This window comes from Orussus abietinus, unplaced genomic scaffold, assembly GCF_000612105.2.
Source record: "Orussus abietinus isolate OABI.00-Male unplaced genomic scaffold, Oabi_2.0 scaffold10, whole genome shotgun sequence".
Classification (NCBI taxonomy): Eukaryota; Metazoa; Arthropoda; class Insecta; order Hymenoptera; family Orussidae; genus Orussus; species Orussus abietinus.
Genome location: NW_019396009.1, coordinates 1034964 through 1311099, shown reverse-complemented (window position 1 = coordinate 1311099; position 276136 = coordinate 1034964). Strand labels below are relative to the sequence as shown.

The 276136-nt window shown below is 48.3% G+C and overlaps 21 protein-coding genes, 3 long non-coding RNA genes and 1 other non-coding gene across 43 annotated transcripts; 13 read left to right on the top strand and 12 right to left on the bottom strand.

Moving 5' to 3' along the window:
• Positions 1-15176: 15176 nt before the first annotated feature.
• Positions 15177-17017, bottom strand: LOC105699663. 2 transcript variants are annotated; one of them, XR_001104044.1, is made up of 4 exons: positions 16865-17017; positions 16577-16743; positions 15482-15578; positions 15177-15354 (listed from the first exon to the last, which is right to left on the bottom strand). It is a non-coding gene; the product is annotated as an uncharacterized LOC105699663 (long non-coding RNA). The 2 variants fall into 2 exon arrangements; XR_001104045.1 differs by having other exon boundaries at positions 16889-17017.
• Positions 17018-32383: 15366 nt separating this feature from the next.
• On the top strand, positions 32384-32463 carry Trnal-uag. The gene has a single exon. It is a non-coding gene; the product is annotated as a tRNA-Leu (tRNA).
• A 23061-nt stretch (positions 32464-55524) lies between these two features.
• On the top strand, positions 55525-89062 carry LOC105699614. The gene is given in 14 exon segments (XM_023434407.1): positions 55525-55585; positions 71224-71461; positions 72087-72288; positions 72417-72638; positions 73071-73220; positions 74924-75275; positions 83274-83404; positions 83484-83729; positions 83889-84144; positions 84314-84541; positions 84654-84852; positions 85234-85407; positions 86117-86264; positions 86543-89062. Coding segments are annotated over 14 exon segments (4116 nt in total). The 3' UTR covers positions 88052-89062.
• Positions 89063-89986: 924 nt separating this feature from the next.
• LOC105699648 (probable small nuclear ribonucleoprotein Sm D2) lies at positions 89987-91002 on the bottom strand. Its single transcript, XM_012424791.1, has 3 exons — positions 90884-91002; positions 90247-90502; positions 89987-90169 (listed from the first exon to the last, which is right to left on the bottom strand). Coding segments are annotated over exons 1-3 (363 nt in total). The 5' UTR covers positions 90886-91002; the 3' UTR covers positions 89987-90064.
• Positions 91003-91422: 420 nt separating this feature from the next.
• On the top strand, positions 91423-98650 carry LOC105699878 (lysine-specific demethylase 7A). Of its 3 annotated transcripts, none has more exons than XM_012425272.1 (12): positions 91423-91553; positions 91965-92050; positions 92140-92418; positions 92490-92631; positions 92712-93161; positions 93243-93444; positions 93525-94294; positions 94572-94622; positions 94951-95126; positions 95223-95425; positions 95782-95965; positions 96125-98650. In XM_012425272.1, exons 1-12 carry the CDS (start codon positions 91456-91458, stop codon positions 96202-96204), a joined length of 2721 nt encoding a protein of 906 aa, XP_012280695.1. In that variant the 5' UTR covers positions 91423-91455; the 3' UTR covers positions 96205-98650. The 3 variants fall into 3 exon arrangements, with proteins under 3 accessions (XP_012280695.1, XP_012280694.1, XP_012280692.1); XM_012425271.1 differs by having other exon boundaries at positions 94921-95126; XM_012425269.1 differs by having other exon boundaries at positions 94918-95126.
• A 1993-nt stretch (positions 98651-100643) lies between these two features.
• On the top strand, positions 100644-142877 carry LOC105699676 (trehalase). Of its 8 annotated transcripts, none has more exons than XM_012424836.2 (8): positions 100644-101019; positions 102707-102853; positions 124870-125524; positions 129511-130293; positions 130514-130647; positions 131305-131858; positions 132134-132384; positions 137642-142877. In XM_012424836.2, the coding sequence occupies exons 3-8, from the start codon at positions 125412-125414 to the stop codon at positions 137778-137780; spliced, it is 1974 nt and encodes a 657-aa protein (XP_012280259.1). In that variant the 5' UTR covers positions 100644-101019; positions 102707-102853; positions 124870-125411; the 3' UTR covers positions 137781-142877. The 8 variants fall into 8 exon arrangements, with proteins under 8 accessions (XP_012280259.1, XP_012280260.1, XP_012280257.1 ...); XM_012424837.2 differs by lacking the exon at positions 100644-101019 and adding an exon at positions 102304-102424; XM_012424834.1 differs by lacking the exons at positions 100644-101019; positions 102707-102853 and adding an exon at positions 104371-104976.
• On the bottom strand, positions 142805-151463 carry LOC105699675 (leucine-rich repeats and immunoglobulin-like domains protein 3). The gene is made up of 13 exons (XM_012424832.1): positions 150995-151463; positions 148593-148730; positions 148090-148227; positions 147871-148011; positions 147490-147777; positions 147267-147410; positions 146950-147188; positions 146727-146873; positions 146343-146657; positions 145992-146273; positions 145648-145923; positions 145265-145552; positions 142805-145122 (listed from the first exon to the last, which is right to left on the bottom strand). Exons 1-13 carry the CDS (start codon positions 151237-151239, stop codon positions 144998-145000), a joined length of 2766 nt encoding a protein of 921 aa, XP_012280255.1. The 5' UTR covers positions 151240-151463; the 3' UTR covers positions 142805-144997.
• A 545-nt stretch (positions 151464-152008) lies between these two features.
• LOC105699779 (thioredoxin domain-containing protein 9) lies at positions 152009-153186 on the top strand. Its single transcript, XM_012425069.1, has 4 exons — positions 152009-152132; positions 152275-152459; positions 152538-152739; positions 152819-153186. The coding sequence occupies exons 2-4, from the start codon at positions 152283-152285 to the stop codon at positions 153082-153084; spliced, it is 645 nt and encodes a 214-aa protein (XP_012280492.1). The 5' UTR covers positions 152009-152132; positions 152275-152282; the 3' UTR covers positions 153085-153186.
• A 135-nt stretch (positions 153187-153321) lies between these two features.
• On the bottom strand, positions 153322-155168 carry LOC105699778 (copper chaperone for superoxide dismutase). Its single transcript, XM_012425068.2, has 7 exons — positions 154983-155168; positions 154720-154918; positions 154450-154642; positions 154299-154365; positions 154040-154221; positions 153788-153930; positions 153322-153565 (listed from the first exon to the last, which is right to left on the bottom strand). The coding sequence occupies exons 1-7, from the start codon at positions 154995-154997 to the stop codon at positions 153552-153554; spliced, it is 813 nt and encodes a 270-aa protein (XP_012280491.1). The 5' UTR covers positions 154998-155168; the 3' UTR covers positions 153322-153551.
• A 164-nt stretch (positions 155169-155332) lies between these two features.
• LOC105699780 (RNA-binding motif protein, X-linked 2-like) lies at positions 155333-156452 on the top strand. Its single transcript, XM_012425071.2, has 4 exons — positions 155333-155504; positions 155680-155832; positions 155924-156053; positions 156175-156452. Exons 1-4 carry the CDS (start codon positions 155491-155493, stop codon positions 156295-156297), a joined length of 420 nt encoding a protein of 139 aa, XP_012280494.1. The 5' UTR covers positions 155333-155490; the 3' UTR covers positions 156298-156452.
• Positions 156453-156532: 80 nt separating this feature from the next.
• On the bottom strand, positions 156533-168652 carry LOC105699777 (serum response factor homolog). Of its 2 annotated transcripts, XM_012425067.2 has the most exons (4): positions 167936-168652; positions 165807-166058; positions 157088-157193; positions 156533-156940 (listed from the first exon to the last, which is right to left on the bottom strand). In XM_012425067.2, the coding sequence occupies exons 1-4, from the start codon at positions 168443-168445 to the stop codon at positions 156909-156911; spliced, it is 900 nt and encodes a 299-aa protein (XP_012280490.1). In that variant the 5' UTR covers positions 168446-168652; the 3' UTR covers positions 156533-156908. The 2 variants fall into 2 exon arrangements, with proteins under 2 accessions (XP_012280490.1, XP_012280489.1); XM_012425066.1 differs by lacking the exons at positions 156533-156940; positions 157088-157193 and having other exon boundaries at positions 159835-166058.
• A 3347-nt stretch (positions 168653-171999) lies between these two features.
• LOC105699613 lies at positions 172000-173219 on the top strand. Its single transcript, XM_012424750.1, has 2 exons — positions 172000-172091; positions 172335-173219. The coding sequence occupies exon 2, from the start codon at positions 172335-172337 to the stop codon at positions 172980-172982; it is 648 nt and encodes a 215-aa protein (XP_012280173.1). The 5' UTR covers positions 172000-172091; the 3' UTR covers positions 172983-173219.
• Positions 173220-173960: 741 nt separating this feature from the next.
• LOC105699871 lies at positions 173961-176259 on the top strand. Of its 2 annotated transcripts, none has more exons than XR_001104071.2 (2): positions 173961-174310; positions 175461-176259. It is a non-coding gene; the product is annotated as an uncharacterized LOC105699871 (long non-coding RNA). The 2 variants fall into 2 exon arrangements; XR_002762390.1 differs by lacking the exon at positions 173961-174310 and adding an exon at positions 174868-175386.
• A 223-nt stretch (positions 176260-176482) lies between these two features.
• On the bottom strand, positions 176483-189648 carry LOC105699870 (chondroitin sulfate proteoglycan 4). Its single transcript, XM_012425262.1, has 12 exons — positions 188899-189648; positions 188454-188825; positions 187891-188054; positions 186886-187117; positions 186567-186783; positions 185873-186467; positions 185179-185433; positions 184309-184506; positions 184015-184216; positions 181087-183801; positions 180579-180985; positions 176483-180481 (listed from the first exon to the last, which is right to left on the bottom strand). The coding sequence occupies exons 2-12, from the start codon at positions 188533-188535 to the stop codon at positions 178517-178519; spliced, it is 7032 nt and encodes a 2343-aa protein (XP_012280685.1). The 5' UTR covers positions 188536-188825; positions 188899-189648; the 3' UTR covers positions 176483-178516.
• A 774-nt stretch (positions 189649-190422) lies between these two features.
• LOC105699839 (electron transfer flavoprotein subunit alpha, mitochondrial) lies at positions 190423-192065 on the bottom strand. The gene is made up of 4 exons (XM_012425194.1): positions 191902-192065; positions 191363-191695; positions 190817-191269; positions 190423-190732 (listed from the first exon to the last, which is right to left on the bottom strand). Exons 1-4 carry the CDS (start codon positions 191941-191943, stop codon positions 190556-190558), a joined length of 1005 nt encoding a protein of 334 aa, XP_012280617.1. The 5' UTR covers positions 191944-192065; the 3' UTR covers positions 190423-190555.
• Positions 192066-192254: 189 nt separating this feature from the next.
• LOC105699840 (MIP18 family protein CG7949) lies at positions 192255-193269 on the top strand. The gene is made up of 3 exons (XM_012425195.1): positions 192255-192663; positions 192772-192851; positions 192934-193269. The coding sequence occupies exons 1-3, from the start codon at positions 192534-192536 to the stop codon at positions 193201-193203; spliced, it is 480 nt and encodes a 159-aa protein (XP_012280618.1). The 5' UTR covers positions 192255-192533; the 3' UTR covers positions 193204-193269.
• Positions 193270-193321: 52 nt separating this feature from the next.
• Positions 193322-206478, bottom strand: LOC105699841 (fibrillin-2). The gene is made up of 37 exons (XM_012425196.2): positions 206219-206478; positions 205611-205693; positions 205382-205516; positions 204862-205149; positions 204495-204743; positions 204245-204400; positions 203785-204075; positions 203327-203452; positions 203013-203261; positions 202802-202921; positions 202505-202720; positions 202107-202306; positions 201793-201973; positions 201360-201683; positions 200808-201155; positions 200598-200723; positions 200187-200520; positions 199883-200049; positions 199474-199805; positions 198988-199414; positions 198590-198928; positions 198277-198390; positions 198041-198199; positions 197409-197981; positions 197202-197347; positions 197019-197127; positions 196195-196899; positions 195882-196130; positions 195565-195780; positions 195372-195497; positions 195052-195291; positions 194750-194922; positions 194444-194638; positions 194257-194358; positions 194015-194155; positions 193689-193922; positions 193322-193569 (listed from the first exon to the last, which is right to left on the bottom strand). Exons 1-37 carry the CDS (start codon positions 206365-206367, stop codon positions 193351-193353), a joined length of 8541 nt encoding a protein of 2846 aa, XP_012280619.1. The 5' UTR covers positions 206368-206478; the 3' UTR covers positions 193322-193350.
• Positions 206479-210762: 4284 nt separating this feature from the next.
• On the top strand, positions 210763-221471 carry LOC105699645 (small conductance calcium-activated potassium channel protein). Of its 2 annotated transcripts, XM_012424786.2 has the most exons (12): positions 210763-211355; positions 211667-211958; positions 213498-213737; positions 215560-215994; positions 216486-216581; positions 217045-217466; positions 217659-217794; positions 220094-220204; positions 220299-220426; positions 220545-220614; positions 220674-221122; positions 221201-221327. In XM_012424786.2, exons 1-12 carry the CDS (start codon positions 210808-210810, stop codon positions 221325-221327), a joined length of 3054 nt encoding a protein of 1017 aa, XP_012280209.1. In that variant the 5' UTR covers positions 210763-210807. The 2 variants fall into 2 exon arrangements, with proteins under 2 accessions (XP_012280209.1, XP_023290160.1); XM_023434392.1 differs by having other exon boundaries at positions 220674-221471.
• Positions 221472-226427: 4956 nt separating this feature from the next.
• Positions 226428-227970, bottom strand: LOC105699612 (aldose 1-epimerase). Its single transcript, XM_023434386.1, has 4 exons — positions 227702-227970; positions 227287-227495; positions 226892-227216; positions 226428-226436 (listed from the first exon to the last, which is right to left on the bottom strand). The coding sequence occupies exons 1-4, from the start codon at positions 227891-227893 to the stop codon at positions 226428-226430; spliced, it is 735 nt and encodes a 244-aa protein (XP_023290154.1). The 5' UTR covers positions 227894-227970.
• Positions 227971-230847: 2877 nt separating this feature from the next.
• LOC105699611 (distal membrane-arm assembly complex protein 2) lies at positions 230848-232497 on the top strand. Its single transcript, XM_012424747.2, has 4 exons — positions 230848-230917; positions 231017-231130; positions 231213-232046; positions 232261-232497. The coding sequence occupies exons 1-3, from the start codon at positions 230848-230850 to the stop codon at positions 232034-232036; spliced, it is 1008 nt and encodes a 335-aa protein (XP_012280170.1). The 3' UTR covers positions 232037-232046; positions 232261-232497.
• On the bottom strand, positions 232065-233371 carry LOC105699723 (U11/U12 small nuclear ribonucleoprotein 25 kDa protein). Of its 2 annotated transcripts, XM_012424935.1 has the most exons (3): positions 233282-233371; positions 232493-232760; positions 232065-232420 (listed from the first exon to the last, which is right to left on the bottom strand). In XM_012424935.1, exons 2-3 carry the CDS (start codon positions 232745-232747, stop codon positions 232175-232177), a joined length of 501 nt encoding a protein of 166 aa, XP_012280358.1. In that variant the 5' UTR covers positions 232748-232760; positions 233282-233371; the 3' UTR covers positions 232065-232174. The 2 variants fall into 2 exon arrangements, with proteins under 2 accessions (XP_012280358.1, XP_012280357.1); XM_012424934.1 differs by lacking the exon at positions 233282-233371 and having other exon boundaries at positions 232493-232898.
• Positions 233372-233480: 109 nt separating this feature from the next.
• LOC105699721 (zinc finger protein 836) lies at positions 233481-243942 on the top strand. Of its 4 annotated transcripts, none has more exons than XM_023434411.1 (5): positions 233481-233617; positions 233782-234038; positions 234156-234214; positions 234289-234528; positions 234627-243942. In XM_023434411.1, exons 4-5 carry the CDS (start codon positions 234289-234291, stop codon positions 235548-235550), a joined length of 1164 nt encoding a protein of 387 aa, XP_023290179.1. In that variant the 5' UTR covers positions 233481-233617; positions 233782-234038; positions 234156-234214; the 3' UTR covers positions 235551-243942. The 4 variants fall into 4 exon arrangements, with proteins under 4 accessions (XP_023290179.1, XP_023290180.1, XP_012280356.1 ...); XM_023434412.1 differs by having other exon boundaries at positions 234153-234214; positions 234630-243942; XM_012424933.2 differs by having other exon boundaries at positions 234153-234214.
• A 376-nt stretch (positions 243943-244318) lies between these two features.
• On the top strand, positions 244319-254468 carry LOC105699719 (monocarboxylate transporter 13). Of its 2 annotated transcripts, none has more exons than XM_012424931.2 (6): positions 244319-244431; positions 249748-250028; positions 250111-250237; positions 250665-250844; positions 250948-251032; positions 251146-254468. In XM_012424931.2, exons 2-6 carry the CDS (start codon positions 249797-249799, stop codon positions 252385-252387), a joined length of 1866 nt encoding a protein of 621 aa, XP_012280354.1. In that variant the 5' UTR covers positions 244319-244431; positions 249748-249796; the 3' UTR covers positions 252388-254468. The 2 variants fall into 2 exon arrangements, with proteins under 2 accessions (XP_012280354.1, XP_012280353.1); XM_012424930.2 differs by lacking the exon at positions 244319-244431 and adding an exon at positions 244646-246508.
• LOC105699724 lies at positions 244554-248707 on the bottom strand. Its single transcript, XR_001104056.1, has 4 exons — positions 248475-248707; positions 247610-247729; positions 246583-247263; positions 244554-244660 (listed from the first exon to the last, which is right to left on the bottom strand). It is a non-coding gene; the product is annotated as an uncharacterized LOC105699724 (long non-coding RNA).
• Positions 254469-254599: 131 nt separating the features above from the next.
• On the bottom strand, positions 254600-275798 carry LOC105699720 (regulator of G-protein signaling 7). Its single transcript, XM_012424932.1, has 14 exons — positions 275719-275798; positions 271808-271961; positions 264923-265161; positions 261077-261173; positions 260940-260990; positions 260414-260569; positions 259429-259652; positions 258606-258835; positions 258411-258524; positions 258207-258332; positions 257940-258126; positions 257670-257762; positions 257394-257580; positions 254600-257281 (listed from the first exon to the last, which is right to left on the bottom strand). Exons 3-13 carry the CDS (start codon positions 265127-265129, stop codon positions 257515-257517), a joined length of 1551 nt encoding a protein of 516 aa, XP_012280355.1. The 5' UTR covers positions 265130-265161; positions 271808-271961; positions 275719-275798; the 3' UTR covers positions 254600-257281; positions 257394-257514.
• Between the last annotated feature and the right edge of the window lie 338 nt (positions 275799-276136).

Below are 276136 nucleotides of genomic sequence, written 5' to 3'. Positions count from 1 at the left end.
CGTCCGAGTGCACTTCCAATACGTTCCCAGCACGCGAGCAGAAGAAAAGGAGAACGCGGAAAACAGAACGACAGGACCGAACGTCATCTCGCTGCAGGCAATACTTTAAACTCCCCGTGGATTTCCCTTATACTCGAAGGGTGTCGGATCTAAAAAAGGATATCTCAAAAGAAAGAGCCAAAACGGGGAAAAGGCGCGAAGAGAACCGACGGAGTGTATCAGTCACGAAGAGCGATGAGAGGCCAGAGAGAAAGGGGGGAAAATAAAAACCCATATAGAGGAATGTCAGAACTCTCCCTCTGCCATAAAAATAGCTCAGAAACGCATCTCACTGCAACTGCAGTGCAACGGGGAGACTGCACTTATCGCGCGCAGAAAAGCGAGGAAATTCAACCCTCCCTTAAAAAATCAAAAGGAAAATTGCCCGGAATTGTTTTAAGCGAGAACTTCCTTGGAAGGGAAATCGTCCGAGGTAATGCCTATTAAGACGAACCGTTTTAATCCCGAGGACTAATTTTATTTTCAGTGAAAAGAACTTCATCCTCGGGAAGGACTCCACTGACGGGGAGGAAAGCGGTGGAAAAATTGCTGGACATTTTTTTAAGGGTGAAGAGGACCTTGCCTAAGTGCAGCCCTTCTTCGGGAGAAAGTGTTAATCTTATAAACTCCGGAGAAAGTCTCGAGATCGAATTAAGGAAGGTGCGCGGTTTAATCAGCTGGAATTCCATTGGTAAAGAGATATCTAATTTGGCGGCACTCGATATCCCGATCTTCGGGGCTGAAAGTCGATTTAACGTTGCTAATCTTAAAAGAAGAATTCTCTTTATCGCTCGGAAAAGCGGATACGCTAAATCATGGCGAGCTTGTAGGGTGGATTCGACCGAGGAGGAAAGTCCTTTGTAAGTATCTACGTAGAGACGTGTAATCCTGGCCGATGGGGGTTTTACAGCAAAGGAAACAGGGATGGGATAATTTGTAAGCAAGGGTGGGTTGCAATCAGCGTTCTGCCCTTTGCAGATTGGGGGTGTACCTCCTAGGAATTACGTGCACGAGATGGTTTACTCGCCTCTGAAAGGAGCTTCGATTCCAGATGCTCCAGATAATGCCGCCCTGTAAACATCGTCTTCTTCCTCCTCGAAAATATCGGATAAGCGAAGGATTTACCCGAGAGGAAAACAATTTTACACGAGTACTCGATCCTAGAATATACGAACGGAGCAAGGAGAGAAAAATTTTTAATTGAATTTAATTTTCCGTCATTCTCGAAAATTTTCAAAGTTCACGTTGAACATTTACTAACAAGGATTCTGGAACCGGCCCATGTCCTCCAAGGACGAGAGCGATCAATTTTTGTCCCACGGCGAGAGCTGAACGGGATAAAGGTCCTTCGAGATGGAGGATGATTACTCGAACCCGAACTAAAAAGCTTGAAAAATTTAAACAGCCGATGATGGCACTATCAAACGGTGCAAATACTCTGTAACTAGTAAACCAACATTCAAGATTGATAATTTTCTACTCCGGCTCCTTGAAAAAAATCATTACCCAATATGTTCCTGGCAAGGAGTCCTTAAAACGACTTTCCAGGAAGCAAGGACAAGTTTCTCTTGAAGTGGCATTTCGCCAGTTGAAAAACAATTCCGGGAAAAGGGAGCGACCATTCCCACGAGACTAATCCTGAGAGTAGTTGGTCCTGGAGTCCCTCGGGATCGCCGGAACTGGATTAATGGATTGCGAAGATCCGCTCGGCACGACGTTATGCATAGTAATCCTATATAATTCACGATGGAGGACTTAATGATCCCTCGCGATCGTGAAATTCGATTCCACCCACCCTGCCCTCCGTATGTCCCGACATTCGGAATTTGCATAACCCCCTTCGAATAGTTAGGCGCGTCTCACAAAATCCGATCCTCGTCGATTTCGCTCAAGATTGACGCATCCCACGCACCCAGACATCCCGGAGAGACATCCTGTCCCTTTGACGTCAAACCCCAAGAAATCTCCCCCAAATTGGGGAGGATCCCTGGAGTCGACCCGACCTCGGGCAAGGTGTAAAAATCCCACCATTAGTCATCCCTTAAGAGAAGCTCGTTAATTACCAGCGGACATTAATGGCGGCCGGTTAAATCACGCAGCAAAAGGGCCGCGATTATTCATCTCGTAATAATTGCCCCTGGCTATTTTAATGGATTAAACCCAACTGTCAGTGGTCTTGCACCTTGGCCAGAGTACCGGTAAATTGACTCGACGTTTGACTTCAATTACACAGCCAATTTAATCGAAAGCTGATTGCAGGTTGCCTTCTACCTGTGTAAAACGAGATTTGATTACAGGTATGTAATCGATAGGGTGCCGGTACTTACGTCCGTTTTCCACCTCGATTCAAGGATACAACGATTATCCATATCGGAATTTTCTAGCCACCTTCAAAGACCAGCAAATGGCTCGATCCGGTCAAAGCTTTGACCAGTTCTCCTCCCGACATTACCTATTCTGCCTCGCACCCCTGATATTACGCTGTAATCGTAATCACGGTATATTATCCCATATCGCACACAGGTGAGTCAGGTGTATCCAATCAGATAACCAAAATCTGTAGGGGCGGATCTGCCCTGACCTATACCACTCGGGGGTAATACAGTTTACGCCTTAGGGGGAGTATCCGTAGTGCTTGGCTTCAAGGGTTGCAGGATACTCCTAGGACCCTCCACCCTCCTCTATCCATCGATGGTCCTCGATACATTTCGTCTAAATGTCTCCCGCAAGAAATATTATCGATAAAACATTTACCCTCCACTTATTCCCGAGTACTTATCGCGTAATTAAAAAACGAGTACATGAGTACCCTGCTAGGGGATGTCTTTCATCAAGCTCTGATAAATGCCACCGAACGCCAGGATATCTTATCACGACCTAACTCGATTCCCTCCTCATGGTGAATTAATGGAAAACAAATGCTCCTTTCCGGAGCTTTAAAGCACCGTGAGGTATTCACGAGTCGGGGAAAAAGTTAAGTGTTTCCATTATCCATGGATCTGGCGCCTCCTCCTCGGCGTTTCCCTCGAAAAAGGCAGCACGCCCCTTTCATAGTTATGCATTATAAGCTCGAGGGCTTAAGGAGCTTTACCAAGGCGGAAGATGAAACGGAGTTGGTATCTGGATTTAGCGTGAGGTCAGATCCGTATTGTAGACGTAATTTATGTGGCGATAAATGCCAGATATTCCGCGGAACGAAGTGGCCCTAACCCGGAACCGCGGTTTTCTATCCTTATCACCGCGTATCTCTACATTGTCTTCTTGCCGATACATCTCCGAAATAGAAAAAAATTCCCGCACCGAAGATTCATCTCCGAACGACCTAGATCGACGCATCGGAAGCAAAAATGTACACGCCTATAAAATAAAATAAATATCGCGGACGATACGCGAATCCGATTACAGGAAATTATGGATTAATTAGTGGATAATCTTTATCGATATTAATATTACGGCTGCGGCTCGGAACCGCAAATACGGGCAAGAGTTCCCACTAAACCGGGATAATAGTCGCACGGTACGATTCCTTCAATCAAAATAGGCGAATCGTGTAAACGGAGTCAGCCACTGCACGCGTTAATCCATCAGACCGCGACTAGCAACTTTGCAATTCGCCATGCATCGACTGATTCGAACGTCCCGCGTGAACTCGTTAGCATTGCAATTAATTGCTAATGGGCAGCAATATCAGGCAGGCTGATTAATCACACATGAGACTGTATCGTTGGAGTCGCATGGGCCACTTGTTTCACGGCCCCTAGACCGGTGAATGGCAATAACATCGACCAACCCTCGAAGAAGACCTGCATATTTTTAATAAAAAACAATATACCATAACTAATTCCCTCAGACGTATTTATTGTATTTTCCACGACGTATCATAAAACTCGCACAGGGAATAAACATAACTAGGGAGTTATTTTTCAACCGAGGGCCTCTTAATAATTATTAATAAGCGGTGCGCCGTCGAAGCGTTCAAGAGAACTCCCTCGATTAAGAGGTCCCCGAGGGTTGGAACGACGTCGTCCACAGCGTGGGAGGATTAAAGCCATAATCCACCCCTACGACGATACCTGATGAAGGTGACATTCGTTAGGGTGAACAAGTGTGTGTCAATCAGCCCCGGCACCTGAGGGCCTCTCTCTATCATACTAATTGACCTTAATAAGGCCCGGCAAGAAAGAGAGGAGTCTTGAAAAATTGCCAGCTTCTCTCGATCGCGACACCGACTTTCCACCCCTAAGAACCCAATCCGGATCACGCGAGTCACTAATTTCTCATATCCCCGGAGCCGCGTTAACCCACCCTCGAAGACCAACCGAGGGAAAGTGGAAATTAGCAATTTTCTCTCGAACAGCTGCTCGTCATTTGAGAAAAATCTCTCGAAATGCAAAGGGAGAGCTCCTCGAGAAGCCTGGTTAAGTGTCGAAGAGGTCGTGCGTACAAGTGGGGCTTTTCACTTAATGCTCTCGAGGGGTTGAAGCACCCCGGGCTGGCGCATTGGCGATTACAAGCGCGTAGAAGGGCTGCTCGCGGCATCGCCCCCGTAATCCTCCCCCGCGATAATTCTTAATGAAGGTGACATTAATTTCGCCAGTGAGTGACTAAACGAGCGAGTGCGGCGGGGAGTTAGGGGATCGGGGGCACAGGTAACTAGCAGTAACTCTCTTTCCCCGGTTCCCTGGGGGAAAACGGGGGAGAGGCTCGATGCACCTCACCCCCTTGCCGACTAATATCGAGCAAACCCTACGGAGGCGTACACACCGGAACATGAGGGAAGGTCGGTCCCAGAAATTGGTGGCTCCTGTCCAGGAGAGAGATCGATATCCCGAAGTGCCCAAAGGGTGTCGAAAGGATGCCTCCCTTCTGGAATCCCCGTGCGTAGGGGTTGTTCTTCCGGAGAAGTCGCGACTTAATTTTTCCTTTAATCCGGGACGGAGGAAAGAAGCCCACGAATGTTTTATTTTCCCAATTACGAGTTCTAAGTTGACCCTCGATTAGGACATGTCCGAAGGGCGTTAAAGGCGGTTACAAGGGAATGATTACGCCAGCACCCCCCGAATACCTCGGGTAATCTTATAAGTAAACCTCCCCGGATCCCTTCACTTGTTGCGGCCTTTCCGGAATCTTTGCAGCGACGAGGCCGCGCAATTTATGCTTTATCGATACATCGTAAACATTTCCACAAAGCCGGCTGGCTAACAAAGTTACCTGACGATGGGAACGCCTCTAAGGAAAGAAGGGAACTCATCCCGTACGTCCCTGATACGTTTCAGTAAAATGTATCTCAGAGCCCCCTTTACCCCAGGACATGACTTAACGCTTGAATGTAAGATTTACAATTTATAATTCGTTTGTCTATTATTTCCTACCCTTAACTTTCATCGTGTCTGCCGATGTGCACTTGGATGTACCTATGCAACCTACATCGGCATCGATCATGCACCAGCAGAAAACTATCCTCAGCCCTTCCACTTCCGCCCCCGATTTCCAGTTAGTCCCAGGCCTTTTTCGCTTATTTCTACCTCGCGACAACTCGCTGGCGGTGGTCCAAAGTGTTTCTAACGAATCGCATAATTCCCTGGACTCGCTCGATTTGTCACTGTCGATGAACCGATGCGTCTCCTTGAGGGACGCGGATGCCGGGGAGAAAGGAGCCCCAAACAATGGCTGGACAAGGCCACAAATCAGCCCGCTGTCTTTAAAGGGACGAATAAATCCCGCCCCCGAAGTTTGCACCGAAGTTACTTCGATTGCACCTCTCAAAATGCACTCAAAATGCAGAGAAAATCAGGCCTAAGCAGAACGTTTCGTTCCGGCTGCTAAACACATACTCTTATATACATAATATACTATCACACATTCACCAACATAAATACTAATAATACAGTATATATAAATTTTCTATCCATTATGTTTATTTTATAATAATCGTATATTTAAGTAATTTGTATAAGTTTGAATTTCAGTTCAAAAAATTAATATAAAATTTATCCGAGTACAGTGATTCCCAGAGACGGGTAAAACGATGCCACCTACGTAAGGGGGTGAAAAAAAACGGGATAGAAACGTCATGAACCGAATCGCAAGGGGGGCAAGGGACCTCCGGATACCTTCGGATCGACGGAGCAATCGGACGCCCTGGAAAAGGTGTATTATCGGGTCGTCGATTTAATCCCCTCACATTATCCCCGAGGGTATCGGGAGCATCCCCGGAATACATGAATATCCACCCGCGTATGGGCCGCACGCGGAAAGAGTCGGCCGCAGCCGATTTAACCAGCTGACGCGATTCTCGCGACCCGGTGTAAAACGATCTCGGTCTGTCCGGGTGGCGTAGGGGTCTTCGCGGGGGGTCGCGAGGAACCTCCCGGGCGTTCTACCACTTAGCCGGTAAACCTTTGATCCCGGGCACACAACCCAGCAGCCGGGGTCGCATATTCCCGCCGATTTATGCGAGATTTGCCCGGCTCAGATTGCATTTTACTTTTAAATCCCCGAGCGGCCGGCAAATGTATATCCGCGCTTTGGGAATTATGACCTCGGATCGGCCCCCGATATTCAATTTCGACCCGGCCTCCCCCTTAACCTTCCCCTGTCTTCGGGGTAGTCGCCACCTCCCATTTCCAGGATTTCTTTGGAAAATCGCTGAAACGTGAGATCCTTAGCTAGGGGTCCAACGTATAGAGCTCGTTTACTCGAAATCGACACATTGACGCCTGGATAAGAAATCCCCGTCTGAATGATTAATCGTTCGGATTTTATGTGAAATTTCGTTAATCTATTTAAATTAACCATTGTACATTTATGCCAGTCAATTGGGTCGGTGTTGACATGGTCGGTATCAAGGCACTTTAATCGCGCGATTTAGGCAATTCCATGGGCCACATGTCCTGCAGGGACATTTTTTTTTTTTAATTCCCATCCTCCGGGACTTTAAGACGCAGGGAGCATAAGTTGGCCCCGGAATAGCGCTAACTAATGAGCCAGGAACGGGTGCACAAGGCGGATCATTAAAGTTCCATTCTGCGTTCTAAAGCTCTTCTTCCCTCGTTTTGCCCCTTGTCGGGCTCCTGCGGAAAGAACCCCGACGACGCTCGCCGGTAAAAAATGCCCCGTCCGAAGCCCGCGGTGCCCGCGTGACAAATCGCCATTGCTCCAGCTCGAGGTACACTTTTTCATTCGCATCGGCTCGCTCGATTTGATCAAGTTTGCGCGGCGATATTTAATACAGGCCGACGTGGCCGTAAATTGATTTCACGGTGTGTTTAACCGGACGAATCTCGCGCGAGCTTTAGCCCCTGCGGCTCGCGTTGTCCACCGCACTGGAAGCTCCAAAACGCAGCCTAGTTAAAGGGCAGGAATTAGCCGGAATTAGCCAGACTTAGGTAAACCGTGTTGCTCGTTTTTCACAATTCCGGGGCACTTACAGCGAATCCCTTAATAATCCCCTGGACAGCGTCCGCCAAACTATTCCGCGTATTTTAAACATTTTCCGCATAGTCCACGGTGGCGGGTCGAGTCGCGTGTCTGCAGAATTCCAATTCTACCTCGAAGAGGAAAGAGTTAATCGAAAGATGGATGCACGAGGTGACGTCCGAGAAGCTTTTCCATCGTAGGGGAATGCCGGAGTCGTCGATTTGTTTCCGGCAACAAAACTCGCTCCGCCCGTCGATTAATCACGATAGGACTGCTCGGGGCCGAATCTGCGAAAGTATTAATAACCGGAAATCATTAATAACTACGAGCGAGAAGCGCTTCGGTAGAATTCGCGGTCATCGCCAACCCCGAGGAGCCTTGGCCCTCGTTTGCCTTTACCGAGCTTACGTTACGACTTAATATTTACAAGGAGCGATATTTCTCCGAAGCGTGCCCGAGTTAATATCGAGCACTGCAGATGTCGGAGCGTTATTGCACAATATCTGCAAGGTGTTAATCACGGGGTGGCTCGGTAACTCCGGACGAGGGTGCTACCCGGACGTGCCGGTGGGAGGTTTGTGTTTCGCTTTACAGCCAATGTATATCGATGCTGTAAATTTACCATGACAAATGCGAACTACCGCGTTTTCTCTTGGCAAAAGGGCGGCCGAGGGGCGCGCGATGTAAATTAATAAGCAGACGACGAAGGCTTTGCATCGTAAGAAGTACAGCAAGGAAACCAAAAATAATTACAAGTCTTATCTCGCACCGACGGAGTCTTATAAAATCTTAACGCACGCAGAAATTAATTCCACTTATTTGTATTAATTACTTAGTATCTAACTCGACGCACCGCATATGAATACAAGTGAATATGATGTATGACGAACGTGAGCCGTACAGAGTCGGCAACGTATTAGCGCAAAATGGATCCAAAGTGCCGAGCTTACAAACTTTCTCGGCTCTCGCTGATGGAATCTAAGGAGATGCGTCTCTAAAGAGGCATCTAAGGGGATTTAAAGTACTTGGTGGAAGACATCGCAAGCGGCACGTAGGGCTCGAGGAGTAAGACTTGCCCGTGGCGCATTGGAGATTACTCGTCAAGACGGGGCTGGTTACGCGGTTTTATACGCGTGTACTTGCTCTGCTATAAAGAGGCAAACGACTCGCCTCAAGATGTTCACTTAGCGAGTCTTCGGGGTTTATTAGCACTACCGCCTCCGGTACCGTACACCGCAGGTACGGTTACCGTCGCAGCTATTACTTGAACCCCTTATTAGCGGAACTTCTCTCGTACCAGCTGGATGCTCATTCGCATTCGTGTAATTCCCCGCAGCGGTGCGTTTACGTCCTGAGAAATCCCGAACCTGAGTCCCCTCGGTGTACCTGCCGAAAGAAAAATTATTCATTAATTTCATGAATTCTGAACCGAATTGCGATCCCAGGGACCCAGTGCTCGAGAGTCCAGATTCATTTATCAAGGGTCGTAGTTTATAAAATAAAATATTTCCAGTGATAGTCGTTCCCTTTTTTTTTTCTTTTTACCGTGACATTCGCGTCAGTTTACGCGAAAGATGCGAATCTTCGTCGCAACTCACGAGAGACGAGTCGGCAAACCTTTATCCCGGCGCGGTACTTAAACTGCTAACGAGCCAATTGTGACTTCCTGTGTCGCCGAGTTTCGGTGAATCTGGGATATTATTTCATTTGGCAAGGAACTCCTGGAAGAGAGGATCCCACCTCGATAGTCGTCCTCGAAATTTTCGAACCCGCGAAACGCATACGACGCGCCGGGCAGTGCTCGCAATTCGGGGATATTTATTACTCGCGATTGTAGAAACGTGGAAAATGTATAATTGACGAACAACCAACCCCGTAACGAGAATCGATATGTAAAGGAAGGCTTAAAAATAATGTTAGAGGAACAGAGCGAAGAGGTACACGATACGGAAATTTAAACCGATGTAATAAAGACGGAACGCGCACGTAATAAAGTGCGCGGTGAACTCGCAAGGCATTGGAGAAAATGAGAAAACTCATTGCGGGGTAAAATTGGCCAGCGGTGAAGCCGCGAGCGCGAGATATGATTAAGGGACGAGCACAAAATACTACCAGCGGTAATCCGCCGTGAGTCCGGCATAAAATGCGAGGAAACGCCTCCAAATGCAGCCGAGTGCAGCCCGATGCAACCCGATGCAAGAACGCGCGACCAAACGCGAGAACATCCGAATCCGTGTTCTACTTTTAAATTCTGCCGAATGTCTCAAAGAACCGCAATCGTAATTTTCTCTCGTCGCCCAGATCTCGCTGCATTTCTCTTGCACTCTTGCACCCAGGAGGAGATTAACCATCGCGGGAAATAAATTAAAAAGCTCCCGTTTTCCCATTCCTGTTCCCGTAAGCGCGTGCGACGCAAAGAATGTGCCGCGTCTCGAGGCGACCCTCTTTTTCCGCATTTTCCGGCGGAAAGAAAAGCGCGTAATGCATTCAAGATGCGGAGCCTGAGGGAAAACCTCTTGGAAATATAGGAATAAGCGAGCCCCCGTTGCACTCAGGTCGCAAGAAGCAATATGGGATTGTCCGACATCGTCGATACGGTAGGCCAAGACTGTACATTTTGCAGAAACAATCCCTCTTTCTTTCTTATTCCAGCAATAAACCGAATCATTACTTCTGCATAAGTTGGTCGCGTCCTAAAGGGATTTCACCATTATATTTTGTTTTCATTTATAAGGAAAACATGGTTAAATCCAGACAGAGCTTAAAACCATAGCCGAGTATTCGCGGTTCACCTGAACATAGTTCGCAGAAAGTTGCGAATAAAAATTGCGAATTTCCTGGATTTTGCAGAAGCCGCGAATAAGCGAGTGGATTAATTGTAGGAGGTTTTTTTCCTCCCCCCTAAGTTGGGGGAATATTTAAATGTATAAACGCCCGGGCGAGACTGTTATCCGGCCATTGTACACGGCCTTTATGGCGGAATGAGCAATTACTTCAGGTTTAGATCCCATTGTCGCCTGGAGAGCTTTTCTTTTTTCGAGGGAAAAGAAAGCCTTTAATTCATTCGGAATGGCGCACGGGTTGAAACTTTTCGCGGATTTTCGAGGCGCTTCTGCCTCGTGTTCTTTCTATTGCTTTAAAAATTACCGTGTAGCCGCGTTCATTCGCATAAAAGGGGGACGTAAGTCTGGAATTAATCGAATAACCGATATAAAAAAGGAATCAAAGCGCACATGGTCGCAGATGAATTTTTTATCCGCGACCACCGATCCGCAAAAATGCGCGTATGCCCTCGGCGATCTCGTTACTCAACCGGTACCAGGGGCCATTATCACTCGCTCGAAATGGACAATTAATTCGGATTTAGATGGGCCGCCCTTCGACTATCGCGATTATTCAAATTTACCCAGAAATCTGATACCGCGTTACCGCGAAATACGCCATTGGTCATTACTCAAAAAGCATTGCGAAAGCCCCCCCATTTCGTTTTCCCTCGCCAATCTCTCTACGGATTCGTCACCCATTCGAATCAAAAGCAAAATTCCGGGATTTAAAATACTGTAAAGAAAGTTCCATTTAATGATTCTCGAAACGAACTTCCCTTTCGTTACACTTTCCAATTTTAATTTGATCGACATAGTTCGGGCTTCAAACGCGACCTTGTTAAAAGCGACAAGAATCTCGGGTCTCTAATGGATCTATGTCGACACTTTCCGCCCTTTATTAACGCCACGATGCGTGCTTAACTACCAAGCAAAGTGCGCGAAATTACAAATTGGCGGCACCGTTGAAATAACGAGTCGTTAACGCGACTCAGAGAGCAAAGTTCCGAGTGTTATATCGCCTTTCTCGCGCTCCGAGCCGAGAGTGTTCATCAGCGGTACGGACTCTTTGAATTTTCGAATAATCGACGGAGAACGTGCATGCCACTTCGAGGGTTCAACGAAATTATTTCGGATGTATGGATACCTCAACAGAGCTCGACGTTGCGAGCTTAACAATGAAGGGATCGAGAGTCCTCTCACCGTATATGCGCGCTCATGGAACTTTGCTATTCAGAGTTACTGTGAAAGTTACAAACGCCTACTAATGTTATCAGAAACGTCGACTTCGCACGCACGCTCGTATATACCCATACGTTCTGCACCCCCGAATTGTTTATGTCGGTACTTGGAGCGATAACGCAAGTGAGTTGCGCTTACGTACCGAATGGAGATATGTGAAGTGCATACAAAATTCAGTCACGAGATAGCCTGACTGACACGCACGTATCTACGTAATAAGTATCATCTAGGTATAAATAACATCGTATGAAGTTTAATTTAACGTTAATATTTAAAGGGATAGACGATGGTCATTTTGCGATAATTGGCCTCAGATCATTGAATATATCCTGACGAGAAGCGTGTACTTAAATTCGGGAGTGGATAAGAGAGAATAAATCACAGATTAAAGCCTCGATTTGCGGTAACAATTTCCATCCCCGTTTAAAGAAACATTGTCCGCCGAGAAAGAACGTCTCTCGAGGCACCCTATCAGCTGGCGCAACGTTTCCCGGGTTTCTCCGTCGAAATTAGAAAGACAAAATTGCAGGAAGCTGCACCCCGACCACCGTCTCGGGGAAACGCAATTAAGCGTCCGCCCGCGGACAGCAGATACGGTCAACCCGTAAATGACGTACACCCGGTTAAATTAAATTTTTCCGCGTCTCCGAGGTCTCGTGTACCGAAGTAAATCGAATAATTACAAGGTCTAGCGTCTCCGATGTCGCTGCCGGAGGAAGGATACCGGTTCCCCAGGTTCCGGGATAATCGAGAGGTGCAATCTTCCCCCGAGGGGAAAAAAGGACCGACCAGAACCGCGCGATAAGGCCGAAATCCCAATTGCAATCAAACCCGAGTGCATCGAGTACACGTCCAGGGTTCGACGGCTTTTAATTGTGCCTCGCGATGGGGTAAACATCGATCCCTCGAAACCACTTGCCGGGAAACTTAGCGCCGAGTTAAGGGAGAAGGAAATTGAAAAGTAAAGCTTTAACTGGATCCAACTACCCCTCGCCTATCCCAATATCCTGCCCGGTAAAAAGGCTAACAACTGGACCCAGAGAGAAAAGAACGAGGGCGACCAGGAAGTTCGGTCTGGTGGCCTACTTGCTCTTAGTTATATTTTTTTCCTCCCACTCCGAGGTGGCCCCTGCCCTGCTTAAACAAAGTTTCGGGGGTACTTCCGGATCCTTGTTAAAGGTCGGCTCCCTCTTCCAATCGCTGTTTGGCTTATCGGCTCAACTGCGGGCACCGCGATGCAGCGAAATCCTGCCGCGAATGTCGATGCCCATTCCCGATCCCAGGGACACATTCCCATTTCGAGCACCCCCGGAATGCCACCCGCAAATTTCTCATTACCATCGAGACCGACCGCCGGCCCTGGAAATGTGGAAGTTGCGTTTCGCCAGTCGCCTTTTGCCTTTTTCCTCCAATTGTCCGCTGCGGGAGGAATTGCTTCATCAGTCCTTCGGCATCCCGAGGACGTCCCCGCAGGGCCTCGGCAAATAAGCGCGCAACTTCGTTTGTCTTTTCCCCGAATTACTACTTCCAGAAATTAACAGTTTCGCGGGAATGATAAAGTTCCAGGGCGAAGTTTCGCCCGAGGAAGAATTCACTGGGCGCGACTCTGAGTGTACTTTCCGCGAATTTTACGGCAGCCTGCAATGAGCATTGCAGGTCCTGCAGCATCCTGCAATAAACGTTTCGGGTCCTGCAGCAACGTGCAATGGACGTTTCGGTCCTTCCTTGCAGGGGGCAGGTGGATCCTGAAATTCGATATAAATTCTATATCGCGTGAAAAGAGTTAATCAACAATTGCAAAAGGCTTTTACCCAAAACTTTCATGTGGTCCCTCGAAGGAGGCGATCGATGATCGACAATCCGATTCCCTTTAAAAGCCATCCCACGAGAAGAGAAGAGCTCGCCGGCAGGCAAACGACTCCGCAATGAAGACTCCTCGGGTCGCCGTTCGTCTCCGAAAGATCCTTCATCCGATTAGCCTGGAAAGAGCGGTGGCATTAAGTCTCGTGGTCGTTGCTCTGGGAAGAAGCCAGAGGCTGCCGTCATTTTTAGGCGGCCAGGCAAAAAGAACCGGCTGAAATTTCGCCAGTCCTGCCCTCGGCCACACGGCCGTAATTGTTTTCCCCGGAAAGCTCGTCTTGCCAACTGCGTGACTTACGGCGAACAGCGCGAGCAGGCTTTCCGACATTGCGAGCATTAACTTATCGATCCCATTATTCAGTGTCATCCGAGGAGAAAACCCTTCCCTCCCGATGTAAGCTGACGCGAAAACGAGATACATTTCCCATCTTTCTCTTTCAAGATAAAACCGTTCCATCGCGTTGCAAAAATTTCTATACATATATAATTATTACCTAGAAATTCAAGAAAAATCGGATCGATCCCTGGCCCTTCGGCGACGACATTGCACGTGAATCTAATTATTTAAATTAGGAAGTATTTCCAGTAATTCCTAAAATACGAAAATGCACGTGCAACACTTGATCAAATTACGGGTTCGTTATTCAACCTGATAATTTTGCGATCTTAATCGCCGAAACCAATGGCACGTTAATCCCTTCCTGATCGCATCTTAATTTATCCCCTGGAGCTTAAAATTCCTCTCCGCGGCGGTAATTCATGTAATGGCAGTAATCGTGAATTTATCGCCGACGACTCGGAATGTTACGCAATTTATCTGATTTAGTTGCGGTCGCGTAGGACCTTTTTCTTCGGGGTCGCTGTCACCCCGAGGCCTGAATCCCCGACCTGATGATTAAGCACGATGTCGCATCTGCAGGCTGCACATTTACATTACACGTTATTACTCGAGGTAATACACGAAACCTACCAAGATTCGCCTAACTTTAACCCCCATCATTTTTGCTATTTACTTCCACCGCCATAAATGGCACAAAATATTTAACTAACGAACACCAAGATTTGAAGATTATTTATTAGTGCATTTCCGGATCACCGAGTGTCCACGTATCTAATCCGAAATCTTCGTCATTCCTTCGAGCCACCAAATGCACGAAACCCATGGAGGGTCGGCCAACCGCAAGTAGAGCGGAATAATTTCCATTACCAAGCGGGTAAAATCTGCGGTGCGATATTCCAGAAGGCACTTGCAGCCGTCGTCAGAGTGCAATTATCTATAACGGCCTAGGGACGTTACTGGTCTGCGGTGGTTAGTTAATGTCTCCGAATACGACGTCCTAGAGCTGGGCACTGTTACTCCACTGATAACCCACCAACGAGTTAACCTTGCGATAAGGCAAATAGTTAACACCCGTCAGGAGCACTGACAATAACGACTTAACGACACATGAACTTACGACATCTTGAACTTGAACTGACCCGAGGTGATAAAACCTTGGTTTGAGATCCTCTTAATAGGTACAGCAACGAATACGGTAAGGGAAATATTTGGTCGTTCTCTTTACGGTGGATTGCCAGGGTTAACGACAAAGGTTGTTCTCTCGAATGGGCGTTGGCGGATGGAAAGGGGACGCCGAATGCGAAAAATGATCTGGCATGGGATGCGAAAGAGGTGGAGTAATTTGTGGACCGATTAAACGCTGGCTAGCAAGTGCGGGGGCTGAAACACCCCCTCGGGACCAGCTTCGCCTTTGGTGGTTAGCTCGCCGCAAATGAAACTCACCCTCGCGACCTTCCCTTATTTTAACCACCCCCGTGTGGGGTAATACGGGAGCATCGCTGAGAGATTCCACCTGAACGGAGAAATTCCGTGGAACGATCGAATTACGTTTCATGGCTGGAGGAAGCTGCGTGTAACGATGAACCGTCGCTCGCCAAGGTAACCGTTCGGCCCTGGGCCACTTCCAGTTCCCTGCAACATACAAACAACTATTCCACTAACAAAGCCCATCAAGAACACAGAATCCCCCCTGAGAGTCCCGAACAGCCAATTATTAGCATGGACTAAGTATCCCCCTTGAAATCCGAATCGAACTTACAGAGACGGATCGTGAAACTCCTTTGGACTTGAGTCTCGGGCGCAGGATAAAGGACCGCTTGGAAAGGGCAAAGAAATACTTTTTCAGGCTTCTGCAACTGAAAAAGTAATTAAATGATAATTAATAAATTGCTTGTCATTTAAACAAAGAGAGCTCAACCTTCTAGTTCTATGAAACGTTCCCAATTTTCGCAATATATTCGCCCGAATGTATCGTAATCGACGTTGGACGAGCGTTGCGTACTAAATACTCTATCCTCTTTTTCCGTGTACTACCGCCATTTATAAACGCCTTCATCCGAGCTCGTTGCGTTCCTGCAAGTATCGGAGGAGCAATCCGTAGTTTATCGCAGGTAGAATGATGTACGATGAGCCGTGAAGCTAGAATTCACAGATATATGTACGTGTATATATCTACCTGGAATAATCGAAAATTGACTTTCGTACCAGCGGTAAAACACCGAGCAAGGATGAAGCGAGTCTCGGACGAATGCGGTATCGCAATAATTCAGGATTGCTCTGCGAGCAGGATCAATAGGAATCCCGGTGAACGGTTCAGCTTCCAGGATTCGTCCCCCAACTAGAGGAATATTCTCATCGCAACATCACGGAGTCTCTGCCTTGCATTTCGGAGCAGCATGCGTTATGGTAATTCCTGTGCCTACCGTGGCTGCAAAAGTATATCTACGTACCTACCACGCGCACCGTCAAGCGGAGCGTATATAAATTACATGAGACAACCAATACAGGTACGTGATTTATGTGCACTATGTGCCGAGTCTAGCTGCAGGCACGGTATGAATTGCATCAAGATTCTAACCATCGTACCGTTCACATACATATATTGCATTGGCGTCATAAACGCATAATTTGTCAAACAAACTTATTGAGATTAGTTCAGTACGTCGATTCTCTATTTCAGTGCAATAGATCAAACCGATCCAGCGAAACAACTGTCATGAAGAGTTCTGATCTGACTATTATCCAATGTAGCGTCGTAACATGGCGTGCCAAATTCACCTACATTTAAATTCTAGTATATCGCCTATTTGATACGAATTGAGTTACAAAATTAATATCGATATTTCATAAGTACCGAACAGCTTACGATGATGATTCTAAGCTATTCTTGTCGCTACTCGTTCCTTTCGTATTTTAAACATCAAAAATATGCTGCCCGAAATAATCTTGCCTGCTCCGATCCAGGTGAAATGATGCCGCACTTCATTTTCTTCATTGGAACACTCTTCTTTGTTATCTAATCTAATAAACAAAACAGTTATTAAATTTAGTTCGATACATTTATTCGTTTGTAATTACTTTAGAATTCTGACTAGTGTAGAACATACGAAAGTTGAAAAATCGCCAGCATCAAAATACTAACCTCTGGCGTCATCAGTTTACTTACGCTCCAAAGTAGTTTGTGACATGAAATCGATGCAAAATAATGAATATTTGGGAAAATGAAACGCATTGAGTCTCTCACTGTGGATGCAGAGCTCATACTGTTCATTATATTTTCCTATGATGCAACTAAATACAATAAAAAGAACCGGCTCGACATCACATGCTTCTGAAGTATAAACAGCACGCTTAAAATACGCGCCATCTTTGAAAGAACAGCAAAAGCACTGAATCAAAAAGCAGTAGCTAACAGTCCGACTGCAATCCTTCTAGAAGCCTAAGTACTGTAATCACCTTGTATTACCTACTGTGAATTTTATACAGCGTAAGTACAAATTCAGAGGGTGATAAGTACGGTACGGCAAATAAGTTCAAATTCAATACGGTACATACAAGCATCGTGAGCAAGTTCCACTAAATTTCTAAAATTTTACACCACGTGTCAATAAGACAGAAAAGTACTTCGGCACAATTTACCGTTCGTAAATAAACGGAGCTTTAAATATCCGTTATCATTTCGTGATACAAATACGCTTCTGTTTTATATCTTCATTAGGTAAAATATTGCAGCTGGCCAGTCATGGTGTCGCCATCTCGCGGTGAAAACGCTAACCTGAACTACTCTATCAACTCTCGACTCAAGGCCCGTGTCCCACTCAACGCGTCAGATGTCACACAGAGCATGACGATTCAACGCAACGGCCAATCGAGGATGAGAAACTAATTAAAACTGTGACGCAAGTAACGCGTATGGTTAAGCGGGGCTCTGATAATTTTCGATCGTGTACATATTGACGCACCACGATCAGTCCGACACCCGACGCACTCAGTCTGACTCCAGCCTAACTCTCTCAACAAAATGCAACCACCAGTAAGCCCACCAAACTCCTACATCCGATAAGATAGTTTCTATTCTAACCTCAAATCCTTATAATGAATCCCAAGCGATACGCGATCGATATTACACGATATTCCCAACACGAGGTAACGGTACCATATGAAGTTCTAAATAAATCCTGAAAATTTGAAAACCCAGCCAGCTTCTACCTCGATCACGATATTAGAAGCATTAATTATTCCACCTTCGACCCCACGTCCAGTATATTCTTTTTAATAACAAAAACCGTCATTCTATCCGATTTCACCCCAATAATCGTGCTAACTACACATTCGTGTCCCTAGAAATCATCCTTGGCGGACGAGAATCAAGATATTTGCTGAGAAGCGTTCCTTCCAAACAATGAAACCGCCGATTTTCCGGATACGCGCGGACAAGCGTCGGCGAGTGAAACAGAAGGGCTCAAAAGGGCGCTTTGTCCTTCCAGATCGGTATGAACCATTCATTCATCGAAGCCTGCTCCGTTACGTAGTAGTGCCCCACCGGCGGCCACGGGGGTGGGTTCACCCCGGCAGAGGGGCCGCAGTCGAGCGGGCGTCCAGAGGGGTTGCAGCAGAGAACCCCAGTACCGTCGCGACGTGCGCGTGTCTCGGACGCGTTTGCCCTGTCCTCGCTTTTCGGACACCACAATCGAGCCGCAAGATCCAACGAGACAGTCCTCGCCACTAAGCGGATCGATAGAAAAAGATAATATCAATCGACCGAGACGGAAAAATCGAACGCGATTATCCCTAGACCCGGGGACCCTTCGGGAGATTTCCAGTGCCAAGGAATAATCCGTAAGAGACAACGGACGGTCTTTCTGTTTTTTGTTTTTTTTTTTTCTGACAGTGATTTGGAATTTTTCAGATATTTTTGTCGCAGTCTCCTGCGACGCGCGGCGCATGTGCCGTGATTGATAACACCGCTCGCATGTTAAGGGTATAAAGTGAGTTTTATCCGCGAGTTCGGGGAGTTTTTAATTTGACGGGAAGTTACCGAGGACCGGCGGCTGCCTATCTGGGAACTTTCGTCTCGCCCCCCACAAGAAGATGCTGCGAACTTTCCGATGGAAACACTGCCAGTTTTGTAAGTAAGAAATCGCCGAGCCTCCCCTTGGGGATGAAATTTGTTACGGGTCGCAGAGATGGACGATAAGTGGCCCCGAGCACTTGCCAAGTCGCAGTAACCGTGGAACTCCGATTATCAAGACGGACGAAGAAAGGAGCCTTACATTATTTTACGATTAATTGAAATTAACGTATCCTGTAGATTACACCTTGATGAAAAGAGCTCACTCATCATTTTCTTAGATCGATTTACTTCCATTGACTGGCTGTTTATTTCAATAAAGAGGATTTAATTTATACAGAATTCTTTACGCGTAATTGAATGATCAACTTTTTTTTTCTTTTTTTTGTCGGGAAACAAACACTATAGAACTTGATCTTTTTCGGCGATCTAGGCTTCTGGATTTGTTTTTTCTGTAATCGATCGATCGTTTTCGTAACGAATCGAGATCCTTGCATCCGAGGAGGAACCTGTTACGGTTTCTTTTCGGAATCGAATTCCCCGAATCGAAGCCCCACTCATTAATAATGCAACGATATCATCCTGCGTTTAATTGAATGGAATCGTTATCACTAATTGACGGGATTTATCCGGCTCGATAAAATCTACTAATTTGATGTGGACATCGAAACGCAAGACAGATGCCGATGCCGAGAACAAAGCTTGGAAATAATTGATCGGTCGTCAATAAACGTATATTCCAGAGATTGGTTATTTTTTAACAAACAATGTTAATTATAAATATGTATATTTATCTTTTGCTGTTGGATGTTATCACGGTCAAGCACAGTCCTTGATTGATGGGATGGTTAATTCTTTCCTCCCTAACAATACCGATGTAATTAGTGTAACATCTGTCGCCCTGGATATTGCGCATACGGTGTAATTATTTAACGAATGTAATGGTGTACAGAATGGTACACTCGGAGCTTAAATCAACTTACAGTTAACTAATTCTGCTTTGTCGAAATTACTGTCCTGGAATTCGCGATGGACCGATCAGGGCACTGATTGCATAATTGAAATACTACGAGTAGGAGTGTAAAGTGTTAGCGTATGCGGTGGGCCGAATTAACAAATCGAATTGTACAAGTACCTACTTTAAATGATATACAGTAAATGAGAAAATGCGATCCGCAAGTATTTTCAATATTTCTCATTCGTTTAAATGATTGTATTTAATTTTCATATCCTGATTAATTCGAATATCGAATTTGAAAGTGCTTCTATTTATGTGACGTCATAAGTATGCATTAAAGAGACACCATTTTCCGACATTAGAATTATAAAAAAATAGGAAGAAAATTTATTTTCTATCGAATTCTTTCGGACAGTTCGCTCCGTTTTTCGGATCGGAACGTCGTCCGAAATTAATTAATTAAGTACAGCTCGTAATTGAATTCCGCGACGACTTCCCTGATGATGAAGAGTTTTAAGTGACACTTCGGCACACGGCAATTTCTGTTCGTCAAAGAACAGTGGAATGTAACAATCCCTCACAGGTATACATGTATATCGAATCGTTGGCGAGCTCTTGTAAACTTCATTTTTCAATTGAAATTTAATTATCGAAAATACAAGAGTCCTGCGGATGAAAGTACCTTTTAGCTTTCCGACTTATTTTATCCAATGCAAATAGGTACTTCGTGCAACAGGTCTAGTAAGAGAATTAACATGTCAAAGAGAGCTGCACGCTGCACCCTCGCGACAATTCTTTCTAGTAAGACCATTTTACCTCAACGAATCTTGCCCTTTGGTTTAGGCAAAAGTTAAATATATTTCCGCTCTTGGCAGAGTGAGGGAAATTTACAGCGCCATGTGGGAAGGAGGTGTCGCACCGGAAACGGACTTTGATTGTATTTTCCGTCAGCGTGCGTGCACTCCGAAGCGAGAAATTAGCAATTCCCTGGAAGATTAGTGGCGGTGCATTCGTAAGTTGGAAAGTTTGCCCTAACTTCGCCCTCCCCCCAGAAGTACAAGCTGGAAATGGAATATCGCACCCTCGGAGGTGGTTGATAAATTAAAGCAAACGAACGCAAGGAACAAACAGGAGGTACGAAGAGCCCCGGAAAGGCGATTTTAAAATTGATCGAAGGAAAGGAAAAGAGGAAGCCGGTCGGAGGAAACGCGAAACGCGGATGGAGACAAGATTTCTATGTAAGTTGGGGTTGGAATCGCGTTGCTGCCGGATTCAAGGTGTAATTATCAACTCGCGGGGTGCAAAAGTAAGAAGATCAAGGCGAAACGGAAACGGTAGAAGTGCTTCCAACGGGCGCAAAACCGTTCTTTTACCGCGGCCCCGGGCGCGACTCTAACGTTTGCTTTACGCTACGCTTATCGCCGGTAAAGAAATTTTTATCGCGCTCTTTCTCCCTTACGGGCCGCTACGTTTTTCCCGTTTCCACGGTATGCTAAAACGCGCCTTAGACTTCGCTCGTTACCTCGCGTGCATCGAAGTCTCGGGACATTTCGCAGCGGGCGGTTTAACGGCGCAAGAGTGCATTTAGGATAATGCTTCCCTTGGGATGATCGTGCGCTTAATCGGAGATGCCCTCGTTTCGACAATGAGAGGCCAAAGATAAACGAAGCTGGCCCGGGTCGTTTAGAAAATCCCCGAAAATTGGGAAAAAGGAGAAAAGTGCCTACGGCATTCGGCCCCGGGAATTCCCTCGTTCCTTCTGCGAAATCCACCGCCTACGCACATACAGAACGCATAGTTTATTTTTTCATTCTCTAATCTTCAAGAGCACTAGTCTTTCCTAGAGGATAATTCTTCTCGGGAAATCCATCGCAATAACGTGGACGCAAAGTACTATTAATAATTCCCCTCGGTTTTTCAGCTTGCTTTATCTAAATTACGGCAGTCTAGCCCGAAGAGGCGGTTTTGATACGCCCGGTGGAAATAATTCCCGAGCACCCTGCGGGGATTTTCTCGCTGGTAGGCTGAAGGGAAAAATTCTCAGCTCAACCGAAGCGCGAAATACCGGCGAGGAGCTCCTCGAGGTACGAATTTGAGAAATTACAACCGCAAATCGCGGCTCCGAGGAGAGGCGCGTCGCGCTGCCCTCGACGCTGGATTGCGGTTGCATGACTCGGTGTAAGGGCATATCTGTGCACGTGCTTTCCTCGCACTTGCAATTCTGCTCATACCGCGTCTTAACGGTGTGCCTTTCGAGGTTGACGGTTCACGGCTGGTGGAAATCGGAAAAAGACCGAGGAGAGCTTTCGCGTCCCCATTAACCTCTTCGTGTCGCGAGGGATAATTCTCTGACGGTTTAACGGAGGTAGGAATATTTTCCAAGACGAGGCGATTATTAATTTCCCTCTGGCCGTCCAAAAAGAACAATTCCTGACGAAGACGTATTTTTAGGTTGAACCGAGAAAAATGGCAGATTTCCCGAGTTACGGTGAAACTCCCTCGCCATATTTGCAAGGCGCACTCCCGAAATCTCGGCAGGCGAAGGTGGGGAAATATATTTTCCAAACCACGTCTTTGCGGGGTGCATTTCATACACCTCGGTTAGTGGGAGCGAGAGGGGGATGGAGAAACAAGGAAGCAGACTTTCGAAATACTTTGCGCATACCCTATGGAGGGAGGGTAACCCGTGGTTCATTTTCGGGGAGAATAAAGGAAAAGGTAAAGGTGGCGTTGCCAAGGCGAGCTGCACCCTGTAATTACGAAGAAGAGTGTTTCACCCTCGACCTGGTGACAGGGAAACGCACACTCCCTGAGCGCAGCGCTCGCCGGAAAATGAAATTCAAAGCGTTCGGACGAAAGCCCGGCCTCTCGTTACCAAAGTAACGAGCTTGCATTAATTAAGCGCACTGCGGTGTCGTAACGGGGGGCCTCTAGTGATCTTCGCTGTTCCCGGAGAAATCAGTACTGCAGTTAATTTCCTAAAGCCGGAGACTTATTTCTCTTAGCGCTTCACCTTCCGCGGATGAACAGGTGGACGCGCAGGTGAAACGTGCAGATGAAGGCGTTACCTCCCGGAAGGTAAAAGTGCATTCGGGGCCAACTGGTGCAGCTACCTTTGAAGAGCCGACAGCGACGAGGGGACCTCCGATGAGGAGGTGTCAGAATTTAATTTATACCACTCTACCGCGGTTCAGCATCCAGGAAAATAGTCAACCCTTCCGGAAAATCTGTAGCCCTGTATTAACCCTCGACGGTTCTAAAATCGGCATTTAGAACCGGAACGACCACAAAGTGGTCGTTAAAAGTTGAACAGCGGAGACATTAACGTCGAGGCTTTATTTACCGCCGTGGAAGTTTCAACACGTCCCGTGGATTAATTAAAAATATATTAAACCCCCTCATTTTCGCCCCCCGGAAATAAGGGGGAGGCACAAACGAGCCGACTGAAATCCGCCGTTTGGGCACCTCGTTAAACCCGCCCCGCGGTTTCTGGGAACGTGCTTTTCCGATTAATGCCGGGAAATTATATGTTGTTAATAATGACGCTTCGTTTTCCGCCGATGTTAAAAGGAAGCGCGGCTGATTTTCGAATTTATTCCCGAGTCCGCCTCTCGGTCGCTCCGATACGTTTTACGAGTCGAGCCCTGCCTCGATTCTCTCGAACGGGATGCAAATGAGTTCGACGCGGAGTGGCACTTTATAACGAGGAGAAGTATGAGGAATGGACGAATCGCGTGAGCGAGCTTACGGCACGCGTGCTTTCGCGCACTTTCACGAGGCGCACTTTGCGTGTGCGCGTTCATGCTCCAGTTTGTCGCTTAAACCTTTTGTGTCGGCCATTTTCGCAGGGCTTTCGGGCGTCGACGGTGGCACGGAGAGAAAAAGGAAATAACGGCGTGGGAGTCGATCTTGAGGGAGAAGAAAAAAATTTAAGGAAAATTTCACGTACTTTCCGACCTCGCGAATCACGTGAAACTCCACCTTAGAGGGAATAATGGCGATTGGTCATTAATTCCCTTCACTGCACCGACCTCGTCTCATGCCGAGCCCTTTAACTCCTTACTTTTCTTTGTTTCGCCGCCCCGCTAAGTGTCCCCACGTTTCTCTCCCCCGTTCCTTTAACCGGCGATTATCGGCTCTTTTCGACTGGCCAACTTCGCCGGATAATCCGTTTTACCTTCACCCACCCGCCCAAAATGTCTACAATTTCATACGAGAGAATGGGGTAGATGTGGCGAGGGTTAAAAAACAGGCATCCCTTGTGGTCCCTTCTGTGCCAAATTGAGATTCCCGCTTCTTGCATCCTGGGAGTACAATGACATCCTTGGTCAGTCGGAAGTCACCTTCTGGTTCGCGGTAGACTCTAATGACGATTTCGGAAAGTGTCATCCTACTTGGATACGTTGATGGAGTTTCCATTACTCCGGTGAATTCTCCCAAGGAGATTCCGTTTCCGGGAGGCAGTCGACGGAGTTTGCCGAATTTGCGGGCAACAATACGTTCCAACATCAACTGCGAGACACATCTTGGAATACGGGTGAGGGATTTGGATCCCTTAACACGACATAGCTATTCCATGAGGAGACATCGCGGTGCTAAGAGTGACGGCTGAATGCCCAAACCTACCAAATTACATGGATATAATCCCTAAGTTCATTGATTACCTTCGTTAAAAAAATAAAGGAAAAAAAATTCGAGGCTTTTTTGTCTCGCTCGCTACTTGCGTGTCCAATTTTCGTGACATACGAACTCTTGGTACCTCCATGCATAAAGAATACAAATACCCGATTCCACGTCCAAGAGAAACGGACCGAGTGACTGCGACGTTCGGCGGAGTCCAGGATCACTCGTTCGTGCGCCCTAGAAGATGTACCGAGTCTCTCGGTACAAGGTAATTAAACTTCCCCATAACCTTGAAATGTACCCGGAGTACTCCCAAGTCCTTAGTAAGGGATCAAGAAAGAGGTCGAACCGCCGAGTAACTCCTTGGAGCAAGACATTTGGGGTGACCCATGTACCGAGGTCCGCGGTCGCGGCCAGCCTGTAATCTGGAACGAAACTCTCGTGAGTTTGCTCCTAATTCCGGAACTCCTTCGGAAATCCGGCACCATTAAAGGACCAGCAGCGGGGTATTCAGGAAGCATAAAGCATTTCCTATGCCCCGGTGGTTCCGCGGGCCGAGGGAAAAGATGCACCCCCGGATGCATCGGGCCCGGCCGCGCATCGAGAGGTGCACATAGGTGGGACATGGCACATGCAGTCGAGAGCACCTAGGGTGTGCGAAACGTCCATCCCCCGCGTATGTCGTGCACGTCGGGGGCGAACTCTGTTCGCATTTTCCGAAGGCAGTAAAACGGACCCTTCGTAACAACCTACGGATCCCTCGGCGCCGAAGCCACCCTTGCGTGTGCACCCCTCGCAGTTTCGCCGCCACCCCCTGCTCCGCCCCCCGGCCGACTGGTATTGATATTATTAAATATGCAGCAAAAGTGGCGGTAGTACGCACACTACGGCTACGACTATCGATTGCGATTCCGACCTGGACGTCGCCACGTGGCTTGCCGACACTTGACTCGGTGGACGTACTCGGAAGGAAACCCTTGAAGAAGGCCGCCACCTTTTTGCGAGCCGGCTCAGATGACCCCCTGTCAGCCCGTCAAATGAAGGGTTATTAATTCTTAACCCTGATGACTTTCCTTATTAGCGGGCTTGGCCCTTTGAAGTCATTATTTCGGAATTTAATTACGGAACCGGGCTGAGAAATGTTTCTACGAGATTTGCGAGGGGTGGGTTTCTGCGTTACGTGAATCGATCTCCTGACCGTCGCCGAATTCGGCTGCGAACGAGCATAAATCGCTTGCGGAAGGATGATAAATTGCGGCTTATTATTCTGGCCGCATTTCGGATTCTCGTGGCCCACAAAGAATTTTCTCCCGAATTTTCGGGTAATCGTCTATGTACCTAATTCTGCCTGACTCATCTGCCGACTGGACTCAAGTCGACGAAGCGTGGATTCTTTTTTTCTAAAACCGGAACCTGGAAGTCTGCAAAGATGATTGGTGTAAGTGTTGTGACGCGTAATCATGGTTCGTAATTTTTTTTATTTTTTTTTGGACCGTCGAAAAATCCTTTCATTACCTAGAATTTATAAACGGAGCTCCGCGATGGTTAGGTATTGTTAGCTGCGATATAGAGTATCTTGTTATATAAGAGTTCAGAACGATAAATGTAATTTCACGGCATTCCACTGTTTGAAGTTCATATTAAGGTCGGCACGAGTAATTTTCGGAAACGAAGGAGCAAATAATCTGAGAAATCACCAGTTCATACATTTCTCTTCGGAATTGAATAAGGAGCCTAACGACCCGTTCAATCCCTTCGGCGTTCTAAATTTGACGGAGCATCCAGTGCTTCTCTTTTCCCTCCACGGCTGCGGAAGGCAAGGAATAACTACGAGAACGAGAGAAATGGAATTCCGAGGAAATTGAGATTTTATATCTTTTGGAATAATATTTCAGCGCTGTGCACGGTAACTCGGAAAAAAGACCCGGCGGATCGATCATCGTACGCTGACGTGAACGTTGAATGATAATTAAATAATGTAGACGTACCATTCTATTTTCAATGCCCGGGAGATGGTTATCGTTTCATTGATTAATGAACGGCATATATCTGCAGTAATGTTCGCCGGTATAAAGCTCGCAATAAAGAAGCGAATTATCATATAAAAGCAACCGTATACGGCATTGTATTCAATTCCAGGGTCTCCGCTCAAACATTTGCATTCATTGATAAAGGGAAGATATAACCGAGCTCGGCAATTCCGTGATCCTCATCAATATGAATTCATGCAAAGCGTGATCTGTAAGTAAGAAAAGAGCGGATCCAGAAAAATCGAAAAATCGTCTCCATCATTCGTCGAACTCCTCCGTATACGAAGAAACTTGTTAAATAAATAAAAGCAAATTAACATTTCCGGCACCGTTCGCTTCCTCATACTCTGATCGACATTTCCAATACCTGTACATATTAAAAAAAAAAAATACTAAATGGCTTTTTAATGTTTTTTCCTATTCTTTTTCCCTCGAAACATCAGTCGTCCCTAATTTACGGCCAGTGAGTCGTCTCGAACCGACTATTCGCGCGATTAATCGAATCGGTCCTTCAGCCACTTTTTGCGAGCGAGATCCCCCCGATGCTCGTCACTTTTTGCGAGGCTCCTTGAATAAGCAAGAGGACGCGTTTACGTGTACCTACCCCCGGGTACCTCGTTAAATCATCCGAGGTGCAAGCGACGTCCATGTCGAAGAGTGCCCTCTCTTCTCTCCCGAGCGAGGAATCTCTCTTCGAGGGAAAAATTTCTCAAAGGGAATTTCCACCTTTTTATTCGTCACTTTCCACGTTAAACGCGTCCGCGAAGTCCCATTGTTACCTCCGCTATTTCCGGCTAGTTGATTCCAAGGAAAGACGCCGAAGTAACGATTCACTCCACCCTGCCATTCGTCCCTACAAGTACGAATCTCTCTCCACATTACTCCAATTCTAAGACCTAAGATTTGTCTTCGCGAACCCTCCTCCACGTCAAACATAGAATCTAAAGCATAGGTACCGAACGTCGTATGCATGTTCCTTGAGACTTGCTTAAACATGGAGGAACGTCCAAGTATTCCTAATCAATGGAACCATCCTCCTGATAAGTCAGCAAGTTTTTTCAACGTTCAAAGTAATTCGGTTGAGTTAAGCACCGCGATATTTAGAGAAAAAAAAATTAATCGATCCCTGAAAAGGATAAATGGAGGCGAATTGTGGTACAGGAAATTCCAGCAGGGCAGCATCCGTTCCCATCTGCGCCAAAGAGGCGAGGACCACTCGGGCCAATTTTATTCACCCCCTGATATACTCAAAGGGATGCCTTCCTCGACGGAATCGGAACTTTAAGCTCTTCTCCGAAGGACTTGGCCCGAGTGCGGGGACGCGTTAGCAAGGATCGTTACAGGTCCTCGTTAAACCTCGCGCGGTATTGCGCCTTCCGGGAAAGTGCGCCTTTCCGCAGGAAAGACTCCAAGACCTAACGATTCGCCCTTCCGTCCTCTCGTCCTCGATTTTCCGAGGGGCGGCTGAAACATCCGAGGGATTCGATCACGGATGGTCGGTCCGTGGTCGTGCTCGGAGGCGCCACTGCAATATCCTTGGCTCGACGTAGTCAATTGATCCGTTGTATAGGTTGTTGGATGGTTCCAAGCTCCCTGGAGCTTATGAGAGCGCCGGGGATGGACGGGGATAGCTTTCGCGAAGAAGGTTCGTCTCCTCGATGGTTTTACTGCGCATTCGTCCTGAGGGATGCTGGGAGATACTGCGCCTCCACTCGGCGCCTTGGGTGGCGGAACAAAAACGAGGGATCAAACGAGACGATCCATCCATCCCTCTCCGATTCCACCTGAGTTTTCGAGGTGGTCTCATAATTTTCTTGGAATAATATATATCGATAAATAGGGCATTCTTTAAAACAGCAGAAAAATTCAAGGGCCAATCAGCGACTTTTCCCATCGATCCGGTGAGTGGGTAATTAATTGGTATTAACGACTTATCCGCGGAATACGTGAGACGGAAAGTGCACCGTAGCTCGAAATTCTGACGAGGTGAATTTTATGCCCCGTGGAGAGAGGTGGATTCGGTTCTGATACTACCTTTTCATTGATTCAATGTGCCGGGATTTTGACGAGGTATAAATAGGAAGCAGTATTACTCCGATACCTCGGATTCGGGCAATCAAATGATCCCGGGCACGGTACGGGGAATATTCTGAGAAGCCCCGAGCTTATCAGCGTATGCAGGGCTTACGAGGATAGGTATTTCAGGGCAGGATTGACTCTTCAGCCTTGGGTTCCCTCTAAGGGATGTCAGGCGAGATTGCACCGGGCTCGTTGCCCGAGTCCTCGAATGACAGGAGAAACGCAAGGAATCGAACCGTAAAGCTCGCGTATTCCGCCGCGATTCGATCTCGAAATCAAATTGTACCGGGCGGCAATCGGAGCGCATTTGCGAAACAGAACCTCCTACAAACGCGCGACATCGACATCTAGTCGGTTCAAAGGCAAAAAGACGAGGTACCGTCGATATTGCCCGTACCGATCTTGTCGAAAAGGTTATTCGAATTTTGCAAAACTTCAAGTCTCGCCGCTTTACTCCCACGACTTCGAGCGATCCTTTTTTCTCGATCTAATCGTCCGTCTTGCTTCTTTGATTTTTTTTTCCCTGCCGTTTACAGTCATTACGGAGTCCGGGGGGCGTTCGGACGGTATTTTGCTACCGCTTCTGCAGGATCCGATTTCCTGGGAGAAAAAGGAAGGTCGCCTCGAACCCGGGGTGGATGCGCCTTACGGCGACTCATCCGTAATAAGATCCCGCGACCTACCTCCGGCAGCAGCTTCTTCATCCTCGCGATTCTTTGATTGGATTGCGAGAGTAATGTTAGGAGGCGAGATGGTGCCGGGGAGTCGGATCCGGCGCATTATTTGTAGGGAGGAGCCCCGGCGCTTAAATAAAAATCCTCCCTTCGGGGCGGCTTCTCGCGCACCATCCTGGAGGAGGTCTCCGGGACGGCCATTTTACCGGAGGTGGTTTTTCGCGTGGCCTTTCAGGCTCGCGGAATTAATTCCGGGAGATTAAATCGAGGCTTTAACGGGTTTCTCGAGGCCCGCCGGGGGATGCTCCGGGATTTCTTTGACGGTGTTGCGTCAATTACGGCTCTTAATCGCGCCCTTTTCTCAGACCTTGGTACTTGCTCATGAAAGAGGAATCCGGGAATTATCGGAATATCAGTTGCCAGGCAAAATGTAATACGATGGCAGACAAGGAGGAACTAATCGTAAGCCTTTGAATGATTAACAATCTCTAATCATTCTCTTCGGCTTGGGAGTTTTTCTTCCAGCCCACGTGGCGCACCCTCGCCGATTTTTTATGCACAATTTGTAGGTAATAACTGTTACGATTATGGGGGGGAAGAGAAAAAAACCACCCCTTTGGGAGGGTTTTTGCTCCCGGTGGGTGCAGAAACCTGGCAGGTTCAGGTTCGTGTACTCACCCTGCAGGTTCACCCTGCTCAGTCGATACTGCAGGAGTTCATTCGCCCTGTTTCCACCCCTGCGATTTGCTTACGTATAAGTGCACACCGAGCACACCTACACTCCTCGTTAGATACCCGTAGCTGCAGTCCCGCTATCGGGGGTTGGGGATGAGCCAGGGGTGGGTGAAGAAATGTGTTCATAGGACAGGGTTGTTCAATCTTCGTAATGGCGCAAACAACGGGGGCAGACCTGCCGGAGGCTTTGATACATTCCCGTGAAATTTCTAATTCATCAAGACATCGATAAACAGTTATCGGCGACAAGAAAATTCCGGCAGGGCATCGAACAAAGTCGGGAATAAATTCAGAAGCTTGATATTTTTTATTAACCGTGCTTTCACAAGCGGATATCTCCCGCGACGATATTGAACAAACAGATGGGAAAGCGAGACCTGAATTAAAAGTATAGATTAATGATCGACATTAAAGGGGGAAAAAAACAAAGGTTCGAGCAGGAGTTTCCGGAAGTTCGGAACTTTGAAATTTCGAGTTGGTAAGCACGGACCGCAATTGCAGTTCCGTTTCCGTACCCGCAGCCATGTCATTGTAGCGCCACTCGAATTCGAGATGTTTGTACATGTGTACATGCTAATCAGAATGGGATTACAATGGAATTGCTACGGACACGAGGATGGGAACCGCCACAGAAGGCCCTGTTCGCGATACCTCGAATGTAACTTTTCGGAAAAGTGGTAGCCGGTATAACTGGCTACGATTTTCCATTGAAGCACTCTCGGAGGCGGAATCGATTGCTAGACTGCACTGATTGCACATTTTGTGCGGTCCACGGAAGTGCAGTCTAGGTCTGAGGGAAATACAAGACACGAGTGCATGTACGTTTGGGCCATTAAATCCACTCGACCCACTTTACAGGGGAATACTGGAACGGATTAAAGGTTCCTCTATGTTTGTAATTAGGTAGATCGCGTGAAATGAAAATAAGACGGATTTAGCACACTCGAGAGGTGCAATTCGGTGCCATTGGAATTCAATTTGCGAGAATTACTCAAGGATGCGAAAGGACTCGTGGATGACACGGAAGGGGTGGAGGTCCTCTCGGGGAAGGAAGATGGCGTCTGCATGATTTGTCTCGGTGGTTTTCTAGGCCACCGAGATTTTGGCATGCGTTCAATGCAGCTTTTGCAACATTGACCCAGAGACCTTACCCAAGCCCGTAATCTAATTATGCGTCGCTTTGGGACCCTGCTAATTGTTATGCACCTCGCAAACCCTGTGACTTCCTCTCCTGGATCTTCGCTGCAAACAGCCAAACTCTACTCCACAGAGGTACTGAGGTATTCCCTCCGCATCATCGATTTATGAAATTGAAGGAAACATCGCATGACATCTGCCCTAATAATTCTTATCTCTCATCAGAAGGGCAACGGTAACGTCATTATCATTTCCACCCCCTCTAATCACCACTGTACAATTTTTCCCCCGACGTTTATCGGCCGACGAGTCGGTCTAGGTTTTTCCTCATTTTTCCCGGGAGCTGTTATCGATGCGTAATGAAAATTTCCAAATCGTCACTTATGCAGACGTCTATTAGCCATTTCGTACGCTAAGTGACATGCACGAAATATGAGGGGCAGAGGGTCGCAATATCGACATACGCTGGTCCTGGCTCGTGGTGCAGAATATTACGCCATGCTTTACCCAAATGAGGCCTAATGTCCCATATTGAGTCGAGGATACATCTACATATATATGTGCACAGGGCAATAACTCACAAGAAGGTATACACTCCTCGTTATATTGGATTCGCATTAACCTTGAATTTGGGGTTGGAACTCGCACGTGTGCAGGTTTCCCCGGGTCCCCATATTCCCGAAAATCAAAACAAGCGGAGGGGCGCAATTCCGACCCCGCGGGACAATCCGAGGTCCCGGTCCATAAACGGGAGCAAAGCTTTTCCAAAGGGCGCCGAAGAATGGAGCGCTCATCTATGGTTTATTGTCCTCGGGGTGGAGTCGCACGGCCGTGCGTACTGTGCGTAGAAAGCGCGACGCGTTCGTCATCGCGCCGGCATTCACCGCGACTTTTACGCCCTATCGAAACCGGCACGGTCCTCGAATAATGTACACGAGTGGACTCGATTTCATAATCCAAATGCGGGAATAATCCCCGCTCGGCTGCACCTCGCGTTCCGTAATGCGAGCTTTGTTGCCGGAAAAGTAGCGTCGATTGGAGGAAAAGTCCGGCCGAATCGGAAAAATCGGAGACACTCCGCATCACGGCTCCTAATTGCAACACGCGTGTAATATCAACCCGGTTATGAGCAGGATAAAACCTCCACATTTTTATTTGATTATTGATAAGAGAAGTTAGATTTAGAATTTTCGGAATTTTTCAGGTACGCTTGGGGGTGGACTTTAGGATGTCGGTTGTTTTCCTGGGTACTTTGTGTGTTGGGTATCGCTTGTTAAATGTTGTAGGATGCGGTTGGCAGAATTTCACTTATCAGGGATAAGCTTGAATATTTCTCGGAGAATCGAGCAACCGAGGCAGCGTGGCCGAGCGGTCTAAGGCGCTGGTTTTAGGCACCAGTCCGAAAGGACGTGGGTTCGAATCCCACCGCTGTCAGCTTTTTTCCACCCGGTCAGCAGAAATCCCGACATCCCCAACATCAGCGAGAACACAGATCTCGCGCCGAAAATACGTCAGTCCGGCGGAGGATTAATCAACGAATGGGTAACAAAGAGTTTCTCGCCTCTGTACTCCTGCTAGAATCACAAAACGGAAGACGAGCTAGAAATTCATTTCCATCGAATTCGCTACACCGAGTACCTTTTTCCCCTCCTCTTATCACAAGCCCTAAGGAACTCGGATAACCCCTCCGTTATCGCAACTGCGACGTTATTTCTTGAATATTTAAATATCCACTCTACCGACCCGCTGCAGAAATTCCCTCCTGCTCACCTGCCGCATTAGCATTTCTTCTTTAACGTGGAGATGAATTTAAATGCAGCATTGAGAGTCGGGATAATTAGTCAGGGTGATGTATTAGTTATCTGCAATTTGGTTTGAGAGAAAATGTGTTCTGGACCGAATGATAGATTTCGGGATAATCGTTAATAGATATTGGAGTCTCTTGCGAGGCATTCGATGCACTTTCGTAATGCATTTTCCGGGGATTAAACGAAGTCTTGAGTGCGTGCAATTCCGGGGCACTATGCAGGGGACCAACCGAAAGGCGTATTTACATGCGTCACAATTGCAAGTGCACGTACCTCTCGGGAGCAAATTCGTCGCCATCTTTGCGTATTCATGGCCGCAATTCCGCTCCGTTAGAGGAGGGCTATATTTCGGGGTAAAAGCTGGCGGCTTCAAGTGGGTTTACAATTCAAAATAAATCCGCGACGGTGCCAAGGGACTGCAGGTTAAGTGCTCGAGTAGGCTCTCGTACTCGCACGATGTCCCATCTCTCTTCCGTTTCGCCCAATGACGTTCTCCAGGACTCGAAACTCCATATTTCGGAGCCTTCCTCAATGTCTGATGCATTTCTGAGTGCACTGTCAAACGAGTACTCCTGCGCCGATGAAATTCCAGGTCCACTAAAAATGTAGCGGCATTCCTGTCGATATCTCACCTAGATATTTTCTTTCCTATGGATTGCTGATTTACCGAAAATAATGAACCTTCGAATTTTTCGATGAGTATTTGCATCGTGGGTTAGGACATGTGAAATATTTGCGGAAACGTTACATTTTACAGGTATAAAAGCCGTCAAGCCGAAATATGGATGCGTTCGAAATGTTTTAATTTTTCAATGGATAAATTAGTTGGTGACCTTTTAAATTGTATTCGACGTGTTTGGGTGGAGGGAGGTGTTCGATAAACCCTCTCCACCCCCGAAATATCAGTCGGCAATGCCGCGTCGGGGAGATCAATGGAACACGTCGACCATCGGTATAAAGTGGTGCATTGCGTCGAATTTTCGCCCGATTCGAATTCACTTTCCGATAACTCCTCACGAGCACAGAATTTTTCGTACGGCCCCGTCTCATCGCCGATTTGCACCTGTCACATAATTTTGCACACACCCTTCGCCATTGTGCCGCCACGTTATTTCCATGCAAAGGGCACTGGGCGTACAGGTGCACACGTGGTTTTCGACTTTTAGGATATTTCAAAGGAAAGCCGCGGAAGGTCGCCGTCATTACTGAGAAACTCGCAAGCCCTTTACTCGCAACCACTCCGGAGCTTTTAACCTGTTTAATTAACAAACAGGCGGTGTTTACATGCGCCACGGAAACCGCACGTAATATCGTTCGCGTGTAACCTTAATACCCACCGAGAACGGCTTACCGATTTGTGTATTGCACTTAGGGAGTTCAATTACTCCGGCATAACACCTTTACACGCAGGAAAGGCGGCACTCCCCAAAATGAAAGTTCCTCCACCGTCGGTCCTTCCGACAAGTGCGATTAAAAATTTCTACTCGGTTTCCTGTGGATTCCGGAGAACCGGGAAATTTATACTCAACTTAATCGTGCGTGGCTTTCGTTAAATGAATTTTTCCTGGAGATAAAGAGAGGAATGCATTAAGTGGACGCGTCCTTTTAAACTCGCGGGAAATTTCCGTCCCGATGGGCCCTCGGCCTTCGACGTTTGCATGATAAATTCAGTAAGGTCAGCGGAATCGCAAATTTCCCAGGTGGCGACAAATCGAGGGAGGATCGATAGCGATTTTCCGAGAGGAGTTTCCTTTCCGTGCCGACGGTCACGCCATTTCGCGTGACCGGGAATGGCCGGGGTCGGCGCGCCGGTCGTTGACACGCCGGCTCTTTTCATTTATTAATTATGAATTTCTCATCTCCCATATGGAACCGACCCCCCGCGACCCTCGATTCGGTCCCAGTAATCGCGAGAAAAGCACCCTCGAACTTTCCCCCGCGAATGCCGCGCATTCCAGGATTTCCACTTTCCTCTCTCGCGGGTCCCATTCGACGGGTCGCGCATTGAATCCCGGATCGTGGAATAACGGCTTCCTCCCATCGCGACCTCGTCCCCTAAAATTCCCGGGAAATGAGGAAAAAGAGCGTAAATTTTCACGGTGATGTTCGGGACGAAGCGCGGCTTCGGACTCCTCGAAACGAGGACTCGAGGAATTAATCGGCCCCCCCGGAAAATGGCCGACCTTGGCAGGACTTAATTCATTAATTTTGAATTTCTCATCCAGAGAAATGATCCCTTCGATTACTTTCCCCTTAAGTGAGAAAAATGAGGGAAACGCCCCCAGGCTTCCCGAAAGGCGCGTTTCAGGGCGCGTCCTTCTTCCTGACGAAGGGAACTTCGTTACGTACGGAGCTGAAATTCAAGGACCATTAAAATCTCTCGGACTATACTTTAACTGACTTTCTATCGCTAAGTCAAGAGGATCGCATAAATATATTTTTCAATTTGAAACTCTCCTAACCCCGCGTTCGGTTCACTCCCGCGAAGTACTCTGGCATTTTTCCAGGACGCCGCGCGCTCTTTGATTCTCTCCTTTTCCGTATCCTCGCATTTACTCCCGTGTAATATGCATAAGAGGGCACGTATAAGATGAGAGTGGAGCCGCAGAAAGAAGGGGGCTCCACGACACCTTTTAAGTAATCACAAGACGCGCTGCCCCAGAAACGGCGCAGCCTCCTCATCTCCCTAAATGCCAAGGAGAGCCAGAACTGCGCCATCCAATTTGCCGGAAAATAATTTCTCGCATTGTCCTACGGTGGCATTCGTTGGTTATACCGCTTTCCGCATTTCGGTCTGACCAGAAACTGAAAGCGAAGTGGCTGGACCGGGAGGCGCGCCAGGTGAGGTGCCAAAAAAGGAAGCTCGACCTCGAGAACGCCCGACGCGGGTCTTCCGGGATTTTTCAGCGTCCACGGAGGAGCCCCGAAGAACGAAGAGAGAGAGACAGAGAGTGAGACGGATCAATATTTAGTCCATTAAAAGCGGAACGGAAGGTCGAAGGCCTTCGTTATACCCCCCTTGTATCGCGTTACTGCACGCCAGCGACGCGCCTTCTTCGGGGTGGTACCTCGCTTTCCCGAGGAACACCCTGAAGAAGGGACTCCCTTAGGGGCGAGGGCTTGCTTAGGCCGTAGACCGGGTTACCCTCCTCCCGACTCCGGTTTACGGGTTTACGGGTTTACGGGTGCACCGTTCCCCATAACCGAGAGGACAACCCTTCGCGTCGTCATGGCGACCGCGCGAAGATGTGTCACGGTATGTAAATCGCCTCGGCCTGGACCGGAATCTGATTACCGGCAAAATCGACCGAATTAGCGCAAATTACGTGCCACCGCTGTTGTTCTTCCCCCCTCCCACTTGTCGAAGTAAATTCCAGGAATTTCTGGGATACCTCATTAGTCCAGGACCTCGCCATTTTTTACGTCTACGTCATTGATTGGGTAATCAGTTAATGGGGAATTTGCCATGGCTTGATCGGTTGCCAATGGGATTAGTAGATCTCATAATGGATCGTTGACTGTTGCACACCTGAGTGCGGCTTACTGTTAATTAATCCCGGTTATTGGGACTTGCAAGACGCAGGTTTGCACCCTGATTGGAAATTGATCAGCGGAATTGATTCGCTGTTGGTTTATTCCGGACAAGGTTGCTCGATTTTCAGGATGTGTATACTGGGATTTGTCGGGGTTGCGATGATCAATTTCTGTGGTCGCGACTGCTGTTGCATTTGTTTCATGGATGTACTTAATTTATTCCCCGGCCTGCGCAAACTGGGTAATGGAACCCCTTCTTCTGAACAGTAATCGAATCATGATAATATAAATAATAGCCCGAACTTCATCACGGCGAGCATCGTATCGGGTTCATCGAGGCGGACATTTTATTTTCAATAACTTTGTAACCGAAAGTCTGTCAACGTAAAAGGGGGCGAAGGGAGGAGCACGGGGTGGCCATTTTATCGGCCCTGAATATAATGGAAGATAATTCGATCTCTGAAATTCTGGCGCAAGATTTTCGTCCTTCTACTGCCAAGCGTGACATAATTCCCCCTGGAAATTGCCGGAAATTCGGTACTGGAAACTTGGAATTTGGGGAACCGTGTAATCGGTACTCTACAAGAATCACGATACCTAATTTAAAAGCCGTTTTAATCGCGCCTACTAATTAATTACCGAATTCTCCCTGGTATTCCTGAAAGAAATTCTCGGCGCATGAAACATGGATATTCATTTCATATTACCTATAATTAATTTCATATCTCTGTTATCTAAACCATATCCAAGCTGCATGTAAATCGCTATTTTTCTCTGGCATGCATATTTAGATAATTCAGGCTAAATATAAATTATTTCCTCGTTTGCGGGAATGAATAATTGAGGAAACAAGCCCGAGTCATGAACCTCAACGGGGCAGAAGCACCGTCATGGAAGGTGCCGATTGGGGGGCACGTGTCACAGGGCGATTATGCGAACCAACTAGCGCGAACGATGCAGCAAATTGCAGCCGCAGTTTCCACGGGGTAGAGGGAACGAGCCGATGGTAAAATGGGGTACCGAGCGTGTACTCGCGAGCCACGGGGGCCATGTCGGCCCGGGGGTGCGACGCACCCCTGTCGCCCTAACACCCTGGAAGCGCACGAGACGGGGGTGTTAGCAGGAGACTCCATTGTTCGGCGAACCCATGGATAACGCTTTGGCGGATTTATCGTCGAGGTTTTGACTCAGTTGTGTATAAACGGCGCCGGGCGTTTCCCCTGATTTACGCCTGCACCCTTATTCCAATTTTTATCCACCGCAAGTAGACCGACTCCCCCCGAAAATCAAAAGTGAGATACAGAAAATTCAATCTCTAGACCGCAAAGAGGACATGAAATGAAAAATTTCATATTTCCGTGGGAATTAAAAATTATATTCAAGATACTAGTGGTAAGTTTCCAGCAACAATGAACAGGTTCGCCTTCGTACATCGACCGTGTTCGCCGTAGAGGGTGGACATTCGGGGGTTGGTTCTTGGGGTAAGCTGCTTAAGAGTTCCCTGGTGACTTAGCCCCCCGAATATACCCTAATCGGCTCGATGCACTTAAAGGCGCATTATTCAGTCATTAACTAATCAATCGGCTTGACTCTTTCCCAGTCGAGATGCACCCCGCTTCGGGATCTTGCATACGTGCTTATAAATTTTCAGATCTTATATTATGAAGTTGTCCCTTTGTCTATCTTTATACAGGGACATACAGGCCCCGAAAGGAGAGAAAATGGGACAAAATCAACCCTTCGTTCAATCCCTTCATCATTTCCACCAGCCCCTCTGAAAATAGAGGATTTCTGGGCTCCGCTTTCGCGGCTTCGGACCCTCTGATGGAAAACGCGGTAAATAATGGTTTTTTCTACGGTCTCCTGAGCATTGTTCTTGATCGCCGGCATCCGGCAATCGTCGAGCTCGTTTCCGAAGTGCGAAATCGCCGACGAAGCGCCCCCACGTCGTCCCGACGACCCTTTTGTTTCGCCGTGGAGGCGTCGCGTGTCTGTCGAGAGGAAACCCGTCGTTCGCGGATACCCCTCCGACGAGTTCTACGACAAACCACTAGCAAAAGTGCTTTTATCTGGACGCAGTCCGGTGCAGAATTTATCGGGGCCTGTCACCTCAAAGCGCATGCCTGCACTTCGATCCCCCTTGTCCCTTGCGAGCGCGAAACATTTGTCTTTCCTTATCCGTCGACGGATAACACGAGGGCCGAAACGACTGCTTTTGTTTTGAGACCTACCGAAAATATCGCTGCTCCGAGGCGGATGTAAATTCGGTGGAAAATGCACGCAGGACATCCAGGATATATCAGGGAAAGAATCTCACAGGGTGGTATATCGAATTTTTCGGGAGATTTGTTCGGTGATAAGATTTCATGACATAGAGTTACTTGGTGGACTCGTTATCGCTCTAGGAATTTCTGCAGGACTTTCATCGAACTGGCTTGATACAGGGGATTACTTATAGACCAGTCTTTACTTTCCTGAAATATCTGGAGTCCTTCGGATTGGACGGATCGGGCTGGTGGAAGGGTTAAGTAGCTTAATCAAAAAGCTCAGGGAATCCTGGCTTTCATATCGGGGGACAGGACGATCCGTCAATTTTCTACGATTTAATTGGAGATTTCTCGGGGATCATGATCCTTTCAATTTCCCTCTAATTGGTTCCCAAGGGTTAAGAGGCCTTGGGCAACGTCGCGTTTTCACACATCCCCGGCTGGAAACGGTATGCTGAATTAAGGTATGGGATAAATGGAATAAATAAATCCAGGGAATATTAATCCAGCAATATTCATGTGCGTTAGTCTGCTGATCCCCGTGGGTTGGGTCGCCCCTTCAATCGGCACACCACCAAGAAAAGTACTTTAAACTTCGAATTGCTCCGGGCTTCCCATTCTCTGCCACCATAAAACTCCGGACGGCTGCATGAACTATGTTAATTCATAAATAATACATCCTCCTTGCGCTCGGAGTCTCGAAAGCCGAAGCATCCCCGGTTTAATAACCGGGCGTCACGTGAAGCACATTCGCCGGAAAAACTTGGCAATTTAATGCCCCCCCGCTCTTCCCTCTCAAGAAATTGATAAAATTTTCCGGGAATTCTACTCACTTCTTCCGGGACTTCTGCGAACGCTATGTCGGCCATCCGCGCTTCTCTTTCTCATTCTTTTCTCCGGTTCGGATGCGGAAGAACGGCGAAGTTTCTCGTTTCCGAGCCAAAAATTAGGACAGCGGGGGAGTCGCGTTTTCAAATAAGCTTCTTCCAGGGGACTTTTCCCGCCCACTTTGGGGCCGATGAAAGAGGAAATGACGCAGGCAGTTGTCGCCCGGCCGCGAAGAAAGGATCGCAAATGTCGCGGGCGAGGCGTGAAACGATATCCCGGGGACAAATGCCTCGGTACTCCGTATATACCTGTACATACATGTATACATATCTGACGTGTAACCGGGAAATTGGAAAACTTTGTGAATCGTCCTCCGCACCTTGCTCGCACCTCGCGGATCTACGAATAGGTGGGAGTTTCCGAGATTTCCCGGATTTTTCGCGCCCCCGGATCGAGGCTCCTTTATTCACCCGATTTCTCCCAGCTTGTCGGATTCTATTATCCTAAATAACCACGCGCCGGAGGGCTCGAGAAATGGCGGAGGAAAAAAAAAAATTTAAATGCCCCGATATATCCCCAATAACCGGGAGAAAAATACCGAAGCGGTCTCGGGGGCCTCGCGAGGGATGACATTTTTTCGGAACCTTTTTTCACCCATCCCACGTTTTCGAGTACTCGAATCGTGTCGACGGAGGTTACCGCATTTTTGCAGCGCCCTCCGCGTGATATCGATGCGGAACGTCACGCGCAGGGGACTATGTAAATTCTTGTGTCCTTTTTTTCTCTATTCTTTTTTTTTTTTTAATTTCGACAGCCGACTCCGCAAACACCTCCAAATACGGGAAAACGCGAAGGTGCGAGTGCCGCCCCCGGGGAAAAACGGCGGAAAATGAAAACACTCGGGACGTTTCACGCGATGCCGCTCCATTTCGCCAGTTTCTCATTCGCCAAGCGGCGTTTCTGCTACGAATGAAACGGCGAATGTCCCTATTTCGCGGCGTTTCATCGGCCGGCGATAAAAGTCGGGGGGAGGGAAATGATTATTCTTTCGATGGGTACGAAAAAGAGATAACAGGGTTTTCGGGGCGCACAATGACGGATGCCATCTCTGCCTCCGTCTCGTCGTTTCACTTTTAACGAATACGTCCCGCGCCGTTGGGGACGTGAATTATATAAAGCGTGTGCGAGGACGAATTACGAGGACAGAAATTACCTGAGAGCAACACGAGTGTCTGCTCACCGGGGGAGGGCAAAACCCTTCAATGTTTCCCGCCCTCCTTTCAATTATCCACGGGCCTGAGAGTGACGGAGGGATGCTGGTTACTAGAGACAGAGCGAGAGAGAACGAGGAACTCGAGGGCCTCCTCGCTTGCACCCTTCGACGCAAAGCGAATCCCTCGGGCGCCGTTATTTCACAAGAAAGCGCCTCGAGGCACGGTAAAAACTGACGAGAGGTTTTGAGAAGGAATTAATCTGAACTCGCCGAATTTTACTTCAATTTTATCTCTATTTATTTCAACGGGAAATATCTTTCCGGGAATAAATCCTGGATTTATCGGCCGCGTCAGGCTATGATGGAAAATAAATTAATATTTCCTGGCTCGGGCAACAAACTGGAAATTTTTCGCATCGACGTGTAACGTAAAGGCTTTTCTCGGGCATCAAATGAACCCCAGGTTACTGCCCCAGAAACCCGCAAATCTTGGCGCCGAGATGGCGAACGACGTCCTGTTGTTCGGCCATTACACCCACCTCGGGTTATCCCAGTCTCCCCCTTGTCTTATATCTCGAAGATGTCATCTAACGACGGGTAAACAAAATACAGGATCGCTTCCTTCTTGCGTGGAAAATCCCCATCGCTCAAAATAATTCCTCTCGCCGCACCTCTTGCAGCCCTCTTTTTGGTCGATTTTCCTGCTGGGAAACGTAGGTGCACCGCGTTCATCCCCTGCGAGGATTCGTCGACAGGATGTGCCGTGACACGTTGGCGCAAAAATCGTCCGCAGGACTCGATCGGGGAGGGAAGACGATGCTTCTCTGTCGGCATTTTTTTCCCTTTTTTTTAGGCGGGGGTGGATCGGGCGTCGCCACGAGACAAGCTTATCCGAGTCGCGATTTACATTTATCATCTTGACGTTTCGATTGGTCCGTCTCTTTCGGAGGTCTCGATCATTTATCGATCGTTTACTGCCACGGCCTGGAAATAAGACCTGACCGCCTCGCGAGGATCGATCTATCCGCGAATCTAGGTTGCCAACTCCGCGATTCCTCCACGCAGATGTGTCCGGAAACTTTTGATTAAACGCGGATTGCCCTCCTCCCTTTTTACATTTTTCCCTCTTTTTCACCGCAAGCTGAAATATTTTCCAGTCAACCGGAAACGCTAGTTCGGTCACGCACGACTTCGGCAATCGATCTTCGACGGGTCAGGGGGGACACCTCCACCAAGGGGTGATTTCATTTTACGAGTACCTCCAGATTGATATAGTACCGAGGTTTCTATTTTCACGTTTCCCGAGACCGATTCCGGGTGGTTAATAAATAAACCACCGTGAGTAGAGGGGAAGGAGGAAAGCGAAGAGCCGGAGTGCACGCGGTTTGTCCGGATGCAAAACGGGTCAATTGCTATTTTCCTGAGGAATTGGATTAATGGTACATGCGGATCGAATTGGATCAGTCTTGTGCGTAATTTACGGAATTATCGATTCCCTTTAATTTTTTCCATGGCTAGGCGAATCGAAATTACAGGTGAACAGGGCTTTCCTGCGGAATTCAACCGTCCCTGATATTCCGCGGAATTTTGCACTGATTTAAACTTGAATCACCGGCAAGTCGGCCATATCTCCAGACTCGGGAAGATATTTAAGCGAACGGCTTAAGGGTTAAATGCCCCGTAACGATATCCTGATCCATCTCGACTTTGCGTATAGACGGGTCACCCGTAACTCCGTCTCTCCGTGAATTATTTTATTACACCGCAAGCGATTTTATAAGACCGTAATTCTCAGCACCGCGAGTCCTCGTAATCTCGTTAGCCTTTATTTTCTGCGTTAAAGCGCGAGTGTAATATGCCGCGGACGTTATTCCTGCCTCTCCAGAGGGAACGCAACGGAAAGGAATTCCTTCTCTTTCCGTCGAGGAGCGGTTACCCCTGCTTTCCTTTATGCATTTATACAGAGCCATAAGGCCGAGGCAACGCGAATCCGGCTTTCTCCCAAAAACAATGGGATTTCATTCCGAGTTAATCTCCAAACATCACCCCGGCGTGATTTTTCCCTCTGGGAAACGCAACCTCTATGAATTATTTAGACGCTTCTGCAGGAAATAATTGAGTAAAAAAATTAATATCCACTTTTCCTTCTCTTTCAGATCGCTCGAGGTCCTCCGCCAGGGCGACCCGCGAATAGCTACACCTGACGAGTGAGGAAAACGTGAGTAAATCATTTTTTTCAAAATAATCATCCATCCACATTTGCACTTAGGGCCTATTAACGTAGAAATTTCGAAATCCGTGCATCCGAGAACAATGGCACCTTCTGCACGTACATCTCCCCCCAGTCGTTATAGGGCAATCCTTTTATACAGCCCTGACCCACAAACGAGGCTTTCAGCGTGCTGGCTAAGTAGATCGAAATTACATTATCTTACCTGCCTTTTGTCCGTAATGAGTGAGAATCGTTGCAGCAAGTGCAAGGAATTCGATGCCCGCTGAAATTTGCAAAAGAAAGCGCTTTAGGGTGATCGCATCGCGGAAGGGTCTTAGGACCCTCACCTATATTCCGCTTTTCAGGGTGAAATTTAAATTGCATACGAGCAGGCTTTCAGGGCGAATTTTCCCACACTTTCGCGAATGTCAAGTGACATCCGCGAGAGTTCCTCCGCGGAGTCTGTGGGCTTTCGAGGGCGAGGAGTGCATCGAGTCATGCCTCCTCGAAAATTATGAATCCACCCCCTGTGGACCCCGATAGTAGGCCGTGTCATTGAAAGGAGTTATGGTTATGACTCAATCTTTTCTAATGAAACACTTGATTTACCCGATGAAAAGGCACCGGGAGTCGAGGGCCGACGTGGCGGGGTTTCTGAATGCAAGGTCGGTCGCAAGAGCTTACACCCTTGGGGTGTGCCGTTCTAATTGCTGGAACGAGAAGCACGGAGCGCTCCTTTTTAAGTGCTTGTAAGGGTGAAAATGCGTAAAGTCAAGTCGACAACGACCTACGCAAGTCGCATTCAAGTCCACCCCCTGCGAAATCGCTCGGTAAGCTCCTCGACGAAACCCCGTATTCTTTTTTTCCCCCTTTTTTCTCCCTTACGTTGATTACAAGGAAATGCACCGTGTCGACCGAATCCCGACTCTTGGCCAAGACTTTCCACGTTTCTCCCAGGGAGTAATCCTCCATCGATCCCCTAGGGGGTAAAAACCGTTTAATACTCCCGGGAAAATTCAGAATGAAAATTATTTCAACTTTTCGAAAACCCTGCCGATGGAAATTTTGCCAATTTCCCTGAGAGCTCGCCGAGCGAAACCGCAAAAAAGCGCAGCCTGACCCGGTATTGCACTTTCTATGAGAGGAAAAAATGTATAAATTCGGGTGAATAACGGAATTGCACAATTTTCCTGAACGCACGTTCGCCGCGGCAGTTCGCCTACCCTAAAGAAGGTAAAACCGGGCTTTGGAGCGATTAACATTTAAATGCCCTAAGAAGGCTCGACAATTTGCACAAACGGTGGGTCTCCTTTTCTTTTTACCTTCCGCACTTCTTAGGGCAACGGTCTAAGCACGGGTCCTTCTTTTTGCTTTTTCCAAGTGCACGTTTCGGAGATCAATTCCAGGGACTCGTTGGCACCAATCCAACTCAAGATATACGGCGTCTGTGCTGACGTTAAGTACCGCAGTCTGCGAAAACTACGCTTGATCCTTCCCCTGGAAACCATTCGGATCAGAATTGTGCCGAGTAAGAAAAAAACGACCCCTTGGTGCGCCTAGAAATTTAATATTCGCCCCTCGGCGCGAGAAGGGCGCAGAAACTTGGTGCACATCCCAAAAATAATAAGAAGGCTCCGTTTAAATTATCTACATCACTTTATATTAATATCCTGCGCCCTAAAACATAATCACCTGTTCAGGTCGGAACAATTCTGTGACCCGAAGTCCTGGATAATGATCCACCTTAAGATTTCCAGGAGTTCGACATAGACGCGCCCTTAATCCTGAACCACTTATGGTACCTACCCCTAGATGATCCTGTACTGAATTCGTTTCCACGTGCACCTCACAGTCTAGGATCGTTAATATTCACGAGTTATTATCCCTGTTGCGAGGTGCCAAGAATGCGTTGTTATGGTAATTAAAGATTTAATTAATCCCAGGATAAGGGACGCCGGAACGCGTGTAAACGCGCTCTCGGTACATGCTCGCGTTACTCCAGGTACAGCGAATCGGTCCTACCTCCACCGAAAACCACTTTGTTCATAGTTTAGCTGAAAGTTCGTTCATTATATTCCTGTTTCTGGAACATCGTCCGGAGCGGCAATTGACGGCCAGTAATGGCAAAGCTATATCCCAAGATATGGGGATCTCGATAAGCGAGAAGCGTGCCAAAATGAGACATTTTAATGACGCCCAGGAAATTCGACAAGGGCCTCGAGGAGCCTTTGCACTTCCAACACGCGAGGGTGCTTGAAATGGAAAATATAATCGATGCAGCACCCGGAAAAAAAAATAAAAACCACCCGGCCATCTTTGACCGTCCATCTTCGATCGGTGGAACGAAAACATAAATTAATTATTTACGTAATTACTCCCACTATAGGCACGTCGGATCCTTAGATTTATAAATTACAAAACTCTCAATGTTTGGAGGGAGCATTTTTTTTTTCTCTTCCCAATTAATTTACGATTATCTCGTAATAAAGGACGTTAACGAGGCGCGAAATTGGAATACTCTGGAGAAAATAATTCCGAAGTTCGTGAGGCCGATTTATACCGCTTCCTGCTTTTCCTAGAGGACGAGATGGATTTGGGGCGTCCCGAGGAAAAAAATGCCGAGCTACGGTTGAATACGAAAATGCCATTAGAAAGTCAGATCGATGGGTCGAATCGATGGGGCCCTCCCTTCGGAGGATTTAATCGCAGGCCGAACTTCGTTTGGTCTGGCGCGCGGCGGTTTCTCTGTTTCTGGCAGCGTCAGCCATTTCTCTCTCATGTGAATAAATTAAACGAACACGTACTCCACCCCGTTTTGCTGGGAGTTCAACGTGCACGACCGCCCATCCTCCGGCGTCGCTCTCCGTCGTCCTCTCCTGCATTCTCCCTAATGCAAACGTGCACGGAAGGACAGTCGTCCGTTCCCCACAGGGCGTCGATATGGAAATTTAATGAGTCGGATTAGAGGCGCTGTATACAAGAGACCAGAGAAGGAAGACTAGGAAGGTGACGGCGCACTTGCGAAATCATTTTACCCCATTGCATCGACATACGAAATGAATTCCATCTCGGAGAGCTAAGTTAATCTCAGGAAGCCAAATTAAAGGAATAATTAAATGCGCAAATGAAATCCCAGCTTTGACATTTTTTCGTCGAAGAGGACACCGCAGGGGGCTGAGAAAAATTACCCTAAGGGTAATTCAGGGATTCGGAGGTAAACCGAAGAGGAACGTGGAGCGAGGTAAAGCCGACCTGTTGGGAGAAGAAACATGGCGGAAAGGTGACCACGTGATGGGGAGGGAAATAAAACGGAATTAAAGCTGGTGTGCGGGATTTCGATGCATCCCCGGATTCCGGAGAATATCCTTTATGAGCAGGACTGCACAAAATGAAATCATTGCGACCATTAGAGCCTAAATGTGTTATCCTGTATCGGAAAGGCCCCGTCAAGCTGCTCGTGTACCCACATTGTACGTTGGCGAATTACGCCGAGGCAGTCGGGGAACAAATTGATACTCCACCTCGAAAGCCTCTCTCGCATCCTCGAGATTCCCTTTCGGCGAAATCGTATCTCAGATATTTCGGAACGATTTAATATTGATCCGTACCTTTTTAATTTGTTCCTCGGGCCTTCCTTCTGCCAGGAAAAAATTCATTATCTAGAATTTTTGACCCTTTCTAATTTTTTTAGCATTTCTTTTTCTTACCACTGGAAGAGTACTTGTTTTACAGAACTCGGATACATGCCAAGCTCGCGATACGATTATTTGGAGAAGCACGTTAAATCAGTACACTCTGTAATCATGGTTCCTGAATACGTACCGCGAGTAAGCGTACCAAGTATTCATGCGAACTACGTATTCGAATCTCGAAGCACCGAGCACTGCTTAGTAATGACAACCATTGTCGACCAATGACAAGTTGCTCCAGAATGGGCCGAGCTTTATCTTCTCCTAGATTCGCGAAATACACTTCGTCCTCTGATGCGCGGATTTCTGTGTAATTTTGAAATCGACGGAGGCAATTGGGATAAACGGTACGTTTTATCGGGGTTTAAGTAAAACACTCCCCGAGGACTTCAGGATTCTCATTTAGCGCTGTGAGGAGTTAGAAACGTTTCCTTTTATTTTTCTTCCCTCGGAATTCAATTATTCCGGTGACTCCGTCTGATCTCTCGGATTCCCTTTTTTCTCCCTCTGTCCTGATACAAATAAATTTCCGCTACATTGAACATTGAACCCATATCCTCGGATAAGGGTGCCTCTTTCATTCTACCATGGCTCTTCCAACACCCCTCCGTTCTTTTCCTCGGGAACTTGGAAAAAAAAAAAGAACTAACCGGGTCACGTAAATACTTATTGTGGATGTCGATCGAAGACAATACAACCCCCTACCACGTGAGATCCACCCCTGGCGTAAAAATCCTCACACACCTCCCCGCAAATAATCTACCAACGGCCCCGATAAAACATGCATTTTATGAATTTCCCAAAACAAACAAACAGAATAAATAAAAATTTAATATAGTCGCACTTGAGATTACGACTTTTTTTTCCTATCAAAATCCAAAATTAGTTTATCCTGGAGATTTGGAAGTGGGCCCTTCGACATTGTACAAGGGGTCAGAACAGAAACACAAGTATACGCCCAATTTCCACGCGTCTCTATTATCTCGACATACCCTGAAAGCACTTCCCACTCGTATTATTGCAAGGTCGAGGATAAGAATACCTCCGCAATATAGTAATTTCTTTGTTAGGGGATGTTCCGGGGGCACGGATGTTCCGCAGCGGGAGAAACGTTCGTAATCGAGGGGGCGAGTCACCGTATGACGCTTTGTCGGCAGATATTAATGATTGTGCCATGTACACAGGGAATTGATTGGAGAGGAAGTCTCTCTTTTTTTTTTTTTACGCGCCCGAAAATTTCCGCGAATATCCGGCTCCCTGTCTGTCAAATCATCGCATAATTGGATTAAGCGTAATTTTATTACGCAGCTAGGATTTCGCGACTTTTTCCTGTATCCCAGGTGGGACATCCAACCCCCCATTAACGTGGTGCAGTTTTGCGGTTAACCGTCATCAATTATCTGGACTAATTTAGTGCATTGAAACATTTAACGGATTGAAATTCCCCGTCGTCTAACTCTATGATAGATGATTGTAATCTCGCTCAAATGCACATGTGCAATGTGCACGGACAAGGGAGGCTGTCGTTTCCGGGTTTTGCTGGCGTAAATGCAGCTCGCTATTGAAACTGCAAGATAATAGTTGGAAAAGCAAAAGGTCCGGATAATTAAATACAACATAATTATAACTTTCAGCCGCGGCGCAATTGACTTTTAATTCGAAAACGCTCCGGTGCACGAGACTCGGCGTAAAACTGATTTAATAAGCAAATAAAGTGAGACTGCCTCCTTTTGTTTGCCACTTGTCAAATATTGTCCGCGCAACTTTCCTCCTAGTGGAACCCGGAAGCCATTGACATTTTTAGGGTGTAACGAGACGAGAGGGACGAGGGGGATAAAAAAATCCAGACCCGAGGAAAAGGTTGCAGAACTTCACTCGAGTGCGTTCATCGACTTCTCGATACTCCACCAGAAATCCTACTCTTAGGCTATTCTTCCGTTCGAGTGGGTACACTTACGAAGTGCACTCTCGGTGTGAACTTGTCGAGGAATCTTGAATCCGCCGAGCTGAAAAGGCGGTCCATTGTGCGTAAAACTCGATAATACCCGCCATACATGAAGCGTCATACTCTTCCTGCGCCATACACATAATAAAATGATAAATTTCTAGACATAAAATCAAAGGGGCAAAACCAAAATTCGGGGAGTAATTAATTTCTTAAAGAGCGAAAGGAAAATCCACAGCATAATCCGAAACAGTTACATAAACCGTATCAATTTATTATCTACAGCTGAATTTTATTCTTTTCAGAGTTATTTTTATATAAAAATAATTCCTGCCTCGCCGTTAAAATCTGACGGGGAATCGAGTGGACGACAATTTTGGGGGAATTTTTAACGGCAAAACAGATCGTGCGAATCCTTTTTGAAGCCCGGGGAGAGCCGGATAATTTCCGCAGGAATTTTTGCTCATCTGGCCAGCGCGATTGAGTGCGGGTTTTATGCGAGGTACACACCGCATGTACGTACACATATATGTATACGCATCCGTAATTCCGAGCCATTTCACTGGGGATATTAGAACTGCTCGTCAAAAGTTGTCGCGGAATATCATTCGACCGAAAGTTATTTCGCTGCACATTGACTGCCACATTGAGCGGAATACTAAAAAGGTGGCCGCGCGAGGTTTCCAGTTTTGCCCGACAACTGGGGTTAACGCTAGGTTCGTGGCAAGTTTTCGGCCCGTAGGACATGATGGGCAAAGTGCCGTGACGAAACAACACTCGCCACGGGATCGAAAAATATACGGCCATGTTTCTGGGAACGCGAAAACGACGTCCATGTCGCGCGTCAATTTATTTACCATATTCTGCCTTCGAGCAGAAAAATATGACGGGCCTAGAAACGCGTCAGTTCCTCCGAAAAGTGAGCACTCGAAAATCTGGAACACCGGAAAGTGGGCTCCAAGGCCCAAGAAACGAGGCCTCTTCGAGGGGGAATTTTTGGCAAGTGGCGCAGGGGGTGAAAAATTGGGAAAAATCAGGAAAAGTCAGGGAATTTAAGGGAGACGTCTCCGAGCAAAACTCAAGTCGCTAATTCCGCGAGCTGGGAATCTCTTAATCCGCATGCAAATCGCGCCTAGTCGGGCTAATTTCCATTTTGCTCGACATCCCCTCCTCTCTCGGGTTCGTCTTCGGGTCTTGCGGCGAAGAGGCGCAACCGGGGGCGGCGCATCTTTGTTTGCACGTCCCCTTGTAATTCCTCGACAATGCCGCGACTACTTCGGCTGGGTTCGGGGAAAGTCCCCGAACATCCCCGCGAAATAATTCAGTGACCCCGACACGTTTCCCGGCACCCCCTGCGTCTCGCCTTCTCGGATGGACGGCGTCGCTTTCTCGCGTGAATTTTTACGGGGGGCCCCTAGATACGACGGAACTTGGGGAGAAAAGAAACAGCCGGAGGAAGGAGCGGAATAAACGGAAAAGGAAAACGAGCGGAGGAGACCGAGGACCTGGAAAGCGAAACCAGGATGGCCGAGGGCGCCCAATTTTACGACGGAACTCTTTTACCCCGTCTCACCTGCGTCAGCGGATGTCAAATCCAGTTTGAATTAACCCCACGACCTCACGTTCCGCCACAAGTGCATACCATACGTGCATGCACTTCCTAATCAAAGTGCTTCAACAGAAGCGCCCTGTGAATTTACCCCTATTTATCTGGAGAACTTTCTCCAAAATTATCAATTTTCAAGTTCATCGCTATAATGTTGGTAAAAATGGATACACATGTCCTAGGTAAAGGTATTTTAGTGGTTTTATCGAGATGTGTAAAGGGAATCAATTAGAAGGAAGCATTTCAACGGTTTGAATTTAGCGTCGACATTGTTTTCGCCATTTCTAGGGGTAGTAATAAATTAAAAAAATTAACAGGAAGTGGTGGCGTTGGAGGTGGAAGAAGTTGGGAATTTATTCTGTTGTGATTTAATATTGAAATCCTGATACGGATGCATTTCAAGGAAGAGCCCAATCGACTGAGAATCACTGAGCAACCTCGCAGTAGTAACAGCCCTTACGAAACGGCCAATGGCAAAGCGCCGCCCTTATGGATCCGGCCTGTGAGGGGTACACCACTAATTTGCACCGGGATCAAAATGTTACGTGCTCGCCACTCCCCGTTTTACGACACCTCCGCGAAATTACTTTCGCATTGACAAATTCCGACCTGATATAATAATCCGATTTCCGATGCGCCGAGGTCTCACGGGAACCAATTTGGAATTAGGGGTGGGCTCCTTGGGGTGGGGAACAGGAGATAGGTATACTTCGTCAGATACCCCTTTATCCAACATCCTCGATGAACCACTCCCGACATAACAATTATCAGAATTAAAAAAAAAAAGAAAAGAAAATCAGTGTGACCACTGAACATAACGAGTCCTCGGTTCAAGCTCCATCTTGAAGATCTTCCGACTAAGTAACCCCGATATCGCTATTTAATCAGATATCAAAGCTCCTGGTGGAGTAAAAGAATGAGTAGCGCATACTCGGCCGAAGTGGAGCCATTTTGAAGTCGGATCGAATTGAAGAGGACGTCCGCCACCAGTGGATATCGCCGTCCGGATCAGCTCGAGGGATCCCTTTGGTGATACCACGGCACTCCCCCAAGGAGGCGGTCCAGGAGCTCCTTTGGCTTCCGTCCCGTCCTCGCTTACGCAGTTCCGGGTACCAAGCACCTGTTCAGACTTCAATTGGATTAAGTGCCCCCGGAACTCCCACGACGGAGCGTTTAGTTTGTGTACACGTGGGATTCTCGCGTGGAACGAGTGCCCCTTCCTCATTGTCCGCGACTCTCTCGATCGTCAAACCACTCGAGGACGAATGGATGGAGGAATCGCTGATTAGGCGTGGAGTACTGCCAGTGACCGCCACGTCCGTTGGAAGGCTCTTAAGTTGACTTTAGGGCCCTTCTTTCATCCTTTGATCGAAAAAAAATCAATCGCAAATGGCTGACCCGAGCGACATTTATCCTGGCTGGGAGGAAAAATCAGGTTCCGTGGATTTTATTTCCAGGGTATTTTTTTTTTTTTTTTTCTTGACAGGCATTTTTATGACATCGGGTGGATGGACCAAGGGATGATCTAGGTATTTTTGGTAGATGTGAAGACCAAAATGTGCGTCTAGGAAATTGGTGGGACTTTTGCCTTGGGTTGTCTCACCGGAACGGTCGGCACCAATGTTTCACCCAACTCCATCGCATTGCTTGCCAACAATTGAGCCTCCCCTGTAGGTACCGTCTAGTGGTCTAGTCTGATTTATGCAAGCCCATACCGTTCTGAATTTACTATTACCCCGATATCGCGTGGAGATCGAGCGAGGATGCCCGAAATACATCGGTAAATGACAGCGGACCTACCGAATTCTGGCAGAATCGGAGATATAAATATCCTTCCCCCTTATCCACCTCCTGTAGATTCCTCGTCCTGTGTGCCGTTATCACCGAAAAAGAAAAGGCATCACCGTGTGCAATTTTTCCTCAGTTTTGGAGTTATCAGCCCTACTTCTCCCCTGTGGATTCGGAACGCTGATAGCATCATCAGCACCCTCTCCCCTGCTCTCCTCCACTCCGCGATCAAAGAATCTTTTTCAGCTCCTTTCAGACAACCCTCCTTTATTTCCTCAATTTATTACAACACGTGCTGCAAACAAAATTTCTTTCGGATGATTTTCCTTGATTTCCGTCCTTGCAGAGCATGCAAAGCTATCGTTGGCATTCTGGAACGAGTTGTTCGAGTTGGATCGGTAAATGGAAGAGAATAACCAAAAGGTACTCAGCCGGATGAACAATTATCGCGCTCCCCCTGAGTGTTCTTTTTCCGGAAACAATGTTTACCAGCCTCGGCCAGAGGCGCGATTCGATTAAGCTGGGCTCAATCCGGAATTGTCTCTCGACGATAAAAAGGCGGTAATTATCCGCGCTGAAAAGCACCTCTGATAGGTCTTATCATGAGGCACTTCGAACCTCGCGAGTGGCCTGGAAACCGCCTCGATCGTCCTCGAATGGCTGCAGGACTCGGTTCGACATCGGTGCCTCGTGGAATTTATCTCGAAATATATTCCCGGCTTTTCATTTCCACTTGCACCTGCGCCGAAGGAAACATCGAAACAGTCCACATCCTTCCGGGATGACGGATCAGAGGTACGTCAGGTAAACGAGCACCTGGAATGGGGAATGAGTTCGGAGATACGCACGAAGCAGCTGCAGAGAATCGCGATGGCAAAGTCAACAGGGATCCGAGTGCAGGATGATATGCGCCAAGAGGCGAACGCGAAGATGCAGGATGCATTGAGCTTTCGCCAGATCGAGAGCAGCGAGGCTGATGTTTGCCGAGACGTCGGACAAGTCCCGGAACGTGCACTGCTCTGATCCTGACGCGATGGCAAGAATTAATTTTTTTTTTCCTCCAATAAAGCGGGATGATTAAATGGAAAAATACGATTCCAATAGATTTTAAAATCCTGCATGACCGAAGAGAATGCCACCTGTCTGACACGATCGACTAAAACATGCCAATTCATATTTATTAGGAATTCCCTCCTCCCTACTCTCAGCTTCATTTTCCTTTTACAATTTACCCCGCGACGTAACGTGTCGATATTTTATATGCTCATAATTTTAGGAAAATGTCAAGCAACATTTTTCTTGCCGTGACTTACTCGTTAGGAAATCTAAGCCACGGATTAATTTCGTTGGCAAAGTACCTAATGAGATTAATATTCCCAGGGTTGCATCTGGTTCTAAGCCCTGTCTCTTGCACGGTCCTGGGGCTTCGCGTGGAAACTGCGGATTTTGCAACAGCCGCATTAGCGCACTTTTTGCTCGTTACTTAGGTTGGCAAGGTTTTGATTCGTTGCAGCAACTCGAACCAGTCTGACCCGGTGCAGGGGATCCTCGAGTGTTCCAAGTTTTCCTCGTCATTAATCGAATCGACACGGCAGTCCTGTAAGAAGTGCAGTGCCGTGCTCCTGAAGTTTCGGGGCCGCCCCTTAAACGAGTTTTCCCCGGGCGTGTTCATCTCTATTTTTCTTTCCACTTTTAGTCCGATTTTTATCTTAGAGCTTTCACGTATTACGGGACAACGTGCAATTTATTAAATGGCATAGCAAGAGGACATGGTCTGGGCTTGACGTTTGGAATTAATTATTGGCATGCGGCGATGTCATCGGTTCCATGAACATGAGATCGCACCGATTTATTATCATTTCGGTTAATTATCTAATGGTGGACCTTTCGCATATTGCCGATGCACGATCTACCGCAAATGTTTCCAACTCGTACCGAGGCTCCCATCGAGCATACCGAGGGTTTTGTTACGCCACATTGCATACAGAATCTATGGAGTTGCCAAACTTCGAAAGGCTTGCGGTTAGACCATGGCTGCACGGATAATCCCTACACGACATGCACCCGCCGATGTTACAACGTGCCTATATTCTGTAATTAATAAATATTTATTCCGACCTCTTGACGACCCCAATTGTTCAATTCTCTTTCCTCTCATTTCCCACCCCTCCGTGCGCAGAAAATTGCGCCGATCATTCACCCCCTCGAAAGAGCGATACTTTTCCTCCTCCCTTCTTTTTCCTTTTTTTTTCTTTCTTTCTCTTAACTCCTTTGCAACTTTCTTTCATTACTCAGAGGCTCCGCTATCGCGCTTTCGGCTTTCTCCTCCGATTCGGCCGTAGATACGCCGGTGGCGTTAATTCTTCAATGAAATAATCGCCCGTCCGGATATCCAAGTTCGATTTTCGAAATTCTTCGGAAACTTCTTGATTTACTTCCCCACTCGATAGAGCGGTGACGATTTTACGGCCAGCGGGATTTACGGGGAGGAGTTTTGGATTTTTCTCACCCCTTGACAAGTAAAAGGCTTTCTCCGTAAGGCAAATACTGGATTCAATTCCATGAAAATCTACTTTTTGGGTGTTACCCACATTTGTGGAGTTTCACAGGGAATTTTTCCCTTCTTCGAGGCTCCCTCTAGCATGTTAAGTCCGCGGTCGGCGCGAAAAGTTAGCCGGAGTCTGAGAAATCTCTTGAACGGCAAAGAGCCCATTCTTTGGCAGCATTCTTTGCCCACGGAATTGCATCTGTCGAGAGGTCGGGATTTTCTCGGATACCTTTACGCGTTGCACTCTCGGTAGCATGCTTTTGAGGTCCCACAGGGTATCTGCTTTGATGTCTTTGCAGTGTCCGGATATTGCACTTCATCGTTGACGGCCGATACCGCCATTGAAACGCGATCAGCGTTAACTCGTCCATAAAGCGAGGATCCGAATTTACAAAAGGACTGTAAAATCAGATGGACAAAGGGGAGAGAAACGGTAATTACCAAGGTCCCTCTGAAGATTTGATCAAATAAACGAATATATTTTCATTTATTAAATATATACATATTTCCACTTATAACATAGATATCCAGAATTTAACGTCGTTCTAGCGATCGGTATCAGGCCAACTCGCCATTAATAAATTTTTCCAGAAATTCCTCCACAATGTAGACGTTATATATACATCACATTACGTCTCGGCCACACGTAACTGCATGCAGAAATTATATATTCCGCTCCACAGTCAGCGAGCCGCTGGCAATGGAAATTCATCAATCGGAATTTCGTGAAAGGACTCTCGGCGTCGTAACGAGTTTTCGTTGTAGTAGTTGTCGACCATTTGCCGGTTCATTTATGCTAACGAGTGCGCCTTCGGGAGGTTCCTACAACCGGGGCGATAAAATCAAAGCGAAGTTACATCGAGACCTTCTTCGTGATTGTAGCCCCGAAGGGCCGAGTCGTGTGAAGAATTTTTCGTCCACCTTAATTGGAGGACAAAAGGATAAGAGGAAGGACTATTAAATATCCTCGTGTATTACACCGACGATGCGTTAAAATTTGTTAATTAATTATTTCCAGAGGTTGCTGGTAGGACGAGCCACCGATGCCGCAGTGGACATGAGTTGGTCGTCCAAATGGTCGTCATTGTGGGTTCTGATTCTCGTCCTCCTCAAATGTGGTAAGCGTTCGTTTTTTCACCCTCTTCGTAATATATACGAGAGGTTCATACATACATTTAGAGAAGCCAGTGGCGTCCGGAAGGTGAGAAACGGCTCTTCCTCCGAGCGCTGCGTGGCCGCGACAATCGTGCCGGTCCTAATTTGCAATTTATATCTCTTTCCGACGCATGACGTTAAATACGCGAGGGGAGTTAAAGCGAGCTCGTATTTAATTTTCCACGAGCTAACCTCCTCCTCGTATTTAACTTTGCACCCCAGGAAGGGCTCTTATCCGCGAGCGGTGCTTTTGCGCCGAACTATAAACTCATCGAGGGGGCAGGAATTGCTCCTGACAAAATAAGATGCCGATGCAGAGGTGCGGGTGGAAAAATTGAAAAAAAAATTAAAAAATGCCTGCGAGCAATTTATTACTTCTGGCTAAAATTTCTGGAATTCTTATCCGACTGGCTGGGCTGTTACGCCGGGGAGTTATCATTTATTAATCGATATATGACCGATATGACAGGTTCACGTATCCATCTTTTGGGTAATGTCAGTCCGCACTATTAATCACCGCAGTAATTATCCGCCACTCTGCATATCGCGGCAGTTTGATCCTTTGTGATTTATTAAACCGCTGGTGAATTGTACCGTGCATAGCTTGCGATGATAACTGAAAGATGTATCGCAAACAGATTGCATTTGGGGAATCGGAGGAACGTATAATTATGGTTACCAGAGATAAGTCAATTTTTGCAAAAATTGTGCTCTTATTTTCTGATATTGTCTCGTAGTGGAAGGGCGGGTACATAGGTGGTGTTTTTTTCTTTCTTTCGTATTTTGTGTCCTCGCGACTTCTCCCTTGCATCTTTCAAGCACTGTCTTGCTAAAACATATATTCCCGGTATGAAGGAACTACTGCACCTGGGGCGGTAATACGAATCGTAAAGAATGTGCACTTTTCTAAGGGAAAATCGATGCAAACGGTATTCCTCCAAGAATATCGAACATTCTGCCTCGCACGGATTCGAAAACATCATATAAAGTGAGCTCGAAACTCGAGAAATATTTAAACGAAATTACTAAACGAATATACAAAACTACCGAATTTGAAATAAAATTCCAGAGCCCCCTAAATGTGGTATTATTTTGTAAATCGAGATAAAATATAATTAATCCCTCTCTCCGTTGCATCTCCCATAAAACCAACAACAAACACCATTTTGCGCTTATTCATATTCCAAGACCCATTGTTCTTCGCTACGGCGCATTAATTAAACTTCAGGCAACGTGTCGAATTAGTTAAACCGTATAAAAAATGATTGACCCAGGGAAACTGAGACATAATTAAACTGATTAAATAATTAACACGCGGGCCGACATGCCCATACGAGTATTCGTTACTTTGGAACAATTAAATCTAGATATTCCCGTAATGGAAATTTCACAAATGTTAACTAATTGGATCCGTTTCGATTGAATTTCCGAAAGGAGCCACCGCGGCTTGATTACGAATTAATTAAAGATAATCAACGAGTGGATGATACGATGCACGCAAACGTCGGGTGTGTCTAACTCGACGCAATTCACTCGAAATTCTGCACTTAAGCGGTACACGAGTCTCGAGTACGACCGGGGCACTCCAGCCAATGAGACTTGACTTCTCAACTTTTCCTTCTGGCCTTTCACAATGGCCCGTAAAGTGTATAATTAATACGGAGCACGTACCCCCTTATTTCGCCCTCGCATCCCTCCTCGCGCGAAAGTCCTTCTCCTGAAAGTTCTCCGTAAAAGTGGTGTGAACGCGAGCAACAAAGGAAACAAAGGCGGGGCCGTTAATGGCCGCGGTAACCACTGAGACATTCAGAAAATCCACCAGACGGCAAGAAACCAGCTGGTGAAATTCCCAACCTGAGAGCCCTGCGACCTGGGAGTCTTAAATGCATTACCGCACGCCCATTAATCGTCATTCACCCTGCACCAACGAGAGAGGCCATTCTCGTCTCACCTGAGTATCTTCTGACAACGAAATCTCAGATACGAAATTAAGGCTGCTAATCACGAATAAACGGTGAAATAGAAAAATCACCCCTCTAGGTGAAACATTCCGGCTGGAAAATACTGCCCAGGCTGGTATATGATATTAATAAAAATTGTAAACGATGGGTTCAGTCGGGGGAAAAAGTCGCATCTTCATGGTGGGTGATCCTTAGACGACGGGGAATCGAGTTAGAGATCTACAAAGGCAGGCAGCACTTTGACATTAATTTTGTTAGCCTCGAGTGCGGAGATTCCGCGCGTCCGCGGAGGTAAGTAGAGTGACAGTAAGATCATTATCGGCTCAATTATCGTACGTACTCGCGTGCCCGCGCGACTGCATCGGCAGGAATCGATCGGCGCTTTAAACGAGATTAGTTCTGCAGAAACCGCCCATCCCGTGTCGATGATACGTCCCCTCTGCGGAGGAATTTTTGCATTACGGCCAGTAATTGCTCTGTCATTTTTATCGCCTCCCCGGTGCCCGATGTCATTAACGTCGCTAGCCGTCAATACGGAATCGAATTATTACCGAATCCTCCGAAGGGCCGATTCGAGCCCACGTGACTCGGGAAAAAGTGCCACTCCGAATGGAACGAGCGTGCGAGTGGCGTTTAAGTAATTGCCGAACGGCCGAGAGCATCTCGTCTTTTTATATCGGCGAGCGATAAAGGGAACGAGAGCTTCGAGTATGACGCCTCGTGACAACTACCGGCCAACTCCGGAGATACCCTAACTCCTGGATTCAATGGACGCCGGAAGTTGGCCGAGTTCCCTCCCAAGAGTCCTACCAAATTCGCCTAATCGAGTTCCCAGGATGCGAACTCCGTGTATCGGTCCGATTTGCATCCCTCGGCCGGAGTCGCGAAGTTTAATCGACGAGAGGCGTTACCTCAATTTTTGGGAATTTAGGTAAAAACAACGTGGTATCGCCATTTATAGCGAAGTCTTGGTACTCCTGGCCAGATTAATTATGAGGTGTCTAGAGGGAAAAGAATTCTCAAAATCGAGTTCCTAGATGGGAATTCCCCGTATATCTTTATGTTCGCATTTTTATGATTTACGAGAGGGGTTACCTCAATTTTTTGGAATTTAGGTGAAAAACTAAACAACGTGGTGTCATCATTTATAGCGAAGTCCTGGAACGCCTCCTGGCCAGATTAGTTGTGGGTCGTAAAGAGGGAACTCTCCCGCTCGATCATTCTTCGGATGATTAAGGATATCCATCCGCGATGGAACCTCCACCTTCGAAGGCACCTGCCGGAAATAAGGATAGCCTCTCGTTGGTGAGCAATCTTCCTGGCTGTCTCGGAGAACGCAGCCTTCGAAGGAGAGCTCGACGGAGAGGCGAGCGAGGAGGGAGAGAATAAATCCATTGTATTGGTCGGCGTAAAAAGACACCATTTGGAGGGTCCTCGTTTAAGCATCGTTCCGATACTATGCTCGGGCTTTAGATAAGGCTTGAAGCACGGTGCCGCGAAGTACGAGGGATGATACGCGAGGGGATATCGACCTTCCTTTGTACGGTGCATCGAGGATTTCGGTCGGACCAGGAAAAGAGACCACTTCCAGGCGGAAGTGCTATCCAAGAGTCCCCATAAAAAAAACATCTCACCTGAGCTCCGCGCCAAGTACTCGGCCACCGGGCAAGTGAATCAGATAGTCTAGCTTACGCGGTAAAATTTCCCAAAAATCAGAGAACCCCAGTCCAGGTCGCCTCGTGTAAATCGTAGATAAATGCCGATGAATAGAATTATTCTATAGGAATATATCTCATCCCTCGTTTTTTCTTCTCCAGGACCAGGTCCGAATCCGACCAGGATTTCCTGAACGTAATCGCCTCGGTGTCCTGCGAAGGACGATATCGCGAGGCACAACTTCCGCTCGCAAATGTCTTTAGAGATGATCTCCCGGAATTCGCTAATGACTCCGACGAGCTTTCGGACGTCCCATCGTCGAGGCATTAATTCGGGGAACGGTGCGTCGGTAAATTGAAATATCGATACGAAAGAGGGGAATAACTTCGCGGGGCGTAAAAAATGGCACACTTCCAGGACGTGCGTCAGCGCTCGTTCCATTCGCTCGTTTCCCTTTGTCAATTAATCTCCGGGCTCAGGGATCGGGAGCAGAAACTCGTCTTTTCTTTTTATCGAGAAATCCTAATATTTCCGAGGAAGTCCAGGTATCATTTCCTCTCTCCATTTTCCACGGGGAAATAGTCGGCATCAGTTTTTTTCCCACCATTTATCCCCCACGATTTTCCGAATTTTCCCGGCTTTAATCGCATTGCCGCTCGCGGAGACGCGATATCGCCCGGGATAATTCGCACTCTCGAATACCGGGAGAGATAATCTCCTGGAATCCGCTAATAACATCAGCGAGCTGTCGGGTAGCGTCATAAGCCCTATCATCGGCAGCGAACACTCGCCCGATAGTGCGTCGGCAAATTGAAATATCGATTTAACTCGAAGGATTCCCGCGGCACGAGCTCGATATCAAAATATTTCGAGGCAGGACCTGCTGCTTTGAACAGTCCTCGTCGGTCTGGAAAATAAATAGGAAGCTGACGTTTAAATATCCAGCTCTGTATGTCTTCCGAAATTACAATAAAATTCAATGAAGTTACCTCGTCTTCGAGATATTTTTTTCTAAGGGTGTTAATAATTACGTGTTATTATTGCTTGTTGAATATGCGAGTCCTGCGACACTTTTTCCATTTCCCTACGCCAGAGAGTATAAATCAGAGCGTTCAATCGGACTGACAACGAGTCCACTGAATTTAAACCCCTGTACGCACTTGTACGCATAATTCACATATGCGAGCAAGAACTTAGTGCTCGCGGTTTATATTAAATCGCGGTATGCATCAAAGCTTCGATACGGTACGGTAGACATAATCGATGCAGCAGACTACGCTGACCTATTAGTATTTGCGCTAGACTTAATAAATATTCCCCATGAATTTGACGTGCTTACAGCTTTCCCGATACTCCGATCGAATACAAAGCTCCACTTTACCAGCGAGGAGCGAAGTTCGATTGCGAGCGATATGCTTTTCCGATTGTGTCGGGAATTCGCGCCGGTCCATTATTTCATGATAAAATGTAGACCTTCGTCAGACGGTCTTGAAATTAATTCTAAAAATTCCTTTACGAAGTACCGTCAACTGTAATTTATGAAGGTCGCGTACTTCGCGGGGTACGTTGGTAATATTCCACCTGGAGGGGCCAATTAATAGGATTTACGCATTTCTGCGATAATTGGCGATAACGATCGGCCCTAACCGTGGACTGTAAGTTCGTGCCAATTAACGAGAGCAGTCCGCAGAGGTTTTACAACGACTCGTGCCACCTGTAACGGAATTGCCGTCGTTACCTCTTACACCGCGAATATGTCCGTAAATGGAAAAAAGGAGAGCAGAAGGGTGTAAACTTTAGTACGGCGTTTCGGGGAATTATTGGAGCCTCTGGCCGATGTTATAAATGTTTCGGCGGTAAAAGTTCGCGGTAGGGACGGGAACCGAAAAGTGTAGTGGACCTTGGCCACCTCGGATCCCGAAATGCTGACCATCGTGGTTGCCGTGAAATATCGTCGGGGGATTCCGAATACCCCTAGGTGATCGTATACTGTACTCTCGTCGACTCTCGAGGTGGAGGCTGCAACTGCGTAGAAACGCCGGGATCCGAAAACGACCGAATTTTCCCATTTCTCGATAAAAGTCCAAACGGAAAAGTTCCCCGTTGAAGAGGAAAAAATGTTCCCCCATCTAGGGGAAATAATTGGGATACAAATCGGGAATTAAAGGACCCATTTCTTCCATTGTCTGAATTTTTTGACGTATACGTATTCATGTTTCTGATTTTTCTAGACATTTTTTAAAAAGAGCTCAAACTTCCCTGAGCTTTTCCTCGTGTTCGGGGGCTTGTTACCACGCCTATGGACCTTCGGGTGAAATATCGCAAGGACAGGACCTTTCCCTCTTCTCCCGGATCCTTCGTTTACCCGAACTGCAGGAAAACGTGTCGGACCTCGTTGGGCTCCCTCGAAACTTCCCTGGAAATCATATACCTCGGAAAGTGGTCGGTTGGCGGAAAATTCCACCAGCGACAAAGACCGGATTATCGTGAAACTGAATGAGCCCTCGGATCGAATACCGAAGAAATGGCCGGGATATATTTAGCAATAATTCCGAGCCTCCAAATAAGAGAGCTCCTTTCATCCCCCATAACGCGACGCTTAGCGTGGTTTGGGCATCGGGGACATCAGAGATTATTAATTCGATAAAACATTAAATTGCGAATATTGTCGCGATGCATTCAGGGGTTAAACGAGGAAACACCGCGTTTACCGTAAAACCCCCCCGAAAGCTTAACTTCGTTTTAATAAGGCAATCCCAAAGGAGAAGGGGTTGTATCGCGCGTTGCATACAAAATCAGCACCGGAAAAGAGTCATGCTACCGCAGTAGCGGAAAAATGCCCTTTCATTTGCGTATGCAAAGTTGCCGATGAAAAATCTCCCCGGCAGTTGCCATTCCATTCAAATTGCACTTACAAAGCTTTTTCGCGTTTCCTCCGAACGACTAAGTGGAAACCATAATTCCCCCTCGGCCGAAGAACATCGAAGCATCAATGAAGTCTCGGTCGAATGTGATTCCTTATCGCGTAAAAAAATTAAATACTTACAGAGACACCCAAGGCAAGTTAATAAATCGAAGCTTGAATTCACTGACAAATAATCCCGATGGATGTCGATCAAATCGTTCTATTGATTTTCGATTAAAATTTACTTCCATTGAATTGATCAATGCAAATACTGGGTTACATGGCTAGATGAGTAACCGAACATCAAGAATTCTCCCAGGGCAATTTCCCGCAATTTCAGGTGTCTAATATATTCAGGCCCTCGTAGGTGAGTGCGTTCGTTTGAGGAGGAATCGTTCACTTAAGGGGCTCACCTTCTTCAACTCCTCGTTCAATTCCACTCGTGGGCGATACTTCAGGGAAGTTGCAGAGCACCTCGACAAAGAGGATCCGAAGAGCCTGCGGGAGTCAGCGAACGCGTAAACTCCCGATCTCTGGAGTGATTTAGGGCGCAAAGATTTCTCATCTTCCGCTGGCGAAGTGCAGCTGCAGTTGCTGCTTCCTCCCCCAGTAAAGAACCCTCCCCAGCAGGAGGGAGGGTCGCGTATTCGCCAGGAATACCTCCAAGAACCCTCGGTTTATTTTATAACTTCCCGCGCAAACGGATCGGCGTCTATCTGGCCGGAATTCCGTTTTCGGCGAAAAATCGGTCAATGGACCAATATCGGCCATTTTCCTGGGCCAAGAGGGCGCGCCGAATAAAAAAGGTCCCGATGGACCTTTCGTTTTTCCCTCGATTCCGGGGAATCGAATTTAATAGAAATCCCCGGTAACCGGATTTGCGACTCGAAAATCAAGTTCCCGAGGACCGAGGCGCGATTTCCTGCGGACGTTGTTACCCACGTGAGTGAGATATTCCGGGATCGCCATTCGCGGGCTCCAGGAAGTTTGGGGTTTATTTTACAACCCTTTAACCAAACGTCCTGGTTCCCTGGCCGACGTTAAGGACCACTCGGCGAACTCGGGACAATGGACCGGGCAATTCGGCAAGAACTTTTTAATTATCCCCGCTCATCTGCTCGCGTATATATGCGTCTCTCGGTGCTATCTAAACGCGCACTCACCAGCATCGCCGACCTCTTTCGCTATCTTAATTAGCACTGTTCGCGATGTGACCAAGTTTCGCGGTTATTCATGTCGCGAGGTGGAAAACTTCCTCGGGAAGTTTTGCCCCGGCCTAAACTTTCCGCGGCTAATAGAAATCGGTATCCCACGAGGTGTGAATTCGCAAACTGAAGTGCACTAATCGCCTTGACGAAGCTCCTCAATTATCGGCACATACTCTGTATCGCCGTCCTCCTCGCAAAGCACAAACGATACGCGTGGGTAAAGAAATTCAAGATTCATATAATTGATGCGGCAAATGTTTTTTATTTAATTTCCATGCCGCAATGAAGTAGTTCATAACCCACCAAAGCGATGCAGCCTGGTGCAGGTGCATCGGATTCGGTTGAATCGGCCTTTAATTGCTCCCGCAGAGATTGTCTCCAGGTGAGATAGCTGACTGTTGTTCCACTCCCTGTAATTTAGCCACCACTGATGGGGTTGACTAATTAAACGCAAATCTGGGATAATTAACCCGTCGGAAATTAACTCCCTGTGACATCTAGGAGATTCCTGCATATTCAGGAGACGTACCCCATCCAAGGTGTCGAAAAAACCTCCATGCAGGGAATCCTTGGACGAACGTTTATGTAAAGTAAAACTCCTTATTTTTTTATCGCTACGAGCGCAAAAAGAGATCATTAGCCCAAAGTACCTACTCCGTTCCGATGCTCCGTATCTTAAGTGGAAAAAATCCTGCTTTACCATCCTGGTCCGGCGTAACCTTATCACCTCGGACGTCGGCCTTAAATATGATAAAGTGGCGCAAATTCTTAGCATGGCCCATTCGTCTTGCCGGAGAATTCTCTTCTCTTTCTGGAGGCCCCAGCATCCGCTCCCAGGGTGTTATTCAAGATCCGCTGTTTAACCGGAGTTTAAGCTGGTCCGCATTAACCGCAAGGGTTGCTAACTACACATCGGGCCCGCCATGTTGTCTTCCTTGAATTCCCGGCGAGTTGATCGCCAACCCTGGAAGACTCTGGACCAAACAGCTGGGGGTAAAGGTAAACTTTCTTCTCGCAACTTAATGGGATTCTCATCTACCGGATTACGCGGCCGGCCGATATTTCATTCGAATTATTGCGAGCACCTGACGCTCCGAAGTTTTACTTCGCAGGGAGATGGACTCCCTGGATAGCCAAAGGAGAGACGTTTAATTGCGCACAACTTAACGCTGCACCGGACATGACTCTTAACTCTTCTCCGAGAGAACGATACCCTTTAATCGTCGCCAATTGGAAAATTACTTAACGATTAATTACAAAGTGCCGTCCCCTGTTAGGGAAAAATACCTTCACATTTTAAGTGCGATCGAAACGGTTCGGGCATTTTTTTTTAATTTTTTAATATCCCTGAGAAGCGAAATTTAATTGTAATTTTTTTGTAACGTGGGTAATTAAGTGCGTGAGAGGCAGTAGTGTTCTGACCCGATTGTTATGGAAAAGAATTTGGGTGGGATAATGTCAATGGATATGTCGAGGGAAGGAGAGACTTCAATTGAACACGACCTCATCCTCGTTCCGGTGCCATCGGCTATTTCTCGGCCAACTCTCCCCTGCAGAGACCCGAATAGACGCCCTTTAATTGCACCTCTTAACCGGAAACTACTTACAAAGTTACGCGGACGTTAGGTGGGGAAGACATCGTTCAACTTCGGTTAAATATCTCCGTATTCCGAATCAGTGCGTGCAAGCCAATTAACCAAGTTTAACGGGTCTTTCCTGGATAACAACCGCCATCTAGAAACAGGATCGATGCATAATTCCTGTTCTCCCGCGTTTTCTTTTCCACGAGGAGAGGGAAAAGGGACGTTTAATTTCCGCGTGACCTTATAGTCCTAATTACTGGTCGGCGTCGGTAAATCCTGAGGAACTCTCGTCAGGGAGTCCCAATTACACGGCCTTTAATCAACCCTTTTGCGTGGGGACTATCTGCACATTCTTTATGTTTAAATTGTACGCTTCAATCATTCTTTCCCATTTGCGAGTTTATCCTACGGAATTTTTGCACTTTCTTAATGGTAACATCCATTGTCCGCGACACGGCAGGGATTAATTCGTATTTTGAGAAACTCTGGGGAAAAGGTTTAATCTTTTAAACCCTCACGCTCCAGCGCCGTGGACTGACCCTGGGACTCTTTCATCAAATAGTCTAATTACTCGGCTTTTAATCACGGGTCTTAAGTCCAAACTATGAGACAGTCTCTCGGAAGTTGAGTACCAGGTATTTTGGTTCGTGTTCAACATCTACGTACTCTCTGTGCGCGCTGATTTACGGTTTATTAGGTTTTAGAAGCTGTTCGCCGAGTACGGTCATTTCTTCTTTTTGCTCGGCTAAATGCACCATTTATTATCCTCCGCCTATCTCGGCGATAAGATTCAAATTAGACTGCGAAAGTTTTATTTGAAATAGCGAGGCGGACTTTATGGTCGGGCAAAAGAGAGACGCTTAATGGCGCCCGACCTCATAATTCAAAGTCGCCCGCAATTTCTGAACAATTCTCGTCAGGGTGGTCTGAGTACACGGTTTTTTCTTTTTTTTTTCTTTAATAAATTGTGGACTTCGTACAGCAAGTAACTAACAATATCTTCGCCGTTGTGTCTACTTTTTTATTCATTATTTATGCGCTCCCTTAACGTCTGCACAGTAGTCGCCCTCGATTTACCAAGCGCGCTTGCATACTTTATCTGGTACTGAAAGTTTAATCATTTTTATTATACTGGAACGGAAACGTGATTTCATTCCTTTACATGCCCTCGCAGAGATATTCAAATTAGTACGAGGCGGGGACCGAAGATTGTCACCTGCAAAATGTCGTAACCGTAGAGTACTCGAGTATGTACTCCCCGATGTGTGGTGCACGTGTGAAGAATAAAGCTGCACTTGGCGACATCGCGATGGAAATTTAAATCAGGGTTAAAACTGGGCTCGAAATGGAGGGTCAGAGGCCACGTTGGAGGAGAATCAAAGGACTCTCGCAAGTGACGACTTTTATGCAGAAATGCCCCGCTTGAGGCGCACCGAGACATTTTTTTTTGTGGAATTAAATGCGAAGTCGAGTGGCCATCCTGAAAAAAAAAAAGAAATAATTTATCACACGGTAGGGCCTTTCTCACCGAAATTCAAAAGTTACGCATTTCTTTTGCATGCAATTAGAGTTGGAAATTTCACAGGAGTGTGTATATTACCGAAATTGTTTTACAACAAACCAGGTCGAGTTTCTCTCGAGCTAAGACGTATGATCAAGTTTGCAGGTACGCCTGCATATTGCAAAACAAGTCGCGTAAGCTGCCAGACGATGTGCCGGAAAATACGTTTACACGCTGCCTTGGTATGTCGTTCCGCGGAGTATGCAATAATGCACTGCACCTCGTAAAAGCATGTGCGGAAAACGCACCATAGTCGATGCTGACGCATGCTCGAACTTTTCCTCTCGGCTAGAAAACTTCGTTTCACCCTTAAAAATGCCTTACCCGGTGCAGGGAAACATTGCTCGATTTACCAATTTTCTCTGATAAGCGAGATCGAAACCACTCACCTGTACTTCTTCTAACATTTATTAAAACGGGAAACGATTATTATTAACACGAAGATGTTCTGCCTTGTCCGTGCTGGGATGCGCCGAGGTTCTTGACATGCGCCCCAGGAAATTGAGTCTCGGGAAAAGTGACTAATATATTCCGGAAATCCCCCTATCATTTATCCGCGCTACTATCAGAGCAAGCGCAACACCGAAACACGCGGCTCTACGTGTCTCTGATTACTCGCGGTGCATCCTACGGCTTCGTAGCGACTTCATTAGACGTGGCATGGCTTCAGGATCCCCCTGACTACGGTAAATCAGTGGAGACCCTTCCTACCGAACTTCGGATTATTTCATCGGGTCGCAGAAGAAACACCGAAAGTTCGCAGTTCGCCCGGATTAGGGGATCCCGAATCAGAGACCGGAAAGGCAACGTCGACTGTACCCCTAAATACTGGCCAAACCCTCGATTTCCTCCGTTCCGCGGAAGCAAAAAAAAAATGAAATACTTCCTAATAAAATTCTAGGGAATTTTTCTTTACTTTATGGGAATAATGTTTAATGTTCTATGTTACTAATCGTGCTCGTGGAAATCTCTGGCGGGGTGAATTTTCATCAATTTGTCCGGTGGATCCGAATCGCAGGGCTCGGGATCAAAATCGCTCGCATGTCCTCGTTATCCGTAGACATGTCTCCCGATTCGATTTGCTCGTCAGGATAAATTCAGAGGCACCTAGGAACGAGCCGAACCGCCGGTGGGAATTCGCGTATTACCGCAGAGACTTATCCCCCTCTGACAAATTAATCGGCCGGTGTTACCGAGTCGTTAATGGAGTTTCCGCGACGTAACTATGCAAACCGAGGGAAGTATGCACGCGTACGAGGGAGGCTGGTACACCTGAAGTTTGGCAGGGCCAAACGTGATTTCCGAAAACTTCGGAACTGGCCGCGACCAAGAGAACCATTGTCGAATTATCGGCTCGATTTAATGACCAGAGGTACCCCCGTTGGCACGCAGTGCGCGAAACTTGGCGCTAATGGCTAATTAAATCAATCAGTAACTACTTGTAACCAGCGATAACTATTACTCAAGCCGATGATAGTCACTGATAGCTTCTAGTCCCAAAATTCTTAAAACCTTGAAACATATCGTCGAATTGCACCATTTTTCTTCCCGAAATGATCCCTGCAAATTCTCCGATGATTCGGGTGGATGTTTCGTGACAAAATAAATTTCGTCGTGTTTGATTCTTGTTTTTTATCCATCGAAGGACAAAATTGAAATTTACAGCGTTGACGGGACATCCAATTTCCCGGCGTCTTTATTTTCGCCGAAGTCGCACACCGGAGCAGCCTTCATCACGGGGCGAATTTCATCCCAACGCGGATACAAGATGAAGCGAGGAGCGCCTCGTCCTTCCGTATATACGTATTTCCTCGAAACTCGAAAATAAAACGGTTTTAGGTCCTCCCGTTTTCCCGGCTCATCCCATCTCTCGCCTGAGTACGTACGAAACACTGGGAAGGTGTTTCGTCGCCCTTCCGCGAGACTGTCACAAAGCCGACGTCGTTGCAGGAGCTCTTCCCGTAATGCCGCCCACTACGCCGTCAATTAACCATTTCCAGTGCAATTGCTTCACTCCATTCAGCCGGAAAACAATTTTCCCTGCGAGGGCAAATTGACTTCGGAAGAGGTCCTTTCAGGGCGCCCTTTTAGAAAAAAATAGCTCCTTCAAAACGGGGCCCATCTTTGACGGATACCTATCGACCGCCATCTTTCGTCATTTTCTCCCCTCCACCTGTTGCACTTAAAATGATACATTTATAATTAAGCATCGGAATGAAAAATCGGTGTCTCCGTCGAGAATAAAATAACTCGCAGTTGGGGTTCCACGCAGATAAAGAAACTTTACTTTGTTCGATGCACGGTAGATGGTCGGCAAATATTTTTGCAGCTCCTTTGGGCTTCCATATGAGACAGCTATGGGAGGTCTCGGGAGTGGCGGTGGGTCTATGTGGGGTGATCACCCCTCGCTTCGGAAACGTACGCGTTTTATGCGTTTCCGTCCTACGGCCAGGTTCGCTTTTCTAACCAGAAGTCGATACCTCCACGTCGCGTGACGTTACTACCCGGTAATGCCACCTCGGGGAATACGGAGGGTCTCCATCTTACTTCTTGTAATTTGCACCTCCCTCGTCCGGCCGTAAGGGCTAGTCCAACTTGCGGAGTTAGGGTGGACCCTGGGAAAATGAAAGTCCCATCTTATTATGTCCTTGGACCGTCCATTTCGCCCCGGAAATGGCTTCAATCTTCATCCCGAAAATTCGGGCCTTCCTGCAGCGGAAGTCTTGCACCGAGGGAGGCGAAACGTTCCTCCAGGGAGTAATTATGGTTTTGTTCCTGGCAGATAATCTCGTAACCCGATGTACCACCCTCAGGTCCGTCGAAACGGGGCCAATTACAATCGGAATAGAAAACGATGAAACGATGGAAAGCCCCGAGTGCGGATGGAAAATATTACAGGCGACCAGGAAATATCTGCAAACGCGGTACGTTTCGCAGTGCACAACGTTTTACAGACCCTGATCGAATTTTTGTAGCATCCGTAAACTCGGTGCCAGTAAACTTCCTCGAAGCGTGCACTTTCAACGAGGTACATGCAGCAAGTGACTGCAACCTTATACACAGTCGCGTTGCACCTGCAACCTATCCCGTTGCAGTTTATGAAAACTCCCAACTCGAGGAATTCTTTTCTCCCCTAATAACATCTGGGAGGAAATGTGTACCCTTTCGAGCCTTATCAACGACTCGGATAATATTAATATCCTCCGGAAAATATTAATAATAATTTCCAACCACCTCGAGGAGGGTACATACCCCGTATGTTCCTCTACGTGGGATCTTAGAACACCTTTGAATAAATAATGCTGCCGTATGCGTAAATACCCAAATCATGGCATTTGGGCAATAAAGTACATCACGCGTGGTGTCCCAGCTGGGTTACTCATTAAACGGTCATATTTTCCGACGGGTCCGAATTTCTGCATGGCATTTCCATGCGAATCAGCCCACGGCGGATGCATCATCGGTGCATGTCCGGCGCCATATAGGGCACTAACCGATTATTAACATTTGCTCGATGTCATGCTCTGTAAACGGTTATTGTTCTCCAGTCCGTTGTCGCCGTAAACAGGGCAGCACCGCCATGACAGATAACGGCAGCCCAGCATCCGACCACTAATACGGAACGTCCTTAGACGCGTTTATGCCGCAATCTGGCCGCCGTCAAATCCAGGCGAGCACGTTGATCAGATCCTTCGAACGCAGGCAGATTTCTTGCGCATGCACCCTTCCGAGGATGTTATTACTTGCTACCTGTAAACATAACATACAGACCCGTCGTGAGTACCTGACCAGTCGGTCCAGAGGAATTATTTTCCCGGAATTTCTTCATTTAAAGGTTTTTCCATGGGAGAGGAATTTTTTAATTCCCCGCCACGTACGATTCAGTTTCGCGTCCTTTTCATGGGAAAGCCCTCGCATACGTTTCCTCCTCTCCAACTGCGTCCGATAGCTCGTTCGCTCACATATCGCGGCCAGGACGGATCGTCCCATGCGTCAGCGGGAATTATAACCTAGCTGCAAAGTGCAACGCTGCAGGTGTACAGGGCCCGCGATAACGCGTCCAATCTACGGGCCAGGAATTTCCCAATTTATTTCGACCGCCCCGAAAACGGAGCTTTCGCCATCCGGACGCTTCAGGAGCCGGATCAGGGTTTCTAATTACTCGCGTTTAATCCTCGAGGTGTAATTTACGCGGCCGCACTTGCACTTTCGAAGGCTACGTTTTTTCGAAATTTCGCGCCGAGGGTGGTGCTTTTGCGATGGTCGATGTATAGCTTTCTTGCCGAAGGAAAAGAATCGTCGGTGGCGAATCATGCCAATGCGGATGTCAATGGCGCCAACCGCGGGCGCGGAATGGATTGATCCGTCCTCCGGCTGCCTCGCTCTCGATTGCTCCTCGTGGATATATTTTCACGAGTCGTTTCCCTCGTATTCCTCGGCGTCCCTTTCGAGCTAGAGTTCGCAGGAAGGAAAACACCCTCGGATTGGCTCCGCCATGTTTCTGCAACCCCCGGTGAAGGAGGGTCGCGATCTCGCCGATAATCTCGACGAAGAGGAGGATTAATCTCCGAGTGCTCCGAAGCACTTCCGACCTTAGGCTTCCTCTTCGAGATCCCTGACAAAGTTTCGAAAATACAATACTTGGGAATTTGTGCCGTCGATCGGTTTCGGTGAGGGATTTTCGTGCCGCTGGAATTTTTGTTTCAATTAAATTTATTCGGTTTCAGGAGCATCCGGGGCTATGATGGCGATCCAGGACCCCGTTTACCCGAGGCTGATCGTCGCCGCGTCACACACGGCACTTTCTGGCGACCTGGCTGTCATGATTCTCGCAATGTCGACTACCGACAGATCGACGACAGTTCCGACGAGCACGGAAGACGCCGATATTGTCATGGAAGGAGATGGCGAAGGAGATGCGTCAGAAAAGTTCGGAGCCGCGTCACCTGATCCTCTGGTCATCAGGTCAGCTGATGAGTTTTCAGTAACATAATCTAGCTTATTAAAATTACTCTTCGCGTTACGATTACTGATATCGTCGTAGCGGATAAGAAAATACAGATCCCCGCTCCGGAAGAAATATGGAAGAAACCTAAACATAAATTTGTCTGCGCAAGATGTGGCTCTTCGGATCTACGAGGGCTCTTGGCGGGCCAAAGCTTCAAAGATTTACATCTCCGCAGACGTATTCCGCATCTCGGTGGATTTCTTAAAGTTCCGCATTACTCTTCGTCTCTGGACCAGCAACTGCCAGTCACTCAAAGCCACCGAGGAGCTCTCGCGATTAATCGCAGTTGCAATTGCTCTTTGCGAGTTTGCATCGGAGCTGGTCCAACGTCGCGTCCTTTTCCCTCCGCTCCTTAACCACCGACATGAAAAAATGTTTCCGACCGACCATCCATCACTTGGGATTTCCTGAGACCTCCTCCATTCGGGTTCTCCTTAATTTAAGCATTCTGTTATAGAATTTTCACGGAATCAAATTTTTTCCTGCCGACATCTCTGCAGACGTCCCAACCGCTTCCGAGGAAGCGACCAATGGGACAAACCGGAGAGCTTCCGCGATTAATCGCGTTTGCAATTGCTCCAGGGTGCTGCGTTTAGACGGGTTTATGTCGGAGCTGGTTGGTGAGGTCCCCGTAAAATGCACCCCTTCTGCTGGGGGCAATGTATCCCTGATGATACCCTGCGGATTCTTCTCCCGGGGAGGGACCTATTCCCTGCAACTGCAGCAGAAGTCGGCGCCACACCATCCCAAGTTGACCGACATTGCGGACCTACACGATCTTCAGGTCCTCTAATTTTTAATGCTTTAATATTACCAAACGATATAATAATTAATGCATCGTAACGAACGATACCGAATCTGCGGGAGCCTACTTCCCCTACACGTGGTGACGGAAGTTTGGATACCTTGCAGATGAGGACCACCTTGGACGTGAGATGGCCAACGCCTTCCTTATCTCTGGAGCCCCAGCACTTCAAGACCTACCCTGATCAACCAGTTTTGGCCACCCTGGAGTACACGGGAATCTCTTGTTCGGCCTCACCGGGGGTTCCAATCACATCCTACACGCTGCAGCTGATATATTGCGGCGCCAGCGTGCTCTCATGTGATCCCAGAAACAAAAGCCACATACAGGTTGGCATCTGCAAGTGTCCAGAACTTACCAAATTCCCGACTCTTTCTCCCTGATGGTCCCGAGGAATCTCGACATTCTGAACTCTGCCACTCGGGTGTCTAAACACAACCACATAACGCCACGTCCTATTCGATGCGACAGCATCCTGCCACGTGATAACGCAGATCCTATAATCTTATTCCGTGGCGATGCATCGACGTCGATAGTCGCTTCTGCAGCTCCATCAAATGGTATTAGAGACTCGATAATGTGGACGCAAAGACGCGGATACCGAAATTGACGTTCTCCACGTCCTGTGTGTCGTTTTTACGCGCCGTAATGGAATTCATTATCAGAGGAAATTTTTTAACGCGATCCTCTTTCAAGGGGATCCGATGGCGCTGTCCTTTGCGGTTCCCGCTCAATCACCCATTAAAATTGTTCGTTTTCAGATGCTCTACTCGGAAGAGGTCAAAGGGTTTCCTGCTCAAAGGGTCGTTACACTGCGGTGCGAATTTTTCGGAATGGCTGGCCACTATGCTCTCAGACTGAAGCCCTCTGATGCTAATCCAAGCGCTCCTACGAGCAGTGCTTACATCAAGGTGAGCACGCAAAGGCGCTTATGCCGACGTCTTGTGACAGAAATCTTGTGCATCCGTCCGATTACTCGATAATCGAGCGACCTCCCGAGAATCTACCCCCTAGATATCCGTATGCACTTAGGCGATAAGAATCTCCGTAATCCAACGCGCCTGCCTGGAAATAGGGACGATTACTAATTTTCATATCGTCGTTGGATACGAGGAAAAAAAATGAGAAAAGAGGGTAAAAGCGTTTCGATGGGATTATGCGTACTAAGTGCATATGTTGGGAGTATTTGTACATCTTAAGATAGTGGAAGCACGCGTTTTACTTTTAAAATGAATCGTTCGGCGGTTCTTTATTTGCTCCACTTTTGTTTTCATTTTCCCCCTCGGAGCAGTTCCTTTTTCTTTCGAGCTTTTACTTCCGCTTTTCCCCTGTTTACTGCGAGCGCCATCCATTTTCTCCTTCTTTTAGGTCACTTAAGATATCCTTCACTGTCGACAGGAATCTTTCATCAAGCGCATTAGTGTTTCTCCCTTTTCTTCGGGAATCCTGAAGAAAGTTTCACTCTCGTACAGACTGAATACATTGGACGAGATTTGCAGGATGGTAAATGGAAGTGGATAGAACTTCGTCATGATTTAAGAACAAGAGGGATTTACGGATTTTCCTGAATACGAATTTTTAGATTATCTTGAATCATGCATCGTTATGGATTTCCAGAAAGATAACTGGGTCATGGATTTAGAAAGCAAATCTATACGGAATAATTTCCAAATATTTCAGAAATTACTCGCACCGCGTAGAGCATTCATTCGACGATCATTGAAATTCTCGTTGCATGTCTGCAAATATTTGTGAGACGCGTATATCCGCCTTTGGCAATAGTAGCCTATTTCCAAGTCAAAGATTCGCTGGAAGCTCCATCAATTCCGAAACGAGGTCTACCCTTTATCAGCCGCATTCTGGGCCACCTCGTAACTCGTAACAAACTACTCCGAGCATATAAACTACGAGCTAGTCAATGGATACCCGGTTTGAGTTTCGCGGCCTTCCTAAATTTCCAAATTAATTTCGAATTCGCCCTCTAATCGAGTTCATCGCAAAGTCAAACTCTCTAAGCGCTGATCGCAGGAAACACGGCTTAAACCAGTCCCTTGATCATACGTGTACAGTGTAGACGCCAAGGCATCTCGAGTTTCCTTGGTAGATTGATGTAGATTATTGTATCGCGTACCTAGTACTCAAGACCTGGAATGAATGAAACAGGAAACAAAGAACTCAATCTAGAAAATTAGCGGATAATTTGCTGCGGGAAACTTTTTCAAAAGGAGTCCAAGATCCACTCATTGAGCGCGTTCCCTCCCGAGCCTGTTCTTTGCCCAGACGCGTAAGGGAAATAATATTAAAATTTTTAAAATACCTCAACGAGGTTTCCTCGAGAGGGAGGCAACACCAGGCCGGAAATTAAAATTCCAACTCACATGCGAACCCTTAAGCTTGGGAATTCCTGCTTTGCGGAAATCCTTCGTACGTGAAGTGTCGTTCTCGGCCTCTTCCTCATCGTCGAGCGCACTCTAATGTTCACTTACACGAGCGGTAATTTTTTCGGTGCTGGGTGCAGCCTGAAGGGAAATTTTAGGGGCGCGTTAATTCGATAAAATAGTTGAATGCAGAGAAATAATAAAAATTATTGTATCGTCATTTTTGGCTGTTCCAGGTCGAGTGGTCCAACCAGTTCGTCTTCAACGTGCACGCGAGATCGGTGTACCCCTGCGACGACGGTACCGGGGGGGTCTCGGTACTCTTCGAGTACCCATCTTGTCGTCTTCAGGGTGATCGAGTTCGGGTCTATGGTCGCCTCAGGGCAGACGTGGCCTCCCTTGCGCCGCCCTCCACCCTGCATTACGTCGCGGAATTAAAAGCACCCCCAGGGAAGCACACGCTCACTTTCAGCTGTGACATCTTCACCGAGAGATTCGTCGAGTACTGCTTCGTCTACGTCAGCAAGGCCATCACCGGGGCCATGTCCGAGGTCAGGGTCGACTGCATCCCCACCTTCCCGCTTCAAGGTCAGTTTTCCCTCGAATTTCCCTCAATCTACTACACAAAGGATCGATAATGAAATTTCCCCCCGAGGATGAAGCACAAGAATGGGGATGGAAGGACGAAAACGCCACGTTAAGCGTCACCCTTCCATAAATGCCGGAAAACTCTCTCCCCCCGATTTTAATCCAAACGTTACATCTACAAATTACACGCAACTCCTCTCTTTGCTCTCAATTAAGAGTGACCATTTACGTTTTCGCCCTTCAATTATCTGTCCGTCCGATCGAGTTTCCAAACTAGTTACCAGACCAGTCAACGATCTGTTGTACAATTGCGGGTACATGAAGTACATCTACGCGCACCCCCGACATGCAGATAATTCCAGGCGTCGACCTGCCGTGCTCGACATGCTGGGGAAAAAAAAAAAGAAAAAAAGGAATCGACCATTTCGATGAAATGCCTCGTCGTTCGTGTCCTCTCGAATAATACATGCAGAAGCGCCGTAAATGTTTCATTTCGAAATTAGGCACTCTCGGTTATATTTAGCCAGCGTTTGAGGGTGTGTACTCGCGGGTCTGCTACGAGGGCGGAAAAGTACACGCACATTTGCCAACCCTGTCGGACTCTTTATCGATTACGCGTTACCCCTCGGGTTATGCCAGTGATTTTCGTTGCCGATGTCCTTTGTGCTCCCTCTCTCTCTCGTCCTCGAGAGTCCTCCCTTCATCCCCGCTTCCGAAATCAATGCTTGCCCAGGATGTGCTCCGGTCTGCGTTTTCGTGTTTTAATCCAAAACCGGACATCGCCATCGCCGTAAATCACTTCGATTTAATTTTTCGACGATTCGCATTCAAAAGGGCAGATCGTATCGAAATTTATCGTCGACGCGTGTCCCGCGCTAATGTTCAACCCCGAGCTTTTCTGGAGTTTTGCATACCCTAACAATTGTTCACGAGAAGATTTGATAGGTTCTTATTCATATTGAAAATGATGTTCGAACAATTAACCAAGAGCCATTTACCAAGTCTTGATAAAAATTAATCTGCATGGACTCATTTTCCACGTCGCGCTAAATTCATTTTTATATATTTTTGGAACGGTAATATCTCAGTGAGACGTGTTTCCTCTTCCATCTCTAACCCCACTGGCAATGTTTAACCTCTCCTTCGAATGCTTTGATAAATGATGCAGATATCATAATTATAAAAGATGAAGCCGGGAAGAAATAAGTCTCAGTGGAAACCCACGAAAGGGGACTCGAGGAAAAAGTCTCGAGGGATAAAAAGCTCAGGCGGAAAACAATAGCTCTTGTAAAATTTAGCCATTTGTGTCGAGCTAGGTGATGCTTTTGAGTGATGGTGGACAAAAAAGATGGCCTCCTTAAAAACCCAGTTCAAGTCCGTCCTCCACCCAGAAAAGGAGGATTTCGTTCGAATCGATACAAGAAGGTGTTTAGCCGGGACCAACAACGTTAAACTACACGACACGATGGAAATTGGCAACAAATACCTCCAGGACCTCTGTTAGAATCAAAGAACTTCGGTATTGAGCTGACTCGGGGCCCCATGGTTCGCAAACCCAAGTTTGCATATGCGAATGTGCCTCCACCCTTGTTGAAGCTGAACCCCCAAGGGAAACGACGATAATTCGCGCAAGGCGAAATCGATCGTTAGAGGGTCCTAAGTACCTAGGATTGACGGACCTAAACGTGATCGCGATCGGCGTGGACAGGAATTAATAAATACTCGTCATATGTCTCGATAAGCTGCGCTAATCTGGACGTTATCCCTGCCTACCGATTAGTCGGATAGAGAGAAATGAATTAACGATTTGCATCCTGCGTCGTTACGTACGTCCTTACTGGGGGAAGTTGGAGATGAGCCGAGCTCGTCCCCTACTTAGCCGCGTTTAACATCGGTGTATCCATAGCTATTGTTAAAATACCAGTAGGTCAAGACACCTGACTGACATTTTGGCATGCGAGCCTCGAGGAACGTAAGAGATCGGAACTTTCGGGAAGAAGTTTCCGGCCATTGTCATTCGGGTCACCAGGAAACGGGGATTCTTCCTGCTCCCGAATCTTAGGGATTCTGGGGTCGAACGTTAGATTTGTGGACAGTGGACTGTCGTTGGACTTGACAAAGTGAATCTCTTTCTTCTCGTTCCTCTTGAGGGTGCGCAAGAAGTGGAGGAGCTTCTTATACGAAAGTTCTTCGGCGCCCTATCTTGTGATCGGTGGGGACCACGTCCCAGTCTCTGATCAGTCTCCACCCTTAGAAATGGTCCTTCCATTTGTCTCCAATTTTTTCATTACGTATTCATTGGCTCGATAAAATCCTGTATTTTATTAAACGGCAGCCGATGTAACGAGAAGGCGACCCTGTATGTCTTCCGGCTTCCCGTTTGGTCCTCGAAAATGCAAGGGTGCTCCAGGACGAAGACGAGGGAGGACTCGTTAGAATTACGACGCCCAAATTCATTCTCCTCGCGGATGACTTCCCGTGACGGAATTCCACTTTCCGGGGATCTTTTTCCCACGGAGAGACGGCAACTTACACGCCGGTTTAATTGAATTCGAAAGATTGTTTATCCCGTGGATTATGAAGCGTTTAATTACACCCGCGATATCGTGCAAGAATAAAGTTGCGCGGAGGGAAAGTTGGGGCCGAAGGAGTCGAGGGGCGCTCCCTTTTGCTCCGGCGTTTCGCATAACTTTCGAGATTGGAGGCCTCACTTGGTTTATTATCGGAATAAACAAGATACCGAGGGAAACTCCCGTTAAAACAGTTAAAACTGTAGCGGACTACATTTACCCTCGTTGGAGCATCGCCATGCCCCGCGCAAAGGCAGCTTCCGATCCTGAGTAAACGTGAAGCACGGTGCACCGTGAAAAGTGCACCATACTTTGTCGGTTTAATCAAAATTTCGAGTTTTCAATCTCATTTACGACGAACTCGCTCCAAGGACCCCCCTCGTTCGCGTCCTACTAATGATGTCAAAGAAGAATTGGCTATTTTCTTTCAATTATTTTCTGCAATTAGAATTAGTCGAATCCAGGTGAAGTTGCTTTTGTTAGCGCTCGGATCAGCTCGCTCGAAATTAATCCAATTTCGTAACTAGTTTCCATCTTTAAGTCCTATCACGAGTCAGCAGCCTTCCCAGAGCAGGGACGAAAGCATTATTTAGGAGGAACTTGATGAGAACCGAGGAATCTGGGGAGTCACTTAATCTACTCCCGCTACCATTTTCTGCGCCATGTTAATTCGTATGCTACTTCATTAGCAAATTGTTGGATAAGATTTATTACAATCACGCGAATGGTTCCTTTTTAACGTAAAACAGAATATTACCTAGAAACTTAACTTCTTCTCGAAGAAAGTTATATCTCCGCCTCGATTGGACAGTTTCTTGAAATTCTATCGCTTGGTCCATTCACCGTCGCGTTATCTGGCAACGGGAAGGATCTCATTATCACTGCCTGCTCAATCGTTACAAATCCGAAGATGCTTACGAGGTACAATTTTCTATTTTTATTTTTCACCTTTAAGAATCTTAACGACAATCGTTCTTTGGATCTTGGTGCTAGGAAATGTCCGATGTCGCAAACAAAAAAAATTTATTGAATCCTGGTCCTTCTTCTGGATATCGCGAAATCAATCCCGGAAAAGGGTCGGCTAGGCTATACGATATCGGCCTCGGGACTTTTTGAAAAGTTTCACCAAGCTCGATCAATCTGGCTACGTCGATTCCCGAGATATAGTCTTCTCGAGTTCATCGTCCGTGAATACATCGCAAGGGATAATACGGAAACTGGCGTACCGTAAGAACTTTATCGGAAATTAATCGTTCTCCGTTCGGCCATAAAATGGCCGGAAGAGGTCTTCCCCAGTAGCCAGTAACTCTTGCCTGGTCTTCCTCTAATGGTTGCATTCATTCGGTGCAGCGCCAGCTTAAGGACCAACAAGGAGCCTCGCTGAAATTACGAAAAATTATACGGCTTCGCTTCTCTGAGGTCGTCGCAATTTCCCCTCGTCCCGGAAAATCCCTTAACCGCTGAAAATATGACTCGCAAGCCTCGCAATAACGACTATAAAAGGGAAAGAAATTATTTTACAACCCTTTTTTTCGCATTTTTAGCTACTCTCGTTCGTAGAAAACTCTTCGACGGATGGAAATACATTACGAGTATGGAAATGCGTTTGTAATATATATATTCGAGAATTTTTGGCACTCGAGTCGCGGAGCTCACTTCCGGCTGAATATGTCCTTTCCGAGTCGCCTACAGGAGACGTCCTTTTTTCAGCCTATTGTTGAAAGCTAGACAAAGTGGCACAGAATTCCATTGTTATTGTTGACGCAGGGTTAAAGCGTTTCCATTATTGTCGGAGCTTCGAAACCGAGTGGGCAGGAGGTTTTGTGAAGTTCGCCCTGAAAAGACGTACTTGAAAAGCAAAGGACAATCAGTGCTTGCTTGACGCAGGATTCGGAATGCCACCGATTTGGTGCCGTTCCTGAAAGTCACGAGTAAATTAGTCGATACCTTTAGAATTCCAAAGTTCAGCGTTAAAATAATCTCAACTAAAAAATGCCCTTCAATGTAATTTCTAAATTCCACCTGCAACTTCGTGTACGCATATCCTGGATACGCTCGGAAGGACTCGGAGCTCTTCCTGAAATCATGGAATAGAATAAGAGTCGACTGCGTATACGAACACCAATTCGCATAATTTAAACTAATTTACAAATGCGGCAAATAAAAATGTTTCGGCATCGAGGAGAAATATTTATCCAAGAATGGCAGAACTTGAGTACGAGCCACTGGATTTTCTTTCCATAGCAGTGGAGAAGTTTGCGATCGCCGCAAAACTCTGAACCGACCGAGCTCAAAGTTCCAGGTCATACGCGAAGGGAAGTTTATGGCAAACATTCTTGTACTCATATCGCAGTCATGACTTATACTTCTATTACGCGCCCGGAGTCCGACCGCATTGTAAGATGTATCGCGTTGCGGTGACATCTCGGGGTAGTAAATTAAATTTTAAAACACGGCGCGACACTTGGCGTCATATTAAAGGCGTACGTCAGGAGTGCCGGGAAATTATGTGCATTTCAAGCATCGACCATTTTTCCATCTATTATTAAATTCACCTCCCCGTGGGTAATGCTTCTTCGGCGTAGGAATTTCGCATTTCCCGGTGGCCATTACGCCACCGGTTAACGCGACTCCTCTCCAATTCTCGAAGAGCCGAGCCTAAAGGCTCCTAATCGATACGGAAGGGCCGAATTTGCCTTGGGTTTCGCCAACGGGGTAATTCACTCGCGGATGGCCATTTCCGCGTAACGGCCCCGGCGTTCCCCGTAATAAGCCGCAAACGTCGTCGCAGAGGCGGCGAGCATGTCAAGTGCCGTGAAAACCACTTAAGCCCGAGCGATTTGCGCAAACAGTCCTCCTCTCCCGAAATGGGGCTCTTTTTTCCCCAGGAAGCGACCCAGATTTTGCGGGACAAAGAGAGGGACCGGAGCTTCCCGCAACCCTTCCGATTGGATGGCTGGCTCCTTTCCGCCCCCGACAAGGTGGCGCAGAAACCCGCAGTTATCGTTCACGTCGTCCAGGAATCGTCGAAATTCCTTCATTGCCCCGAAATTCCGGCTCCCCGAACTTCCGAGTGCCAGACCTCTCCGGCTGAACTTCGCCGGTTCACCCTAGAAAGGGAATTTCCGGGTTAAAAATAGGGATCCCTTCCATGGGGGGAAATATCCCGGAGGTTCAGATTCCGCTCCATAAAAAAAGCAGAAAATATTATCGCAACCCTTATCGCATCGGTTGCGTGAGTTCCGAAGGACGAGGGCTCTTCCCTTGACGGAGGAACCTTCCCGGAAGTGTCCCGGGGAAGGATGAGGGTCCTTTGTAACCCGCGAGGACTGCTTCCCCCTGCCGAACACGCCACCGTGGTCGATAATGTTAATTCACCCCCGACTCTTCGCGGGGGGTGCTACTCGCGTTTCGTCCGAGCGCCTTTGCTCCGTCATTGTGCAGAAGTTTACGTAAATTGCGCGCCACGGGGATGTATTATGTATTCCCGGTAATACGCAGTTCCGGGGCTGAACGCGCTCTTTCTGAATTTCCAATGCAGGGAATCAGGGGACGCTGCGGGGGGGAAATTTTCGTACTTTCGGAGGCCCCGCAACTTTGATCGTACTACTTTAATTCCCAATACTTAAGCACGGTGTTTCACCCCTCTCCCTCGAGAAATAATCGCCATTACTCCACTCCCCCGAATTTATGTATAATATAAATACCCTCGAATAGCCATCCCTTTAACGAGAAAAGGGATTATTAAAAGTACGTTCCATTAATTTCTTACATTCACGTGATTAATTAGCTCGCACTCCGTCAGAATGGATGGGAATGAAAATGTTAATTGAACGGGGGAAGCCGACGAAATTCGAGGAATTAGACGACAATTCGATTTCAATTGCGCATTGGGCGACGGGGACCGGAAGCGGCGTTAAAAGAATTATCCTTAATTTGCATCTAAACTGCACTCGTTCTTAAGGCAGACGGATAATCGTTTCCAGGGGGAATGGAATTTTGTATGAATTACCCTTCCACAAGGGTGGCCGAGCGGAAAACTATTACGCGGAGGGAACGGCGCCGAGAAAATGTTCCTTGAGGGATGCGGAATGCTTGAGGTGACGCGGTGGAATCTCCATTTTTTGTCCCTAAGCTCGAAAAGAATTAAATCGAGGTCAATATTCCAGCTCGGCGAGTACCACGTTTGTACCTCTTACGAGCTGCGTTAATTCACCTCGCTCCCTTCGATTTTTCATCCCCTAATGGCTGACGGTGAAATTCCTCAAAAGCTAGCTTTTCCGAGTCCGTCTAACAACTTCGGTTAGTTTAATTGACAATTAGCATAAGATTAACGCTCGTCCACGCGAAAACTTCCTCGACGTGCTCTGGGAAGCATTAGCCGCCAATTGTGTACGGTCGCTTCGACAATTTCCTCTGAAAAATTCCAATGAAAATAATAAACCTCCATTTGCGTTTCAGGTACAATCTATAATTGCAAGGAATTAATACCCTGATCGATTAACATTTCCTAATTAAATTCGAAACCGGAGAAGTGTTCTCGACCATTGACCATGGACGGAAGACCTCCAGGGAACACCTGAGAATTTCTCGCCCGCAATTTAAGCTTTTATTTTACTTAGCGATTAACGCGCGGCTATGATGAATAAAAATAAATCTAGGTCATTTTTAATTGCATAACACCGACGTGCGCACACGGCTCCTCGCGGAAATTAATAAACTGCCGCTCATTTTGACGCCGTTTCGCGATTTCACCCTCTTTTACCGGGGACACGATCGACGTTCCCTGGTACATCGGTTTTTCGACAGGCCGTTTATTATCTTCCTTAAAAAGTGATGTCGCCCAATCCGGGGTCCCGTCGACCCCGTTTGCCCGAATTTGCGAGAACACCCCCTGCGATCCCTCGCCCTGGCTTGGCAATAAATATCCGTCCTTTCGGATGATGCACGAGACTTGGTCCACAGTTTACCGGAAGTTTACACGGTGTTACGTCACTCGCTTCACTGGTACCTCGAGGTTGCATCCATTTTTAGCAAGAATCACTTGTTTTCGCAAAAAGAAGGAGCCGACGCGTTCCGGGTACCTCCTATCCCCCCGGAGCTTCACGCCTCGGGGGATTTTTCAATATCTCTACGGAGAGGGAGCGTTTTCGCTTCCGATATTTCCACCCCCGCGGAGACCTTTCCGGGTAGGAGGTCCTCGGTTTCCGGCACCTCGAGAAACACCAGCATCAATATTTGCCCTTTGAGATGGAACGTAACGCGTCTGCATTATTGGGAGCAGCGAAATTTCACGCGGTATTTGGCCAATCGAGGGATCGCTCCTGGGATTAAAATGCGAAGATAATGATTTTTCATCTCGTTTTTGTATACGCTACGTGCAAATCGTGTGGGTGAATTATTTGGAAGTATTTTCTGGTGTTTTTAGAAGGGGGTGCCGGTGGGTGGGGACCCTGGAGCCAATGGACCCCATGCAGCACCTCCTGCGTCGGCGGTACCAGGAATCGTTACAGGTTTTGCGATACCCCACCGCCGCGATATGGCGCGAAATTCTGCCAGGTGAATTCCCAATTTGCAATCGATCGATCACCGATCGGCCGGGAGAAATTCCCCACTAAACCGTATCTCCACCCGTCAGGGAAAAGCGGTCGAAACGGAATCCTGCGGCGGAGCCAGTCAGCTGGATCTTCACGGGGCTTGGAACCCTGGAGATTGGGAATGTCGGCACGGCAAAGGATTGGCCGCGGAAAGACCGGAAGTAAACGCGGAAGTTGGAACGAGATGTCGGTGCGGGTGTGTCGTCAATTTGGGAGAAGATAATCCGAGGAAAATCTTGGCTGCCAGCACCCAGGCGTGCCCTGGACGCTCCTTCTGGCTTCTTCAGGTAAGCCCGAAGAAGTCCTTCCTTCGAATCCCTCGGAGGAAATATTTCTCAAACCCCGAAATACCGTAGAAAAGTCAATCGTATGCTAGACCGAGCGTCGTTTGAAGAGCTTCCTGGACTCTTAACGTTGTATGAATTTATAATGTCCTTTTACTCAAGGCTGAGCCGCAATACGCGGTGAGACTTCATCTGGACCAGGCTAGGTTTCCTTGTCCGGGACAATATGTCCGCGTTAGAGATGGTGATTCCCTCAGCGCCGAACTCCTGGCAGATGTAGCCTTCGACAAAAACGCTCCAGAAACTGGCACGGTTATATCCTCGGAACGGAGTTTGTTATTGGAGTTCTTCAGCGACGAGATGGAGGCTGTTGGAGAGTCCTGCGTGGGAGGCTTTTTGGCTCACATCACGATGTACCGTAAGTGCACGAGATCCGCCCCTCTGGACATTTGGAAAAGAGCTAGGTTTTGCAAATTCTCTTGTCACGTTTAGAGCGAAACCCAGCCCTGGCCGCTAATTGCCTCAGTCGAAGGTGTTATGAAATTCGAACCGTAAATGTACACCGGATATGCGAATGTCGGTTTCAGCCAAGCCACTTTTGGAGAACGACACCGCGATCCCGCTGGTGACTCTTAACACGAGAGTCGTGAGTGCTGCTGGGAGATGGGCCTTGTGGTTGACTCCTGCTCATCTGGTCGCAGCCTCGCTCCTGATTCTCATGTTTCTGGTCTCCGTGTTTCTGGCCTTGCAGTACGCCCTGAAATACAGGAAGTATCAGATCGCAGAAGACCTCGACAGTCTGACGGATAACTCAGGTACCTACGCGCACTCGCGCGAAATACGAGCAAGTCCTTCAAATACACTACCAAAAAAGAATATCCTGAGTCGTGCAAAGACCAAATGATATTCTTTTGATATTCTCTTCAGCATGCAGCGGCTCGATGCAGGGCCTGGCGAGACGGGCAAGGGCCATGTCCTCGACGACTTTAATTTCCGAAGTCGTTTCTCTCGTTCGACTACCGAGAAGGGGATCTTCCAAGCACGCAAGGCTGGAGGAAACTCCTGGCGACGTTGAAGACGGCTACGAGAGCACGGAAACTCAAGTCGAGTAAGTATCCCCCCGTAAGTCGTTTAATTCCTTACTACATTCAATCTTTTTGGAAATGTCAAAACGAAAAGGGGTGGATTTTTATTAAAATATTTATACATTTTTAATAACATCCGAACGAAAAGGGAGCCTCTCCAATTTCGCCGGAAGGGTCCGCCCTTCGCATCGATCTATTTTTTCGTAACCAACGGAAGAGCCGCTCTTTGAGCGCAATTTAATTTCGACGCGTACATACGTACCACCCCGGAACATTGTTTTACGCGGAAAGGGTTAAAACGAGCAAAACGTTCGGTAAATGTTTTCAACCGGAATCGGTCCGAGGGAGTTGGCGTTGCTTTTGAAGGGAAGCCCTCACGAATGGAGAGGAAGTTCCTAAAGGTTCGAAATAAAATTATTCAGATGCGAGGAAGAGCACAGCTTAGAAGCGGGCACCCTGAAGCCGAAGGAGCCCGACGAGAACTCCCTGAAGACGATCACCCCCAGTGTCATGAGCACCCCGTCGAGGCGTTCTTCCTCATCTACGAGCACTTTGGCACCTGGACAACCCGAGGTCAAGTACGCCCGTCCAGTTAAGTAAGTTCGGCCTAGGCATGTCGCCTGTTTTCTGTAAAACACCTCATCTACATACCTTATCGACACGCTCGTTAGGTTACATCTTCACGGTAAGATGGATGAACCTACGGCGAATCTATTTCGATCCAACCCACGAAGACTACACGAGAAACGCGCAAAGACAACCTCCAGTTAAACGTCACACTAAGAATGTGCATGACAAAGGATAGACGTTGCATCCGTTGGGTCTCCCCTTCTATCTCTTCTATTTTACAGATACAATTTTAATCATATCACAGTTTACGATTAAACAATGAGGCGCGAATGAAGGATCTAGACCGGGCATTGAAATTGAGACATGCTTTATATTTTCATAATTTCAATCCTACATTCGTGGCTCCTTAATTTACTAAAATTCCAAAATTCGATATACTGCGTTTCTCTCGTCACCCGTTTACTTTTTCCATTTATACAAAATTCTGAGAGCTCACAAGCCACATTACGAGGGCAATTACGATTACAACCCTCTATGGTGCATGTACATACATGGAAACGCAAAGTCCAACATACAGCCTGACTACCCCGAGCCGCGATTAGCGTTGTAGAGGTAGCTTTGATGATGGAGTATCGCACGACTGGTTCGACTATGATAGTCTTTTCTAGTTCCTCTTCGACCTAACCATCCGTAGTCGAAGGATGCGCCGAATTCATGAAGACGTTTTCTTTTTAGGTTGCGCACAGTCGGGCCAATAAGCCCGGTTTCAGAAGAGGCATCAATTTCCGAAGGCAGCAGACCTTACAGCGGTACCAGTGCTTCGACCAGCCTGAATAACGTAAGAGTCCCTCACCCAAAACCATCTACCCTTCTGCAGGCCAAGGTACCTCATCAGTCTATATCAGCTACTCGCTTTAGACCCAGGCACTTGTTTTGCACCGATTAGCCGACCCATGCCGCACTAGTTATGTGCTTACTGCGTCCAGAATAAGTCATTCCCACCTACTAGATCCTAGTACTATTCGAGTATCAGGTACCAGGCCCTGAAGCATTTCATTTGTATTTCAAGCTACACAAAAGTGACGCTTCTTTGGCGGCTTGCGAACGATTACACGTTAAATGCGTCATAGACATTGATTCAAAGATCCTTCCTTTTTCCAGGGATTTTCTCCAGCAAGCACTTCGTCCAACGTCTCCTCCTTGCGCTGTGGGAAGGACTCGAAGGAGCGTCGAAATCGAGAACGTCTCCTTCAAGGACCAGGATCTGAATTCAGTCTGGCCAATCCAGACATGGATCTAGAGTTAGACTACTACGATTACAACGTGGTGAATGCCGGAGCAGCCCCAGGATCGTACCTCGGCATGGATCCTGCATTCCTGGTCTGGATACCGCCCTTGGCACCAGGAGAAGCCGAGATTCTGGAATCCATCGAGGAGGACCATCACTACGAGGAGATCCCCGATCGGAGGACCGAATTGGGATCGAAGGTGGCTTTGGATACGGAAGGTGCGGCACTGACGCCTTCGGAGTACAAACGAGCGAGGTCTAGGATGGACGAAGAGAGAATCGGCCAGGAAGGAGGTCAGCGAGGATCAAGGATCAACGAAATTCGGCCCAAACGACTGGACCCTGGTGAAAGTAGACTCCACGACGAGATAATCTCGGAGTACAGGGCGAGATTGAGCGAAGGAATGCTACCGATTCACAGGATCCTCGAGGACTCCAGGGTCAGGGTCAGCGAGGAGTCTCTCTCCAGACACGCCCAGGACGACGTTGTCCCGCTTCAAAGTGACGTTATCCCGAATAGATTGTTAGATGACATCGAGAAACCCGATTCTGTACAGAAGGGCGAAACGAAGTTCACTCCCAGGGCGACCAGGAACCGCATTATCGCGGAGCAGGAGAGGTCCAGGACTCCGAGTCTAACCAGGAGTCGGGTCCAGGACGACCACGCAAGGCCACGAATCGAATCGCCGAATAATTCGAGAATAGTTGATGGCTTGGATAGCGAACTGAAGGGATCGGCAGGGGCCTCCAAAGCGCGGTTTCCCGAGGGAAGGATCGAACAGGTGGAGAGGACCACGTCCCCGGCGCATATTAGGAGTCTTTTGCAGGAGAACCTTGAGCGAAATTCAAGGAATTCCCAGGCTAATCCCTCTTCCCTTCGGATAGGTGACGATGCCCAGAGAAATCGCGGGGATGAGGTCGAGGGCGGGAAAGTTTCACAGGTCCAACACAGAAGGAAAAGCATTTTCGAGGGATCGAAGTTGCAGAAGGGTGACGCTCCTGGTCGAGATCCTTCCCAGGATGGAGAACCCAAGGAAGAACCCGCTACGATCTCCAAGCCGAAACCTTTGAACCTGCTGCGGAGGCAAGAGGATGCCGCAGATTTAAATGCTACGAGCGGAAGCAAGATCGGCGGCACCGTGAATATCCCATTGAAGGAGTTCTCTCGAAACAGACTGGACTCTCCTGTTAGAGTCCACAAGTCGAAGGAGTACAAAAAGGACGTCGCTGAAAAGGAGGTTCTGAGTCCGGATTACGGCGTGGAGGTTGATATAAAGGACGAGGCCAGGGATTCTTTCTACGACTTGATAGGGGAGGGCCGCGACGGTCTCAAGTTTGCCGACGAGGATGACGACTACATTGATAATAAGATCACGGTTTGAGAGTTTATTTTCAGTGCGCTCGTCAAATTGGAGTACGATCATGATCGGTGTCTACGAAACGCGCAGCTCAACTTGGACATAGACTGAGCTGTCGGATAAATGGTATCACGCTGTTGGAGTACTCGATTTGTCACCGTTCGTATCGACTCGTAATGCGAGATCATGTAGCAACGTGACGACGATCATCGGAGCAGCTGAAAAAAAAAAACGAAGAACAGGCCGTATTCCTCGTTATTTTAGGCGCAACGTGGACCTTGGTAACCCACGCGATACCTCGTTGGGGTGATAGTAGAAATTATGCCGATCGATGTATTCCGTGGACCTCTCGTTCGGGCATTTTTGGTGCAATGTAACGTGTAAAGAATCTTGTACCTAAGGAACACCTAGTCGTAATTTAGTTAAATCGAATCGACCGATACGCCGACAGCAGTATACTTGATAGATGCGTCATATCATACTCTCGTATAGATTAAAGAACGTACATCGCGAGGACCTGGATTTATGACAGCCAAAATGCGGATTATCAGACCACTGCAAATGTTTCCCGGTGATCGTGGCAAGAAGAGGAAACGCATGATTCATTAATGATATTACATTCGTTTCCAAGGAATCTTCATTCCGGAACCGGTGAACAATTCTTTTCCTTGAACCGTTTTATATTTACATCTGTAAATATGCTTATCGATAGAATTGCATCGATAATAACGACGGAAGGAAATAGGAAATCCAGGTTCCTCGCCCTAAAGAAACTCAAGTTACAGTCACTCTGTCAAGCAATGTATCTTCTGCGAACGATCGCTCGCGATTTTGTTGAATTGAGAAAAAAAATAAACTGTATAGCCTGACATGAACGTAACAGCGCGACGGGCTGTACATTATTTTTTATTATTATTTTTTCTTTTTTCGATGTCTAGAAATTATTCCGCCAGTTACAGTATTACCAGTTTACGCACCTCTTACCGTATAACAGCCTACGTTAGTTCTTGGATCCATTCGAGGATTGTGAAAGAACGCGCACACTCAGTCTTGAATTGGATCAAACGTTAATATCTTTAGAGAATGATAAATCGTGATTTTAGCTAACGCAAGGTTAAAAGTATAAGTTTATGACCTAAAAGTTTGATTTCATATCCCCCTGTACACAGTGTAAAGATTCTGTGCAATTTACAATTACATCTCAAGCGTGGTGTCACGTTGAATAATGCGACCGGTGCATCTCGAGATGAAAAATCTGACGTGACGATAGTAACGGTATTAATTGGGTAAACCGTAAATCTCGTTACACCCTCATAAGACCAAATACATTTAATCGCGTCGTGTAGTAGATTAGGATTTGTCATATATATAAATATAATATATCGTTCCTGCCCTGATAGCGCAGTCCCAATGTGGAAGCTCTTCCATTAAGCGAAGATCCAAAGACTACTTGTAAGTTAAGTGTATTTATTTACGAACCACGACATTTATTTCTAGTCAATTATTTATTGTAAAAAAATGCATAATATATTATGAATGTTATCGAGAATTAGCCCCTGTAAGGTTATACATGTACATGTGCATATGTTTATCTGATATTTAATTGGGATCCTTTAAGTCGGCAAACAAGGTTTCGTGCTATTTCTCGCGGACGATCGAGCACGTTTCTTTAAACGATCGCAAAAGTCGTTAACAGACTGATTCGAATCGAGACTCACGACTTTGCGAAAATATTTTTTTACTTAGGCGCTCAACTTTCCGAGTTTGTTTTCGGCTTGAACTTCAATCGCGTCACTTAGTCCTGTTATAATTATTATGGTCTGATTACGCGATTAAGTACGGTGTATTTTGTAGTTGTTGATTAATAAAATATTTCCTACGAACTGTCTGTTAATGTGGTTATCAGTGGAAGGATCAGTCCTGGGCTGGATGATTATACAAAAACATTAGTAAACATAATTTTGTAGCTTAAATTATAAAATTTATTTTAAGTCATAGTTTTGTGTAAAGTGAAATAATGGAGAAATGAAAAACAGGTTACTTTCCCGTTACGGTCGCCAATGGATTTCTTAGAACCAAGATGACCGAATCACCTCGAAGGAACATCTTTGAAATAAATCTGTCCTTATTTACCGGCTTGGCCTGAAATTAAATAATCGGCCAATAACAACTAATTCATCATTTGGAAGAATTTTAATAAGCATGGAAATATTTCTAACCTTTTTCTTTCCTTTCCCTGTACGTGGAAGTTCCGTCCACATTTCTTTAACATTTTCCAGAACCATATTACAATGCCTGTCAAATGCTTTAACTCGTCCCAATAATTTCTTATTATTTCTACAATTAATCAGCACTTGTGTATTATTCTTCACGGATTGGGTTAAGACGGAAAGGGGTCCTGTGTTAAATTCTTCCTCTTCTCTCTTTGCGAGTTCTTCCGGCGTCATTTCAGACTTGGGTTTTGTTAACGACGACCTGAGATAATGAAGGAAACATTAAAAGAGTGTAGCAACCGATGTGTATTGTAAGCAACTCTTGCGATTGGATGCAGAAATAAAGAATGTAGATGATGATGATGTAGACGATACAGTGTCCAATGTTTCGCAACAGAAAAATAAAACATTTCTTCCATCAGGAATTAACGAAATTAATCATTTTAAAGTAACGACAGAAATTATACAACAGTCCAATAATTGCAAACTTGTTCAGATTCTTACAATATTCGGAATAGAATGATAATGAAATACAACCAAAACACAACAAAGGTTATGTTTTGAAAAGTCCAACTAATAAGACTATGTAATTAAATCGTACTTATAGTGTATTAAAAAATTGCAAAAGATACTCATTACTTACATATTAATAAAATATTATTAACTGCGCTAGAAACTTCTTTAATATATTCTTAAATTCAACCAGTAGCGAAGAATACACCTTTGCTTACAACTTGAATATAACACGACCATAGACAAGAGACGGACTGACACGGAATATGACAGAGATGAGTTGGGAGATTGCTCACGGGTAGGATCACGCGATCGGTACTGTGCTGCCCTCGATGGAGAATGTCGACGGCTGACAAACGTACCCCCCACGGTGACCCAACTCTCCCATGCTCCGCGATACGGTAAAATTCCATAATCGCACTTTCATCTCAAGTGGGTTTATGCGCCGAATTACGTATTCGCTATAGGAAAGAACGAGATCACTAGCACTTCCCGTCTAGTAATATTTGGACTGCTCATTTTTCACATTTTCGCTCAATTTGCTTTACATAATAGACCCCCTGCTCTGCAACTCTTTATTTCTGACCAATGTCGTCTAATGGAAAACGCCCGGCGACGCCGTGGACGCCATTTTGACTCGACCGACGCCTATACGATTTCGAGTGACACGCCAATGCGTTCCTCAGTGTCCACTGGAAAAAAATGGAGTTACCAATTACGTATTGTTTGTGCGGTCATTCATACGATACTGAACAATTTATGATACAATGTGACATATGTAAAGAGTGGTATCATGGGGGGTAAGTGTTGTTATCGTAAATTGAATGCGCGAAAATCGCCGCTGCTGAATTAGGTCGTTTCTCAGTACAAAGCCTGGACAAACGGTCACCGACAATTTTTAAGTTTAAATTGATGCAGTTGTATTTTTCAATGCTTTGCGCTTCCGTAAAAGTTTCTTCTGATCACCCTCCATTCATTCAGAAAGTATACGTGTTTAAATGAATGCACGAGGGGCAGTAGAACAGTTTTGTTGTTGTCAACATAACCTATAGACGTCGTTGGCCGTTTCATTCTTAAACAGAGTTGGTACAATATGGACTGATGTGCTAACATAAAAAAGCAAGAAAGAAGTTGATTATCCCAGATTTCCGAACGTAATGTATCGATATTTAATTTATCTTTCATGATGGACACTTTTTCCTGTGACACAGATGCGTGGCAGTGAAGGAGTATATGTCGATAGACCTTGATAAATATCATTGTCCACGTTGTGAGACCGCATGCGGCCCATCTCTCAGTAAGTTGTTATCGTTGTTAATTTCATTGATTAGTATATAATGCGTAGATACCTGGATTATAAAATATATTTTGTAATGTTTTTCTTAGTGAAGGCCAGGATGAATTGGCATCGACACGATTACTCTGAAATCGATGCGGACAGAAAAGCTGTGCAGACAGGAACTCCAGTGTTTATAAGAGAATTAAAATCTCGGCATTTTCCTAAAGCAGATGAAGTCGTTAAACAAGTTAGAGGTCAACAACTAACCTTACAATATCTACAAACCCATGGGTTTGAAACTCCAATCATTATCAATGGCAGGGATGGACTTGACATGACTGTACCACCTTCAAATTTTAGTGTTTACGATGTGGAAAGCTACATTGGTAAGATTATAACTAAAAAATGACATTTAGTTATCTTTAACCGTTCATTTGGAAATTATTTATAATTTCAGGTGGAGATCGAGAAATGGATGTAATCGATGTCACACGACAGAGTAATATACGAATGAGACTTAGAGATTTTGTTGAGTATTACAACGATCCTTCCAGAACGAGGGTTCTAAATGTCATAAGTCTTGAATTTACTAATACTGGGTACATTATATTAACATGCCATTTATGGCTTTAGATGTTCTTAAGAGTTATACATATAAACTGACAAATAAACGTTGCAGTCTTTCACCAATGGTCGAAGCGCCTTATATCGCGCGCAAACTTGATTGGGTAAATTCGGTCTGGCCACGTGAATGGCCTGAGGATAGTGAATTGAAACGGCCTGAAGTGCAAAAGTACTGCCTAATGGGTGTCAAAGATAGTTTCACAGACTTTCATGTTGATTTTGGCGGAACATCTGTGTGGTATCATGTATTACGCGGAGAGAAAGTGTTTTATCTTATTAAGCCATCGCCGGCCAATTTGCAATTGTATCAACACTGGATGTGCAGTTCGACCCAGAGTGAAACTTTCTTTGGAGACCAGGCTGACGCATGCTACAAATGCGTCATTAAACAGGGCCAAACTATGATGATACCGACAGGATGGATCCATGCTGTCCTAACACCCATCGACTCACTGGTCTTCGGTGGTAACTTTGTACACAGTCTTAACATTCCTATGCAAATACAGTGAGTCATAGTCTATTGTTCGGAAACATTAGTATGCATATTCTTTTGGATGAATCTGCGAATATATGCGATGATTTTTAGGGTGTACGAACTGGAGAGAAAAATGAAGACTCCTGCCAAATTTCAATATCCTGGCTTTGAAACAATTAATTGGTTTGCTGCAAAGAAATTACTCAAAGAACTCAAGGAATTAAACAATGAGGAGAAAAAATGTCCTTCCTATTTTCTCCAAGGAGTTAAAGCACTACTCAGTATTTTAAAGCAATGGAATACGGATAAAGATGTAAGTCTAAACAATATTTTTTCCCATAATTTCTATAATCTGATTACCAACATTAAGTTAATTGCATTGTTTATTTTCAGTACAATATGATAAGTCGCAGTCAAATACCAAACACCATTAACAGCCAGAAGTTACTGAAGGATTTTAGCAAGGAGATTCGACATGCAGAGAGATACTTAATATCTCTAAATCCACCAAAACCTGAACGAGAAAGTAAACGAAAAAAAAAGAAACCCGTAAACAAAGATTTCGTGGACTATGATGTTGCCGATAAAATGCCAGATAATCCATTCAAAGCAACATTAAATGAACCTATAAAACAGGAACTCTTTACGACACCTAGTGATCCTTTATCTGTAAACACGAACCGTCCTCCATTGAAATTAACATTGCCAAAACCAGTCATGTATCCTTATGTCAGAACGTGTGCTCTTCCGAAAGAAACGGCCGTTGAAAACAAACGTGTGTCAAAACCTGGAAAGCAAAGTCCTACCGTTATTAGATTCAAACTTGGAGACAACGAAGTGGTTAGAAGTACGAATGATAATATAAACAATTGTAGTAACTTTTCTATCGATCACAGTGTTGAAACGCCAAAAGAATTTACGTGGAAACAAACCTCAATTTATGATTTCCATGATGGAAGTAACGAGAGTGATTATGGAGGTTTCACTATAGACGAGTCTCCGAAAAGAAAGAAAACTTCTAAATCACCTGCGCAGAAGAAATTCAAAAAAGACTTTAAAGGTGACATCGATGTTTTGAGCGACGTACCTAAAAATGGCATCGAAGAATTATTGAAAGCATCAGCTTACACATTGGGTACTGCGGCACAACGTCTAGAAATTCCGTATGTTTTTGCCACTTGATAATTTTCAATTAGAATTAATGGAATTAGCTAACTATAATTTATAGTAATATAACTATAATTTTTTGTAAACCCTTTGATTTTTGTTCCTTAGAATTTAAAGTTTTGCAAGAAACACTGCAAGAAATGTACTTAGAGATATGCAGTCATTCTAAAAAATATTCAAACCATATTACTAATAAATTTTTCTAGGATTTAATTTGGCAATTAAAACCTGACGACATTCCTACGTAGAAGCAATAATCTATGCATTTTTTAGGCCTCCAACGGTGGTGCCACCTTTCACCCAACCAGTTCCTCCACCTACAGGGTAAGCAAGACAAACCATATAATTGTTGAAAATGTTGTGATATTAAAATATGCTGAGCTTCTTATATTGCGTGCCTTGGCTTTGCATTTCTGCCATTTTATTCTGTACATGGATAGCAGTGGCAATTCGCAAACCTATGCTGTTGTAAGATCATTCAAAATATACATCTTAGCTTCAAATGTTGTAAAGCACATTATTCATATACTTAATTTTCTAGACTTCACTTCATGAAACGTTAAGTTATCCTTATTTTAGGCTGATTTCACAGTTGTGTTTTGCTTTCTTGATGTCTTAGTAGTTATAAATTGAAAACGGCCAGTTCTGGCAGGGACTCACCGTCGACAAGAGAGGCAATTGCTGGGATGCTGTCCTTCAGTGAACAATGCTACTCAACAACATCGGACAGTCCAACGAAGTCTGCTAAATCTGTCAAGTCAGATTCGGAAGACGAAGACGATCAGCTGATAGAAAACATTGACAAGGTTCATCAGGATGACGATTTTAGTAAGCCTTGTGTTGTTTATGCGATGGTAATGATTCGAAGTTACCGTGGTATGGTATTAGACGCAACTCTAATGGCTTTGCAATTTATTTCAATAGTATATCCAGCTTTGGATGCATCGGATGAGGAGGAGTATATATTTAAGCCTCGAGGAAAAAGACGCGTCGACGAAGCTTGGAATCCTAAGGCCAGGGTAGGACCTCTTCTTCCAAAAACAAACAGACCCGCTCGTGAAGGGACGAAAAAGACTTCGGTTGAAAAGGGACTCGAAGCGGCTGCAGCTAAACGAGCTAAGCAACCTGTGAGTTTTCTCAGCATATTCAGACGCTCGTATTGTACAAAAGACACGATCTTGATAATAATTGTGCACCGTACAAATGCCATGATTATATTATTTTCCTGCTTACTTGGACCCATGGCAGGAAGACTGCGCAGATCTTGACTCGGATAACGTTTCCAAGAAAATATTGGTAAGGCCATGCCTTACCATGCATTTTAATTTATAAAATCTACAACATATTTTTTTAGTCTGATGAATTTACCTTAAAATGTCAATTTTCGTTATCAGAATTAACGATTGCCCCTATATTACGATGTTGCGAATATCTGGCATAAAGTTCCCTCCAAATAATACTTTGACATTATGTCCAAAAACAGTGTTCAGCGAAGAGGACGTACAACAAACGCAAGCAGAAGAATCCACCATTGGCATCTCCTGTTGCTACGGCAGCTGTACCAGTTGATAACATTGTTAAAAGCACGGGCGGATACGGATCGATCCTAACAAGTCCAAATAGGCTAAAGGATGTTAAAGCAAAACTTGCTGCACCTGTTCCAGTCGGTAAGTCCTATAAAATGGTTATACATGACTCACTTCCCGTTTTACGCTTGTAAACGTAGATTTTGCAAAACGTCTAACGGTTTGTAAAAATGAAGACTCGTGAACGAGATGCCCACTGTTGCTGGTGAATATATTAAAGTGTTCCGCGACCATTTTCAGAACGCAAACCGAAAAAAGGTATGAAAACGGCGAAGCAGCGGTTGGGAAAGATCTTGAAACTTCACAAAATGATGCATTAATCATTTTAACGGGGTAAGGAGGAAAGAACAAATTAAGAAAGGATACATCACTCGAATCTGTATAAAGAACAGTATGTAATAGGTGTACATTACAGTGTAAATATACCGTATTACCGACTAATTCGTTCGCGGAGAGCTGCCCGAGTGGATAAGTAATTTCTAAGGTGTAGAGAAAGTCTTTTTTTTATAAAATAATTTCTATTTATTACTCGTGTCATATACGTTTGCCAATGGCACGACGTGTGGCAATCAAACAGCTCAGTATTCCGATTGACTGACGGTACAGGGAGTTTTGCGTGAAACACGCACCTGTCGCAATTAAATTTTATAAAAAAGCACACGTTACTGTAACCTAGCAATTTTCAAGTTCCAGCTGCTTTTTTTTTTTAACTATACTACGAATTATAGTTGCATCTCCTGGGTCGGATGTAGTATCGATCGAAAGGAGTATAAGGCCTTTCCACTTAATTTATAATCCTCACAATCGTTGCATGGTTCCATGGTGTCTTGAGAATCAGGGAAACTTTAAAAAATAGAGGAAATGCAAATTTATGCATATAATGCACAGCTAAGCTGAGATGATAATGTTACTTGAAATAAGCCAGTTGTCTTTATCGTATAAGAATTTTAACGATATATTAAGGCCGTGTGAAATGTGTTACATCACCCTAAAACCTTGATTTTTAAATACTGTATTACAGTCGCTCGAAGAGTAAGATATATATATATATATTTGCTGGGTTAATAATTGCAACGCTGACGACTCGTCCTTCCTTAACCCTGGACACTTTGTTTTGGATGCTTTACTTATTACGTAGCGATACTATTAATACGGTGGTATAATCACGCAAAAATTTTCCTGGCTATTTCACACTGCCCTAATTGAATAAACTAATAGAAGATAGGCTGACAGAGGAGATTGATTAGCTGTCGTGTCAAAAGATGTTATCCCCGGTTTCACTGGACACTATGGGTTTGGTTAAAAGCGTAATAAATTAAAGGGCGGTTCTCTGGTGATGGAATCTCACGAATAATTATTTATCGCTTTCAAATATACTTCAAGGAGTGCGTATCAGGAAACTCAGTTTTCAAGTTAAAAGTCAGAAAAAATGTATTCGGTATAAGCAGTTGACTTTGTTTTCGATGATGGCACATTTACTGGTTAAATTTGATCCACTTACTCTCACTATATAACATACGCAGCACTTAAGTTTAATTTTACAATCGAAGATGTTATCATTTTATTGCAAACACACTATAAAAAAAAAAGAATTAGTAATTCTCTGCTAGTTCCATTTCTAAGAAAGGTTTAATTTTATTTACGACTACTTAATGCTTTAGCTATATTACGTGTAACTGATAATTGCTAACTTGTAAACTCAACAGTTTGTTGAAACGAACTCCAAGAATGCCATGCTGTAGTGAAACGTAAGAAATCTGTTAAGTTGTCCGTAGGCTGTAGAGAGGCTGTAGAAATTATACCTTTATTTTCGAGACTTTAAATCCGAATATATGGGTTTTTGTAATTAGTCTCTTTTCATTCTTTAATTAAATTGTACATAACTTATCTGGTGTAAATCATAGTCGTAGGCATGTTTTGTGCGTTTCACTCACGTTACTGGAGGCACTAATATATTTTAGGAAATTTAGACGTGGATTGAATCTTCTTCTTTTTTTTACTTTGAAAGTCCTAACTTATTAAAAATCGGTTTATTACTCCATTTACACGTTGCGCTTCTTACGCTTCGTACGAGTAATTTACGCTATTTATAATAGGTCATGAAAGCTCCGAGTAGTCGAGATAGTCTTAATATCATTGTCATCAACAGTACTGTGCAGTACATGTACATTAACGAGGAATGCGTTGAGAATGTGAGATTTTATATTCGCGATGTGACATGGCGAAGAAAGCTTCTCCGCATTCGTTCGATACGTTGCAATTTATTTCGAGTAGAACTATTGAATAATTTTACGCGTTTAAATATACAAAAAAATATATATATAATAAATATAAATATAAATACACACACACATACACACAGAAACTTAATATAAAGAAAAAGGTTGTGAAGCGCGTATCGCTCTTACTATTGCAGTTATTATTTTTTAATAATTAGATCACGCGGGGCTCCGAGTAAAATATAGCCACGCCGACGTGAATCTATTAGTAGACACTCGATAACTTTTGTCGACGTATAAATAGTTAACTTCGTTTTTTCGTGGAAACTTTTAAAAACTTTTCGAGCTCTTTTTTACAGAATATGGATATGCATTTTTTCCTGACAACAGACTTCATTTATTCGTGCTGTTTTTACCACATTGGCACTTTTCTTACATACAACTTTACGCGAATTTCCGTAAATTAAGAAAATTACAGAATACATTGAACAACGTTACACTGTACATTTAACAATTGTACGCATAAACAACGAAAGAATATGTCGGATCGGCTGAATGTGTTTTTAACTTGCACCTACTCATTTAATTAAATTTTCTAATTTTTTTTTTTTATTGTTAAACAATCGTCATATTACAAAATTTCCATAACTCATGAATGTCGTGCATTTATATCGGACGACTCTTACATCCTACACGTACCGTCGATTTACGGTGTACGTACATCAAGCGGATATTACTTGCGTGGATTTAAGAGTATAACTATACAAATATACATACGTATACATATATACATATATATACATATATTTTTTTACAGACAATTTTCTTCATTTCGTTAGTTAGTGCTCCAAGTTCTGCAAATGTATTTATTCTATTGTTATTTTGATGTTGTCGAGTATTAAATGTGACTAAGCGTGTAGTAACAGTTTTCTACAACGGCGTAACGTTAATGAATCTACCGTCTCATCGTATCGTCAGCTAATAAATAACGCGATTACTCGAACTACTTTGAAATATACGTGGACTTGATAGTGTTAAACGACATAAGTCCCATTAAAATCATTTTTCATAGACAAGCTTTATTTCTGTGTGGGCTGTTAAATCAGCTGGTAAATACAATTTTGGTACTTAAGACGTTTAACATATGGGATCTTAAACAGGTCATATGAATTTCCAATCTGGACGTATGCGTGGAGTGGAAGTGCTAAATGTCCTAATATTATACTTTCTTTTACATACATCGGATTTTCCAAATGTTTTACCTCCGAGTCTCAACAAATCTATCACGGAAAAGGAATTATTTGTTGCCCGAATCATTTGACATTTCCACTTTTTGTAAATAAATGCGATTGTCCAACTATGAAATATATAATTGTACAACACATCTAATTAGAGCTCATTGCCTCGAATATAATCGGCATTTGATAAAGTTTAAAATGTATTCATTAATAGGTACAAAACGATTTGCGAGGTATTACGAGTTTAAATGAAAGTTCACTGTGGTTAGCTCGACCAGTGATCAAATTTGTGAATACAACTTATAACTGTGATATGTCGAAATTTCAATAGCATTTTGAAGAATTTTAGTATGTTATCCAAGAAGTTCCATAGTAATGCAAAAGACCAGGTGCTATTACATACAAAACGTTATAATTCTAAAATCTATATACTTTCAAAAGGATCAATAGTCTGGACATTTACTCTTGTTTCTTTCATTTCATCTAAGGTAGCCTGTAATCCAGTAAATGTTTGCGACATAGAATTCAACACTCAAAACGTAATAAACATTCATTCGGTGATCCTATGTTAGCGTTACGCATCCAATAACAATTCACATTGTTCTGCCATTCGGTTTACATTCCACTGACTTTGTTCTCTTTGGCGACTTCATGAAAAATTAACAGGGAAAGCTGGAATGTGTGACACAATTTATTGACGCTCTTCTCTCTACAGCGAACATTTCTTAGTTTAGCTTCGAAGTACAATCTTTCAAGGAAAGTTAACAATCATTTTTCTTGTAGACAAATCATAAAAGTCTGTAATAAAAACAATTTTATCACGAACGCCTAAATGATTTACATTCATAAACATCTTATACATTTTCCCTTTTCTTTATTAACTCTATTTTCAAGGAGAACTGTCGACTTAATACACGTATTGCGAGACGCTCCTAAGGATATCGAGCAATATCAAGAGAATATTAATACTTGATATCGCTTTTCTTCATTAATAATTCATTATGGTAGAAAGAATGGTGCCGTGCGATTGGCTGTCCAGCCTGCGACATGGGTCAATGATCGCCAAATGTTTAATAACATCAGCCAATCGAAATCGCGAACCATGCACTGGCCTTTCCTCCGTCCACCAGTTGGCGCTGCGATCATCTAGAGGAATAGTCATTCCCTCGAAAAATTCGCAAATTTAAACGACTCGAATTGGCAAGATTGCGTGATGCGGCGTGAACGCAGAGAAACGAGGCGCGCGGATTCCGATAATTTCGGCGCGGGTCGCCGCGCGGCGCTACCGGTCAGCGGCGCGTCAGTCACAGGCCGACCGTCATCGCGTGCGGTTCGTTCGGAGCGGTCGGTTTTCCGTCGCGTTTACGCACGTGTGGCGGTTGTTCCGGAATCCGAGGGGCCCCCTGGGGGTGGCAGTCGCGCGCACCGGGCGTCGCAGCAGCGACCGGATCGCGGGTTATGTGCCTTCCTTAGAGTGACAGTGCGTGGACACGCGGTAATAGCGTGCCTCGAGTCGAGCCCCGGCGCGGATCGATAGGAAAGCGGGAAGAAGCACAGCGAACCAGCGAGATGAGCTCGCCGCCGCTCTTTCCGCTGATCCTACCAATCAGCTGACCGGTCTACCGGTCGCCGGGGGTGCGAAGGCGCGAGACCCACCAGCCGCCGCGTGTCTGACAAGGTAAGTGCCCCCACCTCGCCCCCTCGCCACGCCTCCGTCGCACCCGCATCCCAGCGGTCGTTCCCTCTCTCTCCACGGCCTTCTCGAAGCGTCCATTGACTCTAGAAATTTGACCGAGGTTGAAATTTCCCAGTGCAATAAAATCACTTTCTCTCGAATAATTATTTTCATTTCCCATCACTCCCGAAAGAATATTCACGCGTGGCATGAATTGCGCTTGCCCGGATGTACTTGCAGTTAACATGCCTGTTTTAACTCGGTCTCGCCAAATCTGGGCCGGCGACTACTCTTTCCGAGTACGTACCCTAAGAGCCGTTTAAAGGAATGAGATGGCAGATTCTTAGAACGTTCATTTCGAGTCACTAGGTCTGGAGGAAACGCATTTTCAGACACCTTGTGCCACCTTTGCAGGGCAGCCGGTCGATTTTTTCAACGCTCGGCAGTCTGGTCGCGGGAACGTGTCTCTTATAGAACCCTTTACTCGGTTTGGGCAATTCGTTCCCTTTATCGATGCGAAACTTCGAGAGCGCCGAAGTCACCGAAATTCCAGACCGCACGTGGGAAAAATTGGCATTGGAATCGAGGTTAGAGGGAACTTGGTGGGAGATTGCGGGCGAAACGAAATATCCTCCGAACAAAAATACACCGTGGGACGAGGTCGAGATCGTAACTACTTTCAGGGCGATTTACCCACCCGGTGTACTGCAGAGGAGTGAAAAATTTGGAATATCAAAATCCCAGGAATTTTAACCGAGTTCTCGAATCGCTTTTATTGGACATTGCAAGTGGACACGGTGAGCCAGTTGGCATTATCGGAGCAGCTTGTTGGAAAAAAATCCGAGATCCGTTTCGAAATCTCGGGAAGCAGAAGGTCGCGACTCGGCACGTGGTCGGTCAGATCGGAGTTCCCTTCAAGCGCGTCGGGTGGCACACAGAGTGCGGCACGTCACGCTATTTCGCATCGGTGGATGTCGATACCCATTTTAATGTACTTCGGTATACAAAACTTGCTCTCAGTTTCTTTCCGTCCGCTGATTAGCGCGTTATTGCCTTTGATCGCGATCGCGACGATTAATCGCAGTAATCGAGAACTGGTTTTCTCGATCTCGCTTTAATGGAGGAAATACTTCTGGCTGGATTATTCTTCCGGACCTGAGTGGCACTTTCGAAGCGTCGATCGGGTCGAGCAATTACGGAGGGTAATTAGGAAGTGCGGGTTAAAAATTTCCGGCGAAGTCCACGCGATACCGAGCTGCTATCTGCAAGCCCGAATGATAACGCACTAGACGAAACGGCCTTGATTTACTCCAAGTGCATTTGCAGTTGCAACGGTAACGCGATCGGTCTTTGTTCCGACTATCGATACTCGACTTTTGGGGATCGAAGCCAGTATGGTCATCTTCCGGTTCGTGCCTAAGCTATACCTTTATTTTATTAATTCCCGATGACGTACCAACCGAAACGACCTTCATTTACTCTAAGCGCATTTGCAGGTGCAACGGTAACGCGATCGGTCTTTGTTTCGACTATCGATAATCGACTTTAACGAATCTAAGCCACTATGGTCGTATTCCGGTAGGCGCCTAAATAGTCCCTTTATTTTATTAATTTTCCGGCGAATCTGGCGAACTCGCGAGGTCCCCGTATTTTGACGTTAACCTTGCGGCTTTGTTTGGTTGTTGCACAGTGATATGCTGATTGTTTGGCGCAACGCCCAGCGTTGCCTGTGTTGCAACGGGCAGCGCACCGATCGGTGCTACCAGTTGCGACAGCGACTCCATCACCGCGTCCCGATCTCCGAGAAGCTCGACCGACACCAACTTGTCGACACCTGGTGAGTCCTCTGCCCTCCAACTCATAAATGGTTGCCCTCCAATGTCCATTCGTACTCTTGCTGCTTACCGCCGCTCGGTTTCAAGTTGTCTCGACTTACCCGATAAGATGCGCTTACATCGAAAAATATTCCTTGGATACGAGGTCATGTCGATTAAAAACCAAAGGACCGATTTCCTGAGAAAATATCGAATCCTAATCGAGCCCGACAAGAAAATCGCCTGTACGATGCTATCACGCCTTGCAGCGCTGTCCATCCGGTCGTCGCGTTTCAGGGGTTCCTACTATCCGAACCGCGTTCTTTACCGGCCTTATGGATGCATTTCCCCATTTAGGTTCGAAGCTATATATATTCCTCCCCACCCCTGCATCTCTTTCTCCGACCTTCTAGTATGTCTTTTTTTTTATACCTCTACACATTTAAGTTCTCAGCCACTCACTTGGGACGAAAGTCAAATGATATTTTTCTCACTTTTCTTTCCTAAGAGTCTTCTTCGAGGAATCTGGAAATATAATGACGAGCCGCGTTTCTTAGACCACGTGGTCTCACTTAACTCATCGTGACGAGGCGAGGACTCGCTTAGCACTTGTATCAAAAATCGCGACTACGTAATCGGTAGAGGTTCAACGCTGACTAATCCGCGACACGTTCCGTCGATGTTTGATGGGTTCGAAAAAAAGTCGACAAGTTCTTCGAAGAAGAGCGACGGACGAACGTGACGTCCGGGCGCGAGGTGCGTTTCGTGCGACGCCGCACGGAGTCCGTCGACGGGCGCCGGATTTCATCAGAAGTTTCGAAGAAAAGGCGTTCCCCGGTCTGCTGGACCGGTTTCGAGCTCGTAATGCACCTTGCCCGTGACCCTCTATTTTATCGGCACGAGAGTCTCCGCCGGTTGTGAGTCAGTCCCCTTGTCTAGGCTCGATATAGGCGAGTTTCCCCGGCGTCTTTGCATTCGGCGCAGACGCGTCTGCCGATTATCGCGCCCCTCGCGAGGAGTGAACGAACGCGGCTCGAGGAAGCGATAAGAGGACGGCGCAATCACCGATCGGTTGGCATAGGCCAGCTTAAGTCAAAGTCGGGAGTCGCACAAAGCGCGGCGCGCCGAGGGGGAAGAACCTGACAAAATTAATGAAAAAAATGCAGGACACTTGGAAATAAAAAAAAAAGAACAAAAAGTTGATTCCCCGTTTCAGAGCCTATTTTGGACTGAAGGGACGAACGAGGTTAGTGCGCTCACGTCGCCGATCGCGAATATTAGGTTTCAAGGTATTTCGCAAACGCTCGACATTAGGAGACGCGAAAGTTTGTTGGGGCCGCGATAGCGAGAAATTCGATTTAGAGTTAGCACCCCAAAGAGGGAAGTCCTTGAAACGGAGACTTAGATTTCGTCATCGGGCGCCCGTCGGGGAACGACCGCGTCGACAGGTGGGTTGACGAACTGAAGCGGGAGGGGATGCGCCGGGCCAATCGTAAAAGCCGCTGGCCACGCGGCGCGAGGGTCAGTCGGTAACCGAACGCCGAACGGAGCGGTCGTTCCCGTTTGTCCTGCGTGGGTCGTGACGAACGCGTTCGCTCCTTCTGACTGGCTGCGCGCGCACGCGGGCCCCTGCGCCCTCCGTGCCCCGTCGATCCGTCGCCTCGCGGGGGCGCGACAGTCCTGCGCCCGCAGTGCGGACACGTGTACCGGTACGGGAACCGGTTCGAGAACGAGTGAGCCCGCATGGCTTGACCGAGCCTTGCCGCGCCGCGGTCCGAAAGCCGGGTCTCGTGCTCGCCGTTCAGAGGTTCGTTTGTCGATAATACTCGCCGGAGCACGTGCATGCCGTCGAGGGTTTCGTCGTTGAAAAACTCCCCGAGACTCGTGCCGTCAAGTAGTTCGTCGTCGAAAATCTCGGCGAGGTCTCGCCTCGTGGTTGCGTCGCGCACGTCACTCGCTCCGTCGGTAAAAGCGAGCCCATCCCGCGTTCGACCTCTCGCCTCCAAGTCCGCGGCGCGAGTTTCGCTCGAGTGAAGGGTGCGCGTGGACCCAGGGCGACCGAGAGAGAAAGCCAACCGCCGTTGCGAGCGCTTCCTCCCGCCCGGCATTAGTGTCAAGGTTAAGGACACCAAAATCGCCAAGAAAGGTAAATAGCAATTTTTCCGAGGACCTCCCTTACCGTCCTTGCGTACACGCGTCACCGTCTCATATCTCGATGCCTATCATTTTCCCGCAATTTCTCCCCTCGCCTATGCAAAACCGTGAGAACCTCGAGGTTACCCTGACGACGTAGCTTGCACCTCCCGTCGCCCAAGTGTGTCTTGATTTTTATTCACGGGAGAATACAACCTGCACGTGGCATTGTCATCTCGATTTATGTGCAAGTGGCGATAATTACGTGCAGTTGGAATTTCTAGTCAAACGGGAAGCCCTGCCTTTCGTTGCACCAAATCGATTTCTCGGGTTAACGGCCCGACGAGATGTCGGAAGTCGTTTAATTATTACATGTCGGGAAATTTCACGCGTCACCCTTCGGTGCCCGGTAGTTGATAACGGAACCGGAGGTAACGATCATCAGGGACGTTATCGAATGACTTCCGTCGATCCAAGGCGCGGGAAGAGAGGTCGTTCCTTGTTGTATTTTGCACTTTGAAATTCGAGATTTTTCGATCGCCGGTCGGTGCCAACGGATACCGACAAGGTCTCGGCTGTTATCACCCAGAGTGTATACATCGGTAGGCGCGTTTCGTATTCCCCGATCTTCATTATGGGTATCTCGATATGGGCCATAATAACAAAGCGCGGGTTTCGTTCGGCGGCTCGATTGAGTATGCGCGAACGGATCGGCGCGTGGGCCGAAATTAATGGCCGATCTCTCGGTCGAAATAGGCTGGACCCTGACGTGCCTCTTGTCACGGCGCTCGCCCTGCTATATATTCGCCACTTCCCGTTTACATAAGTATGTCGTGGGTGCCGGTCAAGTGCCAGCCAGGAGCGCGCGTGGATGTCGCACATGCTCCCGACAAAAACGTAACTGGCGCGTTAAACAACCCCCTATCCAAAAAGATATAAAAAAAAAAATAAGCACATGTATATACTTACAAATTTTCCTCGAAAGACGTGGTCTAAAAAATTCACTCATAAAATATCGACCGTCGGCACTGACGAAGATAATTGAATCAACGTCGTTATAAAAAAAAAAAAATATGAGAAATATCGAATTTACGTTAAAGTGGTCCATCCATTTGATTATCCGCGAGAGGAAACGAGGAAATAAATTTTTTCTTCGGCTGGATCGTTTTTAAAGATTAATTCCATTTTCGGAATTTTTATTTTATTTTATTTTTGTACCGAGGACACTTTTTTGTATGCTTATCAATTTTATCGAGGGTTGGATTTAAGGATGTTCGGATTGGCTTGCATGTCACTCATGTATGATGAGGAAGGCTAGTGATCGGAAAAACACGGAAGATACGTGTCTCGAGAGCTATTGTCTTCGCGGACGACGTCGAGGGTCGATTTTTTCACGGACGTGAGAATAGTCGGCCGGTGGCGGGACACCGGAAGGCGGAGCTTTTTTAATCGGCTGTCGTGCAACGTGCTCAAGGATTTATGCAAGGAATGTCGTGCACGGAGAGAATTACGATTCGAGAATCGATCGATCCTTCCGCGGCAGGACAAAGCCGGATTTAATGCGGCCTCGTTATCGTTGATAGACTAAGATCGTCGAAGTGACTAAGATTTTTTTTTATTCTAATTTTTAAGGCTAGGCGATAGTCATACTATAGCGGGCTTCTGGTTAAAATCCGTAATCTTTGTGACGGAGGTCCTTGATGTTCACTTGGAGAAAGTAAACGTCCTTGGCAGATCGTTGGAACGAAAAGAAACGGAAGGATATATAGTCCTAGTTCGACTTGAAAGGGATTCTCAAAGGAGAATGTCCCCTCGAATGGTGGAGGTAGGGATGTCTCGATACGCCGGGGATCCTTCCTATTTTGTTTAATTAATTTAATTATTCTACCGTGGAGGCGTAGAAATTTAACGCGTGGATGTTTGACGTAGGACGGCCCACCTGACCCTTCGTATCACCTTGAGATGCGAAGGAGATGAAAGGAGCGAATCTTTTGGCCCGGAACTTTGAAAGAGCCACTTTGTGCCGGACCTCGTGATTCGCTTCACGTTGCCTGGCTGGGCGACTATTAATGACACCGTGACAATTGACGGTCTGCCAAAAACGACGGCGAACTTAGTTACAGGGTCGGGGCTTGGCGGTATTTTTGTACCAGTCAACGCCGATAAACAAATCGTCGGATGAACGGTCCACGTCGTCGTTTCCGAGGAATCCCTAAGGTCGCAAATGAATCTCCACCACCCTGCTTTAATTAACCGCTTATCCCTGAACGACGCGTTTCGATTCACTTCGCGTGAAATCGGCGAAAACCTGCTCACACGTTAAGTAGAATCGCGATTAAAATACCAAAATAATTATTTTCGTCTACAATTAATTACGATTTCTCCTCGAGCATATCGCCTCGCTTGAACGCTCTCGTTAGCGCGATATATCCTCTCCGTTAATTGCTGGGATTTAAAGGGGAATAAATGTAATGAAAAGAAGAGGGTCACTTGGGAATTTTTTTCTTTTCTTTTTCTTTGACCAGCACCGATGCGCGAATGGCGATTAATCTTATTACCATTTAACTACCGTGCCCTCGAAATTTCAATACGCCGACGTGTATGCCAAATACTCCGAAGGAGTTAATCGGCGAAGTGACGAAAGACCTCGAGAGAGCCGGGCGTGACGGGGCGCGGTAGGAGGCGGACTAGCACGCGGCAGTTCCTGTACGTCAGAGACCCGTTCGCCTCGGCCGGCGAGAGGAATGCTCCCCCCCGGTGTATGTGCCCCGGGAGATGACGTTACCTCCAGCTGAAATTGCTCGAGCTCGGAGAAAGCGGTCGGAGGCAGGATCGCGGCGCGCCGCCCGGATTGGCCGACGCCGTGGGCGGCGGCGTCGACGCGCCGTCCGATTGGACGAGTCGCTCGTACGACGGAGGCTCGGCCGCTCGCGACCCTCAGTCCGCTCGTTTCGCTCGATGCAAATCGAATTCCGAAAAACCGCGATTTCAAAGCCGGGAAAGAGAGAGGCGCTACCTGATCGAACGAGTTTCGGCGACAACTTTTCTACACGAGAGGTGCCGTCCACCGTGAAGAAAGGGGACAGTAGAACGAGGCGATCGACCAATTGTTCACACAATGTGGAACTCCGTGCCAGGTAGGCGAGGAGCGCGCATGCTCCGTTTACCCTTGCCGGTCCTTCCGGGACGCGTGGAACACGGCGGGGATCCTTGAACCTTTCGCGAAACGCTTTTCGTGGTAATGAGGAATTTAAGGAACGAGAAATGCAGGCTGCAAAGTAACGGGAATAATGGGTGGATGCAGAAATATGCGCGAGTAAATTTGGGGGGGGGCGTGGGTGGACCACTGATTTTGGAGAGAAGGTGTGGAGGGTGGATCATTTAAATGGAATTTAAATACAGGTTAAAAAATGGGAAATGTTGCGAACGTAAGGTCCTTTACATGTAATCGCGGTTTGTTAACGGGGCCTAACGAGAAATGCAGGCTGCAATGTAACGGCAATAATGGGTGGATGCAGAAATATGCGCGAGTAAATTTGGGGGGGTGTGGGTGGACCTCTGATTTTGGAAAGGTGTGGAGGGTGGATCATTTAAATGGAATTTAAATACAGGTTAAAAAATGGGAAATGTTGCGAGCGTAAGGACCTTCTTTACATGTAATCGCGGTTTGTTAACGGGGCCTGACGTAACCCGGAACTCGGGATCCAGGATCGCGTCGGCACCGGTCAAGGGGCACTCGGTGAGTGAGGTTCCCCTCTCGCGAGGCCTGTCTTTTTTATCGCCTCTGCCCACGTGACTTTCCGCGCGTCTCGTAAGTACATGCCGACGAGGGCGTGCGTGCGTGTGTCACCCCACGTGTGAGCAACCTCGTGAGCGACGACAGCGGTTCTCCGATCGCAAAAAAAACGGGGATAGGTGTCGCGAGGCAGCTTAACGGCGATCTACGGAGCGTTTAATCGAGCATCGACTTTGAAGTCAATTGGGCACGTCGCAACCTTACCCCGTGACTTGTCAGTAGATGTTACTTGAAATCCCGCGATGGGTCAACAATGGGTTAACTGTGGGGTCAATCGCAGAAAATTGCTCCGGAATGAAAGAGATGGGCACGCTTTCCGCGAAGAGAGTCGAGAGTTTAAGTAGCGCGAGATGAGAACGAAGTCCGCGGTGAAACATCCGATTTTTTGTTCGGTTATAATTAAACAATTAATCGGTAATACATATAGTCGCCTGAATCGTGGATAATTGCAGGAAACAATGATTTCACCGTGAAGAAAAATTATATCACTCGTGTAAACGAATTCCCTATACTCCTGGTGTTTCTATGGACGCATTTGATCGCGGAAGTTTGTCGTGGCGACATATAATTTCTTTGACTGAACCAATTAATTTTTTTAATTGCAGGAAAAAATTATTTCGCCGTGAAGAAAAATTATACCGCTGATGTAAACGAATTCCCTATACTCCTGGTGTTTCTATGGACGCATTTGATCGCGGAAGTTTGTCGTGGCGACATATAATTTCTTTGACTGAACCAATTAATTTTTTTAATTGCAGGAAAAAATTATTTCGCCGTGAAGAAAAATTATATCGCTGATGTAAACGAATTCCCTATACCCCTGGTGTTTCTATGGACGCATTTGATCGCGGGAGCTTGTCGTGGCGATGTATAATTTCTTTGACTGCACCAATTAATTTTTTTAATTGCAGGAAAAAATTATTTCGCCGTGAAGAAAAATTATATCGCTGATGTAAACGAATTCCCTATACTCCTGGTGTTTCTATGGACGCATTTGATCGCGGAAGTTTGTCGTGGCGACATATAATTTCTTTGACTGAACCAATTAATTTTTTTAATTGCAGGAAAAAGCCGTGAAGAAAAATTATATCGCTGATGTAAACGAATTCCCTATACTCCTGGTGTTTCTATGGACGCATTTGATCGCGGAAGTTTGTCGTGGCGATGTATAATTTCTTTGAGTGAAACAATTTAATTTTTGTCGTCAGGAAATTCGAAAAGTAGGAATATTTTCTATCGGGACCGCATCTGATCTTTCATTTTCTCTTGATGATCCGGAATCAATTCGACTCGTCGCCTTGAGATTTCGTCCGCAAACCCCGTTCCCACCCAACGACGCATCGTAAGCTCAACGTGCTCACGTTATGCAAACGAGTTGCGAGATGAGTTGCCCCTTGGAACGATTCGCGTATCGCTCGAGTTAAGTAATTCCCGTCCCGGCAATTAGGACTTATCGGCCCGTTAACCTTCACGGTAACCGCTCAGCTGTCCTGTCTCGTCCTGTGGCGGACGTTGTTAGGGAGGAGATGCATATTGACGGCATTACGGCTCTAAACGTTATTGGCATTAACGATGCCAGGGATTGATCGCGCCACGTCGCCAATGAAAGTGTCATTTAATCGACAGCGGGCCCAAATGACTCGGGAAGTTGGGGTTTCGTAGAGTAAAGCCTGAGTAAGTGCCTTTATCGAGGGCATTTATTGATCCCGTCGTTGCAAAAAAGGGAGCAAAAATTCCCACCTTCCTCCACCCGAACGCCCTTTGAAGATGCACTCGGCGCGTAGAAAATGGCACATTGATTTCGGTATTTAAAATTCTACAATTACGGGTTTAAACCGTGCGCGAATCCGAGACGTCTGGAATAAACCTGACACGCGTGATGAGTATTGACGAGGTTGCGAAAATGTCGAAACTTCCGGTTAACGCTTCCTGGCGAAGAATATACAAAACCCGTCAAATCGGTCATTTCTTTGACGCTCTTGAGATGGCAGCGAAAAGCGGAGTACATATATCCTATATCATTAAAAATGTTTCGTGTATTCCAAACGCTCTTAAATACAGTTATGTATTGAAATCAAAAGTATCGAAATTTAATTATGTATAATTTTTTTAAATTTAATTATTTATTTTAAAATCATAAGTGTCGAAATTTAATTATTTATTTTAAAATCATAAGTATCGAAATTTAATTATTTATTTTACGTGCCCGTATTCGTAAATTCGCATCGCGTACGAAATATTGAAATTAATGGTGAAAAAATTAATCTTCGACTGCGGGTATACTCTATTGAGAGGATGTGTCTTTTTAACAGGGTTCGTTCTAGTTCCCGGTACTCAGGTCCGTCGTCTCGGCGACGGAACGGCGCGGAATCGTTGGGAATCGTTGCCGAGGTTAAGGACCGTCGACGGCCGGCCAAAGGTCGAGGCTCTCGAGGACGAGAACTCATTCGCGGAGACTTCGGGTCGAGTCGACTTTCGCCGGCGCCTTTGGGGCTCGGCTCGTTCGAGCCGTCCGATTGGCCGGCCAGTCTCTCTGACGTCAAACCGCGCCATGGAGCGATCGAGGTTGTGCAATCTCGCGCAATTACTCGCAATTACCCGCCGTCCCCCCCTGGCAGGCCCTGCGACCCTTCGCACTTCTCGATGGCGAATCAGCCTCTGGAAAAATTTCCAACCGTCGCGCCGTTCGATGTCCGTCCTTAAAACTGCATCCGACGTGTGGAAAAAAAAAAAAAGAAAATGTAACACCGAGTAAAGTCGTTCGATTGCGGTAAAACCAATTTTTATCGATTAGCGATTTTTATCGGTCGATCCTGCTATTATGGGTCGTTCATAAGCCTCATTGTTCCCGGGAGTCAAGATGCACGTCCGGTGTGCTATCCGTGTCGGCACGTCGAGGTCTACTCGGTTACTTGATTTCAGCTTCGTCTGGAGATAAAATGAACACGGGTGGAGTTGGCGATACGATATGCCGCGGTTTTGCCGTCGTTGCGACGCCCGTCCGTTGCACTCGCTTTGGCACGAGTGGAGGGAAATCCTGGTATTTTTTCTTTTATTTTTTTATTTCCCAGGAGAATGAACCCCAAATTTTTTACTCACATTTTGTGTTTTGCTTTTTTAACGGCATACCTCGTTGCAGTGCTTGGCCAATAATTTATTGAAATATAAAGGAAGTAAGGAAAAGACGCGTCGGTAGCGCAGAATTCGCGGGTCGATAACGCGTACCAGCTGCGCCTGGTCGAGACTGACTTATCGACCGTGGCCCGCGTTCTGCAATATCAACCTCGCGGTTCGTTATCACTGGCGTTCGACGTGTCGAACCGATATATTCTAGGTGGCAGCATCGCGACTTTTCGACCTGGATAGGACCAATTACCGTTTACACGTGTTTCGGTACAGAGGGAAGGTGGCTCGAGATACGGCAAACCGGTCTCGATAATATTAACTTCAAATCTCCATAAATTCGAGGTCGACTTTAACTATATAAATACTGCACCTGCGAATGTACATATCCTAATATAAACACTCGGATAGAGAACATTTTAGTGCCATTGAAATTGATGGCTCGCATTAACGGTGGGTGAGGAATCTAATTAAGAACGAGGTACGCGACATGACGCAGGCGGATAACGGTAAACATGGATTGTTGATGTCACTTGTACTTTATGACAATAAAAACCGCACACTCGACCCGCTTTACCTAGAACGACGCGTGATAACGGGTCCGATTAATTGTCCGATAATTCAGGAATAACGTTTCTTCGTAATCGACGATTTTCGGGGATACGGAGTCAGCGATATATAATCAATCTTAATCAATTTGCCGCGTCGGATTCGACTAGATTTGGAAAGCGAATTCGAATGTTATCGGCAAGCTCAATCTTAGACAATCGAGGCATTGTAGAATTGCGTGGTAGAGCTCTTTCGATGATTATTCAGCAGGTAGGGAGACTCCTCCAGATGAGTCCCATTCCCGAGCGATAATAATTGAATAGCTAAGTGCAGGCCTAGGAATTTTTCTTTTCCTTTGTTTCCTCACGCATTTATCACGACAACACTGGGAGAAAAAAAAGAGAAAAAAAAATGATAAGAAAATAACTTTTCCCCCTCGTAATCGATGATCGACGGCGCTCCGATCTCTCGCTGATAATGGAAATTGACAACGTTACGAATGGCGATTAGAAGTCATTTGGCTCTAATAAGCCGTTTAATAATTTCTGTTAATGTCAAGATCCAGTCGCGACCGGATTGTGGGGAATGCTTACGAAGGAACGCGGGTTTTTCCCGCAAAAAGAGCCCGATCGTTTTACTCGCAAAGAGACCAAAAAGATGTTTCGTCTTCCTCCCCGCAATGGCAACCGTTCTCTGCCAAAGAGCGGGATTAAATGTCCTCTGGTCTTTCTCACAGCCGTGAAAGTACGGACCAAGGACTGTAATTACGCCACTTTTCGATCGGTACCCGATCGTCGATACGCGCCGTGCTCGATCGATCCTCGACTCCGTCGTTTATCGATCCCGGGATAACGCGACGGACGGATCGCCTTTATTTCGTTTCTTCCTTTCCCCGAGATCCGAAAAATCAATTGTCATGAGTGTAAAAATGTGTACAAAGACGTACAGAAAAAAAAAAAATTGTGGACATGGGATGTATCTACCGCATACGCTCATCTGACTTTGATATGATCTAATAACGACGAACCGCTAGAGTTAAGAGACAGAGAAAATGGATGGTCCCTATGTTCGCTCTCTTTCCCCTATCATATATGTGCCCATAATTATGAAAGTGGTCTAAGTCAAAATTGAAAAAAAAAAAATGAGTTTATCAGTTATTTCACGCCACATTATTTCAAACGAAATTAATTCAATGTAATTTCGAAACAAAAAATGTATGACTTAGACCACTTTCATAATTATGGGCACATATATCCCACATTCATAGATGAAGTATCGATCGCGGTGATCGGAGTGCCAGATCGACGGCTAAGGGAGCAAAATACGAGGAGGAAAGCAAAGATGGGAAGGATGACGAGCTGCGAAGACGGGACCGTTCTAAATATAACTGATACATTCGGAGCGGTCGCAGAGTGACGTCGGCGTCACGCGAATCACGATGAGGATGCTCCCTTATTGTCACGATCCCTCGGTACGACCTATTTCCGGCTAAAAATAGCCAATAGGATGAGTGTGGCTAAAACGCCCGCCACTTGACGCCCGTTTGACATCGGGTTAGGACAACGCGGTGCGCTAACGTTTCTAGATCGGGAACCGGTCGTTGGTTCGCCAATCGGGGACAACGGACTGCGCGTTCGCGTCCTCAAGGATTTTCCCGAACGAACGATCTCGCCGTTTACGCGTCATCGCGGTGACGCGAAAGCGCCGCTCGAAACTCGCGCGACGACAGCGCCGCCACCGAGGGAAACGCGAACAACTCGGCGCGTCCTTTCGGCGAGAGAAATCCGAACGCGAAGAGTCTTTTTACCAACATTCTGCCGAGATGACGAGACAGGCTCGGATTTAAGATGCCAAGGACCGAAGTGCAGGATTATGAGTCAGGCTCGAAATTATTACACGAATAACTGCTTGAAAAAGAAATCACACTCGGGGGGTCACCGTATTGGCGTTTCGATAAAAAAATATCACCTAGCCGGAAATATCGCTACAGTAGCGTTTGGTAAAAAATATCCAGGCGCTTTGTGGTCAAAGAGTTAAATATCACGTCACGTCCACGTAAGACCAGAATGTCGGCCGGGAGGGTTAAAGGCCTCCTTCCTGAGATGGTAAAATACTTTCGGCAGACGTCGGTCGGTGACATGCCGCCTCGAAATGATTATTACTTTTTTTCCTTTTTTTTTTTCCTCTTTTGGCCATTTTTCGCGCCTGATTAACGGCGCGATCGGCCGCTTACGTAAGACTCGTCTCTATTGAAATTTGACTGTTGACCCGCGTTTCGCAACGTCAGGTGAATCGCTGGAATCGCACCTAGACGCGCATCTCGAGGTATTCTCGTCCCAACCTGCCGAATGATTCACGGGGAGAATTTTACGGGATAGTTCCCCGAGTGACGTAATTACCTCTCGAATTTTCTCTCGTTCAGATGCGGAGCTATCCGGTGCCCCGCGAATCTCTAATTGGAGGCTGCGCCGGGATGCCGGAGCCATCGAGGCGGCGAAATTGAAAAACGGCGATTCCGCGCGGAATTGGCGCGTCCAAGTGATTCGCGCGGAACGCCGCTGGAATGTACGACGAAGATCCGCTCGGGGAATTTTTCTCGACGTTAATCGTGACACCGAGAAACCGGAAGACACCTCTCGAGGACTCCGTTTCCGCAAAACCCGCGGAATCGGATTTCGGCGGAAAAACGTCGCTCCTCGACCGAGCAAAAGAAGTACGCCTCGAGGTGACGGCGATTTCGGTCGCAGGACTTCTAAAATTGGCCGAGAGGGGGGACCCGGGGGGGGGGGACGAATTGTCCTTGTCAGAACGTTAACGACTATTGATAGGGCCCTAAAAAGCGCTGGTAAACGTTCCTTAAACTCGTCGAGATGACGTCGACCTCGCTGCGTCCCTCGGACTGTTTTTTTCCGGTGGTTGTGAACTTCGGACCGAATCTGGTCCCCGTGTGTAAGGACTGATTAGAGGGACCCCTGATCGTCGACTGACCACTTGGTCTCGCCGATAATACATTTTTATTTATTTCCGCATTTTGGAATTTTTTTACCTTTTTTCCTCTTTTTTTTTTTTTCCTTCCATCGATGAAAAAGAATTTATTCTGTTCCCCGCGGGGATGATTCGCTATGCCGAGTGTCGCGAGTCGCCATTAGGCTTAATATCATCGGAAGGCAATTTTCTCTCCGGGAATTAGCACCGAGTCGGGCTACAATTTATACGTTATTAATATTGCATGACGGTTGACAGGAAAATCCGTCTCGGGCTGGCTGATGCAGCGTTCGTGGGAATTAAATATACGGTACGATCGGCATACCGCGATGACGATCGTCGTCGCACTCTTGCGTAAGGCGGCCGTCCTTTTTTATCGGATGATTCCGTTTTTCTAGCGGTTCTGCGTTTTTTTGTTATGCCAAACAAACGGCGGGGCTTTCGTCTCGAATAGGTCGGAATGCGCGAGAGGACCGTCCTTTTGTGCGAGCGTCGAAGCTGCGTCGCTTTGAGTTACACCTGCGCGTCATTATCGCGTGTACGTAACGAGACAAAGTATTAAAAAAAAAAAAAAAAAAAAAAAGAGAATGGCGAGAATCGCACGCGAGCAAAGTTTAGCAAAAACCTGCGGAAAAACGGTACGTGGTCTTCGCCGGTCTAATGTCCACCGCGTTGTCAAAATCCGAGTGACTTCATCGATTTTATCGATATCCGTTCGATATCGACTTTGCACCGTCGCGATATGTTACTTCGTACGTCATACGGTAAATTAAACACTGAGGTGAGGAAGCGACAAGGATCGTCCCTCTAAAATTGAATTGCCAAACTCCGGAAAATCGATATGTAACTTCGTTTGATATCCGCGGCATTGTCCGACTTTGGGTGACATCATCGATCTTATCGATCGACATCTGTTTGGTATTGACTTTGCGTAGCGATTCGCTCCTTTGAGGGGAAAACAAGTTGGAGGTTTCGCCAGTCGCGGTGTCGATTCCTTCGCCTTATCGATAAGAGGGTCGAGCGTTAAGCGGAAGACCTCATTTACGTGTTACCTCGGAATCGCACCTAGGTAATAGGGAATACCTTTGATAACCCATTAACCGGGAACATCGAGTTATCGAAAAGTCCTGGAATTTTGGATTGATTCTTCTTATCGATAAGGTGACCGAACGGTGAGCGGAACACTTTACGTGGTCACGTGTCGACTCGACCTCGGCTGGCTAATAGACAATATTTTCGATAAGACCTGCAGTTATCGGGTAACGTCGAGTCATTGAAAAATCCTGGAATTTCAAATTGAATCACGAATAATCCGCGGAGACGTTCCCAACACCTTTTACAGGTATTCTGTACATCCTCGCTCGATAAGTCGCTCGAAATATCGACCGACAGGTATTCCGGCAAAAGAGGCGACGAGGCCTTGAGGCGCTTTACCCGATTAATGTCGAAATCCGAAGACCGGAAACTGTAATCAGGCTTCGTGAGCAAAGAGAGACCCGCGAGCGTTATGCGCCGGTTGCTGACGTCTTCGATTTCGAGGCGAAAGCGGTCTTGCTTTACGTACGCCGAGAGTGATAAGGGAAATCACATGCTGGCCGACAGGGCACGCACGTGTCGGCGGACTCGATTTCCGCACGGCGAATTTGCTCGTGGCTAGTAATCCGGAATAATAATCGTCGCAACCGAGCGTGACATCCAACGTCTCTGCTCCTCGAGAAAATAATAAACGCCGTCCATTTTTTCTTGACCGAAAGACTCGACGAATCGCGACATTCCGGCCTCCCACGAGGTTGATTTCGAAGATAAGGAGTAAAGAAAAAAAAATAAAAAAAACCAAACAGCTACACGGAATGAACACTTGAAAGTCTGCAGGCTTATTTTTCGACAGATGTCGGTGGATCTGTCATTTCAATGGACCAATGATAACGATACTTATCGTTACGGGCTCGATAATAGGAACCTATAGCACCTGTAAAGTTCGTCGATCGTCTCGGTTAAAATTCCCATTGGGATTCCCGCGTTGTCCCCGCAATTCGCGACACGTAATTACATAAAGGAGGTACTGCAAACAGTTGCATTCCGACGTTTACATAAACGCACGTTGCCTCGTGGTGAGTGCCGTATTTTTTTTTTTTCTTTCTTTTTCTTCTTTTTTTTTCCCCTCCGCTCAAGACAATGCACCGCGTGTGCATTTCCGGCGTCGTCGCATTATTGCCAGTACGTTGCATAATTCTCGAGTCGGCGTGAAAATATCAAAAGTCGAGCTATTTATCTGACGAGTCTCATTGCGATGCGTTCTCCAGGACCGCGACTCCAAATTGTCTCCAGGTCGGACGGTGAAACGTTTTTGCATCGCAACGCCGAGCAAGGTTGCACCGCTCGGAAAAAAAAAAAAGAAAAAACGCCTCGCTTTGCACCCCTGCTTGTCGTTACTCATTTCCAATGCGGCGCGATAAGGATTGCGAAACGCCTTGAAAACCAAGGAAATGGGATTTTTCATTCCGCTCGCGCGGGGGACAATTAATTATCGCTTTTAGCGAAACCGTCTAGTTGTAATTAATGCTAACGCGGCGGGTAGACGGTATCTCGTTAACGAGAGGTACGAGTAATCCCGAGATATATATTCAGGTACGACGATTACGAGACGCTTGGGCATTTCCCGCGTCCTGGTGCGCCGAGGATCAGATTAGATCGATTCGTACGATCCGCGTGATCTATCGCTCCATTACGAAAATTGCACTCCCTGGGAGTAATTGGCTGTGCTTAGCTCTCATTTGTCGAGAAGAATTGAGGAGCACCGCGACGTAAATTTGGAAATTTGAAGACACCTCTTGGGCAGGTCATTCGTTATCGATGGTCCAACGATTTTTTTTATTGTTATTTTATTGTTANATATATAATTAGCTGGTTTTTATTGTCTTCGGGGTGGCTCGAATTTAGCCCTTTCCGTTGATTCCTATTGGCGCGTATTGGTACTCGGCAATTGTTATCAACGATGCCGCTACCCGAGAAAAAAAAAAAATAATAGAATACGCTGACACATTTCGTTGTCCATAATATCGGTCGCGGTCGACCGTTCGCTATGCCGTGTATTTAAATATACCACACCGAAAGGGTTAACTGCCGGTGAAGAAGATACGGCATCGATCCATTGAGATGTCACGTGTCCTCGCGATATCGAATCCAGTTCGCAGTGCCAATCCTCATAAAGGAGAAATGAGCATTAATCTCCGGCGCCTGCAATTATCTCGGTCTGCGATTAACGGGAGCAGGGGAGGCTTTCTGGGAATATTCCGAGGTAATTCAGGCAACGCGTCGCATCGAAAAAAAAACTTCCGAGGGCGTCGGGCCGTCCTGCGTCCGTCGTCGACTCGCGCGATTTCAATAAATAAATAATTAATGAAATAATTAGCGAGATAATTGACGGCTTATCGTAGTGCGCACTACTTCGGTGGTACTTTTTCGCTCTTTGTCGATCTTTCCGCTCGAGCCTCGATAATAAGGTCGATCTTCTCTCGCCGGCAGTGCTCCTCCTTATCGGCACCGGTGAGATTAAAGCGCATCCAGTGCAATCCAACGAGGACCAACGGGTCCGCGAGTGTTGACGGTGTCTCGACGGCGACGTTGTCGCCGATAAGACCTGGCGTCGCGCCGATAAAGAGACGATCGCGTCTAGCGCATTTCGACCGTCAGCTGTGTACTTTCGAGGGCAGCCAGATTCTGGAACTGACGACGCCGGGACGCACGTGACGTCGGCCTTAACCGATGCACCTCCTCCCGCGCGACCTGGAAACGGACTGCAATGAAATATCACAATGTTCGGATATTTAATTTGCTCTTAATTATTATTTTTTTTTATTTAATGACATTTTATTCCATGGGCGAATCGAGAAGAATTCCCTTAACTCGATGAAATCTTTTTCTGCGAGTGCCGATGACATTTTGGAGTTATTAAAATGTGTTCCAGGATTCTCCATATCGTCCTCCTTCTCTCGAGAGTATTTCCAGCCAAAACCTCTCGCTCTGACGTAACGTCGTCGCGACGACGTGACGTCGACCCTCCTCTGCGTCGCTTTCCCGAATCCGTTTCCGACGCCGACCGTGAAACGACGCCGGCCGCCTTCAATGGACCGCGACACGTGCCCTAGTCGCGCACGCGCAGAGGACGACTTATATTTATGCTCCGAAATCGTGGCCGCCTCGCCCCTCCCGATACAGAGGGGTAAATCACGCAGGGCGATCGACGACACGAGTCACTCGATCTCGAGAGCCGGCCTTGGGTCCCCGTGGGCTCAAGGAAAAGTGTGCCGCCCCGGCGCCGAAAAACGCCGGAGAGTAATCCAGTGGAAAGTGGCACGGACCTCCGGAATTGCGTCGTTCTCCGAAAATATAACGTACTGGAGTCGCAGTTTCGGGGTAAAATAGCGCCGAGTAGTCGGCGCTATTTTACACCACGTCCAACGGAAACGACATTCCGTTCGGGCGGTCCATGAGAAAGGTACTCCCTTCGCGCTGACAAAGTCGTTCGGCCATTGGCCCGGGCACGTTCCGCGCGCGTTGATAAGTCACGGAAATATCAATAATATTTACCCTGAGAGGTTCAATTCCGAGCGCTCTCTTGTACCTTACCACCGCGGATGAGGCGTTAGGAAAGCTGCGGAATCCAGTGACGACGGAGTTGCCCCGGTTGGTTGGTCGCGGAAATATTAATAATATTTACCCTGAAAGGTTCAATTCCGAGCGCTCTCTTGTACCTTATCACATGGATGAGGCATTAGGAAAGCTGCGGAATGCGATGATGACAGTCGCGGAAATGTCAATAATATTTACCATGAAAGGTTCAATTCCGAGCGCTCTCTTGTACCTTACTACCATGAGGCGTTAGGAAAGCTGCGGAATCCGAAGACGACGGAGTTGCCCGGGTCACCCGGCCGAGTAGTGACCGCGGTCTATGGCACTTAACCTCGGATTCGCGGAACTGGCGCGGCGCTTAGAAGACTCTCCGCGATCGCGGATAAGGGGCGCGGGTGTGTCCCCTCGGCGACCAATGGGGCGCCGGCTCTCGGGGGGCTCGGCCAATCGCAAGCCCCGCTCGCGGGGGCCTACCGGCATGACGTAACCGGTACCGCGGCTGTCTTAAAAAGCCGTCGGTCTGGCCACCTCGCGAACTCAGTCGCGTTTCCCGCGTCGCGCAGTGCGTACGGAGTGTCCGTAGGCCTCGTACAATTAGGCACTCGCACGCTCCTCTCCTCTCCGCTCGCTTCCCTCTTCCCGTCTGGCACCCTCTCCGTCTTCTCCCCCTTACGGTGCCTACGACATCCGTGCCCTTCGCAGCCACGGTGGTACGTAGAACACATATAGTAATATATCTCGAGGCATTTTTCTTTTTTACATTTTTCAATTTTTTCCCAAGCGTGAAATATTAAATCGTTAAACCGTATAACACACACGGATAAACAATTCCAAGTCACGATAGAAAAAAAACAATGCACTTCAGCTTTATATCTGTAAAATTTCGTTGCACATCGTATCCCTTTATCTACATCACTTGCGTGTATTTCACAACTCGTAGAGTAACGTACCTATAATATTATTTTCTTTTTCTTTGATAATTCAAAAAATTTCACGCAAAATGGGATGGGACGCTTTCTCGGAATTGTGGCATATCTCATTCGCGACGGATAATTATTCTTTAAGAATATCTTTGATTCGTTGATTTTTTTTCTTGTTTTTTTCCTCGGAGAGTGGAGGTAACCGCGGATCCGGATTGGTTTCTTCTCGTCCTCGACGCACCCGGTGGGAGCACCACTTAGTGAAGCTTCCTTATCCCCCGCGCGGGGCAATTTGTAAATTCTCGAGTACACACGTCCGAGGCGGATGAGTAATCCTGGAGTAATTAGCTACCCTCTTCGCGGTCTCGGTCCCTCCCACGGCCTCCGTCTTACCCTGCTCTTCCGTCTGTCTCGCTCAATCGCCGCGTCCCACTCGGGCGCCCTCCCCTACCACGGCGGACCACCCGACCGAGTAGAAGAGTCACTCTCGGCCGTGGTCTCGCAGCCGCGGTCCGGCGAATCGCGAGGGAGCGCGCCCAGTCGAGCGCACGCGCGCGATTTGCCAACTCCACGGAGAGCGAACGCGCCTCCCGAGGCCGATCTATCTCTCTCTCTCTCGATCCACCTTGCGGGATATATATCCTATAGCCGGACCGTGCCCGACCTAACGATCGCAGATGAGACCGGCCACCCCAAGGGACCGGAGGGACACCCCAGCGATGCCTCGCCGACGGTCGAACCCCTGAACGGAGAAACAGGTTCAATTCCTTTTGGATTACCTATTTAGTGCCGGATGTGCGTAAACGCTGCGGTGACCGCGGTTTAAGATCCAGAAACGCCTCTCCGAGAATTACTTCCAGGACGATCCACCCGTTTATACAGGCGGATCGACGGTTATTCGATTAAGTCGCCGCGCACGCGAATTTGATACTACTCGGGGTAACGGTAGGCATTGGGGTCGACCTTGAGCCAGTTCGAGAGGGTTCGGAGGAGGTCTTACTCGAGTATGTAGCTTTTGGAATTGGGGGAATTTTTTTTTTTTGTGGGTTCTTCGCGGTTCTGATTCTTAAATAATGAAGGTAGGTTTGGTTTACGTCGCGCTTCTCGCGGTTGGATTTAAGGGGCCGGCGAACTTACGTCGGTGGAGCCGTCCGCGAGGAGACGCCGGATTGAACAGTTTCAACCTCGTTTCTTGGGCTTCAAAGAGCGGATTTCTTCGGGATTTTCTTTTCTTCGATCGGGGACGGAAATAACGCGAGCTCGTTCACTGTTCGACGTTGAAACTCCGCTCTCGGGATGTGGATCGGACGGCCTTCGCGGTTTTCCTGCGTGCCGATTGGCCCTGTGCCAGGGACCGCGAAGGGCCATCCCCGGAAGTTCATAAAAATGTAACGTGTGAGTGTATTAGTGTAACATGTAAACGTAAGTGACATCGTTAATAAGACTGTGAAATGTACAGCCGAGGAAAATGACACGCGGGGAGGCGCTTATTTCGTTGCCGGCTGTCCATCGGGAAATCCGCGTCGTCGGGGCCGAGCGTGGAAACGAGTCGGCCGTAAGAGGCGGAATTTTCCAAGAGTATCTACGTTCGGTAGACAAAATGGCGGGTCTCGATTTCAAGGTGCGCGGGAGGTCGACATCTACGATGTCGGCGTTTCTTGGCACGGGCGATCCCCTGTCTTCTCGTCGACCTTTATCGCACGGGCACGGCCTATCGTGGTTGACCTCGGCAGGCTCTCGGATCCTCTGCGGATTTTTACCCGCGGTTTGCCATCGTTTTAACGCGACCCATAAACGCTGGGACCGAGCTCAAGTGAGCCTGATTAAGCAGAGAATGTAAGGAACGAACGCGACCGCGAAATTGGCACGAGCCTGCCTCGGCGAGGAATTCACTTAAGCCTCTTTCGGGTGGAAACGTGCCCTTAGTCGTTATCTCGCGCTTCCGCGTGTTTTTTAAAGCCGCCCACTGGTGATACCCGCTCGCACCTTTCGCGGCTTAGTTTTTCCACGATCAACTGTCTCGGGCGATGATTTCACAATTACTCGCGATAAGGCTTTAACGGCTCTGGAAGTGGGAATTTTCAGCCCGTTACCGATTAACCCGTACTCGAACGATACCATATCGCTCGTACCGGCACGTCGCAAGATTCGTCCGCTTTGAATTTGCCGCGTTCCTCAAATATGAAATTTCATTCGAAATTGCGAATCGTAATTGAAATTAAAATTCTGAGAGAGATCGAATTTAAAATTGCGAAAATCGTCCTCGATTTAGAGTGCGGGTTAGTTCGAGACCCTTGTAATTAATTAAATAAGTTTAATTATTCCATTGGTGAAGAGTTATCGATAATCGAAAATTCCTGCAGCTGGGTCCCGTCCTTCTCGCTCGGTCCTTTTCTTTTTTTATTTTTTTTTCTTCTTTTTTTTCTGCAACAATGATCGAGACGGACAACTCGCCTGGCCTTTCGTGCCTGCCACCTGAGTATTCAGGGATGAGTATCCGAGACGAGACTGACAAGCCGACTATTTATAATTGAAGCTCGCGTCGAAAGCGCTGCCGCTCATTGAAAGCCGGGAATAGAAACGGCCGAACGTTTAAGTTCGTTTGCGTTCCTTGGCGAGTGTCATCGATCGGACCATCTTGCCTCTAGCGGCGGTGCCGTATAAATCTTCCGAAAATTCGATTTCGACGCTACGCGTGGTCCCACCGAGCGCGGCGCGTCAAAGCGGCGAGAATGAAAAGCCACGAAAATAATACGGCAATAGTTGCACGGAGTTAGTTTACGATTTTTCGATTTTCCAATTTTTCTACCGCGACGCGTCGACGCGCCGCGCTCGGTGCGACTCCGACTTTGCCTCTGCGCGGTATCGCGCGATGATGACGTAACGCCCCCGCGGGCGCCCACGTGACCGATCGCCGCGTTCCGTCGGACGTCTCACCTGGCAACTTTGACGCACCGTGTCTATCCTGGCGAGGGTCCAAAGACCGATCCGAAATTCGCAAATTGCACGTACGCCCGGAGCATCGAGTGCCCGGGGTGCATTATCGTCCAAGAACTCAGGACAACGATTTAAATTACTAGAGTAAACGTCTCGCGTTATGGCGGCCGCTCCACCTCGGAATTTCGGCGAGTCGTGTGGCCGGCTTAAATTCCCCGTGGAAATCGTAAATGCACTCCGTCTGCAGTTACGGGAGCGCTCCCTTGGTCGCTACCTGAGCCATTACGTTACCGTTTAAATTACAGAAGAAAGTATTTGCGTCATGGCGCCGGTCATGCACAACAACGATGCAAGGCCATTTTAGTTCACTCTAATGGCCGGCCGTTGACCGCCGGTATGTTCCACCAGAGGGACTTTGGAGGCCTTTATCTACCGCGGCGCCGATTGAAAATACCCCGTCGAACGTGCGAGTTCGATTTTATATTATTTCTCATATTTTCCCTCTTAACGTCGTAGAAATGATCTCTCACCTCTCGAGGTCGTTTCGCCGTCTATCTTTATAAAATCATCTCATATCCCGGCTTATCCGCGTCAAGGTCAGAGATGGCGGACCTGGGCGAAGTTTTTTGTCCTACTCGAGTTCGTTCGCATCGCCGCTCGTGACTCGACGGCGCTCGCGTCGCTATATTTAGTGCGCCCGATAAAATGCGAGTCTCGATATCGACCTTGCGAGAGCGGTGCATCCCGAGTCGGGCATCGCGGGTTCCACGTGACCTCCGACCTACCGTCAAGGTTAAGTTTACGCGTCCGCGGTCTCGAGGCGATGACGCAACCGGACTTACTCCGTTTCGCGGTCTCGGTTTCCGTGATTGGGTGTCGATTCATTTTTAATCTCGTAGTCCGACACCAGTTGTCTAGTTCCTACGAGGGAGACTGACGGAGGGCTTTTTCTTTCATTTTCCAGGGAAGATGCGGCCTTGTTGGAACTAAGACCGCTTCGTAGGCTGCGCAAGTCCGCGGGACCACATCCCGAGCCAGTGACCAAAAAGTAAGGATCCACCGTTGCCCCGAGCCCAAACGGGCTTAGTGACAAAGAGGGAGGAAGGAACGGAACCCCCGATAGAAAAGCGGATCAGGAGAGGGGAAAACGAAGGGAGGGAGGAAAAACGTTCATATCCATAGAAGAAAGTGTTTTAAAAGGGTGTAGACGCGTCTCGAGAAACTTCGTTCACGCACTCCGTTCGACGGAAAAAAAAACAAAAACTTAAAGTAAAAGGAAAGAAGCAAAACGAGATATAAGTTTAAGAACGGAAGAGGAAAAGGAGGCAAAAGGAAAGATTTGAATATCAGTAGAGGTGTACCTTTCGAGCCGCGTGCCGTCGCGCGTCGTCGAGCAAAGTCGCGATCGGGCGTCTCGTGGTATATAAGAGAAAAAAAAAGTAATAAAAACAAATACAAAAAAAAATAAGAATCGGGAAAGGGGGTGAGAATCGAGGAATTATCAGGATGGCGGTGGCGTGGAAGTTGACAGTTCTGCTGCAGATCGCGGTCTTCACGATGCGCGCATGTGCGTCCCCTCGTGACACGGACCTCTCGAATCGACCTCCTCCATGCCCGAGGTAAGTACACCAATCACCGAGCACAAGTAACCGAGAGTCACCGGATTTACCGACCGAGCTTTACCCTATGCGAGCGCAAATGTCGAAAGATCGCGAACATAAACAATAGGGTAAAAAGAAGAACGTACACGTGGTATCCTATACGACCACGAAAAGAATAAAAGGGCATTTTGTATTCCACCCCGAGTGGCGATCTACTCTTGCGCAAGGATACATAACCTATAACCCGCGTACCCTTTTTAAATGTACCCATGGACCCGGGGGGAAGAATTTCTCCCCGTGAATTCCGAGTTTCGAGATGACTCGGGAATTATGTCGGCAACCGCCGATTTCTTTTTTTTTTTTTTATTCCATTCCGCTCTTTTCCGCGATCGCGGGTTTTTCCGGAGGAATCGGGTTTCGTGGTTAATGGTCGCCGCGTGACCTTGACATTGACGGTCGCTCGGCGAGACGCCTGGAGGGCGGGGGTCGCGTCGGGATTGAAATGAATGGGTCCGCGAGTACGATGCACGCGACCTTGACACCGAGCGTCCACGTGCGCGGAGGCGCCGTCGCGGGGTGGGGCACGCGGAAGCGATGCACTTGGCCGTCTACCGGTTTTCCATGCGCCGCTCCCAAGTGGAGGGGCAGGCCACCCATCCGGAAGCCGGGAACGCCCCGGCTAACCCCGCCTCCGGTTTTCTAGGTTAGGGCTGGTCAGTGCCTTCGATCCACCTAGGCCCCAAGGTCGTCTTGGGGAACTTTCGACGGGGGAACGGGCCGACTCGAGTTTCCCATCTCGCATCCCCTGCGGTGCTCCTAAACCCTGGTTTACACTCCTAACCGCATCTCGTATGCATCTGCATCTTGCATCCGCATAATGCATCTTCCCGGAGTTTCGGGACGCGTGACTCGATCGGGTTATCGATCCACTCAGATCCACATTTCGAAAAATCGATCGCCCTTCGATCACCGCCACAGTCCCTAGATCCCGACTCGGAACAAGTGGATCATCCTCGAGACGAGAGTTCCCATTGTTATCCTCTATAAAGTCCGAGGCACGACCTGTAGTTTGAAAATTCAAGCTCGAATGCCCGTAATCGGCAATAAAGGAGCATCACTCTTGCCGCGTCAGGAATTGATGACAATTGACTCTTCCGGTTTGCGAAAGTCGCGATCCCGAGGTGTGACGGCACCTTGGCACGCGAAGATACGAGGTACGAAGTGTACGTACCGACGTGATCGTTACGTAAACGCCCGTCGATACCGCGATACTATCTGTAACAAACCCACGGACGAGTACTCGCCTCTCACCGCTAACGCAAACTACCTTTTAACCTCAGTTTAATCGCGTTCGTTCGACGAGGAATGTTCCGCAATAATAACCCGAGTGCGATTCTTGGTTATTAAAAAAAAAAAAAAAACAAATACACAGCCCGGAAGGAATTGCGCTTTATGTAATGGACGCTATCAAATTCCCGGATTGGGGTACAATCGTCTTCTTGTAGTCGAAGACTATACACGACCTTCGCCTCCACCGATAGAAGTCGTGCGGTTTCCTCGCGATTCGATTTAGGTGCGGCGTATCTCTCGGCCACGTGTCTCGCCGCGAATATCGGCGTCCTTTGAACGGGAATGCGAGTCATATCAACGAGAAGACGAGCAATGACCTTGCCGAGAGAGACCGCGCGTATCGCGGTTTTCCTTCCCGAATGACATGACGTCACGCGATACGGAAAACGCGCGCGGGACATTTTCCCCGTCTGTCCGGTGGGAATCGTCACATTGTCCCGGCGCGTATCAATCGACGAGTTTTCACGTTGCGAGGCGAGAAAACGCGGTCCTCTTTGGATTTTATATGGAATTTCGTCCGACTGTTGGGCATTTAATTCCTATCGTGAATTAATTCCTCCTTAAGAAAATCCGTGAATTTCGGCGCGCAAGATTTGATATGAAAATTCCGATCGATAGAAATTCCTGCAGATAAGAACTCGTCAAGTGGGAATTCCACTTGTTATCGTGTGCAGTGATGTGTATTTGTACAGCTGGAGTAAATGGTACAGGCGAGTGAAAAGAAGAAAAAAAAAAAAAGAACAAGCAACGCAGGGCGTACCCGGAAATAGGCGCGGAATGACGCGAGACTCCGCATCCGTTTCTGACGAGCTATTACAACGTGTACTCGATGATCTGTATGAGATTTCTGAACGCGGTGTGCATAGATCGCTCATTGTGTCGACCTTAGAATCGCCACATAGGGTGAATTACGAGGAACCTTCACGGATGCACAAGTCTGAGAGGGGATAAGGGATCGCTGCAGCTGCATCTGCTCGTAAATCCGTATGCACCCCTTCCTCGTGCTCGCACGTGGATGTCGATTTTTTTCTCCCTACTCCCTCTTGAGTCTCGAATGGGTCCGATGACGTCTGAAACTCAAAATTTGCGTACGCACCCCTTCCTCGTGCTCGCACGTGGATGTCGATTTTTTTCTCCGTACTCCCTCTTAACTCCCGAATGGGTCCGATGACTTCCGAAACTCAAAATTACGCAATTGCAGTTTAATTGCCGAAATTGGGCACAGGTGCATCGGGTGAGGCTTGGTCGGTAATCAGTGTGTTTCGTGACGCCTTGATACGTGTGATTGCAAGTAAATGTAGAATTGAATGTCCATCCGTCTTCGGGAGATTTATCCCGAGAGGTAGTTTAGAAATTATTGCTGAAGAGTAGGAAAACTCGGGTGGAGCGATTTACGTTAGCGCTTTTTACGACATAATTTTGATATTTTACTCCGGAACGGGGGAAGCACTTTACGCTCGTTCCTCCGTACAGGTGACGTTTCGTATCGCTGCCAAATGCTTCGATAAACGCTCGATAGCCTTTATCGTCTTATAACGAGGGCTATCGATTATCGGATCGCGGGAAATTATCCTTTTAAGTGGCTCTCCCGATATCGGTCACGGCATGACTCGTGGCACTTTGAAGTCTACCGTTTAAAAGGATTCGTAAGTCCGAATGTTAAAGGCCGCCTACTACAAGTGCGCAGTTTTATACACCTTTTGCAAGTCCGCTTTTCGTCACCCGACGAAATGGATGCGGACTAGCGACGAGCAAATGCCAAGATCAAGACCGATTTTGCTCATCGCTTATGCGAACGCGTCCACTCGTCCTCAAAGTTTACATAATTACGTGTCTGGCAAATCGTAAAGTGATGCGAGTGATGAACCCTGTACACTCGTGCACAGGTGCGGCAGACACCTGTACAATGCCTCGGCACCGCGAGTTCGACCGATCTTTACTTAGGATAATCGGTAATATCGTCGGACCTCGAATTACCTTAATGACGGTTGCGCAAAAACGCCTTGAAATCCTCGTTTACCATCGTTCACGGAGGTTAGGTAGTCGTCGAGGAATCAACGCGATTCGATTGGCGCGTGGTCACGTGGTCTTGGAACACGTGGTCCTGGAACACGTGACTCGGCGAAAAATGGCCTCCGAGCCGGCGAGTATTCGCCGATCGACGCGATGATAAATTCGGAGTAAAAGGACACTCGAGTGGAGGTAAACGCGAGGTAAGAGCGAGGCCCTCGGGTACGCCAAAGTTTCCTGCCTTCTCCCGGGGCCGCGAACCGCTCCACGCGGCGGAACGAGGTCGATATGGCAGAACGCCCGGAATAATTACCGGCGGAAGCGCGGATCTAGTTCTCGACCTCGGAGCGCGGATCCTGACATTCGTCGCGAGTGGAAATACCCTCTCGCATCGAATGTCGCAATTACCCCGACTCGGCGAGGAAAAGGTTACCTCGGACTGCGATCTTCCTCCAGACGGGGAATTAAATTCGCGCGAAATCCGTATATATACGTATACAGGTGAACGGATTCCCGCGAATCGAGGATGCCGTCTCGTTTTAGTGATTTTCTCATTCGAGCCGTTTAACCGCCGGTTAACGCCCGCGTTATCGGCGCCCACCCTCGAGAGCGACCGGACCTTAAACGGGGTGCTTGGGTTACAGCGACATTTACTGCCACGGGGACCTGCTGCACACCGTGCAAATGGCCTCGATCTACAGCGACTCGAAGACCTTCGTCGACATGAAAATGAAGAAGCCCCCGAACGAGACGCTGGCGTCCTTCCGGGAGTTCATGAACGCGACGGACAGCGCCCCGACGCCTCTGCAGGTCGAGAGGTTCGTCAACGAGACCTTCGACCCGGCGGGATCCGAGTTCGAGGACTGGGACCCCGTCGACTGGCGGATCAGCCCGAAGTTCCTGGAGAACATCATGGACCGGCATCTTCGGAAGTTCGCCTACGACCTGAACCATATATGGAAGCTTCTGGGACGGAAGATGAAGGACGACGTCCGGGTGAACCACGACCACTACTCCATCATCTACGTGCCCAATCCGGTAATCGTCCCCGGTGGCAGGTTTCGAGAGTTCTACTACTGGGACTCCTACTGGATCATCAAGGGCCTCCTGCTCTCCGAGATGTACAGCACCGTCAAGGGCATGCTCTCCAACTTCGTCAGCATAGTCAACACCATCGGGTTCATCCCCAACGGCGGGAGGGTCTATTACACCATGAGGTCCCAGCCGCCGATGCTGATCCCCATGGTCAACGAGTACCTCAGGGTCACCAACGACTTCCAGTGGCTCAAGGAGAACCTGTGGCTGCTCGAGAAGGAGTTCGACTTCTGGATGACCAACCGGACGGTCGAGGTCGAGAAGGACGGGGTCACTTACACCCTGGCCAGATACTACGAGGAGTCCGCCGGCCCGAGGCCGGAGTCTTACAGGTAGGGGACCCCCCGAGGAGAATTCGACCTCTCCTCTCATTTCATTTCGTCAACTCCCGGGCTTAGTTCATTTTTGCCAATTTCCCATCGACCTGGGGGAAATTGCCAGGTTCGTACTTTCATGGTCAAAGATGCAGCGTTCGCTCTGCTGAACCCATGATCGGGCCAATATCCAAAGGACAAAAGAAAAGGAATAAAAAATATACACTTGGGATTTTAGGGAGGACTTCATAACCAGCGAGAGTTTTCGCACCGAGGAGGAAAAGAACAACTATTATGCCGAGCTCAAGACCGCTGCGGAATCTGGCTGGGACTTTTCCAGTAGATGGTTCATCCTCGACGGAACTAACAAAGGTAACATGTGCTTCTGGATCGCCGCGATCCTAGTCGAGGCGATACTCGGAGAGGAACCGGCAAGAGTTTCCCACCTAATGGGCAATTATCCTGGCACGCGGGAGCTAACGTATCGCACCTTGCGATCGCGACTCTCAAGGATCTTTTAATTGTTCGTTCCCCGAGAGAAAGCTTCGACTCCACTGTCGATTCCCCAAGTACAAACGTTCGGCCGGGTCCTCGCACTCCTTTTTTTAATTTTATTCCGCCGCTCGAACGGTCGACGGTCAAGGACCAAGGGCCGAATGGGTGTTCACTCGAAATCCAGCGAAATCGATATCCTTCTTGGAGAGCCTTCGAATTTAATTACAAACAATGCGATTCGGTAACAAGGGACGATCGGCCTTAAAATTGTGAAAATCTATCCAGTACTCCTAATTTAAAAATTAAAATCCGTGATTTCCTTAGTGTAATAACCTCTCGCCGAGGGCAACGGGTTTCCACCTCGAGGGTACAAAAGCAATCCTGGTCCCGATTACCTTCTTCCCCGTTGCGAAATCCCCGTCAAAAACTGTGAGGATCGAATATCTCTTCGAGAAGGAAAATCGACTGCATCGTCCGGTTCTCTAAAAAAGAGGACAATTTATCCTAATCTCGCTGGGCGTAATTTTTTTTCAGGGAACTTGACGAACTTGAAGACCAGATCCATTATCCCGGTCGATTTGAACTCCATTATATATCGGAACGCCGTCCTTCTGGCCGAGTTCAACAACAGGATGGGAAATACGACGAAGGCCGCGGAATACACAAGGTTGTCCGAGAAGTGGATGGAAGCCGTGACGGCGGTCCTCTGGCACGAGGAAGTCGGCGCTTGGCTCGACCACGACATCCTCAACGACATCAAGAGGGACTATTTCTACCCTACGAATATCTTGCCCCTCTGGACGAACTGCTTCGACATCACCAAGAGGGAGGAGTTCGTATCCAGGGTCTTGAAGTACCTCGAGAAGAACCAGATCATGATCAACCTCGGAGGCATACCGACGACGTTGGAGCACTCCGGGGAACAGTGGGACTATCCGAACGCGTGGCCTCCTCTGCAGTACTTCGTCATCATGGCCCTGGACAACACCAGGGATGCTTGGGCTCAGAGACTGGCCTACGAGATGAGCCAGAGGTGGGTTCGCAGCAACTACAAGGCCTTCAACGAGACCAACAGTATGTTCGAGAAGGTGAGATTCCCGGCGAATTCCTGCGCGCCTCGTCTACGAGGCCTTCACTCTCCTCGGCGTGTACCCGCTTTGCGGCGCGACGAAACGCCGCTACTTTTTTTTTTTTTTTTTTTGCCAATTGGATGCCCGATAATCACGATAACCGGCCAGCTCGAGTGTCTGAAACCTTAGCTTCGAAGTTATTATACAGCGCCAAGGACCCGGCGAGGGAATGCCTTTATCCGTACGAGGAGAACAAAGGAACTCCTGGATGAACACCGTCCTTTCCGTTGCAGTATGACGCCACCGTTTCCGGGGGCTACGGCGGTGGTGGCGAGTACGAGGTGCAGCTAGGGTTCGGCTGGTCGAATGGAATCGTCATGGACTTGCTGGACAAGTATGGCGACAGACTGACCGCGGAGGATCACTTTTTGCCGAACGACTTCGTCGAGAACTCGGCGCCGCAGCAGATCGTCGTGTCGACGGCTGGTCAAGTCATGACCGGGATCCTCGCTCTCATCATATCCGTAGCGGCAGGATTCATAGGGTGAGGTGAGTGTCTAAAAGGAGAATCAGCTCGTTCTCCACATCCTAAGAGTCCTTGTGAAATCCCGGGCTACGTAAGGACTACGTAGAGGTAGTCTTTTTCAGCGACAATGAATTCGCTTCGCGCGTACCCAAGCATGAAGCTAAGGATCCCTGCACGCTAGGGAACGGCCTTCCTCCGTCGAGGCGTTTTTTCAACCCGCTCCGTTTTTCTGTTTCAGATATCCATCTGGTCTAAGCCAGCTAGGAGCAATTTTCCGAAAAAGTATTATTAACGCGTTACGTGTCGGGGAGGATGGTATAGGTAACGGATACGTCGGTCCAGCGTCTTCCGAAAGAGGACCGAGGGAGGAGGACGCGGTGACCAGGATCATCCCGACACGTTCCACGGGGTTCCTTTCCCTCTCCCTAGCCTTGTCGAAGAAATCGGGCATTGCGGTCCTCGCTAGCGAGCGGCTAGGGTCCAGGATCGCGAGATCCCTCGAGATCGATCGATCGAAGAGTCTCCTGGAAATCCCGCCTAGGAGATGGGCCTCGAGACTTTGGGGCCTCCTTCCGGGAACAACGGCTCGGTGTGCTGCGAGTGGTTAATCGGCCGATAATACGCGTTGGGCGCGAGTCTATCCTCGCCGGTAACCACTACGGGAACAAATGACGTTTCAAGAGTGGCGAGATATCATCTCCAGTCATTTATGCCTCGTTACGTTATTCGGAAAAGTCCGAGGCGTCCCGTGGGCGTCCGAAGAGCCTATTTCCCCGACGACGTAGGTCCATTGCGCGGCTCGTATCGGGGCTGCAAACTTTTCGCCAAGTACAGTGCACGCTCTGTGCACGTACACTGTACTTAACGCCGCGAGTCTCTAAGTGGAATTGCAACTACCGCCACCTCCGAAACGAGCTCCTCTCGGGCTCTAAGTAACGCGCCGGTTATCCGAGCTCGACTCCATTACGCTTGCGCGCAATTTCACGTTCAAGACGAGTGCAGGGTATGAATGGCTGGAGAACCAGGGCGGCGATCCTCGGTTTTCTTTCCTCGTGCCTACGGAGACGAGACCTCGAGGGCCTCCACGGGTAGTCGCTGGTCGACGTCGGCTCGAGCTTCCGCCAACCTCCGCGGATGACTCTTCGATCGTTGCGAGAGGAAGGCGCAAAGAGTCGCTCCGGTTTTTGGGGCGACTTCCTTGCACCGACCGAGGGGAATCTTACCACCGCATCATTCGTTAAGAAGGCTCTTCGCTTTTTATCTAGAATACGTAGCGCGTAGAAAGTAGAGATTTACTCGCATGCCCATTCCAGCCGAATCTACGCCATTCCCTAGTATGACGGTCTCGAGCGAGATGTCCTGGCTGTTTCTTTTTCTTTTTTTTATTTTCTTTTTTAACAGACCCTACAGCGCGGGATTACGTAATTAGGTATCTCATTCGCGTATATACGTATGCACTTACGTGTATCCACGGCACACGCGCGCGTTTCCTTTCTTTTTTACGCGAGGGGCGGCATTGATCAGCGCCGTCAGGAAGTATAATCGCAGTAGTATTATTAGCGTAGGATACGGCGCGTGCGTGTGCGTGTACTCGGCAGAGAAGGTTGGCGCATCGACGAGCGCTACGGTGCCCTGTAAATATTGTATAAAACTCGTAAGTACTACGTGTTAACGAAGCTTTATCTAGTCAGCATGGCAGTCAATGCGAGCGTAGCCTTACGGTCGGGTCCTCTCGTCGGTGGAGTCGCGACGCGGGGACGCGACTCCAGGGAATCGGTAAGTCCTCGCGGTGGAACCAGGGCGATGGTCGACCTTCTTCGGATGTCTCAGGTGGGGTGACAAGGTACTTGCCCCTTATCGACTACCAGGGGACGGTGCGAAGAGAGGTTACGATTGCCCGGTAGAAAAGCCATCGGGGTGCACTCGGAGCGGGTTCCCGATGACCTAGCTTAGGGCCGTGTCCGTAAAGCGGGTACGTACAGAGCTTGATGCGGAGAACACTAATCCCCCGACGTTCCCACGTATGTCGGTGTCTTCCAGCGATGTGATACTACCTTAAAGTTGTTGCCCTGATAGAGGCGCGTTCTGCCCACGAAGAGCCTAGTTAAGTTAACATTTACCTGCTAGCGTAAGCAATAAACGTCGACTCTTTCTCCGTTCACTTTTGGGTGTGATCCTCTATCTTTCTCTTTATTCTTTCTCTATCTCTCTGTCTCTATCTCTCTCTCTCCGCGGTCTTTGATAATCATTCCGACGCGGTACTGGGTCGTCCGGATGCTTATTGAGGTTTTTACCCGATCAACGGGAAATATCCCGATAACTCTCTGGACAATGTAATAACTCTCTTGTGCTCTAACTACTTGTTAAATATTTGTAGGTACGTATCGGACGTCCTGCATTCGCTCGGCGGAGATGGAGAGAATGGAAGAGACGTTGGTTCCTTTCGATTGTTTCGAGTTTACCCTTAGTACCAGCGGGACGTTTGAAGTATATTTTGTAATTACACATATCTTTTTTTTTTTCTTCTGACCGCATCCTAACCACCGCGCCTTCTTCTTTGTGGCGAGGGCTAAGCTGCATGGATCGTTGGGAGTTACTGTGGAGTATCTTGCGGTTTTTCGCCGATTGTTGTCGCATGCGTAATCCCTGTTCGCACGAAATGTCCGTTTTGAGATGGCAGGACTTGGAGAGAAAAAAAGAAAAGAAATCACAGACCACGGGTTTCTCCTGGAGAGGGACTCGGAAAACCCGGAAAACCCCCCGGCTCGATGCGCCAGGTAAACGATTAAGCATGCCTCCTGCCAGAACCCAATCCTTACGTTGGTTTGCAATTAATAAAACTGATGAGAGCGAACCCACCCACGTAACCCGTCCTTGGCGAGCCGTACGGTGGACGTTGCATGAACGTTGTCTCGGAAAATCCCGAGCCGAAAATCCTGACCTACGTCTATACGTTCTTTTCGACTTCCAAGTACGTAAACACCTAGGTACTTCGAACCGGCACGGTATATTTAAATATCTATATAATAATCGCACTCTCACGTGTTTACACATTTTTGCAGAAAGCGCAGATGGTACTCCCACCATGGAAATACCTGATCTCGGATTTTCGCAAGGTTTCAGGTATTACGTGCCGGCTGGCGAGAAAAATCCCAGGTATACAATCGTCACATCCGAGATCGGCTTTCCCGGTCGCGGGACAAAGGCATTGACCAATCGCGCTTCACGGATCACCGGAGGCCGGGACATTGAGGGAACTCGTAATCGGCTCTTTTTACCGTCGTTATCACTCTCCCCGGGTGGTGTAACGGCTTAGAACGTCGCGCCCGGTATCGGTTTTAGCATACATTTTCCCGACTATCTCGACGATTTCCGGGAGTCTTTATATACCGCGACCGTGGCCTTGATCCTTCAAGGATATCTGGGAACCTCCAGGCGAAACGCGGGGTATATATACATGCCGCGAAAATAAAAGCAAGGCTCTCGGGGTCGTCCCCGGCGAGCTGGACGATTTCCTTTTCTTGGCCGGTAGTCTTAACAACGCGACGGGGCGATAATCTTCTCCTTCTCGGTACCCAGTACCTCGGTACTCCCGAAACGCTTCTCTTCTTTAACCTCGATTCGCGAGGCGTAGCATGTGGGAAGAAATGGGTCGAGAAAGATTCAGTGCCCGCTGTAAAGTCCTACTCGCTCATGAGAACCGCGACGGTGAACGCAATTGAACGGCTTCCATCCTATACGTAACGTTGGCATAATAATTCTCATGAATTCCATGTAACGCGCGTAACAGCGGAATATGGTATCCTTGTAGGAGGCGGAACTCGTACTCCGGACGATGGAGACGATAAGGTGCCTCAGAGGTGCCGTTTACCCCACCAGTTTCTCGATACCTGTATTCTGGAATGATTCACGATAATTAACCTCCTCTATCTACAAATAACCCGGTGAAAAATATCTATTTCAAAGAGGGAGATCAATTCCAAATTCCAGATATCCCAAATCCCGCTTCTCGTTCGAGTCTACAATTATAGTGTACGTGGATCGACTTATTTCTTTTCCCTTTCTTACCAAGATCTCCCGGTAGAGGGCAGTCCCTGTCTCGCGATCTATCGCATCGCCTTCCCTCGGTGCATAGGAAATAACTGCAGTAGCCGCAGCGACCGCTCCAAGTGCATCGTTCAATTCCGCCTTAGGTAGTCGATAAAAACACGGAGAGCGGGAAAATTAGTAGCGCCTGCAAGGAAAAAAAAAAAGAAAAAACTTGCTTCTCGGCGATTAAGACCGTCACGTGTGACGCCCCGCGGAGGTGACGTAAGACGAGGGGGAGTGAACGACGTACCGTCGAATATGGTTCTTTAGCGGATGTGGCTTTTCACGAACCGATGGTTAAAAGGTATACTCGGGATTTGCGGCAAAACAGTTGCGATCGTTTCCGCCGGATATCGCGAGGTTCCACTTTCTGCTCGGCGGACCTGGAAAGTGGAACTCTCCTCGATCCGGAACTCGCGCTCCTCCGTAATGAGCCGAGCGCGGTAAGGCTTGCGTCGCGGTCCCACTGGACGCGGCGCGTCGACGCGTCGTGGATGGATAATCAATCGGGATCTTGACGATAATGACGCAGGGGTTAAATGCAATTCCAAATGGTTTTTTGTACCGACGCGTCGACACGCCGCGCTCTGTGTGACGGGCGACTTCCGCTTCATCGGGGGAATCGTTCCTTGAGGACGTGAAGCCGCAACGCGACCGCCGGTTTTCTCCGCAAATCCGCCAAGGTCCAATCCATTGTGACGCGTGCGGCCATTACGCGCGATAAGGCTGCTTCTCTCTCTCACCGCGTCGGTTCCTGCGTTTACGTATTAATTAGAATATCGTAGATACCATTAATCACCGCGCGAAGGCGATCTCGATCGGTGAAGGATTTTTATCGATCGGTGATTAATTTTTTTTTCGTTTTTTTTAAGCGCAACTTCTAATCGCGGTAGCGTAATGTGACGTAAAAAAAAAAAAATAGTGACTAATCGTTAATGATAATTCTCTGCAACTTAGAAGGTTCCCACCCAACGCGAGTGGCGGACTTGTTACCATTTTCGTTATCACTTTTGTTACCATTGTCCTCATAATTTCGGACAGCAAATTAATCCCCGATTTCTTCGACCAAGGCTCTGAGCGAAGTTCTCCGTGCCCTTATTCGCCGTTAGGAATATTTTGGAAGTCGAAATTATCACAGGCGAGGGAGGAAAAGGTGGCTCGAAGTAATTGTAAATTTCGTTTGCAGGATGGTAATGTACAAGAGGAGGAACTATTACGCGCCGGGGCCCTCGACGATGCCGAACAAGCGGAAGGTCGGCCCTGCGTCTGCTCTCTACAGGAAGAGGATCGCCTACACGGAGCTGAAGGACATGAGCAACGATTGACGAGCACTCGGCAGCTAGAGATCGTTCTATCATCGGGATGGACCATTGCCGGGATCGGTCTTCTCGTGAACGTGCTTCGGCAGTCCCGAGGACCCGCGAAACTGTCCGGAACTAGTTAGGAACTGCGCTCCTACGAGGGGGAAGCATATCGTTCTAGAAGGATTAATCGACCGCCTTCGTGGTCTCGACATCGTAAGGACGTAGAAAATGCGCCGAGAATCGGAAAAATGGATAGGAGGAAGAGAGGCACGGGTCCTCTAGAGCGTGCGAACAAAAAACTGAACGCAACGCCATTACGTTCAGGGATGTATGTACCCTGTCGAACATGAATCTCTTCCATCTAGCACCATGTTCGCAGGGGAGAGATTCATATCCGACCCTGTACATCCTCCAAGGTACTCCAAAATGGCGTCGCGTTGGACACTTCCGGTGTGGGAATTCGGGCCAACGCGGCTCCGAGAGCATACCGACGGCTCAACAGCACTTTAGGCGGCCGATTTTCTATTGTACATTTCGGCGACGCGACATCGTACGAAGCTGCTCGCCGATTGGCTTATTATTTATTTCCCCCGCCCTTTTTTACGTATACATATATACATACGCGTATAGGTATTTATACATACATATTTACATACATATTTATTGCAAAGAGTCCAGCGGACCTGCGACCCTCGCGCCGTTCTTCGGGTCTTCGGTTTCTCAGTTTTACCCGATTCGCCGGAAATTCAACCCTCCCTTAGCTTACTTCTCCCGTTGTGCCATGTTAGAGGTAAATCCGAGCGAAGCGACCGCGCAAAAGGTGTCCGCAACTTCCGGATTTTCTCGCGGAGGACCTCCGGAAAACCGACTTCCGGCGACGCGGCGGCTTCTCCGGCGAAACCCTCGTGGGTGAAACGCGCTTGCTTGTGTATTAATTCTCTTCTTTAGACGTTCTACGTCGAAGGAAGGGTTCCGCCTCGAAGCCACGTTGGAGGATCGCAAGGAGCCCGAAGCTCTCTAGAAAGTATTAAAGCGCGTGGAAACGGTCGCTTCGATGCCCTGGACCGTGGATGCGAAAACGGTGCGATAGGTCGCCGATGAAGCCGGTGTGTCGAGGGACCCAGGTCGATCCTGCAGGTCGCAGAGACGAGACTGGCTCCTGGAACGGGAAATTTTGTCAGAGGGTCTCGGCGAATGTGTCCTCGTTAAACTCGCGCCAACTCGGGTCATTTTTATTCTATGTATTTATTCATATCGAGTAGGCAGTGTCTTTGAATTCGAGTAACTCGAGTTTTCGACTAGGGTGAACAGCGATTTTAAACCGGCGATGTGCTCTCGGCGAGCCGGCGTTCCTTTCCCTCGTGCCTCTGTACAAAGCGAGAAAAAGGGCGAGACGCGACGCCCTCGGCTTTTTAGGGTACTAAACGAACATTACGCGATCGAGCCTCGTCCTAACGTGCCTCTGAGCACCGATTATCGAGTTCACACCGATCTTTTTCGCATACGTATAGATTCCCCTGAAAAATTTTGCGCTGCTGAGAAGTCGCCATTAGTCGACACTTGAAAGTCCTATACGAAACTATCAATCGTGTGAATGTTGACCGGGTGAACTGGATGATGGCGCGATAGGACTGAGGGCGTCGACGCGAAAGAGAACAATTGTACATATGTACGCTTAAGGGTGTGTAGCCAGAGTCAGACCGTGCGCGTCGGGTGTCACACATAGCACGGCGCGTCGACGCGTCGAGGATGTAAATCCAATAAAAATGCGGCAAAATGTGCCTAGAGCGGTTCCGATTGGTTTTTCTGTTGAAAAAAATGAGACAAGCGTTGACGCGCCGCGCTCTGTGCGACAACCGACGCGCTCGGTGGGCTCCGGCTTGTCGGAAAGATAGGGAGAGCGAGAGAAAGAGAGAGACGTTGAGGGAGAAAATGAGTGCGTGAAAGGGAGGGAGAGAACGATGCTGCGGCAGAGGACATTGCGCTGTATATTATATAGGAGAAGAGCATCTAGAATAAGGATCGGCGGTTTTAGGAGATTTTTATTAGCGAATTTCACGGTTAGGCGATTCCTAAGTCGAGGTGCGACGACTCAAAGAGAGGAGGGAGGACTCTGGACAAGTCCTTTACGTGCTTGGAATAGACAATTTTACGCGCTGTTCATATTGTATATACACAATGCGGCTGTACGGGGCTCGGTTTTGTCGTGGGGTCGAAGCTACGAAGTGGGTGCACCGTTTTAGGGTCAGTTTATCTTGTACAAAGTGCCACTCGGCGAACTCGACGAACGGACTTGCGCGAAAAGAAATCCGAACTTTGACTCGTATCGAGTTCCGAAACGTTGAACGGGGTTCAACCTGGACGTGGAACGAAACCGCGTCGCTTATGTTTAGTAGATATCTTCTGGAAATACGTTCGCGTGAGTCCGACGAATAGTCGTCTAGAAGGTGTACGAGGTAATGTGAATTGCGCAGTCCTCAGAAAACAATTAAATCTTTCTCTTATTATAGTGGTTTTTTTTTGTATATAAGAATTCTTGAAAATTTAGGCGTAATACCGAACAATCTAAAGCGCAAAAAAAATTTGAATACCTCCAGCGAAGCCCGCGTTTTTTTTTTTTTTTTTTTAAGTCTTTTGCATCCCTCCAACGCACAATTGCAGGATACACCTTTACCTTGACGTATACCTCCGCAACCTTTACGCACGGTGATTACGAAATTCAGGTTTTGTACGCCCATTTCCCTAATTTAGTGCCTTACTGAGGTAACTTTACTCGCGGTTTCTCAAGTATTACGTCTTAAGTTTGAAGTTCCCCTTTTAAAGCGAATAAGACTTGCATGGCTGGAGGAAAGTGCGAGCTCGTTATTAGGCACGCGCGAGTCGGCGGACTAAATGTATAAACGGCGAAAAATCGTCAGGATGTTTTAGAGGTACGTGTTAATTTCCCGTAGAATAATCAGCGTACACTTTGGATCATGTCGAAGATTCAACGGTCCGGCTTGTAGGTCAGACTAAGATAGTCCACTTTTCGCTGATGAACATATCGGGCCGCATGGGTACGGATACGTATAGTCTTTACCGCAAAGTAGATCTCTATTATTCTATCTGCTGGCGACGTGGATATTACGATCGGACTGAATAAAAGCTTCGAGCTGAACATGACATCCGTTCCTGTCTTTCTACCGCGATCGCTTTTATTAATCGCGTCGTGTTACAAAAAACGGTTCCAAATAATATCTCGTTGGCCACGAATCCGTCTAGAAATCCAGCCCACTCCGAACTAACAAATTACGAAGTTAAGTACACGATACTTGAGAAGAACGTCACAGAGGATAATCCTGAAAATAATTAGACCATTACCAACGTGCGAGGGCGGACCGAAGCCCCGTCCCAATACTGACGTCTTTTCGCGAAAGGCTTTTTGCGGAAAGTTGGCGAAAAAGAAAAAATAAAAAAACAAAACAAAAGGATGAAGCTCTCCGAAACTACCTCGTCGATGTAATGGAAAGAGATACGAAATTGTTAATTAATCGAGGGAGAGAAAGCGAACCGTTGTGAAGACCTCGACATTGTGATACATTTTAAAATAGCTAGGTGTGCCTGTGTGTGTCTGGTCGTTTCGCGAAAACCTGAAAATCTGGATTCGAGCCTGTCGAATGTCCCCCGAGAGAAGAAACGCTTTCGCGTCCATTGCTCGATCATCTACGCATGAATTGTTTGAAATTGCGCCGCCACTTTTGCGAGATGGAAATATATTCTCCGGACGCGAGGTCGAGGCAACGAGTACAAGAGACCCGAATCAGTCCGCTCGTTCCGACTAACGATTTATACAGGAACATCGGCTCGGAATTAACCCTCGATCGGACCAATAAAATCAAATCGATTGGCCGAAGGTGTAGTACCTTTGTCGAATATTCATTATCTCGGGATTTCGCCCGTACTTAGCAATAATCCAATCCGACGACTTGGTCAAGTAGGAATGAATTTCGAGCTTGAATCCAAATTCTGATCGGAAAAGACGCAACTGACGTTCCTTTGCGCAAATCTGGAAGACTGCCTTTTTGGCTAAGTTAGTCGCTTCCAGGTGCTTAACCCTTTCGTCCCGCCAAAAGAGTACACAATGGGCTATAACCGGCTCATCTCTGGGCATTGTTTTGTAGATGTAGATTCGTATTGGAGGTCGTTTCGTGTATGCCGGTTATAGTCGGCGTACGTCTTCAGGGGTTGCTTTGTGGATATACTAAATAGTCTATAGGTGGCATTCGGGTCGAAAGGGTTAAGTAGCCTTCCCGACTTGTCCCTTCCTCGTCCCTTTGAGTTCACCCAAAAACCCTGCAAGACGAGACCGCTCTCGTCTGAATATAGAATAATAAGCGCCGAATTTTATTTATTCCGTATCGAAGGTCTAGATCCGGTGAGAAACTCCGAAATAGACATTTTTTTTAGCAAGCGCTTTGGAAATAGTACGCGATTACTAAGTCGACAGAACGCAGCAACCCAAACGAGAAGGTATCCTCCTTCACGGCAAAAGAGAAATTTCTACTTGACGATTGTTGCTACCGAATGAAGAGAAACCTAATGACTGTACATATTATACATACAAAGGATATATATATATATGCATATACACTATAATTTCCCACGTGCAATGGTGCGGCAATGCAACTGGTGTGCGTTTAAGCGGCGTATCAAGATTCACAAAATTGCCATTGAGATAAAGAGTTCCGGTTAGTGTTAATAAAAATATTTATGAAAAAGTGGCCAATTTGAGACTTAGTAACTACTACTAAATTCCGTCTTTCACGTGAGGTTCTCGCGATCGTTGTCGATATTTCTTGACTTCAGGATATATTTATTCGACCCTGTTCGGTGGTATATTTATTGACATTAACCGACCTCTTTTCTCGATGCATTCGCGTTATTGCCGTGGTATTTTCGACGTATCTTTGGGGCGCGATTGAATATCATTTCTGTGAAATATCTGCTCGCCGACGGTGCGCTCTCGCAATGGCGTTTATACATGATTTTTAAAAAGTACTACACTATTAAGGAAGAAGCGGATGTGTCGTGTATGTTTATGTATGTGTACAACATGGCTTCTAATAAATGTAAAGAGAAGTCCCGAATAACGATTTTTCTCCGTCGAGTCCCTCGTTACAAACACGCGAGCTTTACAATTGAGTCGAAAAGCGCGATACGTCGGTAAGGAAGGGCGCGATAATTACGGGCTCGTTGAGCATTATTCGCGACATTGAACAAACACAAGAACAGTCGCGTTTATGAGTTACTTATATTTCTTCACATTATCTCGTAGTAACAAGGAAAATACTGAATCAAAACGGACGCCTTACTGGGTGTACCGCGTGCAGCGTTACTAAGAAAAAAAAAATATTAATAGTGACTTTCTAACGAGCTCCGAATAACCATTCTACCATGGAGCGTCCTTCTGTCCGCGATACACTCTAATACTTATAATTATAGGGGGGGGGAAAAAAAAATCGACACTGACTATCACGTAAAATACATTAGTACGACCCTCGGGTATACACTTGGGACGTAGCGATTAATCGATAATCCGTAAGTAAACTTCGCACCGGGTTTATGTCCGATTTTGTACGCGTGTCGATGCTTCTTAAAAAAGGAAAAAAAATCGAAGCACATGTTGGATCCTCCTCAAGTAAACGATTAGGGTGAATACGTCACACGCGAGTTTGTTGGAATACAGTGTGATCGATTTTCTTTTTTTTAAACTCGGAGAACACCGCGTTCTCAGGTCGCGTTTAAGGAGGAATGGTACCATCATTTTCTCTATGTGGGTTTTCACACCCACGAGAGCTGGAAGTGGGGGAACTTTGCACCCAAAAATGTCTGTACAGGATGTACATTGAATGACTTGAATGGATGGAATCGCAGCCTTCCGAAAATATAACTTTCCCTGCGGAGCCCGATTTTTCAATTATTTATCAGAAAGAAAAAAATATATAAATACTGATGAAAAATCCGTACTGGCAGCCCTGCTTGCCGTTACGTGGCAGGACGGTCATCTTGATCTTTTATGAAACGTCCCATTCCCCCTTAAGTCGATAAAATAAATGTAAATATACAGTTCCTCGCGTATAGTCATACACATACGTACAATATATATATAAATGTATACAAAAAAAAAATGAAGAATCGTTGCTAGTCTGCACGATATCCGTAGTAAATTAGTCAACAAAACGTATGTTACCTAGGGGATCTTAGTAAATGTATAATACTAAGGAAATATGCTCGCATAATGCCACGCTTACTGATACGGTGAGCGTTAACATTTCCTATAGAATTAAATCAATTCGCGATGGCGTTTGCGCATCTCGATCGGCTAAAACGGAAACAAGGAAGACGGTATCATTTTCTACGATAATAATCGCGTCTGGGCGAGAAAATGATTAAACTGTCGTCCGTTCGGTTGCAAGTTAAAAAAAAAAAAGTCATACCTAACGAGACGCAGCGACATAAATAACTATCTAATACAAATTAATGCTAAAATAAATATCTATCACAAAAGGCTGGTCTAGTATACGTGGCTCTTGCGATTCATGGATGTCATTAGCAGAGCTAAGGCCTGTACGGTCGCGTTACTTAAGAAACTCGACTGCACCTATTACTTTAAATGTATGCAGTTACGTTGAAGCATACGTCGCTACAGAAATGTCTCCGTCTAAGATCATTCGGAGTAATTGCATCAATCGTAAGTTGAGAAATGCAGCTAGTACCATTCCGTTCGTGACAACGGGACGATGAGCGTACACGATTAACACCAACGTGCGGCAAAGAAACGCCGCCTCTTATACTCTAACTATTTACACTTGCGTACTTTCGAGCTCATCCCTTCTGCACCGGTTTGCCTCAGGATGGCAATAGTTGTCGCACGCAGCTATACCGTATATAATGGCCCGCCGACTTTCTTGCAATCATTAGTCCCAAGTCGGTTGCATGTCAAGTCGGCCGCAACTCATATCTCGTGTGCTAATAGGACCGTTACTTTCATCTCAGTCTTTCGGTCGAACATGGCGACCCAAGGCATCCATTCGAAGAAGACGTTAGAAGAATACCAGAGCCGTAGAGCCCAAAAATATTTCCAAATACTGTGGCTCCTCCTGCCGTAGGTTTATTGTTGGCAGTCGTTCATTATTGTCTCTTTATGTTTTACGTAGTTCTCCGTCGAGGGCTATCGATTCCGTCGATGATTTCCAGTCTCAGGCCACGGAGCCCGGCTGCACGCGAATGTGTCGCTCGTGATTGGTGTACCGTAAGAGCGGGTCGTCACCGTTCGTCGCAGCCGACTCTTCCTCGTTATTAATAGCACAGGCTACGATTTCCTCTGAAAATAAATGAAGAGTTGCTTAATCGTTACATAAATCTTCTTCCATCGCGATTCGCGTATCGCGGCGACCCTTGGGCCTTAAGGGAGGATCTCGGTCGGACGGTCTTAATGGAGAACAGCCGCGGCGAGTGTTATATACCGGGTAAGCAAAGCTGCAGTTGGTCGCTGCTCGGATTCGTGCTGTCGCCCGTTCCGCTATCTTTACTATGCTGGGAACTCGTGTCCAAATATAATTGCGTTTGCGCATCCGGTCCGTTTGGAACGAAGGTCGTGGGCGGGTGCCTGGTTGCATTCTGAACGGCGTTCAGGCGTCGTCTTGTCTGGTATATTATTACCACCCAGACAATCGACGTGCCAACGGCACAGCATACCACCGTTATGATTAGCAGGCCCAGCATGTCATCCTCGTTGATCATCGAACTCGAAGCTGAAAACGAACGCGCGCCACCGGTAATTGGGTGAATCACTTTGACGTTACTCGTCCTCGACTTCCGCTCGAGCGGTCGGGTCTAATCGAATTACCTGGATAAATGGTTAGATGGGAGGCTCCTACGACGCTGCCGAGGGAGTTGTTCATCTCGCATTCGTAGCTCCCGGCGTCGCTGGCAACTGTGTCAACGATAATCAACAGCTGATCCTCGGCCGTAAAAAAGTGACGCTCGGTGGCCTGTAACGGGCTACCGTTTTTGCGCCACGACAACTTGGGCCTCGGCGATCCACTGGCCATGCACTCGAGGACTATGGAGCTACCGGCCATTATTTCCTTATTCTCCATGGGTTTCACGAAAGACGGGGTCTCTGAAGAAAGATTCAGAAGTTAATCTCAAGAGATCCTTCGAGTTCACCGATAGGTTCACCGTACTCACCGAGTACAGTGAGCGTTGCGTTCGCAACCTTCACGCCGGCTAAATTTTGAGCCGTGCAGGAATACATTCCGCTGTCGGCAGGTTTCACCCCCATGATGAAGAAAACGTCATCGGTAGGCATCATGTGCATTCTTCTTTCCCTCGCGGCCGGGAAATCGTTGCCGCCATCCTTTTGCCACGCTATCTGCGGACTCGGTTCGCCCTTTGCCTTGCACTGGAGGGTCGCCATGCTGCCGGCAGTTACTCGGATGTCTTTGGGCTCGTTAATAAATTCCGGGAAAACTGAAAGTATAGATAGTTTAATACGGAGCTCTTCAGACCGCGTTATAGATGATAATCCTTTATACATGCCTAAGACGGTAAGTTTGGCCTTCGATGAGTACGTTGTTCCATAAGCATTGGAAACCATGCATTGGTATTTCCCAGTGTCGTTACGTGTCAAATTGGTCAAGCAGAGGATCGAAATTGCTTCGTTGACGGTTCCGTTCGAAGAATCGCTGTCCGTTTGAAAATTGCCATTCTTCAATTCGACGTTGTCGCGCTTCCAAGTGAACCGCAATGGTGAATCCGACGTGCTACTTGCTCGACAAGTCATAGTCACGTTGCGGCCCATGATGCCCAATCGGCTGACCGGCTCCTCGATAATTCGAGGCTTCGGAAACTCATCTGGCAATTTTAATATTTATCGATAAAAGTGTCAATTAAATTAGGTGGCTGGCAATTAACGGCACGTACCACACGTAAAATTTTCGTGGTGCAATTGAGTTAGCTGCATACCCTGCAGCCAATGTGGATAGCCACAGCTGACTTCGGCATCCTCGTAGTCGTGAGTTCGCAGCCAAACACTGAGCCATTGCAGACCGCAGTCACATACTAGAGCACCTAGGGATAAGAGATACAAGATATACCTTTCTGGTACAATCGCTACTGGCGTTAAAGTAGAGTTCCCAAAGTATACCTGTATTCATCTTGAGTTTCGTAAGGCTCGGCACAGACACGAAAGCATTCTCTTGAATGCTCGTAATATTGTTCCCCGTCAGGTCGAGTTCCTTGACGCGAGTCAATCCAGTAAATGCGTTCTTATTAATGGACTTGATACGATTATCGGCCAAGCCCAATTTTAACAATTGACCAAGGGGTCCGAAAGCACCACTAGTGTCTTCTACCATGTACGATATCTTATTAGAGTTCAGCTCTCTGAGAACAAAATAGTAAACGAGGTTAACGACCCACAAATTTCATAGTTACGTTGAGCTCGTTAGTAAAGGTACTAACAGTATCTGCAGGTTTGGAGTGTTGTTGAATGCACCGTCGGAAATATGCGTGATCTCGTTGTAGTCCATCCGCAGTATCTCCAACCTCCCCAAAAATTCAAACGATCCCCGCTCTATCGAGCTTATCGCGTTATTCGACAAATCCCTGAAACGACATAGACGGTATTATGATCGGATGATCGGACTAACAACACTTTACATTATTACAAGAGGAGGAAACCTACAGTTCTATTATTTCCTTGCACATATCCCACGCCTGCGTCTCTATCGTGGAGATTCGATTGTGCGACATGGTAAGCTTTTGAAGATGATCAAGTCCAAACAAACCACCCTTCTTAACTTCCGAGAGTAAATTGTAATCCAGCTCGAGTACAAGTAAGTTCTTTAACGGCCAGAAAGCGCCGTCGTTCAGCCTCTCGATTTTATTCCTTTTCAGTCGCAGCTCCAGGAGACTTTTCAAGTTCTTCAAGCTTAATCCTTGAATCTGATGTAGATTATTCTTGTTCAACTCGCTACGGAAATGAAAAAGAAAAAAAAAAATAGCCGTTAATGTAAATCAACGCGTTGTCGATTCGGACTCTTTAACGACGTCCGGAAATACTCACAGCACGCGGAGATTGCCTAGGTTCGTAAAAAGGTCTTTCAACTGTGTCAGACGATTTTTATTGAGTCGCAGTTCCTCGAGCTCCGTCAGGTTGTCCAAGCTTCCGTTCTCTATGGAGCTGATCTGATTCATATTCAGATTTCTGGAAACACGAAAAGCGATTAAACCACGCTACTACCGAAACCGTCTGCGATTCCTTGGCACAAGCGACGCTACTCACAAATGTGTCAACCGATTTGAAGAGAGGAAGGACCCCCTCCGCAAGGCCGTCAACTTGTTGACACTGAGATCAAGATTCCGAAGATCCGGTAAACGTCGAAGGGCGCTTCCATTGATCTCGCTGATTGAATTCTGCGTTCTGTTGGAAGAAAAAAATCGGGCTACATTAATCGCAAAGTACCGATGCACGTTTCCCTGGCTCAAGGAAACACACGAAGGCAAGTATTGTCAGGAACAACGAGAGCATTATCTTAATATCAGGATTTTTCTTTACATGTCCCAACCATCGAGGGACAAATTGCGTTGCACTTCGGTCGCGACGATGCCGAGTTACAATAAGATAACGATATCCACGGTTAAATTCATTTCGCACACGTTTTCGATAACAATATCTGTTGCGCAATCTAGAGACACGCCTCTGTCCAGCTCTTGTGTCCGCGCAAACGTGTGGATCGCAACCGGAAGGGAGCAGAAAAGGCGGGATGGCCAGATCGGCACACTTACAGCGACAAATGGTTCACGCTCTCGAGGAACGGAAGTTCCGGGATCCGTGACAGCTGATTCTCGTTCAATTTCAGCCACTTCAACTGCGGCAAATCCGACAGGGCGATGTTGTTGCTCAGATTGTTGGCCGTCAGGTCCCTGGAAGAACAAGACGATCGGTTCAGTGAACGACACATAATAAATTGCTCATTAAGGCCTCCTTAATAAATTCCTCCATAAAAAGGACTCCTTTAAATTGAAATCTTTCTCCTACCACGATACGAAAAAAATTGCACGTCAACACGTAGGATGCGTGTATGCATGCACGCATGCTTGTCAAGCTTGCAGTTACGCGTGTAGCCACGTTTAGAGACAGCCCGCGAAAGTCCGCGTTTCGTCACAAGTTCAAAGTGCTCGGTCTCGAGAGAATCTTGCGACAGTTTGTGCAAAAAACGTAGAGAGGACGAGAGTCGACGAAGTCGTCTCGAGAGTTAAGGCCGTTTCAGGAGGCACCGATTGAAACTTAAGGCAAGCACGGCGGTTTTTGTCCCAACCACAAAAGGCCGTGCAAGGATCGTCTATCTCTTCCCTACTTAGAGCTCGTTATCCTTGACTCTCGGGCTGAGAGCAACGAGGGCACTCCTCGGGGATCCCCGTATACAGAAGTAACCCTTCCGCGACATTGCTATCATTTCCATCAATCTGACCACTTAGAGAAACGACGGACGACCCGTATGTGCACCGACGTCGACCAATTTTCATCCCATTGAAGGTACCCTCTTGGCTCCCCCTCGCATCCGCCGAAGGGTCAACCGATAATACTCCATTATCGTCTTCTTCTTCTTGGAAAAGTATTGCAACTGTGCGATCTGATAAGCGTTGTCATTATCGGAGTCGTACAACTCATCTGCCCGAGGAGTTTCTTTCATGTTAAAGTGATCCTAAGGAGCATTGTCGTTCCACAGCCTAAATGTTAATAAAGTTACTGTACAGTAGTTTAATAAACACTATTATTATCATCGAGTACTCCTACGAGTCGATACTCCTTCGGTCCATGGTCTTCTTAACCTTGCTGCGAATGATCCACAGATCGGTATCCTTAGCTTCGCAGGGGGACCTTGGGTGGTCAAGGAACTCTCACGTGGCATTGGTATCATTTCTATCAATCTGACCACTTAGAGAAACGAAACACAGCCCGCATGCACCAATTTTAATCCCGTTAGGCGTGCCCACGTGTGTTCTCGAGGGGTCCGAGGCCTTTCCTGTCGGCCAGCTAAAAAATATATCACGATGGCCGAATAAATATTAATAATTTGCTTGCGGAGACGTGCACCTATTTGCTCGGACTGATTGCATAATCATCCAACCTAAGACCGCGAGACGCAATTAGCAACGTCCATTTCTTGTACGATGTAGTCTTAAAATTTGAATTATAGGTGCACGCTAATCGATAATATCCAATTCATATTAATGATAAAATTCTTATTAAAACGCTGCTATAAATAAGTTACCATTTATATGCATTCAATAATTGCTCCGAGGCGAATGGCATGAAGTTGATCTTATTGAGTCTTCAATACGTCGTTCTAGTACGGTGCAACGATAAGATTTTTGCACTCTTAGAAACAACAAATAAACTAAATTATACTTACGATATTATGGTTCGTACCAAAAAATTTGCCCAAAACAATTATTACAGGATAACTTTTCTCCTGAAGTGGCAAATTCCAGTTAGAATTATGGGCTGAATACTTGTAATCTATTACTTTCTATTCACTATGTACGTGTGTATTACTCCTACTTTCCCTTTGCTCTGTTCATTCAATTCCTTGACTACTTTCTAGAATTATTGAAGCTGAACATGTACCAGCATACCAATGGTTTTTTATGATATAACAAAAAATTTGGATAACTACGTAATTTAAATCAAGTACATTTCCCATTATAAACACATCAGTGAAAAGGGTATCGTAAGAACAGGTTTAAAAAACGCAATTACCAATATTATTCACTAAGAGAAGAATGAAATTAACATATTTAAAGGCAATATACACAGAGTAATGAACAATGTATTGACAATAAAGGTGAATCAATGAAAGCTCTAAAATACTTTGTCAAAATCACAGTTGCGGCACAATCGCATCCACTCGTTCCTCATTCCTTGTGAAAGTAATGAAATTTTATTACTTTGGAAATTAAAACCTATCTTCAAGTTAAATTATTTCCCTGCACAAATAGACAGCCATCGAACATTAGTATATCAATCTTGCCATACGCTTTGATTACATCAAATCGTACCGCATGGTTCATCGTCTCGGGATACATTCTCTTGGAGTAGTCGACATTAAAAAGAACCTATTAGTTTATGGAACATAAAGCTATACATGACTGTATCATGGTAATATAAACTGTGTTTAACTTACAAGGTAACTGTCCATGGTGGCAGACCATTTGGTGTGCCAACCAGTCGAAGACCACTGCAGTCTACCAAGACGCCGAGACACTTGCACTCCACCGGACACTGGTTCCCCGCGGCCGTCGTTCGTGCCGCGATTCTCGTTGCACAGTTCAGTATCAGAATAAGCCATATCGCCAGGAATCGGTTAACTGCCGAGCCCTTTTTCCATCTTAGGAAATGTGCGAGAGTCGCGTATCTCGAATCCGACATTATCTAGACGTGTTGGCTTAGAATTTACTTGCCGATCGTGAGGCGACCTCCTGCCCTTTTCCCCATAACGGTTCGTGGGTCGACGCCTCCGGTCCCCAAGAAATTACCATAATAGTAAAGAAGCCCACGTTTTATCTATTCAAAACAAATATGCTTCGCAAAAACACTCTATTCCACACACTCTAACGACGCCTACACAGCAATCAACAGCAACTGGGCTTCGGTCGTGCTCAGTCGCCACAGAATTAACATTACCACAACAAAACTCACCAGAGATGAGTTGGGAGATTGCTCACGGGCACGGTCGCGCGATCGCGCCTGTGCTGCCCTCGGTGGAGGATGCGGACGGCTAACGCACTTGTCACCTGTTACCCCTTAGTAGCGGCGCAACACATTTCAAGTGAGGGCTCACGCAATTGCGATGATAGACACAAGGTTTGAAGCTTTCGTAAGGGGTCTATGACTTTTTCAGCCGGTTTTCGGGCTGCCCAACCGCCGGTAAATTTTTCTCGCACCTGTGACCACTGTGGCGACAAATCTACGCGTCGCGGACGAAGAACCAATCAAAACTGCAGCAGAGGTGACGCCAACGTTAAGCGCGATTCTGATTGGCTGTTCATTCTTGACACATTGATGTGCCGTGCTCTGTATAACGCTCGATGCATTCAGTGGAATTCCGGTCTGAATTCTTCGGTGCATACCGTAACCAGAGTAAAACGAACGAACCTAAGTGATTTCGCTTCTGTTTTTGGGCATCGGTCGTCAAATGACGTCATCAATTAGTTTAGCGTGAACCGGCATGTCAGTTTGTCAGTTTCAGGGTGAAAGTCGTAGAACCTTATAAGGACGTGCACGACATAAAGATATTAAGTGAAAGTTGTATTCCAAAAAAGGTATTTAAATTCTGCGATATTTGTTCAAAACCTATGTAAATATGTAGCTATAGATTATACTTTATAGTAGCATATTTTGTGTTGTATCAAGAACTTATACAATTTGGGCAAGGCATGCATAATTTGTTAAATGTATTTCCAGAATACATTATGGAAGCTTTAATACAGCAAAAAGTGTTAGAAGCAGCGAGTCAAGTCGAGAAGCAACTAGACTCGGAGTTGGAACGTTTAGATAACCTGGATATCGATGATATTGAGAAACTACGAGAAAAACGGCTTAAAGAAATGAAGAAAATCCAGCAACAGAAACAGACCTGGTTGTCTTTGGTATATTCAATCACATTTATTAATCTTCTTTAAAGTCATCGGCATGTAGATATTGACATTTATTTTAAACAATTTCAGGGTCATGGAGAATATTCAGAAGTTCCCGATGAAAAGGAATTCTTTGAACTTTCAAAGAAATCAAAAAATATTGTTTGTCTGTTTTATAAGAATGATTCCCCAAGATGCAAAATCGCGGACATGCATTTGAAAATTCTTGCAAAGAAACATTTAGAAGCTAGATTTTGTAAGCTTGATGTTGAACGATGTCCATTTCTAACTGGTATGTATAAAATGCGATGAATGAAAATAGATATGTGTATTTATTGGCTATAGACCTCACATGGTGATTTTTCTTTTAGAGCGATTGCGCATAAGAATTATCCCTACTATAGCCCTCATCACTGATAGTCAAACAAAGGATTATATTGTGGGATTTACCGACCTAGGGAATTGTGATGACTTTTCTACAGAAATGTTAGAGTGGCGAATCGCACAAGCAGGTACAATTTCGTACACTGGTGATTTAATGCATCCTCCTGAAAAGAATAAGAAGCCGTGGATGTCTAATGCTTCAAAATCAAAAACTATTAGAGGACATGATTCAGATGAATCTGATGATGATTGATATGTCTGCCTTTAATCATTCCGCATTTGTTTCGTCTTAGTTTTATCAGCTTCATTCTTAATTTGGTACCAGTTATCTTAGATCAGACTATTTATTCATAGTTATATTTCATTATTCTAAAAGTGGAAGCGATAAATTATTGACCTCCATTGGAATCTCTGAGAAACCAGAGAAATATACAAATTTTACGTAGTGTAAATCTTTACATAATTATTGGAAAAAATCAACATTTGAATATAAAATTAATAAAATAAATGTGCTTTATTCACAGCCATGAATTGTTTAGAATGAGCATTCTTACAAAAAATTCCATTGTTTAGAAGTATTTATTTTAATGTTTACTTTTTCCAACATATATGTGTATACGTATACTTTTATTAAATTTACATTATTTGTAATAATGAAAGTTTCATTCCATTCCCCCATTATGAATCGTTGTCCCAGAAAAATCATTTCCCATTCCTCTCTCAGTTCTGTATGGCTGAAAAAAAATTACAATAATTTCTCAATACTATAAAAAATCTCATTAGAGCAATGAAGAAATTATATACATAAGCTTGGGTAATGGCCTAACAATGTTATAGTTAGCAATAATGTAAAATGTAACATTTGGATATCACTTCATGACAATATGAACAAATAAATAAGAAAGTGCAAAACTATAGGAATTGATAATTTTAAATAATTGCACATATTGATTCACCCGTGGATGAATATTTTGTTGAATTTTTCATTTTAGACACAGATTGTTCTCTCTCTTCCCAAAGTGTAACACCATCGCATGCACAGATCTTCTTTACATTTTGAAATAAACCTGAGGAACGTGCTATAATGCCACAGGCTAACCTATAGAAAATAGCAAATATTAATCTTTAAACTGACTTTTAATAATGCACCGTTGCCTTGTCATTTTGGGTTCAGTCACATTTATATACGTCACAGTAAGCGATCTTACCTCTTTCCACTATTACCATCTACTTTGGACATAGAATTGTTTCCTTTTCCCAAATCATCTGTGCCTTCAGTAACGACAAGTGATCGACCAATGATTTCATATACTTTTAATAGATTATCTATTATTCTAAATCTCGCACATCCATCCGTATCAGCAACAATATTACCAAGATCACCAAGATGCTGAAATGTGTAATTATGTTATTAAAGCTATGAAATTTAAATTTTTGTATTATGATTAATAATTAATTTTAACTAACCCGCTTTGAGCGATCATTGTCGGGACCTCCATGTATGGTGTTGTCAGGATTGAAATGTTCACCAACGCTACAAAGAAAATGGATATCTTTCATAATAATTTTTTAACAATGGACATATACTAATAAAACTTTTTAATAATCATGAAAATACCTTTCACAACCTTTCGATATATCTCCACATTCATGTACATGTAATCCATGAGGTCCTGGACTAAGACCATCTACTGTACCATCTATAATACAGCCTTCTTCTGTCTGCACGAACCTAATTACACCATTAACTTCATTATTTATACTGTACCCTGAATTTCCTCCAAGCATAGATACAGCACTTTCAGCATCAACTAAAAAATTGAATTGAATAAATAATAGGTCTACATAATAATTGATTAAGTTAACAATAAATATTAATTAGACATGCCTCCGTAACCCTTCAAAACTGCCTTTCTTCCAGTATCTTCTATTTTATCCTGTATTAAGGAATATGGAAGAGAAGTATCAACGATTACAGTCCCATTCTCTAACGATATTTCAACATTTTGTACGCCATCAACTACTGAGAGAGCATTTTGTAGTGCATTCACACAATTCTGACATGTCATCTGTACAGCAAATTCAATCTGTAAATAATGTTAAAAGTAACCTGTTACTATTTATCCAAAAACTCATATAAAATTCTCTTACCTTTGTAGAACCCATTTTCACTAAACTTAATGCTTGTCCTTAAAGAGAGGCTTTATAAAATATCATTAGATGATAGCGGCAGAGATGAATGGGTCATCGCTCGTCTCTGATACTGGAAGAGCGCGATGACAATTGATGACAATTCAAAGTCTTCAGTCAACAAGTAGTAGACATCCGACAAATTCAGGCATGGTGCAACTAGTGCAACAAACGTGCCAACTCATCTTTGCTACCCTGTATGTACATCAGTGGACATAAATGCATTTTATTATGCATTCGCGACACTATATCCGTAGGAAAGGCATTCGTGTCCGCCACTGTACTAACTTCTTGTTTGTTCTATGGCCGTGGTGCTCCAGTGTGCTCCCCGACCGCTTGAAAAATTTTTTCTAAAATCTGTAGGGACGTCATTTGGTCGAGAAACTTGTAAAAAGAGAAAATTTTAGACAGAAAATAATATGTAATAAAAAGAATCGTTGTGAAGGGTAACTTTAATGAGAAGTGTGAAATGAATCCACTGACGTAAGTTATCGTTCATTTCTTAGGTTAGGTTTTCTACAAGGAAACAAACATGTTAAAAATAATTTAAAAATTAGGATAGATTATAGAAGAAAGTTATGCGGTAATCGAAATCTATTTAAGATATGTAATATTGATGACAAAGGAATTATTAATATCTTTTGCTTTATCTGCATAGGAATGTAAAAAATATTGCAAAACTTGGTCAGCAAGATTTGACATCCAACTCGAAGACATCATGGCACGATGAATATAAAGAGAGTGCTTGGATTTTTATTGGAGGATTGCCATACGACTTAACGGAAGGAGATGTAATTACAATATTTTCTCAGTAAGTTTAACCCGTTACCACGTCACTTTTTTAAACATTGAAAAAATTTGGCGATGCAGACTAGCTGGAATGTGTTAAAATTCCTTTTCAGATATGGAGAAATAGTTGATCTTAATTTAATTAGGGATAAGCTGACTGGTAAGCAGAAGGGATATGGTTTTCTTTGCTACGAAGATCAGAGAAGTACAGTGCTTGCCGTTGACAATTTCAATGGCACTAAGGTATGTGGACAATTATGTAAACTTGAAGTTATTTCATTTTGGTAGCAAAAAGATGTTTCTGAAATTAAATTAATCAGGTACTTTGTTAACAGTTCTAATTACATGCAACACTTTAATTCAGATTTTAGGGAGGGTCATTAGGGTGGATCACATGTCAAACTATAAAAAACATAAGGAAAAAAAGTCAACACACGACGGTAATGATTTCAGACATAACAAAGGTTCATCTAAAAAACGCGAATAATTATATGTAAGTACGAATAAGAGTGCGACTAGTTACATCATTGTCGAGATTAAAAATAGTTCCACTAGTGTAATAAATTCATAATTTATAATCTCAAAATGACTGAGGCACCTTGCCAATAATTTATAAGAACTTTTAATAAAAATATCCAATATTAAGTGCACATCTGTACATTTTTGTAAACACACCACTTTTAATACGAGCGTACGTAACAAGCATAAAATATACCTCAGAATTATTAGACATCCTGCCACTTTATTTAAAATCACATATATGTAACGTATTATTTAATATGCATAGGTATAAAATATAGTGTCGTTAGATTATCGGAGGCCAAACAGGTTAAGTAACGATAAGTTAAGAGTTTGCGAGTCGAGGTACCTAGAAGTGAGCAAAATGAACCATGCGATTTGGGAATTTATTATAAAATGTACAGTTCATGAAAATGTTGTTCTTCGCCAACTCTTTTTCCCATAGTTAGCAGTACCACGTTGTTTCGAACTCGCTGCATTTCCCTAGTTACTTAACAAGTTGAAGTTTATTCCTTTCTTAAATAACAACAATTTAATAAGTAGTAGTTCTTCGCGTTCCAGTATAGATAATGATTTTCATTACGAAACCAGAGTTTGGTTTTGCCGCCTGCCTGGAAAACAAACACACAACGTTCCAATATATTAATTGAAACTAATCCCCTAAACTACAGATACGTGAACAGTTCGATTACCCGGTTACACCTAAAACATTGTTAAAATGAAGTACACCTGAGTGCGCAAGGGTCATGAATATTTACCTGTGTGATTTTTCAGCGGTTCACTCGCGATCGGAGAATCTCGGCCACTCGTATCTCCCTCGCTATCATTTCCACAGATATCCGATCTAGGTGAAGACCCGTCTTCCTGAAACAATCGACATTATCTCGATTAATGATACAAGCATAATTACATTCGGCACTCTAATTCTAATCTACAAGCGAAGAGTCGAGTCGTTGCAAGGCGCAGACTCCGAAAACACAAAAAGGCGGCCCCCCTTTCCGTATCAAGTGAAATGATTAGCCAGAAATATGGACAAAGATCAGATAAAAATATTGGAGAGACATGCGGACATACTTTCGGTATGCTTTTATTATTTAGAGACCGAAACCTGGAATGAAAAAGTGGTTCCGCTGAAGTGTGAAAATATGGAAGCGTTAGGTGAAATCTCCGTAATTCATATCTCGAGATTCCCAATAGAAAATATCCGACCTCACGTTTTACCCGACCAACCGATGGAGTCCTTGTTAAAGAGCGCTGTAAATGAAAACAGTAGAGCCGATCGTTCAACCCAGTAAAACGAGTTCATGCGTATGCGCACGTGAAGAGGGGTACGTACTTTCTCGCTCCTTATAAGGACAATCGATCGCCAGGAACCGAAATCAACTTCAATGGCTGAATTTCAACGAAATTCATCGACAGTTAGTTAATTAGTCAACGCTCTAACGACATTGCCCGACCAGTCGTTCCCTAATTATAATCCGCGGGAGTTTTTTCCCCTTCACAGAAGGCGACGTACTCTTTCGTTCCTTATATGGACAATAAACCGCTAGAAGCTAGAGTCAGCCTTAATGCCTAATCTCCGCGAATAATTCCCCACGATAGTTGGTCAATTAGCGATCGACTCCGCACTCCAAGGAATTTTGAGGCCCATAAGAAGAAATTCCTCGCTATCCGCGAAAACGATAAAACCAAATTTACTAGAACTTAAAGACTTTTCTCACGGTAGCGTTGCTAACGATTTGCCCGGATCGTTTCGTTTAATACGCTAACGATGGTATATCAGAATTAAAAAAAAAAAAAAATCCCGTCCCTAAACCCAGAAACTAGCTTCGTACCCTTAGAATCATTTTTTCTCCAGCTCCCTCTCCCTACCCGTAAGAGCGACGCTTTCCTCTTCATCCCTCGATTTTCCAGCTGGATTTGCGACCCCCTAAATAATTCTACCCTAACTCATTCTTTCGCTGTTCCTTCGAAGAACCATACCTCCACTTCGTTAGATTCTATTTAATAAAGTGCGAATAAAGGGGGCGAAAAAAAAAAATAAAGTGGGAAAAGTAATCGGGGCAGAAATGGCCGTCAAGAGCGTGCAAGTGGGACAAAAATGAAGGCGGACCGCGGTGCGTACTCTCGGGAATAGAGAAAAGAGAAGGCGACCGCTCGGGGGGTCCGGGGAGGGATTAAAAAGGGCAGAAACAAGCGGCGTAAGTATAAATAGTTGAAATAGTGGCCGGTCCGTACGTCGCTTCCGCTCGCTCGCTCGCGCTCGGCGGCGGGGTGGAAGGCGCAATAAAAACCGACATTCCTGACTCTTAAGTCGAACTCTATATAAGTGTCTGCCATCGCGAACATTGCCTGTATATGGCGACGACCGGGCTTTGACAAAGGTGACCGTATATGGTATATTGCTCCCACCTTCCATACGCGTGTACACCTGGGTGCCGAGCGTTGCATTACGCTTACTCGTCCGGGCATTGCCTTGTTAAGTCGTAAATTCCCCTTCGAGCGATCCCCCCCTCTTCCCCTAGCAAGTAAGCCCAGAACGGAAACCGCGATTCGCTTCTCGATTGCGCTCGCGGTTCTTCGTCCTCTCGATTCCCCGGAACCTGGAAGGCGCATCCAGGAAATGTCGGATTCGAGCGAGGCTCGAATAAATGAAATTCTGCTCCCCGATCGGACGACTTCGAGCCACTAACGGCATACATCGTCGTCGATTAATCGGCGTCGACCGTTAAGCGCGATACAGAATTTAATTCAACCGTCGCGATCGACTCTTAAGCGCAAAAATGATATGGAGAAAAATTACTTGGATATCCTGGTGTGCGGGATATATTTAAAAGCTCGAGGGATGGGAGCGAAATTTAAATCTTGCTCCCGATGTGCCGTTTCTTTTTTAAAGATGGAAGCATCAAACGTCCCTCCTGCGGTACACATTAATTCCTACAAAAATATCCCTCCTGACACTCGGTACTTCTTATTCGTTAAAATCGAGGCGGATTCTCCCCGTTCGGCTGGAGTTTCTGCAACACCTACCTTCCTCAGGTTTTCAATAGTAGAGGCGAAGAGCGAGTCGCACCTCGCTTTGGGGGCGTCTTCCCGAGAGTCCTTCCTTCGAGAAAGTCAATTTTACCGGCGAATAATCGACTCGCCGATTTTTTCAAATTTTATTTCCTTTCCCCCCTGAGAGGGCGTCTCGACGGAGCGATTAATAAACTCCTGGATTTCCCACCTACGCCTTTCTATTTTCCTCCATGCAGGTATATCCGACGAGGGTGCAGCTCGCCTAACCAACTCCACACTCGAAGGAAATGTCACGTCCTGAAAAGCACGCATGCGCAAACGCCCTCACCGCAAAGAAAAAAAAAGAAAAAGCCACACGCAGCAAGCACAGTAGCCGGCAAGGTACCTACCTGCAATACCGACGTCACAAGGGTAGCTCTAAACAAGAGCCAGCCTCGAAAAAGAGTACAACCAGCCCTAATGCAATTAACATTGGCCATCGACTAGATCGTTCATCATAGCTGTATTATTAATAAAAATGTATAAACGCATAATAAATACTATCACAGTATTTTACAGTTCATATGTACACGTGTAATACATACCGGAAGAGGATCGCGCATCATTACAATTACCGTTAACGACCATTATTAATGCTATCATTTGTACTCTGCGTGACGATAGGGAGAGAAGTAGCGTCTATACATCCACACGCGCACGCACACACCCACATATATATATTTTTTTCCTTTCCTCTTGCGTTTCTAAATAGTTTATCACTCACGAGCAGAATATACCTTTTTCATGCCGTCTCAAGTACGCCTATGTGTTTAAATATCCAAACGCACACACACACGCGCGCACGCGCAAATATACATTTATCTTACGAGGCCATACACATAGACAAAGAACAGATGTTGGCATGCACGAGGTAACGGAGGAAGAGGTGAGGGGGCTGGGGGATACAGGAGTGGGAATGCCGACGCGAAAAAGCAGCGGAAAAAAAGAAGCGTCACCGCGTCATTTCGGAGAGCCCCGGAAAAGAAAGATGGCGGCGCCCAGGAAGGCCGACTCGCCGCCGAACTCCTTTCCGTCGGAATCGGACTTCTTGGGCGAACGGGGAGGGGAGCAGAGTGTGTACGCAACATCGATTGGGGGGCGTCAAGTTATATCGTCTACTTAAACTACTAAATGACATTACTTTTCAAGCCACTTAAGCGAAACGCGGTACGATGAAAACGGCACGCGACGCGCGTCGCCTCAATGGCCGCGCGCGCCATGGCGGACGTACCGGTCTGGGCTCGCACGGGGACGGATAATTATATCGCCCGTCGATCTAAGCGAATCGATCGTTATCGCGGCGTATCGTTAGCCTCCCGGGGACATCGATGTGTTCCGGAAGTGTCCGAGGACGCGACTCTTCGTAAAAAAAGCGATCGTTTCGACGAAACGAGGGACGCGCTTCTTCGCGACCCTTGGCCGCCATCTTGGATCGCTTAAGAAAGATCGTCCTCCTCTTCTAAAACCATCCAAAAGGGCGGATGCTAATGAAACGCTGCTGTTTAAACACCTGTAAGGGTTTCGCCGGCTATTTTCTGTATTTTCTTGTCTCTTTTCCTTGGGTTCTCTCTTTTTTATTGACGGTTCAATAAGGAGAACCGACAAGCGTCTCGCAGGTAATCGCATTGTACGATCGACCACTCGATGATTACACGTTAATCTTGTTCTCTGAAAATCGTCCGACCGAGTTGTTTGCTCCTCTTGGGACGATTCTAATGCCTCGCTACCTTAATATCTTCTCTTTGTATATTAATTAAACACGTCGCACCAGCCGACTGGGTTATCGGAAAGACCCGCAAATCTACGATAAGCTTGATTAGAATCGAACTCTGGCGACTCCGGAGGACCGGGACTGCGCGGAAACGAAGAAATTTGATTCGCGATGGATTTCGGCAACCGGCAAAAAAATAAAAAAAAAGGGCCCATGAATCGATATAATCCAGGGGATCATCCGAAAAGCAGACAAAAAATTCGACGGCCATGTTTGCCATCGAATAAAAATACCGTCTTCGCGCAATCCCCTGGCACGTTTTTCCTTTTCTCTCTCCTCCCTTCTTTCTACCGAATACATTTTTACAAAAGCTACGTCGAATTCACCAGCGCAAACCCCGAACGACCGGTCCGACATGTCTCTTACTTTAAGACGACCCTAACGCATTTAATACGATGCTAATTTATATCGGATAAAAAAAAAAGAAGAAATATACATATAAAACAGAGAGAAAACAGAACACCCCCTTCGGGCGCGCCCTGACAATGGGTACAATTATTTCTGTTAATAAATACAATATAAATTAATTATGAAAAACGAGAAGACGGGCTGTACAGGTCATCACATGAGTTATTTAGCCTAAACCTAAACGAAGTGGTTTACGCGCATTTTCCTTCGCCTAACGCGGGGGAAACACTCTTCTCCCCAACTAATGCCACACTTGTCTACGATGAGAGGTCTTTGGACTGGCATTTAAAACTACAGAGCTACGACGACGATCGGAGGCACCGCGAGCACGTGAAAAGAACGAATCTCACCGTAGCCAAGAAAGAGAGACTGCAAGCATCCAACATATCCAAAACCGTCACGACTCGTTCCCTCATTATGTGCGTTAATTTAACGATAATTACAATTCGTCATTTTTCCACTTATTTTTTCCCCACGCGGTACCCGGATCATTTTTGATACCTTCGGCTCGTCCAAGACCAAAGGACAGGACACTTGATTTCCAAAAAAATACAGACGTTCCGTTAAAAAAATTCTACGTGGCCTCAAACAAACCCTAAAGTTGAAAACTTAGTACCTGTGATAAGGAATCGTATCGATGAAGAATCTACTTTGACAGTCTCTTAGAGACCAATTTCGCGAGGGGACGGAACCTCGCCGACCCTGGACTATGTGATGCTCGACAGAACCCGATCTCGAAGACTCGATTTTCACTTACGAGATTACCGAGCAGTACACGACAGAGAAGAGAATGCCGATTACTCCCACGCCAGACCTTCGAGAGGACCTTCCGAAAGACATTTAACGCGTATCGAATGACGCGGATCCTTCAACGATCGACTACCGATTTGCACCTTGGGTGGCCCTCGGACCAGGACGGACCAGAACTAGCTCTCACAGAGAGAACGATACACGTCGACGGAATAAGCACAGCCTGACTCGGATCCGAGAACAATATCCTGGGTGTTCTCGTAACGCCTCGAAATACCCCCCGTCGCTTAAAAATACCTCGAAATATCGCAGAGTACCTCGATACGCTCGCGAGTACTTCGCCGCGACGTCGGAACCTCCTCCGAGGAGCGAGAACTCGCGCGCACCAATTCGGACGCTATTTCTACATTCGCGCGCGCGCGAGAGAAAGAGAGAGACCTATAAGCTTCACCGAGAAATACGGATTTAGATGTTGGCCCCCTTGGAGAACTGCGACCCGCGCGTCGAATTCTTATCACCGTAAAGTCGGAGATAGTGACGATTAAAATGAATAAATTTAGCCCTGCAGGCTTATTTTTTTTTCAAGACCCTTGCCGGGGGTTGGCACAAAACACATTTAACAATTTCGTATAATTTAGGGGGTCCGTGACTTTCTTTTTTTCTCTCCTTAAATTTGGAAAGCGTTCGAGCTACCGCGGGTACCAAGACGCACCCATCGGTACCAGGAGTCTCTAACTCTCGAGTCTGGTTACGATAACTCGTTACGTCGGCTCTTTCTCGCCGGAAGAAGACGGGCTCGAGAGCTAGAACCAGGAAGGACTAGGTTGAAAATTTGCGAGCTCGCTCCGCCGAAGTCGGGGACAAAAACCGCGGCCGACGTCCGCCATAACGGTAGGTGAGAACCGAGAGAGAGTCTACTAACGAGGAAGAAACGCGCACTGTCGTCGGCCATCTATCAGGATACGAGGTAGCCTAGGATGGCCACGAATGCCGAGTCGCGTGGGACAGAACTAAAAGAGAATACAGGGGTCGGGTTAACACGAGACGAGCATAGTAGATGGAAAACCGAGTCTCCGCGACGGAGGAACGCGACGTTCGCCCTGATTCGTACAAAATGTCGGTTCACCGGTGGGCCTCCACCCATTAGTCGTTTAACTCGCAAAGCGCCTCGTTACGGTCAAATCTCTCCGGGACCGATTGCACTTTACGCCGACTTAGAGTTTAGTTTCCACGGTAGCCATCTCCGATACCGGTTAGGTTTTAAGTGAAACGAGTTTGCGCAACGCTTTCCACGGACATCGATTTCTGCCATCCGCGAACCCCGCGGAATAGGGAACGAGTGCCGTTGACACTTGCTTAACTGACATAAGAATTCTACGGGGAGAAAGAAAAAAAAAGAAAGAAAGAAAGAAAGAAAGAAATAAGGGGGGCAATTCTTTTCTTCCATCGCCATCGCCGCGCCATGCTCCGCGGAAAGTCCATATACGATGCACTTAATCCCCCCCGTACCGAAGGATCGACCGGTATTTTATTTCTCGCACGATTACATCGATCCCTATTCCTTTTGCGCACCTTTTCACTGTAGTTTCTCTAGGTGCATCGCGTAACGACATTTGCGGTGCGAGAATTCACTGAAAATCGAGCCGACGTGAGACTGCAAAGATTCCGTACCGACATCAAATTCTCGTGGCATAGCGTAACGACTTTCCGCTCGCAGTTGAAAATCCTGTACCAGAATTAATGTCGAGTAAACGTCGTTACTATTATATCCCCTGGCGTGTCAAATTGCAGTGACGCGAAAACTCAATGAAAACCGAGCCGGCACAAGACTGCACAGATCCTGTGCCGACTGATGCGTCTATTTTTGCCCCGCGAACTTCTGTCTCTCCCTTGCCCACTTCCTGGTTACGGATTTACCCGTTTCTCTTCATTTCTCATTAACCGCTCGCGCCCTTCGCCGAGAGAAACGCCCGTCGATTGCACGAGTCTTGGAATCTAGCCTAAGTACCATTGCACCTCGCCGGAGAAGGGACTTGTGCGCGATGCAAGTAACCGCGAGTTAATAAAAACTACCACTAATAATTCTCCCATCGCGGGATCCTGCGAGCTAATCCGAAAACACCGAGGAAGGGACACCCTTTCCTGTCCTACCCTCCGAGGGACGTTGCAATGCTCCCCGCGAATTGCGACATTAGTACCCTACCGACCTAGTGCGATATCCTCATTAGAAACGGCGCTTCTTCCCCAGGGTTCCCAGTCGGTGACGCGACGAGTCGACTACTTCTTAACTCGAATATAAAGTTCAAACGGTTTAAATAACACGAACTCGAGTCGACAACTCGGTAAAGAAAGTACCCGTGACTCGGTCTCGCTCTTACTTTCCTACCTCGCACTTCGTGCCAACACCTCGAGTTACGTTAAAAATGACTCGAATCGACTGGAATACATGCTGGACCCGAGTTAACCCCTTGACCGAGGTCTTGAAAAAAGAAAAAAAAAAAAGAAATGTGTCGAAAACAAAGGTGCAGGGTTAAGGTACAAGGAAAACTTGGCCATCTTCGGGCGCTCCTCTCGATCAAAGGGTTAACCAGAGGAAATACTCAACTCGTCGCCTCCCCGTTCCTCCGGGACAACCCTCGCGCGTACAGAACTCCGAGAGGTCCCGATTCTCGCATCGAGATCACGCGACTTCTGCGGGTCAACTAGTCGCAGCCAGTCTCGCCTGGGTCTACGAATGCAGCCGGGACCGTAGCCTAAGTTTCCGCCAGTGCCCCGTCGCTCGAACCATGCAGATGCTAAAAAAAAAAACAACTAAGAACGGTTATTCGCATGCTCAAACTGCTACATCTACAGCCGGGGAGGGTGACCCCGCCATCGGGGCCGCCCTCGTGGCCGGGGTCCGGAGTTGCAAGCCGGACGGACGGTACGGGAAGACATCTCGACGAGCACAAGGGGCACAACGAAGAACCAGCGACGCGACGAGTCGAATCGCTCCATGAACCCGAGTTAGGACTCGAGTCGAGACTCGGTAAAAGACGAGAGAACTCGAATGAGCCGAATAACGCTCGGTGCTAGTAGAGGGTAGGTCTCGCCCTAACCCTCGGGTACGCGATCGACTCGAGTAGGAGGCATTCGACTCGTGGCATCATCTCTACGAAGGCGCGTGCGCGCGACAAGCGAAAGGGTTCCTCGACGAACTATCGTTGAGGATGAGAATGCGACATGTGCGGATGGTAGGTCGCGTGGGGCGGTGGCAAGGGAGACGGGCAGGACTGTTGGTACGGTCCTCCCGTCAGCATGGGTCCTGGACTCGAGCACGGCACCAGGTGCGAGCTCGGCGAGCCAGCGTGCGCGTGCGCTATCAGATGCGCATGCTGAGCGTGCTGTGCGTGCTGAGCCGCCACGTGCTGCGTTCCCGGTGGCCCGCTGCCACCGCTGTAACCGCCGTGTAACGAGCCACCGTGCGACGATCCGTACACCAGTTGCCTTACTTTCTGCTCCTCGTCGCCGATGTTGTACGTTAACTCGGTCTCCTCGAACCCGGTGGCCGACATTCGCTGGTCACCCGAGGAGCCCGAGGGCGGAGGGTCCGGACTGTTCAGGCAGGTCTGGATGAGCGCCTTCCCGGCCTCGCTGGTTATCATCGGCTGGAGCTTCCGGGTAGCGAACGTGTACACGTGTCCCGTCTCGCTGGCCACCAGGAGCATCACCTGGGTCCCGGTCAACGTCGACAGCTCGTACGCCTGCAAGTCAACCGAGAATTTCCTCATGTGCAAACCTCCAACGGCCGGCCAAGCTTCAATATTCGCAAGCGCTGTTAACGATGCAACTTGACGAAAGACTCTTTACTTCGGGAAAAAAAAAAAAGAGATTTACGAGGACGATGTCTGCGTTATGGAAACGTATTGTGACGCTGCGATACTTGTGAAACCATCACCGATAGACAGGATGCGTTAAATCAATTTTAGAATCCTTCGGAGGGTCTGAGATTATCTGTCGATGCAATTTGACGGTGGGTCTTGACTTAAATGTAACGTAAGAGAAATGGTGAAATTTAAAAATAATTAGAAAATTTATGCCAATTATTGGCATTGACGCGTCATTAATTTCCTTCTATTTTCCAGATTTCGGTACAATCGTTAGCATTAATTTTGCCAGAAGGTTGATGAGCTGCGAAGAATTGTGGAACCAATGGGCTATGATTTTTTTCTCTCCATTATCCTCGATTAAAGTAGAGTAAAGGAATTATAAATTTTGTCGAGGAATGTAGGTAAGTCAGAGGTGAGAATTTCGGTGACGTTATTTAAGTTCCTGTAATGCTATTAATAATTAAATACCCTAACGTAGTTTGTTGAGTTCGATCGATGTGGTTGCGTACTTAGCAAACGACAGCCCCAAGAGATCTAAAATTAAGTGTTGCGTGTGCGATTATTGAAAAGCATGGCCAGATAAAGTAATGTTAGATAAACTTCAAGGAATTAGTTTTAACTTACGCTACGTTAGCAAAAATCATCGATCGACATGGACCCGTCAGACTCTAGAATTAAAGAAAATGATTCATGTACTTCCTTTAGAGTAAGGCCTTTAGCATTCTAATAGGTTAAAACAGATGTTTCTTTCATTGGGACATTTAGTACTTCTCGCCAACACTTACGAAACTCAAGACTCTGCGCCTACGCATTGTCGTTCCGATAAATCTTGTATTAGTCGAGTATATTTACGAATTAAAGTTCAACGTGTTAGTCAAAGAAACATCCCTGGTCCTGGGTTAAATGAAACCTCGGATAACAGTAGATCGGGTTATGTATTCGAATAGAACAAGCATTCGTTGAAAATTATTACGTGCAGTACAACTGGCATTCTTTAAGATAAACAGCGCAAAGTCGGAACGTTTCACACAGAATAGAGCAAAATCCAAACGGCGTTCAAATAGCTATAGATCTATTTTAATACTAATAACATAACTTTGGCATAGAGTCGTAATCGTATTAACATCGTAAGACACAATTGCAATGTCCTATGTTGCTCGCTATCGATGACGATATATCGATAGTACATATAAACCATTATCCACGAACGTAGCAACGCCGTTGCCGTCTGATTCCAAAACCCAATAAATCACTCTCTACTTTACCCGACTATCTCCAATTTTGGCTTTAACATAGAAAATAGAAGAAATGGACAGCAATGACGTTAAAATCCAATTTCAATTGAACAGAACGTACAAAATAAAACTGACAACGCTAGTGCTGAAATTCAAGAGATCTTTAGTGTTTTTATTATCGTGCAACTACTCCATAGATGTACCAAATTACCGACCGGGTTCGGAAAACCAGTTTTCCTGTCAAGCTCAAGAGAAAATTGCTTACGGCAAAACAAGCTATATACTTTAAAAAGTCTCTTTAAATGAACACGGCACATTGTGCAGAATTATTAAAGACCTCACGGCGATCTGTAAAAATCTCCCGTCAATTATCGACTGCGGTACAAATCCAGGCGAAAGCGGCTAATCGAAGCCAGGGGGTAAAAAAGGTACTTCGTAGAAGTTTCGTCTATCTCTCTAAGTTTCCACCAGACTTGGCCCAACCTCAACCCGTCGGCGTCGAGCGGTGGTACGCACCTTCTTCATGATGCCAGTCTTCCTCTTGGAGAAGGTGGTGTACCTTCTGAGTTTGTTATCGATGTACTCCATCTTAATCTTGACCCTGCCCTTGGTTTTCTTGCCGTTGGACGGCGGGGACTTCTTGGGGTGGCCGAGGCCAGAGAAGGACTCGTCGAGGTTATCGGCGACGCACTCGCCGGGGCCGGGCATGCCCGGCATCGGCTGGCCCTGGGCCATAGCCTGCCTGGGGTTGGCAGGTTCGTCGTAGCACACGTCGCCGGTGGAGCGCTTGATGCCGCGCTGCTGCTGCTGCTGCACGTGGCCACCGGGCGAGCCGGCGGGGGCGCCACCGGCGGCCATGATGGCGGCGCCGCCGCGGACCATCTGCGAACTAGCAGCCAGCTGGGAGGTCGAGGCCCGGCCGTATATCTCGGGCCCGGGCGAGCCGGCCGTCTCGCTCGCCAGCAAGCCCATGCCGTACCCCAGTGCCGCGTACCGACCGTCTCTCGCGGCCCCGGAGTTGTCCATCACGGAGTCGGCGCGGCCCTCGCCACCGTCGGCAGGCGCATCTATTCCGACCTCTTACCCGCAGATGCGGAGCGGTCAGCGGCGATCTCCTCCCGAGCCGGTCCCCTGTCCCCTGTCGTTGGCTCGGCGCGGACCACGTGATCGACCACCATCTAGACCAGGCCACGAGGGGCTCCGTGAACCTCGCGACGCGAGCGCTGCACGTTGACTGAGCGCGCCTCCGCTGGAGTAACTTGACCTACGTGTCGAGCGTAGCGCCGCCAAGCGGCCGCGCCGCGTCCCGCGCCCCCACCGAGATCGCCGTCCGCCGGGACGAAGTAGTCCGCCCTCGCCGAATAGGGCCCTTCCGAGGGGCCCTGAATTCGGCTTTTCGCCCGGAAAAACCTCGCCCGGGCCCCGCTCCAGGTTCACCCGGAAATCCGACTTCCGGGGGCCCCGGGTCGCCCGGGTTCGTCGCCCGAGTCGGCCGCGGAGGAGCACACGCGGCACCCGGAGGGCGTCCCCGGATGCCATATTTAGAAGTAGACGTTACCATATTAGGGAAACTTTGCCAAATACGGTCAACAGAGGTGGTCCTTCCTTTTCGAATGGTCGCGCCGCGAGTCCCGGCAAAACACCAATCCTACTGACAGTGTGGCGCGTTTCCCGCCCGCCCTACCCGCCCCACGGACGGCGCGCGCCACGACGCCGCCGCCGCCGCGGAATCGATGCCCTCCCCGATGCCGATTCCCAAGATTATCGCGATTAGGCTCGCGATTAGGACCGTCCGTAATTTCGGCGATTTCGGCGACGTCAAAAACCACCCGACGACGAGTCGGAGAGACGCGACCGATCAAAATTGACGATATTCGTTTTAGTCCGGAGGTGCACCGTGAAATCGGATAGAGTTCAGATTCAAAATGTTTTTAATATTTTTCCCCACCCGTAGGAGTGGAAATGGAGAGATTAATATACGGTAATTAATTGCAGACAAGGTATTGCGCGTCGCTTGGGGCATTTCATGGATTTTGTGGATTTCCGGCGCTGTTGGCATTTTTTGGACATGACTCGATTTTATTTCGGAGAAGTAGAAGAGAAATTTGACGACTCCTTTGAGCGCCCTTGACCGTTCGTTACATTGGTTTTGCGACGCCACGTTGTGCGAATATTGCTGGGGAACGTTGCAAAATAACGGAAGCCTACGGAAATAAGCGAGGTACTAACAGTTTGCGTTTTTACACGCGTGCCGTATCGTTTGCTTCGATTCAAATTACCGCCCGCGTAAGAGCTGTATTTCATGTTCACCGTTTCTTTTCCGCGTTAAGACCGTTGATTAACGAGCTTTGGAAGGGGGTTTAATTTTAGAAAATTAAATTTAGTGACATTCTTCAAGTTTTATACCCAAACTACTTTAACTCGATTCCAAAAGTATTCTTGTCGCTCGCGTGATGCGTCGCGACGCAAAAAATGCGTTTTAATAATTACAGGAATTTTCGATAGTCGACATACGTCATCGAGACATTTCTTTACATTCGAAGGAGTTCGTCGCAATATTTTAACCCGAATTTCATTTTAGGTATGCCGCACAACGGAATTTCCGCCGAAATCGATCGACCGGACGAGGTTTCTACCTAGGAACGAGATTTCTTCCTCGTTTCCTTTAAAGCAGTTTAACATGTCAGGATGCGGCGTTATTCTTTAGCAGCTTAACGGTAGTGGAAGCCATTAAGGATTCCATTAACGTTGCGATATAACTGAGCATATGAGCAGGGCTCGGAATTCGGAAGTTCATCCGGTCTCCTCGTGTTCAGAACTAGAGAGAACTCGAAACGTTTCCTGGACGAATTGACTGCATCTTCCTTTTAATTATTCTTCTACTTTTATGAACAAAACGATCCAACTTCATTTCCTACTAATAATATCGAATTACCGACAAACGGTCGCCTCATAGATGCGCTTACTCCGTTTTAGTTCGTCAGACTTCTTTTTTTAGATGGAATCACGAAATCCGACATGCCGTCTGAAATAAAAAAGGTATAGGTGAGAAACTGCGACTGTCGAGTCATCGAGGATTTAATAGATATATGAAGAAGGAATTTTTTTTATAGCCGGTTGTCTCGTCGCCGAAGAAATTCGAACGTACTGTTGCGATCGGTATAATAAGAGACGATTGTAAAAACTTGAACGAATTTCCATGGCCTTTTATTTGAAAGACCTATATCGGGTCGACCAAGTCTTGAGGAAGAAAAATCGAGATTCCGGGAAGATCGTTTTGAGAATTCGTTACCTTACCACGCGAAATTCCTGCCTCTGGAGATTGAAACGTTAGTTCACCTGTTGCGTGACGAAGCAACACAGCTTTTGGCCCGCAAGTCATCATATTGTCGTTCTTGTATAAATACCGAATACCAGAGTCGATGATGCGCCGTAATTTACCGCCAACGGCTAAACAAAATATTTTTCGGTATAAATTCGTGGAAAAGTGTTCCAATAGGTCAACGTACCTGGAATAAATATCATGGATTATTTTTATCCTTCGATATGCACCTCCCTCCTTGCATGTTCTCGAAAGTAAATTTTTTTTTCCTGATTTATTGTTCCAAGTGGCCCGAGTCGTTTCTAATTGTTCATAGTTCGTCTCTAGGGATGACTTGTGGCGCCATCTTACAAGGCAGCGGAGTAACCTCTTAGATACCCGACTTCGACTTTCGTATTTTTCGGTGGAACCGTCTACTCGTTAATTCGGTTTTATTGAGTCCACGAAATTGGTAAATGCAAATTGTAGCAGTAAGAAAAAGTAGTATCGGTGAATGTCGACTCCGTCGATAACTTCGTGTACGATGATAGTATCGACGGAACCCTTCTAGAGGGCAGGGAGATTCTTCATGGCGAAACTAGAATACTACAATTTGGGTTACCTCTCCATCCGCAAGATGGCGCAAAATCTCAGGTTTGAAATTAATATTCAACTCGGACGATAACAGTTTATAACAAGATAATTGAGCGGGGTAAAGATGTGACGCCTGTCCACGCTCGGGATGCTAATTGCATCCTTCATGATCCACTTACATTTCGATTACAAGGGGAGATTTCTTTCTCTTATTCAATATGAAATCGAATAAGAATGAAAATGGGATACAAGCTTAAACTATGGAGTTGTTTAACGTACGTATAATAACGGTTTTCTATATCGATAAGTATTAAAAATCACTTTCTTTTTCAAAAGTTAGCATAACCACGTCTTTGGCGCATCGGATGAACCAAAAGAAAACCGTTGAGCGTTTCTTGGTGGACGTTGAATCTCGGTAGAGTTTCGAGCCAAATACATTTTTCAGCGAGAAACTCACATACTTTTAACGGACACTTCGTCGAGCCGTAACGGAACGGCTGCGGCGTTTCGATGCTATATACTTGTGCCCATTGTCAGGTGACCTTGAACAACGTGTCCACCGTAGCCGGCACAAAAGTTGGGCATTTTACTATCGACTGGAGAGTACTTTCGCCAATCCTTGAGGTGGGAGGTGAGTCTTGAACTCTGGGCCCTCTGTGCCATATAATGCTATTACTCCACGCAGCTCTCTTGTTGCCGGGTATCGGCTTCTCGACGGTCACTGTGAAACAGGAAACACAATCGAGAGTACCGAGATATCTCACATAGGGAAAAATCGTGAGTATTTCTTGGGCATTTACATATCACGCGACATCACCCCGGTGGCGAGGCCTTCCGTTGGCGGCGCCATCTTGTTTCACGGTACTATCAGAGATCCACAGAGTTTGTTCATTTTCCGTGCCTCATTTACGCTTTATGGTCTAATTATGATTTGTAAAATTATTTTGATTGCTGTGACCAGTCGCGCAAAATGATCCTTGATCCCAAATAGTGCATCCCGTAATCATGGTTCTTTTTTAGATGCGATTGCCGACGTTCGCTCTGGTGATCTCGATCGGTGCAGCCCTCCCCTTTCCGGGATTATTGCGGGTGCCGAAAGTCTATAATGCATTGATCACTAGCAACCAGAATCTCTCCCCATCGAGGGCCTTCCCGGTGATTCAACCCGTGGTCCACAGAACGGCGGTGGGTTACGTGCCGCCATTTTATTACAACGTGCCGCCGTTCGTTAGCGGACAACCGTTGCCCGTTCCGCAATCGCCGCTTCTACTGCTGCCAGGGGATAGTAGGATCGAAACGATGTCGGCGACGCCGAAGCCCGAAGGTGCCGGGGAAAAGTCCAGCGAAAATGGAGAATCGACTCCCGATTCTGCGGAAAATCCCGAGAAGAACGCCCAGGCCGAGCAGCTCAGATTTTACCCGAATTATCACTCGCTGCATTACGACCCTTACTTCAACGTTTACAGGAGCTTTAACGCTTTCGGGGGCTACTACGTGGATTATCAGACCCCGAAGTCGGAGGAGCAGTCTCCCGGGAGGAAGGAGTTCCAGGAAGAGAAGCCATCGGCGGATGCGGGGGAAATGACGGCGGATGATGAAGAAGACTCTGAGAAAGTTCCAGACGCTCCTCCGCCACCGTTGCCCACGGCTGTGCCAAAGGAAGCTTGAAGAAACTTTCGCGATGTCGAGGACTGTTAGGACCTCGGTGCACGAATTCACGGTGGTTATGGGGAATTTAGGGTGGCGAGCGAAGGGAAATACAGAAGGGAAATCGAGGTCGACCTATAAGTAGATTTTTATGGGTATTCCGGCGAAACTCGGCCTCGTCCCGTCTTGCCTCTCATCCTTGCAAGACGGGGATGCGTCGAGAAGTACGCGCGATACGGTCGACCCTCTCCAAAGGTAGCTGGGACAATAAAATTAAAGACTGGATCTGGCGTACATTTGCGATTAACTGCCTCTTTTAATTGCCGAGATCGCCGAATAGCCTAAGCGCCGAGTGTCACGAAAACGCGTGCGTTCTCGCAGGTCGTTAGTAACGTTTTCGAGCGTGGCACCATTTTCTCAACGGAGCGTTGGATTCGTCCGTTCGTTTGTTCGCGAGGCATTCCTAAAACCCGTCATTGCCAACAACCTCGCACACCGACTCGAGTAGCGTGAGTGCGAGTAACGTCGGTACACGTCGGTGACGCGTACCCTTGCACTCGATCGGGTCGACCAGAGGCGTCCACTTCGTCCTTTCTCGCTCGAATTTCCCAATTTCCCCATTTTCTCGAAAAACCCGTGTTTCTATTTCCATGAGATCCCCCAAACTTTCCCTGTTTCCCGGAAAATTCCCGGGGTACCGACCGACCCTCCGCAGTAATTCCCGAAAATTCTAGTTTATAGTTAAATTCATGAAATCCACGTGAACTCATTCGAAGCCCCTTATCAAATGCCGACGACGGAGACGCGAAGGACTCTTGGAAAATTGGCCGATTTAAGATAATCTAAGGCGGAGGAATTAATTTTAATAATTGGCTATGACGATGTTAAAAGTTTATTTAGCTGTATAATAATTCGGCCGCGTGGTCGGGACGAAGTCGACGCCTGTGGAACTAACCGGGTGACTCGAGAACCTCTCGGCCGATCCCGGAGACCGATTCCGTGAGTAAAGTCGAAAGAAAGGGAAAGTGTATAAGGCCGGCCGCGACTCGACTCAGTCTCGCATGCGCATTCCGCGCATTGGTGTTCCTCCAAGAGTCGCGAAGAGGCATCGCGTCGACGAGAGTATCAGGACGAACATCGAGACGGTGCCACGCTCTGGCCTCCTCCTGGTCTCTATTCGGTGGTTTTTTTTTTATGAGAGACAAGCGTCAAGTGCCGACGAAGGAAGCAAGATCCTGACGGCATCCCGAGGGATGCAAATAGTGCGAGCGAGCATGGTCGAAGGGAGGACTGGATCGCGTCCGGGAGCGTCTCGGAGTTTCCGACGCGCCTCCGAGACTCGTCCACAGGTAATCGCCATTTTTGCTCGCCATCTTCCAAGAGAATTTCTCGGTAAATCTAAATCAGAACTGTAGAACAAAGCGAATTAGAGAGGAACGTTACGTATTACACCCCGATCTGATTTTGTATAATTACATGTACGAGATTGCGAATGTCCTCGTTAAAGAATTTTCGCCATTTAAACTGCGGTATATTTTAAACGTGGGATTGTAAAGGTGACCGCTTGAGCAGAGAGTCTAATTTAGATATAGAGTTTAACGCGAAGTAAAAATTAGTTCTTTGCGATTTTTTCGGTCGATCGGTTACGATGTGCCGTCAAGTTAGATATGACGTTACTTCGCGATCTGCCGCGACGGTTGGATAATACTATTACCCGGGGCTTACGCAAGTGGGAAAATTTCACTTTCCTCGGCTCGGGTAACTATAGTCACGGTACTATAATGCGATAGAAGCTTGCAGGAATGGCACGTGAATACCGACGCTCGTTAATGTCGACGAACCGCTTTATCGTGCATCGAAAAAATACGATTCCGCCAAATGGACTACTTTCCATTATCCGAATTTATTTAAGTAGACGTCTCGACGGAAGAAAACAATTAAACGTCAGTTTGGATAAAACGTGAGACAATCGAGTGGCATCGCACGTCCGGCGACGTGGACAAGGAAAGTGAAAAATCAGTTTCTCCGAGTGTACGTCTCGAGCGATCGTTTCGCAAAATATTTCAACTTCGACAATTGCATTATCGCGCGTAGGAGCACCGAGACGTGACGCCGCGGATCGATGGATTTTTCGACTTCTGCCCATCCCGAATCGGACTTCTCCAAGGACACCTGCGCACATATAAAAGTGCAAGGTCGACGGTTTCCCTACTTTCGAGAGCGATGGACGCCTCTTAATATTCCGAGACATTGGCTCCACTCTTACTTAAGGCACTCTGCTCGTAACGCGTTGCATCATCGGACCTCGAACTCGGATAAGAAATTCTTTTTCACCAAGGACCAATTATGATTTATCTGGAGCAGGAGAGCCTCACCTCGATCAGTATCATTTACACAAACATACCCTACAATGTTTCCGTGAACGGTACAATTAACGAAAATTTTCATCGCCTTTGAAAAGTTCCCATGTCTCACGGAAATGACTTTTCATCGTTTCAGGTGGAGCACTAACAGAGAAGCTGGATTTGGACGATGACCATAATGATAGGTTCGGTCCTTGGGATTTCTCCAATATGGTGGCTGTTAGCATATGCTAGCCTATTGTTGCTCCTATCGCCACTGGTCTTAGTGACGATAGTGTTCCTGCCAAACTTCCCGATTTTGTTACTCAGGAGGATGTGCTACATACCTATAGAGCCGATTTAGGTGGAACCGAGGAAGCGAGATCTCACAGCCCTAGTTTTAATGTTATCTGATAAGAGTGTTACATTTATTATGTATTCCGAGAAAGTGCGTAGAAGTAGTCAAAAGAAGAGCAATAAGTCGTAGACGATCTGGAAACTTGAGTAAATAATTATGTCTCGAATTACTACTTCACTGAAGTTATACGGAAACCGGTGCCACTCAAGGTGTGCGCGAATTTTTTAAATAATTATTAACTTACTCCCTGGAACTATGAGAAGGGGATTTTTTTTCTATCTAAGCCCGAAAAGACTACGTCACTGAGTTTTACATTGCGTTACATTTAATTTAATGTCCGAATATTAAGGTTTACGTATCACAACGAATCCGCTCCCATGTTCCTCTTTTTATACCATATTTTTTACTTTTATACTTTTCACTCAGCGTTATTTTCACGTAGCCTCCCCGTATCTTAGATGTACTGGAAATCGTAGCCTTCGTCATAGAAACATTTTTAAACTAAATCATGAGACTTCGCCTCGTGATACAATCGTCGTTATTAAGGCGTCTTTTATGATAAGACATATCTGAAAATATATTCTCATGTAAAACCGAACATTTTCTTCCATTCGTAACGACCTCTTTCCGTCGGTGTTTTTTAAAAAATTCTTACCTACTCGTGCAAACGGCAAAAGGAAAGAAGAGCGTCATTAAAGCGACCTGAATTTTACTTTCTCAAAGAATACGGCAAAATGCTCGGCTTTTAATGAATTTTAACCAAATGTATAATGAATCCCAAGGCAAGCTTACGGTATAATTAAAGAAACTCTAAAGCCGTTATTCTATGGTAAACAATTTATTCTTGCACAATCAATGTCGACTTTGAGACGTACATTACCCTTAAGTCAAGAATTGTCGTGATCGTTGCCGTTTTCCCGAACTCGTTTAAATGTCGGGGCGGAACGATCGACGGAATTATGTACAAATCGTATAAAATGTCAACTGTCGCAACGAGTCCGCATGGAGTAACGGAGTACGTATTATATTAATTATCGTAACCGGTGGTGTAACCTTAACACAGTCCAACACGTCTTACGAGAAATTTCCCAATCCAGCGCAAGAAAAACGAGATTTACAGACGAATCCGAAAATCCCATCTTCTCAGGGATTTCGTTATGGCTATTTCATTAGATTATTATACAAAGGAAGCACCCCGTAACCCTTGGTCGAGGGAAGCGATATAATGTAATATGATTAAACCAGTCGACGTCACTCCACCGTGGCAAATTAATTGTTCTTCCCTCGAACGAGGTGTCCTCGAAATTAATGCTAATAATTTCGATCGACCTGTCGGATGTTCTCCATCAGAAATATTATTATTTCCTTTGGGCATCCCATTTACCCGAAATGCCAGTAATCCGTTGAATTGATTCCTCGACTCCGACATTACAAATGTTTCAATTACTCCCGTTTAACCGAGTAAAATGGAAGGGAAAAGAAACGCCAGGACGCTTTGGCTGGAAATCCCCCACAAAGTGCCAGTAAAAAGAAAAGGGTCTGCATGATTGGCCTTTATTCTCTATCTTGGTGATACGTATTCGAATATTTTTAACTCGACATTACTTAAGACGGCCTTCACCTGCGTGCCATTAAGCACGAGCAGTAGCTCGTTTAATTCTCCAGTAACGACGTTCTACCCTCTACTCGGTATAAAATTCTTAGAGCCGCGAAATATCGAAATCTAGTCTCGCGAATTAGGCCTCGCTCTCGCGGAACTTCCCAAAGTTTCTCGACATTTTCGCGGAAAAAGTTTCCACTGTCGATTCGTTTTTTCACCATTTTGAGTTTTCGTCTCCTCTTGAAATTTTCGACAATAATAATCGTCGACGGGTCGTGATTACTCATTGACACATTGATCGCTTCCGTGTCTTATTTTAGGCACAATTTAGTCAAACGGCGAAGAAAGCGTTTGGTCGTAGGTCCATTTTAGCTCGTGATTGTTCGATCGTTTCTATTTCTGTAAATGGTATTCACGATAAAAGTACTTATGGGAGTAGTGAAGTACCCCGAGAATCAAGGTTGATGCTTTACAACGTACATTCTCCTTTATGCCCAAAAATTGACAAATCGGCCACTTCTGTTCCGCAGTTTTCGTCCGTAAAATCCTTTCTTCGACTCCCCGGCGATAACGCTCATTAAATACTCTCCAACGATATCTTAGATATTTTTTCAATATACCTCGATCATGTTCCAATAGTTCCTCGTCGCTTGCCACAATATGTACAAGCCAGACCGCCGCATATCATCCTACGACTCCTATCATCATAACTCCTAAAAATTGTACCTCTTACTTTACGTACAGCAAAAGTACCGATAGTCAGGTAACATACACTGGGAAAGAAAAGAAACTCATTAAGCCCATTACCAAAAATTTGGCACAGTATACTCTAACCCTTGCCTCGGTGGAGACATATTAATCCAACCCTCGTCGAAACACCTTGAAAATGTGTCCTTAAAAACATCGGTCCACTCTTGATTACTCGATCATCTCATATTTCGAAGGTTCCTCCGAAAGATATCCAAAGGAACATTGAAATCGGGTTTAGTGCCCGGTTGAAAAAAAATCCACATCACGGTGCACGATGAATTTAGGATTCCTCTTGGCACACGGTAGTAATGACAATGGTCGATGTACTTAGGTATGTACGGTCATGTGCGCGATGACCATAGTGGCAGATCATGGACCAAAGAGTCCGTTCGAGTTCCCTCCACCCCCTTGTCTAGGTCCAACCGCGTCTTCCCTCGTAATAGGGAGACATTGCGTCCTCTAGCTACGACCCGCACCGATTTCCTTAGGTGCCGTAGACCTCCTGCTAGACCCAGTACTGATTCCTCCTCAGAAGTGGATTCGTCCTCTGGGAGGTGGCGGACTGGCAGGGCAACTCGGAAGTGTCGAAGCTGCTCCACTCGTCCGCATCGGCCACTCCATAGGGATACCTCGCGGCAACGTCCAGGTCCGAGTCGGGAATACTCTCCAAAGGATTGAGCGGAATGACCTTACACTGCGGAAGAGTCGAAGTCATGGTCGACAGCACCGGGACCTGGGTGTTCATGCCGACGCAGTTATGGTCGTTGGAGAACTTTTTGAGATTAGGAGAACTGGGCATGAGATGGTCAGGTGGTCTAGGAAGCGGCATCACCCCAACCGTCGAGGATGCATCGGGTTTCTCCTCTTCGGCCTGCTTATACCTATTGTGCCTGCACCTGATGGTGACGATGACGACGACGCCTAAGAGAAACACGCCCAACAGCATGCCCAGAATCAGGAGATAGTCGTTGCTCATGTTCGGCGCAATGGCCATTTCCCCTTCGTGGCCCACCGGGTCCATGGGTCCACCCATGGTCATGTTGAACTCGTCCACGTCTAGCTTGACCCTGAATCGGAACTCGCCCGTTGCGGGCTGAAATATGGAGGCAGCCAGGACGAACTGGAAGCTATCCGGAACGCCCTCGATTTCCAGAACGGGCATCTTCCTGCATACTAGATAGACCACCCCGGAGACCACCTCTTGGTGGGTAAACCTGGCGACCTCCTTTTCCCGGAGCGCCCTCTTCTCGCCGGAGGTCCTGATGATACGCTTCAGCCTGCCGTATTTCGGCTTCCTGGTCACCGTGTATACAGGGTTGCTGCTGGTCAGCTTGGCCAGGGGAGTCGCGTCCATGTGTCTCAGCGTGATGCGGTTCTTCTCTCCAACCAGGGCGATCATCGGACCGGTGATCATCAGGGGCTCGACCTTGATCTCGATCTGCAAGTTCCTCACCTCGAAGCCGTTGAGCTGGGCGGCCAGTTCCAGACTGTCGTTTGAAGCCGTCATGTCCGTCTGCATGAACATCACGCTCTTCGACATCAAATCCGTGTGCATGAAGACAGTCGCCGCGACGTCCCTGACGTACAGCTTGCCGAACCTTGGCGACCTGGTGACATTGTAGGTGACCCGGTCCTGTCGAGCATTGGTGTCCAGCCTGACGTTGTCCTGAGAGATCAGCGCCACGTTCAAGCCCTGCTGCAGGCGCACCGGGTTCACCACCGTGACGTTCAACTTGATCGGTAGGACATGGACGTTGAATACAATGTAAATAGGATTAAATCGACCGTCGGATACGCGGAAGTAGAAGGAAACCGCCTGGAATGGTCCACTGTGTTCGTAGACCAGTCGGTTGGAGTCCACGTCCTGCTGCGAGAACTGGTTCACCTGATGGACTTCCGATGAATTCTGGCCGAAGGGCAGCAGGAGTAGCCGCCCATGAGTGGGGCCCGATATCACGTCGTAGATCAGCTCTTCGGGGCCCGTGTCGGGGTCCGTCGTCAGCAGATTCTCTCTGGTAATCGTTTGGTTCTGGTTCTGCACCACCGTGATGAAGGGCGCCTTTGTCACCAGCTTGAACGGCTGGTCGTTGACCGGTGTCACCACTACAGGGATACTCGTGTTGCAGAGGAGGACGTGACCCGGGGTCAGATACAGCGAGAAAAACACCCAGTCCTCCAGGGTGTCCGAGTGGTCGTGATAGTACGCCACTTTGCCGCTCTCGATCTGCGGCTGGGTGAAGGTCGTCACGTTCAGATCGGGGAGCAACATCACGTGCCCATGATTTGGTTGAGCTACCAGACGGGACAGGACCACTGGATTTTGGATCCCTGCTTTCGTTCGCAGAAATTGAACGATCCCTGTTATGTTCATCGTCACCTGGGCCGATCCACCTTCCTCGACTCGCACCGGCGTCGCCATGATGTATCGGTCCAAACCGCCGCTCGACACCGAAATCTCTATTTGAAATACCTGGAATGATGCGCGCGAAGTCGTACAAAATTAATCTACACCGTTCATTCAGTGGTGGAGTAGCTGATGGAATTTAAATTTTCGTCTTGCGACTCACCTGATTGGTTAAAGGCGGAGCAAAGTGCGTCTCGGCGTTGAACGTGAACGAGTCGTTGGCGGAGAGGTCCATGAACTGCTTCGTGTGCTCGTAAGAGACTCTGCTCTGATTAACATCTTTCTGGGTAAACTGATTAACTTCCAGCCAAACGCCCTCGCTCGTTTCCATCATGATCTTGCCAAGTTGAGGGCCGTTATGCACGGAGTATCTGATCTCCCTCTCGTCGTCCGAAGACGCAGCCAGAAGGAGCTTCGAGGAAATCGGCTTCCTGGTCAGCGGGAATATATTGAGAAGTTCGTTGTTCCTCAACGACAGACGAACGGCGCTCGTCGTTACCAAAACCGTGTGGCTTTCCGTCATGTGGACGCCGTCGTTCAAGGTGAACGTGAAGTCAGCGTCGGTACCGTCTAAAAGAATATAAAAAGTCCTTGGTGAAATTTTCATTGTTTAAAAAAAAAACATGCAGCGAGTCGGTAATTTCTATACACATGTAAAAGCGGTAACTAACTCGTATGCGTGAACAGGACTCTGCGTTGGTTAACGTCCTCCTGAGTGAAGTCGAAGACCTTCACCTTAGGATCCTCCCTGAAGGAGATGAATCCGTGTCTGCAGATGGAGACGTTGAAGACGATGTCCCTTGGCGAGGTATCGTTATCCAGAGCAGCGAGCTGGGCAGAAGTCAGAGCCAAGGAGCCACCTTGCCACATTCTGAGATCTGTTTTGTTCACCAGCACCGGGATCTCGTCGTTAACCGCCTGTACATGGACGCGAACGAGGAAGGACTCGCTGGATTTTTCTCCAGCCATGGCGGCCATCCTGAAGGAGTCCTCCGCGACTTCGTCTCCATTATGCTTGTACAATATCACTCCAGCGTTCAAGTGCTTCTGCGAGAACTTCTTCACCTGGGAATACTTTGTGGAGTCCATGACGGTTCCATGCTTCGGCTTCTCCACCACTCGGTAATCGGTAATCTTGCCTACGTAATAACTGGTCAACACTACAAAGTCCGCCGAATTCAAGGCAACGCTCTTACCCTCTACGACGCTAATATTATTCGCCATGACGTAAAACTTGTCGGGGACGATGAGGAGGTTGACCATTAATCCGTGTAACCACGTGACGCCATTGGTCACATCGAAAACGAATCTATCCTGGGTCTGGTTGGTGACGGACTGGACGTAATGGAGACGACCATCGTTCACCATGCTCTGGTCGAATTGTTTCACTTTGAGGTCGTCGAGATCCTCCCTCTCCTCCTCGCTATGTTCATCCGGGGTTTGGACTTCCAGGTACCCAAATCTGGGCCACTCTCTGATGAGATAGGTGATCTCTCCAGCGGGTATCTTGGGGTGCACGATGCAGAGAGTCTTCTTGCCGATGAGGACGCTGGTAGCCTCCTCGACAAAGACCGTCTTATTGTTTTCAATGATCAGAGGCTCCCAGTAGCTCTCCGGGTAGATCCTGATGATCAGGACGCCTTCGGACTCGGCACCTTTGGCAGTGACCTTAAACTTGACGTCGTCCTTCGCGAGGGACCCTCCTAGGTGACGATACACAACGGCGCCATGCCCTAAATCATCCTGACTGAAGTTGGAGGTCACTCTGGAGTGCTTCAGCAGGACTCCGTGCTTCGGCTTCTCCAGGACACCGTATCGTACATCGGTGTCGTTCGCGTTGACGTTGGTCTCCACGTCCAGCTCCTTGGGGGTGACGATCACCGTCCTGTTGAATTGCGCAACCGACGCGTTGGTTCCTCTCAAACGAATATACGGAGGACTGGCTTGAATTTCTAAAACACCCACGGTGTAGTAATGACCATCGGTGACTCCAAAGCTGAAGGTTCCTCGGCTTGCCCCGCGATGTCGGAAGAGGACCTGTTCCTCGTTGATGTCCTCCTGGGTGAACTCGAAGATTTGCACAGAGGTGGTGGCGTTTACTACCTCGCCGTTAGTAATGTCCCTCTTGGAGTACACCAGGTCACTAGGACTGGTGTTCAGATCCTTGTCCACGTATAGGAGGTCCTTCTTCGTGATGATCCTCTCGCTGTTCATGGCGACGTGGAAGACGTTGTTGCTCACCCTCTCGGGTGGGTTGTCGTTTGTCAAGCTCACGTCTATCAGAAAGGTCCCCGAGTACATGAAGTCGACGCTGTCCACGGCGATGGCCACGTACCGAAGGTGATCCTCAGTCGTCTCGCTGTCGTCATGACAATAGTAAATTAAGTCCGAAAACATCTCCTCGGAAGTGAAATATGTCGTATTGAGTCTCACGCTAACATTGGACTCGTTCAGAGCCGTCAACCAGCCATGTCGAGGACTCACGGTAACGTTGTACTTCAGGCCCGTTACGTTGTAGTCCCTGAAGTCGATTCGGCTGGTTTTTAGCACCACCCTTGACCCTTCGTTCACCTTAATTCTTTCGGTACCTTCCAACGGTTTGCTGCCAAAATGGGGGATGTATCTCAGAGATAGAGTGGACGTTATCTCCGTGCACTGGGGAGCGAAGACCTTGAAGAGAAACTCGTCTTCTATCTCGGAATAGGCTCTTCTGAACAGACGATACTTCAATCTATTGGAATCCACGTCTTCCTGGGTGAACGTATCACCCGGTACCAGTCTCTTATCGGCTAATAACAAGTGCCCATACATAGGGACGCTTCTTACGGTGTATTTGATCCTGCCAGGCGACGTCGACAAGGGATTCGTCAGGTACTTCAGGTTCCTAGGACTCACGGTGGCCTCGTCGGAGCCGGAGAAATTTACGGGAAATAATTTCGATTCCCGCAGTTCCAGGTCGATGAAGGTGATTCTGAAGTCGAAGGTCTGTTGGGTGCGGACTTCTCTGACGCTCGCTTGGAATTTGAAACCGTCCTTTCCTGGACTCCCCACGTTGTGAATGTACCGAACGCCGTGGAGTTCGACATCCCTGCTGGTGAAGCGGTCGACGTTCTCCCAGGACGTTGTCATGTCTTTCAATTTCTGCAAGGCCCCGTACTGAGGTGGGGCTACCACGTCGTAGCGAATCTCGATGCTCGTGTCGTCCGAATTCGTTACGAAGGATAAATTCGCCGGAGTCAGAAAGGTGAACGAACGATGGACCACCACTATTCCCGTGTTGTGTTGCAGCTTGATCTGCAGAGGGTAGGCCGAGACTCGTAAATAAGCTGGCTGGCTGCTTTCGATGCCATCGTTTACTTGAAGTCCCAACATAGCGTTCGCCTTGGCTGAAAAATCCGCAGGGTGCCATCGGAAACATACGGTAACGCCATACGCCGCTTAAAGAAATTCGAAGGTACCCTTCCTACTAGAAAGCATTACAGTTTTTTGACTTTTTCCATTTACCAAAATTATTCGGGAAAACTCTGTGAAACTATAACGCGAGAACCCCTGAATTTCTTTTTGGTTACATCGCCGAGAAGGACTCTACGATCACTCACAGTTTCCCTTGTGAACATAAGCTATTAATCCTTGAAGAAGCTCGGCCTGAGTGAAGGCGGTGACGACCTGCGTAGGTGATGTCAACTTTTCTATGTGCCCGGCATCGGTGTCTCCTCGAAGAACGGTGTAAATTAACATTTCAGAAGGTGTGTCCGCATCGACTGCCCACACCAGTTCCTTCGTCAGCGTTTTCCTGGTTCCCTGTAACCAGAATCGACCCGTAAATCTCTTATTTGTAACGCGTTTCTCCATTTTAAAAAGTCAATCCTCGATATTAATAAACATTTCCTTACCTGTGCTAATCTCAGCACCTTAGCTGTCGGTATCTCCAAAAGAGGAGGATCGTTTACAGGAGTAACGTTTACATGCAAAGGGAACCTCAGACGACCCTGAAGATATCCTGGGAGAGTGTAACTCGGACCTGCCACTAACGTCAACTCCAAGATCATATTGTCTTCGGTAATCTCACTGCCATCGTGCATGTACTGTATCTGTAAATGATTTAATAAAACGAGAATGAAGAAAAATACATTATTATCATCGGACAGAACGTAATACCCCATAGAAAAATGTTTCAACTAATTCGTTCTCAGCACTATAGTTGGCTGCAGGGAGGAGCGAATTCATTTTCACCCGATTCAAGAGGGACGATTATTATTAATGAGACCCTCGATAAATGGAATATTACGGTACCCTAAATATACAGCGAAGGCACCATCGCGGTACTTCGAAGCAGCAACCCCGGTGATTCTAAAGTTAGCCCTTAAGATGCGGAGCTATCTATAGCTTGGTATTATAACGGACTGGAAAAACACATGACTTTCCCCTTCCGTTCTGTTTTCCGTTTTGCTTTTGGTGGGCTCGAAAATGGAAAGAGTTCATGGGAACGGTGCGGCAGCTTTCCTTTAAACGGGACGAAAGTTCAGAAGGTTATTAATAGTAACTACGGCCGCTTCGTCTGGAATAGTTTGAGTAACGTTTCAGACTGCAAAGTAGTTAGAGTAGCTTTGCGACATGACTTCAAGTCTGACATAAGACGCCAATCCATCGCCAAAAGAATTTTTAAAAACCCTTCCAAGTGCTCGCCGAATTTCAATTTCAAGAATATTTGTGTACATTTTTCTATGGTCATTTTCAGAAGTATCGATGCTTACAACCTTTACCTTGTTCTGATTGATGTCCTGCAGGGTGAACGAATGGTCAGATCTGGAAGTTAGTAAATCTAGAGTTAAAGTCCCATGGGCAGGAGGCACGACCAGGGTGAATCTAACGCCGTTCTCCTCCACCCCATATTTTGCAATGTCGAGGACCATGGCGATGTTCTGGCTCGTCACTGGAATTGCATCTCCCTCGAAAACCGACAAGGGTCTTAAAGACAAAATCTCGAGGTCGACCGGCAGATTTGCTCTGGAGTAAATCTGAAAAGCGAGAGAGTCTGACAATCTCGCAAGGTCGGTGTAAATTTCGGGTTAATTGTCTGGAAAGGTGTTCCAGATTGAGGTGCACCAATGAAGTAATCTGGATACTCGAGTATTTCGGGCGAGCACCATGCCCGGCTATTCGAACGAGCGATTCACGCAAAGGGAGAATTTCTTTCAGTGCGCGCGCTTCAAGAATAGAAATGCAAAGTTGGCTGGAAATAGCCACGAAATATGGCAGTATCGTGTACCTAATGGCAACAACGAGCTCGCCAAGGGTGCTCTTCTCGCAAACGTCCGCACGAAATCTAGGTACGGCTCACATGAATAAATCGACTAACGACGATTTCAATTCAAGGACAAATATTGATCCACAGTCTCGGCGGTGAAAAATTAACTCGACCGAAATACTGGAGCGGCAGGCTCTCGTGTCACCCACCTTGTAATCTTCGGCGTAATCGGCCTTGATGCAAAGTGGCTGATCGCAGGTGCACTTAAACGAGCCGACTCCTAATTGCGAGCAAGATGCACCTGGTATACAGGGTACAGCATCAACGCAGGGAAAACTCCATACGCAGCCTACGACGATCCCTTGGCTGACTTTGACGTCCGGTAGGCCCAATTCCCTTTTTTCGAGCAACATATTGCGCAAACACCCCTTGTAGCTCAAGTCTCCGGATTTCAACCCCTTCCCTAGAGCCCTGGCTCGTTTGTTCAATTCAGTTCCTCCGATGTACAAGGTGTCGGCAAGGTCCAGGTATCGGTTCCCTCCTGATGGAAGATTCATCGTGTTCTCCTTGCTGTCCACGCTGATGCCGATCATGCTGGGACTGAAGTCGACCACGATACGGTGCCATTTCCCATCCGAGACAATGGCCCCATGGATCAACTCGGTGGGCCCATTTCCCTTGTTCATCAACAGTCGGATTTTCTTGTCAGCAAGCTCGACACCTAAGTAATCGGCATAGGAAGACTGGCCGGCGTTGTAAAGCAACAGTCCGCTCTCTGCTACGGTCTTCAACTCGAATTCCCATCTGCAACGAGTGCAAATAATTTATTCGCCGTGAAATCGAGAAGTCGGCCACCGCTGAAAAACTGACGATGTACGAAAAAATGGACCCGTTGGAAAATACCTTGAACCGGATCGAGGTATCGGTCGCGGAATCGAAATGAAAGACCCATCTTCCACGAAACTGACTTCGGTACTTCTGATTGCATCGAACTCTGAAGAACATCCCCACGTGACGGAGGTAGCTTCGGATTGTCCTTTTCTAGATCTCGCTAATTCTATCACATTCGCGCCGTTGTAGATTATGTCCGCCATGCATCCCCTTAAACTGTCTATGTGACCTGGAGGAGAGAGATTCGAGATGCTTCCGGTTAGTATCAATTGATAACGAAGTAAAACAAATTGTGTCGCAAATAATTGAAAAAGGATAACGGAAGGCTGACCTAAGAATAATTCGTTGAAGTCACCCTGGCCACCGATGAAGACCCCATAATGGATATTCAGCTCGAAAAATCTGCCGGGCAGTAAAGACCGGGTAAAATGAATCACATCGATTTGCAGCGTAATGTTGGCTTCGCGTCTCGTTAAATTGACTTCGTGCCAACTAAGGTCGTTCAGCGTCAATCCCTTGGCACTGACCAGTTCACTTTCGCCGGCGCCTAAATTGATGTGTACCTGAAGATAAAAAAAAAGGATAAGTCACGATACATCCTAGAATTAAATATGACTCACGGTACGAGATGGGAACGGAATATTTTTAACTCCTGGAGGAGACTTAACGCTAGTCCTAGACGGATATATTTACATCGTGTAATAGATGTTCCGCAAGTAGAAATTATGCAGACAAATCGATGCAATAATAAGGCACGAAACGCGAGAGTACCGACACTGACCCGAAGACACAAAGCCGGCATTATTAGTCAATTACTACCGGATAGGAAGACATAAACAGCCGTTGCTAATTACTCAAATACGAGTAATTACCGCTATCTGCGAGGGCACTTCAATGAGACGCTTCTCGCTGTTTATAAAATATTGTATAAATATAAAACAAAGCCGAATGAAATTTTCTCAATTTGCAATAAATTTAATTTAATTTTTGCCGACACGAGAAACGATTAAACGTTTCAGCCCCCTTATCAACTTCCGTGTCTTAAGTCCTTAAGAGAACTTAAGTGATACTAATTGTCATTTAGAATCAATTTCTTCTAATTCCGGGACGAGAATTGTTGTCTGGAATGGTGTCCAATTAACCAGCGTACCAACTCCAACTTCAGGTTAAGAGTTAACTATTAAAACGTTCTATCGTTCAATATTTGGCACGATATTCTGAAATGCCTTCGGTGTCATATCCGCTACATTCATCCGTAATAATGGAGGAGCATTTAAACACTCTAGATGAGTAAGAAAGGTACAACGCTTCGAATCGAGGAGAAATAAAAATGGACCTTGAGTCTCCCAGCTTCCAGCTTGATGAGACAATAATCCGTTTTCCCAGCAGCCAGCAGCAGAACTGCATCCGAAAGTTGGGTCCGGAATTTGAATCTGATGTCTGTGGTGCCCTTAGCTTCTTGGATCGGCAAATGAATATAACTCGCCCCGTAAAAGGAAACTGTAATTAAAAAGCCCACAATGGAATAATGTGTGGAACGTTTCCCAAAAGCTAGACTAGGCATTTGGATCCTTCTTCGTACCTCATTTTAGCGTCCTAAAAAGTCTCTTATCCATAGTCTTTAAATAGCCAAAAGATATCTTTAAGAGGTAAAAAAAAAGAAAAAACACCATTTAACCCTAATATGAGGTACGAATACGGATCTTAAAGGCGACTTTAAGGAAGAAGCTAAAAATGGCACTTCTCTCGTCGGTATCAATCCCGTTCAATCCACACGCCAAAGGCAATCGATTAAATCGGATTAAATGAAATCCACCCAGTAGCGAGTTCGTTCGCACCGAGAGGTTGAAAGAGGAGCATTATTCGATCGATATTCCATGGGGTCTCGTAAGTAGCTACCTTTTTCGTCAGTCTGGCAGTAGACCAAAAGCGAGGCCGTCACTGCTAGGAACATAAGCAGTCCCATGTCGTTTCGAGGCATTAGGCCGTTCGGAGTGTTCTCGTCTCGTATCTCGCCCTTCCTCGATTTCCTTTCCTTCGAAGGAAAGGATTCCCGTAAAACGGATCTTCCACAGAAATCGAGTTCTCCCTCGCGCTAGAATCCCTCCTTCCTCCTTTTCCCCCTGGGTTCTGGGTCCTTCCGGTGGGTCATTATCGGCGTCATCGGGAAGGGGTTCGCGTTTCGGGTGATCGCTTCCTCTAAAGGGACACCCCGCCCGGTCTGCGGACCTCTTCCCTTGCGTCGACCCCGGTCCCTTTTTCGCGGATAAGCTGGAAATACAAGGAGCTTCTAAAACGGCATATCGATCCCCTTGACTGAATATATATGCCGGGAGTTATTTACATGTCTGGCTTTCAAGAGCTCGCCCCCTCGCTTTCCCGCAAAAGGAGAGACCGCGTCGGGGCTTTCGTTATTAATTCGCTCGTTCGTTCATTCGTCCCCTCCTAGAACCGAGACGATCCTCTCCAAGGACGAGCCCCCTCGGAATCCTCGCAAACGCCTGGGAACTCTTCTCGGTAACGCCGCGAAAGAAGTTCCTCGGGATCGCGGAAGGCTCGACCTTCCTTAGGAGAAGTCGAAGACGCGTCGTCCTTAAATTCGCTCATGCTTGGTCGCAACGCGATTCGAAACGCGGATGTGAATCGGAGGCGGCGTCTTTTGATGGTATTCAGCCCCGTATTGGAGTAAAGATCGTAACGTCGATCCCTAAACGCCTCCCCCGAGGTCCGAAAATAATCTCTGGGGGAAATTCGTTCGGGTCACCCAGTGGACTCTTCGAGTTCGCCGATCTACAGTATTCCTTCTATGTTGAGACGGCTAGACGAGGAGGTTCCATGGCGAAGTCGCCGTTTTCCCTCGTCGATCGCTTCGTAAGTCCGGAGTCCTTCCCTCGATGGCCTTGAAACTCCGCCCTGACGTCCCACCTTTGACCGCCCTCCCTTCTTCCGTAGATACTTCCCTCTTCACCGATGTTCCCGATGCTTTTTCCAGGGCCACGGTGTACGTCTCTTCGCTGCACCTTCTCCTGGCTTCTTGAGTCGATGCTCTCGAGGAACTCCTTTCGACCTTCTCCGCAGCCTCCAAGCGCGCGCGCGGTCGAATGTCGAAAAAATCGTGTCTCACTTAAAACTAAGTTATTTCTAAGCTCGTCAGAGGCCGAGGCGCGACTTTGGCGAGACTTTTTTCCGCTCGCCTCGCGGGGGGTGGCCGCGTGACCGGAGTACCCGACACCCACGGTCGTCGACCTTCGTGGGGCGTTTGCCCCACCTCGGTCTGCGACAGCTCCCGAATGTCCCGGTGGACCCCCCGAGAAAACCGAAAACCCCGCACCGGGTGTCTCGCGCCTCGTCTTCGCGATTCCCCCTTTTCCTTCGCCCTGGTAACTTCGAAGCGTTCGAAATTAGGTCCCCTCGTTTCTTCAGATGTCCCAGGACGATGACGAGTCTCCTTCGGGAGCGGGACTGGATCGACTCCGCGCGGTGCGGTACTGCGCGGCCGTGTGCGAGTCGAACGTTCGACCGGGCCGCCCCTCGCTCGCGGCGCCATCTTGCGTCGTCTCGCGCCATCTCGCGATGTCTTCCGCCACCAGATCTCACCCTTGAGGCGGGTGGAGACGGTGGAGGTAGAATTCAGTAGAATTCCAAATGTGGTATATTCCGGTATATTAAGTCAACATAAATTATAAATTATCCAAAAGTTGCTTTTTTAGTCGAGATATCCTTTGCCCCAAAATTAACAATTTTACGATTATTTTATCGACAATGTTCAACCTCCAGTCTGAGACGATTCACCTGATCTTGAGTTTCAAAGAAAGTATGACTCAAGAACTGTTGCTTCTGGGATAAAGTTTCAGTAAGTTTCAGTAAGTCAGAGAGTTTACGATTTAATATTTAAAATATAAAGTATTTGTGGAAAGACATGATTAAGGCCCGAATAGCTATGCCTTCATCGGACAGTATTTACATTTATAACCGCAAAGGTCGGCACGTGGTAATCGAGTTTACAACTTGGCAGTAAGTTCGGGCACAGCTTTGAACAGATCGGCAACCAATCCGTAGTCGGCAACTTGGAAAATGGGTGCCTCCGGATCTTTGTTTATGGCAACGATCGTCTTAGAATCCTTCATTCCAGCCAGATGTTGTATCGCTCCAGAAATACCCACAGCTACATAGAGTTCCTGGAATATGTAATCCAAATATTTATATGCTTGCTTGAATTAAAATTTTAATCGATGTTATTTTTTAATTTGATAATAACTTACCGGTGCTACGATTTTTCCTGTTTGACCAACCTGGAGGTCGTTAGGCACGAAACCTGCATCTACTGCAGCACGAGAAGCTCCAACGGCAGCATTTAATTTATCAGCCAAAGTGTACAGTAGCTTGAAATTCTCCCCAGATTTCATGCCACGTCCTCCAGAAATGACAACCTTGGCCGATGTCAGTTCTGGCCTCTCCGACTTACTTAACTCCTGCTTAATAAATTCTATCAAGCTTGATTTATAATCACCAGCTGGAGCCTGCTCTATCTTTGCGTTACCACCTTCTAAAGAAACTGGCTTGAATGATGTTCCTCGCACAGAGATTACTTTTATGCCATCTATTACCTGTATGGTTTGTATAGCATTTCCAGCATAGATTGAACGAATGAAAGTATCAGGAGACTTAACCCCTATAATGTCACTTACTGGTGAAACGTCTAACTTAGCTGCTACCTAAAGAAGTTAATCACATAATGATTACACGAATGGCAATTACAATGAATGCAGATATATTTATCATCCTTTATCACTTTACATAATACTGACCCTTGGTAATAGCGCTTTTCCAAATGCAGTAGCACCAGCCAATATATGTGTAAAATTAAATTGCTTCTGAATTGACAGAATCAATGGTGTTAACGACTCTGGAGTAAAACCCTTAAAAGCTTCATTTTCGGCAACAAGAACTTTTGCAATACCACTCGCTTTACTTGCAGCAGCAGCAACCGAAGAACATTTTGTACCAGCGACTAGCACTGACACTTCCCCTCCAATTTTTTCAGCCGCACTTATAGTGTTTTGCACAATCGGAGACAACGTTTCATTGTTATGCTCAGCGATCACTAACGTCGATTCATAGTGTTGTAATATAAAATTGAACTGAAACAAAAATTTCAAATATATTATTTTCTCATTGTACAAAACACATTACTCTTCGACTGTCCTGAAATTGGAGTCATAAAATTCAATACTAGTTTAATTCCAGAGTGTGCTAACAAAACACAACCACCTTTGCAGTTATCAATTATGTAATTTATTCAGTTATCAAGAATATTCATGAATGCTGGAATATGAAGTATACTTACTTTACGGTTGCTTCTTAGAACCTTAGCACACGTGGAGAACATTTCTGATATAAAGTTACGTTATTTCCTTCGATTACACAGCCAAAAACGTACTGCACTAAATTCCACCAACAGATAATTGAACTTCGGTAACAACTCTAGTTTCCTTATTGGGTACAAAGTTCATTCGGCCACGGAACGTAAAGAATTAAACCACAATAAAACCGTAGATTTTCATTGGGTTTCATTCCTCTGCATTACCTTGTATCGCTTCCGTAGAAGAAATTGGTAATGGATTGATACTCTTTGGGTAAGGCCACGATCGTGCATCCACACGACTGTATGTACCAACCGTGATCCAACATTCGGCTTCATCGATAAAGCAGTTAGTCAATGGCCGAATTGAGAAGAAGTGAATAATAAAACTCGGACATCTCTTAAGATCAGTTTTCAGATTATGTTCCTGTTGCTGCAGCCAATTCCAGATAGTTCTTCGTGCGATTTCGTCGTACATAAAACTTAGGCATTACGAGTGCATCACATTTTTATCCCTATTCCTAAACTTTGAAGAAATTTGTGCGGTAGTCCCTGAATTAAATTTTGTTAGGTTATGCTGGTTTTTATTATCGTCTGATACGTTTCAATGCTTTACAATGAGTGATAATCGTGAAACGTTAGAAAACTTCAACCCAAAGTTGTACAAAAAAGTTCATGAGAGACCGGTCACGGGAGATGACGCCAACGAGGAAGTCATCGATCAGTTTGACTCCAGAGAAATATTCGGTAATTCTAACCTAAATGAATGTTTGTTAGTTTTCACATTATTTAATTTAATTAATTCTAGAAGCATCTACCACAGAAATAACACTGATCGATCATCACCTCTTTCAGATTTAATTCGAAACATCAATGATCCGGAACATCCCTTAACGTTGGAAGAATTAAATGTTGTCGAGCAAAGTCAAGTGGAAGTAAGGAAACCGTACCTATTTCTTTCTTAAAGTACAATTATAAAAAATGTTCCTTTAAATTGATGTTTAAAAAATATTGTAGGTCGATGACGAAGGTAACAAAGTTGTGGTGAGGTTTACACCAACTATTCCTCACTGCAGTATGGCGACGCTGATTGGCCTCTCGATTCAAGTGCAGTTGATAAGAGCGTTACCAGCTAGATTTAAGGTAAAAGTGGTTATTGCACCGGGAACGCACAACTCCGAACTTGCTGTTAATAAACAACTTAATGACAAGGAAAGGGTTGCTGCTGCCTTGGAAAATAATCATCTTATTGAAGTTATTGACCAGTGCATCAGTTCTGTGATATAAATTAACGTTAAACAAATAATTTGTGTAGGAAAATGTTTCAATTATATCATATATTATGTAATCAAATTTATATTTCTAATTCGTTTTTTTATTTCAACACTTTATATAAAATTGTCTGTTCACGTGGGAACAAGCGATTTGGCAAAATTAGTCAGTAACTATAAGATGCAGTCTAAGATATAAGAAATTTTCTCCTAGTTGATCGTACTGAGCTACATTCAGAGGTCTTCCATGAATCTCAATGTCAAACTGTTGAGCTCGTTTTAATCGAGTCTTAAAATGAAGGTGCCAGTATTCTTGCTTCTGTACAATGTCGAAGTGCTTCTTTTCGTTACCACGTGTGATATTATATCCCATTTCTTTGTCCTAAATGTAAAGTAGGCACAGATAAAAATACAGACAATATTTAATATGTTTACCTTTTTTGTCATGCAAATTGTAAGAATATTATTAATGAATCATAATAGAATTTAATTTCTCAGTACCTTCATTGCTGATAGTAGTGTTATTACAGATCTTCTATACTTTGTTTGGTTAAGATTAATTTTTAAGATGCTTTCACCACCAGAGTTATTTTTTTGTGGATCATGTGTACGTAATTGTTGAACAGTCCGATCCTCTTCTTTTAAAAGCACAAGCGGTTCTTTTACATCAAACGTGTCATTTACTCCGATTGATCCAATTTCTATTTCTCGTCTCTGTCGGTCTTTACCAGCCACCTGTGATTATCAATGATTTTGACAAGGAATCGAAAAGGTGTTTAGATAGTACTAGCAGACTGTTGCAAAGAAAATTTATATTCTCCAAGTACCTTGCACGAAAAGCATCCTTCCGTTGAAATGATTTTACCACCAGCTGGCGGTATATGGTAGGAATCAGAATTAGGCCCAACGTTACCAATTCCACTGTAACCATCTTGAACCAAAGGAGTCGCGCCCAATAAGCAATGTCCCTGAAAGTAGTAATTAAAAAAAAAATGATGGTTTAATTTTTGCTTTTGATTATATAAAAAAAATAGGAAGGAATTAATTTAACTGAGATAATTGCTGGTACCTGTCCAACTCGCTGGTACCCACTGGGACAACCGCACACGAATCCCTGTTTCGTGGAAATGCAACCAAAAGCACAGGGACTTCCTGCGCAGCCTAAATTTACCTAATATTAACAACAATAATGTCATTAATAGCATCGCACAAAATTTCCACTGAAATACAATTTGTACTAAAAATTCAATCTTTACCTGAACACATATTTGAACATTGTTGTCAAATTGGTATCCATCGGGACATCCGCACTTGTAACTGCCAATCGTATTGATACAATTACTACTTCCACAGGGTGAAGAATCACATTCGTTTTCATCGATGCATCGATTGTAATATGGATGTTGAGAAAATCCTTCCGGACAACCACATCGATAGGATCCCATCAGATTCTGAAAGCAAGCATTCCTTTCCTAGTTCCATTGTCCCGCTTAACGCAACCTGTCTCAGGTAAACTCCTATGCGAAGGAAGAGTCAACAACAATCGCAATATCGTACCATACCTGACAGTCGTGTTCGCAGTTTGCATCATCGGCGCATTCGTCATTGTCTACGCAGTACGTCTTAGACCGATCCAGTTTATAACCTCTCGGACAGATGCATTTGAAACTTCCAAGAGTATTAATGCACACTCCAGGCTTTGGACATATACCAGCCTGCTCGCACTCATTTATGTCTAGAAAAAACAAAAGGCAACATCGCGTTACGCGTTCAAATGGAAAAGAAGAGGGAAGCACCTCGTTCCGATCGGATAACAATCTCGGATTACACGCCGATTAGCCACCAATCTAGGAATTAGACTTACCGCGACAGGAGTCTCCATTTTGTGCATACCCCTCTTTGCACCCACAAGAGTAACTCCCCTGCGTGTTTATGCACTCCTGCTGACAGAGGTGGTTTCCGATGGCACATTCGTTCAAATCGCGACAGGTCACTCCATCGGCGTTCAAGATGTACCCAACTGGACACGAGCAGATGAAACTCCCCTCGGTGTTGTGGCAATTGAACTTGCATGGCTTCGTGCTCGACTGACACTCGTTAACGTCTGCAAATACGAGTTTCCGTCATGATCGAATACCTATCGATCATCTCATTAATGATTTTAAATATGAACAAGGAACATACCGACGCAGCTCGTTCCGGATTTGTCGGCTCTGTAGCCCCTGTGACAGATGCATCTGTACGATCCCAGGGTGTTGACGCAGAGTCCATTTCCGCAGAGGTCGGGAATCGTCCGGCATTCATCGATATCTAAAAGAAATTCGATCTATCCTGGGCGAAGAGATCGTCGAGCGCGAACCGTGGGCGCGCCTACTACCTTGTCCGTCGACGGAGAATCCTTTGTCCAGACACAGTTCGGCGTAGTTCCCGGAGTCCCTCGTGGGGCAGATCTCGCAGTGCGGTCCCCATGCGGCTCCCATGGTGCAGCAGCAATCCGCTTTGGTCACGGCGGTGCGATGTGTCTCCGGCGACGGAAGCATGGGGGGACACCTGCCGCCGATCGTCCGCTGGAAGCAGTGGCCGACTCTGCGGTCTAAAAAATAAGTCTCACGTTAGACTTGTCCTCCGTCAACTTTCCGTCACTTTCCATCGTTTTCCATCACCCGCCAATAATTTAAACAAGGCCCTACGTACCAACGCAGGACTTGCGATCAGGAGTGGGCTCAAATCCGTCGTAGCAGCGACACTCGTAGGTACCCTCCAGGTTAATGCACCGTCCATGAGGACACAACCCAGAATCCACGGCGCACTCGTCGGTGTCCTCGCAGCGATCGGCCGTGCCGATCTGATGATACCCTGGAGGACAGATGCACGCGAAGGAGCCGATCAGGTTCTTACAATGAAATTTGCATCGGTTGGCCGGGGTGGCGCACTCGTCCACATCTGCGAACAATCGAACCAGGTTAAATCTACCCTCAGAATAAGTTCTCGATGTCGTTATACTCACCCGTACAGTGGCGGCCGTCCGCGGCCAGGGTGTACCCGTAGGGGCAGACGCACCTGAAGGAGCCGGGCACGTTGCGGCAGCGGAAGGCGCACTCGTTCCCCGGCTCTAGGCATTCGTTGACGTCCTCGCACACCTGGTTGGCCCCAGGTGCGAAGCCGTCCTCGCAGTCGCACTCAAAGCCGCCCTGGAGGTTGGAGCAGGTGCCGTTGCCGCATAGGGTGGGCACGGTGCGACACTCGTCCTCGTCGACGCAGCGCCGGCCAGATTCGTCCAGGACGTACCCGGGTGGACACTCGCACCGGAAGGAGCCGTCGGTGTTGACGCACTCGCCGGAGGCGCAGACGCCCGGCACCAGGAGGCACTCGTCCAGGTCGATCCCCGCGTCGTCTCGGCCAGCGCCCTCCGGGCAGAGTCGCGAAAATTCGCTGCTGTTTCTCGGTGGACAGGCCTCGCAGAGGTGTCCCCAGGCTGCCGCCATGGTGCAGCAGCATTGTCTTCTCGTAGTGGGTCCAGGTCGGGCGGCGGAGCACCTACCTCGCGCGTACTCCTCGTAACAGGTCTCCTCCCGGGCGTCGACGCACTTCGTCGCGTCCGCACCCTCGCTCGGTCGAAAACCGACCGGGCACTCGCACACCACTCCACCCTCCGTGTTGATGCACCGACCGTTCTCGCAGATGTCCTTGGTCTCGGCGCACTCATCCACGTCTGTAAAGGAGATGAAGGAAGAAGAGAGGAAAGAGTTATGAATTTAATTGCGCATAGTTCTCGGTGGTATTCTATGGATAAATCCAGTCAAAGTTCTCTTCGCTTCCACCTGGACTTACCGATGCATCTTTTTCTAGCGTGGTCCAGCTCGTATCCCGGGGGACAGCTGCAGACGAACGAGCCCATCAGGTTCTGACACTTCCCTGGGAGCGGACACAAGCCAGCGACCTGAAAGTCGAATTTTCACTCTTTCGCCGTGAAGGATCGACTCGTCGACCGAGTCGCGGGAATTAATCGAGTACCTCTCGACACTCGTCCACGTCTCGGCAGTGTTGTCCATCCTGCGCCAGGACGTAGCCCTCGGCGCACTCGCAGGAGAAGGAGCCGACGGTGTTACGACACCTGCCGTTGCGGCAGAGGAACGGCATGATCCTGCACTCGTCGACATCTGAAACACCGGAAAGGGGACATCTCGTGCGTCGTCGAGGGGCTCAGTGCGCTGCACCTACCGGCGCAGTCGTTGGCAGGACTCAGCTTGAAGCCGGCGTAGCACTGGCACTTGTAACTCCCAAGGGTGTTGACGCAGGTCCCGTTGTTGCAGACGTTGGGGTTGCGCTGACACTCGTCGACGTCGACGCAGCCGTCGCGGTTCCAAGCGAGCGCGAAGCCCGGACGGCAGACGCACTGGAAGCTGCCCTGGAGGTTGTTGCAGACCCCCTCGAGGCAGAGCCCGGGACGCTCGTAACACTCGTCCACGTCGACGCAGTCTCGTTGGCTTGGACCTAGCTTGTAACCTGGTGGACACGCGCACTCGAAGTAGCCAGGGCGGTTGACGCACCTGGCGTTGCCCACGCACGGCCCCGGTTCTCGCAGGCATTCGTTGTCGTCGTTGCACTGGTGCGCCGCCTCGTCGTAGACGTATCCCCGGTTGCACCTGCACTCAAAGCTACCCGGCGTGTTGACGCACTGCCCGTTGGTGCAGGCGTTCGGCATCAGGGCGCACTCGTCGATCTCCTCCGTGTGGTTGGTCAACGGGTTCATTATCTGCCCGGGTACCATGCCGCAGAGGATCTCCCGGTCGCCTGGAACAAAATGGCACGTTTATCGCACTCTTTCCCGGTCACCTCCGTCGGGTACTCACGAGATCTCTCGTCCGGGCACTTCTCGCAAGGCTGGCCCCAGGCTACGCCCACGGAGCAGCAGCACAGCATCTTGGTCTGCGGGTGCACCATCGGGAGGTCGCACCCCTCGGGTCGGTATCTCGTGTAGCATTGCTCCTTTCTCGTGTCCACGCATTCCTCTGAAAATTCGGGAGTTAAGTACAGTAGCCGCCCTCGTCCCGGCGGTACATTCTCCAGGGTGACTAAAACTACTGACTTTCACCAGGCATGGCCATGTACCCCTCAGGGCACTCGCAGTGGTATCTTCCCTGGTCGTTCACGCAACGCCCGACTCCGCAGATGCGCTCGTGGAGAGCGCATTCGTCGATATCTGGAACCAAGTGGAAAAGGTGTACGTCAGGTCAGACCTCTATTCTCGGCGGTCGAATCAAAGCCTAAAAAATCGGAGTCGATCTCCGTTCAATCGCTTTTTTAGATTTTTATACCTTATCTTGGCAAGTATTTAAAAGAAAAATTACTTCCTGATGATCTCTACATTTTTAGCGCATTGCCGAGTACCGACTGCCTACCGATGCACTGGGTCCTGGTCTCGTCCAGGCGGAAGCCCTCGTTGCAGGAGCACATGAAGCTGCCGAAGGTGTTTGTGCAGTGTCCGTTCCGACAGAGGTCCTCGTGGTCCTCGCACTCGTTGATGTCCTCGAGGACGGCGGTGAAGCGATTCGGTCGGTAGCCCGGCCCACCTGGACATAGCTCCTCGAAGGATCGGGTCCCAGGCCGAGGGCATTCCTCGCACCTGTTGCCCCAGGCAGTGCCGATGCTGCAGCAGCAGGTGGCCTTGGTGACCGAGGCGGCTACCTCGAGGACGCACCTCGATCCGGGTCCGGCGAAGCACAGCGACTCCCTCCTGTCTGCGGAATGATCGAATGATAGAACCACGGCCTGGAATGAAAAGTTCGCGTCTCCTTACCCACGCAGGCGTTGCCCTCGTCGACGAGCTCGTGGTCGGGCGGGCACTCGCACTCGTATCCACCCTGGGTGTTCCGGCAGCGGCCGTAGAGGCAGGAGTGCGGACTCTCGCACTCGTCGACGTCCGTGCAGTTGCCGCCCGAGCCGTCCAGCTTGTAGCCGTCGTCGCAGACGCATCGGAACATGCCGAAGACGTTCTCGCAGCGGCCGAAGACGCAGAGGTTGCTGAAGGCCTCGCACTCGTCGATGTCGACGCAGGCGCGCTCGTCGCTCTCGTCAGGGTGGGCGAAGCCCATCTCGCACTCGCAGCGGAAGGAACCCGGGTAGTTCAGGCAGTGCCCGTTCTCGCAGAGGGCGCGGTCCTCGACGCACTCGTCGACGTCCCTGCAGGAGATGCCGTCGCCCGTGAAGCCGGCGTCGCAGACGCACTGCAACACGAAGAGGTCCGGTCAGAGGGTGTCGTCGACCCCTGGAGGAGTTTCATTACCTCAAAAGAGCCTTCGGTGTTGACGCACTGGGCGTTGGAATCGCATCCACCGTTATCGGCCAGGCACTCGTTCAGATCCCGACAGTCGAGGCCGTCACCAGCGAAGCCTTCCTTGCAGCTGCACACATAGGAGCCCTCCACGTTCCTGCACTCGGCGAACTCGCCGCAGGAGTAAGCGTTCAAGGCGCACTCGTCGTCGTCGGTGCACTCGGGCCCCAGGCCAGGCTTCACCGAGTAGCCGTCCTCGCACCTGCAGGTGAACGACCCCACCGTGTTGCGACACTCCCCGTGGCCGCCGCAGACCAGCGGCCTCGTAGCGCACTCGTCGACGTCTGTTGGAAGAGGCGAAGAAGAGGTCAGGTCTCGCCCTTGCTTAGGACTTAAGTCAGGGTAGTTGATCCGAACTCACCGATGCACGAGGTCCCCTCCTTCCCGGGCAATAGCCCGTCCGTACATGTACAGAGATACCCCCCGTGGGTATTGGTACAATTTCCGCCGTTGCAGACCCTGGGGTCTTCGGCGCACTCGTTTACGTCTGCGCAAGATCGTCCATCGACATTCAGTGCGAATCCGGCGCTATTCCGTTAGGTTCGTTAAGGGTATTTACCGGGAGAAAGTGGTAAAAAGGTAAAAAGGTTAAATCGTGAGGCGTCTTCTCTTCGAGCCCGAGTCGAAGGGGAACGCGCGAGATGTTAACATTGGCTGATAATTACCTGCACCTGCAGGAGAAGCTGCCGGCGGTGTTGAGGCAGGAGTGCTCGCAGCCCCCGTTGCCGTCCGCGCACTCGTCGATGTCCTCGCAGTGGGACTTGTGCCCGGTCTGCTCGTACCCGTCGTCGCAGATGCACTGGTAGGTGCCCATGAGGTTCTCGCAGACGCCGTTCGAGCAGATGCCGCTAGTCCTGGAGCACTCGTCGATGTCCTTGCAGGATCGACCGTCGGGGCCCAGCTCGTGCCCTGCCGGGCAGATGCACCGGAAGCCGCCCTCTTCGTTCGAGCAGGTGCCTCCCCTGCAGAGACCCGGCGTCTCCTCGCACTCGTTTACGTCTGAAAGAGTATCGCGACGAACAAAATAAACCACATCCTTGAAAAAAAAAAAGAAAAACCTAAATCGACGGTCTTACCGGTGCAGGTCTCGACGGCTCCGCCGCTGCGGTATCCTGGTTCGCAGTCGCACTCGAAACGACCCGGAGTGTTGCGGCAAGTTCCATTGCCGCATACTCCTCGCATGATCTCGCACTCGTCGATGTCTGTCGTCAAAGTGAGTAAGGTCAGTACCAATTTTTTTTTTTTTTTTCATTAAGATAGTGATCATTAATACGAGATGTATTCACCGATGCAGGAGATGCCGCCCTCGTCGAGCGCGTACCCTGGCTTGCAGCGGCAGGAGAAGCTGCCCGGGGTGTTCCTGCACTTCCCGTTGGCGCAGACCCCAGGAAAGTCGACGCACTCGTTCACGTCCCCGCGACCGGTGAAACCGGCGCCCCTAGGGCAGAGCTCGCGGTGGGCTCGACTTCCTGGTCGAGGACAGGCCTCGCACTCGTCGCCGCCCCGACCCCAAGCTCGACCCAGTGAACAGCAACAGAGGGCTCGGGAATGTCGACCCGCGAGCGCCAGGGTGCACCTGCCGTGCCGGTACTCGGTGTAGCAGGTCTCTAACCTTGCGTCGACGCAAGCCGTCTCTGGGAAAGATCAGGGATTCGGAGGAACACGTCCACATTTTTTTTAAAAGCACCGGTTACCTGGATATCGCGAAAATTAATGCCGGTCGGAGATTTCCCTGGCATATATTGGAATAACAACTTGGATTTATATTGAAATAACGTCTCGGATTTTTATCCCAATATCCCGGTCCGGATTGCTTTTAAACCCGAGTGTCCACTTACGACTGCTGTCCAGAGTCAGTCCGGTTGGACACTCGCAGCGAAACGACCCGTCGGTGTTGACGCACGTGCCGCCTCCTTTGCAGATCTTGTCGTCGAGCTCGCACTCGTTGACGTCGGCGCAAGACTCGCCGCTCTCCCCGCCGTCCGCCCTGGTCGGCGCATACCCTCGGGGACACTTGCACAGCCCGGGCTCGCAGATCTCGCAGGGGCTGCCCCAGGCTAGTCCCACGGAGCAGCAGCACTCGGACTTGGACGCGAGTCGCGGCAGATTATTCTCGCACCTGCCGTTCACCGCCTTCGTCCAACAGGAGCCCTTCCTGTTGTCTGCAACGGATCATCACCGATGAGCAAGAATTAGCATAATCGAAGGCACTTGCCAATTTCATACACCGACCGCCGCCACCACCGATTTATAAATCTGGTGGAGTCGCACCTGTACAGACGTGGCCCGTGTTATCCAGGACGTATCCAGGTGAACACTCGCACTCGTAGGAGCCACGAGTGTTGACGCAGTATCCGTTGAAGCAGATCTCAGGACCCAGCTCGACGCACTCGTCGATGTCCTCGCACATTTGGTTGTCCTCGTTCAGTCTCGTGCCCGTTGGGCAGATGCACTGGAATGCCGCGCCGAATCAGAGATCGTAAGGAAATCGCCCGTCCCCGACTGGCCAAGCTTCATCGCGGAAACGAATCCTCGAGACGTACGGGCGGTAATGGTTTGACGGTAATGGCGTACCTAATCCTTACCTGGAAGCTTCCGGGTGTATTCTTACACTGACCTCCTATACACAGGGACTCTTCCAGCTCGCACTCGTTAATGTCGCTGCAGATCTTCCCTGTCGCGTCCACCTCGTAACCGGAGTCGCAGATGCATCGATACGTGCCCATCAGGTTCTCGCATCCGCCGTTCACGCAAACGTTGAGATTCTGGGCGCACTCGTTGATATCTGGGAAAAAGCCCCAATGACGTCACCGTTTCCCTCCTCGATCCGAAATGTGTCAAGTAGTGAGGAGCAAAATCGACCCTAATTTTACAGTCTTGGTATTGTTCTTGTTTCAAGTCGTAGCGAAAGAAAAAAGAAAATACAGATTGCCAATAATAATTAATTTCCGTAGTAAATCCGGAAAGGAAAAATAATCTATACCGTCGCCGTTGTAGGTCATTCCGGAACCATGTGGACAGAGAGTGTCGAATTCAGAGGTTCCTGGCATGGGGCACGGTTGACAATTGGTTCCCCAGCCCATGGGTTGGTTGAGGACGACGGTGCAGCAGCAACAACTGGACCTCGTCACGGCCGTGGAAGATGGATTGGCGCACTGACCGCCTCTGTACTGAGTGTAACACAAGTCCCTCCTGGAGTCTGGAAAAATCCCAAGGAACGATAATTCCGTGAAAAAATCCGATATTCGCAAAGAAAAAAAAAATATATTCGAGCACTTACCGGAACAGGATCTGCCGTCAGGGTCTAAATTAAATCCCGAGTGACACTCGCACCCGAAGCTCCCGAGAGTGTTGATGCATTCTCCGTTTCTACACGGCGTACTTTGGCACTCGTCGATATCTGCGCGCGAACGTCTTCGTTAATAGAGATCAGAGTGAGACGACGATAGTCGGAGGGAGCGAGAGACCAGAGGAAGGGAATTTCGACTCACCGACGCACCGCTGATGATCCTCGTCGAGACGGAATCCGGGATCGCAGACGCACTTAAAGGAGCCCTCCGTGTTGACGCAACGTCCGTGCTCGCACATCTCACCTGTGGCACACTCGTCCAGGTCGACGCAGAACGTCTTGTCCCTGGACGCGACGAAGCCCGGCTGGCAGGTGCAGCTGTACGACCCGGGGGTGTTCTCGCACCGACCGTTCAGGCAGACTCTCGGATTATCGGCGCACTCGTCGATATCTACGAAATCGAACCGAAACGCTCGATCCGTTGGCGAGAAATCTTGCGGGAAATGGGAATATTACCGATGCAGGTTCGCGACAGCTGCGACAAGGAGTACCCCTCGTTGCATCTACAGGTGGGCGAGCCATCTCCGGCGTTAACGCACCGCCCGTTCGCGCATGCGCCGCTCTCGCGACACTCGTCGGTATCTGCTAAGGAAACGCACGTTTATTAATTAATCCCCGGAACTCGACCCAAGGGGATGCAAAAGTGGAATCCAAGAAATCCCGTTTTAAGGAAGGTCCAGATCCCCGATTGAAATTTCAATTTTTTAAAAATTTCTTTTATAGACATTAAAAATTTTTTTGTATAAAATGAAAATAAAATCTCACGGCTGTTAGGACCTTCTCTCTAGTCTTCATATTCACGTTGCAAAGTTTGGAATGATTTGGTATACCCAGTTTGGAGAAAAGTGTTATTAACGATTGATACCTCGGATGCCACTTTCATATACCCTTAATGCTGACGAAAAATAGAGTACCCTCGCAACGACGACCCTCGTCGGAGACAACGAACCCGGGAGGGCAGTGGCAGGTGAAGCTGCCTTCCGAATTTCGACAGGTACCACCTTGACAGTATCCTAGACGACACTCGTCGACATCCTCGCATCGTCCTCCTCTTCGGGTGAACCCGGGTCGACATTCGCACTCATAACCTTGTTTGGTGTCTATACATTTACCGCCCTCGCCGCAGATGTCGGGACGAAGGGCACACTCGTCCACCAGGGTCAGCTCTTGCGACTCCGTCGAGGAGCAGAGCTTCTTGTGCTCCCCTGAAACATCCGAGGAAAATTAAAAGATTAAGGTCAATCGAGGAAATTAATTTCCAGAATTCTCTAAAGGAGGTGGAAAACCTCGCGTCAGGCCGCTCTAGATTTAATGAGTAGTCGCATTCAGGCGGAAACTGGAGGAAACTAAACGAGGGCGTTTACGCCTACGCACCGCTTCCGCTGTTGGGGCACACGTAGCACTCGTCGCCCCACCCTCGACCCATGTCCTTCCCGCAGCAGCAGTCCTTTTTGCTGAGTCTCACTGCCAGAGGATCGGCACATCGGTCCCTCCCGCCGAGAGTGGTGTAGCAGAATCCTTGCCTTCCATCTGAAGAGCAGAAAAAAAATTCCAGGATAACCCTGCGCTGTTAAAAAAAAAAAAATTCATCGAATAAAAGAAATAATCTAGGGGAAGAACCTACCGATACAGGATTTTCGGTCTCGACTCTGGATGAAACCGGGGTCGCAGAGGCAGTAGAATCCTCCGGGGGTGTCCACGCATCGACCGTCGGCGCAGGTCCCAGGAATCGCGCACTCGTCGACGTCCGTGCACGCGCTCGCCGGGCCGGCCCTTTCCTGACCCGGGGCGCACTCGCACGCAAACGAGCCTACCGTGTTTACGCACTTTCCGCCCAGGCATAGACCAGGAATCGCTTCGCACTCGTCGATATCTGGAAACGAGCACGACGTGGACGTCGGATCGAGGTCAAGAGTCGAGGTCGGACCTCGAGGTTTGACGTCGACGTCCAGGCTCAAGGTTCGACGCCGAGGGCCGATCCGCGTACCTACCCACGCACTCTCCCTGCTGCGTCTTCAAAAACCCAGTGCCACACTCCAGACGTCCGGGACACCTCTCGCATGGGTGGCCCCATCCTTTGCCGATGGTCGCGCAGCACAGCTGCCTCGTACACGTCACTCCTTGCAGACTCCGCAGACATTGGCCGTTCCGCACCTCGGTGTAACAGGGCCCGGTCGCGTAGTCGACCTCGCATCGGCGCCCCGTGAACCCGTAGACGCAGGCGCACCGCTCCGGCCCGATGCATCTTCCTCGATTCAGGCACGGTTCCCGGCAGATCGCTGGATACAACGATAACATGGTCGATACACGATAGCATGGTCGATTCTCTGGAGATTCGTGGTATAAGAGACGGACCGGCGCCGCTTAAAGCTGGATGCACCGTATGCAACCCGGTGCAGCACATTTCATAGACGCTGGATAGGGATAGAGGTATGGATAGCTGCAAGAGGACGCATATCGCGGCTCGATGTCGGATGGAGCGGATCGACTTTGTGGAGAAAAATTTCTTACGCTCGTTGCAGACGCTACCCCGATACCCTGGTCTGCATTGACATCTTCCGCTTACGCAGTTGCCATTGATGCACTGCAATCGACATCCGCTCGCTTCTTCTCGCTGTTGCCCGGTCGGTTTATCGCGATGCGTTCCTGCCGGCGCAAAAGTCACGGTCAGAGGTTGAAGGCTTCGAGGCGATCGAGTCTCGAATCGGTTGACCGAGTTTCGAGGCCCCCTCGTACTTACGGACGATGCAGAGGTCGGTCTCGGGTTTCCTGACCCACCCGGGACAGCAGTAAATCTTGTGCCTCGTCCTGCAGACGTTCGGCCTGGAAGAGGAATTATCGGGATCTTTCCGTCCGGCCGTTCCGCACCGGGCCGCGCCTCGAACGGGAACAAGTAGAGCGCAAGAGCGAAGAACGCGCGATAGACTATGATAAATGGACGATAGCGTATCGGCTCTTGGCCTTTACGCTCCGCCGTTTTCTGCCCACTATCGTCGACAGCGGTCCAAACGCGGAATCGGACCTTCCCTCCGCACCCTTGACACTTTGGCACTCGACTCGTCGAAGAACGGGAATTTTTACCTAAACGTTACTTCCAACTATTTTCGATTTAATAAAGCGACTCTCACCGTGGGAGCATTGATATAATAATTTAATAAATCTACGCATCCTTTTAGATAAGATATAAATACTCGCTCCTGTGGTATGACGCCTAAACCGAGCACTTTCGATCCCGACGAAAATTTAAAATTTTTTTCGTTTTCGATTCCGCGAAAAAAAAAAAGAATACCGGGAGGAAGATCCTCGAGAGTGGTCCGATTCGATAAAAGCGAGGTTGAGAGTGCTTACCCGAGAGGTGCCGGCGGTCGCAGGGTGTCGTTGCGGTCCAGCGGCTGTCCGGCCGCGGAGCGGCGGGTGTCCGGAGTGGCGCGGCCCACCGTCAGCAGGAGGATCGCGGCCGCCAGGACGACCGCGGTCGTCGATGGCGAGGACCTCATGCTGGCGCGGCGTCGCCGCCTCTCCCGGAGTCGGTCGGCTGCACTCCCGGTGGAGGTTGATGACGGTCGGGGTCGGTCGGATGACGGTCGATATCGGTCGAACGCCGGTCGATATCGGTTAAACGACGGTCGACGTCGACTCCGCAGTGGCGGGCTCGCGAGCAGCTTCGCAATGACCAGCCGTGGACCACTTGCGAGATCCGGAGGCTTGGACGAGCCGCCTACGGGGTCGCAGCGGTTTCCGGAAGCACCGCGTTACCGCCCTGAGATAAAGTCAGATATCGCGAGAGGCGTTACAAATACGTCCTTATCGTCGACACGCGAGGCTCGCGGAAGGAGGTCACTACGTGACGCCGATATTCCCGCGGTCTTCGGATTCCGCGAAGAAGAGCGTTCGATTTCCGTGATCTCGGCCTACTGCCGAGAAGCGGAAACCGATCGACGCCGAGAAGTCCGCGATACGCGACCGACGCCCTCGTGCTCTCCACGCGGAGACGAGGAGATCCGGTCGGGGGAAGGGAGCGCAACGCCCGCGTTATCTGGAGCCCGCAGCTTCCACGTCCGCGAGAGACAAGCTCCGCTTTCTTCGTCTTCCTCGTACTTCGGCTTCCCACCTCCCTCCGCCCCCTCTTTCTTCCCATCCAACCGACGTCGAGTCGGTCCTCGTCTCCTCAGTCGTTAATTCATCTCTTTCGAACGGCGTCGTATCTACATACGCAACCTCGTCGTCACCCTGCCGGACCAAATTTCAACGACTCTCCAGCACCACGTGGGTCGCGCCACGTTGCGATTCCTCCACTCCACTAAAATCCCCAATTACCTCAGCAACTTAGAATTTTCTTTCAATAAAAAAAAAAATATATATATCTCGCTCGATCCCGAAAACATAAATAAAAATATTCTCCAGTCGGGACGCGCCAAGCACTCCTAAGTAAAGATCCCCCCGGGCGACATTTCGCTCGGTCTCCGGGAAGTTCTCGTGGAATTTAAAAAACCTCCCCGAGGTCTTCGAGGAGGGTGGTTTAACTTTTGAGAGATCGCGGAAAGTCGTCCTCCGCCTCCTCCGCTCTTAGGAGGGTCGACCTATCCGTTTCCTCTTTTTCTCCTCTTTGACCTACCTTTTTCCTCTATCTCTCCTCTTAGACCTCTCGGGGCCTCGGCCGACCTCCGCAAGGGGGAGGCCGCGCTCTCGGTGAGTCGGACCCGGGGCGTCGACGGCGTCGACGGCGTCGGCCGAGACAAGAGGACGGCTCCGGACTGGCGTGTCGCTCGCCGATGCGAGCCCGCCGAGCCTTCGTTCCGCTCCAGCTGTCCCCCGCGCATCTTCCCGCTCCCCCCCGCTGAGCGCGCGTTATCGCTCAACTCCGCGACCGATCGAGCACTCCACCCCATGCCACGCGCTTAATTAAGACGCATGATTCGCATGTGGCGCGACGCCGACGCCAAACCCGGAGGTCGGCCTCGCCTCCGGCGCATTCCTCCGGTCCCTCGCCCGCGACCGTCGCGAGTGGCTCGTTTAACGCTTCGTCGGTTATTACATCGTTCCAATTAACCGAGTATCTCGATGATAATCAGTGGTGGCGGGAAGGCGACCCCGTTTTCGATTCCCAGCGGCGAGAGAACCGGCGCGCTAGCCTCGACGTTTCCATTTATATGCGCAATTTTGATTACCCAGAGTGGAGGACGTCCCGCCCTCTCTCCTCGAGTTGGTTTTCATAAAAACGGTTCCCAGGGGAGAGGAGATCGCGAGTCCCCCTTTCATTTTTAATTCTCGAGAAGAGTTTTCGGGGACGGGCACGAGGGTATTAATATTTCCGCGGGGCGTCCCAGAGGGCGGAGGACGACCGGCCACGTGACCGCGCTCCGTCCGGAAACGCGAATCCGCGCAGCGGACTCGGAAACGGTCTCTTTTATCGATCCCCGCGTCGGGGACGCTCGGCATCCGAGGTAGGCGGAGATACTTCCCAGGTGGAGGAACTCGTTTTGAGTATCGAAAGAGCGCCGTTAAAAAATGTATCCGAGGGGTCGGTTCGATTCGGCTCGCGGCTCGAGTTTGTATTTCCTCGGCGGAGGTTGCCGGGGAAACGAGGAAGCCCGCCGGCCGGTGGCGACGGTCGCGGCCGGTCTCGGCCGGTCGTTAGGACGCCTTGGTCGGATCGAAGGCGCGCGAGGCGGCCGAGGGTGGCCGAGGGCGTCCGAACTCGGCCGAGTCTGCGCGGGGCCGGCCGCGTCGCGTCGCCGGGGGCAACCACGTTTTCCTCAGTAGTCGGTAGGGGGTCGCGCGGGTTGGACTCGGAGCTCGCGCGCGCGGGCTGGCCGCTGACGCGGCTTTCTTCGGTCGGGCGCTCGCTCGAGGCCGACTCTCGCGGACCAGCCGAAGGGAGCGGCAGGCCCGGCCCGGTCGTTCGCCTCCGCGGACCGAGGCGCGCCGCGGAGTGCGCCGATCGAAAGTGCCCTCCGACGGGGGAGTCGGCGGAAGCGGTCGGTGCACCGATGTACGTTGACCTCGGGCCACCGGGGGCCTCCGTGCCGGCGCGCCCTCGCCGTCCGGAGGACGACGAGGACCCTGCCGCGTCCGCGCCGTATCCGTGCAGTGCGCGCCCCTGCACCTATGTAATGCATGTACACGAAGTAGTCTTTCGGAATATTCCTATACTTCTGCAGAAATTCCGTGCGATTCGCGGGTACGTCCGAATCGGCCTTTCAAAAGCTCGAGGACGGCAGGGACCATTGCGCGGTCCGACCGAGTTGGATCGCTTCGCCGGAATTTTTTCGTCGGAATTCCTCCCCTTCCGCCTGCCTCGATTAGACTACCGACTCAAAGTCAGTCTTTTTGCTCCTGCCAGGTCGACGTCACCTCTCGGACGGAACGACGAGCGGTCCATCCCCTCGACTCTCGACCTCGTCGAGTCGAGGTGACCCGAAGCCGCGCCCGAGGATCGTCGTCTCTCGCGGGCTTCTTCTTCTCTCCTTTCCTCTTTACGGCCCGCGGATTCCGACCGAGTCGAACGACGTCGGTTCGATCGATCGATTCGAGAGCGACCCCCGCGAAATGCCGTAAAACGACGATAAATATAGGTCTCGCTCGTTAACCGGCGGGAATTTACACGGTTCGTTATTGCATTGCAGGTAGCCTAGAGGGTGCACGTTCAATGACACATCGGCGGATCCGGCATATCGATTCCGACAAGCTCATCGGCGAGAATGTGCGGTGCTCTCCGGATTTCAACAGGCTCCGCCGCCAGCGGAATTGGAGGACCTTTCGAAGCAGTGACTTCCGTAAGTTGGGATTAACCCGGCGGTTATATTTTACTCGGCACTCGGGATACCGGGTGGAAATTCGATTACCTCCCCACGGATGGGGGAGGTTACTAAACTTTATCGAAACGTGAATAATGAACGCACTTCTCCAGCAACCGCGACTCCTCGTTTCTACGTCGGCTGGTATTAAAGTGCCGCGCGTGCGCGGAACGGCAGGACCGGTTGACCTCGTAAATTTCATCTGAAAATAATGTTTTCGAGTACGTGCCCGCTCCATATATGCCGGGGTCCTTCAGCGAAATCTTGTACCTTGCCCTTTGAGAGACAATGTCGCATAATTGGGACACTGCGGTCACGAGTACGTGGCTTATGCTCGTAGAAGAGCTGTTTCTTTGCCACTTGGAGCGCCCCGCGATGCGGCCGACGTATTCGTTGCATGCGGAAATTTAACTCGAACCGATGCGCGACGGGGTTAACGAGAGTCCCGCCCCTTCCACGCCTGATTTCATTTACAATCGAGAAGCGTCGAGATAACGAAGTCGAATAAATTAACACCAAGTGAACCAAAAAACGCGTGAGTACAAGGAAGAGGGATTTTCACCTCCTCGACTCACTAGATAACTTATTGACTCTTAAGATGGTACGAAACTATCATACCACATATAACAAAACGTCCAAATATTAATAACACTCTTTTCCAAACTGCGCGCACCGAATAATTCGGAACTTCAGCGCGTAATCCCGAAAGTCCTAATCAAGGCCTTGAATCGCGCAAAATATCATTTTTTTAAAAAGAAATTCTTTTGCTCCCTGTCCGGGGTGAATAAAATATTTTTTTTGGAATTTAAAATTTCCCCAGTTTCCAGCCCTTCGATGGGACCTCCACGATTACGGGTTAAGGTTTCAGATTATTCGGTGCACGCAGTTTGGAAAAAAGTTTCATATTTTCACTTTTTCATATATATGACACTTTCTTAACGACTTATTCCACGCCAAGGAGTGGAGCTCTGGCGTTTCCCCAGGACTGCTGGTCGTGAAATTTAACTTTTATTTTTTTTATGTCATCCCGTTATATTATATATATTTCCATTTACTTCCATTTACAAGCGTTCCCATTTCAGGTGACCTCGACGTAACCTGCATCCCGGCACCCGCCAGTCGGGCCGGCTCGTCGCAAGGATGAACGCGAACACCGGCAGCGGGGGCGGCGGGGGTGGAGGCGAATCGAGGAGCGAGAAGGAACACAGGACCGTCGACGGGCCGGAGGAGGCAGAAACGGAGGCGGAGGCGGAACGCGGAGCTGGTCCTGCGGAATATGGGAGCGCCGACGAGACCGCTGCGCTCCTCAGCAGACCGCCACCCCCGATCCTGGTGCCGAGCGCGAAGCCCGTCCTGACGCGGCAGGACCGCGCCACCTTCCTGGTCACGTCGCCGCGGCTCTCGGGCTCCGGGCTGGGCGGCTCCGAGGAGAGCGCTACCAACGAGGAGCCCGCGACTCGCTCCGTACCGGACATCGAGCTCGACTGTAGGCTCGAACGCGACTCCCAGCAGCAGCCGGTCGCGGTTCCGCCGCCGCCACCGCTGCCGCCGCACGCGACGACCTACCTGACGGCAAGGCCGAGCCTCACCCGGCAACCGGTGCACCCACCCTCGAGCAAGTGTCGCTGCGACCGCAGGGACTCCCTGGCTCCCTCCTCGGCGCTCTACCTCGCGCGCAGCACCTCCAGGTGAGGCCACCCACCGCCCGAAGGACCACGCCGGACCGCTTCTCTTAGATCATACCGCTGTTAACCCTTTAACGCGTTAAACGCCGCATCACCCAAGTCTTGGTAGCGGACAATCGGTATACTAGATTTATAATGCGTTGCAAGATCGTCGAACGTCGTCTTGAAAATGTCACGCGAAATTCGGGTACCGAGGTTGGATAAAAGCAACGTTATGAATTATAGTATTTTTTTTTTTTAACAGCGTAGTGCATGCCGGGAAGGCACTTGTGTCCGACGATGTACTTAGAAAAGTGCCTTCTTTCCGTTCGCAGGGAAAGCGTCAGGAGCGGGGCGCACCATTGCTGTCCTTGTCAGCTGGCGGGACAGACGCCGCACGTCCTCGTGACGACCGGCTCGCCGAGCTCGAGGATTATCCGGCAGAGCTCTCAGCCCGAGTCGGCGAGTATGTGCTGCTGTTCAGGGTGCTGCTGTCCGTTACACGCCGCGGCCGCCGGGGCGCCGAGCGCCGCCTCCCTCAGACAGCTCAGGGAACCCGGCGACGGGATCGCCGGCATCGCGGCCGACTCGCTGCGGATCAACGGCGGGATCCGACAGTTTCGACAGGTAAGGCTCGATTCCGGAGAAAACGGTCCTTGGTTCTCTGGACCGAGTCCACTCTACACCCGCGGCCAACAGACCCCAGGTCGTACCTTACCCTGGGCGAAAAAATTCATTTTCTACGCAACGTGAATTTTTTCTCGTCAGCGATATTAATACCTCCTTCCAAAGAAATTTCTTCTCCCCATGTTGTTGTATTTTATTTCATCCCAACCCTGAAATTTATACCGATAGGAAGTAAATCTTTTTTCCTAGCGAGAATTCCTTTTGTTGTTTTTATGTTTTCTTACGTGGAAAGTCATTTTTTTCGCTCAGTGTACGTCGTAGGATCTTCCTCGAAGATCGTCACTCCTTGGGCAAGGTCCTGGTTGTCATTTCTTTTTTTTTTCCTTTTGAGGCACCGCTTCCTTTCGAGGACCGCGACGACGCGTACCTCTTTACGTTTCCCGTAGACGTGGTGGCGATCGCGTTCGTCGACGTTCGTTACGAGGTTTCTCGGATGTTTCCTCCTTCGGTTTGCCAGGAATCGGTCGAGGAAGCTTTAGGCTTAACGCGCAAATGTAGTTTCTTGTCTTCGTGTTCGTCTAACGACGAGCAGCGACCACTTGGCGCGTCCTACTCGGTATCGTGGGCACTCTAGATCGCTTTCTCGTTGAACGTAGCGGACGTTGTCATCTCTGGAGGTACGTATTGTGTTTTCGGTATCTCTCTAACCGGTACATGTGTCTTCCGTTACCGACTCCGTTGCCGTACGTTTCGCCGTTCCGTCAAATGCTTGTCTATGGCTTGGGTGTGTGTTTGCGTACGTGTTTTAATTCCTTTCCATTTTTTCTTTTCCAATAGTTTTTCCCTCCAAGGCGTTAGCGTCAACGGCGAATCCTGTCGGAAGGCTCGCAGATAAGTTAACCCGCCAGGATGTGCCGACGTCGAATCCCGGTCCGTTTATTCCCCGTCAGGAACCGAAAATTCGCGCGGGTCGACCTCCTTTCCCGTAAATTCAAAGCCAACGAAACCCGCGACGATACGAATCCTCGATTTCAATGTCAACTCGCGTGTACCAACCGCTGATTTCCTCATTCTTCAACTTTGCCGACGATCCTTATCCTTATGTAAGCCAGTTCCCGCCGAGTAGAATTACCGCTCTCCTTTCGGACAAATGAATTTTATACCCAAGGATTCGAAGAGCAAACCGATCCACTTAGTTTCCGAAAATTCTCCATGTAGGATAGTCTTTTCCCCTCGACCAGTCAACCGGTTGAACTCACATCCGGAACAAGGAGTCATCTTTTCTCTCAAGAAAATAGCTCTCGGTACGCATGCGCGAGGAGGATCACCGATCGGCGTCGGACCCGATGTTTCCAATTTTGTAAACCCGCTGTCATTCGAGCAGAAATAGCAATTATGTCGAATAGAGGTAGATCTGGGGGGTAACTCGTCCGGTCGCATCCTAACGAGGTAGTCCCGCCCCGCGTCGTAGAGTAGAGTAGATGCCATAGGTATCGGAGTGGTGGTAATGCGATCTCCTCCTTGATGTAAAACACTCAGTTCCCGTGGTGGTGCAAATCGTCGCCGAGCACGGCAGCGATGACTCCGCCGGCCCCGGTGGCCCCGGTTGCCCCGGTGGCGAGTTCCGGCTCGGCCTCGGCGTCGGCGTCGGGCTCGGGCTCGGGTTCCGGCGCGCAGGGCGTCGTTCTCTGCCCACGCACGCTCGCCCAGCTCCGGCGGTCCAGACTGCGCCGGGCCCTCACCGATGCCACCGCCGAGACCCTCAGCTACGTCAAGACGGTGGGAATCACGATCGACTTTGCTTCTCTAGCACCCTCCACCCCGAACGGCGAGCCCCGTCACCCGCAAGCTCCTGCACCCTGGCTTCGTGCACGTCTCGGTCCGCACCACCGGCGAGTAGCGTCGCGCTTGCACCTCGACCGACGCCTTCGGGTCGATTTCCTCGGCATTTAAGCGCTGGTCCCCCCGAACCTCGCCGAGACCCGAGCGAGGACCTTCGCTTTTTTAACAACAATGTCGCTCCCCTCGAGGGGATGCTTGCACCAAGACCGACGCGTCGATTGCCTCGCGACGACTCGCGAAGACGCGAACGAGGATCTTCGATTTTTTTTATTGGTGATTTCGCCCCTCGGCCGACGCGTCCTTTTCTTCGCGACGTCTCGACGACGACTCGGGATTCGAGCGCTGGTCCGACCGAAACTCGCGGAGACGCGAGCGAGGACCTTCGGTTCTCTATGGTGATTTCGCCCCACTCGAGGGGCGCGCGCCCCTCGTACCGGAAGAGGCGCCTCGGCGGCGCCGCTCGCCCGGGCAATCGGCGCGACTCTCGACTGGATGGTCGCGCGCTCGCGACAGCGCGAGGATGCGAGTAGAGGGGGAAAGGATGCGGGCGGGCGCCAAGGGGGACGAAGAGCGGGATCGACGCAGTCCTGTCGGGAGCGCCACGGCGCCTGGACGGCCGTGCCGCGACGCGTCCCGCCCCTCCCCTTGGTCTCGCCCTCGTCCTTCGGGCTCCCGAAGGAGCTCCGGTCGGTCCGCGGGGGAGCGGGAGAGTCGGCGAGCCCGCGGCCCGGTCGCCGGACCCGCCCGGCTCTCGCGAGTCCGCCGCGGGTCCCGACCGATCCCGATCTCCTCCTCGCGAGAGCCCCGCCTTCCGACTGCGGGCTCCGAGCGCGGTGGCGGTAAGTCTATACGAGTCGCGGGTGTCGATCGCTCGAAATTCGGCGGTCGGTCCTTTGGCCCGTTCCGTGAACCATGAGACGCCCAAACGTTACCGGAAGTTGATCCCTCGAATTAATCGCCTGGAATAATCGCTCGAATTTCTCTGACGAGCCTCCCCGCGAGTCGTCCGATCCATCCCACGAGCGTTACCGGAAGTTGATCGCTTGAACTTCAACGACGGCCCTCCGCGAGGCCCTCGGCGAAGAGTCGATCGCTCGAATTTCGAAGGCGGGCCACGGCTCGGCGACGATCGATTCGCGACTCGCCGCCCCGATTAAAATAGCAGGAGGGTTTTCATCGAGGCGGTTGGCAGGTTGCCCGCTAAATTAGCGAACTCTATCGCGCCGGGGTGCAGCCTCGGCAAAGGAGCGCTTCGCGCCGTCCTCCGAGTCGCCGTCGAGTCGGCATGCGCGACGGGTCGGTCCGCGAGGCGCGCTCGGGAGCGCGGGGGGTAGCGGCGAGGTGAACGAGAGTCCTGGAACGGGAACCACTCGGGGTCCGAGATCTCGGGAAAGGAGCCGAGTCCTCCGCCGATCGTTCGATACGAAACAAGGACCTCGTCCGGCGTCGAAAAGAGGGACGGAAACCGCAGACCGCGTTCGATCGGGGGACGTGCCCCGGTCCTCCCCGTTGTCCCTAGACTCTTGGGCGGCCGAAATCCGTCCTCGGCGCCGAGATCAGCTGACGGCGCAGCTCGCGAATGAACGCGCGGCACGTGGCGCGAGCGGTTGGTAAGTACGGCAATAACGCGCGTAAGCCGCCGCTAATTAGGCCGCGGCTCGCTTTCGGCGTCGATCGCTCTCGCGGGACCGCTCCGAGGGCCGGCGCGAAGCCACCCCCATTCCCCCCCTTGGTCTCAGAGCGCCCCGGTGTCTTGCAGCTGCGGAAGCCAGTCTCGACTCTGTCGATTCCCGGAGCGATGAAGAGCTGCGGTGGAGGCGGCGGCGCCAGCGCCGGGGGCGGCGGCATGGCGGCAGGCGGAGGGCCCGGCGCCAGCGGCGTCCAGGTCGGAGGCGCCGGCCCCGGCGGCAGGGGCAGCGCCGACGAGGCCGGCATCGCCCTGGTCGGCGTACACTCCGAGTACCCTCGCTACGTCGAGGAACGCTGCCTCGGCGGCGGGTCCACCAAGGGACCCTCAGGCAGCATCGGCCCTGCCTCCAAGCACAAGCCCAACGTCGGGTATCGCCTTGGACGCCGGAAAGCCCTCTTCGAGAAGCGCAAACGCATCAGCGACTACGCCCTTGTCATGGGCATGTTCGGCATCATCGTCATGGTCGTGGAAAACGAACTGTCCAGTGCTGGCGTTTACACCAAGGTGAGGAGAACGCGTCGGACCGATGCTCCATTAACTTAAAAAAAAAGAAAATCATTATTTTACTTGAATAAGCTGGAATAAATTGTATCGTGACAATTTATTTCGGTTTACTTGGGTCAAATAATTATTAGTTTGAAATTTGAAAAATTCTTTGGTACCGTGAACTTTTTCTTTGTTTTATTCTCTTCCGCGGTAGACTGCCGGAGGGAGAGGAGGGTATCACTCCGCCTCTGATATTCCTTGCAGATTAACCGCTGGTATTTCTTTTTTTTTTCTTTTCTTCTCTATTGTCGCCGCCTCGAGGGGTTTATATTCCGATGGCACTTAGTTCTTACCTAGAAACTCTACTCGGGTAAACGAGGCTTATAATCGCCGACTCGCCTCGGACTCCGGATCTCGAGTGGGCTACGTCCTCGAATTCGAGTGACTCGAGTCCGCGGAGTACTCGAATCGTCGCGTCGCCGTCCTTACCGTTTTCCGTCCTGTTCCAGGCCTCGTTTTACTCGACGGCGTTGAAGACCCTGATCTCCGTGTCTACTGTGATACTACTTGGCCTCATATTCGCTTATCACGCCTTGGAAGTTCAGGTAAGCGGCCGACCCGGAGTCGTCGACCCACGACTTAGCCCGCTGCAGCTCGCTTACTTCGATCGATCTATCGATCGATCGTCGGAAGCTGCGATTCCGTGCTCGTGCCCATCGATCGAGAAACCCGACCGGGACACTCTCGGATTCCTCCGTTTCGCATTTAAGAACGCGTTTCTACCCTGAGAAAAGAGAATTCCCTGAACCGAAGAAATATATCCTGAATTCAGAAAATAATCATTTGGCTCGGGTAAACTCAAATAAATTGTCGTCATTCCGGAGAAACGATGCGTGAAGCAATTTTGAAGAAATATCTCTTGGTTCGGTGATACTTTTTCTTTCTTTCCGAGTGTATGGAATTAGTCGCGAGCCCAGTGCGAGCTGCCTGTCGGGATGTCGGTCAGACGTCTCAACTTGCATCGACGTAGTCTATCCCGAGCCTCGACTCAACGACTTCATTTTCCAGTTATTTATGATCGATAACTGCGCCGACGACTGGCGGATCGCTATGACCTGGCAACGAATGTCGCAGATCTGTATCGAACTGATCATCTGCGCGATTCACCCGATACCAGGAGAATATTATTTTCTATGGACGACCAAACTCGTTAACAAGACTGGCGACATGGGCTCCAAGTGGGTGCCATACGACGTCACCCTCTCCCTCCCGATGTTCCTGAGGCTCTACCTGATCTGCCGAGTGATGCTCTTGCACTCGAAGCTGTTCACCGACGCCTCCTCGAGGAGTATAGGAGCCTTGAATCGCATCAACTTCAACACGAGGTTCGTCCTCAAGACGCTGATGACCATTTGCCCAGGGACCGTTCTCCTGGTCTTCATGGTGTCTCTCTGGATCATCGCCTCCTGGACCTTGAGACAGTGCGAGAGGTCCGTGGATTTTCATTTCTTCCTTTCGGGACCCTCGTTATAGTCTCCATATTCATGTTGGAACGCTTAAAACGATTCGGAACCCAATTCGGGGGAAAATGTTTCATAAACGAAACCTCTTCGACGCCACTTTCACGTCACCTTAACCGTCGCTCTTAATTATCGATAATTCTATTCGAGTCTCGTCGACAGGTTCCACGACGAGGAACACGCGAATCTCCTCAACGCCATGTGGCTGATCGCCATCACGTTCCTGAGCGTCGGATTCGGCGACATCGTCCCGAACACGTACTGCGGAAGGGGAATTGCCGTGTCCACGGGGATGATGGTAAGCTCGACGCATATTCGTTGGATATAGTTAAGCGATCGCGTTGACGAGTCGCTTCGTCCCACCGAGAAAAGAATCTCCTCGAAGCAAAGAAATATTTCTCCGAATAGTACCACAGGAATATATCGTAAACTCAAAGAATAATTACTCGATTCAAATGAACTCGAATAAATCGGATGCAATGTTTCCTCCAAAATATCGACAGCTTCAGTTCATTTGAGTGAAGTAATTAAGTTAATTCTATGAAATTAACCGAATATTTGTTTGGTACCGTCCGAGGATATATTTCATTTGCTCGGTGAATCTTTCTCTTTCTCGATGTAGATTGTACAGCGAGTCGTATCGGGTTGGATTTTCGATGCAATACTCGATACTCGATACGACTCCATCCACGGGCTCGTGGAAACGTGTTCGAGGAACACGAGGACGTTTTAGAGTCCAAAGAGCGGGATCAGAGCCGGACCGGGACGAGACTAGGGCGGGGGCAAGGTCGGAAGAAGTCGTCCTCGCGTCGCCGTGGACTCCCCCGGGAGTCGGTCGGCTCGCCTTCCCCGTTGGCGTCCGGCCGTCGGAAATTCAAGCGGCGGCAGAAACGACGGGCTGAATTTTCGGTCCGACGCTGCGGCAGGACTCGTCAGGTCTCGGGTGTTCCTCCAGGTGGGGTCGGCGAGAGTCGGTCCCCGGAGTCGAGCACTCGTCTCTCTCGAGAAAATTCCCCGCGATCCGTCGAGTTCGAGTCGGTCCGGGACGCGACTCGCGAGTAAGAAAGACGGAGCGCGAGCAAGATTGACCGAAGACTTGTCTACTGCCTCTAGCTGATCCTAGCCTCGGTCTAGACCAAGAGAAGAGTGCGAAGGACTAGTCGGAACCAACTATGGCAACCTTCGCGTCGTCGATTCGTATCGGAATGACACCTCGGCGACGTCGGCAACGATTCCACCTGGGTACCATGAGTCTGTCTTCGTTCCGCTTGATAGTCCCTTGCGTCTGTAATTTTTCTTTCTTCTCCTTCTATCCTATAACCGCTCTCCTATATCTTTCTCTCTATATATCTTTCACTATCTCTATCTCTCTCTCTTTCTCTTTCGTTATCTTTTAACACCTTGTACCTTTCTTCTTGTATTTCGATGTTTCGCAACTATACCGTGTTGTACAGCTATTATTTCTCATTGTCACCACGTCTACGTCGATTGTTCGCCTTAGAAGCTTCTTGTTGTATGACATAGATATTATATACTACCTTTGTACGTTTTGCGCAATCAATTGATCGATCCCTCGCTTAGCGCGGCTTGTTGTACCTTCGTAGGTATTCCTGGGTATTTATCTTGCCCGTTGGGCGTCCTCGCGGTGAATCGCCCGACGAAGGAGTCTCTACCTCTACCTCCCGGTCCTCCCGGTCGACGGCCCGGGGGAGACTTCGCATCGGTCTCGTTCCGTTTAGGAATGGCAACGAAAGGAATTGATCGCGATGCGTTAACCCTGGATCTACCAAATTCAGTCAAAATGGCTGCTTTCGGATGGCCCATCACGGCTGAAAAAAATCGGCCGGTAGTTCTAGCGTTAATTAAGTAGGGTAACGGAGAGTAGGGGAGTTTTAAATGTTAAGAAAGTATCCAGGAGAAAGATTCTACGGTAATAAGGGTGGTTCTGCACAGTCGTTTATCCCCCGATCTCGTCCCGGAATCGACGTCGGGAGGACCTTTGTTGCGAAAGAAAGGACGGTCTCCCAGTCCTCCGACTCCTGCCCCGGCAGACCGGATGGTCGAGGGTTGCGCATCCGGTTTCCTTCTGAATTCGTTCTTTTGCCGACAAACGCGATATCGTTCCACGTTTCAGGGGACGTAGCGTAGTTCCGAACTGCCGTCGCTTAAATTCCCGTCTAAGGTCTCACTTACGAGTGCTTTCCTTATTGTTAGTCCTTTAGAGACCTTTGCGAATAATGTCGCCTTTGCATCCAGTGTTTTTCTGCCAAGTGATACGAATGACAACTCTCTTGTGTCCTCTCCCTTGAACGTTTACTCTCGTTTATTTTTGAGAACGTGCACTCCTAAGGATCTCTGTTGATTTTTAAAACTCGCCGCGGTCGCTAACGTTGCATCTCGTACGAGTCGGACGAGGCGGCGGGGCTGCACTTAAATAGCAACAACTAATGCATACTAATGAAAGAAACGTCTATGCAGCATGTTCCTTAAAAGTAACCGTAAATAACATTGATGACATACGGATATGCTCAAGCCGAAACCTGGGGGAGAGGGCGGATCGACGTTTAATTCCTCCTTTTCTATTCTTGTTTTTCCAGGGAGCTGGCTGTACCGCGTTACTGGTCGCCGTTGTTTCCAGAAAATTGGAGCTGACGAGGGCCGAGAAACACGTGCACAATTTCATGATGGACACGCAGCTGACGAAAAGGGTGATCTCTCGTTACTTAACCTCGGTTTACGGCTATATTATTCCTGATCACGGGTACCACGTATATATACACGCTTTTACCCTATTCTGTCCAGTTAAAGAACGCCGCTGCGAACGTCCTTCGAGAAACCTGGCTCATTTATAAGCACACCAGACTGGTAAAGCGAGTGAATCCAGGTCGCGTGCGGACTCACCAACGAAAGTTTCTTTTAGCCATTTATGCGTAAGTACGAAGCTCCGAGCCAGCCCACTCTATAAATACGACTACTGTCACGTACTATAAAAAGCAGGAAAATCATAACCCCAAGCTTAGCGCCTACTGAGGAACATTCATATTTCAGACTCAGGAAAGTCAAGATGGATCAACGAAAATTAATGGACAACGCAAACACGATCACGGATATGGCGAAGGTACGTCCCCTCGGGATTCACGATTTCCGGGATAGTAATTAAATTTCTTGCACGCGCAGACGCAGAACACCGTGTACGAGATAGTGTCGGACATGAGCACGCGACAGGACGCGCTGGAGGAGCGATTGATCAACCTGGACGAGAAGCTGACGTCGCTGCAGGAACAGCTGGAGATATTGCCGGAGGCGTTGACGAGGAGTATGACGCAGCACTCGGAACGTCTGGACCAACGGCGGAATTTCCTGCACCCCGACACGGCCGTGGCGATAGCTATGTCGAGCGGCAGCGGCGGCTTCGCGGGGGGTTGCGGAATCGGCGACGCCGTCATGGGGGGTGCGGTCGTGGGGTCCGCCCCACACCCGCTGACCGGTCTCTCGAATTCGCCGCTACTTCCACATTCTCGCAGCGTCCCCAGCGCGCCTAGTTCCATGTCGCTGCATCCTTGGCCAGCCAGTCCGGTGCTGCCACCGATTTCGAGCAGGACGCCTCACCTGGTCCCCGAGACTGGTCTGGGAACGGGTCTAGGAAGTGGTCTGGGAGCCGGATCGGCTACCGGATCCGGTGCCGGAACCGGAACCGCGACCGCCAGGCACCACGGCATCGTGCACGCCATCATCCCCACGGGTTCGCAGTCGGCCAGCAGATTCATCTCCCAGCCCGGGATGGGGGGGCTGGGGAACAGCCAAAGTTCCGACACCTCCGCGCACAGCTGAGTGTCGTCCTTGCAGCCGCAGCACTCCTACTAACGAACAAACCAACGGGCTGTCTCGTTCGGCGCGAACTCTTGCACGCCTCCTACGTTTCCGCTCGACATCGGACCACCTCGAGTCGCCCGCCCACGTCCGGGTACATATCCGAACCCGAACGCGTACGAGGCGATGACCGGACATCTTCACGAATCGCATTCGAACGGTCCTGGATAGGGTAACGAATGATCGGAGGCAGTTTGCCGCACTTCGATTGATCGTCCACCCTCGTATGTTCGCTTCGCCTCTTCCGCGTTCCCGCTCTGGTGCGTACCCGGCTCATCGCGAAAAAGTCGCATTCCTCGGCGGAACAAATAGGTTTTAAAACTAGGGATCAACGTAACCTTACCGTTTATATACTGTCGTAGGTACGCGATATCGGGGACGATTAGGGTGTTCCGTCTTTTATATAACTCGTTCGATTTTCGCGTTAACCATGATACCGGGGGGGAAGGTCGAAGCGCTCGACTTTAAGCCGTATCTTGGGACGTCGACTTTTTTCATCGCCGCTCGACCAGGCAAAGTACCAGATTTTAGGCTCGAGCGAGGTACTTCGTGGGAGGGACGAGGACGGATGGTACGCGGACAAGGGATGCGAGAGTCCCGATACCCGCTGCGGACTATTACCGGCCCGAAACTGTGCCTGAAACGTTGACTTAACTTAGTAGATCGGTTCGGTTCTCCGAGTACGAGGTCCCTTGGATCCGGATAGCGACGGCTCGAATTGCCGGCAATTTCCGAGGAGTCGTTCCCACGAAGGCAACGGAGATACGCGCCTTCCCTGGTAAGGGCGGCGGATCCGCTCCTTCGGCGAAATTCGAGACGCCATAATGGCGGAAGCTCCGAGTACACTCGAGTATTCCCTTCGAGTACCCTCGAGGCGCGGATCGTTGCTTGTAACGCGAATAGTTACAGATAGTTAACGAGTGTACTCCTGTTAAATATCATGTGATTTTATATAAAACTCTGTAAAAAGTAACGTTAAGGGAGAGCGATCGTATTTCTAGTCATTTAGTTCGTCCGGGTATATATATATAAATATATATATGTAAACACACACGCACGCGCGCGGGACAGGGGGGGAGGGAAAAGAGGAGAGCCCGATGCCCCTCGGCGTTGCGTTCGGCCCCAGTCGGCCTTTATCGCGAGACATTTCCAGTATTGCTTGTTACCGCGCGGTCGGTGGAAGAAGACCAACAGCCTAATAGGAGTAACTAATTCTTTTCTACCGGGCAAGTAAACGCGCGAAATGGCTTTACTCATTTTCTGACAGTTGTTTTCTAAGGTAGCGCTCCGAGCGTAGTGTACGAGTACACTTATAACGCGAAGGTTAACGGCGACGATATCCTGCGTACAAGTTCTTTTTAGGGAACCGCTACGACGTTAAGCGACGATATTTAACGGGGAGATTAAATTACACTTAGTCGGTTATATTTTCTTAACGTCGTCGGGAGGGTTTTCGGAACGTGCACTTTACAAATATGTATGCTTTCTAAAACGAAGGGAGAAAAGAAATTAGAAGCGTTTGCATCTCTTTCGAATCGACAGCCACTTAGGCCGTTTGCATCCGACCGGCGAAACTGGTGCATCGGTGTTTTTTTTTTTTGTCGACGGTAATAATGTAAATACATGGAAGTTACATTGTCTTTGGCAGAAAATTCGGTGCCGTCGCCGGTTTTGCCGGTACTCGTGCAAGCGGCCTTGGCGGTCGCGGTTTTACCACCGATAAGGATGCGAGGGAAAAAAAAAAAAATAACGCGAGTCCGACGAGCTCGGACCCAGGTGATCGCGTCCTGAACTTTCGAAAATGTTTTGCGAGTACCGACGTTATCGTGGGACGGGACCAAAGAAAAAAAGAAACACAATCGTCGCATACTAACCCCCTTTCCTCTGTCGTTAAATGAAAAGAAAAGAAAGGGAGAAACAAAAAAAAAAGAGAAAAAGAGAAAAACGAAAAACCCGGATGCGACGACCACACCATATTTTTATATAGATCCTTTGAAAGTGCATTGTGGTGCCACGAAAGACTATGCTAAGGGAGAAGAGCGGTCTCGATGCTGAAATTTGCAACGATAGAGTAGTCCTACGTAGGGCGTCGTAGTGGTGATTCTAAGTATAGAGACGCGACCCGATTGTAATCTATGATTATCAACCAACGAGATCGCGTTAAAACGCGCGCATGTACGAGGAAACGCACGCTGGCGAGCTCGTGTAGGATTCTTGTAACGCGGGGATGGAACACCTTCGACGTCGACGACGAAAAACTAGATTATGTAGCGTTACTCGCTGTCGGTCTGCATATTGCGATTAAGCGCTGCCAGGACGCGACAGGGAGTGGAGGGACGCGGATCGAAAATGATATCGGGCTGATCGTGGATCTTAGATCGCGAGCAGCTGGTGTTAAGGGGATGTGAAAGTGGCATCCGAAGTGGCAATCGTTCATGAAACCTATCTCCAAACTGGGAGTGCCGAATCGTTTCAACCTCACACTGTGAATACGAAGACTGTAAGGATGGTCCTGGCACTCGTGGAATTTAATTTTTTTTTTATAACAAATTTTAACAGTATCTATGAAAAAAAAAAGTGAAAAAAATTGAAATTCCATGAGTGTCAGGATTTTCCTTATACTTTATATTGTAATGTTTGAATCGATTCGGTACACCCAGTTTGGAGAATTCACGAATGAGACCTTTTTGACGCCACTTTCACGGCGTCTTAAAGGGTTGATAATCAAGGGTGAGCGTTAGCAAATTCGACGGTACTCGCGAATATGGCGAGGATGCGCCCTTGGCGGCCTTAAACGTAACGATCGCCGTTGTCGCGAATGCGTGGACGGTGGGATAAACGAAACCTTAGGGAGCACAAGTCCACGTCCGTGGCGAGGGATCAGCACTTTCGACGCGTCGAAAGGACTCTAGGTTGTAGCGTAGATCCTAGGAAGCTGGTCCTTGATTAGGCAAACTTGTACACCTCCGATGCGCGGAAGAATCTCTCCCCGGTGGCCGTTCGCGTTTTCGCGAAAGCCCCACCGGGAAAGCTTCCCACTTCGATTGCACGATCCTTGTTTAGACACTTTTTCGGAAATTCATCCTCGCATCGGATTAACGTACCAACGATCTCTGCGGATCTTTGCACTCGGTAGGGCTCCCTTCGTGCCAAAATGTATTTGGCGTGAAACTCTACCGGGTTTCCGATACGCGACGCCGGTCGACGCGCGAACAAAGTTCGACGCCACTTTAGGCGAAGTAATCCTGGCCGGTTATCAGGGCAAATGATAATCGATAAACGGCCGAGATCACGAGATCGTCCACGTATCGGAATAGTACTTAACTTCGGAAATATACGCTGTCGGTGCAGCGGGCCTAGTCGATGGTGTTCTTGGTCGGATCTCCACCGTGCATGCACTTTATTTTCAACTAGAATCGTCGCGTTTTAGCGGTCTCGCCAGGAACACCGTTAAATGACGCACCAGTTGTGCACCGGTGTCCAAGCTGAAACCGAATTATCGTTTTCTTGCACCGATTACTTACGTCGGATTTATTCGATGGACGCTTTCCTTTTCCTTTCTCCTCGTTGCGCCATTGTTACACCGTACGAGTGGAAGAGACCCGTTCGACGAATGTCTTGTACTTGAACAGGAACGACGGACTTGGGGCGAGAAATGAGACGGTTCCAGTCTCATCTTACATGTATATGGTGTATTACCCTGCAGGAAGTTTACCCCCTGTACCCTGGCGGACACGAATGCCTTCCCTTGGGACCGACTCTTCAGTTCATAAGGATGTTTATCGCGTACGAATAGATTGACGTGAAAAATTTCCCATTGTTGCGAAGGAACGTCACGTTAGGGAAATTCAGAGCCTCCCGGAACCTCAAAAACGTTAAAATGCTCGTTTTCAGAATTTGTTTATTTTTTTTTTTAATAGTATCTGGTTTTTAGTCAATAAAATTCTAATAAGCCTGTTCATTTTGTTGGTGCCTCAAGCTGGATTCCAGGTCCACACAGCCGCGAAACTGTCGATTTAGCATGCAAAAGTTGATCGTATGAACTCGAGGGTGGGTCGAGAAGGCGTTAATGTCCACCACTGCACTTCGACTTTTTAATGGCATTTTAATTGTATATCGTTTGTCGATGGAACCATTTAGTTTATTTACTGCGTTCTTGGTCCTAAGGAGACAGGGCGACCTCGTCTCGTCTTTTAATTGCGATAAAGTCCGTATCAGCATGCGTGTTACCTTTAGATAACCGACCAGGTACCCAAAGATTTTCCTCGGTTATTTTCCTCGATTGTCCGTGCCGTATGCCCAATTTTCCTTTGTGCTCGTCGGCGGTTTCAGGTGTCGTCTGTACCCATTTTATCCTGCGCTCAAAACCCCTGAGCCACTACGAAGAACATGTCTTGTACTCCTGGGGCGTCCTGAGTAATAAGTATTAAGTACGTTTCAATAAAGACATTGTCTTTACTGAGTGGAGGCTCTAAGTGTAGTGGGTGCGTTTTGGCTAGCGATTAGATACTCGCATTTATGGAGAAACAAAGCCTTTAATATCGCCCTTTCTTTTACGAAAAATAACTTACTTAATAACATTTGATCGACCACTGTAATTCACTGCATCGATCAATTCCATGGTAAATGGACCTTAAGTCAAACTGCAAACAATAATTAGTTGATAGACCATTCGTACGTTTTGATAATAGCGGTCGCACATTTCGTGGAAGATCTTTTTGAGCGAAGACGAAGTACCGAAGTTTTTTATACTTTGTACCGATATAAAAAAATTTGCGTTATTACAGTCTTCGCGGGACTTAAAGACATCTAATTTGTCCCTCGAAGAGCGATGGACGATTTTCACGGAGAGTCGTTTTTAACGTGGCTAAAAAAATGCTTTGTTTCTCGTATGTTAGAGAATAAACGATTCTACACATTTTTACGTAATTATTTTGTTATTAAGCAGCCGGTGGCGCAACCAAACGAACATGGCCGACGAAGTGGACATTCCTTTCCAAGTGAAAAATCTGCGTTTTAGTTGTAACTTAAAATCGGTATTTTGTACGTTTAATTTAACGATTATAACATCTGGAACATTAACATAGTGCTTATTGTTGCGCATAAGACAACCGCCGATGGTTCGTTCGAGTGGTCACGGCTAAAGCTACGGTACGGACTTCGGTACGAGGTAGAAATGACCAAACCGACGCAAACGACATTGCAAGGAAGGCGTGATTAGCATTACCACCTAGTGTCGTTCTTTAGAAACCTAGCTAGTTACGTTAACCGACAAACTACGGTACCAGAGACTAGGACCTGGTCGACCATGGAAGAAAACCTATATCCGTGATAAAAGGAAATAACTGTACTGCCTGCTTCCCCCCTTTCCATTAGGTTCACATTTGCAACGGCAGGTATTTAAATTAGACATGTAAAGAGTAAGAATAAAGAAAGTAACGCCGCGTCGAGACGGCTTCTCCGTCTTTAGAGGCATTTTTGTTCAACTCTCGATGTTATTTTCTTTTTTTTTTTTTTGTAATGACTGTTAAACGTTTCTGTGGAGTCGAAAGAGTGCCAAAGCAGTAGATGGTCTCGTGCAGAAGAACTCTGCCCGGTAGGAGCAGAAATGGTCGACCATCTTCGAGGGGTCGAGGTGCCAGAAGGAATCCTCCGTGTCGTCTGCAGATGACACCTCCTTTCATCCTCGGGGCCTCCGAAAATACCAATCTGGAACACCGTGGTCGTGGTCCAACAGGGCTGCGTATCGATGGCGAACCAACCTCGGACAAATCGTTTGCCGTATAGAAACGTAGACTGGGTTGATTGGAGGAGACCTCCAGGAACCTACCAGACTCCGGGTGCTCGACCCTGAAGAGAGGACGAGCCGTCAATTCGCGATGGACGGTATCCTTTTTTGGTATAACTTCACTAATGGTACCTGGCGTGGAGTCTATGACACCAGCGGTCGGAAGTCGATGAAGCTATCGGAAAATCGTGATCGTAACCTCCACCCGGCACTCGATACAGTCGACCCTTGGTCAACCGGGTCGGGAAACGCAGGTCGAAAATCGACCCCACCTTCGTCGAGTTTTCCTCCTCGGCGTTGATCGCTACGATGTGATCGGTCAGCTTCTTCGAGCCCGCGCCCTGGAGGAATTTCCAGAAATTAAATCCCACTCCCCGATTTCACCAGTTTGGGGATTCGCAGATGTCTTGGGCCCAACACCAAAGGCTCATACGGTGCGGTATTAAATTCCTCCAGGACCATGTGGTGAGATATATGCTATAATTTCTATACACGTATAATTGCCTACTGCTTCATATATGCGCCTTTGGTGTACCGTCTGCCTTACGTGACCGGCCAGGTTGACGAGGCAGCGATTGACGACGTCGAGGGCGATCGCTTCGGTAGACGAAAGGCGGATTTCAACGCACAGCTGATTTTCGTCGGTCCACGAATATCTGGCCTGCACCATCAGGTGACCCATGCGACCATTTGGTCCGATACGAGCGACGTTGGTCATAACCTGGAAGTACCTTTCCATCGGCGTCGATCTGACGCTCAGATCGAAGTCGATTAAGTAATCGTCATCTTAGAACTCTATTGCTCGACACTACGAGTCTCGCGCCAATAAATTATAAATTATCAATTGTACGGTCTTGGTTTCTTACCACCTCCTTTCCCAGGACTCGGGACTCCCAGTTGGTGTCGACTGCCTCGACCAACTCTTCCTTTGGCACCGCTTCTATCGCAATTCCGGCACCCAACGACTGGTTCGCGTAACCTGGGTCGCGAAGGACCACTTAGATCGTTTCCTTATGGGGTATTCCATGTCGAGACTTCCTGGTGCCCCTGGGGTCCCTAATTTACCTTGAGTCCTGTCGTATCCGAGGACGAGGTCGGCGAAAGCTCCTCGATTATTCGGAACCCTTATGGATTGTATCGCGGCATTCCAGGATATCACTCCCACGGATGCACCTTTTTTATTCGTCATGGTGTAACTATGTAAACATGGAAATTAGGGTCGATGGTATAATCGGGGGAAAATCGCACGGCCAAGTAAGCAAAATGTGAAATGAACCAATTGTGATAATAAAAATTGAGATACATCGAAATATACACGATGTACCTTCGAACAATTTCTTTAACCTTTTCCCTGGAATCGTCTAGCCTTCCTGGTACGAATCCAAATCCACTTTCGTTGATAATTGTACTATGCGTCGACATCTTGGTCACGTTGCAAGGTTAATTAGCTCCGGAGAATTTTCGATAGAACGTGCATCTGTCATTGCGTTAAGAATTAGAAATAAAATGAACGGCACGTGTAAAATTGACGAGAAAGGAAAAGAATTACGAAAAGTGTTGCAGCTTAAATTTTGCAAATCCGGGAGAGGTGAAAAAGGGGATTAATCAAAGTGACAGGACCATTGACAGCGTATTGAGGCGATCTTCACGCATTTGTCCCCTAAAGTCTCGTAAACGCGAAATGGATGTGGGACATGTTTTGGTACAGTGAAAGGAAATCTATCTTTCAATATAAATCCCTGCTAATTTACGATTAATCGGGATATTTTAATAGAAAGTGTGTGGATTGCGTCGGTGAATCTTTCATAATAAATATTTATTTCGAGGATTATCGTCAATTTAATTCGTCGAATCAGATAATACATAGTTGATTAATAAATATCAAAATTGATTATTAGAATTTGGGGATTTTAGGATGATTAGGATTTTGTGATAATCGGGAGTCCTCAATTACCGTACCGTCGCTTCACCCGGTCGACACCTGACCGCAGATACCTGAAAAAGGTACCCTTGTACTCCCAGTGCATCATGTTATAATTATGGATTTTCCGTTAAGGTGACGAGAAAGAGGCAACCGAGGGGTCGGTTGATAAGGAAATTTTTCACAAAACTAAGTGTACCTAATCGTTTGAAATTTTATAACGTGAGTATAAAGATCCTAAAAAAGGGTTCCGTAGCCATGAAATTCCGTTATTATGAAGAAATTCCGAAATTGGAATATACAAAGGTGTTATAAAGAACTGCGCATGCGCATGCCGGGGTCGGGGACACTATATAAGGCCGAGCGCGCGCTCGGAGCATCAGTACCCTTTGGTCTTCCGAAGGGTAAGCATCGGGTTACCTGCTTGTACCGTAACTGGTTTAACCCCAGTTTTAACCTACGGTTAAATCTAACGGTTAACCTCAGTTTTAACCCACGGTTAAATCTAACGGTTAACCCCCGTTTTAACCCACAGTTAAACTTAACGGTTAACCCCAGATTTAACCTGTGGTTAACTCCAATTTTAACCCACGGTTAAACCTAACGGTTAACCCCAGTTTTAACCTATGGTTAAACCTAACGGTTAACCCCAGTTTTAACCTATGGTTAAACCTAACGGTTAACCCTACTTTTAACCTACGGTTTAACCTAACGGTTAAAACTCAAACTTCGGTTAACTTGGGTTGTGAAACCGGGCCTTATGGGACACATCCCCCCTCTCTTCCGTTCCCTTTCTTAATATATTTAACTTAATTTATTACGTTTGTAAAGGGCTTCGGTGCGCAGCAACCTCCACGTGGTGAGCCTGGGGGACCGGTGGTTTCCAACTATCGTTGAAAACCTCCGGTCCGCAAATAGCTGCGCGAGTGATTCCACTAAGCGTGTTTTTTTTTTTTGTATGACAGTAGCTTAACGTAGTTAAAAGTGGAAGCACTCATTGCGTGCGTGCGTAATTGTAAATTGCGGACAGGAAGTTGTTGGGTACGTTTCCATGCAGCTAGTAATTCCGGATTTGCGTACTAACCGAAGTAGATTTTTGCAGGTACGGTATTGCCGTACCTTTAGTGTATCCGGCAGCTTCCGTCGGCACCTAGTACGTCGTAGCTAAGCTACGGCGTGCAAGGCTACCTGGCTCAGGTTGTCGGTTGCGCGATACGTTGTTTCGCTCTGACGGCATCCCGCGGGGGCTCTGCCTGCTGTAAGCCGGGACAAGCCCGTCGACTGAAACTCGTATTCGCGGGCCGACAGCCGAGCCGGGTTAGTCGTCGGTGACGATGGAAGCTGCTGGATTGTTCGCGTTAGAAGTAGTATGCCCTTCCGGCAAATTATATCCGTAATTCTATGCTAACTGGCAATGTACTTGGCGACTTACCCTGTATTCTGCGGCGAGCGTTGTATGGACGGATGAGTATGGTATGCGAGTGGTGTGTTGTATGGACGGATGCGAATGGTATGCGAGTAGTGTGTTGTATGGGTGATGAAATCCTGGTTCTGTGAGTTCCTGGGACGCCGGGAACTCAACGGAACCAGGTGCCTATGCTTAGGCGGGTCCCAATCGCAGCGGCCTCCTCGTGGCGGGACCTGGGGGATCGGTATCATCCTTATACCGATCCGCGAACTAGCTGTGAAGTAGAATTTAATTAAGGTCAAATTTCACTTTCTCGTAAAATAAGTAAGGTAAGTGAAGGGTAAAGTCAAAGTGGGTGCCAAGAATGTTCACCACTACCGTCAACACTCGCATGGTATTACCATCACGAGTACGTCAGCCGTCAACGGTTACTGGTAGATGGTATCGCCATCGCGAGTGCGCGAGCCCCTACCAGAAATTCGTTGCGCCGCCCTTGGGGGCAAAAAACGGTGAAAGCTGACGTACGAAACCAGAGGGCAGCATAGGAAGCGATTGCACGACCCTGCCCGTGAGCAATCTCCCAGCTCATCTCTGTCGTTCGACCCTGCCCGTGAGGAATTTCCCAACTTATCTCCATGCATCTCCATGTAAACATGGTTTGAGTCAGTTTGAATTTATCGATTTGCATTTTTCTAACCTTATTTACTGTTATTCACCTTGTTGTTTTAGATACATTCGGGATGATCGCTCAGTACGTGAAAGTCGTATGTAACAGTAAGACCCTTATCTCCAGACAATTATACAGATGTCTTTCAAGAAAACCTGAAGAACAGCTGGTTAGAAAAGGCATAAAGGAATGGCGAAAACCAATAGAACAGGAAAAGAGTTTCTTGCAAATGTTTAATAGAGATAAAGAACCAAATCAGTTCTTGCAGTTTTTACGTTCTTCGCGAGATCCATTACCTCTGGAAGTAATAAGGTGGTGTGAGAAAAAGGTGAAAGAAAGTATAAAAGTTGATCAGCGATTTCGCCCCGAGAGACATGGAAGTCTTGGCTCTGACCTAGCAGCGGCTTACTTTATCGTCTACCGTGGTGGTAGGGTTAAATTTGATGAACATTCTGAATGGACAAAACTGGATAAGGATGATGAGTGTAACATGCCTAATAAGTTTAATCCTAATTATATTCTTAAAGCCATCGATCTATCAGGGATGAACATAATTTATGAAGGACTAGATAATCTACGCAATTTAACAAAAGTAACATGGGCTAGTTTCAGAAATTGTCCTAATTTTGACGATTGGTGTCTCGATAAGATAACTGGAAATTTTCCTCAGTTGGAATATCTGGATATTTCAAGTTGCCCAAAAATTACAGAACGTGGTCTGGAGTCTATTTACAAAATTACCGACTTGAAGACGTTAATCGTAACAAATTATTATGGCTCGCAAGCATTTGACATAACATGCTTGATGTTGCAAGATTGCATACCAACTTTAAAATGTCATCTACGGGAACCAGTTCCAGTAAGAAGAAAGGATGAATGGAGTTAAGAAAAATTAGGTATTAATGAGAGTATTATTGAAAATAAGAATATCATATTATTCATTTATTAGTTTGAAGTTTAAGACATCGTAACAAATAATTAAAATACAGTTTGAAAGTATAAATGAAGCATCTATACAATTCTTTTAAACTACTTTGTTTTTCCTTCTGCGACGTTTACTATAATGTAGTTCTACTTTATTGCTAATTCCATAATTCCGAATGTTTTCAGAATCATCGGTTAAAGGAACATCATTGAACATAATATGATATTTCTTCCAAACGTGTTTCCAACTTACCTTCTTCTGTACATTTTTTCGCTTTAACGCTAAGTTTGTATGGCGACGTATTGCCTTCTTCAAATCCAAGACAGTAGTATTGTGTAAGGGTACCTTTTTATCGCATGAATTAATTGCATTGGTTAACAGCATATATATATAAATTTAAATAACAGAAGTACTTACTACAATGGCAAGTTTTGGTAATTCTCCTCGATTTAAGAATAACGTTATTGCTTGGCCCTGAGCAACGGCAGTTTGTGCCCTGAGCTCTTCGATTGTAACATCTGCAGGTAAACCAGAAAACAGGGGATCGCTCTCGATTATTTTTTCAAGTGCTTCCTTAGTTAATTTAACCAGTTCCGTGTGGCTGAATTCTTCTTTTTCAGTCATTGGCTGCTCTTCGATGTGTGTAGATTCATCAGTTTCATTGGAAATCATTTCTCGCGGTCCACTTTTGGTCATTTTACATTTTGTTTTAAATTATTCTATCAGAGAGTAGTATATACAGACATGAGTTGGGAGATTGCTCACGGGCAGGGTGGAGCGATCGCATCCTGTCTGCCCTCTGGTTTCGTACGTTAGCTTTCACCGTTTTTTGCCCCCAAGGGCGGCGCAACGAATTTCTGGTAGGGGATCGTGCACTCGCGATGGCGGTGCCATCTACCAGTCATCGTTGGCATGCGGCAGTTGACGGTGGTGGCTTACCTACGCTTATCGACAGTAGATGGTACCGCCATTGCGAGTGCGCGAGCTCCTATCAGAAATTCGTTGCGCCGCCCTTGGGGACAAAAAACGGTGAAAGCTAACGTATGAAACCAGAGAGCAGCACAGGATGCGATCGCACGATTCTGCCCGTGAGCAATCTCCCAACTCATCTCTGGTCATCTCTGCTGGTATATAACAGAGAGCGTCCATAATCCAGGTTCGTCGCTGCCGCCTAGCGGTTTTATGTCGAAACTGTTTCACACTTACTAGATATTTATCGGCCAATCAGAACTGCGCTCAACCCGTGCGTCACTCGGAAGAGTTAGTAAAAATTCTAGGAGTTGGTCGTCTTAATAGTTTCCTTGCCAGTGCTTGATTTTTTAATTATTTCTTTTGATTTCTTTCTCGCAGCAACTTCACCCACGATTGTTGATGCTTTCTCAGCGTGTGTGTGTTGCTCGGTGCCGTCAGTTGGTCGGTTTTCTGCCTTGCCCAAATAAGATCCAAAGCGTGATGACAGGAGACCGAGGAGACCAAAAAAGAATGATTTCCTGAGGATCGAACGCGACACACCGCGAACAATGATGTTGTGTCCGTACGAAGGTACATGCGTCCAAATCAGTCCAAATTCTACCGCTCCGTCTGTTGACCTTGTTTGAAACGTAATTACGAAAATTAGAAGCGCCATCTTTGGCTGAATGACCATATCCGATATGCCATGAGAGCAAGTGCAGCTAAACTTTTTACAATCTGCTTCCTTTCCACAGGCCAAGCCGCGTTTCTCAACCGAATGAGATGCGGCCGTCACTTTGAGGGTCGTTAGCATTTTCCTGTCAAGGGTTGTGCATCACGCTAGTAACTGATATGACGAGTGAGGCGATTTTGATACAGCGGCTTCCCTTGGCGTTTCACTTGACATATAAAACACGTGTCTTTTGGATTAAATCACTTTCAACCATGCTTAAGATGAATATGGAAAAATTTGTTCTTAGAGGAATGAACCTTGTTTAGAACGTATGAACGGGTAAGCACCCGCTTATGAATGACTATTTATAAGTTTTTAGAGCATAATGAGCAGTTATGATTAGGTAGTGTAGGTAATACGAAGAATGGATTTTATTAAACTGTTTATTTTTAGCAGGTCTTGAATCGCTGGAATTGTCATTGTTTACATTAGGAAATTATTTCTTGAGCTACAATGTAAGTACGTTTGGTAGTGTTTGTAGCAGAATTAAGTTACATGCTTTTTATTTATTTTGTATTTTCAAAAATAGATGTTCAGTCCCGTACAAATAAAGCAGGAATATCCAGGTGTGGAAGACGTCAATCAACCTAATACTAATAACATTCAAGGAAATTTAGAATATCCTGCATTTACAAATCAAGATGTTGATTACATGTATCGACAGCTGCCACAGTTTTGGAACCAAGCCCCTTTGCAAGTTAATCAACTTCCTAATGATCTTCCATCTAAGGCTGATAATACTATCCGCACTGACATACCTCAGATGGCTGTTAGTACCTATTAAATGCATCAGAAATATTTTTCTAATACCCATGCAACTTCTTAAAGTAACGGATGGTTCGTAAATATTTTTTTTTTTTGGTATAGCAGTCTGTGCCACAGTTTTCGGTGGCAAGTTACCTCCAGCAACATGGAATGCCATTTCAAGTAAACCATGCTCAACCTCAACAAGAAGGGGATCATCAGCCCCAAATGAGTCAAACGAATCAGACCCAGGAGAATCATCAGAATCACCTTACTCAAATTATGCCGCATCAGGTCACTGTAGATCAAACATTATTAGCTACTCAGTCAACTACGCCAGTGAAGCACAATGGCCCTGGGAGGCCACCAAAGTCTTCTTCTACGTCTGGTACCTCAAAGAAACTAAAGTGTCAGTGTGAGATCTGTTTTAAAGTGTTTGGTCATAAGAGCAACTTGTTCATTCACATGAGGACGCATAATGGCGAAAGGCCATACAAGTGTACGCAGTGTGAAAAATGTTTCACACATAGCGGCAATTTGGCGATTCACATGAGAACGCACTCAGGCGAAAGACCCTATGCTTGTCAAATATGTGGAAAAATGTTTAGCCACAGTGGTAACTTGTCGACCCATTTAAGGACTCACTCGGGAGTTAAACCATACAAGTGCAGTGTTTGTGCCAAGGAATTTAGGCACAGTGGTAATTTATCCATACACGAAAGGATACATTCTGGAATTAAGCCTTTTCAGTGTAAGGTCTGCGGTAAAGAGTTCTATCACAGTGGCAACCTTACGACTCACATGAAGAAACATCCAGTTAACGTAAACGTGGAACAATGTGATAACGGTACGAATGCTCAGTTAGTGAGTACCACCCGGAATATGAATAATATTAATTCCATGCAGCCCATAAATAACTCTTTGATAGTATCAAATCAGTGCAACGTCAATACTCTCTCGAATACAGAGGACATACCGGTTAAGAACGAACACAATGACGAGGTTGCTCCGGATGATCGCTCTTTGTTATCTTCGACGTCAAGCTAATAAGTAGAGACACTACTCATAAGGAATAATTTGTATTGGTTGTCTTGATACATTCGAATTAGATTGTAAAAGTTGTACCATTAATGTGGTACAATGCATGGGAACAAACCACACCGTGGAATTAAGACATGGCACAATATCGTAAGTTATTTACGTATCGTGGGTGATCGTTATCCAAGATCTACCATGTACTTTTCATGGCGTACTTATATTTCACGTACTTAAGAAGTGTCAACTATACTTAGAATAACAACTAAATAAGAATATCAGTGTATAAATGGAGGTGATGTATAGCTTTGTGAAACAGTAACGGAAATTCGCTTAATGGTAACTTGTTTTAATTCAGTAATAACATGGTACTGCAGTAATTCTTGATGAAACAAGTAAAACGAGTAATGTAAACGATCAATTATTGGACAAACTATTGTCTAATAAGTAACTATGAAATAAAAAGTGTAAGAAACGCATGCTCGACTCGTTGCATATTTCATGAGCATCGATAGGAAATATATCTTGCACGAAAAGTTTCAAAATAAAATTAAACAGCGGGAAGTTTCATAGACGATGTAACCTGGATTTCTCATCGGCGTTCCTCGGATCGTCGTTTCTTTCTTTCACGTTACATTTAAAAAATTGTGCAACTTTTCTTACCAGCCGCGATGATATGACAGTCGCTTAACGCGCATCGACGTCGTCGCATGCTTTATTTCTGTAATCACAGTAAATGGTTACGTACGATTACTTAATGAATTCCGAGAACACAGGTGATCCATTTTTCCGGGTCCCATGTAATAACTGCCAGGTATTACATCGTATAATGACACATAAAATGACTAATCGAATACGGGCGATTTCATCGTTATAGTCAGAGTCGTTAAGGTGCAGACTTACGGAATTGAAATAGAGAAAAGACCCCGACGCTGCTTTTCTCTCCATGCCTTAAGACCGAAGGAAGGAGTTCGTAACTTAAAAGTGTGGATCACAGGGAGCACTCGTTGGCCGAGAGTATCGCGAGAAAAACTATTTCCCTCGACGGACATTGTCCTTCCTTCGGTGCGTTGGCACGAAAGATAGAAAAATGCAACGGCAGAAGCGCAAATGGAAATAAAGTCACGATAGTGCTACGTTATCGAGGTCGGTGCGTACGCCGAAGTCATTCCTAAACAAGGTGCACTTTTTTCTATTTACCCGAGCGGAAAAATCTGCACCAAGCCAATTGTCTGCGAGGAAAAGTCAGTCCCCTTATTGGCATCGATCAGTGAAAGCTGAGACGATTTTCCCCTCGATCGTTAGTCGAAACCGACCCACCGTCGAACAGGTGATAAAAACCGTGAACGTATAGAGAGGGCATCGTAAAATGTAACACATCGGTGCCCAATGTCAATGTACTTGAAATCTCATAAAAAAAAAAAATATTTGTACCGGTGAATCTTTAATTTCTTCGATTTTCCCAGATGGATCTGGGGGGAAAACGGGATCTACGGGGGAATTTCAATGATCGGTCGATCCCTAGCTCGCGATACGTTTCGAGCGACAGCAAACTTTGTAACTTTGGCATTTACTTTCTCCCCGCGAATCCGCAGGAAAGTGCAGAATTACGGCACTGGACTTTCGCATACCGTTATACCTTGCGGTAAGGATTTTTAGGAACACGGGAGTTCGTCCTATCGTTTAATAAATCATCGCGATCGGCGCATCGCGTCACCGAGGAAAGAAGCCTGAGGCGAGGTTGCGATTTTTTGCGGATTTTCTCATTAATTCCATCCCCTCTCTCCCCGCCGGTCGATGAAAACGAGGAGAGTGCCGGTGACGCCGATCGATTAGACATAATTACACGAGGCAGAGCGTTTCGACAGTCCCCTTAATCTCGAGGGAATACGGTTCCTTAATTGCATCGGGACGCATTTCGACATATTCGGACGCGGTCGCTGCAGGGGCTGCACTCGAAATGACGCGGATCGCCGTCCCGTGATTTCACGCGATCGTTCCCGCTCGTATGCAAATTCCGTTCCTATTTCCCTATTGACTTCTGACGGCCTTGAATAAATTAAACTGGTTATTAGTCAGCCAACGTACCGTACGGCGCATCGCTCGTAGGGGATAAGGAGGATCCACGAGAGATCGCATTATCCTACCGATTAAATGTATGCGAGTAGATGCAACGGAAAGTGCGCCGAAAGTTTTCCAGAAAGTCGATCGGCTTCTTTTCTTTCGAGCCCCTTTTTTTAATTCACCCCGATTGACGCTTCTCGTGTCACGGCGAACCGGAATAATTAACCGTCACCGGTATTGGCCGGTCATTGCACGGGTTCGTATAAATTGTCGCGAAGAACGGTTTGTACTCCCATTAATTGGGGGAAAAAAAAAAGAAATAACACTAGTCCGAGACGCGGTTTTCCTTGAGTCATTAATAAGTAAATCAACGCGGGAAGGACGTTGCTCTATTTTCCTTTCCATGTATTCGATCGCTTCGATACGTTTCCTTGTTCCCCGGTGTTTATATCGTTTCAGGGAGTTCCGCGTTGGCACGCGTGTATTCTTTGTATCTGTGTTTTTTCCTCGATTCGAGTTGGCTTTTACGATTTTCGAGATCTCGAGATAACACGGGCCCGAGAGGTGATTCGACGCGATTCATTCGACGGGACGGTGGCGGCCATTTTGGAGAACCATTAGCGGTTCCGAAAGGAACGGCCGAATGTCGTCACGTCGAGTGGACGTCGATAAGACGTCAGGTGGACGAGGCTTAGTCGGTGCTAAGAGCGAAATATTTGTTCTGGGATTTAGCGCGCCAATTTCTAGGACTCGCGAAAGCATTAAACTATTTGGCCGCGATTTGTTTGCCCTTTGTTTTAACGGAGGCGAAGAGTGAATCGGCTGAATTTCGGACTTAGAGAAGCAAGACGCGTCCGCGACGTACGCTCGAGTTAAATATAGCCTCCCGATTGTTTGCCACGAAATGAGTTTTACTACCCTTCCGGTATGTCCGCAAGGAGGCGGCTAAATTTGGGTGCTTGGTCAATTTAATCCTTAAATGTAATGAATTATCATTACCGATCGTATTTAATCATTTCGGGAGGGCAGAGGTCCAAGGTGAAAATTTCCACTACCGCGAGGCCATTATCCCGCAATTAGGCCATATCTTGTCGTTCTTGGAAGTGCATTTTTGAGAAGAATTAGTGCCGATGCACACGCGGGGAATATTTCGGTACCGACTCTCGTATCGATATCACGCTACGCATGCCGACCCGAATGATTGGCGAACTCGATGGTGCGTTTCATGTCCTGTTACGTTAAGTTTTCCGCGATGGGAGGAGTTTAGTAAAATGATTCGCGAGCGGTGAGAAAGAGAAAGGAAACTCGACGAGGTCGGAGTGCAAGGACGTCCGTACTATCGGGAAATTGCCGTGAAATTACGAGGAGGGATCGTATCGCCGATATATGACGCGAAGTTAGGCGTAAATATCCCATCCAGGTCAGAGGGAGGATATCGACCCTTCCTCAAATAATTGATAACTATTTCAGCGGGAGCCGGAGGCAGCTTCGGCGAATTGTAATTAGATCCGAAAAACAAGCGAGATTGGTGTATGTACATATATAAAATACATACATGCATAATAACGCGAGCCTGTACTGGCAAGGATGCCACGCGAGGATATCGATATCGCGTAAACAAAACGCGATGTCGTAATCTCGGGCCGATTGCGAACCATAAGGTTGAGTTTCGCGACAAATACATGCCGAGTCGCACACGTGGGTTATTTGACATGTCTTGAAATCTTTTGAAATCTCTTCGGGGGGAATAACGACGGTCAGTTTCTAAGCTAGCACATGTTAATCGGCGATCCGTGTAGCTAGATCGAGCCTTTTTACCATCCACCGCACGTACCCTTTCTTCTGTATTCGAGACCAGCCTCCGAGCATTGTTACGCGCCATTATCAAAGGTCTTGCACCGAGTTTCTTAGGCATCGGCCTAGAAATCCGGTCGTTCGCGCCTCTGCGAACGCGATGCATGATCTATGCCTACGATCGGCGATCTCTCGTCTCCAGGGCATCGACACGACTCTTTAAAGAGGCTTTTCTTATCGACTTCGAAAGCCGACCTCCCGAGTTCTTTTGATTCACCTCGACGAGCGCACCTCTGCCCGGATTGTTTACTCCACGCTGCGCCTGGTATCGCAATGCGTTCCAAGATGAATTTACACGTGACGTTAACTCCACGACTTTTCTTGATATTAAATGCCAACGCGATACACGAATAACGATATTGAGGGCGCGACGCGTAAGCATCGCGATTGCCGGCGCAAACCCGGTGACGAATCGTTATAATCATCCTCGATATCCGCGAAAAATACGGAGCGCGTCAGTTTATAAGTCGATCCTTGTCTTGGATTGACAAAGGGTCCAAGACCCTGAGAAGAAAAAAAAAAGATTCATTGAACCTAAGAAATATTTGGTTAATTTCAAGATTATTATCCTACTGAAATAAATAGTCTTAATTCCGAGTAAACGTTGCGTTCGATTAATTGGAATTTATTCGAGTGAAATAATTCGACATTTTTTTTTTCTCAGGGCAAAGTCCGAGACCATCGTAGTCTCGGCCTTGGTCTTGCCCTCGTCGTCCGCTTTAAGGGGTTCGCTCTCCAGGTAATTCTATCTCCGCGAAGCGTCCGATCGGAAAGGAGTTCCTCGTTTTTCTTTTCCCCGAAATCGGGCGGGTTCTTCGGGGCACGGCCTCTCCCGGTGGATTCCCTTGGGCGGTGGCAGTGCCGATGCTCCCGGTGCGTCGTAATACCGGTCACGGAAAGAACTCGAACTGGCTTCTTCGTTATTAAGGCTGTGCGCGCGCACGCACGAGCCGGGCTATTTTCAGCCGACCAGTTTCGCCCCGGTAAAAATAGTTAATACCATGGGAACCAGCTTCCAGGAGAGACGGGCGCCGGAGATGCCTCGAGGTCCGGCCGGCACCCTCCGCCGGCACCGTCGGGTATCTTCGGAAGGACTCGGCTAGCTTCGGGTCGCGCCTTCCTCACGCGCCGCGAAACTCGGGGAATCTCGCTCTAAGGACGACCTTTGTTTCGGGGAGGTATATCCGGTCCGGGTTTCCTTTAAGGATTTAATGCCTTTCCCGGCTCGCCTCCGCTCCCCGTCCGGCGAAATTCGTTTTCCCCTCCTGCCACGGAGAGCGGTCGGGCCCCGAGCGAGCGGGGGGCTACATAAATATACGGTGAAATACGGAGCGCGCTCGCCGGCGGGTCGAGATAGCCGGCCAACCCTTTCGATCGGGACCAAACGAAAGAAAAAGACGACCCGCCAACCCGGCGCGATGGTCCTCGTACCGTGAAAGGCTCGACTCGACCGACGGTGACCCTCCGAGTCTCCGTCTTTTTCTCCCTTCCTAATCAATTCTCGCGCCGGCCGCGGATGGCGCGACGTACATTCGGTGGAAAGCCGCGCTTTCTACGGCGCGACGAAAAGACGCGGATTCTTCGCCCGAGAGACGGAAGCCGCCGCCTCGATTAAGGTGAGACCACTTCGGACAAAACTCCCGGATAAATCCGGTTGACTTTACCTCGGAGGAAAAGTCAATCGGAACCGCGGGGGGCCCGAATCGCTCCGTCGCCCTAGACGCGTTAACGCGCCGCGCTCCGTGAGACCCATGAGGACGCCGCTCGGAATTGCCTGCCAGGAAAAAGCCCGTCGAACTTTCTCCGTTTACGAACACTTTCTATCTCGAGTCGGCGAGGCAGGGCCGACGAGTGACTCTAGACGGGGGCGGTTCCGATCCCGCGACCGCGTCCGTGGTTTTAGGATCCTCGTCGGACTTCGGTCGGTACGCACCTGTTGCCGGCTTACCCAGTGACCCGCAGGTGCGACCGACTACCAGGAAGGTGTCTCCAGACGTCCGGCACGAGATGCCGGTCTCCAAATAACGGCGCATTCGTATTTGGACGAACGGACCGCTACGCCCCGAGCTTTTCCGCATTGCTAGCGATTCCGTTTAAATATTCGCCCCGCAACGGTCATGCCAATCCGAGATCCAAGGGGGGTTGGAAGCTGGGAACAATTCCTCAAAACTCTGACGAAGGCAGCGAAAAAGACGATTATTAAATTTCAGAGCCCGTAAAAATTGAGGAGACGCGGGGTAGAAATTTCTTCGTGTTTTTTTTACCGTTTAAATCGTTTTCGGAGTCGGACGTTGACGTTCGAGACAATTTATGGGGTGGATATCGTCCCATGACTCGAAATCGACGCTTTAACGCGTATTGCGCTCTTCTATGTACTATTCTTCGAATAATTTTCAAGTTTATCGGAGGGGGTCGTTTCCCATTAAAGGGACAATCGTTAAACGATCTCTCGGCGTCGATTTTTGCGCGGCCGGTTTTTGCCGCGCGTCTGCGGCAATTCCGGCGCCGTTTAACGGCGCTTGATGAAACCGCGGATTTCATAGCCCGCCGGCGTTATTGCTCGCACGTACCTCGATATTCGTTCATTAACATACCCGTACACGACTTTGACATAAATCAAAAACCTCGGACGAGTATCCGCGCCATTAAATCGTCATTACGATTATTCACCGATGGATCCACTCAAGGAAGAACAAGGTTTAGCCATTTTTTAATCCGACGACAGGTTGCGATTAAAGAGAGGGGCAATTTGTGTACCATGAACGTCTATCAAATCTGTCACCGGTCGAGAGGTGCAGCTTCCAGGAATGCGCAAACGAGTGACCCGAAACACATTTTTTTTCCTTCGCGAGTTTATCGGCTTTTTTTTTCTCTCTCTTCTCTTTAGAGTCCGCCATTTTGAATTTTCTAGTAGACCGTACCGAGGGAGCCGATCTTTCAATGAGATTGCTAAATCCTGTTCCAGGATAAAGGCAGTAATCGGCGAGATGTAACCATTGCCATTCTCTTAATTTTATTACGGGTAGTTACTATTCGTCGGGAGTATGGCAATCAGGTGAATACTAATTGCGAGGCACGAATACGGTAGGAAAATCGTTTCGCTGAACCGCGCGAGTTGACGAACAGCTCGGCTGCTTTAATGGAGAGGATCGTAAAATCGTATGGAAAAAAACCCAGCGCACGTGAGATATATTTAACGAACTGGGCATCGGTAAAGAAGATCTCAAAACAGTCGCTGGCGATTTTCCGAAAATAAACCGCGCGATTCCAACAATTTCCCACCTCGGATGGCTACCCCGCTGGAAGCGCGCATAAAATTCGTGCTTTTAGTGCGTAAGGTCGTGAAATTGTAAATTTCACGTCTTAGAAATGAAATGGTACGCATTCGTTATATATTTCTAAACGAATTTATCATTCCATAACGCCGCGACATAATTTCCATGTGATTTCACGCTTGCATACGGAATTTATAACGGGTTTCTATCAATAAAATGTTACCAGAATTAGAATTTTTTTTTTTAACGGCGTTGCCAATATCTGTTTACGGTTTTTCTTGAAGTGTGCCGAATGGAAAGGATCGCTCGAGCGGAATGCAAATTAAAACGCTTGGTCTGGATCACGAGTAACGAACGGTTTACAGTAAATGAAGTGGTCGTTGCGCGTGCTCCGGTTTACTATTTAATCCCAAGTTGCACGATACGCTTACGCGGGTTTCACGGACGCTGAAAAGCGCGTTAAACGTCGCTGGGAGTGACTCGCGAAGGGCGTGCCAAGGAGCAAACAGGCATTTTTCGACACACTTTCTACGAAAGCCTTGTAACCACCGCGCAAGAGTCGGCCATTTTTGCGTCCACTTAGCGCCGGAGAATTTTCCCGCCGACGAGCGATCGCGACCGCTCGGCGAAATTTCTCGCTCTCGATATGCATTTTAGCCGGCATTTGTTTGTTATATCCGCCCAGAATCGGCGTATTTTCGCAGATATTGCAAGTTTCGGGGCGCCCTTGCGAAACGCCGCGTCACCGTCGCGCGGCGGGGAGATCGGCGGGACTCGAGGACCTCGCGCTGGCGATCGTCGATTTTCGCGGAAAAATTCAAAGATTAAGGAGAATTTTTTTTTCGCACAGTCGCCGAGCAGGGAGAGAGAGGTAGAGGCACGGAGAGAAACCCAAGCGACCGCTGGCATTGGCGAGACGGGAATAAAGAAAAAGGGCGAGACGAAAAGGAAGACGAAAAGCGCGGACCAGTCCGGTGGTGGAATCGAGCGAGGGCCGAGATGGGATTCTCGACCTAGACGACTACGGTTACGCCTCTACCGTAAGGTCCATTCTCGCTGCCCCGTCGACGTACCTTACGAGAACCAGTGCGTCTGATTTCCCTACGAGATCCGACCCGACGAAAAGACCTCCGAAATGGCAATTCCCCGTTTCGACGGGACTTCTTGAGGTACTTTTCGAGTCGACATCGTTGAATCGTTTTAGCCGTGGATCGTGGCTCGCGGATCCTCCCTTTCTCTAGCGGAGTGGCGCTCTTTCCTCGGACCCTCCTTAACCTTCGGGTCAGTGCTCACCTCTCGGCTGGTCATCGTCCACCTCGCCCCCTTCCCCTCCGCCCGGAGCCTCCACCTCTTCTTCTTCTCCTCTACTTCTCCGACTCACCTGTCAATCGTCCGCGCAAATCGTCGCCACGATTCGTCCGAGGCGATCGGTCCCTGGCTAGTCTTGACGCGGAGTCTCTCGCGCTCGCGCCGGTCCCTCTTCCTCTTCTTCTCTGCCTCCTCTCGTTCCTCTTTTCGGGGGCCCACCGCCCCTCGCGCGGCCTCTCGAGCTCAGAAGCTGGACTTCTTTCTCGGGACCCACCTTCGTCCAGTCGAGACTCGCGATCCGTCTTCGCCGTGCGCATCCTGGCACCGGGACCGACACCGGGACCGACACCGGGACCATCACCGGGACCATCACCGAAACGAGGACCGCTCAGGTGAGCGAGCAGTCCCAGGCTCAGACCTCCCCTCGATTTGCCAATTCTTCATTTTTCCTGCCTCTTATCGACGGACTTTATCATCTCGACGTGGAATTTCGTCTTCGTTTTCGTTGCTTATGGCATATCCCATATCCAATACCGGGTACCGACCCAAAATTCCGGGTAACGAATATCGGACACGTGGGGACGACAACATGGAAAATACCATGCAATTCTACCTGGAACCCTGGAATTTTTTTACGCAAAATTACGTTCTTATTCTCTTTACGTTTTATCTAAGGGATCGAATTCCCGATTTTTTTTTTCTTTCTCGACTTGTCGGAGCTCGAGGTTTCGCATTTCACGCTATCTCAGGCTTGCACATTTTCGAATGCTCGAGTGAGTAAAGACGCATCCACCTGCACGGATACCTCGCGTGACGGTAACCGTAAGCGTAACGGTAAGAATCGCAATAAGTAAATTACCGAACATAGGGCGCCATGTTTAATTTTCTGCAATTCTTGTGCCCGATTCTTCCCGCTACGCGAGGCATCCTGGAAGGCCTTTACATCTGCGTTTATACGTTTCGTGACATATGCTGGAATAATAAATATAAATTTATGCGACAATACTAATGTCGGATATTGTTCTGCTTCTATTTTCAGGGCCCTTTCGTTAACCATTCGTTCACCAGGATGCGTTAGGTTGGCCCATATTATGTATACTTTTCTCGTTATTCTTCTCAAGCGAGGGATCGAAAAATCCGAGAATACATTATTAATTAATATCTCTCAATTTTACCTCCTGAAATATTTTTTTTATGCAAGAAACGGACTTATGGGGCAACGTTTTTGTACCGCGCCTCTATGTATAAAATTTTTAGTCCAGCTTCGATGCAACCGATTTATGGTGTCCCTTGAAAATTTTGGTTTTTTAGCGATCAGCTGATATTGCGCCCAGACTTTCTTGTGGTCGTCAATGTTCGAATTAGTTCTGATACATTTGGGACCGCGGAAGTTTACCAGAGAACGTTCAACAAACGACTCCGTATGTCTTTAATTATATTTAATGAGGGGCTCGATCCCGAAGAAGACCTCTGATCGTCTTCGTTCATGGCGTGGGGCCATTAATCGGTCGCCTTGCTCGCCGGTCGTCGTTGATCTTAATCGTTCACGCGAAGCTCTCTCGCGACGTTTTATTTCCCCTAACGAGACCCAATAAAAAAGATGTCGGAACTTTTCCATGCACTAACGCATTCGCGCCACTCCCACGATCTCTAGGCAATCTCTGTGTCCAAAATTCGGGAAATTCCACGGAGGCGAGGATAAAAAAGTCCTTTGATTAGCGAAGACCTAGTCAATTTGCATACATCGAGAGCCGGTGAAATCGCAAATGCCCCAGAAAACCGTGTCAAGTCTACAAAGCGAACCCTGGCGCGATAAATGTCTATAGTCTTAGGCCTAAGTGCGCTTAACGCGGATTAAATCTGACTCGGCGTCATTCCACGGAGTACACATGCATTCGGCACCCTCTCCCCGAATAATTTATGCCGGTAATAACCGCACACGGAGGAGGGACATCGAAATTGAGAAAATAGGCGGAGCACTTCCCTTGCTTCTAATTAACGATAAGAAAAAAATATCGACTGGACGACTCGTCGGAGGAAAACGAATTATACCCGACGCGATCGCTCCTAGTCGTTCACGTATAAACGAGGATTACCCGCGAGATTCGAAAAGCTTGGACGGTTTTTTTTTTCCTCCGCAAACTCGACCGTGAAGATATAAATAAGCACGACGCTCAAGTTCGGCAGTAGACCGACGCTTGCGCGAATACGGATTAGTGCCATAGTTTTCGGCCTCGGAGTGTCCTGCGATCGATCGACATGGATCGGCCGAAGATTATCGATATGTCGCGCCTCACCCCGAATTAGCGTTGATCTGAGATTAATTTAACGTAACCGGTCGGGACGACGTTAGTTATGGAACCGTTGAAACGTTAAATCGTCTCGTTGGAGACCCCGAGAAAATGCTCTCCTCGCGGTTGACCTCCCTCGAAGAAGATCAAGACACTCCGACGAGAAACATCGTTTTTGGTAAGCAGCCGATCGCTCAGGTTCTCGTTTAGGATTTTAACGCAAACCGTGCATTGTGTTTAATCCGGGAATACCTCGGGGTCGATATTTCTTCAAGGGCTCGAGGGTTTTCGAGCGGCCGTTTAGCGTCGTCTCGGTTTCGACCTATCCCAACGTCGATCGAGAGCGTCGTTGGTCGTTTCCAATGACGCGAATCGCGCGGATCCATTAATTCGGCACCGTGGGTCCTCGAGGGTGAATCACTCAAAGATTTTCCACTCATCGAGCGACGTGCATTTGCGCTTTGGCCTTTTCGAGCTCCCAATCGAGGGAGCTCGTTGAGGTTCGACGTCCACGACTCGAGAGGAAGAATCCTCTCCGAGGTCCTCCTCTTCGATCGTTGCTCTGCTAATGCGAGGGGACTCGGTGCCAATTGGCGAAGGAAACGTCTCGGGTCTTTGCCAGATTGTCGTTTTACCCGACTTTCGTGGACCTTTCCACCCGGCTTCGGAGGCGACTCGTAAGGTCGCCTCTCGCAGCTGCGGCACCATTTCCCGTCGACGTACGCACTAATGACGACACCAAATTGGAAGTTGCGCACTAGTTGGATGTTTATCAAAAGCGACGCCGATGGTCGACCTTTTCGAGGCTCTCTGTCGCTTCGAGGCCTCTTTGCACGGACACGTGGACTCTCTTCGTGGCGCCATTACCGAAAATTCCGAAATTAAACGGTCCCGATTTGGTGAAACCTCGACAAAATAATTTGTCCTCCCTGCCTATCCGAAGAAAAAAAAAAAATAATCAAGACGTCGTTACAACGTGTATCGTTTAAGGTGATACGAAAGGGTCGTTCTATATGTATCAAACCGTGAAAATATTAATAAATCTTTACTCCAAACTGGGTGCACCGAATTATCTGAAACTTTAACATGAGGTTACGGAGGCCCTAAGGAAGAACGCGAAGCTCGTGAAATTTCATTTTTCGAAAGAAAACGTCTCAAAGAGGGCCTCCATAATCTCCCGATGAAGTTTCAAGTGATTCGGTGCACCCAATTTAGAGAACAGTTTCATAAATATTTTCACTTTTGGTGTATGTGTATATATATGACACTGTCATATTACCTTAAAAATCATGAATTTCTGTGGAAGAGGGATGCTATCGTTCGTTCAGCCTCGGAAAACAATGAGGCACTTAATTGCCGACTTTCAGGACTTTTCCGATGGGTTCTCTTCACGACGACTCTGGAATAAATATAACCGATTTGGCGAAACCTTGTCCTTGTTAATCGTTCGAAAAATGATAATCGAGAAGTGATTAAAATTGTATCGATGCAAGGTCCTAAATCCGCGTCGAACGGCCAAAGGGTATCGATACGCGCCGTCGATGTCGTCTCGGCAAAGAGGAGTCACGGTGCGAGAATTAATGAGCAGCTCGGAGTTCCTCCATTTGGAAGGCACGACCGAAAATCCCGCTTCGCGAGACTGCGACAGCAAATGAGACCCTCTCTCGACTTTACGCATCTCGCGCGTGCCTCCGAGCCTGCCACGTTTCATAATGACATGTTTACCGGAGTGCGTCTCTTCCGCAACGAAGAGTTTCGTCGGCCCGTCGGTAAACACGCTCCCTACTACGCCGGCTTCGTTCACGCGCGAGCGATGATTTATCGCGGCCGTTCGTGCGAAACTTAACCCCCGAGTTAATTTCCACGGTATCGATAAATAATCCGCTACCGGGGAAGATGAGCGACGTCGTCGAGTCGCTGGATTTCCGAAAGTTAGCGTCTGAAATTGAAGCGAACCGCGAGTCAACAATGGAAAGCCCAACGAAGCGGCTATCTACACCTGGGCGCCGCGTTTACAAATCTCACCGGCTCTCTATAAAGATAGATCGTTCGTTCAACAGGACCTCTTATCGGGTCGCGAGTTTCTAAATTTATGGCGCCGTTTACTCGCCGGGTATTTCTAGCCGTTGGAACGATCGGCTCACCTGGTCGATCGGCGCAAAATTTCCGCCGCGCAAAAAGCGTTCTTCCGCCGAGGTAAACGGCCGGCACGAGAATCCTGGTGGCCTCGATCGATTCGTCCGAACGAACGATCGCGAGTTCGCGAACTCGGAGGCGCCGCCAAGAGACCGAGTCTCTATACGTCACGCATGCCGACCACCCAAGGCCTGGTTTACGATAAGGTCACGGGCACGCTTTTAAACGCGAATCGCGTATCCGAATGACGCGTCTCTCTTGCTCCTTTCTTCCTAATTTTCTTTTCACTTGGATGCTCTTGAATTTCGACCCTCCCCCTCCCCCCCCCAACGTTCGGAAAAATGGCCGCAAGGCAAAGTGCCAACGCGCGTCGCCAAGTAGACGCGTCACCGGCATGCGGATGCACGTGGGTCTAGGGATGTTAATAGCAAATGTTAAAGGTAGAGATCCAATCGCCTGATTCGCGATAAACTTGCAGGAAGACGAGACTTCCGCGTCCCCGTAAAGAATCGCCGGATCTCGTGCATCGCCGTAATTGGTGTCGTTAGCGTTTTATGCGTTAACGGTTGCGTAATACCTAGGAATCGTTGAAAGGAAAAAAAAAAAAGTGTCCGCATTCGGCGGAGCTTTTCGACTTCGTCTCCGAGACCGCTCCGAGGAATTTATTATTTATCGCGTCCCTTGCGGGCATTTGGCGCGAAACGCAACCGTGTCTCTCGGCGTAACCGGCGACGCGGTGGCGCACTGTCCGACGTTAATTGCGTCTTCGTGCATCCTTAATAGCTAATCTATTCAAATCGCGATCGGGACGCGACGATCTTCTGCGATCTCCGGTCGCTAAACGTTTCCGCAACCACGTGCCGACCAGTGGAAACGTTTTGGAGGCGACCTTTTGGCTCGGCGATGGGACGAGTAAGGCAGCTTTTGTTTGTCGCTCGGCTCGATTTGACCCAATTTGACACGGAACGTACAAGCTCATCATTCATACCAGGGTGGAAGAACACCAGCAGCGGCGGCTGCGATCCAGAACCAATCGATTGGATCGTTTCACCACTTAGGCCCGATTGCCGTGCGCGATTTCTTTTGTCTTATTGCCTCCGCATTTTTATCCGTCTCGGCAGCGTAACTCGATTAGACGGTCGGCCATTGATTCGCCGGTACTCCGTCGTCGGTGTTTGCTATCCTTGCCGGTGTCCGGGCCATTTTCCTCTTTACCCAATCGCCCCTGAGTTCCTTATTGCCGCCGATAATATATAAGTTGTCGCGACACGCGATTCGCAGGTTGACGTCGACTCGTCGCTCCCGCAAGGATCTCTCCGAATAGCCGACGATGACGATGAAGACGATGAAGCCGGTGAAGACGGCGAAGACGAAGCTGGTTCCTCCCGATGGTGGATGGGGATGGGTGGTGCTCGTGTCAGCCCTGCTGGTCAACTTTCTCATCCCGGGAACGGTCAAGTCCTTCGGGGTGCTCTTCGTCGAGTTTCTCCAGGTCTTCAAGGCGTCGCCAACGGCGGCCTCCTGGATGCCGGCTCTCTGCTACTTCCTCTACAGTTCTCTAGGTGCGCGATAAGAGATACCGCTTTATTCCCTGATCGAAATTCCTGTCTCCACTTAACTGGACCTCTTTTTTTCTATTTCTAGGACCATTGTCGAGCGTCTTGTCCATGAAGTTCTCCTACAAGACAGTCACTCTCATCGGCGGCACTTTTGCCGCCAGCGGGATGATGCTGAGTTACTTCGCCGACTCGGTTTCCTATCTTTACGTTAGGTAAGACCCTGGACATCGGAAGAAGAGTCCGTGCATCCTGTGCATTAGATTAGATTAACTCGAGTCGAGTTAGGTAAGATTGACGACCGCTCTTGTGCGGCGAGTAACCACGGCTTAATCCGCAATGCCCAAAGATCGCAAGATCGACTCCATAATGTCAGGATAATCCGCAAAGCTGCTCTATGAAGTCTATACTACATTCGTACACTTTATTGCATTTACGTGTATATTGTATGATGTCCAGTGTTTATCACCCCGTCCGTTAATGTTCCGTCAGGTATTGCCGACATCATCGGTATAAATGCACCGATAGGATAATTGCCGCGAAAATTGCACTGGCTGTCCTTGCCACGTTTTCGGGAAAATGTAATTGGATGTACCAAGAGCGGTTAACCTTGTAGTAATTATCAACTCCCTGGTTGTGCAGTTATGGACTTATGGTTGGTATTGGAGCCGGCTTGACGTTTCCACCTACGGTTTACATCGTGACGGCGTATTTCGAGAGACTGCGAGGGTTTGCCAACGGATTGTGCATCTCAGGCAGCGCAATCGGGACGATAGTGCTACCGCCCTTCCTGCAGTACCTCCTCAACCATTTTGGATATCGGTAATTTTAAGCCATTTTAAGTCATTTTAACGAGACAATTTGGTAGCGATTTTCCATGCAACATGTACAGGGCCTTCCCGTGAACTAATACCGGTGTTTTCAGAGGAGCCGTGCTGATCATGGGAGCGATCACGTTAAACACCCTGGTGTGCGCCTTGCTGTACCACCCGGTGGAACAGCACATGAAGGTAGGGGTGCATCGCCATGGTATCGATATTTTCACTTATTACTTTCATAAAAAAAAAAAAATATCGATACCTACTGGGATCGAATAAAAATTCGTTCATTTAATTACACAAAGGTCGTGCCGATTGCCGCGGAAGAGGGCATCGACAACGAGGCCTTGACTCTGGACGAGCCAGCCTCGAACAAGCTGGAGTTGGATCTGTCGAAGCCAAACCGGAGTCTACAGGACGCGCATCCTCGGGAGGAGACGGCCGCTCAGCTGTCGAGTCTCTCTCAGATCCTGGAGAAGACGTCCTGTGACATCCTGAATGAGAAGGCGCGACCGGCAGAGTCGTCCGAGGAAGTCTCGACCGAGAACCATCGGAATCTGGAGAGCGAGGTGGACCAGGACAAATTGGAGACTACTCTCGAATCCGAGGTTGATTCCGGAACGACTCCTTCGGTAGAGAGCGAACGGGTCGACTCGCTCCCCAAGATAGTGGTCGGTCCTTCACTTCTGAGCAGGAACAACTCCGTCCAGCGTCCGGTAAAGCACGAGAGCTTCCACCTGTCCCGTCAGCACAGCATCGTCTCCGAGATGGGCCCCATCGCGCTGAGTCCTCGCCTGAACGTGCCGGGCATGTTCCGAAGGCTCTTCAAGACTCAGTCGCCCAGGAAGAGCGGGTCCGAGAAGGACACCAAGTCGGTGACGTCCTGCACCGGGAGCAAGAGCGACAAGTCGCAGAGCAGCGGATCTAGCTCTTCCAACAAGTTCTTCGACTTCGGGGTCCTGCGCGACCCGATCTACCTGGTGATCATGATCTCGAACTCCACCTCGGCGATCAGCAACACCAACTTCATGATCCTCCTACCGTCCTATGCCATCTCTCAGGGCTTCGACAAGAACATGGCGGCGCTGCTGTTGTCGATAGTGTCGGCCCTGGACCTCATAGGCAGAATCGGCGGCGCCTCCCTGTCGGACATCGACTTTATACCAAAGTATTACTACTTCGTGGGGGGTCTGGGGACCAGCGGCATAGCCCTGGCCCTTCTACCTATGGCGAACAGCTACTCCATGCTGTCCTTCTTCTGCGCCCTATTCGGGCTCTCCTCCGGCATCTACATCGGCATCACCACCGTCATCCTGGCGGACATGCTGGGCCCGGAGAAGCTGAGCTCCTCCTACGGGATATCTCTCTTCGTCAATGGAGTCCTCCAGCTCGTGGGACCGCCGGTTTGCGGTACCATCTACGAGCACGTAGGCTCATACAAACCCATCTTCCTAGCCTTCGGCATCATTCTGATCCTGGGAACTGCCCTCTGGGCCGCGTTGCCCATCATCAAGAGGAACGGAAAGAAGGACGTCGAGGCCGGATAACGATGACCGGAGCTCGAGCCTCATCGACGGCATTCGGTGCCGTGGATTTTGTTTCGGTACCCGCGATGGCGGATTTCGGGGTCTCGACGATGCCTACAGTTCGTCTCGCGGAGTCCTGGGGCCGTCTTCAGCTGACTGGGCCCGATCGACTTCGCCCGCGGAGTCGTCCTCCTCGGCATCGTCTCGTCTCCAGGTTTTGGGACTTCTGGCGAGCCCGATTCGCTCGGAATTTTCGACGTCCTGGAACTGGTCGAACGAATCAGGATATAGGCTGGGTGTTCGCGACGCGCGTTTCGAAGATGGCGCAGGTGTTTCTTACCTCTTTCTTCAAGATGCACCGTCCATCTCGGATGATATATCCTGGCTCGTTTGGGTCCAGCCTCGCTCCCGGTTACTATTCCTGCGATGGAAGGAGGTTCTCATGGTGCTTACACCCTATGCGTGGTTCATAAATTTCCGACGCGTCTCTGCTTAGGAGTGAAAGATCTTCGAGTGCGTCGAGCTTCCAAGATGGCGGACCGCCCGAGGTGGATGCCCCAAATTTGAGCGCGTCGTCTGTACCCTCTTTTCAAAATGTGACGCGTGACACCCTGATGTGGACGCACACGTTTTAACTAATCGCCCACTCGTACAATTCGCTTCACGCATAGTGTGTAGACATCTTCAGGCATTAAAATAATATCGTCCCGTTGGTGATGCGACGCGCGCTGGTCATCGCAAGCGACAACGGCGACGCAATACTCCCGTACAAAGCGACCGCAGGACGACTCTTTAGTTACTTATTTTGTAAGCGAGACTGCAACTTTTATACGACTCGATTCTGCATTAATGCTGCTCCCTTGGGATTGACCCGATCGAAGCGCCGCCCTCGGAGAAGCGGGAAAGGAGAAAGGAAAATTCCCTTCCGGCTTCGTCCACCGGCCGCACCCAGGCTCGCCTCCCCGTACTTATGTCTAGTCATAAACGTGTGTATAACATTTAAGATCCCGTCTTCACCTGCTCATAGTAACGAGGAATTGTCCCGAAACGGTATTCTTAACTCCGTTGTACAGTAGATTCGAGGCGCGCGAGTTCTTCCCCTCGCGGAGAAGCCTGGCTTCGATCAGCGATCGTCCAAATCGACCATGGAACTTCGCGTGTTGATTAGAGCAGCATTAATGTACGTTTTACAGTGATAAGGTAGCCTTAGAGGTCTCCCCGAGGAGTTTTAGACGACGAAAGCCAGACGTCGATAAGATTATTAGCAAGTTAAGGACGTATCGTTAGAGATTTATGTGTATATTTTTTAACTCACCCTTGGAGTTCGTTCGGTGTTCACGACGGCCTTTAGAAGTTAGGTCGCGTAATGCTGGACGCTGGTCGAGACGTCTTCCTTCCTAAAAATTTGGATACGCAATCAGGTTCCGCTTCTTCGTCTCACGACATGCCGAGGCCGAGAATCGGCTTCTTCCCTTAAATTCAACGAGCACACTTTTCCGAAAACGTGCGACCCTACGGTCACTAATCTTCATATTTTTTAACCCTTGACAGTAAATCCGACTACCGACCAATAGAGATGCAGGTTCTTTAAAAAGGGACCAGAAGAGACCAGTCGAGTCGCCGTGGCGGCGTTCGTCATTTTCAAATTTGACCAGACGCCTGTAGTCCTTTATTTAATTAATTAGTATTAAGCTTAGGCCGACTATATCATATTAGTACACGAAGTGATTACCTTCTAGTATATCAGTATTCCGCGGTCTTTATTCCACGATCACTGCGAAAGGCTGAGGGACTCAGCTCGCAAAGTAAGGAACCGCGTCGTCAGTTTCCTTCACGAGCGCTACGATTAAGTCCTCGTGAATAATGACGAAAATTCGAGACACCTTAAGGGCGTATCTAAAAACCATGGCGCGACGAGCGGATCGAAAATTTGCCAAAAACCGCCGGTCGAATAATTCTCGAAATGCTTGGCGGTTTCCGCTGTCGGCGCCCCACCGAGCCGGATCTACGACCATGCATTTTGTATCAGTCAATGTAGACACTTTTCACGTTAGCTCACTGTGTAGACCGTTCCGATATTCAAATACTTATTTCTAACACCATTTCTAGCGTGCCCTTAATCGCGGCCACCTTCTTTCAGATCCTGGGAAACGAATACCCCGGCGACGCCATTGTTGGAAGTCGATTTGTGGAACGTAAAGAGACGAACATGCGGTCGGAAAATAGAGGGGCGGAACGGCTTGACAAACTGGACGAAATCGGAGAATTACAAGTAGACTTAAAAAATTCATTTCAACGGAGATATAGAAAGAGAGCGCCGACCGATTGGCACTTGCGCGCGTGTCTCGTGAGAGATCCACTTTTCATCCACCTTTTGTCAGTTACGGTTACTTTATTATTAACGTTATTATTATCATTGTCATTATGAGATACCCGTGTACTTGCTAGAGTCGAGAAGAATGTTTAAACCTACGCTTAGCGTTAAAGTACGAGTCGGAATTCCTTAAACGGAAAGTTCGCAGCCCGGTGCCTCTTCCGAGCGTTCCGGAGAGAGGTCTGTACCCTTAAATACAGCGGCATATAAAATCATCGTCGACCCGTAATGTGTGATAGCACGATCAATTCCAGAACGCTACATATGCACGGCAAGTTCCCTGGATCGCGATGCAACTGTTGTCGGCCCCGCGAAATGGCGCGAAATACTTCAAGCTCGGTCGAGATCGTCCGTTTTCGTCTCTTTTTTCGCGTTTCTTCGGCAATTTTCTGTTATTATACGGATTGCTTCATTGCAGTCGGCCTGCTTCATCCGCCCTGTACGTGCCAAGGCAGTTTTCTAGGGGAAAAGGGAGGCCATTTTGGGAGTTTCGCGTTCCACGTCTTTCACCTTTAGTTGTTGGGACCGATTAAAGGAATAAGTCAGGTGTACGCGATTCGAATTCCAGCCGATCGTGGAAATGTTGAATTTCCGAGCAAAGTGAATTTACTCCCCTCGAAGTGCACCCTAGCATACTCCTCGAAAAAAGGAACAATTCCTCTTTCTTTGTCGTCGATTAAAATCCCAGCATCCGCGACAGGTGCATCCGAGTTTCGTCGCGATCTTGCACGTCCACGTGTACGCGTGTACATATTTATACGCTTATACATAGCTACGATATAAACAATATACACAAGTCCTACGCTATGTACAGTACACGTCTACTGTCTGTCTAATAATTAAACACTTCTCGAGCGGTACTCGAGGATCGAGCGAACGTGGTTCGTATCGACGGTGTATCTCGGTATCGTCATCCTTTCTTCTTTTTTTTTTCATTTTTGTTCTATCTTGTTCACAATGAATATCAGCTCGGGGATTCTTTCGGTGACGTCGGTTTCGCGTGGTCCGAGCGTTTCTAATTAATTCCGCCCAATTATTCCGGCTCTTTATCGTTTTGTCCAAGCCGCTCGCACGCGTTTTCTCGTTTCCCTTGCCCTCGACTCTGGGTACACGTGTGCTTAATTACATCGGGTGATCCGATTTCCTTCCAATTTCGCCTTTTCGAATGTGCGCTCATCCTGGGCGGGCATATGCGTGGGATAACCTGCGAATCGAGAGCAAACATCCTGTATCAAAGGGAGCCTGGGCACCAGGCTCATTTGTCCAGCGTTATTAGACCGAGTAATCTTATCCGGAGAGTCCGAGTTTTACGTGATAAAAAAGCTACGGTGTTTCGCGGTCCGCGGATCCCCGAGGATGTTTTCTCCCTCGCTAGGGGAACTCCTTCGATATCACGTCCTAGACCCTAAGAACCCTTAAACGCTACATATCGACAAGCTCGAACGCGGTATTGCGACTTTATCCCTTACCCGTCAACGATCGTCAAACCCAAAACGGAACACCTTTGACGGCGAGGTGGAGGACTTCGCGATGTCGCCATTTCTCGCCGCCTATCACAAATTCTTACCCGCCAAGTGATCGGCTAGCTCGGATCGTCGTCACCGAATTCGCAATTCCTCGGGTCCATCGGTGTCGACGGCCCGCTGCCGCCTACGTTCCCGGAAACGTTTAATTTAAACTCTAAACCCATAACCGCTACGTATAAACAAATCCCGGTCGCAAGTCCCGCAACCGGGAGTACGCGAATGCAAATCCATCAACAACGGCCTGCTCGAAGAGACTCGGCCTCGCAATGTCGCCAATTCCTGCCGCCTATCACAAATTCTCGCGTGCCAAATTATCAGTCAGCTTTCCGCCGACGTTCTCGATCGCCATGTACAAGTGCTGCTCGGATGGCCAGTCCAGGAGCCGCTCGCGAGCAGCACAATTGAGTGCCTACCAAGTCTGCCGAGACCGGCGACTTCTTCCTCGATGGGGAGCTTTTTTTTTTTTTACAGAAGACGATGAGGACTCCTCCCTCTTCTCCCGTTCTCTCTTCTTATTCCTCATATAGCACCAAGGATCAATCGCTTTTCGCACCGACGTGCTTCTCCGTCCGGTCGACTCGCGCTTACGTAGATCCTTTAACAGCTACCGCAGGAAATTCATCGTCTTCTTACAATGTACAAGTATATACGTTAAATGAGCACGTCCTTTGAGTTGGTCGACCGATCGTTCGGCGCGAAGTTTCGAAACCGTTCCTTATCAGCGCCTAATTCTACATATCCCTCTTCTTATCGTCCTGGGCGTTTCATCTTCTCCGGCAGCTCCGAGAACTTGGTTCGCTCGATTCTCGAGTTTCGCATCGTGCACCCTAAAATAGAAGTCATCGGCGAGATCGATGTGTCGGCTGTCCGTCAAACCCCCGTGCTGTCACTTTTATCGGCTACCATATGCATGTGAATTTCCCGTGAAATTGGCGCGCGTATTCCCGCGTTTCGTCGATCGTCGCTACCGGAACCTCGTTATTTGCCGCCTGGAAAGCCGCGGGCGAAGCTCGACCTGGAAATAAAGAAGTCGGGTTCATTTCCTCCCGCCAACCAGACCGCAGGATCTTCTGCCTCGAGTCGCCTCCAAGGCCGCCCTTTGTCGCAAAGTAGACGTCAAACGTTACCGTTCTCCGTCGACGCGTCTGGTCGAGGCTCTTGCGTGGACCACGACAGCGGTGGGATCAGTCGAAGAACTTTGCCGTCCTCTTCGGGAAGGAAAAAATACAGGACGAAGCCTTCAGCCGGTTAAGATCCCGCCGTGTCTCTGCGCCCAGCGAAGGACACGATCGAACGAATCCCCTTGACGGAGGTCTGCAATCCCAGGAAAGAAATCAGATCACGATGGACCTCTCGTCGAGAACCCGAAGTCCGCTATCACGAGCATCCAAAAAGACACCCACTTTTTTTTTCGAGCCGTTCAGGAAGTCCTTGTACATCTCGGACCGGAGGTAACGGGAATAGCTGTCGCTCTTCATCAAGTGATAGACGTGGGCCTGGAAACGAGAGGTCGTTAATGGCCGCCGCGTTTTTTGACTCGCCTATTTCAAGAGCGACGTGCACGAGTCGGTAAAATGGCAGTTCGTTCATTGCCTGGAGCGGAAGCGCCATTTGCTAAATTATTTTCGGCACTCTAGGTGTACCCGTGGTTACATCAAGGACCACGAACTCACGGCGGCAACGTCGAAGCACCATCGATCGGGCTTCTCCATGTTCTTCTTCGTCGCCTCGTAGGACCGGGAGTCGACGTTGATGGGGCAGCTCGCATCGGGTCCCAGATACTCGTTCCAAATTTCCTCGACCTTCTCCTTCACGCAGGATTGCGGTAACGTCTTCAGCTCCTGGACGGCGTCCCAAAACCTGTCCGCGCACCGATACAAACGACACGTTAGGTTAATTCAACGATCTCGAGCACTCGTCTCGACATAACGCGAACGTACCTGAGATTTTCACCGCTGAACTCCTTGTCCAGGAAACGAACGAACTGCTCCCTGCCGATGGGGTCCTGCAGGAGTTCCTGAAGACCGAAAGCCCACCTCTTCACCCTCCTCGCGGATATCTCCTTCCTGTTCGAGAGAAGAAGGTCGGTCGAGGAACGTCTTTAAGAAACCCGAGTTCGGGATTAACGAAAAGCTAGAAATTACCCTTGTCTCTCCTGCTCCCACATGTCCGTGCAATCCGATATCCATGGGTTCGTAGACTCGGGTTGCGTGAAGAACGGGTCGTACTCGTTGTACTGCTCGTAGTAGCCGATTAGTCTGAAAAAAAAAATATTTCAATATTCCAGGTAGACGCCTCTTCGTCGCCTCCATTATGGGCACATCCGACGTCTTACTTACGCCTCCGCGACTTTCGAGACCTTGATGTTCCTCCTGCCGAGTCTCTGCTTCAAGATCTCGATCTCCTTCTTCAGGGACTCGATCGGAAGAGCGCCGTCGCCGTCCAGCAACGGGGGCGAGATTCTCCCTCCGGCGACGCCGAGTTGCAAGTGCTTGCTCGCCTTCGGGACGGGCTTTTGGCTTCGACAAGCCTTCTTGATGTCGAGCTCCGTGGTGTTCACGCACCCGGGCTGAAAGCAGGGACCCTCCGCTTACTTCGCGTCTACCCCTGCCCCGGCCCACCGAAGGGGTGCTCGAGCTCCCCCCTGATACCTAGGTTCCGTTCCATCGTTACAAAAATCACTCCGTGGCGTCCCTCCCGGCTAGACCTCGAACACGTGGACGAAAGGAAGCCCGAGGGTTTGCGAGAATAGTTACGACTAGGGCAGAGCTGAATTTTCAATGCGACGAGTGGGTTCCCCTAATTCACGGGTTACCCTTAGACATTGGGTCCCTCGTCCTCCGTCCTCCAAAATAACTGGGAATCTCGTTATCGCCCGTAACTCGAGTTCCCCGGAGTGACCAAGAATACTCGAGTGACCCAACTTCGGGCGCGGTATCGATCTCGGCCCGACCCTGTCCAAGGAAGTCCTTGAATTATTCGAGTGTCTTGAAATTTCGCGCAGCGTCCCGAGTATTCTCGGCACCCGGACCCGAGGGGTCCATTCCGCCATCCTCCGCAAGGCCGTTCGCATCCGACGTCCCCTTTCCAAGTGATCGGGAGTACTTTTTATTTATTTTTTTCTTTCCTTCGATCGGGGGCATTTCCTGCGACTGCACTCACCATCGGTCGATGCACGTCCCAGAAAGCCCTCTCCTGGCTGTCCAGGACTTTGCGCTCCAGCTTATCCCTCTTCTTGTCGACCTTGCTCTGGGCCTCGGCCTGCATGAAGATGAACTCCCATTTCCGGGAGAAGATCTTCTGCAGCTTCGCCAGGTTTTCGGCCTCGTAGTCCGCCAGCTCCAGACGGGTCTTGTTCTGCATGGTCCTCTTGCAGAGATAGACGGCTGGGGGATCGGATAGATTAAATCGACCGCGGTGGGCTCTCCTTTTATTCCGGCCAATTAAAATCGTTCGGCGCTCTCCGCGGCCACGTTATAGAAAATTCGAGGGGACGATTATTTCGAGGCGGTCCGATATCGACTCGTTGCGGATTCTCCGGGCGGCGGTACGCCCCTGATGGAATCGGTAACCGAGGCGACTCGATTCGCGTGGAATCGAATCGATCGATCCAACGCGAGCGACCGTTAATCGGGAAGAGACCTCGAGTCGATCCATCCTCGCGGTCACGCAAACTCCACGGAATATCTCGCGTGATTCCGATAAATCGCGGGCCCGATTTCACGTTGGCGAGAATCGAATTTGCGTCCGAGCGAGTCCCCGAGTGCCTCGACGAGGGAGAGTGGAGGCACTCGACTCCGGTGCACCTGTTGCTCCGTTCCGATTACCGAACTCGCTTACCGAACTCGAGATCAATTTTTTTTTATCAGGACCTCCCGGACTCGCGATACCCCAGAGAAGCGACGAGTCGATATTGAGTACTCGTTAAGGTGATGTGAAAGTCTCGCGTATGAAACTTGAAAATGTGAATATGGAAGCTTTAAAGAACTCGATTTATCCTTAATTAGTCTACGTTAGAATTAATTCGTTTACTCGAGTCTTACTCGCCAACCAAGACTAGTTCTTTCTTCGCGCCGTCAATCGGGGTCCAAACTCGACTCGGCACCGCTTTTAAAATTGAATAATCCGTCGTATAATTAAAACTCACCGTAGTCCGTGTTCTCAGGTTCCCAGCAGTTCGACGGCCAGAAGTACTGGGTCTGGAATCGGTAAAAGGTGCCGTCGTTCTTAACGGTGAGGCAGTGGTCGTCGATCGGGAAGAGGTACCCATGGGCCGACATTAGGTGCGCCACGTGAAGTGCCTCTGGAAAAGGAGATTTCCTGGATTCTCGCCGCATTTGGCGCTCCCCGTCGAGCCATAAAGTACCAACTTGGACGGCCGCGAGGAGCCGAGCGTGAAAAATGGTCGGACCTAACTAAACGCATCCGCGTTCGCGGCGTTATGCGCTCTCTCCTCCTTCCTCTCTCTCGTCGGAGGAAAGTCATTCCTCGCAAAAAGCCCCTCGCGGGCAGATCTAGCGGACCGTTCTTTAAAGACCCTCGCAGCTGACTCTTTACCATGCTCCCCGGCCCCGCAGTTTCGCGCACCTCTTCTCCAACTTTTACAACTTAATTCAATCAGGGGAATTCCCGGAGTCGGAAGGAGGGACTTTTCCGAGGCGTCTCGGGCATACCTTGGTCGTCTATGTTGAGGTTCTTCGTCATCCAGGATATCAAGTCGGTACCTAAAGAACGCCGGGATAAGACACAGGAATCATGATTATCTGAAAATGACGTCTCGTTGAATAATCGAAGAAATTCTTCGGCTCACCCGTGAAGACGGAGGGGATCTTCGTCATGAAACTCTTGACAGTCTTCACGGGCACCCCGGTGTACTCGTCGAGCATCCTCTGCACTATCGACTCCATCTGGAACGGGAATAGCCAAGAGGAATAGCCATCGTTTCCCCGGACGTCGCCTCGACGCGAAGAAATGCACCTGCATCTTCGGGAGTATATAGACTTTTAAATATACGTCCCGCGCCTGCGTGGTCGACGCTATGCCAATTAGCTGGTCGATTGAAACGCTCTCGGTACAATGGTTGACCACGAGGAAAGTTCTGCCACGATCGATCTTAGTTTCGCCATGAAGGCCGGAAACGAGAACGCGCCGTGGATGAGATGCACCGCCGTGGGGCTGACGTCAAAGTGAATTAATTTCACCGTAACCAACCCCTTCGCTCGATGAGATCACTGAATTTACGAGTAACGAGGATATGTACGTTCTGCATTCGACAGGGAAAAGGGGAAAAAGGCTCGAGCGGTCAGCCAGTGGCGGGGTCCTCTTCTGGTCGGACAAGATAAGGGGAGCAGTCCAGGATTCGACGGGTTCGGGCCAAACGAGTTCATCGAATCAAATTGCCCATAAATGTCTTTCAATCTACAATCTATACCGATGTATTCCCCTCTCGGACGGTTTCAACGCGTCGGTCGGTCCATTTTGAATTGCGTTTGTCCGCCCGGGAGGCCGAATCGAATTCCTGTCAAACAAATCGCATCAAATGTTCATCCCTGGAGATACGTTGCACTCAGTCGAGCAAATTTCTGGATAATTATCCCCGATGGTTCGTTTACTCGGGGATCCCGCGTGTCAGAGAATATCGAAAAACGTTGACGCCTCCGAGTAGATTGGTTTTCGAATGAAAACTGACTCCGTTCACGGTGGTAATTTCGCTTGTGAAAGAACCGTGCCCGATGTGCGTTCACCTAACGTGCATCCAACGGCGAACAAACGCTAAACTAGCGTTAAACTACCCCGAAAGTGGGAACGATTCGAGAAAGCGTCTCACCGTCCCAAAACGCGTTCCCTAAACGCGCGACGAAGTTCCTCGCCAGCTAACTCGTCTTAATTCAATGTCCAACTAGACACGCTAATTAGTCGATTAATTCTCCTCAGCTAGCTGCCTGCGCACCGGAGCGATGCAGTTTGCAGAGTGCTCGAAATATATCCAGGCAATGTTTGCGAAGGAACTCGCGTATACGCGACGTGGAGTCGGAGACGCATCTAGGAAGGAGAAAGAGCCTCGAGCAGTCAGACGACGGGGAGGTTCCCCTTCGGTCAAGACCTTCTTCAATGGAAGGTCGTTTTTTCCTATCGGGTAAAGTCATTTTATGAGCACAATCGAACGTCCCAGCTTGCCGGAAGAGAGAGAAAGAGAGAGGGAGAAAGACTTCGTCCGGCTTCCGATTTACTCGACTCCGCTCCTTCGATCATCGAGAGCTCGGGGACAGCTTTCCGGGGTTATCAGAAAATACTTTCGAACCCGACCAGGGCGATTCGGTGCACCTAATGCCCCAGATATCGCGTCCTTTGTCCCACCGATGCGGATACTCAGGAACGTTCTTATACAAGCACCTTCACGTAAACGACGTCGGTCGTGTCGGACCCTCAAAAGCGGCGAAGCACTTTCTCCCCGGCTCTTTCGCATCGAATTAAACCTCCAGTTCCCCCAGCAAGTTAAGAAAGGATTGATCAACAGGTGCAAAGCCGAGTCTATATATAAATAAGTCGGCTTCGTTCCGTTTCATCGCGGATTCGTGTCAATTCCAAGATGGCGGCGGTGGACGGAAATCAACCCCTTCGTCGGGACTTAACGAGCGACCGGGCGAGCTCCGATTGTCGTAATTCGTTATTCCTACATCCGAGGGGTTAATTGCAACGAGGAGGTGCACGTGAGGAGACATCGTACACGCAATTACCAGGGCTCGTAATGACGCTTTGTCTGAAACGACGAAACGCCCATTAGCTGATGGAATCGATAACGCGCGATAATAATCGAGCGAGCGTCGAGGCCGGCAGAGGGAGGCCGGGTAAAAAGACCGAGCAACCGTTAATTTTCAAGATTCTTCATTATCCCCGCTTCGGCTCGTTCGAAACTTACGATATCGTATGGAAAATCTGGGAAATTAATTCCAAGTGGGGTGCAACGAGAGAAGACGTTACCGTCGAGTCCTCGAATTAGGGGGAGCTAAATTTCGGAACTTCCACCCCGGGGGAATTACCTCGAGCGACGGTTCGTTTGGGAATGGAAACGTTAAGGCGAGGACGTTTAATTGATACCCTTGAAAGTACTTGGATTTTTAATTAGACGTCCCCAGGCGGTGACGACTAAACGAACGAGTCACCGGTTGTAAGGGGAGCTCGTCCGGAGATAGACAAGTCGCGTTCGTTTCCCTCGTGTATATAGATACACCTATGTGTACACATATCTTGTCGGCGAATTTCGCGTCTCTCTAACCGTCCTAAAAACTAGGGTTGCGATAAACGGAGGGCCATCGAGGATTTTTGTGGCATTGCGCGAGTACCCGACGTTCGGCGCGACGATGGAAAGGGAGAGTACTTCCCATTTGTCTGCCTTTCCGTTTAAACGCTCGTTCGTCTCTCTGTTCCACCCCCAGGCGAAAAAAAAGGCATGTAGATAATGCCAAGTGCCTAAATAAAAGGCAATAGTGTCGGGAGAATCTAGACGAGCGAGGCGTTACCGGCAAATGGCAAAGCGGCGCAACGTCGAAAAGGGTTTTCAAATTTATGACGGCTTTCACGGGGAACGGTCGAGGGAAGTTACGTTAAATCGATCGGTTATCGATCTCGAGACATCGGCCGAACGTGAAATATCGATGCCAAGACGTAGAAGAGAGATGCCATTCCTACTTTTGCGGAGGTCATCTCGTCCGGATGGGAAGAAGGACGCTGATAATGCCGAGTGCCTAAGTAAGGGGCAAAAGTGTGCGAAAGTGGGGATAAGTGACGCTTTTACGGCAGCGTTTCTCGGGGAGAGGCCAAAAAAGGAAACGGTGGAGGAAAAAAAAAAGGGGAAAAAAAAGGAAAGGGACGTCGGGGCCAGCGGAAAAGCGCTAAAACTAGGGACGGGTGGAATCGACTCCGAGATATCGAATTGCACCCCACGGTGCAATCTCTCTGACGGATTGGAACGAAAGCGGCCATTTCGCTGCGGTAACTTACGCGGAGCGACGAATTATCGCTCCACTTTCCTGAAGAAATTTTTTTTCTGACATCTTTGAAACACAGCCTCCGGAGGGTATTTCTGGTTTTCACGGAATATCGGCCATCCAGCTTCCGGGGTGACGATTTTACGATTCGAGGTAATCCCTCGAGCCCCGAGTTGGCATTATCTTGGGGTCCACGTGGGTCAATGCACCTCGGGAATGGAATACCCGACGCACCGCGGATTCGGGTATCTCGAGTTAGCGAGGTGTCTCTCGATTACTCGCTCACAGGGGAGCAACTTCCTTTCGAGTGTCGGAAGTTCGGCCAGGAACGCGATCGCCCCCAGCCACGGTAGTGTATCCGAAACTGGAGCGTTATTCCCGTTAAATCGGACGAGCGACTCAACTCGAAAGTCCTTAGGCCACGTATTCGGTGCTGAACTCGAGAGTCGATTTCTCGAGAAACCCTTCGATATCCCTCGAAATAGGCAACTACACCCGTTTACCCGCGTAATTATAAATCTCAGCGATTTTTAAGCCAGGTAGTCGAATCCCCCACGTCTCCATCGTCCACTTGAATTAATTCCCTTAAAGCCGTGGAATCGAATCGCCAGGATTAATCTCGACGCGCGAGGCGATTTAAAAAATGGGAATTGACTTTCAATTCGTACCTTCTTGTAGACGATGTAATTGGGCACGTCTTTGGAGCAGGCCGAGGCGTTGATGGCCGCGGGGGTGGCGCGATGCTCGGCCGAATGTTGCCTCCTGTTGGAAAGGACACTCCGGCCTTTCCCGGCCGATTGTTCGGCTCCTCCCTTGTCCTTGTCCTCCACCGGCTTTCGCCGGCACGCCGACTTTTCGGAACTCATCGTTACCATATCCACGTTATGGGAGGTGCACCATCGCCCTCCTGAAACGGCAAAAGGGTAGACCTCTCGTTAGAGCGCGCGGACCCGTTTCGTCCACTTTTTACCCTCTTAGTCAACGTTGGACCCTCGATCCCGGTAAGTCCCTTAGGGTGATTCCGGACATCCCGAGAACCCGCTGACCAACTCTCACAATTAACAAAGTGTCTCTCGACCTGGACAACCGTGTTCCCGCGACCCCGTCTCCCGGGGTTTCGCGTCCATTAGCGCCGACTGCATGCGAAGCAACCAGGTAGGCATTTCCACGTGTAGAGAGCATGTACCTAGAGGGTAGGCGTCGTCAAGGGGTCAGGAGGACCTTCGTTACGAGCAAAAGCAGGCCAGGTCCAAAGTCGGTAGCCAATGCACCCCGAAGAGAACGTCCGAAGGTCGGCACTCTTCCAGGACGACGGTGGATTTTTCCGCCGGAAAAATCCGACCCTCCGCGACGAGACGAAACGAAATCGCGGAAAAATATCTAACGTCTCTTTGCCCTCCCTTTTACACCGCGATAAGGCGGAACAAGATGAAACGAAATCGCGTAAACGATCGAAGTCACGCGAGGGAGAGGGTGAAGCGTCCTCGGAGAGAAGGACGAAAGCAGGGAGAACAGGGAAAACAGGACTCGTATTCGTCGACCTCTTCCTCATCCTGGGGATTTTTCTGGCCCACTGACGGATCCAATTCGCACCGGAAAACGAATCCTCGAAGTTTTGACGGGCGGAAAAAAACCAGCCGCTCGTAAATCGATACCTTATTAAGCGGGGTGGATTTCGGCCCAAACGAATGCACGATAACCGGGTTTCCGGTAATGGCCGGTACGCATTTCGCCTTCATTGAATTATTCACCCTCCTTGAAAAGCGCCGATAGGTCGAGCGTCGAATTTCGCATTGTTGCAACTGGAAATTCTTGGCTTCCGAATAGGAGACCGGGGCGGCAAAAAAAAAATGGCGTTCTCCGATATCGACGTCGCCGGGATCGAAGTGGAAATCCGAGAGCGAAAGACCTCGGCCGATTTTTCCACTCGGGCGACTCGATGGCCACCACGGGGAGAGGAAATCTCCTTCCTGGGGGAAAGTTTCGAGGGAGGGTCTCTCGATTTCGTCTCACTTTTCCCGGGCGGAGAGGGAGGTGTCCCGGGTGTTCGCGATGTTCTTTGCTCGCGTCCTTGGACAGGACCTCGGATGTTTAGGAAATTCTCAAACTGGGTCGGTTAAGTCTGCCGTGAGTTCGCGGCTTTCCGTCCCGGAATAAGTTTCCCCGGGATAAGAACGGTGGAAAGAAAATTTTCCAGGTTACCTCTCCGAGTGGTGACCACGCTCGACGGTGCTTAACCTCGGGGGTCGCTTAGCCCTGAGAAAAGCGAGAGCCTAGAGTCGAATATATTCTTATTAATTAATTAATATATTTATTAATTCGAGTTAATAGAATTTAAAAAGAGGAAGAACCAACTCGAGTTTCGTCGACGACTTGGGAAAGCAAGGAGCAATGCGTCACGTGTATATTTGACGAGTCACAAATCTGTTGCGAGGAGAACGACTCGAGGGCAGAATTAACTCACGGTTGATATCACGAGTTAATATAAAAATGACTGGAAAATTGACTCGAGCGCGTTTCCGACTCGATTTTAACCAATTGAAATATTCGACTCGCCGCATCTCCACCGACGATGGAACCGTTCCAGGTAATCGGCACTCGATGCTATTAATTCCCATTAATCGGCAATATCCGGCGAGCCATCCACTTCGGCGTTTCCCCCCTCGCATTTTGGACCGCATCCCTCCGCTCGCGGGAATTCGGAGTCTCGAACGGAATCGAACGGAATTTCAGGACCTTTGAGGAAAAGCCAACTCAGCGGCGGATCTCGCGTCGGTTTCCGGCGATGACAAGCCGGGAGCGGAAGCGCGCCAGTGCTCAGTTTTGGGGAACTTATGGCCTCGCTTCCGCCCTGGGAGAGACGAAATGGAGTACGGGGGAAACGAAACGAAATTAGCTCTCGGTCGGACATAACGCGGGTGATTTGCAGCAGCGAGCTGCGGCTGACGGCTGCGAGTCTCGCTTCGAATGCACCCTCGGTCCCTCCGGGGCTTCATTGGTGAGTCATTTTCACACGGGACGTGGATCCTCCGAGGTCGGCCCGATTCTCGAGAGACTCGGAATCGCCTTTCCCAGTCCTAAATCCAATCTCCAAGGGTCCATCGGAATCCAAGCTCGGAATCTCGGGGCCCCCAAAATGCATCCCGAAAGCTCTGCCGAAGCATCGCCCCAAAGCTCCGGGTTTACCTAATTCCCTTTGAGTCCTTATTGTCCACATCGGTCACTTTTTCTCGTCGAGAGGCGCGATCCCCCCAAAAGTGAAGGTTTTAATTTTCCCGGCTTCGCCGAGCTCGGGGATAGGGAAAGGAAAAAAAAAGAAAAAGAGAAGAAAATAAAGAGACGCGCAAACAACCGACCGCGTCGCCCACCGAAGGGGAGTCAGGAATAACGCCCCCTGATTTTCCGATATCCAGGCTGATATCCTTCGAGTTTCGACTCTTTTAGAGGTCCAGTCCTCGGAGAAGGGTTCGGAGGGGGAAAGGAATCAACGATTAACCGGAGTGCACTTTGACAAAGAGAGAAACGAGGGGGAGCGAGGAAAGTCTGGCCGAGTTCCGCGCCAAGTACTTATCCGGCTCTATAGGAAGAGTCCGAGCCAAGGGGCGACAAAGTTGCTCCACGTTCGCCGTTCAAGGGTGGGCTCTTCGAAGGAACGATGTACGATCTCTCGCCTCGCCTTTCCTGCCGTCTTTCCGAGGTAACCCAACACTCGGGCCCAACGGCGCGGTTTAACGAATGTCCTTAGGGCACCGCGCGTTACTCCTGCGTCGGGAGAGAGTTACGAGGAAAGGACTCTGCCAAGGCAGAAAAGCGTGCGATAAGCTTGGCAGGGAAATGTGCGATTAGCTTGACAGGGAAATGTGCGATTCGCTTCGCAGCGGTCCTCTCCTCCACCCCCCCGAATTTCCGGTAAACCGCGGAAACCGAAATGGTCGGCGATCGAAAAAGTCCTCGCGCGTTGACTAAACGACGAAAGGGCGAGAAACCGCGACGGTGGTTCGCGGCTTTTGCGCGGTAATCGATTCGCGGATAAAGGTGGCTACACCCATGACTGTAATCCGCTGCGAGAAATCTGTGCAATCCGACCTGTATAAACATAACCGACGAGTTATCGCTAAAAGAAGCCTCGATTTGACGATACGGACTAAAAATTTCCACGATTTACCCTCGTGTGGATAGTCCCTCTAAATTGTCGATCCACGTAAAGAGACTATTACCGAAAAATCGACCCACCGATCGGTGTTATTCTCTCAGGAAATCCTGGATTTTAACGCTATAAATCAGGTGGAGGTCGCAGAAATCCCGGAAAATCGTTGAAAATCACCGAAACATTGTCACGGGTTTTAAGGTCGAACGTCTCTTGTTACCAAATCACGTTATTGTTCGTTATACGAAATCAAAGGCAATTGGTTGCCAAAGGACTAAATCGTTTTCGCCGAAGGTTATCCCGCCACCCTTAAGAGAAGTCTCCTTGGGGGAAATGGTCGCGAATGTTGACCAACGGGGGAGGAATAATATTTTCGCCTAGTCGGTCCCGAGATTCGGACGACTCGCGCGATTCGCATGCAGAGTCGCGGGGACTCCGCGCGCTGCAGCGCCGCGCTAGGTCGCCGGTGATCGATACTCCTCCTCGTCCCTCTGTCCTCCGTTCAGGCCTCACCCTCCGGTTCGCGGACAGCTCCGAAAACGACCTCGGACTCGAAGGAGTTCCCGTCCACCGGGGCACATCGTGGAAGGAACTGGAATACAGACCCGAGGCGAGTAACTCGAGCTCTAACCGCGAACAACGAGGTCCTCGTCGCCGTTCAAAGGCGCTCGTCCGGGAGCGGGAAGTCGATTGAAGCTCGTCCCGACCGGGGTATTCGTATTCCCCGGCACTCGAGGGAAGTCGAAACCGAAGTCGATCGAACGGTATCGATGACGCCGAGGGCGCGGGGAACGCGAGCGCGATAATCCCGGGAAAATGTCCACACTGCGTGGAGGTCAAGGCTCGCGGTCCCGCAGTTGGGTCACGGCTCAGCTCTCTCGCGGCTCAACGGGAATCGAATTTCCCCTCGGAGTTAACGAGACGCACGTTCCCGAAACGAAAGGTCGCCGCAAGGCGAGCCAAGCTCGGGAAAGGGAACGCGGAGAAGAGAAAGTGCGGCCGGAAGGAGGAAATAAAGGAAAAAGAAAGGAAAACCCGAAGGAACTCGGCGGGACCGTCTCCTGTTCTCTCTCGGTCTTCGTTTTGGGGCCGCCACGAGTGCCGGGAGAAATTTTCCCAGCCTCTCGGGGGTAGGGCACGGATCGGAGTCGATTTCAGGGGAGCGCAAATAGTGGAGGGAAACTGGACGATCTTTGAAAAATGTCCCAGGACGAATGCGAGGTAGGGGCACCTTCGAGCACGTTTCGAGCAATCGAGAGGGCGAGTGGCCGAAGGTGTCGACTCCGGGTTGGCGCCGTGCCAGGTCGAATAGGCCTATTAGTTCTGTCGCCGTAAACACGAACCTCTACCCAAAGCCGAATGTACGACGTGTCTACGCGTTATGTACACCGAATTTCACTCGCTGGCCGTTGCGCCTTGCGATAGGCACGTTTCCTTTTTTTCTTCCGAGTCAAAAGGTTAAGGTAAACACTCGTATGGAACAATGGTTTCCGATAACCTTCTAATAATTTTTCATCGCGTCGTTCCAGGTTCCCGGAGGTTCCCGGAGGTTCGGATCGCGCGACCACGTGTCCGCGTCGCCGTTGCGTCTTCACCGTTCCCTCTTTCTTCCCGGGCGTCCGGTAGCGCTCGGCTCCTCTTTCTCCCGGGATCGAGGACAGTCCGGAGAGTCTCCCTGGAAATCGAGGAGTCGCTCGTCCGAGCCAAAAGGCTCGCGCTCTCGCGCGATTACCAAAGGGCCCTCGAGCCCCGCTCGGAAGAGGTCTGTGCGAGTCTCTCGAGCGACCTCTCGGCGAGCTCGCTTTTATCCGGAAGTGCACGTCGCGTGCCGCGAATTGCACTTCCGGCGAGCCCCCGAGAGGGACTCTTCTCGCCCATCGCTCGATCCTCGTCCCTCGAACCCCGAAGAGGGCCGACAAAGAGCGGCAAAGAAGGACAAACGGAGATAAAGGCGGGAGTTTTCTCGCTTCGGCCGCGACCATTCTGAGATTTACCCGAATTTCCAGAAATTTCCCAGAATTTCCTTCTCGCGGGCCCCAAGGAAATTACAGCCTCCGCGTAATATCGACAATTGCGTCATAATGGAGCGCCTAGGTCGCCTCTGTACGGCCTCGTAAACCGCGGTGTACGTCGATGCGGAGTGCGAGTACAAGCGGCCCATTGTCATTTTATCGGAATGCTTGACTATGCGCGCGAGTATCGCCTCTGCATCGAGTCGCGGCGACATCGCTGCAATTACCGGGCCACGTATGGCCGAGGGCACGTGTCGTTTGTCGCCAATTGGTGGATTTAATCGGAGGTTCGCGGGGGTCCTGACGGCGGTCGACGTTAATCGCGCTGACGATCCGTGGGTGGGTGACGGAACCGCCGACGTCCGTCTTGCGTCGTTCCCGCGGAGGATTGGCGACGCTTCGGATAAACCGGGGATATGTATGTACGTATGTCGGGGCGGGAATACTTTCCCCGGAATTTATGACAGGGATTAACCCCGAGTTCGATCTAACTCCGCGCCTGTTTTTTTTATCCGAATTTCCTGTCCCGGCGATATCTCGCATTTCGCTTTTCGAAATTCCCGAGTTCCCCGAGCCGAATCGATCTCCGGTCTCCTCCGGCGAGCGTTCGCGTCGACGCGCGAATCCCGAGCCGTCGTTCCGAGAATAGACGAGCAAATTCGCCGGATGTCGGCACAATTCGCCGAATTAGCGGAGCAACGTCCGGCGATCCGGAAAAGTCCCGGGGCGTGAAACGCGCCGCGGATCGATCGGCCCCGCTCCCGTCTTCTCGTCACTTCGGCAGCGAGGCGCTTCTGGATCCGGTTGACAGATTGCCGGGGAACCGATTACGAGGGCTAATCGACGTCAGTTGGGAGAATTCGATAATCGGCGTATTTCGTAGGCCGTTTCGCCGCGGCTGCAACTGCCGCGCGAAATTACCGACGGCTCTTTTTAATGAGCAAAATTGAAAAAAGTTGCAAGTCCTGGAGTCGATCAGACGGGCCAAGTCGAAGACCATGTTCGAGGCCAAAATTGTTCTCGGAGACAATTACGGATGAAGACGACGATTCCGAACTCGATAAACTCGATAAACTCGATATCGGTCGACACCGACCTCTCGACGTCGAGGATGTAATTACTCCGAAAATGCTCGCGATTCTCTCGCGAAAGGAACATAATTTAATTTAACCAAAGAAGTATTTCGTTAATTCCAAGAATAATTACTCCACTCGAATAAACTAGAATGAATTTGATATGCGCAACGTTTCTTCACGGCTATGATAATTTATTTGAGATTATCCGAGTCGAATAATTGTTTCATTGAATTAACGAAATATTCCATCGGGATCGCTCGAAGGAAATGTCTCGGTCTTCGGTGCATTATTTTAATTTTCTCACGGTGGAAGACTTACCTTCCCCTTTGGATGAACGGAACGGTTAGTCTCTCGAAGCCGCTGAAATATTCCGTCGAGCTTCCGGCGAGGATCCTCACGTCTTCTCCGAAGGAGTCATCCTTCTTCCTCTGGCTAGACCTCCTCTCGAGCACCATCTACGCCCCGTCGTTACCTAAGGAACAGATTCTAATTAGCCAAAAGAAAATCCCTCGACCTGCAGAAAAGGAGAGAAAACTCGTTATCGTCCTGATACGAGTTTCACCCCTTCCGCGTTCGTGCCGAAAGGGTGGAAAATAATGGCCGGCGATTCCTCGACTCCGCCGAGGGACGGCACCCCCGCCGTTAACCGATTATACAAGTTCCGCGTACTTTATATCGCGTAGAGGCTCCACGGCCGAGTAAAATGGATCGGCCGATTAATCGACGTCGCCAGGAAGTCGGCCGAATTCGCGACTCGCGTTAAATGAATTAATAACGCCGGAGACGGGCGGGGGGAAAAAAAGAAATGGCGACCGCGCGACTCCCTCGTCCGTTTCTGCTCGAGAAAAAGAGGGAGGTCCATGAATCCTCGGCCGGGACGATCGCTCTTCTCGAAAAACTGGGTCGCTACGTGGAAACCTCCTCTCGCGGAAATGTCCGCCTCGGTTCGTAACTCGGAATATGAGGTGCGAACGAGGCACGTTGCGGTCTTCCGGAAGTACGCGTTCGCGAGAATCGCTCCTGGAAGGAAGGCGAACTCCCGGGGGAACGTAGAATCTGGCGCTCGGGTTTTCCCACGGCTCGGCCGAGATCGACTCGAAGGGTTCGCCCGATCAAAAGGCCATGTTTCGAGCGAGGGCAACATACCGAACGAGTCGTTGTCGGTAGTTTCTGATTTAAGGGCGATTTGGGAGGGTCGGCCCCGACACGTGGCGGCACCGATCGGACAAACCTCGTCGCGAGGGACGCCACTACAATATGAACACGAAAAAATGGTAAAACTGCTGCGAATGAACCGCCACCCCAACTGAAATTCCTCTAGTTCGCAAAAAATGCCGAAAATGCTTCGAATCGACCCTCACTCCACCTGGAATTCGAAAAAAATAGAAAAAATGCTGCGATTCGAATGCCATCCCAAATAGAAGGGATACCAGCTAGAGTTTTTTTTTGTCCTAAATTCGAGGCACGATAAAAATGATTTAACTCGATGAAACATTCGACTCGTCGGGTTCGAACGAGACCCTTCGCCGAGATAGACGTTCCGTCGGCGACGTCGCGAGCGGTTCCCTGGAACCGGGGGTCGCGTTTCGTCTAATAGGCAGAGGCACGTGACGGATATATCACGGAATCGAGGAGAAATCTCTCGAACCCGGAGGTGGATTCGCGTCTCGAAGTCGGGGCGTCGGGGTAAAGTAACCCATCGAAGTCAAGAGGGTCAAGATGGATGCGACCGATGGACAAACTCGCAGCCCGGGTGGAAGGTCCGTTCGGTCAATATTAGCGAGCCGGTGCCTTCCGAGACCGCCTCTTATCTCGGCTCCTCGCCTTTTCAGCGGCCCGACCGTCTACCGATAACCGTGTGTCGGTTATCTCGGGTTACGGGCGACCGAGCCGGTCCCCGCTCGTCGCCCAATTCCGCGTCCTTTGGCCGGCAGGTCCGTTTTAAGGAGCGGACGACCGCGGTTAATTGGCGACCGGTAATTGGCAAACGCGCGGCTAACGAACGTTTACCCGGCCCTCGCCGCGGAAATGCGAGGCCGGTATCCATATGGATTTCGTCGAGAGGAAAAAAAAAAATAAAAAAGCGGAACTCGCGGCGCAAAAACCTGGACCTACGCCGATAACTCGGCCTTCCGGATGGTTTGGGATACTCCCGGCCCGAGGAAAACATAAATTGCGCTGGTAACGGTATCGTAAAGCCCCTCTGTAACCGAGGGGCCGGCTGACTCGTAAATAGCGGTATCGTTGGACTCCGGAGGCGAACAACACGGGCATAAATTCTCTTCGACCGGCGAAGACATCGCCACTGTCGCGACGCCATTGTCTCGATCGCGAATAATAGAGGCCCCTCGCGACGCGAGATGCAGGTTGAAATCGTCGAAAAAAGCTTTCGATCCACGGTGACAAGGGACGCCTCCCTCTAGCGCGTTCCCTATCAAGAGACTCGGCAGAATTTCGAGGGAATTAAATTTTCTGGCGGGATTCCTCTTTACGTAAACTAAATAAAAAATGCCCGGGTCTCGATTCCTAATAATAAAAAGAGCTCTCTCTCTCGCGACTCGGATTAAATTTTTCGAGAAGAGCGGACGGTCCAAGGTGACAAGCCGGATTCGCCCCTTCGGGGTGGACGCCTTCCTCGAGCGCGTCCCCTTTTTCTCTCTCCTCCCCCGAGTTTCTCGGCCGCAAAACCACCCCTCCGAGAATGGACTCGACCGCGATAGCCATCTTCCCTTCGGCTCGGAAAAATCCAGTCGGCACCTCGCCAGGGTCTAATCTCTCCACGGCGGGTCTATATCCAGTGATCGGCGACCCCGAAGGAGCGGACGGAGGGAAATCCAGGAGAGAGAGAGAGGGCGGCGCACGCGAGCCGCGAAGTCGCGTGCGAAGCTCCTATTCGGTCCTCGGGGCCTCGTGCCGGTCCGACCGTCGCGGCGACCGAATGACGAATGATACGCGCGGCCGAAGGCCGCGACCCACGTGACTCGTCGGCCGAGGCTACGTTGCCGGCTCGCCGCGGGCGAGAAGCCAATCCCGCGGCCCGCACCCCCAGAGACCGGGCAAACTTGGCAACGCCGCCGAAGGGACCTACTATAGAGAAGGGAGGATGAAGAGCTCCACAAGTGTTACGATATTGCCTCCACATGGCGGAAACTCTTCGGCATCGGCCATGCGAGGTCGAGTGCCGATCGAGATGCGATTATCCCCGAATCGGAGTCGCTCGATTTTCCGTTTCCGTCTATGAACCGACTCATGATACCGCGAGATAGATGGCTCCAAAGTTAACCGTCGACGAATTTAAATGTCCACTCTCTCCCACGCCAGATAAACTTAGACTTTTTTTTTTTCGGCGATAAAGTAGGATTTCCGGCAAAGGAGTCAAAGTCCTTTTTTTCGGGATCTCCCTCCTCTCGAGGGGGCCCCACCGAGTTTTTTGTTTTTCCCACCAGTAAAACGGGAATCTCCCCGATAAAGGGAACGCGTTCCTTCGAGAGAATTTCCGCGAAACGAGTACTCCGCCTCTTTCTCTCCCGCCTCCCTTTCAACGAAACAGCCCTCGTCAATGGCCTCGCTCACCCTCCGGAACAACGGAGTTTTCGAGCGGGACGCGGCGATTTCTTTTTTTTTTTTTCTTCAAAGAAGAAAAGCATCCTCCGCGACGCCGCCCACGTGGCGCGAGCTCTAAATTCCCTCTTGTCTCGAGCCCGTCGTTCACCTGCCGGAAGGACGCGATTAGCCCGGACAAAGCCCATTCCGTCGACCGCAAGACCCGTCGGAAAGCCCGGCGGCGATTTCGCTCAAATCGGTCAACGATTCGACCCCGACCCGTTCCCGTCGCGAGGCATCGAATTTCCCCCCTCTTCCATCCTATCCCTAAATGTCTAAAAATTTCAATTTATAAATACCCTTCCTCGTTAAATCCCTTAACCGATGCCCAAATAAACGAGGCACATATCCATCCCTCTCTACGTCGGCCACGTGACCCAGAAAAATCGCGAAGAATCGAAGTCCCCCATTCGATAGCGGAACGGTCGGACGGACGCTTAACCTCGCGCGGACCGTCGCCCTGGGATCGAGGAGTCGCCTGGATTACAGGCGAGGATGCGTCCACCGCCCCTCGCGACGATGAAGGTCTTCGAGCATCCCGAGGGGAAAAAAATCCTCGAAAGAGCAGTCCGACCCCTCGACGAGTCGAGACATCGGCGAAGAGGTGCGTAGAGAGCGAGCCTCACCGCGAGAGCCGACACTGCCACGGAAGTCGAAGGGTGCCTCGCAGGTCCTCGGAGTGCCGCGCCGCACCTGCGCAGGCGCGCGCAGGCCGCGACTCGCGACCGGGCGAAGACTGGGAGCAGCGAGCCGCGCGACGCTCCCTCCGCGATGGTACCACCGCCACCGACTGGCGCACACTGGCGCGGCCCGGCGCGCACGCGAGTGGCGGGAAGACCTCCGCGCGGGGACGGGGGAGGGGGCGCGCCGATGGAGTGCCTGGAGGGGAGGCGGACGTGCGCGCGCAGGTCCCGACCACCAACCGGGAACCGGGAACGGGGAACTAGGATCCTGGAGACGCCGTCCGGCGCCAGGGCTCGCGGCATCGAAGGCGGAGTCGCTGCGAGTAACTTCCGGCTGGACGGTCACTCCTGCGCCGTATCG

Excerpts from the sequence above, each read along its gene's own strand:
- LOC105699778 (XM_012425068.2), bottom strand. Across the intron at positions 154,643-154,719 it reads AGTTTTGAAGGGTTACGGAG|TTGATGCTGAAAGTGCTGTA; the intron begins GCATGTCTAATT and ends TCAATTTTTTAG. Across the intron at positions 154,366-154,449 it reads ATATCGAAAGGTTGTGAAAG|CGTTGGTGAACATTTCAATC; the intron begins GTATTTTCATGA and ends TTTTCTTTGTAG.
- LOC105699612 (XM_023434386.1), bottom strand. The coding sequence starts at position 227,893 with ATGGAAAGGTACTTCCAGGTTATGACCAACGTCGCTCGTATCGGACCA. Across the intron at positions 227,496-227,701 it reads TCGTCAACCTGGCCGGTCAC|GGCGCGGGCTCGAAGAAGCT; the intron begins GTAAGGCAGACG and ends AAATTCCTCCAG. Across the intron at positions 227,217-227,286 it reads TGTCATAGACTCCACGCCAG|GGTCGAGCACCCGGAGTCTG; the intron begins GTACCATTAGTG and ends TCCTCTCTTCAG.
- LOC105699675 (XM_012424832.1), bottom strand. The coding sequence starts at position 151,239 with ATGTCGGATTCGAGATACGCGACTCTCGCACATTTCCTAAGATGGAAA. Across the intron at positions 148,012-148,089 it reads TCAAATCGGTTGACACATTT|AAATCTGAATATGAATCAGA; the intron begins GTGAGTAGCGTC and ends TCGTGTTTCCAG. Across the intron at positions 146,274-146,342 it reads GGCCAAACTTACCGTCTTAG|TTTTCCCGGAATTTATTAAC; the intron begins GCATGTATAAAG and ends CTATACTTTCAG.
- LOC105699839 (XM_012425194.1), bottom strand. The coding sequence starts at position 191,943 with ATGTTCTCCACGTGTGCTAAGGTTCTAAGAAGCAACCGTAAA. Across the intron at positions 191,696-191,901 it reads TTCTAAGAAGCAACCGTAAA|TTCAATTTTATATTACAACA; the intron begins GTAAGTATACTT and ends TTTTTGTTTCAG. Across the intron at positions 191,270-191,362 it reads GAAAAGCGCTATTACCAAGG|GTAGCAGCTAAGTTAGACGT; the intron begins GTCAGTATTATG and ends TAACTTCTTTAG.
- LOC105699878 (XM_012425269.1), top strand. The coding sequence starts at position 91,456 with ATGGAGTTACCAATTACGTATTGTTTGTGCGGTCATTCATACGATACT. Across the intron at positions 92,051-92,139 it reads CGCATGCGGCCCATCTCTCA|TGAAGGCCAGGATGAATTGG; the intron begins GTAAGTTGTTAT and ends TGTTTTTCTTAG. Across the intron at positions 93,162-93,242 it reads AACATTCCTATGCAAATACA|GGTGTACGAACTGGAGAGAA; the intron begins GTGAGTCATAGT and ends GATGATTTTTAG.
- LOC105699645 (XM_023434392.1), top strand. The coding sequence starts at position 210,808 with ATGAACGCGAACACCGGCAGCGGGGGCGGCGGGGGTGGAGGCGAATCG. Across the intron at positions 215,995-216,485 it reads GTGCTGGCGTTTACACCAAG|GCCTCGTTTTACTCGACGGC; the intron begins GTGAGGAGAACG and ends GTCCTGTTCCAG. Across the intron at positions 217,795-220,093 it reads CCGTGTCCACGGGGATGATG|GGAGCTGGCTGTACCGCGTT; the intron begins GTAAGCTCGACG and ends TTGTTTTTCCAG.
- LOC105699719 (XM_012424931.2), top strand. The coding sequence starts at position 249,797 with ATGACGATGAAGACGATGAAGCCGGTGAAGACGGCGAAGACGAAGCTG. Across the intron at positions 250,029-250,110 it reads CTTCCTCTACAGTTCTCTAG|GACCATTGTCGAGCGTCTTG; the intron begins GTGCGCGATAAG and ends TTCTATTTCTAG. Across the intron at positions 251,033-251,145 it reads CGGTGGAACAGCACATGAAG|GTCGTGCCGATTGCCGCGGA; the intron begins GTAGGGGTGCAT and ends AATTACACAAAG.
- LOC105699780 (XM_012425071.2), top strand. Across the intron at positions 155,833-155,923 it reads GTAATTACAATATTTTCTCA|ATATGGAGAAATAGTTGATC; the intron begins GTAAGTTTAACC and ends ATTCCTTTTCAG. Across the intron at positions 156,054-156,174 it reads ACAATTTCAATGGCACTAAG|ATTTTAGGGAGGGTCATTAG; the intron begins GTATGTGGACAA and ends ACTTTAATTCAG.
- LOC105699723 (XM_012424934.1), bottom strand. The coding sequence starts at position 232,771 with ATGACCAAAAGTGGACCGCGAGAAATGATTTCCAATGAAACTGATGAA. Across the intron at positions 232,421-232,492 it reads TACCAAAACTTGCCATTGTA|GTACCCTTACACAATACTAC; the intron begins GTAAGTACTTCT and ends TGCGATAAAAAG.
- LOC105699870 (XM_012425262.1), bottom strand. The coding sequence starts at position 188,535 with ATGCCTCGAAACGACATGGGACTGCTTATGTTCCTAGCAGTGACGGCC. Across the intron at positions 187,118-187,890 it reads TGGAAGCTGGGAGACTCAAG|GTACACATCAATTTAGGCGC; the intron begins GTCCATTTTTAT and ends TTTTATCTTCAG. Across the intron at positions 180,986-181,086 it reads AGTCCTGTTCACGCATACGA|ACGGTACCGACGCTGACTTC; the intron begins GTTAGTTACCGC and ends ATATTCTTTTAG.
- LOC105699841 (XM_012425196.2), bottom strand. The coding sequence starts at position 206,367 with ATGAGGTCCTCGCCATCGACGACCGCGGTCGTCCTGGCGGCCGCGATC. Across the intron at positions 195,781-195,881 it reads TGATCGCAAGTCCTGCGTTG|ACCGCAGAGTCGGCCACTGC; the intron begins GTACGTAGGGCC and ends CTTATTTTTTAG. Across the intron at positions 194,923-195,051 it reads AAATGGAGACTCCTGTCGCG|ACATAAATGAGTGCGAGCAG; the intron begins GTAAGTCTAATT and ends TGTTTTTTCTAG.
- LOC105699779 (XM_012425069.1), top strand. The coding sequence starts at position 152,283 with ATGGAAGCTTTAATACAGCAAAAAGTGTTAGAAGCAGCGAGTCAAGTC. Across the intron at positions 152,460-152,537 it reads AACAGACCTGGTTGTCTTTG|GGTCATGGAGAATATTCAGA; the intron begins GTATATTCAATC and ends AAACAATTTCAG. Across the intron at positions 152,740-152,818 it reads ACGATGTCCATTTCTAACTG|AGCGATTGCGCATAAGAATT; the intron begins GTATGTATAAAA and ends TTTTTCTTTTAG.
- LOC105699611 (XM_012424747.2), top strand. The coding sequence starts at position 230,848 with ATGTTCACCACTACCGTCAACACTCGCATGGTATTACCATCACGAGTA. Across the intron at positions 230,918-231,016 it reads TCAGCCGTCAACGGTTACTG|AGGGCAGCATAGGAAGCGAT; the intron begins GTAGATGGTATC and ends GTACGAAACCAG. Across the intron at positions 231,131-231,212 it reads TTATCTCCATGCATCTCCAT|ATACATTCGGGATGATCGCT; the intron begins GTAAACATGGTT and ends TTGTTGTTTTAG.
- LOC105699613 (XM_012424750.1), top strand. The coding sequence starts at position 172,335 with ATGCGATTGCCGACGTTCGCTCTGGTGATCTCGATCGGTGCAGCCCTC.
- LOC105699648 (XM_012424791.1), bottom strand. Across the intron at positions 90,170-90,246 it reads CAGGGAAAGGAAAGAAAAAG|GCCAAGCCGGTAAATAAGGA; the intron begins GTTAGAAATATT and ends ATTTAATTTCAG.
- LOC105699721 (XM_023434411.1), top strand. The coding sequence starts at position 234,289 with ATGTTCAGTCCCGTACAAATAAAGCAGGAATATCCAGGTGTGGAAGAC. Across the intron at positions 234,529-234,626 it reads CTGACATACCTCAGATGGCT|CAGTCTGTGCCACAGTTTTC; the intron begins GTTAGTACCTAT and ends TTTTTGGTATAG.
- LOC105699720 (XM_012424932.1), bottom strand. The coding sequence starts at position 265,129 with ATGGTAACGATGAGTTCCGAAAAGTCGGCGTGCCGGCGAAAGCCGGTG. Across the intron at positions 260,991-261,076 it reads GATCCCCTCCGTCTTCACGG|GTACCGACTTGATATCCTGG; the intron begins GTGAGCCGAAGA and ends GGCGTTCTTTAG. Across the intron at positions 260,570-260,939 it reads CCTCAACATAGACGACCAAG|AGGCACTTCACGTGGCGCAC; the intron begins GTATGCCCGAGA and ends CTCCTTTTCCAG.
- LOC105699777 (XM_012425066.1), bottom strand. The coding sequence starts at position 168,445 with ATGGACAACTCCGGGGCCGCGAGAGACGGTCGGTACGCGGCACTGGGG. Across the intron at positions 166,059-167,935 it reads AGACTGGCATCATGAAGAAG|GCGTACGAGCTGTCGACGTT; the intron begins GTGCGTACCACC and ends GTTGACTTGCAG.
- LOC105699676 (XM_012424836.2), top strand. The coding sequence starts at position 125,412 with ATGGCGGTGGCGTGGAAGTTGACAGTTCTGCTGCAGATCGCGGTCTTC. Across the intron at positions 130,648-131,304 it reads CCTCGACGGAACTAACAAAG|GGAACTTGACGAACTTGAAG; the intron begins GTAACATGTGCT and ends ATTTTTTTTCAG. Across the intron at positions 132,385-137,641 it reads GTAGCGGCAGGATTCATAGG|GATGGTAATGTACAAGAGGA; the intron begins GTGAGGTGAGTG and ends TTTCGTTTGCAG.
- LOC105699840 (XM_012425195.1), top strand. The coding sequence starts at position 192,534 with ATGAGTGATAATCGTGAAACGTTAGAAAACTTCAACCCAAAGTTGTAC. Across the intron at positions 192,664-192,771 it reads TGACTCCAGAGAAATATTCG|ATTTAATTCGAAACATCAAT; the intron begins GTAATTCTAACC and ends CACCTCTTTCAG. Across the intron at positions 192,852-192,933 it reads TCGAGCAAAGTCAAGTGGAA|GTCGATGACGAAGGTAACAA; the intron begins GTAAGGAAACCG and ends AAAATATTGTAG.